Source organism: Pseudorasbora parva, chromosome 24, assembly GCF_024679245.1.
Source record: "Pseudorasbora parva isolate DD20220531a chromosome 24, ASM2467924v1, whole genome shotgun sequence".
Classification (NCBI taxonomy): Eukaryota; Metazoa; Chordata; class Actinopteri; order Cypriniformes; family Gobionidae; genus Pseudorasbora; species Pseudorasbora parva.
Window position 1 is genome coordinate 20176615 of NC_090195.1, and position 243793 is coordinate 20420407.

The following is a 243793-nucleotide window of genomic DNA, read 5'->3' on the forward strand; positions in this document are numbered from 1 at the left end:
AGGTACTAATATGTACATTTAAGGTACTACTCTGTACATGTAAGGTACTAGTTCACTTTCTTAAAGTACTGATATGTACCTATTAAGGTACTAATATGTATCATTTAGGGGTGAGTAAGGTACAAATATGTACCTTTTCACTTTTGTACCTTAGGGTACCGCCCCAGTGACAGCATTGTACCTTTTTTTCTGAGAGTGTATAACATTTTTTTCCTTGGTTCTATGGATGGATGTTTTTATGTTATGACACTTCGGTGAGCCTATTAACATGATAGTCTCACCTACAGACTCACAGGCAGTCCCTCGTATTAACCTTTAAGCCATTAATAATAAAATCATTTGTCTGAATGTGTTTGTAGATGGCTGACGTTCAGCTAATAGCTAATGAGCACATCTCCACCTTGTGGACATATTTTGACAGGCAAGATTTAGTGACAGTGGGAGAGTTTGAGATTTGAAATAAAGAATAATATTTGACATTTAGAATAATCCATTTATACGGTCCCATGAAGATTTTCTCTGTCTAAAAAGCCCTATTTGCATTTCAAATATACCAGATCAAAAATAAGTACAGTTTCTCAGTGCTGACTCAGTGTGGACACTAAGTTTGTTCCATCTGTGCACTCTTTGAAATTACTGCACAAGCTCAAAAACACACTGGTTGGCTCCTTATCATCGGCAGAGAAGTGAAGTTTTCGTGTGTAGCTTATTTTACATACATTTACTTACGTGTACATACACTTAAATGTACAATATTGACATACTAACAGCACTAAAATGTAAATTATCATGAACAACTTTTAGACGAAATGGGTATGAACCATTTATCAATTTTAAAATCATAGCATTACTATGTTGATCCTATTACATTTAATTGTCGTGTCAATGTCATTCACATTTATTAAAATGCAGTTTACTCATCTACTTTATGAAATTATAACATTTTGCAAGAAGTTAACAATGTTAAACACATAACCTTTAAAGGGTTAGTTCACCCAAAAAGGGAAATTCTGTCATTAATTACTTACCCTAATATAACTCGACACCCGTAAGACCTCTGTTCATCCTCGGAACACAAATGAAGATGTTTTTGTTGAAATCCGATGGCTCAGACAGGCCTTCATTGGCACCGATGTCATTTTCCTCTCTCCAGACTTTAACCCACTGTCTCCCTTTTATACTTAAATCTCCCAGTTATATCAAATATTTATATATGATTTTTAACCTTACACATGTTTAAACGTTTATTAACTAAAATAACTAGTGAAAACTTTAACTTTAAGGCAAAAATGATTGACTTAATCACTCAGTCTCCTCTCCACCAATCAGCTGGTGTGTGTGGTGAGCGTTCTGGCGCAATATGGCTGCCGTCGCATCATCCAGGTAGATGCTGCACACTAGAATGTAGAAGGATTCCCCCTTCTATATTTAACGCGCTTTGAGAACCTAGAAAAGCGCTATACAAAATGTAATGAATTATTATTATTATTATTATTACGTGTGACAGGATGTAGGAGTAGCGTAAGCTTTGACGCCTCTTGTGGTTCATACAAACAGAGCTGAACAACAAACTCAAGCTTCTCTTCTTTTCTTTTCAATTCTGTTCTCGCACAAAACTATTATATATCGCCAGACAGGACTGCGACTGCAACACATCGTTATTTAACTACTTTTAGTACAGCTTTTGACATTTTTGCAATAAATGAATTAATGTGATTCCACTTGTCCGTCTATATTTTTCTTTATAAACTCTACATATATTTTTTTAAATGCTTAGGTTTAGAGGGCTTTTTAATTGTATTATTACTAAAAGTGTAATGTGGAACACACATTTCTGTCCATGTACATTTTATATATTCTTCTTATGTTTTCTTAGGGTCTTCTAGATATGGGGTTGGGTTAAGGTATCTATATCTACATGGGGCAATTATACAAATATCTTTATGATAATGTTTCTTTAGTTGGGGGGGGGGGGAGAATGCTGTTTCATGCATACTGAGCTTTTTACACTGTTAAAGACTTGGATTCCCATCCTAAACATAGAAAAAGTTTCAAAAACTAATGTTGGACGTTTGATGGAGTATTTCTGTGTCAAATATACTCCTTCCTGTTTCTCACAAGTTTCAGAGAGTTTTTTTCGAGTATAGCTCGGCTTGACGTTAATAGAGCGGAAGGTCCTTGTATGGGCTGTGCGGGCTCTTCTCCCGGAAGGGTGCGCACGCGCGCGTGACTAGAGTGAGAGAGGAAATGCACGCCCAGATCCAGTCATTCGTGAACACTAATGTCGGTTATAGTCCGCGCTGCGCTCCACTTCATTCCTCCACTTTGACATCAAGCGACTTCAATGCTTCAGCACAGCATTCCGGGAAGGCAGCGCTGCATTTGAACGCAGAAATGACGGAAAGCTTCACAACATCGCTTCAGTCGCAACGCAAAGTGGATCTCCACACTCCAAGAAGTGTGTTTTTGACGGAGCGGTCCCAGCGATAAAGGTTCGGTCCTGCTTTGGAAGCAGCCGGTGAGTAAAACTGCTTCAAATGTATCGTCGCGTCAGTAAACATCAGTAAGCGACACGATCGCGTGCTTCGTCATTCAAATGCGCTAACGGACTCCATTGTTCTATATATAACATTAACGTTACACTAGTCTGACGTGCAAAACCGTTTTGCTTGCTACTGCTAAGGTTTAGTCGCATACAATAGTCCATAAACCGAATCATGTCCTCATAAACTGCGAGTAAACACACACAAATGTTGACAGGCGACTAAATACAGTACATACCACAGAGACGGACATCCTGCTGTTGCTGTTTCTCCTGTTCAATTTATTTCAGCCTCCGGATCATTATCTGTATTAGCTGAGATCGATAGCAAGGGTTTCTCCATGCTTGAGGACGTCATCGCTTTGCGCGCTCGTCATTCTTTAGCTCCGTCCACACGATACGCCTCCAGGCGCTCGTTTTTTTCCGGAAAGACTTGGTACAGCCCATATTTCTTTTATAAATATAATAAAACGAAAGACTTTTCGGAGATATGAAGGATGCAATACTACTCTATATACTCAAGATTGACATGAGATTGACTGAAACTGGGTGTTTCACCCCCCCCCCCCCCCCCCCCCCCTTTAAGTATTGATGCCTACAGTTCCTATTGACCAGGCTGGCAAAAAAAAAAAAAAAATAGACTACAAAACAAACAAAATTTACATCAGACTAACTTCAAGGAAAAGTCCTGACAAATTGGCTCTTGGCAAAATAAAAAAACAGACACAAAATGTCTGAAGGTAACTGGCTGTGAATACGGGTAAAAATCCAACAACATCACAGCCTTCGTATTTTAAAAGATCAAGTTTGAGGCAAGATGCTGACACAGATCCAAAAAGTGTTTGTAGGCGCTTGCATATAAATAATGCCCAAAACATGCCTCCTCAGCACGTTATAAATAATGAACGTGTTTATAGTTTTGAAATATTTACAGCCTCTCATAAGCTGGGCAGTCCAGTGATGGGGGCATCAGGTTATTACCCTTTATATCACATAAATCACAAGTATGGAAGGAGAAAACTTGACAAGAGATTAGATTGATTGCGCAGGCCTTATACACAACATGTTTCTACACTGGAAACGCTTAATTTTAGAGTTGTTAAGGAGGGTACTCGTCTCATAGCGAGCAGCTTCCCACATGCAGAGCCCAGGCAGAGGTTAAGCACAACGTCCTAGCATAGAATTATTATCCAACCCTGGACGGAAAAGCCTTATGAAATAAAAAGTTTAAGAAGACTGTATGTGTATGTGTACTTTACAAGGAAGGTTGAAGACTTTGACCTGTGTGTGGGTATGTTCTTCCTAGCGTGGGATGCAGCGCCATGGGAGAAGACATGCCACCCTGACCTTGCAGTAAAGCATGTAATAATTTATTCATTGCTTATCGTACTGGTTTTGCACACGCTGATGCAATGGAAATGTGCTTTCCCCCTTACATTCTGCTGTTTTAATAGGTTCCTTTTGAATTGTTCTTTGACCCGGTGTGAGGCCTATTGATTCCTTCTCCAGCTTTGCGTAGAGTAGTTAGATTGTGATCTTAATTTGCAATCTAATCTATTTGTTTTCAGTGACTTTTTCTCCAGTTTAGATTAAGTGAAAACTGCCTCTCTACTTTAGCACATACTCATGCCTACCCCCATTGTAAAATCAAAAGTCACCTTTAGATCTAATTATTTAAACTGCTGTGCCTCCCAGAGCCATTAAAATGGCTCTTATCTGAGAGTGTCCAGCTGGCAATGTCAGATAAATGGCACGCCATGAATCTTCTATAACTTTTTTTTTACAATTTCAATCAACTCAGTTATTGATGGCATGGTTAAACAGAGGATGGCTTTAAAACAAAATAAAGACGCTCTGTACATTATATAAAATAATAATTATATATATATATATATATATATATATATATATATATATATATATATATATATATATATATATATATATATATATATATATATATATATATATATATATATATTAGGGGTGTAACGGTACGCGTATTCGTATTGAACCGTTCGGTACGAGGCTTTCGGTTCGGTACGCGGTACGCATTATGTACCGAACGGTTCTTGGACTAATTAATTAAATTTGGAAAATAAAAAAGTGTGTGAAATATAATAATATGCGTTCAACAAGGTAGCCCAATAACCAAAACGACGTAACAGCCAATGCCCCTGACACCGCCGAAGTGAAAGAAGAAAAAAAAACACCAAATATGTTTTAGGCTGCTCAGCTTACTCAGTAGGCTACGCGCTGAATGCTCGTCGCAAAATGGCTATTGCGTTTAACAAACCAGAAATAGAAGATCCTCCAATAACCAACAGGTCTGGTGTTTGGGTGAACTTTGGATTCTTTGTTAGCTATGATGGTGTTGGCAAGAGTGATGGATTAAAAAAAACAACGGTATGTCGCATTTGCTGATGGTACAGCAGCGGGAATAATTCATGTCATGTCAATCATCTCATTTACGCCGACAACAAGACGATAAAAAGGAGAAACAGCCACAAACTATCCCCGCAGCATTTAGACAGACATTCCAACGTATTCAAATGGCAAAAGACATCACCGCGGCGAGTGGTCCATTTATAGCCGCGGATATGAGACCTAACGCCCGTTTCACACATACTCCGTCTGCATCGCGTGTGCGGTGCGTATTTTTTTCCGTACCCATGTTAACGGATTACAGCTTTCACACAGATGCTGTCCGTCAGTCCGTTCCAGGAGCGTTGTGTCTGCAGCAGTGCACGGATCGTTTCAGTACCGAGTCTATTTTTTGCTGCGCTGCGTTGCTGCATTAAAGTGATCGAACATTGTTCGCATTAAAATAAACATGTACTGACGCGAAAATCTAGTAATTTCACCACAGATGCATATCATTTAAAATATACTCTTGTTTCAAAGTCAATACATGGCTTTTTTTTTCTCATGTAAAGCAACAAAACGACACCTTACCTGGCATTTAAGTAAAAAAAAAAAAAGTGCCATAATGTATAGCACTCATACTTTCTTGGAGGTGAAAAGCAAAGTTCTTTTTGACCTGCAGGATTTCTTTTAAAAGTGTGTAAAAACGAAAGAAAAGACGAGAGTCGGCTGTTTTTGAATAGACTATTGTAAGTTTCTAATTTAAAATGTTTGTGATTTAAGGCTATAAACTATGTTTAAATGTTTTGCCACTTGTGTGAGCTAAATCTAAATATGAATAAATGAATTTAATAAAATGTTGTTTAAATGTAATAGGCTACATAACCTGACTTCTATTAAAGAGTAAACAAAGATAATTGGAATTCTGACGAGGCATGTTCAGTAAAAACTTTTGGATTTTAAATAAAAAATAATGAATAAATGCTGTGTTTGTGGTATGCAACAGCTAATCAGTTGCGGACTGCAAACGCAGCATAAAGCAGGGTGTGGGGCTCCTGCAACGCACACGCAACGCAACACGCACCGCACACGCTAATGTAAAGAGCTAATGTCTTATTCCTGTAACTACATAGAAGATGGGTAAAGTATAGCTCCATCATTGTTCAATGTAAAAAAAAATCATACTTTGTTAGTTTTAATAAAAAAATAATAAAAAAAGGTAATTTATCTGCCATTATTTTCTTTTTGCTGTAGGCCTATCTAAAACATACCGAACCGTACCGAACTGAACCGTGACACCAGTGTATCGTATCGAACCGAACCGTGAATTTTGTGAACCGTTACACCCCTAATATATATATATATATATATATATATATATATATATATATAAAATATTCCATAAGTAATCATCAAATAATGCATCAATAAAAACCAGGCGAATCTCACGAAAATGCATATAAACAATACGAGTGTGCAATGTCATGGAATGTATACGGTAAAACTCATTTTGGCGTGCATATGCTATGCGGTTTTTCGCATGCATATGATACGCACTTTATGGCATATTATACAGACTGTATAATATGATACAGACCCCACCACCCTAATCCTACCCAAGAGTGTGTCATATACATGCCATAAAGTGTGTATCATAAGCACGCGAAAAACAGCGTAGCATAAGCACACCAAAATGAGTGTTGGCATATACTTTCCACAACATTGCACACTCGTACTATTTATACGTGATCGGGTTAATAAAAACACTAAAATTAGTTTAGTCGTCTTTCTGCGCCTGTGTTTTTGTTTCTTGGGTTTCACTGTGGTTTAGTTTTAACTCCATTGTTAGTTCCCTTTCAAAGTGGAACTTTGACGCTGTGTGTTGGGGTTGACGCCTCATTTAGAAAACTTTGCATGGATTTGCGTTAGAAATGATGTAGGGATGAGACATAGGACGTGCGTATGCACAGAAATATTCGGATTTATAAACCATGCACATCATACGCAGTTTTCCCTTAAAGGGTTAGTTCACCTAAAAATTAAAATTATTTCATTAATTACTCACCCTCATGTCGTTGGACACCCGTAAGACCTTTGTTCATCTTTGAAACACAAATTAAGATATTTTTGTTGAAAGCTGGCGGCTGAGAAAGGCTTCAGAAAGGCCTCCATTGGCATTCAGTACACTGTAAAACCTAACAGTGAAATTCACTAAATGAAATAAGTTCATTTTACTTAATGTTACCAAAAAAGTTAATTCAACTTAACAAATATGTGTGATGTTAACTCAAAAATGTATAATTGTAAGCAAACCTCAATCTAAATAAGTTACTAAAACTTTTTAACTCTAATGGTTTAAGTTACAGATATTTATTTAATCTAGTATTTTACATCTATGGCCAATTAAATAACTAAAAGCTGATAAAATAAATAAATAAACAATAGTATATACATTAATCTACCTCATATTAAGCCTACAGTCTTACATTAAGCTCTTTTAAAGTCATTACATTTAGTCATGTCAAAGTATCATCCCAGTGAGTTTCCGAGGTAACAAAAACCGCACCATTTTCCCTCCTTCAGTCCAGTCACAGCAGGACGGCTCGCGCTACAGTCAAGAAAAACAAAAGGTAAGCGTTTCAAACTTATTTATTCATATTTCGCTCATGTTTGAACGTTTTCAGTGTTATTTTCGTACCTCTTTTATGTTTATCCGAAGATTAACCAGCTCAGTAATGTTGTGTGTAAAGTTAGCCAGCAAACAATCTAACATTAGGAGCAAATGCGCTATTGCACCAGTGTTATCAACGGTAATGTACACGTTTGGAGTTAATTATGCTGTTTTACACTGCAGTTTGTCAGCGGGGAATTAAAAAATATATGTTTGTGCTTACAGTCCTACAGATAAACGCTGGCTTTTGAGACAGTTGGCCATCTTTCCATGTCTCTCGTCTCGTGCCACAGTGACGTTAACTAACTTACGTTAAAGCAAAAGGTAACGTTAATGCAAACTCACGCATTCCTTATATTACAACCGTTTTAAATGTATTGTTAATCGAATTCGAGTTTCCTCTATCATATGTGATGCTAGTTAATTTGACTAAAGCAGCTGAAGCTCCGGGGTGAACAAAGTGACTTGAGGAGCATTTTAGATCCTGTTTTGCTAACGTTAGATAAAATTTTAAACTGTTATTTGTTCCTCATGATGTTTTCTCATTTGAAACTCACACTAACACATTGTTGCCATGCTTTTAAATCTTTTCAGAGCAAAGACGAAGGTGCAATGGCAGCAACGTGGCTACAATTCTATGAGTAAGTAAGTTAGAATTAACATTGAACAAATCAATGGAATTTTGTAACGTTACTGTGCAAAATGCAAATGATAACGTTATGAACAGTTACATAATGTTCATACAAATATAAGTTTGTTCTTCAATTTTAAATTTTGAATGAATTGCTATTTTTGCAAACGTAATTATGACCATAAATGTCTTTTAGCACAACTTGTAAGTCTTCTGAAGCAATATGATTTTTTTAAAAGGCTTAAAGTCCAAAGTCCAGTCTGTCTATCATTCAAAGTCATGTTGTATTGCTTCAGGAGAATACTGGTCAAGTCTTGAAAGTTGTTGTTATAGTCGGCTTTCCTAATATAAACAGAAACATTTCGTGTGTTATATTTTCACTGGCAGTTATCCTGAAGTTGCCTTGGGTTTGTAAAGGTGTAAGGTAATTGGCAATGCAAGATTTGCAGTGGTTGAAAGAAGTCTTGTCATGAATCATAAAAAAAACTACGATCCTGGCAGGTCTGTTACTATTTAAAAGGAAGAGTCAGGAGATGTTTTCAAGACACATCGTAGGACACATGTCAAAACGTACTCGGTTACTTTCGTAACCTCGGTTCCCTGAGAGAGAGGAACGAGTATTACGTATGGGGAAAAACTCCTTTTCTCGAGAATGTGAAGCAAAACTTTTAATAAAGGTATCTATGTAAAGCGCAGTGAGCTGCACGGCCATAGCCCAGCGCGAGGAGCGCTCTGATTGGCCGGGCCGCGGCAACTGCAGGAACCTATGGTGAGGCGGCTGAGAGGAACGAACCAATGGGGGGCGTTCCAGAAGCCCACCGAAAAAGGTGCTTATATTTGCATACAGGAGGCTATATAAGACCCTAATTCGCCATAGGTGTCAGGTTTTAAGATCGACTGAAGCGATACCTGAGAAGCATAAACACGGCACGGAACGTAATACTCGTTCCTCTCTCTCAGGGAACCGAGGTTACGAAAGTAACCGAGTACGTTCCCTTTCGAGAGAGGTTCCTCGTATTACGTATGGGAACACAATGTAAAGCGCCGTGTGTGCTGACTGACCCAGTATACCCAAAGCACATGTTATAAACCCCCGAGACACCGACAGAGGCGGCTTATAAGGGGAATGAAGAACCGGAAGAGTCGGTTCGTTTGAACAGCTGATCGGACATAGTCGGATCTTATGATGAATGAATAGTGCTTAAGGACTAATGTGTACAGGCCAAAACGTAAGGCAATCTGTTTGCCAGGGTCAAGATAGAGCCTAGATGGAGAGAAGCCCTGCTTGTAGAGCTGGAACCTCCAACTTGTAGAATCTGATAAAAGTGGACGGAGAGGCCCAGCCTGCCGCCGCACGGATATCTTCCAAAGAAATGTCACACGACCAAGCCCAAGATGAGGCAATGCCTCTAGAGGAGTGGGCTTAAATGCCTGTAGGACAGGTTAGGTCCTAGACCTATATGCTAGTGGGACTGCATCCACTATCCAGTGTGAGAGACTGTTTCATGACAGCACAAACTTTAGTGCGGCCACCGAAGCAATGAAGAGCTGATCCGACTGCCTGAAGGGGGCGGAGCGCTCTAGATACAATCTCAATGCTCTGACTGGGCAGAATAGGTTTGCGTCTTATTCTCTCTGAGACGCGGGTTAAGCAGTGAAAAGACCTGCATACTGAAGGGGTTGATAGCACTTTCAGCATAAAACCATGCCTCGGTTTGAGCACAACCTTGAAGTTGCTGGACCCAAACTCAAGACAGGAAGGGCTCACGGAGAGTGCAGGTAAGCCACCCACTCGGTTAACCGAGGCCACAGCCAGCAGAAAAACGGTTTTGAGTGATATGTGCTTCAAGCTCGTGTTCTGAAGTGGTTAGGAGGGGAAACCCTTCACGGCCTCCAAAACCATGGCGAGGTCCCAAATAGGGACCGAGGTAGGGGCAAGGAGGGCTGAATCTCCTGGCCCCTTTAAGAAAACACACAATAAGATCACTTTTCCCTAGTGAATGTGCCGCGATCGGAGCGTGGCTAGCTGCTATGGCGGAGACACACACCCCGAGTATGGAGGGGGGACGACCCGCGTCCATTAGCTCTTGGAGAAAGCGAGCAGTTCCGCCAGTTCGCATGAGTGTGCGTCGATGTTTCGCGTAGCACATTGGTTAGAAAACCACTGACCACTTCAAAGCAGAGCTGCCAGATAGCAGGGGCTCTAGCTTCCGAAATAGTGTTCATAACTTGTCAGAGAGGTTCCCGGATACCGTTGATGGGCCATACGTGGAGGGCCCACAGCTCGGGATTGGGATGCCAGACCTTCCCTTTCATTGGCAGAATAGGCCATGGGGCTGTGTCTGACAGCTGAAACAGTTTGGAGAACCATGTGCGGTTCTTCCAAAGTGGGGCTATTAAAAAGCACAGGCTTGCAGCTGGATCGCGATCGGAGGGAACATATAGAGGGAGTCTGGGCCAACATGGGCCAGGGCATCCCTGCGTTTGCAGAAAAAAATATTGGGCAGCGTGTGCTGTGCGAGCTGACTCGTTTGCGGGTAAAGGGACCATCCCCCTGGGGACATGGGTCCTCTGGATAACATGTCCGGACCCTGATTCAGAATACCTGGCACGTAAGCCGCCCTTAGGGAGCTCAGATTGTGCTCTGCCCATAAAAGGAGATGCTTAGTCATGCAGTGAAGAGAGTCTGATCTCGGCTGCCCTAGCAATTTTATGTACATTATCAAGACGTGGTGGTTCTTATGCCGTAAGACGCTCGTTGAGTCTTGAGTCTATGACAATGACTGTACTGATAAGCCTGCCCCTCAAAGGCGAATCTCAAGAATGGCCTGTAGTGGGGGTGGGGGGTTATCGTAACGTGAAGTATGCGTTTTTCAGATCTATGAGAAAACCCAATCCCCGGGACGAATGTGCGCGGGGATTTGTTTCACCGTCAGCACCTTGAAACGAGCGTGTCATAAGTGCTTTGTTCAGATGCCTGGAAAATGGGCCTGAGACCGCCACCCATTTTCGGCATGAGGAATTAGCGACAGTAAAAACCTGACTCGCTAGCGTCGGGTGTACTGTTTCCGCCGCTCTCTCCTTTAACAGTCTCAATGCCTCAGCGAGAAGCACGTGACTGACACTGCTTCTTACAGAGGGCTCGACCACGGCTTGAATCGCGGGGTCTGCGAGCAAAACTGTAGCGAGAACCTCGTTTTATATGTTCAACACCCAATATTATATACCAGGAATGGCCTGCCAGGCCTGGGCTCGTAAAGCCAGGGGTTGAATTAGATTCGGGGGCTGGCCGCTTAGTAATAGGGGCCTGTTAGCCGGGTTGCTTGTGCTGTAACACTGCTTGTAACACTGTGGGGATAGTGTTAGTTTTGGCGGTGCAGGCTTTGCAGTGGGCGCGCGCCTCACATTTATATTGTGTGTGCGAGAGTGAACTTTGTGAAAAGTGCTTGGGTGCAGGAGTGCAGACTGTAAAGTGGGCACATTTCCTACATAGAAAGCTCTTTTGTGTGTAGTGTAAACAATGTGCAGTGGCGCACAACCTACGTAGAATACCCACGGTGCAAACCAGTGAGCAAAACCACAGGGGTAAACGCACACAGCATTAGTGTGCAGACGAGCATGTTTAACACAGGCTAGTTGACTGCAATATTTCATCTCCAGTCACTTAACTTAAGGGAACTGGGAGAATGTAAGGAAGTGCGGGTGGTATGTGAGCCATTCCACAATGCCGTTATGTTCTAGTCTAGACTGAAAGCACACATGCAGACAAGCGTGTTTGACCACAGGCTAGTTGACTGCAATAAGGCTAGTTGACTTTATATGGTGTAATCCGGCCGCGGCGGGATTTATTTGTGATTTTGTGAGGCTGAATTAACAGTGCTTATGTAGGGGTGCACACTGTGTAGTGGACACTTTGTCTACAGTGTAAAAACCTTTCCAGCCGCCTGAATAAAGGGGACTGGAAGTGATAGAGTGAAAAAAGGGCTTAGCTTGGCAGCCATTTTCCGACGCCCTTATGCTCTGACAGTGAGCGCGTGCTATGACGTAAGCCGCGCTCTAGTCAGCAACGCGCTGTGGAAGGGGCGCGCGCTATCATGACAAGGCAGCCATTACAACTTCCTTGGCAGTAAGCGCGCGCTGCAGCGACATTGTTCTTGACATACCCAACAGCCCGAGCTCGCTCGTCTAACTTACTCTAGTATTCTCTGTCCGCAGCGCTTCAGCACGGCGGCGGTAGAATGAGCACGGCGAGAGCTTCGGCTCGAGTTTGTTTATTCACTCTAGTATTCTCTGTCCGCGGCGACAGCGCGACTGAACGAGAATTGGAAGCGTGAGGAAAAACTCTGTCCGCGGCGCTTCTAGCACGGCGAGAGCTTCGGCTCGAGTTAGTTTATTCACTCTAGTATTCTCTGTCCGCGGCGATATCGCGACTGAACTAGAGAAGAGGAAGCGTGAGGAAAAACTCTGTCCGCGGCGCTTCTAGCACGGCGAGAGCTTCGGCTCGAGTTAGTTTATTCACTCTAGTATTCTCTGTCCGCGGCGATATCGCGACTGAACTAGAGAAGAGGAAGAGCGAGGAAAAACTCCGTCTGTCCGCGGCGCTTCTTCAGCACGGCGAGAGCTTCGGCTCGAGTTAGTTTATTCACTCTAGTATTCTCTGTCCGCGGCGATAGAGCGACAGAACGAGAATTGGAAGCGTGAGGAAAAACTCTGTCCGCGGCGCTTCTAGCACGGCGAGAGCTTCGGCTCGAGTTAGTTTATTCACTCTAGTATTCTCTGTCCGCGGCGATATCGCGACTGAACTAGAGAAGAGGAAGACTGAGGAAAAACTCCGTCTGTCCGCGGCGCCTCCTCAGCGCGACGGTATAGTGACGAGAGCTTAGGCTCGAGTTCGCCTATTCACTCTAGTATTCTCTGTCCGCGGCTGTAGCGCGACGGAATGAGAGAAGAGTGAGAACAACTCTGTGGCAGCGGCGGAAGAAGAGCCGCGGCGGCGGCAGAGTGAAGAGAGCTTCGGCTTGAGTGTGCTCATGTCCTCTAACATTCTCTCTTTCCGCGGCGCTATTCAGCGCGACGGGACGAGAGCAGAGGGAGAGTGAGAAGAGCTCCGTCTTTCCGCGGCGCTTAACGACGCGGCGGAACGAGAGAGTCCTCGAGTAGAACAAGCCTGTAAGCTCTAGAAGTGGCGTTGCAGCGGCAACACACACACAAACACATATAACACTCAACATAGACACAGTTTAAAGGATATATAACGCCGGATGGCGTAGCTGGAATGGCAGAGAAGGCGGAGAGGGAGTCCGTCGTCCTCAGCTGCAGGTTCCGCTGGTGCCTTTTCAACGGCGGTGCTTCTTCCGGAGACCAGCGAAGGTATCGCTGAAGGAGATAAAATCTGACACCTATGGCGAATTAGGGTCTTATATAGCCTCCTGTATGCAAATATAAGCACCTTTTTCGGCGGGCTTCTGGAACGCCCCCCATTGGTTCGTTCCTCTCAGCCGCCTCACCATAGGTTCCTGCAGTTGCCGCGGCCCGGCCAATCAGAGCGCTCCTCGCGCTGGGCTATGGCCGTGCAGCTCACTGCGCTTTACATAGATACCTTTATTAAAAGTTTTGCTTCACATTCTCGAGAAAAGGAGTTTTTCCCCATACGTAATACGAGGAACCTCTCTCGAAAGGGAACTACATTACATTTATTTAGCAACATGTTAACCTTTCAGCTGCCACCAGCATAAATGCATGGTGTGGTTACAGTGACTGATAGTTGATCATTCAAGTTGTCTTAAATGTATAGTCCACTTGCCAATACAAATTCAGTCATGATTCATAAATTACCAACCCTCATATTGTTCCAAACACATAAGAATTTTATTAATCTGTCCATTGAAAATCTAGTCTTCAAAACGTTTAATTTAGGCTTTCATTAGCATATACATTGAGCACAGCAAAAGCTTATTTGACACATAATAAACCAATCTCAGCTCAAGCTTAAAGGAATCGTTCACCCTGATTTACTCCCCCCCTCAAGTCCTCCTTGGTGTAAATGACATTCTTCTTTCAGACGAATACAATCAGAGTTATATTAATACGTGTCCTGGCTCGTCCAAGCTTTATAATGGCAGTGAATGGCAGCCCCAAAATTTGTAGCCCAAAAAAGTGCATCCATCCATTTTAAAAGTGCTCCACACGGCTCCGGGGGAATAATAAAGGCCTTCTGAATTAAATCGATGGGTTTGTGTAAGAAAAATATCCTCTCGTGATTCAAAACGCTTGTGCAACGCCCGACATCATCGTCACATCATTTATGTTTTTTACGCTGCGTCGCGTCAACGCCGTGGCTGTTATGCTTTTTACGCTATATCGACGTCATCGTTGCGCCGGAAACTAGTTATTTTCTTATTTTATAACGAGTTAAATATGGATATTTTTCTTATATAAACCATCGATTCACTTCGGAAGTACTTATTAACCCTCCAGAGTCATGTGATTACTTTTATAATGAATAGATGCACTTTTTGGCTTCAAATTTTGGACAGCCATTTACTGCCATTATAATGCTTGGATTAACCAGGACATATTAATACCGCTCTGATTATATTATCTGAAAGAAGAACGTAATTTACACCAAGGATGTCTTGCATTATCCATTTAAGATTTGTTAATCAAATCTGTCTTGTTTCAACCTTGTCCTACACCGGATGTGAGCAGGCGCGACAGACAAAAGAGCCCCTAATAGTCCGTTATGTTGTCTACACCGGATGCGGCGTGATGTGAGCGACAAATCTTTGACAGTAAACTGTTGCCTCTTTCTATTTATGACATACTGACATGAAAAACAAATGTTTTGCAATGTGTGCATTATCGCTTTGAATTCAATTCAATTCAATTCGTCATTCAATTCAAGGTCTAGAACATTCGGCTGATACACCCCTGAAAATGTTTTCCCCAATTAAACCTTGCTGACAAACAACTTAACATCTTTACAAAATTGAACTACAGGTTTTAAATAAGCACACAGCCCAATTAAATCAACAATAATCCGTTCCTTATAACAACGTTTTTTTTATTTATGAAAATTTAAATATGGTGTCTGCCCTGACAAGGGTTATTTTTATATGTGGTGACATACAAACTTTTTTCCAATGCATATAGAAAAAGGAGCTTGACCAGGTGCAGAAGCCAACAGTCACCATCCTTACTGTCGAGGAGGAGAGGGAACGTTACCTTTAAAACCCACTGGATGCTTTGATTGTCTTTAAAGATGAGGTGGTGATGTCTGCAAGTCTTCGGTCAGGTGCAATACACTTAGAGTACATTAAAGATCATACAGTGCTTTGCTTTTTTGAGGAAACGTACCTTTTTACATAATTTTTTTTATTTTATATGTTTGTTATTTAAATGTTATGACTTTTTTAAACATGTTTGTGCTGTTTTATTTGGTGAAAAAAGTCTAATATTTTTGTCTAGTTTTATTGTGAACATATGGCATACTGTATTTATGATGTAAATGTTATATTCAATAAATTACTTAAAATACCCTCCTGTTCTGTCTTCATTTTGTACCAATGTTAGCTTGTGCTTAGTCTTATGTAACTTAATCACTTTGAGTTTGATGAACTTAAACATTTGCCGCAATCTGTTTCCTAAAACCATTTTAAGTAACCATGTAGTTGTTAAGACTTAGTTAGATTTGTTACCGAGATTCAAACTGAATTAATAAAATTAACTTAAAATCTTTAAGTTCAGTTTACTCTTTAATATTGATCAACACAACACTAAAATATAAGTTTTAACACTTAAACAACACTAAAATATGAGTTAATTTAACTCAATGTATATGAGTTTTCAGTACTCATACTTAAATGTGTTTTAAAACTTAATTGTTTGAAGCAATCGGTTTCCTCAAATGGTTTGAGTTACCGTAACTTGTTGGGTTTTACAGTGTACATTCCCACTCACAAGACCCATAAAGGCGCTAAAAACATTGATACAAATCCATCTCACTACAGTGGCCGTAAAATCATTTTATGAAGCGAGGAGAATAGTTTTTGTGCGCAAAAAAATCTAAATAATGACTTTATCTGCCAAATTATTGTCTTCCGTGTAGGTCTCGGTCGTGGACTCACGTGATAGCGGCGCTCCTCCTCTTCTGGGTCATGTATCTGAACGGTGGATCTGCGTCATATTCTCGCGCATGCGTCGAGTTCACGTCAATAACTTGGTGGATAAAGTCGTTATTTTGATTTTTGTGCGCACAATAACTATTTCCGTCGCATTGTAAAATTATTGTACAGCCACTGTAGTGAGATGGACTTTGTATCAATGTTTTCAGCGCCTTTATGGGTCTTGTGAGTCCGTAAATAGTCCGTAAAACACCCACAAGTTAATATTCATTGATTGCGAAATCATGGCATACACAGAGAGGAAATAAAAATAAAATACAAACTCACTCAATGTGAAGTAGAAGTTATCGTTGGCGAGGTGGAAAAGAGAAAAATGTTGTTTGGAGTGCACAGTGTGGGCATTACTAATGCCAAAAAGGCACTTGAGTGACAAAAGGTTGCAGAAGCTGTAAATGCTGTAGCCTCAACCAGCACGCTGTAACCGTGGCCGAAATAAAAAAAGAAATGGTCGGACATCAAAGTCAAGACAAAAAAGCGTCTAGCGCTCCATAGCCAGAGTGTGTGTCTTCCACAGGTGGGGGAAGGGGACACCAGAGAGGAGAATTTCTCATTTTCTTTCTGAATGGTTGAGACATATGTCATACATTATTTTATCAAAAATAAAACTAACTAAAGGCATATGCATGAATACAATGATTCCATAGCTGATGAAGACATTTTTACTATGAAAACAACTTTCCCCAGTGGACAATTAATACATTTAATACAATTAGTCTATCTAATTGCATCTATATCTAGACTACGTCTGGGCCAGAGCTTGCGTGAAGGACCGCACATTTTCCCGTCAAGTTTGCTTTTTATAAATACCATTATTGTGTAGAGAGAGCGGCGTACGCCTTCTTTTGTGCGTACGCTACGTTTGTAAATGAGACCCTTGGTGTTTACACTATGGTGAACGCCCTCGGAGTGAGCAATGTCTGAGTGTGTGTAAACACACTCCAATCTATTGGCAGATGACAGTCCATGACATCACATGCAAAGTGCCTGTGCATATAAAAGTTACACGTTTTAGCTTTGTGTTTAAGAGCTGATTGTTTGTAGCGTGTGTCAATTATGAACTAAATTTTCAGGAAGTGTGTTCCTCAGTGTCCTCATTTTATGGCCACAAAGTATACACAAGAATTGTGTTATCTGCCTTAGAGCGTGGCTGCCCCCCCCCCCCCCCCCGGTAGCTCTTTCCAAGGGGTTCAAAGCTTGAACTAACGGAGGAGTTTTTGGAGGGGGGTGTCCATTTCCCAATCTCCTCTTGCCAGTTAAGGAGATCTGCTGGATTGAGAGGCCCAGAGGATATGGAGGGAGTAGGGCATGAAATTACATACCAAGCCGACCTGCTTAGGAACTTGGACCAGGAGCAGGGATTGTCACCTGAGGCAGTAGCTGAACTGTGCCAGACCACAGACTTGGCTATCCGTGCCACCAAGCAGACGGCCGCAGCCATCATCGTTTGCACGGTGGTCACGGAGAGGCACCTGTGTCTTAATCTGTCGGAAATCAAGGGGAAAACTTTTGTTATATTAATGCTTCCCCCTAGAAGTCTTTTCTGGAATGATCCCTGTATAGTAGGGATGACAGTAGAGGTAGATTGCTTAGAATATGGCGTCCCTCTTATTTGTTGCCCACTTAGGCACAGTAATGGAGGCCACTGGAGAGTACCTTTTCTATAGTTAGGGTAAGAGCTGGATAAATGGACTTATGGCTCAGTACAGTACACAGTTTTTGCAGTTTCCATTGTCAGAAGTTGAGAATGGTACCCTAATTCTGAACTGTACCATGCCAAATTTTTTGGCACCATTCCGTTGGGGTACCTATAACGCAGTAGTCTGGTATTAAAGGGTGGAGCTAGACTCACTGGAGAATGTTGATTGGTTGACAGAGAACTGCCACTCAAACGAAGTGTGTCTTCTTCTTCTTGTAACAACCTGAGAAGCAAGAACAAGATCTGCTTGATCACAGTAAAGATTTTTGTTGCATAAGCATTCTGTTGGCGGTGGAAACAGGCCGGATCAGGGTTGATGGTCCCGAATCGTACTGAACTGAACCGTACCGCACCACTCTTATTCCACCCTCCCCAACTACTTATTGGGGTTTTAAGTCTTCAGCGTCCCTTTTAGGGCTGTGAAATATATCGAAGTTATCGAAATAACGCAAATGTACATATTGCAATATGCATATCGCAACGACACACAATATCTGAATGATTTTAATAGGCTACTTCAACATTGTGAAAAGTGTACATTGTAGGTCGACGCATATAGCAGAGAATAGACTGGACACACGACTGTTACTTATGTGACTAGATTGATGTTAAAAAAAAAAGTTATTAAAACAACTCCTTACAGTCTTGCGCTGTCGGCTGTCTGACACACATACCCAAACATGAGGAAAAGAGCCACCGCTCTGAAAGCGTGATCCCTTCAGTTCTGTTTCGTTTCTTGTAGCACACTGAAAACTGTCAACAGATTGTTATGTCAAAATGGCTGTCTTGATGAGTATTCATGTAAACCCAGATGGTTATGCTTTAAGTGAAGGATATCAGTCAGGAAAGAAGCCGAATGTGTGTCAATAGGATCCGTGCATTAGCTCTTAAAGTGACAGGCAGCTAATACAGTAAACCTGCCGCTGTCTGTCAAACAACAGAAGAGAAAATCACTCAGTGTTGTTGGCTGAATAATCTTTGTAGATTTATTATGTATCAGTTTATATTTTATTCATACGAAGACAACTGTTTTTAGTTCTTATTTTTAATAAAGATAAATTAAAATAACCAAAATAAACATCCACCCCTAGTTCAGGTGTCTTTGTTTACCTGGATGTTCTTGATGTTAAATTTTAGGTTGATATAACTATATATTACTTAGTCAAGCAATGGGTTTTTGGTATTTAAATATTTGCATTACATGTTCTGTTTGTTTGCATTGATGTAAAAAGTATATTGTCAGATTTATGACATTTATTTTTGCTAAAACACTGCTGGTCCCTTTCAGAAATTGTAGCAATGCTTTCTTTTACCAGCAAGAACGTGAAACACATAAATTGTCTCATTCTCAGTTTTTAAATACTTTAAAAAATATATATAATTTAAATGGATTATACACACTAAAAGCAATATCGTAACGCATATCGCATTATTTAACAAGATATCGCATATCACATTTTTCCTCAATATCGCACAGCCCTATTCCCTTTGATTCCTTTGGGGTACAAAACCTGGTGAATGAGTTTCAGGGCAGGTTAAAAAAAAAATAACAATATGCCCCATTTCTCTTGTTTGTCTCCCTCTGTTTATAGATCTATTCAGGGGGGACATTGCTGCCTTTTGGGTGATGGCATTCTGAGAATTGTAGCCTGTCCTTCTTACTAACTACCAAAGTCAGAGAAGTTTGCAGGCTCCCTTCTGGCTTCCCCCGATAAAACGCTCATGCCAAGCGCTTCAAGCTTTGAAAGGGAACGTCTTAGGTTGTGTATGCCCCAAGAAGAGGAACGGGGAACTGCATCTCGTTGCCATACTTCAGGGCATGTCTACAAATCTCCTTTAGACAAAAGAGTTGATAACGTGTCAATCCGGCACGCTTTACACATGCTCAGTCGGGGTTGCAAGTCGACTTGGCTTGAAAACAACGAATTTTGTTCACAAATTTTAGCCTCTCATTGCAAATTGTAGCATGTTGCAAAGTAGTCCCATCTCTTGTGTTTTTATTAATGATGCCACAAGTCACATAACTATAGACTGACAAAACTGAGATTATAAAAAATTGATAAATAAAAAAATGATTGAAAATGTGTTTTCATACTTTCTGTTTTTTTTTCTGTTATTTGACGGTTATCGTCATTGATTTGCTGTGGTTGATGTAGATATTTCTCCTGCATGACTTCTTTACTAAAGTGATTTGCTTACCACAAGAGACGTGACAACAACTTGGTTTGCATTTATTTCTAGCATTTTAATTTAGAGTTAGATTTATTTTATTATTTGAAATATAAATAATTTCTGCAGTCCTACAGCAGGAGGTTTGCTGAGGCCCCCTGGTTGAGAATGTCTAAAAAAAAGGTGCTAACTTTCTTGGTATCACTTACATTTAAAAAATAAACACGGTCAAGTTACTTCATTGAATACAATACTTACTGTAGTTTATTATTTATACACTGCAAAAAACTGACTATCAATAAAAAATAACCACTATTTCTTCACTGAGTACTTACTGTTTGCATGACTTTGAAATGTAATGACGCCAGTCTATTGCACGCAGAATTGAACACCAAAATAAACATTTGATTAAACATTCAGGGACACGCACTCTGTGTAATTAAACTGTATTAGGTTAATTACCTCTCCCTCGACAGTCTAATTAGGTAGACCGAGCTTGATATCCCTTCAGGTGTGGGTTACACAATTAGGTGTACTCTTACAATTATGGCAAGTACACAGAGAGGTGAGTCGTAAAGACTATAATCCTCTGAAACCGACCTTGTGGGGAAATTTTCTAGAAACCTCCTCCAGTCGCATGATGTCCTCAAAGAGACACTCGCTGCTGGCAATTTCTAATAGTGTCCCCCTTTCAAATCTTGTCCATCATCTGAATGCTGATATGAAGGTTATCTCACAATAAGAACCAAACATCCTGTTTTTGTGCGATTTTTTGTCAGTATTGACCAAGCCTGGATGCCAGCTGAATTTAGCCCCGCCCACAACATTTGAGGTCGGGAAGTTCTGTCTGGTCTTAATCCGTTGTGGAGCAACTATGCTCGAACCAGAGCTGTTCAGACCAATCAAATTGTCAGGGCGGGCTTTATACGATGATGGACAGATGATCAACAGTAACATAATCATCCACGTCACCAAAGTGCGCTTGGGTTGAATTAGTTTACTAAACGGAGAACTGTTCGTATATGCATTCACCTTTACTATTTCTCTCAAAAATGATGATCGTGTTGGTAAGTATTCCGTGTATCCTTAAAATCTGTTTACAACACCAGCAAAGATCATTACACTCATCATCTTCTTCTACTTCTTCCAGCGTGTGTGCAGTTGAGTTATTTGGCGTCGCTCAACATACGTCACTTACTCCATTGCTCTGATTGGTTGTAGGTCTATTCAATTGAGTGCAGAGGCATTTTGCCCCATAATCCCAGCCCAATGGAGCACTATCAGACATATTCTGACTACAATCTGATTATGTGGACGTCAGGCTAATGTTGACCTATCATAGTGTTCAACTCGAGCTCTAGTTCTAGCTCACACTGGAATTTTTCCACCTCAGTCCTACTTAAAGAAATGGGGGAAGTTTAAAACATTAAAAACCAGGACTTGCATGTGACCATGGGGTCTTCTGACACCCATTGCAGCTGAAGGATAAGATCAAACAGGCCAGAAACAGGTATCATTACATGTGTTGTCAAGGCCATTGATACGCGTCTGTAAGCATGAGCAGCCTTCTAGCGCACATAATCAATATTAATGAGGTAAACATTCTGCTGAATCATTTTAAATGTATTAATGAGATAAGTATTCTGCTGGTTTATTTTAAACAGCTTAACTAATTCTTGCAATTCACTTGGCTACAAGGTATCATTAAAGTTTAATGATGCTTGTTGCAAACAAAGTTAACTGAAAAGACTTGTTAAAGGTAAAGTGTGTATTTTTTTCTACATTAAATATATTGTCCTGTGATTAATGTGCAAAGACAAACACAATTAATATGTAAAGACAAACATTATCAGCTTAAAAGTTTGGGGTTAGGACACTTTTTTTTTTTAAATGCTTGTAAGAAGTGAAAACTTCTAATTCTCATTAAGGCTGCAATTATTTGACACAAATAAAATAAAAAATCAAGTAAAGATTTAAATCTGCCATTTAAACTGTAATTTGTTCCTGTGGTGCAACGCTGAATTTTCTGCATAACCACTCCAGTCTTTAGTGTCACATGATCCTTCAAAAATCATTCTATTATTCTGATTTGGTGAAAAACATTTCTAATTATTATTAGTTAAAACAGTTGTGCTGGTTAATATTTTTGTGGAAACTGGTTGGGGATTTTTTTTTTTTTTCAAGATTATTTAATGAATAGAAAGTTCAAAAGGACAGCATTAATTTGAAACCGAACATTTCTGTTGCCATGTAAAAGTCTCCACTCTAACATTTGATCAATGTAATGCATCCTTGCTGAATAAAAGAAGACATTCCTCCATTGAAAAAAAAATTATTACATTTTAATAATAAGTAATGCACAGTAAATTCAAAGGCAATAGTCTTTTGTAAGTTGAATAATGACAATTGTGAAAGGCAACCCAATATAAATGATACTTGGGATGAAAAAATATAAAAATTATTGCTGCTAACAATGTGTCACAGCTTTCTTGAATAATAAATTCTTGAATAATAAATCCATCTGTCTGATATTTCCTAATCGCCTGCATCCCTGGGTACATGGGTGATCTGTATTCTTTAGTTTAGTTCAGTTTCCTTTGTTTTCAGTACCTTGGTTTTTCATTGTTTGATTATCGTTTGCGCCTGATGTTCATTTGTTTTTTTTGTTTGGTGTGTGTAGAGGGTATGCATCGCTGTTAGCCTGACAAGCCAGACCCACATCAAGATGTTTGGTCTGGAAACTCACCATTGACAGCTCAATCCAAGGGGTGGGATAAACGGTTGTCTTTCAAACTCCCTCTGCACGCGATAGGATAGCGCTACACCAACCAGAGCAACGCAGTTAAAACAGAGCTTGTTGATAGATTAAACATTCACCGTATCCAGTCGGCTAAACTCCGAACACATCTTCCTTTTTAAGAATGACTTCAGTGCCGTTCTTTGTTCTTTTCTCAGAGAAAAGCGTAACTCCAAGTCTTCCAGAATCGCAGTCAAAGCTGATTCAAAAGACCGCCGCCGTTCGCCAGTTTCTGTGTTTACTAGAAGCACGCAAACGCAACTCGGCCGTCGTCATTATGGCCCCGCTAATACAGTGTATACTTTTTTCTTGATCTACCCCAAAAGAATGGAAGTGAAATGTGAACACATGCCCCAGGTGTGGAACATTGTAACATGTGAGGGGCACAATGTAACACGACCAACTGACAGCTTAAAATGCTATCTGATATAATCAAAAGAATTATTCAAAACAAACTAAAATATATGGCTTTTTTTATCAATATAAAAAACACATTTTTGAGTTTGACCACAAACATACCTTAACACACAGCTATACAGCATCGTTTAAAAAAATAATAATAAAGACTCTCAGTCTTTTCACATTTTTCTCATGGTTTCACAATACAATTCATAGAACATAATAGCATATTTCTAATAGGGGCACAATGCAACGCAGTGTTAAGCCCGTTTCACACAACTGCAGTGTGTATGCGGTGCATATTTTTTCCCATACCCATGTTAACGAATTACAGCTTTCACACTGCACGCGGATACGGTCCATCAGTCCGTTCCAGGTGCGGTGCATCTGCAGCAATGCGGCGATCGTTTCCGTACCGAGTCTATTTTTTGCTGTGCTGCACTGCCATATTAAAGTGACAGAACATTGTTTGCATTAAAATAAACATGTAACCTATACTGATGCGAAAAGTATCTAGTAATTTCACCTAGATTTAAAATATATATATATTTTATATAAAATCCATGTGTTGACTTTGAAACAAGAGTAGCCTATAGGCAACACATGGATTTTTTTCTCGGGTAAAGCAAGGAAAAGACACCTTACCTGGCATTTAGGTAAAAATGTGCCATAATGGATTCCACTCGTCCTTTCTTGGAGGTGGAAAACAAAGTTATTTATGACCTGCAGGATTTCTTTTAAAATGGTTTAAAAATGAAAGAAAAGACGAGAGTCGGCTGCTAGAATAGCCTATTGTAAGTTTCTAATTTAAATTGTTTGTGATGTTTAAATGTTTTACCACTTGTGTGAGCTAAATCTTAAGTATAGCCTAAGTACAAGGCTAGGCTATATAAATATGAATTAATGAAATTAATAAAATGTAGTAGGCCTACGTTAAAACCTGACATCTAAGAGTAAACCAAGACAATTGCAATTATGACGAGATGTTCAGTAACAACTTTTGGATTTTAAATAAAATAAAAAAATGAATAAATGCTGTGTTTGTGGTATGCAACAGCGGATCAGTTGCGGACTGCAAACGCAGCATATGTGAAAACACAACTGGGCGTGCGGCTCCTGCGACGCATACACAACGCAACACGCACCGCATACACACTGCAGACGGAGTATGCGTGAAACGGGCGTTACAACACACTACACCTCCACGACTAGGATTTAACCCTGGCTCGTGTCTTCTGCTGGTTAGATCAGCTTTAAAGAACCATCTCAACTGTTAAATAACAGATATAAGTTTAAAATAATATCAGATTTGTTTCATTTTAAATAAACACAAAAAAAAAAACAGAGATGACAAATGAATGGAAGTAAAACATTTACTTTTGCTATGGTTAAATAACTGTTCAGTGAAACACATTTTGATGCAATTTTTTTCTCTATACAGTGTTAACAGATATATTGTCAAATTTGACTGATTTTTAAGACTTTTAAGACTGTATTATAACTATAGCTTTCATCCTATTAGCCATCAATAGCACATAGTGAACATGCCGTGTGCGAAATATAAAATGCAATTGCTTCGCTCTTCTTCACTAACCCAGTGTAATTTAAATGGTTTTAATAATCCAACAAAATTAAACATTAAACACTATTAAACAATATAAAGTCTCCCCCTTTTCTCATTTTGCCCAAAACACAAATAAACATTCAACATTTTTACTCTACTCTGCAAGTCCCATATTGGGAACTACAGTTTCAGCAAAAAAAAAAAAAAAAAAACATTTTTTGAGTACTTAATTGGTTCACATTCACCCCAAATGACTGAACATTTTAGAGAATTACATTAATCAAAAGCAAAGATATCCTGTTTAGAAGAGAAACACAATTTTGTCGCATAAATCGCAAATAATATGTTTAAGTAAATTGGACAAGATGTGTTTTCCAGTTTTTTTCGGTGTTCATCTTTTTCTTCATATTCTTCATCACTTCTTTCTGTCTGTGCAACTCTTAGCTAACAGTAGACTGGCCCTAAGATGGATCATGCTAGCCTGGATGCCAGCTGAACTTAGCCCCGCCCACAACATTTTTAGGTCGGGCAATTCGGTCTGGCCTTGCTCCATAGAGGAGTAATTATCCCCGAACAGAAACTGTTCGGACCAATGAAATCATCAGGGCGGGCTTTAGACGATGACGGACAGATGATCAACAGTAACGTAATCATGCACGTCATCAAAGGCTCTTGGATTATATTTTTTCGAATCCTAAACAGAGAGCTTGTTTATATATGCATTCACATCACAATTTCTCTCAGAAATGATGATCATGTTGGGTAAGTATTCTGTGTATCATTAAATGATTTTATTTTTTTACAACACAGGCAAAGATCGTGTATTCCAGCCTGATTTCAGCGCACTTGCAGACAGGGTTGCCAAGTTTTTACAATAAAACCCGCCAACTACTAGCCCTAAACAATAGCTTCTCGGGGGGTTCTCTGGGGGAAAAATGGCGTTTGGGGGGTAAAATGTGTGTTATTTTGGAAAGGTTATCTGCTAAAATTCGCACTCATGGGTCTATATATCACATAATAGTCGCTTCAACCCGCGGACATAGAAAACAATCCGCGGGGAAAAAAACGCGGACATGGCAACACAGTGCAGTTGAACTTTGTTGACATTTGACAATGCGTTGCTTCGTTGCTCTGATTGGTTGTAGGTCTATCCAATTGATGTCTTTCCTGGTTCGGTTGAAACACACCTCTCATAATCACAGCCCAATGGAGCAGTTTCAGACTCATATTTTGACTAGAATTGAGTATGACCACGTCAGGCTAGGATCATGCTATTAATATTATTATAGCTTTATATTTTGTAATGGACTACTTTGCTCTCACTAAGCTTTAAGGAATATACAGATACAATTATTTCAACTTACAGTTTTTCTCAATTGTTTACACACAAATACTGGTCCTTGAGACACAATGACCACAACATGTACCTCATGCACCAACCCCCTGAACCAATTCGGCTAAACTATAAGCACAATTCCTGCTTTACACTTAAATTGCAGTTCTAAAACACACTTTTTTTTTTCTCGAAACACTACACAGAATGATCTGCATTTGGCAGAGCTTTAGCATAAAATGGCAACAGGTGAGCCCAGTTTTGTTTTGTTTTTGTTTTTTACTGTAACAGTAAATTCTTCTGTTATTTTGTATTTAGACCACTGTATGTGTGTAACTTTGTGTTGGGGTGTACACTGTATACATTGTTTTTGTGGGAAAAATAAAATATATTTGTTACCATGTTATTTGTGTGTTCTAAGTAAAACAATATTCTCAAATATTTTACAACTCACTTATGTATGTACTGTCTGTAGTAAGTCTAACACTGAACAAAAAAAAAAAAAAAGACCTAAGTCATTATGATGAATGTAGAAGTGTTTTCCATTCATCATAGTGTTTTACATTGAGCACATTAGTGTTTAACTGGTTCTATAAATATCTAATTATTTGATGGTTTGTGTGTGTCATTTAAAAACAAAATACCATTTTGAGAAGAAATAGCATTGTTTTGAATGTAAAGTTTCATTTTGCAGGAGAATTGAGGGGTTTTGCCAAATTTGTGAAAAATGTTAACCCTTGTAGCAGGGCTTGGGGAAAAAGGAGAGCAAACACGCAAGTTATTCAACCCAGTGGGTGTGTTTATTTCTGGTGAAACAGTGGTGATGAATAAAGGGTTAGTGCTCTTGTGCTTCTGGTGTGAGCAGAGGTGGACAGTACTTCAGTACACATTTTGAGTATCTGTACTTGGTTATTATTTTTTTCTGGAAACGTATTACTTTAACTAGCCTGGGAAAACCCAGACAACTTCCAGCAAATTTAGATTTGCTCAGCAAGTAGCTTGGCAAAAGAGCCCATTCAAACCCATTTCTAATTTGTCGAAATCGCGGCACCAATCAGAAACATTGGGGTGGGCTTTACACGATGATGACAGCGCAGCAACGGTGAAGAAGATCTCACACACCTGACGCAAAGCTCAGCACCGCGTCTCAGGTATCTCACACCTAGGGCTGGGTATTGTTCAAAATCTTGCGATCGTGGGCCAATTTCAAAACCTAAGTTTAACTTTTTTCGATACCATATGCAACCAACTAGCAGCCCAAGCAAACATACATAAACTTAGTTACACTCGCACTTGAACACAGTTTTTCAACTGCTTACACACGTTTTTAAAATTATGTCTCCTTTTTTCAAAACTCTTCACACAATTCCCAAAACTGCACACACAAAATGCAAATTGACTCACATCTTTAAAATGTAACTGCATTCAAAATGCCATAAACACATGTCAGAAGGAAGCATTGCCATCAAAAGACAAACACTTCTTTCATAATAGTTCATTTTTGGATATACCATGTAAACACTGTTGTTCTAAATCTAAAACTCTTTGGTCTTTCATAGGCTTATGTCTACATTTCAATACAATGTTCTATAGTGAAAGTCATCTGCTGAGAGGGGTTAAATGTACAGTGTGAACCAATGTAGAAACAGAAATTCGCGAGTTCACACTTAAAAGTCAGATAGAATAAATGGAATGCGTATTTGGGATGCTGTCCGAGCAGAGGGCTCCAAGCTCTGTATTTGGCCCGAACCCAGAGTACTCCCCCTGTACCTCTGGTTAGGAAAGTTAAAGGGTTACTTCAGTGATTAGCATATGGCTTTGTGTCAGCAGAAACCCTGGAGTATATTCAAATGATTGTGCTTCCCCCCTCATATCCCCTTGAGACAAGAGATGTATGCATTTTATTTCTGGAAAAATTCCTCCGATGATGCAAATATCGTCAATTTGCGTCAGAGGAATTTTTGGCCAAACGCTAAAGACTACAGCCAGAAGAGGGAGCTATTTCCACATGTTTTCAACCCACACATGGGGGATTGGAGATCGCACTCACAGGCATTCATGGAAACTGAGCTATGCTGAGCAATGTAAGTGTTTTAACTTCTCAAATGAATTTCTATGAAAGTTAAACTTCAAAAGGCATGAACTGAAAATGTGCCAGACTGAACACACGTTGTGAAAGTATATGCCGTGAGCGCAGTCGTGATTACCTCAGCTCTCATCAAGAGAGCTCATCAGCTCATTCATGATGTTAAATGTAATCTGACTCCTGCAGCGTTAGTGCTGTGACACTCGCGCGGCGACTCTCCTTATATTGAACAGACACGTTCAGTATTTAATTGTAGTGTCTTCTCCAACCCAGTCACAGTAATCCAGTAGCGGTGGCTTTGGGAATGGCCTCACAGGGCAGTGAAGCATTCTGGTAATTGTTGTCTTTCATCCCCATGAGACAAAAATACCTTTTCTGTCTTTTCTCAGTCTAGAAAGCACCAAAAATAATTTCACATTTCTATTACATTAATGACCCAGTTTAAATACAGATTCATCTTTCAAGCGCTTAAGTACTCCTTTAACCAGGTGCGTGTGAGGTAGACAGGGTGGTGGAGGGATTCTGCAAACTTTGTCAAGGAACCTTAGAGAGTTGACTGGATATTTATGTGATCCTCCACTTGAGCTGATTGGTAGACATGTTGATTACTGATTGCTGACAGCTGGTTGAAATGACATCATGATTGGGTAGATCATTTGAATGTGCTCCTCTCGAACTTAGATTTTTTAAGAAACGTCATATATTGAGTAGGCCAAGCATTTTTGTTGTATACAGTAGCATACAACAAAACCATAAACATATGAAACCCAAAAGTATATAATTTAGAATACAGTAAAGAACAGTTTCTTTAGAGGAGTAATGTGAGGAGCTGATAAATTAGTGTGGCATTTTGTGTGTTGTTTTGAAAAAAATTGTTTTATGAAATTGAAAACTGAATTGGAGGCAGACAATTTGTGTAAGGTTTTGCAGATTTTATGTGTGGTTCTGGTGTTTGAGTGTCAGGTTTCAGAAATTGTGTGACAAGTAATGACTTTGTGTGCAAGCAGTTGAAAAAAATGTCGCAGGTTATGAATATAACCCATGTTTCCTGAGAGGGAACGAGACACTGCGTCATCGTAGATGACACTTCGGGGAACGCCCCTAGCGTGATGCCACTGAAGCTTAAATGAAAAAAGGCCAATCCTGATTGGTGTTGCATCATGACGTAGCAAGTGACGGCATACCCGGAAGGTACGAAAGGACGCTGGCACAAGCAGAGTTAGCTTGATGCGATGAAGCGAGCGCTCTAACGATAGGCGTAGCTACGAGACTGCATCACCGTAGATGACACTTCAAGGAACGAGTACCCACTATGCCACGCCCATCGTAACCCCCTGGTGTGAAGCCAATTCTGGGCACACTCAGGAGGCGAGCACTCTAGCGCCTGGCAGCGCCGGGAGCTGCAGACTATAATGCCTAATGAATGTGTGAGGAGTGGCCCACCCGGCCGCTTCGCAGACTTCCTGCAAAGATGCTCCCGGTAGAATGAGCCCTCACGGCTGGGTGAAGGTGAAGGCAGATTGCGCACCTGATAGGCTGTGGCTATTGCCTGGACAATCCAGTTACTGATAGTCTGTTTTGCCGCAGGCAGCCCTTTCTTGGGTGGACCAAAACACACCAACAGCTGGTCTGACTTCCTCCACTGGGCAGACTTCTCCAAGTAAATCCTCAATGCCCGCACCAGGCAGAGGAGGTGAAGTCTGCCCTCTTCTGCCGTCACATGAAGCGGGGGATGGAATGCCTGGAGAACCACCAACCGTACCGTGTTAGCTAGTACATTGGGTACATAACCCGGGGTTGGAGGCAAGATGGCCTTAACTCCTCCTGGGGCTGCCAATGCCTAGAGGTCCCCCACTCTCCTCAGAGAAGTGATGGCAAGGAGAAAGACCACCTTAAGCATTAGGTTCTTGGCCTCAGCCAGCTCCAGCGGCTCGAAGGGGGCCTCAGCCAACCCCTTGAGCACTACTGCTAGGTCCCAGGTCAGAGAATGAGCCACAGGCCTCATCCTCCGCGCCCCTTGAAGGAACCGTACAACCAAATGGTGCCTTCCCAGTGGTCCCTCACCTATAGGTGTGTGGAAAGCCCCAATGGCAGCCACATACACCTTAAGTGTGGACGGGGTAAGCTCGGCGGAGAAACGATCTTGGAGAAACTCCAGCACTGAAGCTACTGCGCAGTTAACTGGGTTCATCTTACATTCTCTACACCAAGTGGAAAACACATTCCACTTAGTTGTACAGCCTCCTGGTGGAAGGAGCTCTGGAGCTAAGCAGGGTCTCAACGACACCTGCTGATACACCCTCCTCTATGAGCTGTGACCCCTCAGGGCCAGACCCATACACTGCATGAAAAGTGGGATTTTCGTCCCCGTAAACGGCCGGAAATCTCCCCGATTTTCGACAATTAACGTCAGTTTACAGCCTGTGAACGTCGCGTTCGTCTGTGCCACATATTGACGGAAACGAACCATGACGTATGTGGAGCTTGCGGAGGCATGCTGGCGCCGGCGCTAATGGCTCTAATTAGCATATGAATAGCAGCTCTGGGCGGCGCCTTGCCGGAATGGCTTGAATTTCCTCACTCATTGGTTGAAACTACTACTTTGAAACAAGAAATATCATTCGTGATTGGTTGGCAGATCTGTTACTATTGGTCAACCTGGGTAATAAATTAATAAATTTAAACCCCCAAATTATAATAATTTTACACACATAGGCCTATATATAAAATTATGATTTGCATATTTTTTAATTGCATATATTCATATTCATGTGATATGCTATTATGTTTTATATTCATGTCATTGTTATCCTATGGACTACGCTATTATAACCATCAAGGACATTCATTTATTGAGGAAAGGAAACTATGCCAGGGACGTGCAGTTTATTCAAAGAAAGAATTTTATTAGAACAAACACAAACACACAACCAAATGCAAAACGTTTGAGATCTGCCCACACAACAATAGGAAGCTCACGAGAAGCCCAAAATCCTACAGCACCATGAAGTCTCTGTTTTCCGCTTCAGAGCTGCAGGTAACTAGCGCCATTCTGTCTGATTTCAGTCCATTTTTCAGACGTCTGTCGTGCGTTGCCCTGTACTTTGGAATCGCCTCTAATCTCGATTGCAGCGTGGCACAGAGCTCGGCGAGCTCCTGGCTGGTCAAACAGTCCATCCAGACACCGCGCCAACGATGCCGTCTTCCTCATCAGACATCAGGTCTATGGTAGCGCACTTCCAAAGGCCCACCTCATCCTCAGCTAACACACTCTTTCTTGCTTGTAGCAGCTGTAAAAACAAACAATAAAGACAATCAGTATTGCGATGTGCTGCGTAAAATGCACCTGAAAAATAGTCACACTGACCAAAAACGGATCTAATCTAATAAATCTTACCCTCTTTCTTCTCAATCGACTCCGAGCTGAACTCTTCACAGCTTCTGCGTGCGATGCAAGAACTGGATGTTTGTACCTGAAGCTCCTGCGTACTGTCTCTATGTCTTACATGCAGCTGGAAAACAATTAAATGAGTGTTATGACAAATTTGTGAAGACGGCGTACTGCTTCCTGTAAAATGACCAGAAAAAGAAAACACTTTTATAAAGCAACTTACATTTGTTCTTTTACAAGGCTAATTTCAGCTTGTGCTACTTAAAAACCTTTGCTTTAGGTAACTTTAGCTTAGATAACAGTCTTACCGCAATCTTAGGACTGGTCTTCTCTTAGGCACTCGTCTTCTCTTCTTAAAGTTAGTATCTTCCACACAGTTTTTCGACTCCAAAGCAAGCAACCTATCATCTATGGACAGCAACCTGGAGATTACTAAAGTGAACTGCTCGTTAAAATCGGCAGCAAACTGAGCAAGCTGACGAGATAGCCCAATGATTGCATTCAGCTGTTTCTTCCCGCCGGTGTTACGGATCAACTGGGGATCATGTTATCTGGGGACGGGCGCGTGCACGCAGCTAGTTTTACCTGGATTTACAGCAGATGTTAGACGAGGACAGATTCGTCACAGCGGATTTTCCACTGAACAGATTTAAAACGCTTTCCACATTATAGGTAAATGTTTGCATAATATCAGGCTCTGTGTTTTCCTCTGTCGCTGCTTTGCTGTGTGTTTCAAACGCAGTTTAAGGGAATTTTTAATGTGGTTTCATTTCACAACACAGACCACGCCCACATTTTGTTACATTCTTTTCGATGAAAGTCGTATCCAATGACAATTACATTCAATAAATTACATTGTGTCGTATTAGTATCGGAATTTTTATTATTTTATTTTTAATAACTATTGTTTTTGTAATTTGCTTAGGGTATTTTTTAAATTGAGTAATTTTAGTTAGGATAATATATATATATATATATATATATATTTATCCTAACTAAAATAACTCATAGCCTGTCATATTACCTTTCTCATATTAGCCTATTATATTCTATTATAATCTATTATATTGCCCACCCCTTGCCCACCTGCACATCCCAGCTGATATACAAGATTTGGGGGGTCATTCTGCATTTGAAAGTTTGAAAGGGTTTTAAATCTTCTAAATAAAGTAAAATGATTCAAAATCAAGTAATTTATATATGCCAAAGTCAACTTTAAACATATACAATGTAATTTCCAAACAGCAAAATTGTGGCCAGTGAAAATGCTGAGTGGCTAGTAACTTTGGAAAACCACTAGCCACGGTGGCCGGTGAGCAAAAAAGTTAATGTCAACCCCTGTATATATATATATATATATATATATATATATATATATATATATATATATATATATATATATATATATATATATATATATATATATATATATATATATATATATATATATATATATATATATATACACACACGTGTATATATATATATATATGTAGTGCCGTTAAAATTAATTTGCGTTAACACGTTAATTTTGACAGGCAATGATATATGATATATAAAGTTTGCTGATGTATGACGCCGCTTATTAGCAGGAGACCGCAATGATTGGTCAAAGTTGCAGTGATTGGTCAAAATTGCGAGTCGCACTGAATTCACGGGGACTGATTGCTAATGACACACAATAAATAATCTAGAATACTTTCATCAAATATATAAATTCAAGCGTAAGTTTAAGATTTTACAATTAGGCTATACTGAGCCTGATCTATCTAAGAGATTTTCTTAGAAGGAAGTTAATACCTTTTAGAAAAATGTCACATGGGTTAAAACTCCTGCTACCCTGATTTGCATTTGTATAGCTCACAGCATGTTCATTTACATGTTAAAGCCTCCCCTGGAGTTAAGGGAAGGGGGGTCTTGGGGGGGACAACTGCCAAGCAAGGCCCACGTCAATTTCTGACAATTCACGGCAGTTTTCGGTGTCGCCTGCAAACTGCCGTGTACAGTCGTAAACCTGATCTTCCACGACAATCTACAGTGCCGCTTACTGACGAAAATCCCACTTTTCATGCAGTGATAGGTTCCATAACTCCGGCTGGGGGTGGAATATCGTGCCCCCTGCCTGAGTCAGCAGGTCCCTCCTCAGAGGGATCTGCCATGGAAGGCCGTCTAGCAGGTCTATGATGTCGGAGAACCACACTCTGGACGGCCACCGGGGTGCTAGTAAAAGCAGGCGGACGCCCTCCCGGCAGACTCGCTCCAGGACTTCCGGGAGCAGAGCGATCGGGAGAAATGCATACAGACGCAGCCTCGGCCCCGTCTGTGTCATGGCATCCAGGCCCAACGGGCCGGATGCCTGAGGGAGAACCACAGTGGGCAGTGGGACGTCTCTCGAGACGCAAACAGATCCACTTCCACTGGGCCCAACTCTTGCATATGGCCTCCACCACCTCTGGATGGAGACGCCACTCCCCGGGCCTCAGCCCCAGCCTCGACAGGATGTCTGCTCCCTGATTTTGGTCCCCAGTCCACCTTGAGGGATGACATTTTCCCCTGGGACCACAGGAGGACCTGATGCGCCAGTCTGTACAGAGGGCGTGACCTCAGACCCCCCTGATGATTTAGATACCATACCACGGCAGTGTTGTTGGATCGTATCAGCACATGGTGGCCGCGGAGGTCCGGGAGAAAGCTCCTCAGAGCCTTGTAGACCGCCAGCATTTCCAGGCAATTGATGTGCCAGGACAAACGCTGGGTCCCCCACAGACCTCTCGCAAAGCGGCCTTCTGTGACCGCGCCCCAGCCAGTAAGGGTTGCATCTGTTGAAATGGTTTTCCGGCAACATGATGCTCCCAATACTAGCTCTAGGGACAGAAACCAAGGTTTCTTCCATATGATGAGGGAACGAAGGCATCTGCACGTTACCCTGATCATACGGAAGGTATTCCCCTTTGAGTGAAAACCCCTTGGTCTTCAGCCACCACTATAGGGGTCTCATGTGGAGCAGGCCGAGCGGAATTACACTGGACGCTGCTGCCATGAGACCCAGCAGTCTCTTGAACTGCTTGACAGGGAGGCTGCGGCCTAGCTTCACTCCGGAGACTCCGCCAGTATAGTCTCAATACGTGCTGGAGACATTAGTGCCCGCATCGTTACCGAGTCCCATACTACTCCCAGGAACGTTGTCCTTTGGGAGGGCATCAATACACTTTTCTACGTGTTGAGTCTCAGCCCCAAGCACCTCATATGGGCTAGAACGGCATCTCGATGCCGAACCGCCATATCGTACGACCTGGCCAAAATAAGCCAGTCGTCGATATAATTAAGTACACGGATGCCCTGGAGTCTTAACTGAGCCAGAGCTGCATCCATGCACTTCATGAAGGTGCGAGGTGAAAGAGCTAGGCCGAACGGAAGAACCCGATATTGGTACACTTTGCCCCCGAAAGCAAACCTCAGGAACTTCCTGTGACTTGGAAGGATGGAGATATGGACATATGCGTCCTTCAGATCTATCGTGATGAACCAGTCCTCGAACTGGATCTGACTCACGATGGCTGGAATAGAGAGCATCTTGAACCTGAATCTCCTCAGAGACCGGTTCAGATACCTGAGATCTAATATAGGACGCAACCCCCCATCCTTCTTGGGGACTGAAGTACCGGCTGTAGAACCCGAACTCCCTCTCTGGCGGGGGGACACGTTCTATCGCCCCTTTTACCAGCGAGAGTGTACTTCCTGCCCCATTACCCCCACCTGCTCGGTAGCGACCACCATCCAGACCACCCCTCTGAATTTCGGGGGAGGGATACTGAACTGTAGTCTGTAGCCCCGTTCTACAGTGCACAAGGCCCACGCAGAAATATTCGGAAGGCATGACCATGCGGCAAGATATTCTGCTAAGGGAACCAGCCTCTCGAGGCCGGTCTGGGGTATCATCCAAGCCTCCCCCCTGACACCCTGAAGTGGTTGACCGGCAGGGAATAGTTGAGTCGGTGTGCGAACGCGGTTGCTGCTCTGCCACAGGTCTTATTAGAGTCGGCTGGAGTAACGCGCGAACAGTATCGATGTGGCCCGGAGCCCTTTCGACTGCGGGAGCACAGAATCGATTCCCCGAGAGCTCCGGGGGAAAACGACCTCGGTCGTTCCACCCTGTGGGGGACAGCTCTCAGCGACCCAGCCGCAGCTAGGACCACTTGGAAGCCTTCTTAGCCTGAATGACCTCCCTCAGGTCGGCCTTAGGCTTTGAAGACTTTCCGCGAGAACGTCGCTTCTTTTGCCAGGCTCCGTCAGGAGGGGCAGGAGAAGCAACGCTCTGCTTTTGCACCTCTCGGTGCGAGAAGCTTGATGCCAACTTGCCAGAGGGGCCCCAGCGGCAAAGGGAGGAACTGACTGAAGGCGGCCGCCTGTTTCTTCACCTCCTGAAACCTCTCGACGACCCAGAAGGCGAAACCGGGGAATCAAGGAGAAAGTGTCTATCTCTCTCCCTGATCCCCGACAGGTTGAGCCAGAGATGCCTCTCCGCACATACCATACCAGCCATAGAGCGGCCAATAGCACGGGCCGTCTCTTTGGTGATACGGAGAGACAAATCTGTTGCCTTCCTCAGCTCAGTAATATCCTCTGGAGAGGGTCCCTTGCCTTCATCGAGCTCCTTTAGCAAGGCATGATAGGCCTGCAGAACCGCAAGAGTGTGCAGACACCCACCAGCACGACCAGCCGCACCATATGCCCTACCCACCAGCTTCGATGTTTCTCGGCATGGCTTCGAGGGCAATGCCGGGGCCTTTACTGAAGCAGCGGTCTCGGGTGAGAGGTGGCCCGCGAGCGCCTCTTCAACCCGCACGTGGTGGGAGAATCTCTGAATCGTCAGACGAGGAAGATGCCTCAACAGTCCGGCTTACAGATCCATCTGCGAGGCCCACGATCTGACACGGCCAGCCACAAGCGCAGCACTCTCAGTGGCAGCTTATCGCACTCACCACAGGCCGCCCCCTCGAGAGCGGCTCGGGTGTGCTGCACACCGAGGCACTGCACACAGAGCAGGTGTGTGTCTGTGCCCGAAATGAAACGCGGACGAGGCACACACCGTCTGAACTGCTCGCTTGCCATCTAATCTCTAATATGTGAAAGCCCTACGGGACAAACAACACCAAATAAAGGAGAAACACAGAGCGCTATGTGTTAAGAGCAGAAAGCTAACTCTGCTTGTGCCGACGTCCTTTTGTACCTTCCGGGTATGCCGTCACTCGCTATGTCATGACGCAAACCATCAGAATTGCCCTTTTTTCATTCAAGCTTCAGTGGCGTCACCCTAGGGGCGTTCCCCGAAGTGTCATCTATGATGACGCAGTGCAAGTTCCCTCAATAAAGGGAACTGTAACATACCAGGCTGCACACTTGCACACTATAAACCTAAATATATAAATTATTTAATCAAAAAGTGTATCCAAGTAGTAATCATTTGGTGATTGCTGTTGTTATGGTGACAGTAGCGAACAGCTGTTCTGTGCTCTGCGAACTGCGCTTTGGCCCACCTCTTCCAAGCGGGCCAGGGCTGGCCAAACGAACCACACCAGGGCACGGTACAGAGCACTCACACTTGTCAAACGAACCAGGCTTTAGGACTCAAATGCGTTTGGGCACTGTTGAGAATGTCTATTGTGAGTACACCGCCGCCTTTGGTTGCAATACTCTTTTCCCATATGTTGCACTTTGCTGACTCGCCATCCACTTTTATAAAGTGTAGTCACACATTAGACCTCTTTGGCATTGTAAAACGACGCGGTAGAACGCATGAGAAAAACCAACTACACTTGTGTTGTGTGACTGCGAGTATCTTCAGAAATCCTCCCCGTCACATGGTGGTGGACAGCCAATCATCGGAACTTTACGTCCTTACATACAAGTACACTACAGGCTCACACAGACACAGCCACTTGGCTTTTGGAACCGAAATTTGGCACCGCGAAAGATATTTTCCGGTACTCATGGTATCAGTTTTCAGTTTGATATCTTAAAAGTATCGCCGTTCGGTGCCCAGCCCTACACCGGACGCAAAAGCTCAGCATCGCATCTCCGGTATCTCACACCGGATGCGCACATTATATGCGCACAAGCTCAATTTTGAATCGACTTCTGACAGAAGAGCTGCCCGATGGTTGTATCTTGTAGCACAGGGTGAAATCAGTATGTACATTGACGATTTGAGGGAAATATTATATAAATTTAATCTAAAACCTTGAACTGTCACTCTGTGGCATGACAGGATTCTGAACAACTTCCTGAGTCACCGCGGACAGGCGCCGAATGCCACCTTCGGTATGGGTACACTCATTGAAAACAGTGTTAGAATTGTAAAGATGTGGCGTGGCGCTGAGCTTCGAATCCAGTGTGCGACACCCTTTACCGAGAGCTGCATACGTCATCTCCTTCATTGCTCTGATTGGTTTTAGGTCTATCCAATTGTGCCCAGTACTACGAACAATTGTACATTAAGTATCCATAGATTGTATGTAATGTAAAAAATATATATATTTTTTAATAAATTGAATATATAGTATGGTGTAATTTATTTGTGTGATCAAAGCTGAATTTATCATCATTACTCCAGTCTTCAGTGTCACATAATCCTTCACTAGGGCTGTCAAAATTGCTCAAAAATGACGTTTGAATATTCCCTCTAAAACAAACACAAATATTTGAACTATTCGAACATCTGGTCACACATTTTGTCAATGACGCACATTACGTCAATAACATGACAAATTAATACAAAGAGACATTAACTACTTGTATAGTTTGTCTATTTAAGTTTATACATATTTGACAACGTATCACTTACACAAAAACAAGTAGATTGTTATTATAAATTATATAATTATTGTATATAAATTAACTAATGGCCAAGACCGCAAGCGCAGACCTCTCTCTCGCCCTCAATGCGGATAACGGTTTAAATTAACAAACTTTGAGTGCTGATCAAGTTTTGTGCAAGCAATTTAAGGTCGCGAGACTCGCGACTCTTGTCCCAAATATAGCAATCTTCATTCAGTGATTGAAACAAACATTATTAATATTAATTGAAGTTTTACAGCATATTGAACCGTGCTGTGCTAAACATGGAGCTTGTTCCTTGACATGGTAAATAATCACACCAGTGGTGGAAACATTTATTCTTTATTCATGCAATATCTCTTCAGTCAGTACAGTAGCCTACATTTTAGTAATGTTTCTATTTAACGTTAAATAAAATTAGGCATGGTATGCTAACTGTATCTTACATAGCTTGCATATAACTATCTCGCGGCTCAACAATTTTACCTCCTATACCGACCAAAATCCAACGTACTTCCAGACATGGCTTTTTAGATTATGGAGTTAAAATCTCTTTCTCTGCTGCGGTCGAGTTGGGCTCTGCACTTTCTGCCATCTTCCCTGCAAGACGCTTCAGCTTTCAGCAGTGACAGTGGGACTCCTGTGACCTGTCTTTGAACCCCCATGCGCGCGCTCACTGCAAAGCAGACAGCCACGCCTCTACTACCGCGGCAGGTGATTTTTTCCGAATATTAATTTCAACCTTCGAAATTCATTTTTTAAAAACTATTTGAATATATATTCGAATTTAGAATATTTGTTGACAGCACTATCCTTCACTAATCATTCGCATGAGGATTTGATGAATAAATTACACTACTATATTCATAGAAAAAAAAGGCTGTTTTAATTTGTAATGATATTTCACAATATTACTGTTTTAACTGTAGCCTATTTTTGATTAAATAAATGCAGCCTTGGTGAGCAGAAGATAAACATTACAGGGATAGTTCACTTTAAAATGAAAATTCTGTCCTCCTTTACTTACCCTCAAGTTGTTTCAAACCTGTATGAATTTCTTTCTTCAGCTGAACACAAGGGAAAATATTTTGAAGAATGTCAGTAACCAAACAGTTAACTGGAGCCATTGACTTCCATAGTAGGAAAAAAAAAATACTATGGAAGTCAATGGCTCCAGTTAACTGTTTGGTTACTGACATTCTTCAAAATATCTTCCCTTGTGTTCAGCTGAAGAAAGAAATTCACACAGGTTTGAAACAACTTACGGGTGAGTAAAGGATGACAGAATTCATATGATATAGCCTACTTTATTGACAATAAATAGCCTATGTTAGGATGGCTTGAAAAACACACACAAAAAAGCATATATCGTCGCAATCGTCTGATTGTCATCACATTTCATCACTTATAACGATCGTTTTCCTTCAGCTGCAGGTCCAGTGAGACAGTATTACTTCTACGAATCCACTTTTGGACTTTCTGTGAGAGCGCCCTCCTTATATTTAAAAACGAATAAAATAACAGGTCATGCATAGATTATTTTTTGTCTCTGAATTTAAATCTTGATGTATTCACATTGGTTTCTATGTAAATACACCTGCCCGGTACCTCAAGAAGCGTGCCATCAACCAAGGTTTGAGAAAGCTGTCTTTAGCCCTATTCGGACTGGATTAGTTTAACATGGGGACATGGGGGAAAAGTCATTTTACCTCAGGACGTCTGTAATATTAATGGCCAATTCGCACGGGATAAGACATCTCAGTTAAACTAACAGAAGTGGGAAGAGTAACTCGCTTTACGCACCTCCTTGACGTCATGTGCGTATGACGTTACCGTTATAATGTGAGCAAACACAACCTGAGCGCCAGTCTGAACTCCGTCTCCAATATATATGTGCGTTTTAATAAACAGTTAGGTCCAGTCTAACGATTCTGATTGGATTATGTTGGTAATAGACACTTTCCTACAGCCAAAATGTGTTGTGCCTCTTTTTGCTTTAAACGATATGCGGAAAATACTGGACATTTTCCACAGATTTGTCCCAACACCTACAACGCAACCGAATGCTTCAAGCGCCTCCAAGGTCGCAAAATGCGCTTTTTTAAAAAACTTTTAAACAGGAAATGACAGAATTTTACCATACATTTTTACAGCAGGTCTATTCGAACGGGATTAGTATTACCCGAGGTCATTTTTCCAGACCTTTTTACAGAAGGTAAAAGTCTCGGTAATGTTTACTGACATTGTCCGTAATGATTACCGAGATGGCACATTCGGACGGGACTAAAATCACCGAGAACCTCTGGTAATAATGACTTTACCCCCACGTCCCCATGTTAAACTAATCCAGTCCGAATAGGGCTTTTAGCATCTTTGTTAATGTGCCCACCTCCTGCGCAGGTAACTCCGTTTCGAATCCCACTCAGAGCGGGGTCGCCCATGCTTCTGTACTTTTACTTAAGTCTAAATCAGTTTTTACAACTTGTAACAGAGTTATATTTGACCAGTAGAACTTTTACTTTTACTCAAGTAATAGAGTTTGTACTTTGTCCACCTCTGGGTGAGAGTGAGAAAGTGGAGGGAAAAAACAGTAAAACTTCAGCCAGACAGCAGGCAGTTTGCTTGACCAGCAGAGAGTTCTTCTAAAGCTTCCAGGTTCCTTCTCATTAGTCACTCCCTGAAAGAGAACCGGGGTAAACAGAAAGAAAACAGCCGTTAGTGCATGTTTGGGAGATTGAGCTGTCTTGCTCTTGCTTCACTGGGGTTTATATGGGCCCAGTGATGAGTGAGAGATCGTCGTCAGGTGTGTGCAATGATTCCTGATCAGCTGCCCCATGTGTGTTGCCAGGGGCGACTGATGTCTGGATGATGGGAGATGGCTGTCAGGTGTGTTTATTGACTGTTGATCAGCTGGTCCTTGTGTGTTGCCAGAGAAGGGATGATGGGAGTCTGCCACACCCTCATGTAAATATATTTATCTAGTGACTAGCAGTGTATTAAGCAGGATAATGCACAATCAACCAGTCATTATAACAAAATGAATCCCTTCATAGTGATACAAGATGGGGGTAATTTTATCCCTGTACATTACCCCTTACATAACATCTTACTTGAAGCAATTAAAAGCCTCATGATGCAAAGATAAGTTCGAGCTAGAAACCAGATTCTGATTGTCCTATACCACTTTAGGATGAACTGTCTGATCACAACAAGCCATTTTCTCTCATCATCACCATCAGATTCAGTCAAAATGATTTTATCAGTACACAATTATATCAAACTTGAGGACTTTACCAAATTAGACAAGATTATATTCACTTATTCTCCCATCCATTTGTAGCCTAAAAAGCTTTTGTCAACCACAGTAATGCCACAAATAAGACTCTCTGTCTGACCTTTTCCCAGATACCATAAAGCACAGCCTTGGCTGTCTGTACAAATGAAGACTGCCAGCAAAGCGGCACAGAGGGATGGCAGAATGTCAGGAAGTTCTCCATCTCTGCGATATGACACTGATCTGCTGGCGAACCGTAAATAATGAGCCATCATTCATCAGAAAACAGACTGCTGATGTTTTGTTGCCCAGCCAAGACTGACCTAAGCAAATAGGGGAGTTTCAAAGAAACTGGACCCTGATTATGTGTGTTCACAGTCAAGTGGAAGTTCACATTTTTATGGTCTGAGGTTTTGATGAGTGCAGAGAAATTTCTGAAGCACAGCAGAGACTGAATTCATGAATATATAAACTTAAATTCATCCAAGCATTCAAACATGAGCAAACTAAGTGGCATAATGCATTGAACAGGGACCCGAGGGAATCAAGCTAACATCTTTAACTGGGCTTTCAGATTAACATGTGATCATGACCTGTAAATAACCAAATAATAAATAAAGTAAATAACCAAATAAATCTGAAAACCGCTATCAACATACACTTCTCTTTTTCTCCATCTCTCATGAACTTTTGAATGAACATTTGAGATGTTAAAGTCATCATGAAATGGAGGGATAGTCTTTTTTATTGTGACGTATATCCGAGTGAAACGGCTTCTTGAACAAACAAAAAAAAGTAGGGGCGGGACTTAATTTTGTTCATCAGGAATGCTCGAACTTTACATTCCAGTCCAGCTACTGACTATATCATTAAAATTAATGTTTGCGCTGCAGTGATTTTCCATTTACTTTTATATTTAGCCTTCACCCTTTTTCATGTACAGTTTCAGACATAAAACTATTTTAAGAGACATCATTACACAACCTTAATTCTAACTCTAATAGTGGAGTCTGATTTCCTTATAATATAAATAAATATGGTGATTTTATGTAAAATAAAAAGCGTTTTCTGTTTTAATAAGTCATTAATTGATGTGTGACTAAAGATAACAGTTCAATACAAGAGGTAAAATGCAGTGGATCATATATTTCATAGTATTCACAGAAAGTGTGTGTGGGCACATCCATGTGATAGTCTGTCAGTGTGTGGGCCTTACTTTGTGTGTGTGTGTGTGTGTGTGTGTGTGTGTGTGTGTGTGTGTGTGTGTGTGTGTGTGTGTGTGTGTGTGTGTGTGTGTGTGTGTGTGTGTGTGTGTGTGTGTGTGTGTGTGTGTGTGTTTTTAAAAAAATGATTTTTGAGGACTCTTGAGAAAGAGAGGAAGAGATTGAGTGATGGCATGGTGCTACATGGCCTTGTTACAAATGTGAAACATTTGTGAATATGCTGGTTGAGCGCACCTGTCTTATTCAGCCTTTGACAAATCACCTCTATAAGTTTGTTCCTACAGTAATTATAATGTGAAGCAGGCCCATATTGCCATTGATTTTAGTTGCTATCAACGTCTGTTACATAACGTCTGTGCAGATACCGATAAACAGGGTGGAAAATTAACACCCGCCATGTGCCAGTGAAGTAAATGAAAAAAGTAACATCCCAATTGACCACTAGATTTTTTTTTTTTTTTTTTTTATGTTTTATTAAACATAGCATGTGGTTTAAATCACAATGTATAAATCGGATCTAGTTTCAGCCCTGGCTTCGCTATGCAGCGTCATCAGACATAAACTTTGAAAATCTACCATAAAAAATATGAATTGTTATATGTTTAACACAAATCAGTTAAAGAAATAGTGAAATAAACATAAACCATTAAAAATGTCTTGTATGAAAATTAAAACTCTTCCACAGCTGACTTAATTTGTGTCACACCAAGCAATTTTGCCTATAATAAAGTTGAGTAAAATTAGACAATAGGGTCAATGAAATGCTTAAGAAAGTATATGATCAAGGTTAGAAATCAAGGTAATGTGTGTTGTGTGTGTGTGTGGGGGGGGGGGGGGTACTTTTATCCTTATATATTTAGGATATATAATATGAAATTAGCCTTGGTGAAACAAAAGAGTTGTGTGTTCATGCATTCATTATATTGTGGCTATTATTTTGAAGTGGCCAATTGGCCATTTTATTCCAAAAATGGAAAAAAAATGTCATTACCATAACATCACCAAACCTGCCATTAGATCATCCAAACCACGCGTATACGAGAGTGACAGCTTGGTCATCCTTTCAGATCCAGGGAAATATTTTTAATACTTTTAGTAATACTATTTTCTAACGTTTAACAATTTTTCAATAATTATTTTAAATGTAATTTATTTTGTCATCCAATAGAACTCTATTCTAATATAAATAAATAAAAAATATGCCAATTCGTCTCTTCAGTTATGTCATGCAATTAAAGGGTTAGTTCACCCAAAAATGTCCAGAAAGGTCATAAAAACATCAGATGAATGATTTCGGATCGCCAATGAAAATGCTGAAATCCTGTGACATTGGCGATCTGAATCATTGATCGATTCATTGATTCATGGCCGTTTGAATCTTGTTTTGAGGAACACAGAAGAGAAGACAATGCTGAATAAAGTCATAGTTTTTGATATTTTTGGACAAAAATGTATTTTTGATGCTTCAAGAGATTCTAATTAACCAACTGATGTCACATATGGACTACTTTGATGATGTTTTTATTCCCTTTCTGGACATGGATAGAAAAGTGTGCATAGACTGTGCATATGCATAGTTATATCTTAAACTGTCTTCTGAAGATGAACAGAAGTCTTACAGGTGTGGAACAACATTAGGGTGAGTCATTAATGACATCAATTTCATTTTTGGGTAAACTAACCCTTTAATGTTATGTTTTTCTTTGTGGAAATTTCTAGAATTGATTCTAGTAGCTTCCTCTTTTGTTATTAAACTAGTAGCTTCCTCTTTTGTTATTAAAACATGACACATTTAAGAAGGAAACACGTCTTGACAAAGATGACAGGATGCCATAACACTTTTTTTGTTTGAAAGTGAACTGTATATGATGATATTATCAACATCTTCAATTCAAAACCCAGCCAACTCCGATTCGATTGCATGTAACATTATGAGCAGGTGGTTTCCTTAACTATAACGTTACATAAACCACATGTAACTTAGTGTAGCTATTAGCAATGGCAGGTTGTTGATACAGGACTCAGCCATTGTGATTTCTCTTTGTGATACTTATCAGGACCATTTTTTTACAGAGTATGATCAGGACAGGAGGTTATCTCCTACTTTGTTTTTGTGTTAAAAAAAAAAAATTCACGTTTGCAGCCACTCACACTTGATCACATGGACCTTAGTGCAGTATTTAGTTTCTGCGACACTAGCACCTAGCGGAATAAAACCTTGCAAACGGTCCTTCCGCGTGCTGTGCTCAAACATCACAAACACAGCTCGAATGGGGGCTTGAGAAAAGATTAAAGGTGCCCTAGAATGAAAAATGTAATTAACCTTGCCATGGTGAAATAAGAGTTCAGTACATGGACATCACATACTGTGAGTCTAAAACATCATTGCCTCCTACTTCTTATGAAAATTTTGTGAATCCATGATGCAACAGAAAAAAAGTGCTTCTCAACATAAACGCAACAGTGACGCAAACATTGGGGATATATCCATGCCCCCAACATTTGCATCTGTCCAAACATGTCCATTGTCAGGCGGAAATGGGAGACAATCATCAAAACAAGCTGCTCTCATGGACACACTTCATGTTCCAGGCTGTGCAGGATACTTTTCTACCCTTCCCACAGATAAAAATGTCAACAGTCATGGTTGATGTTTATAATCCAATACCACAACAATTTAATTTAAGATCGTTTGTTTGTTTGACCCATTTCAAGCAAGCTTCGCTCAGCGTCTTAAACTGAGGAAAGTAGCAATTACAACTGTATTCCAGCAAGTAGTAAGCAGCGATTTATCCACTTATTGACTGCTTAAACAATTTCTGATTAAATTGAAAGTTTCTTAGAGAGACATATTGTCTAGATAACGCAAGATGCTAGTACAGTAACAATAGGAAACTCCAAGTACCATACAAAACTCGATCCTTCTAGCAAACGTCACCTTTTCCACCATATAAGTTAAAACGATAATCATCTGACAAGGCTATTCATTTTGTAAAAATATAAGTTATATATTTATATTTTTGAGAACTGAAGTATGGTGTTTCCTATGATGTTTTTGCCTATTTGTATTTCAGATTAGGCTGCATCACAGTCACTGCGTAGCCTACATTGTGACTAATGTTATATAAACATGCAATATCGTTGACAAAAAAAGAAAAAAATGTAGTCTAAAATGTAGACTGAATGACACACTTTAAGCAGAACATCTCAAATGGAGATTGATAAAATGCAGCTTACTTGTTTATTGGTGTTTTCAGTTCACCGGCACGCGCGAGAGAGCTTGCGTTCATATGGTGACCAGATTGGACATGTTTAGGTAAAACACCAGATGCATACAGGGTTTTTTTTCCAAGAAAACTCTGTTTGGGGGATTTAATTACTGACATCTGAACGTGAGCTCTTTCTCGCGCGCCGGTGAACTGAAAACACCAATAAACAAGTAAGCTGCATTTTATCAATCTCCATTTGAGATGTTTTGCTTAAAGCAGCACTTGGCAACTTTTGCTCTCGGGGTTGAGAGCAAACCCCGAGAGCAAAAACCCCCTACAGTTGGGAAAAAATAATGTCCTCAACTACTGTCGTAAGCTCTGTCATCCTACAACAGGGGATGCCATCGCGCGTGCATTTGTTGACATGACAACCCTGATAGCCCTGAACTAGTAATGAGTGGGTCGTCTCATAACCCGCTGACCCCGTATGTCTATTTAATGGTCGCGGGTGCGCGGCGGGTTGGAAAAATATATACAGTGGAGTGGGACGGGCCAAATAACTTCATAAAAGCGTCCCGGCGGGTTGGTGCAGCACTAACAGTTACACTGTCAGAAAAAAAGGTACATTTCTGTCACTGGGGCGGTACCCTAAGGTACAAAATCGAAAAGGTACTAATATGTACCTTAAAGGTTCTACTATGTACCTTTAAGGTACTAATATGCACTCTTAAAGTACTGATATGAACCTTTTAAGGTACTAATATGTACCATTTAGGGGTTAGTAAAGTACAAAGATGTACCTTTTCACTTTTGTACCTTAGGGTACCGCCCCAGTGACAGCACTGTACCTTTTTTTCTGAGAGTGTACCCTGAACACTGCAGGAGTTCACATGCAGGTGTTCTTCTGGCGGCGCGTGTGAAATGTCTTCATCCCAGGTACAGTCAGTGGCATATGTTTCAGCATGTCATATGAATATAATTTCATGGGTTTTATTTTTTTCAAACGCCAAATAATCACGATGCTCACATTTACAAGCCAGCGTCATTATAGTAGTCTATTGGTTAGCGTTTTACAGAATCTATATAATACTTCAATTCAATGTTTGAGTGGTAACGTTAGGTAATCACCATAACAAGCAGGACAGCATCGGTCGGGCACGCCTCCTTCAGCTCACCCCAACGAGCAAAGGCTGGTCCAATGTTGATCCTCGTCCTGCCTTTAATCCCATCACTTTTTCGTTTCCTCTTATTGCTTTCCTCCAACAAAACCTTTTCTTTCTTATTTGTCTGTGCTGCTTCGGACATGACTATATTATCCGACGAACAAAGTTGGGCTCGATCGTCCGAATTTAAGGAAGTGTGGGTGTTGGTGGAAGTGACGTATATGCCGTAAAGCAGTCGAATTTTGTAGTTCTTTTTGTTCTCGGGATACTACCCGAAACTCGAAGTTTAAAAGTACGATTAAAAACGATACAGACCCCATCAAGCTATGGCAGACGTGTCATTCAACCTATTGTAAGTCAATGTATCATCACAAGAGTCTTGAAAATATATTATGAAGGTTGAAAAGTTACCTAGTTCTGCTTTAAAGTAGCCGGTCTGTGTTCTTTCAGGACAGTCAGGACTCACAAGCTGAACAGCTGAACTGCTGTGAGCTCCTGAAATAAGCCAATCAGAGCAGAGCTCAACATTAATATTCATGACCCTTCCAAAAAAGGCCAAAACAGAGCATTACATCCTAGGGGCAATTTATAGGATTGTAAATGGACCTGTAAAACTGTATCTGAACAATTTTTGCCCTTAAATAAGCCACATACCCTCTATGTAGATATCAGAGAACAATTTAACATATTGTTTCAAATCATTCTAGGGCACCTTTGAGATGAATAAGTTGACTATATTAAAAGACAATACACAATAAAAGGGTCCAACACATGATAGCCTACTTTTAGCTGTGTTGCTATGTTTCAATAGAATTTTAGGATTTTGTTTTCCAAATTAAGGGGTAATGTGAATTATTCCCGGTGGCCCAGCAACACTATTAGAGGCCCACCCATCAGCCACTTTCTGCCTACGTCACTGATTCATACTGTATATGATTTGTAGTTTTTAGAAGTTATTTGGTGTTGTTTGGCAGCAAAATATTAAACATAAAGACGTCTCTTAATGTGAGGGACTAGCTATGATATCGCTCTGCAAACATGCAATGTAAAAACAGCTGAAGACATTTTCAAACAGGAAGGTGTTTCAATTATTTTATCCAGAAATGAGATTTCTCTGTAAAGATAATGTCCTTTCGTCACAGTCGCTTTCTTGAGTTCTGCTTCAGAGCCTAAAAATACCCCAGCAAACAAATGGATGGGTTGCTTTTTTCCTGTTGACATCAACCATCTCCCCCTCATCCTGGCCTGACCATGGCTGCTAGTCCAACGGTTGCTTTATTAATGCGTTCTTTCGCCTTGCGCTTCAGAAATCCATTAATCATTAGAATTGAAAAGTACATCACTCCAGTTCTCTCACTTAATTTGTAATGTCATCTGACAGAAGGCTGTTTGGTTGACACACACACACACACACAAAATCTGACAGAATTTCCTACCACAGCCATTCTGTGTAGTTTCTAAAAGGGCGTATTTTTTTCTTATTTTTATCATCACTTTTGTGACATCCTAGTGTTTACACAGGTTCCATTGTGTGTACATACATCATTGACCCTATTTTAGCCCACTTCTTTTATGGACACACACACACACACACACACACACACACACAGCAAAATCCAATCCAGCTGCTTCTATTTTTAGCAAGGGGTCCTGCATCGATTGGGAGCTTATTATAATAATTTAACTGAGCGGTCCCTCTCGTCTCTCCTTCCTGCAGACGTTCACTTACATTACAGCCACCCCCCCCCCCCCCCCCCACACACACACACACACACCCACCCACTTCCCTCCCTTCTCAGCTCTCTGATAACGTAATGCCATGCACATGCACACATACACAGAGTAAATAAACCGAGCAGCTCACTAGCATCAAGTGTTTTGCAAGCTCACGAGGAGCACTGAAATGCTTTAACCGTGTCAATACAGAACCATTAGCCTTTCTGTGTATGTTATGCTGTTTATTTTGGTTTCATAGAAACAGAGCATCTGGCACTCTGTATATTTGGAGGGGTCAGAAAGACTTTACAACAAATGGGAAGGAACAACTTGGCAACTACCTGTTAGATGTTTAAGCTAAAACCATTTCTGAAACTCCTCCATAAACACCCACCCACGAACACACAAGCAAGCACATACCAACACTGGCATGCACACATGACATATGCATAAGCTGCATGCGCTTGCATATTTTCCTTTGCGAGCACATGCACATAGGGCCTCATGTTTGCTTTATGTACAAAATCAATCAGATATATTGATAGCATCATGCAATTCTAGCTCTGAGGCATAACCCTTTTGCTTTGCCAAGATGTTACTTGTGCATGATGCTAGGATTGGCGTTTCTATGGCAACTGCCTACACACACATGCCCACATGATACTGAGTATTAAACATGCATTTCATTCCCAAAATGTTTTGTAGTCTTGGTAACGCGGAGTGCTTTGACACAATGTTGGCATAAAGTTTAAAATTAAAGATGCAGAAGCTCTGTATCATTTATTCACCATTCACGTGGGGCCTGAGTGCCTCTAGACAGTAGAAATTCAGCCTTATTTACACTGGTAATACCGATGTCAACATACACCACGATATACACACTGAACTGCATTACTTTTCAGATGGACTATTATCTTAAATAATTATAATTACATTATGTTTCTTTTTTTAAATCAATAATAAATTACAAAAATTTAAATTCTTTCAATAATTACTTACTCTAATGTCGTTCCACACCCATAAGACCTCCGTTCATCTTCGGAACACAGTTTAAGATATTTTATATTTAGACCGAGAACTTTCTGTTCCTCAATTGAATGTATGCACGGTATAATGTCCCTTTCTAGAAAAGTAATAAAAACATCATCAAAGTAGTCCATTCTGTGACAGTTAGTTAGTTAGAATCTTTTGTAGCATCAAAAATACATTTTGGTCCAAAAATAACAACTTTATTCAGCATTGTCTTCTCTTCCTCGTTTGTTTTCAATTCGTGAACAAATTAGGGATGGGCACTCGATTACATTTTCTTAGTCGATCGTCGGGAGAATTAACGATCGACAATCGATTTATCATTCATATTTTTTATAATAAAATTAATTATTTAACTTTTATAATTCAAAAAGGCAATGAATACAAATATGCAATGTGTTTTTCCTCGATGAGACCTTTATTACAAGATCAACTTGTGGCAGACAGTAAACTACGTTCAGTTAGCCAAACCGAATCTATGTGGTCTTGCATATGCGTTTCTGCGTGGCATTTTCTAATGTCATTTGCACACCAGAAGCGTGTCTGACGCGGTGTTGCTGCTGCTACTATTGATGTATAGGAAAGGCCTATACTTTCATGTTAAACATAAATATATAAACTACTGATACAGCAAAGACATTGACGGCAAAATATGCTACAGAATATTTTGTTCTGTAACAGGTGCAATATTTCAAAATCGATAATTATTTTTGTTTTTTTATTATTACAATTACACCCATATCTACATTTATGTTAACCTAGAGACTTTCAAACACCAAATTGTCATTTCTTAATGTGCGTTCGTGTAAAAATGACACCTGCACATATTCTATTTTGCCTGGAAATGCTTTCAACACGCGTGTCGCGTGAAAAATAGGCATCGGTTCGGTTCCCGGCACGGTTCGGCTTCTGAGACGCGCGCGTCGTGCAGGCAGTTTGCAAGTTCTAACCTGTTAACCAAAATAAAAACGGACACACCACGAAAACACCAGCTCTGAGGGGACTGACATTGCCTCTGGGACTGACATTATCCAGGGACGGATGCACTTTGTTTAAGCGGTAACGTTAGATCATTTGACTCGTGGCCATGTTGTACTTCTTATACACGGCATCACAATGTTTGCAGTGAAATATTTTGGTTTTTAAATCAAAACGGTCCCACGCCACACTTCGCTGTGACCTCATCATGAGTATTCTTTTGAAATCAAAACGGAAGAGCACTGTTAACCGATATGGTGTCAAATATTGCACCCTGGTGGTAAAATGTTTAATTGCTGCCACACAGTGAAATTCATTTAATTGCTTCAAGACTCACACTACAACCTGCATAATTATTATTTTTTTAAATGCATTTGATTAATCGAGAACAAATTAACGTGATCGATGAATTTCTTAACGATCAACTATCGATCGTCGATTAATTATGCCCATCCCTAGAACAAATATTAGAATTAGCGTATCGATTCATGATTCAGATTGCATGCCAAACTGACATACTGCTGAAATCACGTGACATTGGCGATCCAGATTCATTACCGTTCAAATCTTTGTTTGCAGATTAAAACAATCCCGGAAGAGAAGACAATGCTGAATAAAGTCGTAGTTTTTGCTATTTTTGGACGAAAATGTATTTCGAAGCTTCAAGAAATTCTAACTAACCAAATGATGTCACATTTGGACTACTTTGATGATGTATTTATTACCTTTCAGGTAGGGCTGCACGATTAATCGAAATCGAACCGCAATCGTGATTTGGGTAATGTGCGATTACGCAAGCTTAAAGGCTGCGCTTTTAATAAAATAAATAAATGCCCAGTGAGTTAGGGAAGAGCGGCTCTGTGATCATGAGTAAACCCTGCTCCGTCTGAAAAACTGCGAGTTTGAGTCGCTTATAACGTGCGTTTGAAAAAGCAACAGTAGTCAAACATCTTCACAAATTAGTGAAGCGTTCATAAACCTGTTCAACAAAAGACAATGTTTAATAACATGTTTTAAAACACTTCATATCGTCAGTCGAGTGTCAGTATAGTGTTTGTGAGCTGATGTGGCTTCTCATCACAGAATGAGGCAAACGATGCATTATTTTATAGTATTCTATACAGTGATGAAGTCTTCGTCAATCAGCACTGGATTATAATATACTTTATTATTATGAAAATACCCTAGACGGTTTGAAGAACTCAAATACACCACATTTAGTTTATTGTCATCATGTCATGTTTCTATCTTCTGTTTATTTATGCTACAGTGTTAGCTTCACATAAGGGATTTCCTGAAAACGAATGTCATTCCTTTTCTGAGGCAAATTTGGCTTTTCTGCTAGAGGGTGCCCTCTTCAGTATGAATTAAACTTTTGGGTAATAAAAAAGAAGAAAAATAATACTTAAAGGTCCAGTTTTTCATGTGTTTTTGAAGCTTTGATTGTGTTTACAGTAACATGAGTTTTGTGTGTAAAAAACAGTATTTTTCACACAATTTACTTATCTGTACAGCGCTGTTTCCTCTGTCCTAAAAACGGCCTGATGAACGACCTGAAGTCCCTCCTTCAAAAATACATAACCACTTCTGATTGTGCCAGCAGTTCCCGTGTTGTGATTGGACAGCAGCTTAGCGTCCCGCCTCTTACCATAACGGGGAGATGCAAGCGCTGAATGCACGCTCTTCTCCACGTGGGAGAGCAACAAGACCACGCCCCCTATTTTGCGTGTTCTTGTGGGCGGAGGGTTAGTCAACAAACGGTTCTAGTAGTGACGTCATTACAGCAGGAAGTTCAGGGATGTAGTCCAAACCGGCCATTCGCTGTAGGCTTTGAAAGGGAACTTCTGTTAAATAAAATGTCTCGCTTGGCATTGAACTTTGAGCTTTATAATTTTACAGGAATTATTTACGCTCTAACAGCAACATTACACACTAACTAAAGTTTGAAAGATGGAATCGCATAGAACGGGACCTTTAAAGGAATCAGTCGTTTGAATGAATCAATTGAATTAATGACTCAATGACTCACTCATTAAGACTCACCTACTGCCCCACTGGTGGTTTAGTTTCCTATATTTTTCAACATTATTTTGTTTATTCAAAAATACAAATCTCATAGCATTATTTAATGCAGTAGTAATTTTTCTGGGTAAATAATTTAATTTGATTGGTAACATGCCAATAGTGTCTTATTTTAATTTAATGTCAAATTTAAGAATATGAAACCTGAAGCATATAGCTTATATTTAATAAGATTAGGGGAAAATGCCCTTTATAAAGGTAAAATATCACAAATATGCAGATTTAAAATATGTCAAAGCTGATTGAACACTGAGAATATTGCTTCAGAATAAGTTATATTTACAACACACACACACACACACACACACACACACACACACACACACACACACACACACACACACACACACACACAATCTAACTTTTTTTCTGGACAAGCACATTTTATTTTACTCAGACAAGTGAATGACCGATTTACTTATCCGAAGGAGAAGCACATGAGCATGCTTAATGTCGAGCCCTAAATTATATTATAGATTTAAATGCACAATTGTTATATAACAAATGTATAAGATTTTTGTTTGTTGTTTGTTTTAATATGTTTACAGTGTTTGACTGTCAGATTACTATTGTATGTTTGACCAATACACTGTTTTGTTTCCACTAGCTGCTACACTTTATTTATTTAAAGAAGTTTGATTACATTCTATTTTAGATTTAAATGCACAATTGTTTTTTAAATAAATAAGAATTCAACACTTGAATATATCTGTTATTTTGAGAAATGGACCAAGATTTTTTTTCACTCTCTTCCCTCTCTCATCTTTCACTCTCTTCCCTCTCTCATCTTTCACTCTCTTCCCTCTCTCATCCTTCCATCTCCTTTTCTCTTGCCTCGTCTGTCCTCACCTCCAGGTGCTGCGGAGCTGGGGTAGGTGGGAGAGTAGAACACAGTCTCGTGGGTAAGCAGGACAGGGCAGAACGCTGTGAGAATGGTGCAAGGCTGGTGTCGCGATTGCTAAGGGTCAGGATCAATAAAAGGAGGAGTGATGACAGTGAAGAACGAGAGAGGACCAGACCTCAGACATTTACGTTATGTTATGTTTTGTTTTGTTTATGTGTGTGCAAAAGTCATCCGTGAGGGGACATTAAATTATTTTAATGCACACTGTGGAGGCTTAGAACAACCCGGCGCAAAGCTGTTATTCATGTTTGCAGCCCAATATTTGAATAGAAGGATAAAAACGTGCTCCCAAATGTCTCTTTTGTGTATGCAGCTCGATCTCAGATATTTGTCTGTGAGTGGTGTGTGTGCTTTTGAATGAAAATAGTGCTTTATAATATATTACAGTGATTAAACTGACTTGGGAATACCTGTGCATTAAATTGTTTTATTGCACACCTTCTAGCCAATCGGAATCAAGTATTCAGACAGACCATGGTAGTACCCAACCCGATCACACATAAATGCGTATAAATAGTACGAGTGTGCAATGTCGTGGAATGTATACGCCAAAACTCATTTTGGCGTGCATATGATACGCTGTTTTTCGCGTGCATATGATACGCACTTTATGGCGTATATATGACACGCGCTTGGGTAGGTTTAGGGTAGTGGGGCGTATATATGACACGCGCTTGGGTAGGTTTAGGGTAGTGGGGCGTATATATGACACGCGCTTGGGTAGGTTTAGGGTAGTGGGGCGTATATATGACACGCGCTTGGGTAGGTTTAGGGTAGTGGGGCGTATATATGACACGCGCTTGGGTAGGTTTAGGGTAGTGGGGCGTATATATGACACGCGCTTGGGTAGGTTTAGGGTAGTGGGGCGTATATATGACACGCGCTTGGGTAGGTTTAGGGTAGTGGGGCGTATATATGACACGCGCTTGGGTAGGTTTAGGGTAGTGGGGCGTATATATGACACGCGCTTGGGTAGGTTTAGGGTAGTGGGGCGTATATATGACACGCGCTTGGGTAGGTTTAGGGTAGTGGGGCGTATATATGACACGCGCTTGGGTAGGTTTAGGGTAGTGGGGCGTATATATGACACGCGCTTGGGTAGGTTTAGGGTAGTGGGGCGTATATATGACACGCGCTTGGGTAGGTTTAGGGTAGTGGGGCGTATATATGACACGCGCTTGGGTAGGTTTAGGGTAGTGGGTTGTATATATGACACACGCTTGGGTAGGTTTAGGGTGGTGGGGTGGGGGGTTCGTAAGTATAATACGCCATAAAATGCGTATCATATGCACGCGAAGAACAGCATGCCATAGACAGGCCAAAATGAGTTTTGGCGTATACATTCCACGACATTGCACACTCGTACTATTTATACGCATTTTTGTGAGAATACCCTGTAGTACCAGTAGCGAACCATGACTCTTGGAGCATGGCCCTCTGACCCCCTTTTTTCTCAGGGAAAAAGGTAAGCTAAGCCTAAAATCTTTCTTAAATCAGCTTACAGTGTCCTCTTTTATAATATTGCATGATACCTTTGACAAGAAATGCCACAAGCAAACATTAGAGTGAGCTTGAGAGTTATCAAAAACCATCAAATTAAACAAAGTTTTATGTAAGCCAAAGCATCATGACAGCGCTCAGACCAAAGCTTACATTAGCAACAGATACTTTCCGCATTAAAAACTTCCCGTTGATAATAAATCACATCATTAGACTAGCACAGCAGCCAATTAAATATATGTAACAGACCGTATTAAACTTATGATTTGGGGAAAATTTTCTATCACCAGACCAAGCTCAATTTAAGATTGAACATTGGTCTGGGGAGGCGGGATCAATGGGCATTATTCAAATGACTCTGTATGTATTTGGATAGTCCTTCAACCAATCAGACCACAAGAGGCGTGATCAACAGGCAACAACGCATCGTTTCCGTCGTGTTAAACCCGCCAATAGCGTGTCAGGTGGATAAGCCAGTCTATGTAACACAAGCAGTAGAAATTAAAATACAGGTTTTCAGACTGAGTTGTAGGGCGAAATCAAATCGCCGGCAGATCAGGCTGGGTTTACTCAGTCGAACTATTATGCGGAAAAACGGCAAATATGCATGGCCAGTCAGATAGTAAATGTACAGACCGTTCAGTAATTCACTAATTCTGAACTGAAGCATAACAGCAGGGCCAGTGGTGGCCAGAATAAAATCATTAGATGTTAAAAAACATACCTAAACAGCAAACAATTCTAGCAATAAAGCTTTAGCTTCTTGATTGATGCTATCATCAAGTTGTATCGCTTATAATTGATGTGGTTAAAATGCTTTCAAAAGCTATGGCTTTCTCCTCAAAATAAAGCTCTGGTGCAGGCCTAGGTCTTCCTTTTCCGATCTCCGGCTTTTCTGTAAAAGGTAATCTTCATTATTGTTGCGTGCGGTTTCCATAGCGAATAGTGCTAGCTATTTTATCAGCGTTTATTTTATTTTTTTCACAACGGCCGAATGCATCATAATCATAGTGATAACAAGTCTGTACCCATTAAAAGGAACGATGTGATCTTGTCAATTTTCCTCACTTGAAATTCGCCTGTCATTAACTGCATTTCCAATACAGATTTATGCTAAACTTTTGCAATATTTTCTAAATGTCGATTAAAATCGATTGCGATATGACGGTATTTCCATTAATCAATGTTATGCGACTATACAAATGTTTTCCTCTCGTGATAAGTCATTCCAAATATTATGACACATACGTTGGTATGTTTACATATATATCATCCACCGCACCATTATTTCAAATGCAAGGAGACATAGGCTTGTTTTCCAAGTGGCAAAGAAAGCCCTTCAACGTGTGTGTGCGTGCGTGCGTGCGTCTGTGTGTGTGTTTCCCACTCATTTCTGCTTCAAGGTCTTCATGATTATTACATTACTTTGTATTAGAATCCAGTATTCCTGTAATTATATTTTCTTTTATGAGTTTAACTCCTTAAGTCACCCCCTTTTGAGAATAATATAAATTCTTTCATATAAATATTATGAAACTTAAATGGCTGTAATTCAAGAATGCATTGGACTATACACCTCATTATTTCTGAAGTGAAAGCAATTCAAAATATGAAAGTATGAAAAAGTTATGAAAGTTTAAATTAACTGTAAATTAAAAATACCGTATTAAATATTTTTTATTTTATTTTATATAAAATATATATTTTACAAAAATAATTTGAATCCCTGACAGTTCCCCCCTGATAAGTACATGATTTAAAGGGTTAGTTCACCCAAAAATGAAAATTATGTCAATAATTACTTACCCTAATTTCGTTTGACACCCGTAAGACCTCCGTTCATCTTCGGAACACAAATGAAGATATTTTTGTTGAAATTTGATGGCTCAGACAGGCCTTCATTGACACCAATGTCATTTCCTCTCTCAAGACCCATAAACAGCACTAAAGACGTAAATCTGAGCCATCGTATTTCAACAAAAATATCTTCATTTGTGTTCCGAAGATGAACAGAGGTCTGACGGGTGTCGAACGACATTAGGGTAAGTAATTGTTGCCAAATTTTTATTTTTGAGTTAACTAACCCTTTAAGTTAAATAAAAATATAAAGCCAAGTAATAGATGAATAGGGCCATTTAATTAACCTAAAATAAAATTATAAAAATTATATCTCACGTTTAAACATTATCTACATAAATGCCAGTAGGAAATTCCCGAAAAACCAGCCAAGATAAAGCTGTTCTCTGCAGGTACATGAGCACTGAATGGCGGCCCCATTCGCAACAAACTGCGATGCACTGTGTATTTTGACACCTTTCTATCAGAACCAGCATTAAGTTCTTGAGCAATTTGAGCTACATTATAGCACCCCTGTTTGGTCGGACCACACAGGCCAGCCTTCACTCCCCACGTGCATCAATGAGCCATAGCCGCCCATGACCCTGTTGCCAGTTCATCACTGTTCCTTCCTTAGAGCACTTTTAAAAGATACTGCCCACTGCAGACTGGGAACACCCCACAAGAGCTGCAGTTTGGAAGATGGTCTGACCAAGTGGTCTAGGCATCACAATTTGGCCCTTGTCAAACACGCTCAAAATCTTATGCTTGCCCATTTTTCCCGCTTCTAACACATCAACTTTGAGGACAAAATGTTGACTTGCTGCCCTAATGTATCCCACCCACTAACATGTGCCGTGATGAAGAGATAATCTGTGTTATTCACTCCACCCATGTATGATGAAGTGAATATAATCAGGAATAAATCAATCATTGTTAAATCATTATTATATACAGTACGGCATATAAAACACTTTTTAATACACAAGCTAGGAATTTTTGGATTAATGAGAAATGCAGACTATAGACAGAACGTGTGAATGGTCCTGCTCTGTGCTTAAGCAGTACTGCCATAGCAGCGAGATGTTTACTTGTTAGGGAGCACTGATGTAGGTGGCCAACTAGCATATTTCTATTGAACTGCAGTGGCAGTAGATTATGACTCCTTATTAAATTGTGTCTATTCCTTTTTCACAGTTTCATCTATTTTGTCCAACTTGTCCTTCACCCTCACATTGTGGCTCATAGTAGACTATATGCATGTGTCATAAAAATCAATGGAGATGTATTGATCACCAATTATTTGAGGCTAGAACATCAATCACACGCTCTGCACCGTATGCTTCACAAATATGCCATGGTCAGAGGAAAGTTTCAAGTGACAAAGCATTTGGGTGAAAGGCATTTCTCTAAAATACTGAAACACAACACAGTGTGTGAATTAGATTTGTTAATTGTTATTAGCCACACTTCATCTGGAAAAAAATGTAAATGTCCCCTTTTTCCTTTTCAAGTATTATTCACAGATCAATGCCACTGAGCCACAGTATAATGTCTATTGAAATCAAACTACGGCCCCTTTGATACGCATAGAATATATTTATAGCACGCACCATTTATTCTTCAACCACTGCGTTTCCTTTAGTCCTGACATCTCATGCGTATAGATGGAAGGTCTCCAAACTATAGCTTCCTTTCATCTTTTTCTCATGGCCCTGTTTGAAAGACAAAGCAGACACATTTTTAGAAGCTTAAATACTGTCGTGGAGGGAATTTTAACAGCATTGACCTAGGCAGGTCATTCAACACCGACTGAAACTCAGTAAAGTTGCTTCATATCTAATAATTGCTGAGACTACATATCCTCACGTAATAGTTACACATTTTAAATCACACTTCATACATGGCTCCCCAGGCCAATGTAATAAAAACAAGGACCCACTGCTGCCACTGCATGGCAAAGTGCTAAGCAATTTTATGGTTTCTTATACCCTGTAAAATATTTGCTAGTAATGCAGTACAAATACGGCTTAATGCCAAGTCATATACAGTATAATGTATTGACTGCTGCCAGTCATAAAAAAGTCAATATACAGAGGACCTTGTTGACACTTGCTCCAGTGCAGCTGATACAGTTGGTGCCTTCTTTACAACATTGAGGTTTCAAGTCACACCTACTGATTACCAGTATAGATTTATCCATTATGATCCATCTTAATCTGTCTTGCATATAACAATGTGTTACATACTGTAAACTTAGGACTACTTACTGTAGCATTCTTTATGTTGAGATCACAAGGGTTTTACTTTTGTAACCCTGGACCAAAGAGTCAATCATAAGTTGCACGGGTATATTTGTGGAAATAGCCAACAATATATTTTATGGGCCAAAACTATAATTTATGCCAAAAATCATTAGGATATTAAGTAAAGAAAAAGTTTTTATCTTGACTTAATATCCTTAATACCATTAAGTTATTTTGTACATTTCCTTCTGTAAATATGTAATATATATATATTTTTATAATACTTTGATGAATAAAAAGTAAAAAAAAAAAAAATATAATATAATATAAATAAATATAATATAAATAAAAAATAATTGTTTTAAAAATAGAAATATTTTGTGTATATATATATATATATATATATATATATATATATATATATATATATATATATATATATATATATATATATATATATATATATATATATACAAAAGATTTCTATTTTTAAAACATTTATTTATTTTTTTATTTTTTTATAATTATATATATAATTTATTTATTAATATGCATTGCTAAGGACTTCATTTGGACAACTTTAAAGGTGATTTTCTCAATATTTTATTGCACTGATTCCAGATTTTCAAATAATTGTATATCGGCCAAATATTGTCCTATGCAAACAAACCATACATCAATGGAAAGCTTATTTATTCATGAAGTATAAATCTCCATTTCCAAAAATTTACCCTTACTGGTTTTGTGGTCCAGGATCACATTTATGAGATATATACATTTTACAGCCCAAAAATTTGTACACGTTTGTAATGTTTTTGAAAGAAGTTTCTTCTTCTCATTTATTTGATCAAAACTACATTTTTTTTTTTTTAGTATTGTGATATATTATTACAATTTAAAATATTTGGTTTTCAATTTATTATACTTTAAATTATCATTTATTTCTGTGATGCAAAGCTGAATTTTCAGGATCGTTACTGCAGTCTTCAGTGTCGCATCCAGTCTATCCATTCTAATATTCTGATTTATTATGAGTGTTGGAAACAGTTCTGCTGCCTAATATATTTGATGAATAAAACGTTCAAAAGAACTGCATTTATTCAAAATAAAAACATTTTCCAATAATATTAATCTTTTTTACTTTCATTTTTTTATCAATTTAACAGATCCTTGCTGAATAAAATTATTGATTTATTTCAAAAAAAGAAAGAAAAAAGAATGACTGACCCCAAATTACAGACCAGTAGTGTATATATATATATATATATATATATATATATATATATATATATATATATATATATATATATATATATATATATATATATATATATATATATATATATATATATATATATATATGCTAATCAAGCCTGCATTTATTTGATCAAAAATACAGAAAAAAATGTAATATTGTGATATATTTTTACAATTTAAAGTTATTGGTTTTCAATTTATTATACTTTAAATGATCATTTATTTCTGTGATGCAAAGCTGAATTTTCAGGATCATTTCTCCAGTCTTCAGTGTCACATGATCCTTCAGAAATCATTCTAATAGGATGATTCATTTTCAAAGTTGGAAATAGTTCTGCTGCTTAATATTTTTTCATAACCTGTGATACTTTTTTATAATACTTTGATGAATAAAAAGTAAAAAAATAAAATAAAAAAATAAAAAATAATTGTTTTAAAAATAGAAATCTTTTGTGTGTATATATATATATATATATATATATATATATATATATATATATATATATATATATACACATATACATATATTAAATGGTTTACTGTAAGTCACGTTATACAGCACAACAATGAGATTATATTTTAAAATTATTTTACTATAAAATATTTTAGGAATAAAAGTATGGATTTCCTTATCATGTACAGAGAAAAGTATTGTATATTAATAATATTTGATATAGGGCAATATGTTTGTTTAGTGTTAAATATTGTTAAAATTGTTTTTTAAATGATAAAAAATTACTTTATAATTTACAGAGGCATTCCCAATCCTTATATTCGCTGAGCAATCATATTTAAAAAATATATATTTCTTCTCATTTTTGAAAATGTTTATGTCTTATTTCATGTTTATTGCATTACGTATGACATATACTTCCATTAGACTAAGTTCCTTGTAAGGGTTATACATTTTACAGGTGGTCAATGTATTTATTGTCTATATGGCTACTCATAAATGTACGGAACATAAACTTGATAGCGAGAGAGAGTTCCTGCTGAAGTTGATCTGCTGCTGCCCTTGCTGATGTACAGACCAATCCAATTAGGTTTCACCTCTAGGCTGTGATGCATGCAGTTCGTGCTTCAGACGATCCATTTCGTCCATACGCACAGACACACACACACACACACACTCGCGCGCTCAGTGTCACTCTGCAGCTCAACACACAGTGCGCGCGCCCTCCGCTTTTACGCGTCCGACATCTGCAGACATCCCGACTCACCGTATCAAGCCATCGATGGAGGCAGCGCTCTTAACGAGACGAGGGGAGCTCTTTTAGTGACAGAAATTTCCCGTTGTACACTGAGATCTGAACAAAATGTGGAACACATGTCCGGTCATAACTGAAGCCTCAGTTGAGAGCTGGGAATCTTAAAGGAAACCCGCAGACGTCTTTTCTCCCGTTTACGCACACAGCGGTTTGTATATGCAAACGGTGGTTCACTTCAGGAAGGTAAGAAATATACTTTGTTGCATTAAAGAAACATTGTTATGGCCAGTCGTGATGCCCGGACGTCACTTGTTTGAGTGGAACAGCTGAGATGAAGTGAAAGGAGATTTGCTTTTCAGAGCAGGTTCATTTTTTAAAATAGCAAGGCTACAAAGTTAAATGCATATATATATTGCCTTGGTTTATTAACTTCTAAAATAATATCTAATAATGAAAAGATTACGGATGATTAGTGTAGTGAAAGAGTCTGTTTGGGTTTGCAGTTTTTATGTATGATTTGTAACCCTGTGAGCTAAAATATTTATAAACTATCCAGGTTCATTAGTCAAAAATAATGTTTAATATGACCGAATGAACTTGACTACAATATTATACTAACAAATGTCATCTTTAAGAGATCAGAAATAACATAAAATATTACTATATTAACACTTGTTTAGTGCTGTTAATGCGATGAGTTCAATTTGTGTAAAAAGTTAAAGCACAGTAGTGTATAGTGTTCAATAAAACAATTATTTTTGCTGTTATTTTATGTTGTATTATTTGTTTTAGAAAGAAAAAGGAGAACTACATGTTCAGTAGCCTATAATGACATCCTTTATATCCGCTGGCATATCGGATTACATTAGACTCCTGAACCTAACCTTGAAATGATAGAAGGCCAATGATGAATATTGAATGTGGCAACAAGATAATGCGCGTGTTAATTATGAATTCTCTTCAGTTTAAACAATATGTGCCACGATTCTCTTAACTTAGGCTTTGGTGAAGCATACCAGAGCTTAAGCTTCTTCTTTACATACAGGACAGGCTTGGTCGGTGATATGTAAATGGGATCAAATGCTCCCAAATGTACTTTGCAAAACATATACAGTACAATCTAACATATTCTAATGGATCTCAGAGGAAGGGCATTTCCTAAACAAATGTGAAATGGAATTTTGTGCACTGCATGACACACACAAAAAGTAATTTCACACAACGTGCAAGGTGGAAACAACAGGTGTCTGTGCATGATCAGAACATTTACTTCAGATATTCCAGCATCCTTTCTCTTGTGTCTGTCTTCGCAGCCATGGAGGGACTCGTCTAAGGAGGACCCAACATAATTGTCTTTTTCCAGTTGTCTCCTGGTTGATTTCCGTCTTTACACCTCTTCCTGGCAAGAGTCACCCGTCTCCTCGCGCGCAATGGCAGAGAAGGCTGGACTGGGGGTTCCGAAACCTGGAGGCAGATCTGCGACTTCGCTTCCACCTGAGCCTCTCGAGATCATCCGGACCAAGGCCCGCTCCAGGAGGGTCCGCATCAACGTCGGGGGCCTCAACCATGAGGTCTTATGGCGGACCTTGGACCGGCTTCCCAGAACCCGATTAGGCAAGCTCAGAGACTGCAACACCCACGAGTCACTAATGGAAGTCTGCGACGACTACTGCCTGAACGAGAACGAGTACTTCTTCGACAGACACCCTGGTGCGTTCACGTCCATCTTAAACTTTTATAGAACTGGGAAGCTTCACATGATGGAGGAAATGTGTGCTCTGTCTTTCGGGCAAGAGCTCGATTACTGGGGCATTGATGAGATCTACCTGGAGTCGTGCTGCCAGGCTCGCTACCATCAGAAGAAAGAGCAGATGAACGAGGAGCTGAGGAGAGAGGCAGAGACTCTGAGAGATAGGGAGGGAGAGGGGGAATTTGATAACACCTGCTGCTCAGACAAGAGGAAGAAACTTTGGGACCTTTTGGAGAAGCCAAGTTCCTCAGTTGCTGCTAAGGTAAGGTGTTGCGGTACACCTTGCGGTACAGTCTGGGCCTCCTGGGGTGTTTGACAACTCCCTGATAACCATTTTCATGCAACATCACAAGCCCTTCTTATTAATGATTAAGCGCTGTTCAACGTCAGTGTGTGCTCTGTTTTGTCAGTACATTTGATTGATTCAGAGTAGCTCTGTTCCAGAACCAAGTGATCTACCAGTTCCTCGCATTTTAAACATTATTCTAATCTTTTTTTTATTTTTATGAAAACCTCATAAATGACTGCTTTGGAACAATCTACATTGGCTTTACTGCATGGGATTAACTTTTGGGGCTTTCAAGAGTTTGTTGTTAGTGTTGCTAAGCTAAGCAGGTCTACTTTAATAAGCATAAATTCTGCCTTCTGTTTTGTTATGCTCCAAATTTTAGTACTTCATTCACTACTAAGAAAGCTGCCTTCTACGGACCTCATTAGTGACCGATTTGGAACACTCTTTGGAACACTCAGAGTAGCTGTGTCTCGTTTCAAAGGCAGCATCCTTCCAAGGTCGCATTTGTCATTTGCATACATCAAGAATTCTTTATTTTCAATAGCGTGTGCGATATTGAAGAAAAATGCGATATGCAATATTTGTTAAATAATGCGATATTTGATATGCGATACGATATTGCAATTAGTGTGTAAAATCTTATTTAAATTATATTAAATTAATTACACTGTAAAAAATTATTTAGAAAAAAAGTTACCTGGTTGCCTTAATTTTGAGTTCATTGAAATTAAAATTTTGAGTTAATACAATGAACATTTTTTGAGATTCGACAACCTTTATTAAAAGATTATTAAAAGATTTTGTAAGCATATTGGGTAATTATGTGTGTTATTTCTGATGATACAGTGAAACATGCCAAATAGTGCTATTTTCATGATTTATCATATTTTTTATGTGGTTCAGATTCAAAAATATTTTGAGTTTCTATTTATTAAACTAATTTCCTTCATTGTATCAACTCACATTTTTAATTTCAATAAACTCAAAATTTTAAGGCAACCAGGTTACTTACTTTTTTAAGTTAAACCAACAAAAAACACCACAAATTTTTTAAAAGTGTATTTAAAAACTGAGAATGAAACCATTTGTGTTTCACATTCTTTCTGGGAAAAGAAAGCATCGCTACAATTTCTGAAAGTGACCAGCAGTGTTTTAGTTGTAACATTTATGTCACAAATCATTCACGTTTCGGTGTGTGCGTGTGTGTGTGGGCATGTTTTTGTGATATATGAGGACACAAATGTGTATGATGACATGGGTATAACACAGGTATTACAAGAAGAGGGTGTAATATGAGGACATTGGCCATGTCCCCACTTATCAAAATGCTTATAAATCATACAGGATGAGGTTTTTTGAGAAAGTAAAAATGCAGAATGTTTCCTGTGATGGGTAGGTTTAGGGGCAGGGGCAGTGTAGGGGGATAGAAAATATGGTTTGTACAGTATAAAAACCATTACGCCAATGGAATGTCCTCATATGTGACAAAAACAAACGTATGTGTGTGTCAGACAGCGCGAGACTGTTATTTTTTTTTTATTTTTTATTTTTTTACAAATTATTGCATTAAATAACTCTTTTTAGCATCAAGCAAGTCACATAAGTACACAGTCTATTCTTTGCGTCAACCTAAAACTTACACTGTTCACAATGTTGAAGTAGCCTATTAAAATCATTGCAGATATTGCATGCCGTTGCGATATGCATATTGCGATATTTTTATATATTGCACATAATTTTCAAAGAAGTAACAATTATAAAATTGACAGTTATTTCATATGAAGTAAGTAGTTGTAATTTCTTGATGACTTTGACAGCTTCAGTGACATACATAGCTGACAAATGCGACCCCCAGAGGATGCAACTTTTCGAAGAGAAACAGCTTATTTTGAGGGAAGAATCATTGACATTAGCTTGTTGCTAAACAAAAAAAGGTGCAGTCACATTTACCGGTGTTTCAGTGAATTTCCACAGGCGAAATAGAGACATGCAATAGGAATCAACGTGATTGGGAATTTCATGTGAAGGCAAAAAAAAATTGTCATGCAGAATATGCAATGGGTCCTTGTAAATTCACTGCATTGCCCAACAGAAAGCTGTTTGGTTTGAAAGTTACTACTGTGTGAACTGTGCTTTATGCATCTCTACGCTATTTACAATAGACAATGGACCGTTTTACTTGCAAAATTGCACTAATGTGACTGCACCTTAATAAGCATATAAACATAATGCACATACATATTGTGTAACCTCTGGGAAATTAATAAAATGAATCTATGCGTACAGTGAACTACTGTACATTCTTCCATAAAAAGAAGCAGCCCAAGCTCAACCAAACCCATGTTCTTCTGCAAAATGACTGCAGTTTTATTTCTTAACCCCTTTAGATGATCAAAAGTTACATAGACTAGCTTATATATATATATATATATATATATATATATATATATATATATATATATATATATATATATATATATATATATATATATATATATATATATATATATATATATATATATATATAATATGCTAAAACTATGCACCGTGTTTTAAAATCGTCTCATTAGATTTTGGAACAGAACATTTGTTTCTGGATATTATATTGCTCCAGTGGTAACAGACTTTTTAATTGATTATATTTATGCCTACTGAAAAAAAAATGCTGTGCAAACGTGTTTGGCAAATTGAGTGCAATGGTAATTTCAATAGGAAGGAAGGAACTTTTTTTTTTTTTTTTTTAGAGCGGAATACAAAGTGTAATGAATAAAGCCTGATTAGAGTGAATGCAAAAATGGGATAATTTTTGATGCTGCACAGGTTTTCGTCTGTGGTGGAAAGGCTTGTTTTGCTGCTACTGATCACAGACAGTTGGCACCGGTTGACAGTTAGCTGTTGGATGCAATGTGTGCAAGAGCAGCTCTGCTTGTTGAGTCAGAGTGACCATATATGCCTCATTAAAACTCATGAATATATCTTACATAATTCTTTTGATGGTATTCAGTGCTTGCTGAATTTTTGAATGTCACACTATTGTTGGAATATATCATAAAGGCCACTGCCTTTTGAAATGGTTCATCTCACACAATGCTACATCTATCCGATTACATTCATTTGAACTTTCATTATACTTGATCACGATGCAGGGAGAACGAATGGTTGTGTGTCCTGTGTAGCTTCTAATGTGTGCCTGTATCTAAGGGCGTACATTGTGCTCTAAGTCATCCATTGGCTGGGGGGGTGCAATGATGAAATTCAATCACTGATCATTTACGAGGAGTATCCAGCATAGAGCGCAGTGCAGGGAAGGATTATATTTCACATCTGAGATAGCGTATCATAAAAACATCCGCTTAAAGTATGACAAAAGTACAGAGCCATGTGAGACATAATGAAAAAACACAGTTGTTAACATAACCGTTTTGGACGTCCTGCAGTGTGTGTTGTTTTTACCACAAATGCAGTGTCATCCGTTTTGTTGGACATTTCCTCCACCTATATGGGAATCATGGCTGATTCAATTTCAGCCTGCCTCCACCCACTTAATTTATGATACAGGCTCATGATGGAAAGAGCAGGAAGATTGTGGTAATATAGAAGAGGCATTGGCTGTTTCCTACACTGGGTGTGGATTATAAGAGCTCAGGCACTCACTGTGGTCTGGGAACACTGTGGTACTGCCTTGATTTTACCTCACAGGCAAGTGAGGGATAGTCATTTGTGTTTGTCAGTGCTCTGTTAAGGCTTTCTAAACAGCATGCAAAGGCACAAAGGGAGGAAATGACATGCTTGAAGTGAATAGGAGTGCGCATGTGTGTTCCTAAATGTACGAACAACAGCTTTCTCATATATCTTTTCCTTAGAGCTTCATGCAGTTTGAATGAGGGAAGCCTCTTTATATTCACAGGAAATCCCTCATATCAAAATGTGTGCATGATGCAGAGACACCAATTTAAAGATGAAGCGTATCATTTTTTTGTGTCACAAATGTGTCAAATTGTAAATGATTGAATAAGTAATTTTGTCAGTTTGTCTTTTCAATGTAGTTTAGTTTTCTAATATATTATATTTTAAATGTACATTAGTTTAATTAGTTTCATAATATACCATGTGTCAAAAACCAAAACTCAAATTAATTAACTAAATATTTTTAATGTCATAAAAAATTACTTTATTGTTAGTTTTTCCCCAGGTTTCTATATACATATATTATATCTTTAAATCATTAGTTTAATATTTGTCCTTCATTTTTAATTCGGTTGTCACTTGCAATGCTTCAAGTTCATCCCTTCATTATAGCTGTTAAGCACACTTCATGTACCTTTGTCTTTTTGTCTGATATAAAAAAACGTTTTGCTTTAAATTTACATTTCTAATGTGATTCATGCTTTGGTTCATGGCTTATAACTCTTTAATCAATACTTTTTAAAATCCCTGTGGCAAAAAATGTATAGGAAAAAATGGATGGGACAAATTTCCAGAACATTTCCCTGCCTACACTGTCTGAAAAAACGTACATTTTTGTCACTGGGTCGGTACCCTAAGGTACAAAACCAAAAAGGTACTAATATGTACATTTAAGGTACTAATACGCACTCCTAAAGAACTGCTATGTACCTTTTAAGATACTAATATGTACCATTTAGGGGTTAGTAAAGTACAAAGATGTACCTTTTCACTTTTGTACATTAGGGTACCGCCCCAGTGACAAAAAATTACCTTTTTTTCTGAGTGTGCCATTGGTTAGACAAACAGTCCCAAACCTCCAAACTGGTTGAAATAATGTTGCTCACTCCCCTTGTCCGCAGTCGGTAGGACCAACAGATAGCCTCTCCCAAGACTAAGGAAAACAGTTTATTTTTTTTGGCTTGTTTTGGTCAGACCAAATTACTTCTCATTCTAGAGAGGATTGATAGACAGTTCAACAAAGTCTGCATGAAACAGAAGTTGCAATACTCTTTTCTTCCCTATTGTGATGTATATCAAGTGAAATGTCTTTGGAATGAGAAAAAAAAATGTAGGGCGCAACTTGATTTCGTCTGCAGGAATTGATTGGGTCGAAGTCGGGCATGTCTAACTAAATGGACTTAGATCTGAATGCCATGCTGTGTTCGAAATAGCCCCCTATACCTCATTCACTATTCCCTACATTACTCCACTAATATAGTCAACTTGAAGGAGTGAATGAAAACGAGTGAGTGAACTCGGACACTGAGTGCAACGGAAGGGCTGCCGCTATACTTTGTTCTTGCCTGTTTTATAATCATTTGAAACTGGCAGCTCCAGTAGTAATGAAAAGATTGATCTTGAACACTGCCATGAAAACTTAAACTTAATTAAACAATTTAATAATCAATTTAAAAGGAATTTATACCTGCATGATATTACACTGCACCCGCATCGGACCAGTGGTTTGTGAAATGGATGGATGGACGTTTCATCTGCGAACGCCATCTTCTGGTGAGATGCAGGAATTCACTCTCGCAGTGCATTATGGGTATTCTATTTTGAGGGTACACCAGTTGTACACTCGTTATTGTGGGGTTGAATGAGCGCACTAAATAACCTCCACTATGTTTTCGGGAAAAAGCATACACTATTTAAGGGTATAGGGGGCGAATGCTGTGAGTTTTGAAGGATATTTAGTCCCGCCCTCTGATGAGACATTCGTCATGAAGGGAACAGATGTTGTTTTAAGGATGATGATATTGTTTTGTTTTTTGTTTTTTTTTTATTGAAGATTACAAGGGCATATGCATTTTAAAAAGATAAGGATGTGCATGGATAAATAATTTGTAATAAACACTGCAACATTCTGTAAAAAAAAGAGGGGGGGGGGGCTTTTTTGATTTCATGGTGACTTTAAAGGGTTACTTCAGTGATTAGCATATGGCTTTGTATCAGTAGATACCCTGGAGTATAGTCAAATAATTGTGCTTGAAATTGACGATATTTGCGTAATCGGAAGAATTTTTGGCCAAAGGCTAAAGACTAAAGACTACAGCCAGCAAAGGGAGCTATCTCCACATGTTTTCAACCCACGCATGGGGGATGGGAGATCGCACTCACAGCTCAGCTCGCAGCTGCAGGCATTCGTGGAAACGGAGCTATGCTGAGCAATGTAAGTCTTTTAACTTCTCAAATGAATTTCTATGAAAGTTACGCTTCCAAAGGCATTAACTGAAAACGAGCCAGACTGAACACGCGTTGTGAATGTATATGCCGCGAGCGCAGTCGCGATTACCTCAGCTCTCATCACGAGAGTCACAGTAATCCAGTAGCGGTGGCTTTGGGAATGGCCTCACAGGGCAGCGAAGTATTTTGTGAATTGTTGTCTTTCATCCCCATGAGACAAAAATACATTTTCTGTCTTTTCTCAGTCAAGAAGGCACCAAATTCAAATTCATCTTCCAAACGCTGAAGTACTCCTTTAAGGTACAGAGAGAGAGAGAGAGAGAGAGAGAGAGAGAGAGAGAGAGAGAGAGAGAGAGAGAGAGAGAGAGAGAGAGAGAGAGAGAGAGCAGACAAAATACTAAAAATGCTCTATTAGGACATGGACGGTCAGTAAAGGACCATTACATGCTCGAATCCCCCTCCCACCACTGTGACACTGTTCGCACACATGCAGAGATATCATTACATCTCCTCAGAGGAATCTCCACTAATGTGTCCAAACATTACAACACCGAGCAATCATTTACCACACTTCCTTCGCAGTGAACACAGGTTAAAAATGGAAAGGGGATGATTGACACATTGTTTAGGGGGTCCAATCAAAGGTAGAGTTGCATGAGTCCAGTACAGCGTGTATTTTGAGAAACTATAGACTGGAGAGAGAGAGAGAGAGAGGGATAGAGAAACTAGTAATCTAAGTGAAACCACAGCATGCGTCTTCTTCTGAATCAGTTCTCTTCAAACATTCACCATGAATAATACATGTATTAGTCAGTTCACACTTATTCACACAAACATGCACACATGCAGCTTGATGTAATGCGGTCCTGGCTTACAGAGGTAACATTCACAGAGGAGAGAGAATCATTTGGGAGAGTTGCACCTTGACGCATACTCCTATAAATAGGCAGCTGGCTAATGCAACAGTAGCCTTAGGTGAGGGTACAACGTTTTCACTCGCCAAGGGGATGGTACCAAAGGACGAAAGATATAGGAAGTCCTTCACAGGACAAACCGAGAAGGACTGGTAAAAACAAAACAAGATGCATTGATTAAATGAAAGTAATGCATCTTCATGATGACTTTCTCATTTAAAGATTAAATATAGAATTTAGATGATGCTGACTGCATCAATAAATCAAGGTGGATATGACTGAAATGCACTCTCATGTACTGTAGTGGAGTGTTTGTGTGGCGTTATATAGAGTCATGCATCATACATTAAGCCATATGTTTGTCCACATCTGCAAAATTTCCCTCCAGGAACTAAACCACATTGGGTACGAGCAGATGCCTTTATTATAACCAGAGTTGTAAATAAAAAAGTTACTGTAAATACAGCATTCTAAGTAATAGTCTGCCACATTCCTAGCAGGTGCATTGCTTCTGGTGATCTTAGTAAATGTGTCAATGAATAATTTCACTTGACGTATCTGTCGTTTGAGGCATTTCCTTCTAATCTTATTTTCAGTGTCATATTCCTTTGAGATTTATGTTTTTTTTTATTGTTTTTTTTTACATTTACATAGACAATGATATATATACCTTATGCTAAAACATCCTAAACTTCTAAAGCATTAAATACATCTTATTGGCATCAAATGTATGCCATTAATGTTAAAAATGTAATGTATTAGAGTTAAAAAGATATATGAATGCCATAAAATCTAGGCTATATTATGGCAGGGAGATATTACAATTGTGGCTGTTAATATATGGCTGTTAAAAAAAGTATTTATTATATATTATATATTGACTAAATAAATAAAAAAATACAACACTGGAATCTAAAATCAATAGTTTTATATGCTACAATTCAATTTAGGCATCACAACATTATTCAAAAACAAATGGATATTTGTTTCTGAGCTTTGCTGAAGATTACATTTAACAGTGTTTTTACATTATTATGAGAAATGACATTATTATGCTTTCCTGTAGCTCAACCAGTAGAGCATGGCGCTAGCATCGGCAAGGTCATGGGTTTGATTCCCAGGGAAAGCAAGAATTGACAATAATGTAAAATGTGTACTTTGAATGCAATGTAAGTCACTTTGGATAAAAGCATCTGCCAAATGCATAAATGTAACATGATAATGAACTGAGAAATCAAATTTTCCTTGAGCTTTTGACATATAAGAGGTCATCATACTATCAGAATATGCTCTAAGTTTCAGAACTAAAGTCTTCCTTGTTAGTTCAATAAAAGCTTTTAATGACACCAGGCCCAGCAAACGACATGTTTTTCAAAATGAGGATCTATGACGTCAAAGGGAGGCAAGCACGCCTCTGCAGAAGAAGATCAACACCTACTTCATCCCTCCTCTGTCCGATTCGCCCCGCCCACCGATTCGCGCATGACATGATGCGATTGCCTAAAGTAACAAAGGCCTAGTGTTAAACCAGATCGTGCTACCAAGCAATAAACATGGCGTGGAGGATAGCAAAATACTGTGCAGTGTCTGTGGTCGTGTTACTGCGTTAATTACTGTGTTAATTCAACTGTGTTAATTCTAATGTCTGATCTGAAATGTAATGATTCATGTACAGTCAGATGTTTTTTGTCTGTGTCAGTAAATAAAACCAATGACTAAACGTCAACTTGCATTTTTTACTCTTAGTAGGATGAAAATAATCTGTGATTAAATTCTATAAAGAAACCGATCAAAGAAAGCTCTCTTTGCATTTTTGCTGGAGCAGCGCGCACTACAGCTGTCAACCAGAGAGTTTATTAGTGACTCCCGTTTTAGTCAACGAAACTCTTAACTATATCACATTTGTACTGTTAGTGAAGATGAAAGCATTCGTTAGTTAACAGAAACTGAGTTGCAATGACAAGATCACTGCTTTCATGGGCTCAACATGACTGTGATCGGCTACAATGTTCATCTCTGCAACCTTTTATGCCACGATTCGGAATATAATGCCATAGATCTAAATATAATGCCATAGATCTAAATGTAATGCAACTGTTTTCACGATTAGTTAATTATGAGAGCTGTTATAGTAAAAACACACTAAAAGAGAGAGTAATACTATTTCAAATGGAGTGATGTTAGCCAATCACAGCAGTAGGCGTTTACACTGAAGTCTCACAGCAGACACGCCCCTTAAAACCAAGCAGAGCATTCAGAGCTGAGGGCTAAAATCAGGTTAGGGAAAATGCCTTTTATTTATCAATTCTTTTTAAGTAAAAAGCATTCTAGCTAGGGCTGTCAAAGTTAATGCGTTAATGCAAATTCATTTTAACGACACTAAATTTATTAACCCAGCACGCATTTACTGTTTGATCCATGGTAGCCCGTTGGAGAAATGGAGATAAGCAATAGACATAAAGGATGCAGCTTGCCTAAACGCTACCATATTTTCTGTTTTAGACTCCAGGTCGAAAGAAAAGTGCGTTTTTACATAGTGCACAGTCTCTCACACTCTAAAAACTAATACTATGATTTACTCAATTTTTTTGGTGAAACATTTTTACACTAAAAAAATTGAGTAAATTTTAAAGCAGTGAAATCAATTATAGACACCATAAGAACTGAGTAAATGTAATTAAAAAAATTAAGTAGATCTGAGTAACAGCATTTGTTACATTAACAAATTCAATTGAGTAGAAAAAAATGGGTAAAAAGCATTTAAAAACCAATATTTATGACTAATATGAACTGTTTTTACTTACTAACTTGTATAGTATAACTTTAATTTCCTCTAAACCTTTGTAAAATACTCCACAGTCCACACAATCACACTTAAACATGACATGGCCTTTATTGTCGACGAGTAACTTAAGGTACAGCAATAACGTTACAGCATATACTGTTTTGACATGTTAAGAATAACAGTTATTTTACAACATTTAAACTCATGTAACAGACATTTTAGAAGTAAAAATGAAACATTTAAAAGTAATTCAAGTGTAATCAACCGGTCTGTTATCCCATTTCCACCGTATCAGCGCTGTTTCTCGAGCCTGAGATGGACTAACGTTAGCGGTCTGCGGGTGGACTTTGAACTTGAAACCGCTGTCCTGCGTTTCATTCGTAGCTGAAAGATGCTGCGAGGCGCCAGACTCCATAACCTGACAATAAACAAACAGTGCCCAGTTTTAATAAGATTTTATCATCCAAATTCATTATATTCATTATCTTTACGAATAAAGTTGTGTGTTTTGAGAAACAGCAAGCGTTTCAAAGACCAACGCCAGACGTTAACTTAAGGTGACTCACACTGCGTCCCTAGATGTTGTTTTGAATTAAACAAAATGCCTTTTAGCACAGTAATGATTATATAGATAAAACAAAACATACAAACCTGAATTTCACAGAGGAAATGCCCCAATTCTGCGACTGAGAAGAAGAAACTGCTCTGGTGGTGACTGAGGAGAATTCAAATATCCGCACTCACTCAACCGTCGAGCTGTCGTCACGTCAGAGGGTGGGGGAGGGGTGCATTGTTTTAATCTAGTAAACTTACTCAATTTCTTCAGTGTGTGTTAAATATTAATAATCTTGATTTTAATTAAGTAATATTTGTGGTTCTTAAAACATATCGGTTTAATTCTCCATTCTCAAATATTTTGAAATAAATTTCACAAATGTATTAAGTATATTTAAAATAAATAATTGGTTATTTGAATACTAAATTATTTTTAGTGAAAAAAACTTAAATATAACTATACATTTTAGACAAAATTAACTGTTGGATTTTTAGTCAATTATTTTGGTATGTTTAACTAAAACCATCAAGTAAATGACATTGAGAGATTTTATTAAGTTAATAAAGTTAATTATTACTGTGATATTTACTAAGCCACTGAATTATTTTTTAGAGTGCAGTCTCTTCTCTGCAGTGCTAGTGGGATGCACTGCAAACTCACTCTCGCTCATGTCCGAGGTAAATCATTCACACCATCACCACTTGCAGTACATGTGTTTTATTGAACTAAATACATTACAATCGGCTAAAACGAAAATGCAGGACAAGAGCACTCCCGAGTCCCTCACGCTGTGTTCATGCGAATCGCGGCACAGTTCGGTGCGCACACACACAAAGGCTGCATCCAAAACCTGGAAAATGCTGCCTTCGGAGGACACATTTGAAGGCAGGAAGGCATCAAGCAACGTCCGAATCTAATGTTTGCTTCACTTCCTGTCTCCTGAGATGCCTTCACCTGATCGATTTTTGAAGGCAGCATACATGTATCCTTCACTACCTCTGATATCCCACAATCCTGTGCTTTCCATTCAGTGACAGTGAAAGATGGCGTATGAAAGTTGCGTTTGCTGGTCAGTTTGTTATTTTACCAATATTTTCCACTTCTGATGTAATTTCTAGTGAGAAATTACTAATTTATTAATTAAATATGTGTTTAGTTCTCACCAAAGCTCGATCTGTTTTGCTGTAGATCTTTAAACTGTTACACTGCCTTAAAAGTCCGTCCGAAATTAGGTTTGTGAGGTGCCTTTATGCACAAAACACTGCCTTACAAGTCATTGTCTGATAAGGCAGCGAGTTAACGAGTCAGCTGTCTAGGTTTTTGGACGCAGCCAAAATACCGGCAGTTCAGCAGGGAATGCGGATCTCTTAAACATAGACAGTAAAAGAAATGGACAGAGCGTTCCCATAGACTTCAACGGTGGAAAGTGAGGAAAATTAGAAGCACTCACTTCCTGATGGCTGAGCGAACTGCGCAGGCTCAGACTGAGCTTGACGACGTAGATGTGATGTGGGCACGCAACCTGTCTGACAGTTGTAGGTCTTCTAGTAGTTGTGGAAAGTAAAATCTGAATCATGTTGTTTAAATGTTTTGTCCCGTTGCTTTTGGCTCACTATGGGCTTCTCCTCATTCTTCTCCCTTGACTTTATCAGGCTTTATGTCTCCACGTCCCCCCGACTGTTTTATAGACAGTAAAAGATTGCTTCTGAGCGTCTCCTCCTGGCTATACGGTAATTTCTCAACTGTTAATCTATATTTACAAAAACAGCTTCTACGGGGCAATAGTGTAAGATACAAGGTAATGGAGCCTTTTATGCATTGTCGTGTTTCTTTATAAATTAACAATGGACAAATGGAGTCTTTAAATGCCTCAGATGTAAAGTTATTCGCTGTCAAAGTGACTCAAAAATGAATGGGAGTCAATGGGATGCTAACAGCAGGTGATGGCTTGGTTAGCAATGGCCGCCCCTATGGGTGGAACGCTTTCTGAGTTCTAGATTACCCCCTTGCTCTTAAAGGGGCCACACTATATTCCAGCTCTTAAAGGGGCTGCACTATATTCCTACTGGTGGAATATGGACCTCCTCCGGGTATGGTGTGGTACTGGTGCTCTCCCAGGTCCTCATGACAGCTTTCACATTCCCAATTTTTCATGCGAACTGTGCCCTGTTCTGAACTAAACTGCCAGTGTAAAAACTCCCTTTATTTATATTCTTAAAATGAGAGAAATCACTGCTTATTCAGAATTTTTAAGCTTAGGCTTAAAAGACATGAACGAGTTATTTGATAAACATCTATGACCTTTGATACATGTCTAGTCTTCCTGCTGTATTGTTGATTATTATTGAATAAGTATGGTTTCACTAATAATAAACGTACGTTTGCATAAAGCATGCATATTTGTCCATATACCCATGTTGATTAGAGTATTAAAAACTTAATTCAAATTTAATTTAAAGATGTGTGATTTAAATTGCGATTAATCGCGAGTTGACTCATGACAATCATGAGATGAATCCCGATTAAATATTTTAACCGATTGACAGCCCTTGTGCTAACATTATAAGTGCACCCTAGGAAACTTCATAAAACAATGCAGTTCATGACCACTTTAATGTTTAACTTTAAAGGTGGGGAAGGTATTATTTCAAAACCACTTTACAAAACGGACTCGGGCCGAGTGCAATAACAAAATTGTAGCCAATCAGCAGGTAAGGGGCGTTTCTACGAATAATGGTGAGAAGAGAGGCTCAGTCATTATTCAAAACACACGACAAACAGGACGGACATTAGCTGAGAACTAATATATGCTGGCTTTTGCTTGAATATGCTCGTGTGTCATCTTCACTTGTTCGTTCATTTGCGATCATATTGTCACTCACTTCAGCGATGATAAAGACCCGTTCATTTCCACATCGTATGGAGCATCTAAATCTCCTCACTGTCAGTTTTAAGCGTCAGCTCACAAAATTGGTCTGACAAGTAAGATACTATACTCCTAATATATGTGTGTTTCCTCTTTTCATGAGCTATACAACCCTTATCCGGTCATTATTGTAATATGTCGTTAGCTGGACCGTTGTGCTCCTGTACTATCGAGTTGTTCATGAGAACTGTTTGTGTTTTGTGATCGCTATGACTTAAATCTTGTCATAATTGTAATATGTTCGTTAGTTGGACTGTCGGCTCGTGTTCTATCGAATTGTTCATGGGAACGGTTCATGTTTTTGTGATCCCTATAACTCTAATTTTGTCATAATTGTAATATTTTCGTTAGTTGGACTGTCGGCTCGTGTTCTATCGAGTTGTTCATGAGAACGTTTTGTGTTTTTGTGATGGATATTCACTTTTTCATTGAATATTCGACCTGGATTAGTAACACGCAGATTCTGCCATAGTCATTGCCTGAGTTAAGTTGCGTATGTGTTCGGCGGAGCTGTCAAAATAGGGCCGAGACCTTTTTTGGGGGTAGGGGCATGTTTCCTTTGGTGATTTGAAATAACAACAATGGTTACGGTGTGTTCACACGGGGCGTAGGCGTTAATGCTTGACGGAGGGCGTGGCTGAAGCTTGGTGCTGACGCGATCGTCATAGTGACAACAGCCAATCACATTAAAACTTACTTGCCGCTTGGAACACAACACAACACAAAAAAACGCCTTTTTTGACAGCTAGTCTGTGAGACGAAATGGATGCCGATTTGGTGTTATGTGTGAATGCGATTGCCCCTGTAGTTGTTGTCAGTGCACTGCACAGGTGCTCGAAGCTGTTGGGTATATTAAATCCTAAAAAAGCACCGACAGCAGGGAGAATATCACACACTGGTCAGGAGCTGCGTCTGTATGGTTAACGGAGCAGTATTGAACGCAATTGGCTGGCGCCTGCTCAAGGATATTTGCATACGGCGATCTAATTGGATGACGCCTGTGCTGGCGCTTGAAAAGTAGAGAAATTTTCAACTTCTGCCGCTTGCAACGCGAGTGAAGCGACGCGACGGAACCCACAATTCAGTTCGGCACGGGTGATGTCATCCTTTCAAAGTAAATGGAAAGCGTTAACGCTTACGCCCCGTGTGAATGCGGCGTTACCAGAAAGCACTTACTCCACCTTTAAGTGACTATTAGATGATGGCATGGATATGCTAAAATAAGGGAAATGAGCATAGCACAAATTAAATATTCCGCACAATATCGACTAATGCCAATGATCTAATATTGTCACCAACGGTTGCAATAGTAGAAGCAGCAGTAATGTTTATTGAAAAGGAACTCGATACAAAATACTTACGAATATTCTTGACTTGAAACAAATACGAATTGTTAACCCCAACCGAACCGATGAAACAGTACAAGAACTGTTGAACGTGCAAAACCGAGATTACACGTGACAAAACCAAACAAGAACTCAGATATCCCTTTCAAAAGCACCTGATATATCCTGCCTCTTTAATCTATGAGCATAAACAGAGGATTTATAAAGATTTGTACATATACAGGTCATAAAAAGTTGTTTTAGAAGCTGTCCATAGTGATATTGCATGTATTAGTGTCTATCTAAAAGTGAACGAATGGGGTAGAACTGCACTTCATGTACTTCACCTCTTGATAATATGAATAATAATGAAATCACGTTGCATAATCACCCTAAAACTGCCTAGTTTCTTCAAAATAAATAGAAATGCATCGAGTCCTTAAAGCTCACTCAATTTTTGGTTGGTTCATATGTGATTTATTTATAGTTGCCAATGTCTCACATATACCGCAGTGCCAGTGTATCTTTGTTATTGCAGAGTAACAGCTGTGCCCTGTAGGTTTAAGTGACTGTCGCAGAATTGTAGAGCTCACTCACACTTAAGTTAATAACCTTACTGAGGATTCATGCTAGAGGTGTCGTTTTTACATATTTGGCTAATGCACCGCTCACCTTGTATTTACGCCCACGTTTCAAACAGAATTATGGGGCTAAAATATGCCACAAATCTCCACCGCAGTGGTGCTCGCACTCGCTGGATGATTTAAATGAGCTGGTTTGATTTAAAAGAGGGGTACAGGCCCACTTAATGTCAGGTCTTTGAAACAACAGTATATTTGCCACAGTTTCAAATGTAGAGGAAGTCGCATGGAGTGTGACTGGATTTAGATTTGGTGGGTCTGCTTCAGGATTATTATAGATTTGAAATGTAAATGTAATGTAATGTTTCTATATTGTATGGTACTCGCAAACATCATTATATAATTCATATTTTACCACGTTTTTTTTCAAACCTCAAATAAAGAGTCAAATGGTAATGAATCAGCGGATTGATTCATGATTCGGATTGCGTGTCAAACTGCTGAAATCACATGACATTGGCAATCCAAATCATGAATCAATCCGCTGATTCATAAACTTTTGAATCTTTATTTGAGGTTTGAAAACACACGCGGGAAGAGTTGAATAAAGTCGTAGTTTTTGTTATTTTTGGACCAAAATGTTTTTTCGATGCTTCAAGAGATTCTAATTAACCCACTGATGTCACATATGGACTTTGATGATGTTTTTATTACCTTTCTGGATATGGACAGTATAGTGTGCATTCACTTGCATACACTTTCGGACAAAATATAAAATATATTAAACTGTGTTCTGAAGATAAACAAGGTCTTACGGGTGTGGAACAACATTAGGGTGAGTCATTAATGAAATAAATTTCATTTTTGGGAGAACTAACCCTTTAAAGCGTCGGCTGTAGCATTTATGCATTTCTGCTAAATGCATAAATGTTAAAGCCTGTACACAAAGCTTATCGCCAGCCTTATTCGAGTCATTTTTCGGCACGTCTTGAGTGTTCACACCCAAGCGATTTTTACTGGCGATGCGCCAAGTGAACGTGCAAATTCAGTAGTTACACAAGGTTGTGCTGCTGCACTTTACGCTTCTGACACTCGCTTGTCACAGAAGAAGAGAGACTGTATTTATGTGCTTGCCAAAACCATTCACACTTTTTTGCTTACTGGCAAGCAGCGGCGTCACAGTGACAGGCATTATCAGCTCATCTTTTTCTTTGTCTACTTACTACTACTTCGCCGTATTAATGTGTGCTCGGTAATGCCGTTTTGTGCTTGAGCGCCACCAGGTTGTGTTTTCCTGTAACTTCAGCAACTCCAGGCAAGTGAACAAAAGCACCGTTCTCATTGGTCGGGCAGTTTTTAATGGGGCGCGTCCAAAAAAAAAAAAACGAACCCAAGGTGTTTTTTTTAATTATTATTACGCTTTTCCAGCTGCCGTTTTTCACGTCTGTGTGCACACTCACATTGGCACCCTTTGTTTAGTTACGAGGCGTTTAACGTACGCGAAAATCATCCCGGTGTGAACAGGCCTTTACGGAAAAAGCATAACTGCCGCGACGATGACCTCGGCTGTAGCATAAAAAAGCACAGAAGGCGGTCCAACGGAAGATAGATATTTTACTTTATAACATGTTAAATATGGATATTTTTCGTAACACAACAATTCGCGTCAGAAGGCCTTTATTAACCCCCACGGAGCTGTGTGGATTACTTTCATTATGGATGGATACACTTTTTTTGGTCTGCCATTCACTGCCATTATAAAGCTTGGAAGAGCCAGGACATTTTTTTTTATACAACTGATATTATTTGTCTAAAAGGAGAAAGTCATATACGATGGCTTATGGTGAGTAAATTATGGGATACTTTTTATTTTTGGGTGAGCTATCCCTTTAAATGATCATTTAAATTGAGAGATTTTTTTAGGGCTTTCTACTGTTTTTATTTGCGCTTTCGTATTTAATTAATGTGTAATTTATTACAACTAATTCTGTATATAAAACTAAAAATGATTCGTGGTCACTTTTATTGTAGTTTAGTTTAGTTGGTTTTGGAGTCATGAAAATATTGTATAGTTCACTTCTAATTTTAGAAAGTATTTTCATGATCAATTATAACACCGATCTTCACATGTGTGTATAGGCAACTGTGTTCTGTTCCAAAAAAAGTCTGCAGAATTTGACATGGTTCTTCAATATTATCAGCGGCGAAAAGAAGCAGCTGGTGGAACAAGCGTTTATTACTCACCTTTCATTCGTGTGAATTGTGTTTTGTTCTAAAAAAAGACTAACTTTTCCGGTACATGGATCTTTTCTTTTGTGGAAGCTTTATTTGTCAAAGTTGGACGTAGTTTTTCATTTTGTCAAAATCATTACCTTTATCAAGACAGAATACTCCGGCTATTATTTTCCACTTTGCTTGTGTGCTCTGTAGCTGTGTATGCCCATCAGCGCTTCAAAGAGCATTATAATAACACCAAAATTACTTTCAACGGCATGCGGTCCTTAAATTAGAGGACCCCTCAGGTCCAGCTGTCATTTACAGAGCAAAGGCACCCTCTTCTAAACTGTGCTAGTGTAGTTACATAATACTTTCCAGAGAGACCTAATCAGCATAGACTAACATTTAGGTGCCACGTCCTAAATCCTCTTTACGCATTCATAATCAGATAAGAACTCTTTGGATTATGGGTAACAACGGTTCCTCTGGCTTTGTATTGGTTGCAGTGCATCATGGCTGAAGGGGATGTTCCAGACTCTGCCCTTTGTTTAAAATGTAATCAAAAAAGCTTAGATTTCAGAGTGCCTTTCGTAATGCTTTTGAATGCTCTGGCATTTACATTAACATTCAACTTATGATATACAGTAATCCAATTTATGTGGTGCTCACATATCCATTTAATTTGATTATAGTCATAAAACCTTTATTTTGTCATTATTTACTCTTCCTTGTGTTATTTGAAACCAGTGCACCTGTCTTTCTTCTGTGGAACACAAAAGAAGATGTTTAGCAGAATGTCCAAGCTGCCCTTTTTCTTTTTTCATAGAATGGATGGGAATGGTGACCACATATTTTAGTGAACAACTTTGGCCTGTTTTGTTTGGCCATATATTTTAGCAGATGTGAAACCACATTTATGCTGATTTTTTTTTGTTTTTGTTTTGGAGCTTCACTTTCACTGTATGAAAAAGAGCTACAGCATAAATATTCTTTAAAACTTCTCGTTGTGTGTTTCATTGAAGTCATACAGTATCTTACAGTGACTTTAATCTTACAGTAACTTTTAGGCCCCTACAGAAGCAAAATATGCAGAAGCAAAACCACAACTCTTTTTAAACAAAAGTAGTTTATGGGTTATCCACTTGCTTCCAATAAACTGAATAGCAGAGTGTACAACCATGTGGCCATTTTTCATTTTGTAAAATAAACCCAGCACAGAAAAAAAAAAAATGCTAAATTTATAGGTCAGAGAAAAAGTGATGGAAATGGCAGAGTAATTCTACAATGGTTCAGGGATAACACTAACCACAACAAAGAGCAGTAACACCAGACACAAAAACAAATCAGTGTAAATGACATGGGGATATGATTTAGGAGGCTCAGATTATTTTAAGAGCTTAAGGCATCCGAGGTGATCCCATTTGGCCCTGAACAGGTATTTAAGGACACAGCGGTGAATAAGGAGCGCACATGTACCTAAAGACCAGGAGGATATCACAAGCTAGCACTTTAAAGCTAGCCTCCTCCTGTTGACTTCATTCATTGATCTGCACCAATGAAATCCTTGACATTTCTGATTTGCGGTTTTAATTATTTCACACATAACCCAGAAATCAATGGCCCCGGTAATTACAAAAGCATGGAAGTGTAAAAAACAAGAAACAAGACTTTTCACACCAAGCTGAAGACAAATATGCTTCACGCTTAGTGCTTTGTTTTAATGGCCCGGCAAGAGAGCTTGCTGGCGGGAGACATCAGAAATGTTGGCCGGGGGTCATAACATCCCCATGAGATGCTATGGCATTGCATAGGATGGCTTAATTTTATGTGCTTCTGTGGCTGAAGACGACACAGAGACAATCATGCGGTGGAAACAGGGCATTCACGTCTGATGTTGATGAAAGACGGTAATTTGATGATTTGGATGCCAAAAATAACTGAAGAAATATATAATTTATTAAACAATATGTTTAGAACTCATATCTGTAAAAACAGATCAAAGTCATGTCCAAGAGGGAGGAACAATTTTAACTAATGAAGAAAAGAAAAGTCTGGGTTTGTGTGTTGAAGCATTCAAGACAGAGGAACACTGAATGAAGATGTCTGGCTCTTCTAAATGAGGTGATGGTCTAGTAGCTCTATCTATGCCCCGGAGAGACCTGGTTTTGAATTCACAAAATCCCTCAGTGGAGAGTTTTGATCTCTGGTAAGTCCTGCCATATAAAATAAAAAACTAGTGCTGTAAAAGTACTTTAAAAAATAAAGGTTTGACAGCTTCTTTGAAAATGTTTGCAGTTTTTGTGAAAGACCTTGACCTAACATACTCTACAACTCTCAACGTCTTCATCCTTCATCCGAGACACATGTTAAGTTCACAGCAGAATACACATCCTGTTTTCCTATGGCAAATGTGGCTATTTTGTATGCATATTTTGGCTATAAACTATTTATACTATGGGGCAGATGAATGCTTAAATCTGATGGGCTGACGAATGATCTAAGTTGTGCGATTATTTTTAGGGAAACACACGGCTAAAGTAGTTCTAGGCAGGTCTTGACCGCATTACAGTTCCTTATCACTTTACCAAATTATTTCAGTTGCTTAAAATGTCTTTACAGCATAAAACAGCAAAATAACCAAAACCCACAGCAACACTGACCAACCAAAGAAAAATAGTAAACAATAGGATAAAAACGACAAATTATTTCCATGGTTTTCCCTCAAAAAATGTACAAAACGCACTTACTCTCTTTCTCTCACACTCACACATATACAGTATGGACAAACACTCGCAAATAAACTTGTCAGTGATGCTCAGACGATTTTATCTCTAAAATAGTTGAGCAACTTAAACGCTACGTGAAATTTCTCACTAGCAAGGTAATAAACGCATTGTTCTTACAGTTCGGCATTAGTAGACATTGCTGCCGAACACTTTTGAAAGAGACGCAGAAACTGAGGTAATTCACATACGCTCTCTCTCCCTCTCTTTCTAATAACTCACTGCATTAGTCTGCTATCAATGGCTCAAGCTTTTGATACTACACTCTTAGAAGAAAAGGTTCTATATAGAACCGTAAAAGGTTCTATCGGCGCTAGATGGATCCCCTAAAAGGTTCACCGCAAAAAAAGATTTTCTTACTTAGTATATTTGTCTTGTTTCTAGCCCAAACATCTAAAAATTCTTAAAACAAGAAGTATTTACTAGACAAGAAAAAGAAATTGTCTTGTTTTTGGGAAAAATATCTCAAAATTAAGAGAGTGTTCTATTTAGAACCCTTTTTAAGTACCAAAAGGGTTATTTCTTGTCATTACAGAACCCTTTTAGCATAAAAGGGTCTTTGGAGTATACTCAGCTATACTTCTTTATTAGGGCAGGGACTCGATTAAAAAACGAAATCTAATTAATTATAATTAACCGCATTTTAATTGCATATAAATATTTGACCTGAGAACAGTGAGAAGTAATTTTTCACTTTTTTAAATTTGTAATTTTTTGCGTAATTAATCTTAATTAACGCTTTAAAGTCCCGTAATTAATTAATCTTAATTAACGCGTTAAAGTCCCGGCCCTATTGTTTATATAACCTTTTAAGGGTTCCAAATACGTAGCGCCGATAAAACATTTCCTTCTAAGAGTGTAGCTCTAAAATGACGTTTTGGATTTAGTAACGGAGGCTTGGGTTTAGATGCATAAGAAATTGGTCCTGAACACAAGCGCGTTTGAAAGACAAAACCTGACTTATGTATTTGAATAAATCATCTGAATTGTTGTGTTTTGAGGTATAAAAGGTATATGGTTTGAATAATTATTCCACTATTATTTTATGCCCGGAGTCAATTAGTTAATTAGGAGTCGAACAACAGTTAGATACGGTTTCAGACAGACATATTGTCAGTATGTATATTAGGCCCTTACACCTGGTATTAAGATGCATTTTGGTCGATCAGATCACAAGTGGGCGATGCTAAATACCGGTGTAAATGGGTTATAAAACGTTTTGAGCTTGTCCACTTTTGACCACTTCCAGAGGTAGTCACAAACACATTCGACCAGATTGCTTTCGTAGTGTAGATGCTCAACCATGTTTTCGAACAACCAGGAAAAAAAGACCGCCTCCTCTCCCCCTACTTAATGCATAGGCATTATGGGAAGCACACTAGTCAGATGGAATTTAAACTTTGTGGGCTGAAGACCCAAGTTTGGTTTGAAGTAACTTAGTAAGTCACAATGTCACCATTACTGATTTCTAACACGCACTCACGGCTATCAGAGCGAAAAGAAAAGCTGCTGCTCTCCATATGTTTTTCAGTCATCTCTAGGAGCATTCATATGTAAATTACACAAGCTTATTTTGTCCATTAGAGCGAAAGATCTGAACCCATATATTTACCCGCTGATAGACCCTCCCCTCAAAGAAACCAGACGGCTTAAAACATCAGGTGTAACTGGGTATGTCTCCCTCATCTACTTGTGATTCGATTGACCAAAACGCATGTTAGAGCGAGGTGTACACAACATCAGCGCATTAGTTTCAGAAAATCTTTCTGCTGGTTACATTGAATTACCAGGCGGCAGCGACAAGTGACTGTCCTTATGAGTGTGTTGTTGAGTCATTCATTGATCCGGTTCATTCAAAAATGATTATTCGTTGTCAAATGAACTCTGCAAACTGTCAACTTTAGTGAGTAATTGAATCATTATTAAGGTACTTAGGGTATGATTACATGACAGCGATGTACTCAAAATGATCTCTGTTCACACACATCAGCGAAAATAACCAACAAGACTGTATTATGCATTCCAGTCCTGTAGTTGACGATGTTACTTTGTCGAGAAACACCCTGCAAACATGTAATACGCATGTGTGAACATGTGCTACACATGCATATGGTGTCACCGTTTTCACAGAATCATGTTTTTGTTGATAACTTGGACACTGTAAAGGCATCGCTTCTAAACCTTGCACTATGAAACCCGTTTTCTTAAGCTTGCGTTTTCAGGCCCCCCAAAACGGTGTTGTCGTGTAAATGAACATCCAAAACTCATGAAAAGTTTTCCGTTTTTTAGTTGAAAATTATGTCATTTAAACATACCCTTAGTTCACACAGAAAGTATTTTTGAAGTTAAAAAAGCGAGACGGTGGGCAGTGGAATTGTGATTCTTACAGTGTTATGGAAGATGTTTTTTATATTTACTGTTGCTATTGTTAAGACACAAGAATAGAACATTTACAAAAATAGAAAAATGACTTTCTTTTATTATTTTATGTACGTGTTATTCGGTTTACTTCTGTAAGTAAGTTCTGTAAGTTGATTTTTTTTTTTGGGGGGGGGGGGGGGGGGGGGTCTAATGCTATTTCATGCATTCTGACATATTTACATAGCCTGACAAGCCAGACCCACATCAAGATGTTTGGTCTGGAAACTCACCATAGATTGGGCTCAATCCGAGGGGCGGGATAAACGGTTGTCTTTCAAACTCCCTCTGCATGCGATAGGATAGCGCTACAACCAACCAGAGCAACGAAGGTGAAGCAGAGCTCGTTGATAGATTAAACATTCACCGTATCCGGTCGGCAAAACTCCGAACACATCTTCCCTTTTTAAGAATGACTTCAGTGCCGTTCTTTGCTCTTTTCTCAGAGAAAAGCTTAACTCCAAGTCTTCCAGAGTCGTGGTCAAAGCTGATTCGAAAGACCACCGTTCGCCAGTTTCTGTGTTTACTAGAAGCATGCAAGCGCAACTCTGCCATCATTATGTTAACTAGATTAGCAGAAACTGTGTGTGTGTGTGATGTACCCTTTAAATATGACAATTTGAGAGTCACACCTGTTAAGGCCTCTGCATCAACAGACTTTGACCAACAGTTTTGTTGGATCAGGGTTTTGTTTGTTGTCAGGTTTTGCTGGATCAGGGTTCTGTTAGTCGTCGGGTTTTGTTGGATCAGCATCTGTTGACAATGGTCGGTGCTTGCTTTTGCCAATTGAACATGTTCGATTGCCGATTGACGTTGTGGAATGTCTGAGAAGTGATGTATTGAACACATTTAGTCGTTGTTTGTCGGGTCGTGGAATGTCTGAGAAGTGGTGCACTGTCATTATCCCCTTTGGAAGGCGTATGTCAGTACCGAGTGAATTGGCCTTTAGTAAATATGGTTGTCAGTGCTAAACTGAGTGAATAAACATTGTCAAAACACTTAGAATGAGGTCCTGTCAGACAAACTTTTGTCCTTTTTTTTTTTTAGTATGTTCTAACATGTCACGACCAAATGTCAGCCTGTAACTCCGCTCTGAGCTTTATCTTTCTCGAGGTGTGGGAAGACTGAATATTGTGCGTTCTGTTATCTTTCAAGGATGAGAAGACATGGTGGCATTGGCACCTAATGCAACACTTCTATATTTGGCCGGTAGTCAATCATGTTTGCGATGCTGTATGTGTTCCTCCAGGTGTCCCTGCCATGATGGGCCACCTGCTGCTGGTCATTGTCAGGGGGCAGAAGGTGTGTCGTGACTACATCCTTCACGAAAGCTCGCAGTGGGAGTGGTGCAGATGATTGATGAACTAATTGACTCGGTAAAACATCTCGCTAGATGCCAGAAACTGCCCCTTTGGTTGTTTCTGTCCTTGTTGGCAAAAGAAAATAGTCGTAACAGCTGAAACGGAAGTGAGAGGGTTGGAAAAGTAGGAATAATAATTGACTACATTTTTCCACCCCTCTGTGAAGAAAGCCCAGTGTTTGCAGTGTTGCCATGGAGATCTGGAAGGGTTTGGTGTACGGGTGTGAGTCTGACTGCTATCTTAAACTAATGACTGAGCACAAATCCACTTACCAGCCTGGAATAAATAGACAAGCATTTAAACCAATAATTAGCGTGAAACAAAAAGGAAAGAATGTGACTGCAATTGGACTTTCATCATTTCATCTTATTTATTTAAGCAACAAGTTTCATTATTATTGTTAACAGTGCTAGTTTTATTTTTGTGCTGGCATAAGACTCTGATACTGAGCCAACAAAACAATACTTGAACAGTTTCTGCAGCTTGCTTGTTATATAAGTTAAATTAAAATGAGTATTTTAGAAAGCTCAGGTGTGGATGCAAGCAGTTTTTGATATGCATTACATTTAAGACATTTTGGCAGTTTTAAACCACAAATTTGATCTGCACATTTGTAGCTACAGCCAAGTCTGTAGCCATTTTTAAAAAAGATCTTAAGACATGTCTTTTCCAGCTTTCCTGACCAGTAAAGACTGTCCAATTAAATTTTCTGTTCGTTTGTTTAAAAAAAAAAAAAAATGTTTGTGTACTGTGCTCGATTAACTGAGACTTATACAGCACTAGCCTTGTTGTCCTTGTTTGTTTAGTTGCTTCTATTGCTCTCCTGTTTTTGTAAGTTGCTTTGGACAAAAGCGTCAGCTAAATGATTAAATGTAAAAGAGATCAGAAATGAGGGAAATGTATACACTGCAAAAATGTTAGCTTTAAAAGGATACTTCACGGCTTTTTCATATTAAATTATATTATTCCCTTAACTAAAACGAGTTAATACATACCTCTCTCGTGCACTTAATCTCTCTGACGTGCGGTGACGATCTGATAGCGTTTAGCTTAGCCCACTAAGCCCAGTTCATTCACTATGGTACCAAACAGAGATTAAGTTAGAAGTGACCAAACACCTCCACGTTTTCCCTATTTAAATACAGTTACACAAATAGTTGGAACGATCAAGTATGGTGACATAAAATAAAACTTGGCTTTTCTAAGCGGATTAAAAAGGAGAACTATAATGTATGGCGGAATAGCACTTCTGAGAGTACTTTGACTCGGCGCAGTAAAAATCTCGGCTGAAAAATCCTCCCTCACATCTCCCCCTCCCCCCTATTGACAGAAATGAGAGAGTGAGGGGAAGATGTGAGGGAGACTTTTTACTGCGCCGAGTCAGAAGTGCTATTCCGCCATACATTATAGTTCTCCTTTTTAATCCACTTAGAAAAGGGCCATGTTTTATTTTATGCCATCATACTTGATCATTCAACTACTTCGTGTAACTGTATTTAAATAGGGAAAAGATGGAGGTGTTTGGTCGTTTCTAACTGGATCTCTGTTTGGTACCATAGTGAATGAAATGGACTTAATGGGCTAAGCTAAATGCTATCAGATCGTCACCGCGCGTCAGAGAGATTAAGTGCACGCACTGAGACGAGAGAGGTGTGTATCAACTTGTTTTAGTTAAGGGAATAACATAGTTTAATATGAAAAAGCGGTGAAGTATCCCTTTAAATAAAAAATAAAAACTGTCAGCTTTGGTAACCATAACTTTAACGTTATTTTATAACACTCACTGTATATTTGACAGTTAATATTTAAAAGAAAATAATATTTTTGTTGATTGATTTGCTCATAATGCTGTGTTTACAATATTTTAGATATGTATTGTCTTGTTACGCATATCTTTTCTTTACCATTAATTATAATTGATATGCTTTATACAAATTATACATAAATATATATTTTAGATATTTTTATATAAAAAATATATTTTTGTTTAACATCATAAAAAATTTCACCTAATTTTATGGTAATTAATTTGCTTCTAAAAAAGGAAAACTAATTATATCAATATAAAAAGTTTTCGTTGTATAGGGTGAAGTGACAATGGATTTTTCTGGAGCATTTTACATTCTTTAACTATTGAGATGAAAATATTTAGAGTGTATATGTTTTCACATCTTATATTCATCTCAGTTACAGTCCGAACAGGTGCATGAGAAACGAGAACAGATGATGCTACGCAGTAGCCCCCCTCAGACATATTTACACGCGGATTTCTCTATTTCTTGGCACCTAAACTGTCCCGTCCACTACCGACCCATCTGCCAAGCTGGAACAGTTGTTGAGGAAAATAATTGTTGTGCAGGGCATTTAAAAAATGTTTTTTTACCATTGACAAGATTTTCCGTCATCTTTGACAATGCTTCCCCACCTGGCTTCCCATGTTTTCATAGCCCAGTTACAAATCTTCTGGAAGAGTACAGCATCCTCGAATCCAAAAACAAATGAAGAAGATATGCATGAACCAGAGGGAGCGGATAGAAGTTGTTTACACATAAGTAAGCTAACGTGACAATCAAACATTCAAAAGCGCATAAATCCAAACTGTGTTATCGAATGAACATTGCCGATCAAACCAATGAAGTGGCATGGTATAGGACTGTGTAAGCTTTGGGGGTATTAATGGACTCGATCTACTCACTCTGTGCTTTGATTATCGTTCTGAATCCGTTCCACACAACATCTTTGACAAAAATGTGATTTTCTCAGCTCGAAATGTTCTGCGAAAATAATGCTGGCACTGGCTGGCAACTCTTTTGGGAGTTACACTATACCGTTCAACAAAAAAATTATAATTCAGCGTTTTGGCTATTCATTTACACAACAAAATTTTGGGGGCCTTAAAACGGAAACTTTTTTAAAAAATCGATACCACAAATACGCAAATTTGTGAAAATGGTGGCGTCAATACATGCTTATTCAGTGTTTCCCACAGATTCGAAATAACCCCCCCCCCCCACACACACACACACACACACTCACACACACACACACACAAACAAAAATATATATATATATTAGGATGCACGTTATTAACGTTTAAAATTTTTACATTTAAAGAAATCTAGTCTTTGACATGTAGGCTATTAAAATGCAAAACCTAAAAATAAGCAAGCAGTTATGATCTAATACTATTATTTTTTCAGCCACAAAATTACACTAATTTGCCTCTTTGCATTGCAATTCTCTATTTTAACCTTAATTACTACACTAATTGTAATATAAATAATATAAATATTAGAAGAAAAATATTTTAAGTGGTTATTTTGGACCATTATTATTGCACAAATAGTATTTAGTACCAAAAGAGCTTCTCAAAATAAAATATAGAACATTTATTTAATTGAAAAATAGTTTTTCGTGTTTGATTATGATAGTAGGGAATACCTCAGGGCTAAATACAAGAAGAGCTTACAATTAATGTTAACAATGTTGCATTAAAATCTATAATAAAATGATACTGTAAATGTGGTTGACGTAATAATCAATGCACAATATGCTTTACTGTTTACCAAAAATGTATGTGAATACCTGTAGTGAAGCCGTTGTATGTCCGCTTAAACCATTCAAATGTATTGAGAGCGCTGTTTTGTTTAGAACAATTGAGAGCGCCATGAACTACGTGACTGCGTCCGCTGCCCATGAACGCATTCATCCAAGTGTGTGTGTGTGTGTATGTATGTTAGAGAGAGAGAGATTGTGTGTGAGAGAGACGTGTGAGAGACGGAGGTAGAGCAGGGAAAGGAAATGCAACTGAACGAATATGCTGCGCTCATGTTTTAAATAGCGTTTTAAAAAAATCAATGGCGAAACACAATATGTGGCGGCCGGTGTTGATTATGTGGCGGCCGGTGTTGATTCTGCGGCGCAGCGCCACAAATTAGTGTACGGGAAACACTGCTTATTACATATTCAGTGTATAGGCACGTGTTTCTTTACCATCGCCACCTACTGGCTTGGCATGCATAATACAGCATTTTTTAAAAGTTTTTTTTGGATCCGTGTGAATGTGGATTGTTTGGACAACATTGTCGTCTGTATGGCAAAAGCTTTTTTTTAAATCGATACCATTATTGGGCCTCATTCATGAAACACGAGCAGAACGAATTTGTGTGTAAATCGTTCGTAAAGCCGCTCTGGCGTAAATTTTCGGATTCGCGAAAATGTTCATATTTTCAAAATGTTAGTTGGTATGAAAGAAATTTACACCTGCTCCCTACCACGGGTAAAAAAATGTTTTGTTTGTTTTTTGTTTTGTACTGTTTAATGTTGGGTAATAGGCAGTGCTCGTCAATGTCATTTTTTTACCAGGTCGTCCAATCATAGTGGAGGAGGGACCAATTACACCGACCAATCATCCCACTTGTACACCAACCGAACAACAATAATAGAGAAGTTAATACTTCTTTTTACTGCATTTTTAAATTCAGTAATATTCTTCAAAATGAGATACTTGTAACACATTACTGCCATGGATATTCTGTATCATAGCAACCAAAGTATCAAGAAAAATGTTACCCTTGCAAAGCGCTCTCAAGCGCCACCAGCTGGCCGTTTTCAGAAGAGCACGAGGCGTTTTTTAGCTGGCTAAAACATGCTTTGGTGGACACACAATAATAATATTTATTGCTAGTCATATGGCCAGTTAGTCTCTACTACATTTATGCAAAATCCTGGAGCTAAACCTGAGAAAGAATTCCAGAAGAGTCCACAGCATTCCTGGTCACGTCATTTGCATTTGTAACTCATGGGCGGGGATTATGCTAATTATGAATGAGCGTGCGCATCCTATTTATGCATGTTTGGAGTTCACTAATCTACACAAGTTTATCTAAGAGTTTTCGTAAAGGTCCATCCATTTTACGCGCAAATTACTCATATATTTATGAAAGTTTCATGAATGAGGCCCATTGTCACTGTGTAAACTACAAATACGCAAATTTGTGAAAATGGTGGCATCAATACATGCTTATTACATATTCAGTCTATAGGCACATCGTTTTTCTTTACCATCACCATACTGGCCTGCATAATACAGCATTTTTTGTTTTTGTAGATCCAAGTGAATGTGGATCCTTTGGACAACATTGTCGTCTGCATGCAAAAAACGCAAAGGAAAAGCATTTCCATTTTAGTACATCATTGTCGTATAAATATACTCTTAGGTCAGTTTGTCTTGGCCCTGCCTTGTCTTGGTCCTCATGCCTGTTTCCGCTAAGTCTTCCGGTTTTTGCTAAGTCTTTTATGTTCCAGCCTTATTGGCTGTTGTCTGGGCTTTAGTTTAGGTCAGATTTTTGTGTTTATTTTTTGCTAATATAGACCTATTTAATTCTCTCCACCTGTTTTGTGCTTGGGTTCTGTCCTCCACACCTTACATGTTCACCAGATTTAAATATTTAGAAAATAGTAATTCTAGAATACGCAGGGTGATTTTTGTCGGGAAGTGCAAAATCAAAATAAGTGAAACTCATCAAAAAAAAAAAAAAGTGAACTCTGCATTTTGCATACAGACATCTTATATACAGCACAGATGCAGATGAACAGTGCCTTTCTTGAGTCAAAGCACATATATTTATTTAATTCAATCACAGTCTGCACGATCCGACAGTCGTACTAAGCCATATCAATATAGCAATATCATTCAGCCCTATTACAAACTGTTATCAACCTTTTAGAGTGTTACTTCAAGCGGCACCAGTCACTGTGGTCCAATTCCAATTATGTGTCCACACAGTTTATTTAGTGTGTGCCTGTAGACAGCACTGTGACTCTCCTGGGTCTTCACTCCAACTGTGACCTCAAAGACCTGATTCGGTCCAGGATGCGTTTGGCTCTTAATGAGCTTAAAATCCAGGGTCTTGGTCTTGGACCAGATGGAGTCATTCACAGTGCCCCATCATGGTCAGAAGACCATAACCCCTGTTTAACCAAACATATAATGCGTTTTCAGTGCCTGAGGGTCATTGAAGATGTCAAGCAAATAGCACGAGGATGCAGTATTTGTGTGCTGGGGACAGTTGATGAGCGATGGTAAACTTGCCTGCTCTTTCTCTGGCCTGCATGTTTGTCTTGGTAAGTTTCCTCCCACACGCTCTGAGCTGCAGGTACTATTTTTCCATACAGGATTTGGCACCGTATTTGTCTAAATTCAGTGACTGCTGGAATATTGCTTTAATATTACAAAAGCTTTATCATATCATCCTCTGTGCAGTGACTTAAATCAGCAAATACTAAAGGGTTGTATGTAATGTTTTTGCCTCTATACATTTTCCCATGAACAAAAGTTCAAATCTTTGTCCGAGATTAAGTTTTGATTCCCTCATATTTATGTAATGTATATTGTCAATGTCCGGTGGGATAATACAGATTTAAAAGTCAAAAACAATCTCTCATATTTTGTCATTATTTTATTATTATTTTGTTTATTCACATTTTTTTACATGAGTCAGTTGCAAATGGCATTTTCTTTCAATCTGGGCTGTAAACCAGCCAGAACAGTTGGCATGTACTGAAAATGACCTTGATATACACTTTCTCCTTGTCACTCAGACAGATATTAGTTGCTCAATCAGACTAAAAAGGTTAATTTCGCATTTACAATACACTGATATGTTATTTAAAGAAAAAATATAATAATTTTCATATTCAGGCTTATTGTGTTTATATTTATATAAGTACTATTATTAATGCAGGATTTCATTTCATTGGATCATTGAACACATTTTTATTAATACTTTTATTCAGCTAGGATACATCAAATTGATTAAAAGTGACAGTAAATACATTTATAATATTACTTAACTTTCTATTTCAAGTAAATGTTGTTCTTTTGACTTTTCTGTTCAATCCTGGAAATAATGTAGCTTGGCTTCCACAAAAATATTAAGCAGTATAAATATTAACCGTTTTCAACATTGATAATAATAAGAAAGGTTTCTTGGGCACCAAATTAGGATATTACAGTGATTTCTGAAGGATCGTGTGACACTGAAGACTGAAGTAATAATGCTTTATTTTAATATTTCACAATATTATTATCTTCTTTAAAAAAAATAAAAAAATAAAAACTTTTCAATCATAGTGTATAAGTGGAGATATTTGGGTCAAAATTGAGCTGGGGTCCCAGCTGTTTTTTTGTGGGGGTAGACCCTATCACTAGTCACTAATCTTCTTTTACGGTATTATCGAGTCTTAATGTCAGTAATTCTGCTGTACTTTCGGGCCAGTGTCCCACATTGTTTATCCTGGATTGGTCTGTCACTCTGTCTGTCACAGAGATCATGAGTTGATGGTGGCATTTAATCAATTACTTGGTTCCATGAAATCTGTGAGACTTGGTTTGTCCATGTCCCAAACAAAACCTTAATGAGACTGAATTACCGTGAGACTGCATGTTGCCTGCATTGGCCTTTTATTCCGTGTGTCTTAAGGATAAGCTACAGAGGGAACAGGGAGTCTTGAGCGCAGCTGGCTTCGTACGGTTTTAAAAGAAGATAAAGGCTCAGTAACTTAAAAACACAGTGAGCTGCCTACATAAACAGCATTTTTAGATATAAATGTACTCTTTTTTTGTCTCAAACTGTAGGCAGCAAATTGTATGTCATTTTGAGTCTACATTCCCAGCTAACAAAAATGTGTTCTAAGAGTTTTTTTATTACGTTCCTATTAAATGATCTCAAAATGTTGTTTTTTTTTAAATGTGTTTTCTTATATGAAAACGTTAATGGGAACATTCTATCTTATCATTCTTAAAACAGTGGGAATGTTACCTTGGAATGTCCTCCGAACATTTTAAAACAAGTAGGAACATAAAAAAAATTACTTTTCAGGTACAAATTAAAAGGCCACATGCAAAATATATAAACATCTTTGTGCTAATGTTTTGAGAACATTAAAGGAAGTGTATGTAAGATTGTGGCCAAAACTGGTACTGCAGGTGTATCCCCTCTCCCCCTCCCCCCTGACTCGAGGTTGCCAGATAAGCAGAGCTGGCAACCCAGATGCCGAACACTACTGACTTCATGATTGGTCGATAGGTGAAGGGTGGAGCTTCAGGCCGAAACAACATGACAACATCAACATCAGTTGAGGGCTGCAACAACAACTTTTAAATGAAAATATCCTGGCCGAACTACTGTTGTCAGTGATATAAGTAGTTGAAATTAACATCATTTCTTAATATCAGGGCCATTTTATGATTAATTGAAATACATTTCTTACATAGAGTTCCTTTAAGGATAGATTACTTTGAACAATCTTTCTAAAAACACTACTTGAAGAACGCTTGTTCATAACTTGCCAGAGCGTTAGCTAAAGTTCTGAAAATGTTCCTTTATAGAAAAAACAATTCCACAATGCACTCTAAGTGGTAAAGTTTTAATTAACTAACAACAAAGTGATCGTTTCTGTACATTTTTACTTGCACAATCAATCAGAATATGATCTGGGAGATAGAAAAGGAGTACTTTTATTTTAGGTTAGCCATATCCGACAAGCTAAGCTAAATATTTACACATTTGGACGGAGCTAAAGGAAAAATATAGGTTATATGTTTACTCATACTCAAACGTGGTTAGGAAATATTCCCATTTTTTTAAGGATTACAGATTTCGTCAAGTGTTCATGTGCGCTGCATATTCATTTACTTATTGGGGTGTTGATTTTGTAACTTTGCTAGATTCATGCTAATGTGAGAATTAGCTCTGTGCATTATCTTTCTGCAAGGACTTTATTTGCGAGAGTGCTTGCTAACCAAGTTTCTGCCTATGGAAAGTGTCTCAAATCGGGTTCTAATGTTTCACTCAGGTTAGTTTAATGTATATAGACAGCTGCCTATATAGGAAGTAGACATAAAGTATACTCATATAGGGTTTTAAGACCGAGCCACTATAACTATACAGGGTTTCTAAATGGGTCGGAGTGCAAGAAAAGTGATTGTTTGTGGCCAACATGTAAAATCCATTATGTTAAAGGGAGCAAAGGTGTGTTAATAAAGCTTATGGGGTTTTTTTGTTGTTGTTTTTTTCATGGAAGACGATCATAATTTCACCTGAACATATTACATTTATATTTCATGTAAAAATGTAACTTCCTAAACTCTAACAAAAAATGTAAACAGCAAATGCATTCATCAAATCACATGATGACAAGCTGTGTTAAACAATACACTGTAAATGTAAATACACTTATATGATCAATAAGTTATGACCGCATACACACACTGTATTGCCAAATGTTTTGGGATGCCTGCCTTTACATGCACATGAACTTTAATGACATCCCATTCTTAATCTGTAAGGTTTCATTAGTTGGCCTACCCTTTGCAGCTATAACAGCTTCAGCTCTTCTGGGAAGGCTTTTCCAGTTAATGGGAATTTTTGACCATTTTTCTAAAGTGCATTTGTGAGGTCAGGGACTGATGTTGGACGAGAAGGCCTGGCCTGGTCTATGCCCTAATTCATCCCAAAGGAGTTCTGTCAGGTTGAGGCCAAACTGTTCCCACAAAGTTGTGAGCATGAAACTGTCCCAAAATGAGTTCCATTCACTGGAACTAAGGGGGCAAACCCACACCATTATCCCCCATCCACCAAACTTTACACTTGGCACAATGCAGTCAGGCAAGTACCATTCTGCTGGCAACTGCCAAACACAGACTCATCCATCAGATTGCCTGACAGAGAAGCGGGATTCGTCACTCCAGAGAACATGTCTCCACTGCTCTAGAATCCAGTGGTGGCATCCTTTACACCGCTGCATCTGATGCTTTGTATAGCACTTGGTGATATAAGGTTTGGATGCAGCTACTCGGCCATGAAAATCCCATTCCATGAAGCTCTCTACACACTGTTCTTGAGCTAATCTGAGGACCACACAAAGTTTGGAGGTCTGCAGCTATTGACTCTGCAGAAAGTTGGCAACTACTGCGCACTGTGCGCCTCAGCATGCGCTGATCCTGCTCTATGTGGCCTACCACTTTCTGGCTGTTGTTCCAAATTGCTTCCACTTTGTTATGATACCACTAAAAGCTGACCGTGGAATATTTATTATTGAAGAAACTTTGCAAATGGATTTATTGCACAGGTGGCAACCTGTCACGATACCATGCTTGAATTTACTGAGCTCCTGAGAGCGACCCATTCTTTCACCAATGTTTGTCTGCTCTGCATGCCTAGGTGCTTGATTTTATACACTTTGGCCATGGAAGCGATTGCAACACCTGTGACAGTGTAAGCAAATAATATGATAATTCTCATGTTTTGGACAAGTTAGTTTGTGCACGTTTCCTGCAGCACCACACTGTCCTGCACTGTTTTCCTGATAAGTTTTATCCATATAAATTAATTATTCATTGCTGTAAAATGACATTACTAGGGGGTGTTTTATGTGCATAGTGTGTAGACACAATAAATCAATAATCCAATTCACTGTAAAGCATTTTCATCATCATATCATTTTTTTAATTAGTAGGTGTTGCAGCCCTAAATTCTTGTGTTTGATATTTTAACATGTACTCTATTTTTTTATTTAAACCAGTAGGTCAAATTACAGTGACATAAAGTCAAACATAAGAGCTTGTTGTGTTTTATTCCTATCGTTATTTGTTCAGTTCAGCAAAGCCTTCGGTGTGGATCTGTCAGCATTTGTATGTTCCATTGAAAGCATCTGAGCACTTTAGACTGAAATATTGATGGGAACGACATTCACTACAAAGCAACAGAGCACCGCAAGACACAAGTTAAAGTTTATGAACAAAAATGGAAAAAAGAGAATATCAAACTAAAAGCGAATGAGCACTTTCAAAGAGAACTGTTCAGAGCACAACGACACTGGCTGGTTATGAATTACCCCAGTGGTCAGTCTGTTGGGTTGCTTTTTCTAGACATATTAAATCCATGTAAGTTAATGTGTAACCCCCTGAAGGATTCCTAAAATAAAGTAATTGGTCACAATAGATGGTAGATTGCTATATTTCCTCTCTACATAAAAAAAAAAAAAAAAAAAAAAACATTGCTAGCCAGTGTTGTATGGATGTGAACCAAGATTTGTCAGAGGTTTATCTTGACTGTAGTCAATGGTGATGTATTATGGGACGTTAAAAGCCTCCCAGACCATGTCGGGTAAGTTTAAGCACCTTTGGATTCGAAGGTCATGGTTTTGATCCCTGTGCCTGATTGACTCAGATCTAAGCCTGCCATGAGGAGGCCACGAGGAGCCAGAAACCTTCTGCTGACTGAGCAAAAGTCTTTCTCTCAAAACACTTTTTTAATATTGAAATAATGTTTCTGGTCGATGTTAAGAGTTTTTATCTTTAAAAAATAACTGATATTATTATTTTTAACTCTAGATTGGTTGATATGAATATTTAATTGTGAATTCTCTTCACAAGTTTAGTGTTGTTTTAGCATTATTTATATACTATTGTAGGATTTTTAAAAATTTTGAGTTTTCAGTTCAATTTTAGAATACTTTTTATTTGTGATTGTCATTTCTATTTTTATTTTAGTTTGTCATTTTAGTACCTCAGCTCAAATTTATTTCAGTTTCTAAGATTTCCATCTAATGTTTTATTTCAGTTACAAAATTAACAAAAATGTAAAATTGTGATAGTTTTAATTTACAATTTCATGTCATCCAACTTATTAATGACAGTTAAATCTTTAGCAAATGCATATCCATTTTTATATTATACAAATCTAAATTAACTTAATTGTATTTATTTAGTATTACATTGTTTTGGACATAACAGTCTGGAATTGTAACACCAGCCATGTATCTCTTATTGGCAATAACTAAAAAAAAGAAAAGAAAGGCTTATTGCTATCAGCATGCAGAAGTTGCTTTACCTTTGGCACCAAAAATAGTCTTGGCTCTGTGTTGAGTTGCCACTTAATGTCCAAATCTGGCTCCTGAAGCAAAACCACTTGAGAACCTCAGTTCTAATGCTTCAGAGTTATACAGCCTTTATTTAAGTCAGAAGGGCATGACACACTAACAATATCATTTTCAAATATTGATGTATCTATCATCTTCATATTACCTGTCTTTCTGTGTCAGTTCTAAAGATGAATTTCTGGCACCTTTGCCTCTTATTTAGTGCTTCTCCATTTTTAAATCTGCCTGCTTGAGTTTTTTCGTGCTATGCATCTCTTTGCCATGCCTCCTGTCCTCTTTCCACCCACACACCCATCACCTACAGTATATCCCACAAAGCACTGCAGCGCTGCCCTCTGAAGTAATGTGGTGACAAGCCCAAGACTCTCCAAGGAGTACTGACGCGCTGCTGAATATCGCACCGTGTCATGTTGTCAAACGTTCACAAAGAAATATGCGCGATGAAACGATTGTGGGTGATGCCTGTATGCTGTGCTAGCTGTTTTAGGTAAATCGGCTGTCCTACCATCTCAGTGAATCTGCTGCATGCCTGGCATCTAGGGAAAAAATCATCCACACAGTCATGTTTTCACAAAAAGAGTTTTCTTTTTGAGCGCGTCTTTGGTGGTTGGGTAACTTAGATGTCTTTCTTCACCTCACTGAACTCTGAGTGACAGACTTCCTTCTCACGATTGCAAGTCACTCAACTTCATCTGACACCACCCTGTAAGACGGCTTAAGCAAATGAGGCAATGAGCGGCATGCCTGCAGTAATCCCTCTATTTTAAGTTCAGTTTCCACTGCAATAAGTCAGAATTTGACGGCTCTAGTAGATGCGGTAGATCATTTTTGTTTATCATTTGTTATGGAAAAACGCATATGATTGAATTGAAGATCAAATTGAGAGAGTGTAGCACTGACTTGAAGATTAAAAAAAAAAAAAAAGTTAAATGATGTATCTAAAAACAGTTACAGGAAGCTAATAAAATGATGCGTGGAAAAGAAACTGTCTGCACTCTCAGTGATTTTAATTCATGCATTGATAATTCATGTTGTCAATTATATGATACAGTGAGCAGTTTGGCACTGCCGCAGTTCATATCACACTTTCCCATAGCATTGTTGATTTGAATTACGTTTTTAGTAATATTTGACAGTATGAGTGGTTTTAGATTGTAATTGGTTCGATTGTCTGGTTAATGATTTAATTCACTGAGCACTGCAGTTTTAGTTTATATCATGCAATTAATTATTTTAAGTCTAATTAATATAGCCTAGAAATCTAGACGCACCATAGCGGCAGCAAATATAATTTGCAGCCAGGGTCGTCTAGCAACTCTCCTTTGACTGTGAGCTGGAAAAAAAAACCTCTAGTCAGGCCAATCACATTGTGTATAGAGTCCGTGGGCGGGCTTAACATAATGACGGCAGAGTTGCGACGGTTCCGCGCGCTACTTAAAAACAAAGAAGCTGGTGAACGGCGGTCTTTCGAATCAGGTGTGAAGGCTACCAATAACATTAGAGTGACAGCGCTGGGAACAAACATAAGCGTCTTCAAAGAAGTTTAATATGGACAACGATATTGAAAAAACAGCTATTGCTGTAGCTTAGAGACAATTTGTCATTAAACATGAAGAGAATTAGTACACCATTGCAGTATATGTGTAATAAAGTTTGTAAATATCGGTAGGAAGCAGTTGGGAACCGGCGAACATTCAAAAGACTTCATTCAAAAGCCCCTCATGGATGACTGCCCACACACATAATAAAACATAAACAAAAACATAACATAACATAAAATCCAGGCCTGGCCGTCTCTCGTCCCTCACTATTGTCGCTCTCCTTATATGCCTCCGAGCTGCCTCGCAGGTGACGCTCTTGCGCAGTCCCATCCCTGGTCTCGCTCACTTCTCCCACGTCTCTCGCTCGTCTACCTCGCCACAATATGGTTTATCTGTGTTGTTCTAACGATCTTTTGGTATTTTCATATGGAGAATGTGTAGAATCTATGTATATCACTGTATAGAATACTATAAAATAATATAATTTCTGCCTCATTCTGTGATAAGAAACCACATCAGTTCAAAGAAGGATGTTATTTTAAAATGGTTACCATTAAAAGATTAGTTCACTTTAAAATTAAAATTACCCCATCATTGATTCACCCTCAAGCAATCTTAGGTGTATCCCAGTGAAAGGGGCTTATGTGTTTGAAGCTCAAAAAAGTGCATCCACCCTTCAGAAACGTACTCCACATGGCTCTGGGGGGGGGGGGGGGGGTTAAAAAGGCCTTCTGAAACGAATAGATTCATTTGTGTAAAAAAAACCAACAACTTTATAAATCCATATAAATTCTCATCCGTCCATCGGATGAGACGTTAAACCGAGGTCCTGACTCTCTGTGGTCGTTAAAAATCCCAGGATGTCCTTCGATAAAGAGTAGGGGTGTAACCCCGGCATCCTGGCCAAATTTGCCCATTGGCCCCTGTCCATCATGGCCTCCTAATGATCCCCATATCCTGATTGGCTTCATCACTCGGTCTCCTCTCCACCAATCAGCTGGTGTGCGGTGGGCGTTCTGGCGCAATATGGCTGCCGTCGCATCATCCAGGTGGATACTGCACATTGGTGGTGGTTGAGGAGATTCCCACTTCTATGTAAAGCGATTTGAGTGCCTAGAAAAGCGCTATATAAATGTAACAAATAAAAAAAAATAATAAAGTAAAATATCTAGCTCCTGCCAGACCACCTTCCGTACTCATCTAAGAAAAAAGTTTAAGTGATGTGACATATGACTAGGACGTAATGTAAGTGTTTGAACTGCGAAAGGCATTAGACTTTCTTCGTAAGTTGAATACGGAAGTCAAGTCAAGTCAAGTCACCTTTATTTATATAGCGCTTTTTACAATGCCAATTGTTTCAAAGCAGCTTCACTGTCTTAACAGGAAAATAATGCAATAGAATGTGATTCGGCCGGACAGCTGCTCTGGTGAAAACAGTGATGTTATCCAGCTAATTTCAATTATCATATAGTGTCAATGCAACCAGATAAGTAATACAGTTGGAAGGCAAAGCTATATATTTTATTTTATAAACTTTTAAATGCAAATATTTTTCTCACACAAACAAAATCGAGAATTCTTTTCACCACCATAATCATGAAGTGACGAATCTGATATTGTGAAGGCCATATTATAAAATATAATAGCTGCTTTTATTTAGACTAAATGTTAAATACTAAGTGCATGACCCCCCTGACCAGAGGCTAGTATTGTACCAAAGCCAGAATTTTGATCCAATCTTACTAGAATCTTCCTGTTTTTATAGATTACTTCCAGAAAGCTCTGTGTTAAACTGATAAAGGAGCCAAAGGGACTGCGTGCCATAATGCAAATCCTCTATTAGCCTTTAACACGATGTGTGTGTCATCTTCTAAGACGTTTATCGCTGCATATCTCAAAACGCTCCATTCTCAGCAGAAGTGAACACCAGGCAGTTACAGCTGGTCTTTACCCGCCGAGTTTCACTCCACTAGCCGGCGCAGATGATGTCTAATGTGTTCTTCATGGTGCAGCACCATGCGGAAAGAGTCCATTAGCGGGGAACCGCACCGGAATGCCCTTGCTATGTCAGCTTGACAGTGAGGGCAGGATGCTTGCTTCTAACGCAAACTAATCTGAAAGGCATTACCCATGATCCCTGTGTCACCACAAAAGGAATGAGGCTCATACGGTAAATCTGCTCAATGGCATTAGACTACAGAAGTAATTGGCGCCAAACAGAGCCACATTTAATAGCAGTTGCCTTTTCGAGCACGTTCTGGACTAGCCGGCCCCTTACACGGCCAAATGTAATTAAAGGGCTGATCTGAGATCAGTATGAAAGGTAAGCTGAGCCACTCCAGGCATCCTGATGCATGTGCGTCAGCTGAATCATCACCTGCTGCGGCTGCTCTTCGCTGTTCACAAAGGGCTTAAAAGCAGAAAATAGCAGATAGGTCATCAGACAGGAAGGATTTTAATAGCAATGTGTTGCTTAATCAGATATGATCGGCTTTCCTCTGGCTCTAGTGACTATTGTTACACTCTGTAGTAGTCACGGAGAAATTATTGCAGGACAACAATGGCTTACAACAAGAGTTATATTTAATACAATAACAAAACAAACAGTACTATTGAGAAGAAAAAACATTTTAAAAAAATTGAAATTAGTCAATTAAAATTAGGGTTTTTTTGTTCACTTGTTTTTTTTCCACAGGGATTTTTTTTAAAAGTCCTTGTTTAAGAGTTAAAAGCTATGAAGACAGGTCAACCAGGGCAATCACATTACACGCAGAAAAGAAAAATGTCAGAATCAGATAAAAAGACAAAGTTACAAGACTGTGTACTTAAGACAAATAAATGTAAAAAGATGGAGAAATATATAATATACAATACATACACGAAAAATATAGCCTAGAAATCTAATCTGCCCGCGAGTGCATTATTTTAAATATATCTTCTGTATAAATTATAAATAAATTCTGTAATTTCAGCTTCAGAATCATGAATATTTTTATTCCGGTGTGCTCATTGTCCTGTGCATTGGGTTCCAGCACCCAGTACAAGCCTATTCATTTCCACATTCAATGTAATACCAAATTTAGCATTTCATTTAACAGTAAATTATTTTGTTAACCTTTTACCATAGTAAAAGTGAGATCTCTATGAGATGTAGTGCTAAAAAAATAAATCTATAAAATGCATGTCATATTAAACTATAATGAATGGAAAGTCTTGTTCATCATATTTATTTTCCTACAAAAGCAACAGAACTTAAGTTACACCCAGTTTATTATGGTGTGCTGGTCTGAAAATGATGTGTGTTCAGGTGCATTGTTGGTGTGTTGCTATTTTGAGGAAACTGATAACGACAAAAACTTGTCAAAGTCAATATTGCAGTTATTTTTGTGTTATTTAAAGGGCGCATTAGTAATATGAACCTATAGGCGTGTGCACAACGTGCGTTCACTCTGCTTATTACACACACAGGGACATGCAATAGCGCAAACATTTTTAAATATGAAAAATAAAAGGATTCGTCTCTGGAGAAGCGTCCAGTATTTCCACTGGTAAATTCCGGCATGTCCTTTTAGTCCATGCGCCTGGCGCAGACCGTTTTTTTCCGTCGTTAAACTAGCAAAAGTGGACATGTCCTAAGTGTTCCTGCGCTTCAGACCATGCGCTCACGTCGTTAAAATAGAGCCTGAGTGTTAAAAAACAATTCCTCTATGGATAAGAAGAATAGGATTTTTACTTCCAGAACCCGACTATTGCATTCTATCGAGTTTGTTGTTAGCATGTTGCTAAGCTAATGGCAAAACACAGACATGGTATGCATAAATGTCGGGTAAAATAATACATTATTAATCATACTAAATGTTTATTATTGTTTTTCAATATTCAAAATAAAAATGTAATGAGATCAAATCTAAATTGTAATCTATAAGTGGCATTTCTCTGCCCAAGTCAGCTCTTTTAGATTTTTTTTTTTTTTCACTGAGCTCTTCACAGTGCATTCTGGGATTGCATTTTCTGCCAAACATTTATGTGATACTGCTTTAGGTTAATAAATAATGCATAATAAACTTTTTGCGTCTACTTTCTGAAATAACCTTAGAGCATATCAACAATGCTTTAAAATGTTTCTTCAGTAGGCAGCTCTCTAGGTTTTGGACCAGAGATAATGTTTATGTACAGCTTGTTTACAGTACCTAGCGTGTCGTAAAAGTGTTTAAACAGCATCTGTACAGCGCCGGGGGGCTCCAAAAAGAACACTTTCTAACATTTGGAATGCTCATATTTGGTTCAGCTGGGAATTTTCCATTCCGTCCCCACCGGTTGTGCTTGTTCTATTCTGTAAATTATCAGGAGAGGGTTTAAGATTTTTCAAAACAAAAGCATTGCTGGTGATGTAATGATTTACTTCTTCTGCAGAACACAGTGCGGCCGTCCTTTTCGTCGAGAGCTGGACATTATTTTTAGACATTCTGTGAAGGGGAAAAAAAGAAGTAACCAAGACAACCGTGAATTCCAACCACAGGCAGTAGTATGCAATTGGCAGTGTGATCACCTTCAAGTAATTTTCGTAGGGAGTGAAATGTCTTTTTTTATTACATCACATTATACATTGCAGTGCGGGTGTTGTTGAATTTCATGGGGTGCAACACAAAAGTTTAATGGGTGCTCTCCCGATACAGAGCCCAGTATTTCATGTACTCCCTTAGAAAAATGATTGTGTAAAAAGTAATTACATCGATTGTGAATCCAGTAATGAACATGTTTTGCGTTCTCTCTCTCTCTCTCTCTCTCTCTCTCTCTCTCTCTCTCTCTCTCTCTCTCTCTCTCTCTCTCTCTCTCTCTCTTTCTCTATCTATCTATCTATCTCTCTAGTGATATTTGACAAAATGAGGTGGAACCTCCCTCTGTGTGCTTCTTATTTGGTTAATAAGCTTGCAACACTGGACTCTGCATATTTGTTTGACTCTTTGCCACAGATGAGGGATAAAGGAGATGTGGCTAATGGACAGTGAAAAAAGGGCAGAAAAATATGATTCGGGCCATTGGTTCGCTGATTAGAAGACTGTTTTAAAAAGAGCGATTACCCTCACCGAGTACACAGTTAATTAAAACGAACTTGGCAGAAGTCGTGTCATGGAGAGGATGAGATGTAAAGTTCTCAAAGAGGAAAGGACGCACAGCTGTGTACCCAGGTTTATGCCACTGGCCTTTCATAGAGCTCCCTGATCAATGCCAAATCCCCATATGTGGTAGGGCACCTGGCATCTCTTAACATAATTGATTTCCACCTGTTGTTATCGCATTTCAGTGGATTTACCAACCTCTGACCAAAATATCTACTGAGTGCTGCTCACTGAGCTTGTGCTTTCAGTCTTGGCCCACTAAGGCCTGGGACACACTAGACGATTTTCACATCTAAACCGATTTTAAAACTGTGGGAGGCCACAGACATAATGGGCCCAGTCATACAGCCGGCGCAATGTGATGCCAGGTGTAACGCAAGTGTTTCTTGCTACTTTCAGCCCGACGCAGTTATCATTTTCACGTCCTGCGCCATGTTGTTTAAATAGCAAATCCCATCTATTTGTCCATGTGCGTGCTGGTCTGTAAATGAGGTGTGTTCAGGAGCATTTTTGGGGCATTGCTATTTTGAGGCAACTAAAAACGGCTGTGCCATTGACAGCGGCGCAGTACTTTTTGTGTTATCTGATCTCATGAAATGGCGTATGTATGACACGCCAATTCGTATGCCATTTTGGTGTGCTGTCAAGATGCATAATCATTTTTTAGTGTCGCCGTTTCATTCTACCTCCAATACACTGCCCCTACCCATCACACACACACAGCCCCTAAACCTACCCATCACACACACAGCCCCTAAACCTACCCATCACACACACACAGCCCCTAAACCTACCCATCACACACACAAACAGCCCCTAAACCTATATACCCATCAAAAGAAACATTCTGCATTTTTACATTTTCAAAAAAACATAATTTAGTATGTTTATAAATCCATTTACCTTGTGGACACACACACATATTCAGACAGATTTTGAACGCTTAACTCAAACTCTTCCCTAAGCCTACCCATTTGTGTATTATAAAAAGCAGGATATAACGGGCAGATACGACTGCAGGCCCAATTTATTCAGAAAGTACAAATATTCCAAGTGTTCCGAGGCCAAACGATTGATTTGTGTGAAGAAAATCCCCAAAAGCGACCAGAACATCGAGTCCATCCGCCAAAGATTAATAATACATTTATTGTATTATATAATACAGCATTGGCTCGTGTGTCTCGTGACCGTATGCGTCATTCTAAACTTGTGTGTATCATTTGAATCAGTGTGTGTTCTGTTCACAAAGGAGCGCGATCATCATTTCAACGACTAAAACATTAAGGTCATCTCTGTTTTTCACATGAAGATATCGTATGACTTCAGAAGACTTGGAATGCAACATGAGTTAATACTTTTATACTGTTTTTTTGGTCAGTTTTTGCAATAAATACATGTGACTTTTTATGTGTTTTATATTGTTGAGAGTGGGTAGGTTTAGGGTAAGAGTGGAGTTAGTTGCTCCAAAATATAAAATTAGGCTATAAATATTAATTCTGTGAGATCAGGTTGGCGGAATCATGCCGTAGACATACACACGGAGATGATGGTCCGTTTAGGCATAGACATATACGCGTAATTACACGGCGTAGACATACACGCGGATAGCTCAAAATGCGTACAGATAACACGCCACTTGGCTCTGGAAAGTGCCATGTATGTTTACGCAAAGTCGTGATGTCATGTTGTATTTAACCCCTAGAAGTCGATGATTGTGGCGGGGCGGTGGCCTCGATCAGTGCCAAAGAGACTCAAATAACTCTGTCGATTTGTATCATTCAGGCAAGTTTTATACATCATTACAATCTATTAAGTATCTTCATTTATTTGTGTACACTCACAATGAAAAAAAACTACATGTGGTGCTTTTTGCTAAATAAAGAAAGCATGCACGACCTGCAGCCTCTCTGTCAATGGCGTTCATTCAGATAGTCTTCAGAAAGTGAACTGTAACTAAGTGAATACTTGTCTCACAAATATGAGACATATGTCTAAAGAAACATTGAAATGCCAGATTTTAAATAATGGAAATTCGATTAATGGAAATAATAATGCAAATGTAATCTGTTTAAAAAGAGAGCGATGCCAGTCATTCACAGGCCTCTTCATTAATGTTAATGATGCCACGCACTTACGGATCGAGATTCAAATACTGACGCGATCCATGCGAGCCCTCATCAACTCAAAATTTCAAAGATTTTTGCATGTACTTTATTTTTTAGACACGGTGAGGAATAATCCTGGAATAATTTACATCTGAAGAAAAGCTGTTTATTTGTAAGTGCAGCGGATTGAGCCGTTGATTGTGAAGTAAATTTATTCTATAGATGAGACTCTGATGGTTTATTGCCGGTTATGGCCAAAACATACCCATGACTCATTGTGACTACATATATCCCTTTCGGACCATGCCAACCATTTTTGCCGTCGTTAAAATAGCATAAGTAAACTCTGACACACTCTAAGTGAACCTGCACTATGCGCTTTAGACCATGCGCTCAGATGGCTAAAATAGGGCCCAATGACAGTTTCAATCTATTTCTTTTTTATTATAATCCTCTGAACGCATACAATAGAGCAAGACAACAATACCACACTTGTTGATTGTAGAAACGATTTCACAGAGACACAAGATCTCAATGAGACTTGTGAGATCAAACGTGACTTGAGAAAAAAACGGGGGAAAAAATGCAGGACAATCGACATTGTCAGCTGGCTCTCCTGGAGAACATCCTGTTTTACAGTGAAAAATATGAAGAATATGGGTGATTCTTTCTCAATATTCCAATTCCCTGGCATGTTTGCGGCTGATAAGTGTTAATTATAGAAGCACGCAACATCTGGTAGGTGATGCTTGCTCGCTCTCATTGGCTATCGCGGGTCCAATCAATAGTTGGAACCGTTTAGCAGTAAAATAACCATAATGACACCACACAACTTATTTTTGGATGATTGAAAAAGGGGCTAAAATCGCAAAACGGCTCAAAATTCGGCTTAAAACAAGTGTGTGGCCAGCTCTCATACATTCTACAAGGCGATGTACATACTGTCAGAAAAATAAAAAAATAAAAAATATCCAAATTGTATCCAGAAAGGTTTCTGAAAGTCTGGACAGCAAAAAAGAAAAAAATTGTAAATGTTATGTTCAAAATGTCTGCATTTCCCTGTGCCACAGAGGAGTTCAGCACTGCAGCGAGATGATGCACCTCTATCATCTGCATCTGTTTTAAAAGCAACCATGCAGATGATTTGTTATGTCTGAACACAAATCTTATTTGATCACTTGCAATATTAGTGCGGACAGTCTGCCTGAAAAGACTGATTTGAGATAAATCAGATTTGCCCGCAGTCTGAACATAGCATTGTATCCATCTAAAGTCTCTGTGAATTTGACATAATATGTAAATGGGTGTTTATTTTTATCTTCTTCTTTTTTTTTGAAAGTCCTGATCTTTTCAGCACATTTTTTATGACATTTTAGTCATTTTGAATAAGCGCTTTTGCTAAATTATTTAGTAAATATATTATTTAAAAAATTGTAATATTCATAATGTGGTGATAATGTTGATAGAAAAGTGGTAAAAGTACTTTAAATATTTTTTTAAATAACGTTGTTTAACGTGTCATTTTAAATGCAATAATTCATAATGAGTTTTCATATTTTATCATTGAAAGTCTGTGAAAGGCGTTGAACATTAAAAGGTATTCATTATGAAATATAAGTAAAAGTGTAGGCATGTAGGCATTTTTTTTTGGAATGAATTTTCCTATTCTCACCTATTTGATTTAGCAATATTCTACAATATCATAACAATTTAACAGTTTTCAGAATTATAAATAATGTAGGATATCTTGAACATATAATATCACTATTCTTGAAATCAGATATACTAAAGTTTAAGAAAGAAAGAAAGAAAGAAAGAAAGAAAGAAAGAAAGAAAGAAAGAAAGAAAGAAAGAAAGAAAGAAAGAAAGAAAGAAAGAAAGAAAGAAAGAAAGAAAGAAAGAAAGAAAGAAAGAAAGAAAGAAAGAACTTTTTTTTAGAAAAGTTTAAAAAAAAAACTAAACTTTTGAACTTCAGTGAAAATTTTGTAAAAAAATCAAGCACTGGATCTTAGAAGTTTCCAAAGTTGAAGACACATCACACATTATATGTAATAATTCTATAATTTTGATGTATAATTAATGAGGTTAAGACTTTAAGCTCTTTGTTGGTTATGAACACAATACTAGCACTTTCTTGCTAAACATTTTCCTGGTGTTTAAAATTAATTTGACCTTCTTTTTTTTATGTGGTTTGACTTCTTGTCCTCATATTCATTAAAACATGTTGTCCTGAATAGATCTGCTGAACCCTATACCAATGGCTTGTCCTGTTTAACATTTCAATTCACAGATGTGCCATTATACTCATCTTTGAGTCAAACCTCAAAAACACATCTTCCCATGACCTTTGCTAATAAGCTCAATGTACACAATGACGTTTAACTATCAAAGTCAACATCACCATTGAAAAGTTTCTCAAGAGGTGAAATGAAAGGCATTGATTGGTAAAACCAGCTCATACAGTGAGGATTCAGCTGCTCTTGCATTTAAGCTCATTTGCATTTCCCTTATTTTACAGTCTTGAGGGAGAATTTTTGGTGAGCACATTTTGTTCCCATCCTTGGCATATCACAGTTGATCCCTAGCTTTTGCTTTAGATATATCAACTGGGTACAGAGATAGATTGTTTAATGGCTGTTGATTCTTTATCAAAGATGCCAATTTCTGTGGGCCTATCACAGTGAGTTTTGACTTCTGTCTATCCTAACGGCTTATTAAAATGAGAAAATTTTCGAAGTTAAGCGTAAAAGTGATTTACACCAGTTTGACAGCTCAGCATATACTTTCTGCTGACAGAAATCTGCCAAATATTAAATGTACTTGAACGACCTTGTCTAAGGCAAGACTTGTCTATTTTACATGCTTGAACTGTGTGTTAGTCTTTGAACAAAATGTGTTGACAGCATTAGTGCAGTTTTTGGCAGAAAAAAATTATAATATGCAGAATGTATAATTTGTTGGACTATTTATGCCTGTATAAAAAGAAACAAAGACAAGACTGATCATATCTGCTGAAAAATTCTGGAAAGCTTGCACTTAACCTTTTCACAGGCCTTTTGTTTTCATAGTTAGACAGATATCATGATGCATCATTATAGGATTGTCTAGCAATATTGATTATCACAGAATTGCTGTATCGTGATATTATCGACATTGTGAGCCATTTATCGTAATTATATCATATTGTATCGCATTGCATCGTATCGTATCGTATTGTGAGGTATTCTGTGATTCCCACCCTTAGTGTCTACACCAACATCTAAAATACTGTTAACCAGCAGTGCTGGTCATTTCAGATATGTCCACTGAAAACGGATGCAGGATTCTTGTGTGCAAGACATCTCTGGCACAAAATGTTTGCTTACACTGATTGAATACAATTTGTACAGTAGTTAAAGGTTCCATATTGTACCTTTCTGAAGTTTTTAGTGTAGGTGTTGGTGTCCTTAAGAATATACATTTGTGGTATAAGCACCAAAAACTATTGCAATATATTTTTACAGCTCCTTTCTCAGGAGCTCTAATAAAAGCAGATTGATTTTGACCTGTCTAATCAATATGCATGAGCCTCTCTTCTGATTGGCCTGTTGTTTTCTGAGTGACAGGCCAACCATTGGTAACAAGGTTCATGTGAACTTACGTGATAGAGGTGCTCCTCCTCTTCTGGGTCATGTATCTGAATGGCGGATCTGCGTCATATTCTCACGCATGCGTCGAGTTCACGTCCATAACTTGGTGGATAAAGTCGTTATTTTTTATTTTTTTTCCGCGCACAATAACTATTTTCATCGCATTGTAACATTATTGTACAGCCACTGTCGTGAGATGGACTTTGTACCGATGTTTTTAGCACCTTTATGGGTCTTGTGAGTGGGAATGTACTGAATGCCAATGGAGGCCTTACTGAAGTCTTTCTCAGCCTTCAGCTTTAAACAAAATATCTTAATTTGTGTTCTGAAGATGAACAAAGGTGTTACGGGTGTCCAACGACATGAGGGTGAGTAATTAATGAAATAATTTTCATTTTTGGGTGAACTTACCCTTTAAAGGTGCACTATGTAGTATTTTTGCAGTAAAATATCCAAAAACCACTAGGCCGGTGTTATATATTTTGTTCAGTTGAGTACCTACAATATCCCAGAAGTTTCCAACTATTTGTAAATTGTGAGAAAATTGCTATTTTAACTAAGGACAGGGACGTTTCAACATTCCATTTGAGGGAGTCGCCTGTCAATTGCGTCATATCTGCGTTACCCTCGGTTTCGGCTTTTATTTGACAGGAGCGCTTAACTCTTAGCAGTGTGAACAAGTGAACGCACGGAGTAACGTCATAACATTTTTTGAACACACTTAAATGTATCTAATATGATAAATGGTAAATGGACTGCATTTTATATAGCGCTTTCAACAGACCCTATGGCCATCCAATGCGCTTTACATATCGCCTCACATTCACCCATTCATACACCGACGGCGATGTCAGCCATGTGAGGCACCATCCAGCTCGTCGGGAGCAGCTGGGGTTAGGTGTCTTGCTCATGGACACCTCGACACTTGGTCAGATGGAACCGGGGATCAAACCACCAACCTTCTGGTTTGTAGACAATCTACAGGAACCACTGAGCCACTGCCGCCCCTAAACAGAGCTACATTAAACAGAGCTAGATTACCTCAAAATCATAACCGGAAGAGCGGATCTGTGCAGGCGCCCGGCGAATGTCTCCCGTTCCTTCATAATAAAAGTCCCGGTATTTGCGAGGCGGGTATTTGTTTAACAATCGCTCCAGCAGCTGTGCTCAGGTCCATAACACTCGGTCCTGCTCTGCTTTAGACTACAGTAACGTTAATAACCGCATGAATGAACGTGATTTCTGCCCGAGTCCTATTTTCCACCGGCTGTGATGAGAAGACCACATGTCCCAAGATGCTGCGCTCACACTTTGCGTCATCAAACTACGATTTGTTTTGAATAGGCGCCCTCTAGTGGACGGAAAGCTCCATAGTGCACCTTTAAGCTTTTCAGTTTGTTTGTCAAATTCAGATTAAATCTCAAAAATATGTATGTTAAGAGCTTGTTTTACTCTGAATTTGAAACACCTGTTTTATATTATGTAAAATTAGCAAACACCGAATGTGTAAGTTGACGTGCTACAATTTATTTTACAATGTAATTTTTTCTCTCGAAAAGGTGTACTTGTGGTAAGTGTGCAAGAATGCCAACAGAACGTGAGAACATATACTGTAAAGGAGGAGCCCAAGGTAAACTTGTAAAACAATTAATCTAAATTTTGTTACTGACTGGGCTGTCAGTGAGCAGCCGTGGGCGGGGCATGAGAAATGTGACATCACATTGCTCAGATAATCAGAACGGCTTGTCTAATGAGCCTGCTTAGCTTTAAAGGGGACTAAAAAATAAGGAGTTGGTGGATTTTTATCATTTGTAGGGTGGGTGTGTTCACACCATAGACTGTAAAAAAAATATGGACATAGTGTCCATGACATCACCCATAGGATTCCAAAGAGCAGTTCTGAAGCGTAAAGTAGAGATGAGCTGGCCGTTGCCATCTTGCCAGCGCGTCATCGCACGTCACACCCTGATAACAGAAAATGGGCAAAGAGGCGGGACGTGGGCGGAGCTGAGGTGACAGACAGACAGACAGCGGATAAATGGCTATCCATCTGTCACTCAAAGTAACCACGCCCTTAATTATGCAAAACCTTAAGGCTTTATACAATGTAAACAAATACATAGTTGTCATGAAGGGTGAAATTAGCCGTATACACCAAAACCCCAATTTGTACCAGGCTGTAAACATGTTTTTTTGTGCTGTAAAATTGGGCATTTTAACATGGGGCTCAATGAGATTCTGCTCCCTTCTGGAACCTGTCCCTAGTGGCCAGTCGACGAATTGCAGATTAAGTTATTCCGTATTGGCTTCAACAGGAACTGGGGGAGGTTGCCGCTTGATTCACACACTGTCAACATTTATATCCAAACAATTTGTAAAAGTGGATTTTGCATAATAGGTGACATTTAATGCCCTCAAAGTATTCACAGTTGCACTAGAATCAGCATGAGATGAAAACAACACCACTATTGTTTAATTGCATTTTATTTCATTGACCCTCTTAATGTGTGTGTACTATTTCACCATGTAGTTCCAGGACCACCGTTGTACATAAATACAGCTGGTGTTGCAGAGCCCATCACAGATCTATATCACAAATATTCCAGATATTTCCATCTGTCCTGTGCAGGCTTCCCCGTGGGTGTTCTGGGACTGTGTTTATGCCGTCAGTCAGCTTTAACAGCTGTGTTTTGGAGATGTGAGCAGACTGCAGGACTTCAAACGCCACTCATTCATTCTCTATATATTTTCTCTCTTTCTTTTTTCTCTCTCATTTTTAAACCCATCACCCCATGTTCCGGCAACCCGACCTTGACACATCCCTCCCCAGCCACCTCCCTTGATACTTTTATCATTCAATTCTCAATTCTGTGGCATTTCCGACCAAAGTCATTGTATTGCACCGAATGTCAAGGTTATATGAATACAGCAGGACATATTGTACCCACATTGTAATGTCATCACTGCGGCCCACACCTTCTCCTTGACTCAGACCATACGCAAAGTGTTACATTAAAGTCAGCCTTCCTGACATCAGATTGTGCCGCTGGCGTCAATAATGAACAAACATGAAGTTCATCTGATAAAACAGTGCATCATGGGATGTGCAGAATACTAAATGAGCACCAAGGACATGCTTCAGATCTTGTCGCCCGACTTGGCTGTGCCTTACATGCCCTGCAGATGTTTATCGCCGAATGATTTAGCACGGGTCCTGGTTATTGCGGCCCAGGTTGTAAAGGGCAATTGACTGTGGTCCCAAAATTCAACCACCCGCACACCTTTTTTCCCCTCGTCAAACAGGACTATTCTTTATAAAGCACTAAATGCTGGTGGAAAGTCTCAGCTAGATGGATTACAACAGCCTTTAATGAAACGAGATAAAGGGTTTTACGATAGTGATATTGTGCTGTACATTCACGCAAAGGTGAGTTGAACGTTTCGAGAATAATTGTCCGGCACGATTCCTCGCAATCAATAATCTGAGCCGATTAGGTCCGCTGGAGTAAAATCAATGTGGTATGAAATGTAAGGAAGGGTGTGCCGATGGGTGTCCGTCACCTGAGTCACATGCTATTTAATAAGGTAATCCATTAAGAACGTCCGGAATGATGAGCTAAAGAGGAGATTAGAAGCGCAGGTTCACTTTTTTCGTGCCTAATATTACCTTGACATCATAGTCACGGGGCGGGAGAGTAACTCACGCTGACGTGTCTTCTTTTTGCAGTAACCATCATTTTCCAGGTCCATTTGTCAAGCGAGGCACGGAGGACAGCTTGTGATTAATGGACGCTTTATATGAGCGAACACGTGTTCGGTCCTTTTCTCCCTCTCCCTCGCCGCGCTCTCCCTCCTCGTGCTACCATTTGACACAGACACCTGTGTCCGCCGTGAGTTATGTATTTTTACCTCTTTCCCAATGACACCTAATACCCAGAGCTTCTTTTGATTTATGCCGTTGATTGTGGGGCTTCTGTCGCATTGGCTGACAGATGCTTAAATTCTGACTGAGGGATTACGAGACGTGATGCGCCCATGATACAGTGTTAATTGATTTTCCTCCGAAAGAAAAAAAAACCTGATATAAAAAAAGGAAAAGCTTGGCTTCTGATGAGATGAGATACCACATGCCTTCCTATCTTTTCCAAAACAGTACCGGGGAGGCTGCGAGCCGCCCAGGAGACCACGTCTCTCGGTTTCATCGCTTATGTTTCCGCTTGACTCTCTCGGGCTTTTAAGTGCTTGTTCACCACACCCTTTGACATATGTGGTGTAACCGCAGAAGGGATTATGGCAGCAATTATGAGAAACAGAAAAAGGCCAGTGAAGTTTGTAACCCGTATTATTTTATGTGCAGTTCTGTGATACTTCTGTAAGCACAACTGATTTTATAATGCTGATAACATGATGGCGTAAGGACACCCGAACTGAAAGTGTGTTACTTCAATAATATTCACATTTTCTAAATATTACAGCAAAAAAAGTTTGAAAGTTAGAATAATTCTAGTATTTTTATTTATGCAATTTTAGCCTCCTTGTACACACTCTTAGAAGAAAAGGTTCTATATAGAACCTTAAAAAGTTCTATCGGCGCTAAGTTTAAAAGTACTTTGTAACCAGGAAAAAGGTTCTAACCTTAGGGGTTCATTCATTATCAGTTGTTTTTGTCCTTTTCGGTTTAAATATTTCATATTATTGACAAACATTTCACTGCATTATTCAGTGTATTCAAAAGCATTTATGAATGCATGTGAATGATCACAAAATTCAAGATAAGGGGGTTAGAAAATGCATATATTTATCTCATTCTATGTAGATAATTGATATCACACAAAAAAATGCCATTCCAGTGTTTCTCCTCCAAAAATCAGCCTGATTTAAATGTGATATTAAGTTACTACAACTGTTCACTGTCAGAAAAAAAGGTACATTGCTGTCACTGGGGCGGTACCATATAAGGTACAAAACCGAAAAGGTACTAATATGTATCTTTAAGGTACTGCTATGTACTAATACGCACTCCATAAGTACTGATATGTACCTTTTAAGGTACTAATATGTACCATTTAAGGGTGAGAAGGTGTATACTTAAAGATGTACCTTTTCACTTTTGTATCCTAGGATACCGCCTCAGTGACATCACTGTACCTTTTTTTCTGAGAGTGTTTAATAAACAATAATTTAATTACAACCACAAAATGTTGCAGAATAATGTAATATATGAATGAATAATAGCCTAAAGAACCTTTGTGACAAAAAGGGTTCTTCCTTGTCATTATAGAACCTTTTTAGCATCATTAGAAGTTTGTCCTAAATGGTCTCTCTCTCTCAATTTTATCCATTCCAGTGAATCTGTTCTAACCATTCGCTCTCTTGTATTTTTGTAAGATTCAATTTATAAATCAGTTTGTCCTAAACATTCCTCTCTATCTCTCATATTTACTTTTTGAAAGTTATATTCATTCAAATAAATCTGTTTATCCTAAAGGATCCTCTCCCTCTCTCTCATTGGTAAATTTAGAACGTTTGATTCAGTGTAGTTCAACTGGTTCTCATAAACAATCCTCATACATACTGTTCTTCTAGGGATAGTTCACCCATAATTTACTCATCCTCATGTTGTTCCAAACCTGTATGCATTTCTTTGTTCTGCTGTACACAAAAGAAGATATTTGGAAGAATGTTTGTAACCAAGCAGACCTCACCCCTCATATAGCCACGTTTTCACCACTAGGGACTTTGGGCTGGTACTCAGTGTGTTTTGACCCCAGGGTCTAAATGAAGTTCCGGGTAAATATTTCCCCCTCAAAACGGCCCTGCTGGTGAAGTAGAACTTCCGGGGGTGGGACTTGGGTGCTGAACTTGCTGATTGGTTGAGTACACGCAGCGTTTGAATTGGTCGACTTGACGTAGCATTTTATTTCAACCTCTCTGTTGCGGTGCGTGCAGTATCAGTTGTTTGCTATTCAAATTAACAATGGTAGTTTAAAGGGGTCATATAATAGTACATGCACTTTTACAAGCTGATTGTATGGAAATGTGTGTTGGCAGTGCCTGTACACAACCATCCTATAATGATAAAAATCCATCAAGTGTTTTTTTTTTTTAATTCTCCTTGTTTTCCCATCTCAAATCGAGCCGCTCGACTGTGTGGCGTCATCATAGTCCGCCTATACAAAACAGTGAAAGTTGTGGGAACATTCCCTGTTAGTGGGGACTGATTGATTTTAAACGGTTCCTGCTCTCAAATTCCATTCTAGTTCTGGAATATTCTGGGGTTCTTTGAAATATATAGTTAAGTGCTGTTCATCACTATGTTTTTTTTTATTCTATTATATATATGTTTCCCCAACACCTAGAACCTGGAACAACATGGGAAATTTATGGTGGTCTTTTCAGAAGGAACCCCCCCCCTATATTGAACTGTGCAGATGGCCGCACCTGGACTTCTCCATGTGTTTACCATTAAGCCATTGGATCTGAGCACCGCCTTGCTCCGTGAACAATATCATTAGCTCCTGCCGTACTGCTATCGGAACACAGCAAACTTGAGAACGCAATAAATGATTTAAACCACAGCCCGCGTCTTATGCTCTAATGGAGGAAGATGGGCTGCCCAGTGGAGCCGTTTGCTGAAAAGCAAAACTGCAAATGCATTTGAAACCCGCTGCAAAGTGAGAGTCGCTATCAGTTCAGGGCTGCAAAGCTTTCTATTACATGCTGGTGTTCCTCTGCAGACTAATTACACCTTGTATTATGTGAACACATTAACATTATTGAGATTTAAATATGCGTAACTAGCATAACCCCATCAGGAGGTATTCTCTACATGCCTTCTACCCGCTCGTACATGCTTCATGGGTTTATTTTACAATTTTTCTCTCTTGCACGATCCAATCTCAGAATCCATGTTTTAGATGATAAATCACTTCCCCAAAGACATGTTCACTTAAATTTAGTTCAATGGGCATGCTAGGTCTATTTATTAGTCAACTATGCATAATTGTAACTAAAATGTGCTTGAGCAAATAAAACTGCTGAGTATTTAGAGTTTGAAAGTATATCTAATATTATGCAATATTAGCATCATAGCTCATGGATGATTAATTCAGTTATTAAATATATAAGAAGCTCCTGCAGTTCTAATAAGAAAATTCTGTGCAATCAGCTTCATCGGGAACCCACTGCATATGTTGAACCACTAAAAAAACATCTCCATAATATGAATCAATGTCTCACAGATGCCATTAGCAACATTATGATTAGTGGAGCTATTTCATGGGATGTCAGGGACAGAACACCAGGGATGAGGTCACATAATGGGAAATGTTTTTACTGCACTGAATCTAATATCTATATAATATATAGGATAGATGGATGGATGGATGGATGGATGGATGGATGGATGGATGGATGGATGGATGGATGGATGGATGGATGGATGGATGGATGGATGGATGGATGGATGGATGGATGGATGGATGGATGGATGGGAACTGTTTGCACTTAACAAAAAAATCTATATAATATATAGGTTTGAAAATGGACGGACGGACGGACGGACGGACGGACGGACAGACAGATAGATAGATAGATTTTTACAACTATTTGTAAATTGTGAGAAAATTGCCATTTTAACCAAGGAGCTGAGGGACTGAGGGAGTCGCCCGTTTCCGTTTTATTTGGCTAAAATGCTTAGCAGTGTATTTAATATGATAAACAGAGCTGCTCATGACCGGAAAAATGGAAATGGCGCCGGCGACTGTGGCATAATAAAAATCCCGCTGCTCGCGAGCCGTGTGTTGCGCAACAATCGCTCCAGCGGCTGTGCTCAGCTCCTCAACACTCGGTCCAGCCCTGCTTCACACTACAGTAACATTTATAATCGCATCCATGAACATGATTTCTGCCCTGTCCTATCCCGAATTCTTTTTCAGCGACTGTGAGGTGAAGACCACATGTCCCAAGATTCTGCGCTCTAACCTGACGTCATCAAACTACACCTTTGTTTTGAATAGGCAACCTCTAGCAAACGGAAAACTTACGTAGTGTAGCTTTAACTTTCAATTATAATTAATATACTTTACTTAATGAAACATTTTGTGTTAAAAAATGAAAATGCAAAACGGGAGCATTTTGGACCTAATGTGTTTATTGAAAAATCATTCCATAGCCCATTTGTACTTTTGTTCCTTTGTTGATCTTTGTGTAGTAATACCGTGAGATAAACCACTTCCAAATTCATCATAGCCTTTTATGTGGGCTGTCCGAGGTGCCCGCTCAGGAAATTCCAACAGTGACAGTCTCATTAAGAGACTATAGTCTGCTGGCACTGGGCCCTTCTTTCAATTTGGGAAAAATAAAACTGATTTTAAAAGTGCTTCTGTTCCTCAAAGAAGACAAAAAAGCTAGAGGAAGGAAAACTCGTATTAATCAGTTACCGTTTCTGTATTTCCTCCACCTCACCCTCAGCCACACTTCCTTCCCTGCTGCGGCCCATACATAATTCATACGGTCATTACGTAAACTGTACAGTGTCCTCCTCCCTTGATGCGCTGATTAGGCCCTGTGTCAATCCGTGTCCCTGAGCTGGCCGCGCCACATGCCCCCGTGTACGGCCCAGTCGCAGCTGCATGGGAAGCAGAGGAGATTGCGCTGTAGAAAGAAGTTTTTGTTGCTCACTTTAAAGGGATAGTTCGCCCAAAAAACTAAAATTCTTAATTCACAATACAGCAAACATAGTACAGTATTGCTTTTATAAAACTTTTACCACAGAATGCATATATTAAAGCCATCAACACTGTAAAAAAATTCAGGTCTCCAATCACATCTAAATTTTTCAGTTGGCCAAATTGAATTTCTGTGAATTAAATTGCATCAATTCACAAAAATTCAATTTGGCCAACTGAAAAATTTAGATGTGATCAGTCACTAGAAAATGTTTAAATGGAGACTTTTTTATTTATTTTTTTTTTTTAAGTGTAATAAATTGTTTAACACAATATAATATATTGCCTCACACACATTCTTAACTCTCGGCATTAGAAAATGTTTGTTTTCTGTCACAGCTAACCGAAACGTTCCCAGAATGTCTTGGTTACTGATGTAACTCTCTTTCCCTGATGGTGAGAACGGAGACACTATGTTGAAGACTGAAAAATGGGGTCTCACTTGGGAGCCCCAATCAGAGTTGTAGACAAAACGGGCAATGGAATTTGGTGAGTGGAATTTGCACATTGGTGGTGTTTGAGGAGATTCCCCCCTTCCATGTAAAGTGCCTTGAAAAGTGCTATATAATGTAACTAATTATTATTGTTATTATTATTATAAAATGGCGGCACACATCCACACAGGAGCCAAAACAGTTGCAGATGCCTGCAGACAGACTGTGGATGCCAAATGCCCCAGGAGCCTCTGAAATTGTTTCAGTGGAACCACCGCCTTCCCCCTGAATGCATTCAGGCAGTTTAGCACTGACTGTGCACGCTCGTTGGTGAGAAGAATCCAACTCCATACCGAGAAAAGAGATGCTCTGCAAAGGGGAGAGCTTATTCTTTTCCCAGTTGGCCCGAAGCCCCAGATGGCTGAGGTGCCTGAGCACCGGGTCCCTGTGTTTGCATAACAGATCTCGAGAGTGAGCTAGAATGAGCCAGTCGTCGAGATGGTTCGAAATGCAAATACCCACTTCCAATCCTGTGAGAGAGACAGAGGGACAGCCTAAAGGGGAGGGACCTTTTATTGGTATGGCCGACTCTCGAAAGCAAACTGAGACCCACAAGAAGGACCCTCCCCATCGTCCTTCAGCTCAGCGGCACATGGTATGCTAGAGGAGTTGGGGTCCACAGGAACTGGCCTGGCGGAAGCGCTCCCACTGTAACCCTCAGGACTCCCAGAGTGTTAATCAGATTCACATCTCTGCCTTGAGCAGAGGCAACAGGCTGTGTAACAGCAGAGGAAAAACCTATATAATGACCAATGACCAATCTAATGATAATCTTGCAGTGAGAGCATGAACCATCCACAAACGCCATATCAGCATGCTTGTGGCCCAGACATCTAAGACAGCGATCGTGGCCGTAAGATGCGGATGAGAAATGACTACATCCAGAAACACAAGGACGGAAAAACAAAAAAATACACTTCTTCGCATTTAGGGAAATTTGCTCTTTTACACTGAAAGCAATGTAGCGATTCCCAGGAGGGAATCGCTGTAGTTAACTGTGATTAGGGCACCCAAGTGAAGAGCCCATTTGTCAGCTTTTGACATAACGTCAAACGTTTTGGCTAAAGTTCAAGCAAGGTGCTCTCAAAGTTCTACCAATGTTCTTCCAGTAACTTCCAGAATCTTTATTCAAAGTTATTTGTGCGGTCCTTGATTATGATAGGTTGAGCAGTATTCAAAGCTGTTGTAAATTACTCTACAAACATACACCTTTGACCGCATACTGTGCCACTTCGGCTGTGTTTTGCGACGTGTGGCAGCCATTCTGCTTCTGAAGAACTACATTGCTTAGCAGAAGAATTATATTTGTATTCAATACCATTACATTTTTGATTCTGTGTAAATTTTATGAAACCTTGCCAGGTACAATATGTGGATTAACCATTTTATAAAACTGTTCCACATCGTGCCTAGCAATGTCCCTTAGTTGTTCTAAATTCACTGTAAATCATGGATTCTTAGGGCTTAGGCTATTGTTTTAATAATCTTCTCAATGTTAGCACAAAAACAATGTTCTCGGAACATTTTTTTTAGTATAATGGAAACGGCAACAGCAACAAACATTCTTAGAACATATTTTTGGTCTTTTCGTTTAAACCGGTCCTATTCGCGGCACAGCATGAGTTTGCCTAAGAAGCATCGGTAAATTCGATGAACATATAGTACCATATCTGAAACAAAAACTCTGAAATAATATTCCCTTTGCACTTCAGAAACTGTGGGCTTCCACACACACACACACTCACACATCAACGTACCTCCCGCCTGAAAAGTCTTTATTTCTTTGAAAACTATAGGTGATTGACAGACAAGATGAAAGCAGGGATCACTCCCACTTCATTAAATAAATAACAAACAGTTACTTGGGCTGAAATACATGTTTTTACAGTATATTGATTGTTTATGTTTATGTTGCTAAGAGTGGTTGCGCAGTTTTGCACATATCTGTTCTGTGAAGTGGTCATAGGCACAGCTACAGACCAATCGGCATCAAGAACTGTAAACACAGTAATTCACACTATACGTCTGTGCAGTGCAGACAATGTGTGTGTGTTCAACGTGGGCCCTTAATGAGGATTAAGACAGGAAATAGGCATGGAGAAACGGTTTTCATATCATCTTTCAAGAGGATCCAGCTTCTGTCTGTTCGGGCTTGGCTTTCTGTAAAATCCATAATCTTGTGTTCCGTCAGGGATTATTGAAAATGCTCACGAATGTTTACCCTCCAAGCATGCGGGCTGAAATTATGACTTCTACATTAATCTGACATATTCCTTTTGTTATTCGTGTGAAAAACGCAGTCTCATTTATCCAGAGCTATCAAGCATCCGGAATGTGATTGCAGCTGTCAGTGTTTTATGACAGAAAGACTTTGGTTTAAAAGCACCTCATAAAAAAAGCAAACAGACAAATAAAATGTTCAGCTTTATGTAACTCTATTAAGTTGAGATGGTATTATATAGGATACTTACAAACGTCTCAATCAATATGATACCTGTAATAATCCACCTGTTCTATAAAAGGCTATCAGTCAATTTAACATTTTAAATGAATTAACTGTATATCATGTAATTAATTAGATTAATCATAATCAATAATATTGATTGATTTTATGAGAAAATCCCCTAAATGAAGATAATTCAAAGACACTATTACCATTGTCATTACTAATACTATGACTCTTTTAGTTTTTTAGTTTTTTTATAAAAATAAATTTCAAATGCTTTTTCAAGTATGCATTAAATGGATCAAAGGTGACAGTAAATACTTATAATGTTACAAAAGATTTTACATAAATGCTGTTCTTTTGAACTTTCTATTCATCAAAAAAATCCTGAAAAAATGTGTCACGGTTTTCACAAAATAACAGCACTCCTGTTTTCAACAGAAATGTTTTTTGAGCAACAAATCCGCATTTTAGAATAATTTCTGAAGGATCATTGTTTTGGACCTCATTGAGTTTTATTGGCCCTCATTTATCAATCTTGCGTAGAAACGGGCGTATATGTTGGCGTAAGATTATGCTTACACTCCTCTCACCGCCTGATTTATGAAGCTGTGCGCACCTCTGCAATCCAGGTGTACGCAATACCTGCCTTTGATAAATGCCGCGGCTGAAAACGATCGTCATTAGAATAATACGCCCCTATATATTCAAGTCTCCACCTCCTCCACGCCCTCATTTTACGCCATGGACACACGGAAGACAGCAAAGAAGCGAAACTTCTCCGACGTGGAGATCGAGACCATCACCGGGGGCCTGTACCATGAAGCCGGTTTAGCTGGCTAGCCAGATTTGTTTAAGCTTAGTTTGTGCCAATCCAGGGCAGGTTTTGTTCTGGATTAGAGAGCTCAAACTGAAATTGGACCAATCAGCTGTGAGTAAAGTTACACACCTCTGATGCAATAAAGTCACTCCCCCTGTTTCTGCTCCAAATTAAAGGTCACCACATAGCAAATGGTTTTTAAAGACTAAAGTGTCTGGCTTTTAGCGATGCTTATTTATAAAAATAATAATTTTGAATAATTTAGATATAATTATGTAATTATTATACCCTTAATCAATTACACATTTATCATTTTAGTTAATCAATCATTAATAGGCACTTTGTTAAAATTAATATACTGTAAATAGCCTACATAAAGCCATACAAATAAGTTTAAAATCAATAAATAAAACTATTAAAAAAAGAAACTTACTGAGCTTAAATGTTCAATTTTCTTTCATAACTTTTACTTGCATTGACATATAATATTGTTTCTTTAAGTTGTCCTCTTTCATAGACAGCTCTTTTCTTCTTACTGAGTATTTTTTTTTTAATTCTTAATATTTTGCAATCATGTAGGCCTAATAATCTGCAGAAGAGAGAAATTAAAGTTTCGCTGATCTCACGCTGATTCGAGTGTGATTGGCTGTTCACTGCTGATGTCACAGCTAAACTCCTGAACTCAGGATCAAAGCCTGAGTTGACAGAGCAAGCTGATGATCAGCATCATGGGACCAACAAAGCCTGAATAGATTGGTTTGGTTTTGTCAACTCAAAACTAATCATGTAACCCTGAGTTTGTTAAACCACCATCATAGTACAGGCCCCAGGAGGGAAAAAAATGAAATTGTTTTATTTGGGAGTTTAAAGAGTGGGATTACAGGCACCCACAAAATATAAATATGGACCCAAATTACGAGAACTGTTAATAGTGTGGGGGTTGAGAAGCGTACTCTAGCAGTTTAAATAGCTGTTTGGATGAGAAATGAACTATCACAATGCATTATTTTACAGCACGTGTTTTGAAACAAGTAGCATTTAATTTCATATCACGTCACATGTATTGGGGTGTACAATAGTGATGATGATGTGATGTGGAGTACCATTCATTCACATTAATAATTGCATAAACATTTGTAAGTCTTTTTATTATTATTATTATTATGATTTTTATTATTATGATTTTTATTATTAATGACGCTTATTATTATTTAGAATAATATAGTTATTACTTATTTCATTATTATTATTATTATTATTATTATTATTATTATTATTTAAAAGAAGAAGAAGAATGTAATTTTTATTATTTTGTCAGTCTGAATTATTTTCAGTCCCAGTCCGTGCTCAGCTGCCGGGCCTAACCCTGAACCGTCAGGTAAAGCGCACAGGCTCGCAACTGGAGGAATACATGCCAACAAATCAAATGCTTTGGTAAAGTCACACAAATTAAACAGTGAAGTCCATGTTGCACAAAAATAAACACTGGAGTTTATAATTACTATGTTGTTGTTGTAGTTGTTGTTTTATAGTGGGTCATAATATTGCATATCTTTGTCAGTGCGTTTTGTGGTGTTAGGAATTGTTTTTCTGTGCATTTTCACACTAACTCAAAAGTGCGTACACCACCTCCTGAGCTGCTGTAGGATTTGAGCGTGCCGTACGCCAACGTCCATATTGATAAATCTCAAAGTCACCGTGGGTTTGGGTGAACGCCAGGTGTACGCTGGAAATTTGGTGTACGCACCTTTGATAAATGTGTGGTAAAAAAAAATGTATTGTCTGATGTCATCATACTCAGATTCTAATCAAATCACCTTTATTTATATAGTACTTTTTACAAGTCCAATTGTTTAAGGGAGCTTCACAATGTTAACAGGAAGATAATGCAACAGAATCTGATTCGGTTGTAGAGTCGCTCTGGTGAAAACAGTGATGTTATCCAGCTAATTTCAGTTATCATTTAGTGTCAATGCGGGCAGATCGGTAATATAGTTGAAATGTAGGTGTCCCCAACTGAGCAAGCCAAAGCCAAAGGCGACGGTGGCAAGGAACCAAAACTCGTTCAGGGCCAGAATAGAGAAAAAAACCTTGGGAGAAACCAGGCTCAGTCGGGGTGCCAGTTCTCCTCTGGCTGACGAACAAACAGCATATGATTGTAATTCTGGCAACATTGCAAGTCTTAAGTTATATTAGTTAAATAGATATTTGTACGATTTTTCGAAAGATTGGAGTCGTCATGCCGGAGATGGGTTTATTGAGGATGCCGTGTCGATGCGGCATTTAATTGACATGATCTCTGCAGACATTTCAGTGATGCGTTGGTCATGTCCAGGTGCAGGTCCACCATCTGATCTGGACACGGCCCGGATCTGGCCGACTGCAGTAAACCCCGGGATAAACAGAGAGACTAACGTTAATGTAGATGCCATTCTTCTGATGATGTAATGAGTACATCAGGTGTTATGGGAAGTGTTACCCGTTCCAACTGACCTAGATAATGTAGCCTAACAATCATTTAACTGATTTGAATAATAGAAATGTATAATGTTCTATATGTATGCATTGCGTACGAATATGAGCCTTATAGTGCTCCATTGGGCTGGGATTATGGGGCAAAAATGCCTTTGCACTCAATTGGATATACCTACAACCAATCAGAGCAACGGAGTAAGTGACGTATGTTGAGCGACGCATAGTTGTCAACAGAACTCAACTTCACGCTGGAAGAAGTAGAAGAAGAAAATGAGTGTAAACGATCTTTGCTGGTGTTGTAAAAAAAATGTAAGGATGCACTGAGTACTTACCAGCACGATCATCATTTTTGAGAGAAATAGTAAGGGTGAATGCATATACGAACAAGTTCTCTGTTAAGGATTAGAACGAATTTTGCTCTTTGGTGATGTGGATGATTACGTTACTGATGATCATCTGTCCATCATTGTTTAAAGCCGTCCTGACAATTTGATTGGTCCGAACATCTCTGAAGTCCAGACAGAACTTCCCGAACTCAAATGTTATGGGCAGGGCTAAGTTCAGCTGTCATCCAGGCTAGTGAAATATAACAGTAGTTGATCTTTAAAAATGTGTCTCAAAAACCATTTTCTGACCTCCATCAAAATGTTTTAAATGAGGTCATTTCTTTTTCATAATCAATCACACTTAATTAACATATTAAATTGACAACCAGACAAGTAATGCCAGTGGTCACATGTCAGCCTCTCATTCAGATCGTTCAGGTAATGAAAATCTTTAATGGGCAATCTTGGATGGAGCTGCTGATCAGCACAAGTGCCTGTGAGAGACAGAACGCTCAGGACTCACTTCATTAAGTACAAGTGATTTCCTTGTAATGCAGTCGAATCAATTGCATCTGGTACGCTGCCCTGCTATTGTTGTGTGATGAGATAATATTGCAATCAATCGCTTTAACGCAGGTCAATTCAGATTGAAGAAGGGAGGTTAAGTGACAGAAGTTGTGATACTGTAGTCAAAGAACCCAATGTGGCTGGTTACCATGACAATCCATGCCATAGACAAATCCCTCTGCATATGTGGTAGATATGGAAATGCAGTCAGAGCCACAGGGTACATATCTCAGAGCTCGACCGCGGTGCATTGTGGGAAATGTGGTATGTTTTGTTTTATATGTTTTTCATTCTTATCCCTCGTCTCTCTCGGCAGGTATGAATATAGTCACTAAAATGGAAATGGGATTGTGTTTTTGTTGGATTTAGTTTCGTTTCATTTTGTTATCTCGATGAAGCTGCACGCCTATAGTTACATAACCCAGGGTTTTACAGAATGAATATTTAATTTGTGGCCCTGTGAAGCATTCACACATGAGAGCATGCAAATGAAGAGGAGAGAAAGTGGACGTGGGTCGACGTGCAGTTCCCCTGCCAAGTCCCTTCTCTGCTTCCCTTCAATGCAGAATAAGCAACGCCATACATTAAACAACTCAGAAATATTTACCATTGGCTTTCCGTTATCTGTCTCTAACTGTTTGTCACTCTCTGACTCGAAGACAAACTAAGACCGAAGGTATTTTTGTAGACTGAACAAAAATGATTAATGCAGATGAAAAACTAAAACAAAACAAAATAACTAACTGAAAAGATACAAACTGGAAATACTGGATACTCTGGAAATGTTACTCAAATTATTGTATTCTTAACTATGATAATTATAAGTAAAACAAAATCAAACAAATAAAAAGATTACTCTCAACTGCAACTATCAAAATACTGCTGAAACCAGTGTTATTTTAGTATACTATAATAGTATTTTTTTGTTCTTTTTTGTTTGTTTTTTGTATTACATTTTAGTAATTTTGTTATGTGCTTTGTTATTATTATACATTTAATATTTCTATTTAGCTTTAAAGGCAACATAATCGCCAATAGAGGTGGCATCAAAACAATAACAAAGGTGTAGCTTGATGACACTGTAAAGGAGCGTGTAATAATGGGAGTTGTCGTCTTCACTTTCTATGGATTTATCATTGTTGGAAACACAAGTGAAAAAAAAATACTCAGATCAGGCATAACATTATTCATAATATTATGCTGGTCCCCCTTTTGCTGCCAAAACTGCCCTGACCCGTCAAGGCATAGACTGCAGTAGATCACTGAAGGTATGCTGTGGTATCTGGCACCAAGATGTTAGCAGCAGATCCTTTAATTCCTGTAAGTTGCAAGGTAATTCGAGCTACAGTAGCTCATCTGTTTGATCGGACCACACAGGCCAGTCTTTGCTCCCCACGTGCATCAATGAGCCATGACCCGGAGCACTTTTGATAGATACTGACCACTGGAACACCCCACAGCTGCAGTTTTGGAAATGCTCTGACCCTGTCGTCTAGCAATCACAATTTGGCCCTTGTCAAACTCGCTTAATGTAATTTATTCAAAACAAAGGCATAGTTTAATGACGCCAAGTTTGAGCGCAGAATTTTTGGACATGTGGTCTTTACCTCACAGCCGGTGGAAAAGAATCGGGATAGGAATCAGGCAGAAATCATGTTCATGGATGCGGTTATGAATGTTACTGAAGTATAAAGGATATTTTGGGATATTTTACTGCAAAAATCGTACATATTGTGCCTTTAATTTATTTTAGCAATTTTAGCACTTCAACTTATTTTTTTAGTTAGCTGCCAAGGGAACATTTTTAATTTTGTTGTTCATCCAATACTTACATTTTATTTCAGCATTCATTAATTTAACAAGACTGAAATATAAAATGTTATTTTAAATACTATTAAAACAAATATTACAATTCAAAACTATAATAACCTTGCTCTGACATTCTTTCTACTAAGGCGACGTTTGTAAAAAGTGCTGCGAGGCTGCTAAGTTGGGAACGGCTCAGAGGGAGCAGAATAGTGGAACATGCCACACAGCTGTCTAGAGAACCGATGAAACATAGGCTCACAAATGCCTCCTTGGGTAAACAATGTGAGGTGATGTATGACCGGGAGCTCGCCTCTCAAATCCCAGATAAACAGATCTAAAAACCAAGAGCTTCTGTAATGAAATAGTCAGCTAATATTAAACAGGTTGTATTTGCATATGAGGCCATTAATAACAGGCAGCTCGTTTTGGTCTTTGGCTTGATCTGTTGATCTTGGGTTGATTATAGGCGAGATGAGTGAACAGGTACCCAAGTACTCAGAAGTGATCAATCATGAAAAAAAAAAAAAAACTTTTTTAAACTTCAAAACATTTTCGACAGTACTTTGCAGTCTGATTTATGAGACAGAAATTTCCGTCAACACTGCTCACGGTCACTTTCTGTCCTGGGCCGCGCTCGGCACTCTGGAGAGGATTGGGGGTGTTCGCACAGGAATAGCGCAATAGCGGGTTTGTTTTAAGACTTTTGAGAGCTTTTTTTTAGAAGGATTTATATAAAAGGGCTATTTTTAACATGAAACGTGGTAAAAGATAAAGCTAAAAAATAAGCAATATGACGGCCAGTTAATTTATCTGTCGAGTACTACATACAAAACACCCATTCCCAACATGAAATGATGCTATTAAAAGTTTCACAGAGGTGTTTCTGATCCCATTATAGATTGGTCTGAGGAAAATACCAAAAGCTCTGGAAAACTGTCACCTACTTTTAATGATCTATTCATAGGCCACCCTATTTTTTGAAAAAGTGAAACAGCAAAGCCTACTGAGATTAAAATGAACTACTTTCACCCTAGCTAAATACGCTTAGTCAATACGTTTTCACTCACGATCATGCAAGCTTCCCTCCTTGCACAGTTTTTTCAGTTCTAAGTATAGTCGGCATTCGGCTGTAACTTACAATCTTTGACAGTTTCAATGGTCCAGGCTTGTAACTGGACTTTCTGTTGATGCTTATAAAGCAACAGAACATGAAAGTTAGATACAGCCTTTCAAGTTAATTATCTTGCTGTTCAACTCTAGATTTATAGCCGAAAACAAAAGCACACACACAAAAATCACTTAAATTATGGCTATGAACAACAATAAATCTTTTTCAGAACAACAGCTCACACCTAAACCGACATCATTATATTGTTTCCAGTTCTGCCGTGTGGTTTTGACGCGCGTTTTGGAAAGAGCGAGCGGTGCTAGGGAATTACAGGGGTGAAGAAAATCTCATCCTGCTGTCTTTCGTTGGCATGACACCACCGAAGTGGAGGTGTAAGGGTCACGGTTCTGAACTAATACACCTTTAATTGCCGCTCCCAGGTGAGAGTGTTCTGCAGCAAAAGACAGAGCTATTGATAGCAGCACAGGTGCCCTGGGTCACCCTGCCCGACCAGACCCGCTGTGTGAAAGATGAGGTAGTTAAAACAGAAGGGGGATCCAAAGGCATCACTGCACTGCGGTTCAAAAGCGCCCCAGTGGACGGAACGAGGCCCACCGCTGTGGCAGATGTGAGGTTTGCACCATTAGATCTTCAACTACTGAATGATACAATAAAGTTTAGAGAGGGGATTCGGTGAGGATCATAAAACCTTAAATTTACATTGAACTTTAACTGCAGCACTGCAGAATGTGTTTTGGGAGTCTCCACCGCTGCGGCTCAGCATTAGATTACTGACTTTATAAAGTCTTCACAGGATATAAGAGATAGCTTTTTTTTTTTTTTTTTTTTTTTTTTTTTATGGTTCTGAAACCAACATAAAGGTATTCTTGGTTTTATTAATAGAATTTGCTGGGAACAATATGGCAATATCCAAATCAAGCAAGTAACCTGGTTGCCTTAAAATTTTGAGTTTATTGAAATTAAAAATTTGAGTTGATACAATGAAGGACATTTGTTTAATAAATACAAACTCAAAATATTATTGTATGTGAACCACATAAAAAAAAAGATAAATCATGAAAATAGCACTATTTGGCATGATTCACTGCGTCATCACAAATAAAACACGCACAATTACCCAATATGCTTACAAAATCTTTTAATAATATTTTAATAAAGGTTGTCGAATCTCAAAAAAAATTTCATTGTATTAACTCAAAATTTTAATTTCAATGAACTCAAAATTTTAAGGCAACCAGGTATCTTTTTTTCTAAATAATTTTTTACAGTGTAGCATTTTCAAGAGAGTCGGGTTTACAGAGAGTAGGTTTACAGAGTCTATTTCTCACCCTCATGTCAATCCAAAACCATAAGGCTTTTGTTCATCTTTGAAACACAAATGAAATTTTTTTTTTTAAAGCTACACTGTGTAACTTTTTGTTTATTTTTAGCTAAAAACACTTAGTTCTTTCAAAAATATATGTGCTCATTAATGTATATTTACTTCTTTCAAGTAATAAAGTATTCTCGTAAGTTTATAATATGCCATTGAAAATACATACGGGTGAGGGGGTTCGAATGCCGGTCGCCATGTTGCTCCTCCATCTTGAAAGTACATTAGCCAAAGAGGGACATACCCGTAAATTCAAGCTTCACCTTTCGCGTTTTAACACTCAATGTTAACGTGTCGAATGTGAAGAGGAGGATTGCCATTTTAATCTTGGACTAAATCAGCCTCCGTAGGACTTAAAACGAAATCAGAATTGAGAGGAACAGAAACTATTATTCACTGGATGGTCATATATACCTTTACACCGCTAGATGGGGGAAAATATCACACAGTGTAGCTTTAACAAAACCTGAGAAATTAAAGTTTAGGTAACCAAAACTTAGCAGATCCAAAAAGTTCAAAAGAAATCCATATGTATTTAGCAGTCTTCTGAGAAGACATGATTACTTGATAGCAGTGGCGATTTCTTTAAGACTGCAAGGGAAGCTCGGCTTCCCTTATAATGTCACAAAATTAATGGTCAAATATGTACTATTATATTAACATTGTATTGACTAAAAATGCGTTAGAAAACGTTCATCTCAAAGACGAGTTCGTTCAGAATCAGTTACATATAGCAGGTCGGCTGACTCGATTTCCTTCTCATACATTCCCGCAGCGTCACAGTGCATTTCCCTATTGAAGCCCAGCGTCCATTGACTTCAATGGGACTGCTTTGAACGTTTTTTTTCAGCGCTTCGAAACTAGACGGTCATTGGATAAACGCTGCGATTATGTCCCGCCCACAGACGCTCAGCGTCTCTGGTGCTGCGTTCCAGTTCGTTTTTATCATGCCCTTCACTCGCAAACTTCCCTCTGTCTCGTTCACTCGGATGTGCGTCATGCCTATGTTGCATGAGTGCCCACTACTGGCGGAAACTTTGCAAATGGACTGAACTGGAACGCCCTAAGCCCTTGATCACTTGGAATCCACTATGGAGTTGATATATTATTTATTTTTTACCTTTACAAAATTGTTTAATGCAGCATTCTATATGTATATGGATGTTTGTGTTGTTTTAAATGTTTTTAAAAATAGTTATAGTTGTTTGTGGTGTGGTAAATTAAACGTGATGTGTGGTGACGTCACAATCGCGTTGCATTGTGGTATATGAAGCTACCTGAAGTGTACATATGAAGTAGACTCGCTCACTCGGTCAAAATCGAGCGAGCAAGGGTCTGGCCATATAAACTTCCCTTGTCCACTTCACGAAGTGGAACGCACTTCAAAATGGCAGCAGGGATTCCCCCAAGGGGAAGTGCTTAGGGAAGTTTGCAAGTGCGTGTCTTAAAGTGGAGTGGAACGCAGCATGGGAGTGAATGGGGAGTGGGCTGGCCCGGACTCCGAGCTTCTGCGTGATGATTGGAGGGTCTGCATCTCCTTTTGACTGACAGCGATTCTGTACTATAAGGAATCACTGAAGCTATTCGCGCTCAGTCCCATCAGGGATTTCTCAAGTTCAATCTAAATAAAAACTGCTGCAACCTATTTCTTTGATATTTGCTTGGCGAAATTGCTTGATTTTCATCATACATTTCACACAATTATACACCACATTCCTTGTTTCAGTTTTACAGAGTTTAATATTTTTTTTAGATCATTCATTCATTCACAGGGTAAAAGACCATTTTCTTAAAAAGGAACGTAGGGCAGAATTTACTTTTAAATAAATAAGACAATTGGCCGAAAATGAGCTTCCCCTCTCTGACAGACCAGTAGCCGCCACTGCTTGATAGAATGAACAGATTTAATGTAGGCTTTTATTCACATATAAACATTGATCAATACACATACATAGAACACATCAAGTAAACACAGAAGCTCAACCGGACATGCTTGATGTGCCAGTCAGTCACTTTGCTTCCAAGTCAGCTAGTGTATTGTAATGGAGAACCAACTGAAGACACTCTTGCTGAGTTGATAAAAGTCAACATGCTTATAGTTATCTATGAGAACATAAGGATTTAATGGCACTGATATTTGAATGTCTTTTCGTCCCACTGAGGTGTGTTACCGTCAAAGCACACGTTAATTATGTTCAATGGGACCGCATGCTTGCAATGAATTGTCTAATTCAGTGGTCTAATTTTAGTAAATATGGAAATCTTTTTATGTGTTTTGGCATATTAAGACAACAACTGTATTTTGGGGGCCTGAAAACTTTTAAAATCGGATGCAAGTTTTTAACAAGTTGTCTCTGTGTAAACTACAAAAATGCAGATTTGTGAAAATGGTGACGTTTTGTCCATGTGTATTACTTGTTCAGTCTATGGGCTTAGTATTTCTTTAGTAACATTGCCAACTACTGGCCTGACAAATATATTACAGCATTTTAATAATTTTCGCAGATCTGTTAATTGGGAGAGTTTTGACAACGTTGTCGTCTGTACGTGAAAACCATTTTTAGTACATAGTTGTCCTGTAAATGTACCCTAGAGTATTTTTCTTGCATAGGCTGAAAATGTAACTGTTCGGACGCAGGGAATTATTTGCAAAATATTAACTCTTTCCCTGCCAGCGTAAAAAAAGAGGAAAGAAAGAAAGTTGCCAGCCACTGCCAGCGTTTCATTAAAAAAGCAACATTTTGAGCAAAAGCACAGAAAATCATGTTTTTTGTCTAAGACTACATCCAGATCGGATTCAGAACGATGATCAAAACATTGATAGAATAAATAAAGTCCATCAACATCCCAAAAGCGTACACAGTCCAATAGCTTGTCCTGGGTTGACATTTCATTCAGTAACATTAGAAGTTTTGATTGATATGCTGTTTGTTGTTGGTGATGTGTTGTTATTTTACATATACATGTGATTACATATGATATCACTTGTTTCTGCATCTTCTTTTCATGTGTTTTGATCTGGAGACTCTTGGAGTATCTGGAGTACTCCTTCAGAAGATGTGTAAGTGCACCCTACCGTATAACAGCAAAAACACGGAGAGACGGAAAATTCCATCAATGGCGGGGAAAGAGTTATTAAAATTATCCCTAAAATGTATATGAAGTCAAAAAAAATATTCCTTCTCTAGCAAGAGAACTCTCTTTCTTCTTACTTACTATTTAATACATGTTGTGGTTTAAAGCTGCTGTCCGTAACTTTTTTTGTGTTCAAGATTTACAAAAATGATATAATGAGAATGTACAACATGAATCCATTTTCCAAACCGTGTTTTTGTCTTACCCTGAATCATTATGGTACACTTAAAATAAGTATTTATATTGGGACTATTTTAGGCCAGACTGGTAGGCACCACTGCGGAGGAGCACAGTCCCTGCGTGATCTGCCATAGACATAAACAGAGAGAAGTAGCTCCGGCTGCAATGTTCTTCCGCAAGATGCATGCAGTTCTGTTTATTAACCACTAGAATGCAAAAAGTTACGGACTGAAGCTTTAAATAATGTTCCGTGTTAATTAAAAATCACCTAAGTTTAGTTATGTGACATGAGACGTGGTTAATTCATCATGCTTTTGTTATTAATTGTTTCATAAAATAATAATTATGTAAATTCAGGATTTCATTTAATTTGATACAATCCCTGTCTGAGGAAAGTCATTAACCAAGCTGTAAAGGATCTTGTGAATGATTTGCGGTGGCCCTTGCTCCAAACTGAGTTATTCTTAGCCCTTGTAGCTCCAGGCAACTGTTGCCATGCATACATATCCATAGATATACTCTCGAGAAAGTATTGTTGCTCCAAAAAGAATACAATTACGCTTTAATGCAATGTTTCGCAGGTGAATGTTTTTAAATCAAATGATTGAACTAGATGACTTCTACCATAAACCTAATAGTAGATTTCATATGTTTAAATGGATGAGCGCCATGAGCAGTCTCTTTGTCCCTTCATGTGCATAATATGCTTACGTGTGTGGGCTTATTTGAGCATGCTTCCATACATGCAACCAGTGTTGCAACAGATGTGCCATTATTGTGGATAAAGAAGATATTTACAAGAAGCATTGAATACGTTAAGCTTCTTAAAGCCCTGGTCATGTACATAAGATCATATTCTTCCTTTCTTCTAAGAAGCCACAACAAATTATAAGAAACCACAGATCAAGAGCTATTTTGTTTCCTGATTCAAATCAATTACAAACATAAAACATCCTGGCTTTAACTAAAACGTTTTAATCACAGATCACATATCCTTGTTCTGTAACAGAAAAACTGAATACGATCTTCTTAGACATAAGACCAGGCAGGGTTAGGTATCCTGAAGTTGATGTTTTGTTGGATTCTATCAAGATATGCGGTTTCTCCCATATGTTTGTACCAATCTCTTTTTAGCACAACAAATGTATATTATTATTATTATTATTATTATTATTATTATTATTATTATTATTATTATTATTATTATTATTATTATTATTATTAATTATTATTTTCCATATAACAACCACATTCTACACAAAAGTGCAAGTACCTTAAATCTTGTGACTTGCTTTCCAAGTCTTCCAAAATCATACAGTAAATATATAATATAATATACACTTAATATAGCCCAAATCTGAATTTGAGATCAAATTAGTTATAATATGGATAAATTATACAGAACTTAAATGTTTGGGTGAAAATTGAATGTTTAAATTTTGCTTAAAATTAAACTTTTAATTTTACAATTTGGGTGAAAAGGGTAAAATTATCAAACGATATTACAACAGCTAAAATGTTCAAATCAGAATTGAATTTCTGTGAATTAAATTGCATCAATTCACAGAATTTCAGTTTGGCCAACTGAAAAAATTTGATGCGATCAGTACATTTTCAATTAGAGTCATTTTTTATTCTGCATTTACAAAGCAAAACACGTACGTCAGGCCGCGATTCATAATGTAACACAAATACACATTTAAAATAAAGACATTTTTAATTGGAAGGGCCCAGCAAGATGGTATGTACCCAGGGCCCAAAATTTGGTGCTACGCCACTGGTGGTACCCTAAGGTACAAAACCAAAAAGGTACTAATACAGTATGTACCATATTTAAGGTACTAATATGCACTCTTAAACTACTGATATGTACCTTTTAATACCATTTAGGGGTGAGTGAGGTACAAAGATGTATCTTTTCACTTTTATACCTTATAGGGTACTGCCGCAGTGACAGCACTGTACCTTTTTTTCTGAGACAAAATACTGTTTTGGAATGGTACTGGTCTGGAATGACATGAGGGGGGAAATTATGACAGTATCTTCATTTTTGGATGAACTATCCCTTTAAATCAATAAAAGGAATCCCTTTAAGTTAAATGAAGCAGATGAGTCCGTTTGTTGAATGTATAATGAGACGTCTCAATCACAGATGCAGTTCCCTCAATAAAACCCTACCGCACTCTAGCAAATGCATATTGATTCGCCTTTGTTGATGTCTGACAGAGTGAGGCATGCGCAACCACAAGCAGTCTCTTTTTCAAACAACCTAAACTGCATTTGAACCCTGCGATGAGTGATTTGGAGGCTTTTCATGTGTCACGTTGACAGCCTGACATCGGGACATATACGGGTCAAGCACTTGTGCTGAGGAAGGTGATATTGCAGAAGCAAAGGTTACGTCAACAGATGGATCTTCCCCTGTGTAACGCCGCGGATCACTCGCTCTCCCTCCCAGACATATCGTCCTCACTCTTCCCTGCCTTGCATTCTGGTCTCACTTCAGATTTCTGGCCCGCGTTTGCTCCTACAGCTTCAGTGTCAAGTAGCAGGAACAAAGTTTGATGGAAACAGTGTGGCCAGCGAGGCTGGGGAAACTTCTGCTGTCAGCCAAGTTTCTAATTCAACTGCCTATCGATCGGCCCTCATCGATTTCATTATTTATTTTCATGAGAGGCAGGCCATGCCAGAACATCACTGTGCCCTCCATAAAAACAACAGCAATATTATGTTGTGTGCTATTTTATTTTTATTTATTTTTTACAATTCCAGTAATTTGATCAATCTGAGTGGGATGAAATGAATCATTACTGTATTTTTGAGGGATGCAATTAAGGGTGTGTTCACACTTGACATGTTTGGTTTGATTAAAATGAACCCTGGTGCGATTGCTCTGTTAGTGCAATATAAATAAGGGTGCGTTCACACTTGTAGTTTGGTTCGTTTGGTTGAGACCAAAAAACAAAAACAAAACATATAGTCCCTGGTCCACTTAGCGTTCACACCGGCATTTTTATAGGGGTGTAGAGGTTCCGTGTTTTTTTCTAGGCTTGGTTGTGTTAATGGGGCGCAGTATAACATGTCTTAAAGGGTTAGTTGACCAAAAAATGAATTTGATGTCATTAATGACTCACCCTAATGTCGTTCCACACCTGTAAGACCTCCGTTCATCTTTGGAACACAGTTTAAGATATTTTATATTTAGTCCGAGAGCGTATCCAAGTGTATGCACACTATACTGTCCATGCCCAGAAAGGGAATAAAAACATCATCAAAGTAGTCCATATGTGACATCAGTGGGTTAATTAGAATCTCTTGAAGCATCAAAAATACATTTTGGTCCAAAAATAAAAAAAAACTACGACTTTATTCAGCATTGTCTTCTCTTCCGCATTTGTTTTCAATCCTCAAATAAAGATTCAAACGGTCATGAATCAGTGAATCGATCAATGATTCGGCTCGTCAATGTCTCGTGATTTCAACAGTTTGACACGCAATCCGAATCATTGATCAATTCACTTATTCACAACCGTTTAATCTTTGAGGTTTGAACACAGACGCGGAAGAGAAGACAATGCTGAATAAAGTCGTAGTTTTTGTTATTTTTGGACCAAAATGTATTTTTGATGCTTCAAGAGATTCTAATTAACCCACTGATGTCACATATGGACTACTTTGATGATGTTTTTATTCCCTTACTGGACATGGACAGTAAAGTGTGCATACACTTAGATATGCTCTTGGACTAAATATAAAATCTCTTAAACTGTGTTCAGAAGATGAACGGAGGTCTTACAGGTGTGGAACGACATAAGGGTGAGTCAGTAATGACATCAATTTCATTTTTGGAATATTTAAAAAAAAAAATTTAAAACACCATATTTTTCTTATATTTGACCTTTATTCCACACCGCTGTCTCCACTGTCCTTTGAGCGGCTCGTTTGCTTCCCGCTTCTATGAAGCCCATCCCTCCGAAAGACACAATGGTCTTAGATTGGTTAGATGGGCAAATGTAGTTTCATGTATTTTTATTGGCTGAAGTGCCAAGTACAGGTTGTCCGGATACGCCAGCGAATCTGAACCTAAGCCACTGTACAGCTTTTTTATTATTTCTTTTGTCTTGTGACATCATAAGGGGAGCAAAATCAATACAGCTTGTTAGAATAACATGGTTTCCTAAAATGTTGAATTCAGCAAAAGGCAGATACTTTGCATTTCAGTTTCTCAGCTGTTAGATACAAACTGGTAAGAAAAATCTTACAGGGCTACATAGAGGTAGAAAATAGGGAATTTCTGTGCCAACCGTTCACTCTTGATTAGATGTGTTTTGTGGCCTAACTCATGCAGTGGAGCAGAGAGCAGGAAAGGGCCCGTGGCTATTGGAAAAGTCCCACATGGGATCCAGTGAGCAGTCCTGAGGCCTGAGGGCTGACTTGCTGTGCTCTGAAGACTTTTTTTTTTTTTTTGTGATAATGGCTTAATTTAGTTACATAAAGCTCCAATATGACCTTTTATTCACTGAATAAATAACAACATGTATTCTTAAGGAAAGTATTAAAGGTTTTAGGTAAGTGTTTACACTTGTAGTTCAGTTCTCTCTCTTTCTCTTTTTGTCCGTATGCATCTTCACTCTCTTCCATTGTAGATAACTGAAGCCACCAATGTCCCAATATGGCACTGAAAACCTGGAGCCTGAGTCTGCGCAGTAGTGAACTCGGAGCTCGAGAGTGGTCCAAAAAAAGAAAAATACAAAAAAATGTCATTATTAACACCGAATCTAAAGATATATAAAAATAAAAATGGATTTTATGACATATATTTTGCTGCGTAACTTGAACGTGAACTATGATCACGCTTTTCATTCAAGTGCTATTAAACCTTTCAGGCGCAGTCTCTCAGTCCGTTTGTTTGGTGCGCACCAGGATTCGGATGGCAGCATTCACATACTTATTCATATAAATTGCACTAACAGAGCAATCGCACTAGAGTTTGTTTTAATCAAACCAAACCTACCAAGTGTTAACACATCTTTAAAGCAGTCTGGTTTGTTCTGATATCATATATATACTTTGTTCAACAGAGGAGTCATTCCTATGCTGCGCGCCACCCCTTCAGCTCCCACGGTGGAGGCTGAATCTAGGTGTATTACAGAGGATAAGATCAAGAACTGCTGGGAAGTTAATCACAGATTTCTCCCATCTCTATTTCTCTCTTTTGCCATCTGCTTCATCTCTTTTTCTCACTTCTCTTGGTGGCGGTGGACGTGCAGCAGGCGCTCATTAAGATGATTGTCCTCTTCCCCCAGGGAGAGTCTAGGGTTTTGGTCTACAGAAATATACATTCATTACAACCACTGGCCTTCGGTTGCGTTAGTCACGTTTAAAACAAACTACAGGGAGACCAGGGCTTAACAATATGGTTGTCGTTTTAATTATTTATTTTCTCTATTCCCAAGCCAGGCGTTTATTTTTGATCTCTCTTTTATGGTGACAGACGAGAGTCGAACGCCTGTGTGTGTGTTATTCAGCGCTGTCTGTTTTAAAACGCTAAGATGTCCAACAGCGTGACAGCGATGTGTCAGAGATGTCACCATGTTGTGTGCTTTGTACAAAGGTGGGGTAGGATTTCAAGACTGTGGATCAATTAACACGTGGCTATTCCAAGAGGAACATTTTCTTGGAATGTCATGATGATCATCCTGCAATGAACATATCTGTGTGTTCAAATCCCTTTGTTTTGGACATTGGAAAATTACTTTTCCTTTTTTCTCATTTGAATTAAAAACACATATAATTACCTTTAATTTAAACATTAACTCTAATCCCCCACCCAGATTCAGTTAATGCTAACAAAAATGATTAATGTAAACTCAACCAGTGTCAGAAATTAATTTTTCCATTAGAAGCTAATATTTGCTTGCTCCTCAAAATTGATATTCATGGGCATTTGATCCTTTTTCCGGGCAGATTTTTTTAATGTCCTTTTATGTTGAATACTAGAACACAATCCTTTCATTAAAGTGCCCCTATTATGGCATTTGGATTAGGTTCCTATTTTTGTTTTGGGAGTCCCCCAAATATCCATGCAAGGTTAAAAAACACTTTCATTGTCTCATAATATGCATTTATCTTTACCTTATTTGCTCATCGACTCCCAAAGGATTCACTCAATGTCTAATCTGCAGTGATTGGTCAGATGACCCAGTCAGTTGTGATTGGTCTACTGTGTGCAGCGTATGTCAAAAACAGAGCGACTATCACCATTACTAGATTACAGCTTGTCAAGGGTTGAAAATGTTATACAATGTATGAACATCTTGGGATCCGTTTTTAAAAGCGATTCATTTAATTAACCCAGTCAACTCTTACTTTTGAGAGACAATAACTTTATTTACGTTGCATTACGTTACGTTACGTAAAACTTTTAAGGATGTTTTCATTCCCTTAGAGCTATGTTACACTACATGAAGTCATTTTCAAAAATCCATAATAGAGGCACTTTAACACAAATGCTGAATGATTAGATTAAGAATGTTACAATTTACCACAAAATTACATTTCCAAAAACAAAGGATTCATAAGGAATTTTTTGAATTTCACATTTTGAGGAATCACATTTTGAATTTCATTTTTGGTTGCATGTTTTCCTCAGACAGCCCTCAATTTCTGACTCTGGTCCTGAAACGAATTAATTAATTCAACGTATTTAAAAATGTAAAAGCAACTAAGTTTATATTGTGTGTAATAAAGAAAAAAATATTTGACAAAATTTGAGAAAAAAAGGATACGTCTGGAGCTTACCAATAATAATAAATACATTTATATATATATATATATATATATATATATATATATATATATATATATATAAACAACTAAACAATATTGAAATAGCCCTAAAAGATTTAACACAACATTGAAAATTGCATGTAGTCTTACACTAAAATGCATGTTTGAACTTAACTGAAAGCAACTTGCACTGAAAAATGTTAAAATATATCACTGCCAATATTTTGTCTCAAGATGCACACCAGTCATGTTTTCTTTTTCTAATTTCTGTCATGACAACTAAGTTTTTGGAATGGAAATGGATATGATTCCAAAAAAATTTAGAATGTTTTATATTTATATGTTTGGTCTTTTGGAGGAAAAGATCTGCTATGCTGTTATTGCTGCTGCTGCACAGCAGATACGGGACTTGTCACTTGCTATAGCTTTTGCATTCACGGCACGCTGCTGTAAGTAAGTAAGACATGCTGCTGCTGTACAATATATGATATGTGAATTACACTTATTAGATCTATACAGGTGGAGCTGGGGAAGGTGGAGGGTTTCTGAAAGTGCGCTGAACTGCTATAGCAAATGCTGACAAATGCTATAGCAAGTATTTGAAGGTTGGATAATGGTACAGAGGGAACAAATCAGCTGTGCTCTATAGAAAATGATGTGATAGCAAGCAGATTGAGTTAAGGACCTGAATGTTATCTAGAAAGGCAGTTCTATTTGTAGACCATTTTAAACGTGTCAAATTTTATCTGGTGCATTGAAACTTCCCAAGAATTAAACTCAATGGGGCAGTAGCAATTTTCCTCACACGCTGTTTTATAATAAGAGGAGGCCACACAGCAGTTGTCTACCTCTGCCCCAGCAGTTCTACAATTCATTATTTCCAGCTTTATTGGCAGCCGAAACAAGTGTGCTGTAGCCAGAGGGATGGACACGGTCGGAGGGACTTCATGATTTCTGTGACTGAGCAGGAAAATTACAGTAATTTTCCCTTGCACCCTGGCATTAATGTCATGTGCCCTGAGACCAAAACCGGTCAGTCATCCATCTCTCTGGACAGTGCAGCGAACTGTGACAATGGACAGTAAAGTAGACAGAAGGACATCATTATCAGAGTGGATTAGGTGTGCCGTCTTGGGGGCTAGCTGGATTGTAGCAGATTTGGAAAGAACAGAAAGGTTCACAGATGGGTACAGAGCAAGGACACATTTCTCCCCTCATTAGCCACGAGCTCCCTCATCTGCTGTCACTTCCTGTTCTACAGCCCCAGGGAGCGCCTGAACCCACAACAAAGGCACAATTTTCTTTTTAACACACTTTTCCCTCCAGCGTTGACTGTTTGTGTGTCATGCACCTGTTTCTTTTTTGTTGTTGTTGTTGGTTTGAAGGGTTTTCACGGAGCCCCGCACATGACATGCAAGAAAAAAAAGTCAATTGTGCACACAATTTACTAATTTGTTCCCTCGATTTATAAATAATGCGCAGTTTACTAGCCTGACAAGCCAGACCCACATCAAGATGTTTGGTCTGGAAACTCACCATTGACAGGGCTCAATCTGAGGGGCGGGATAAACAGTTGTCTTTCAAACTCCCTCTGCTCGCAATTGGATAGCGCTACACCAACCAGAGCAACGTGAAGCGGAGCTAGTTAATAGATTAAACTTAAGCCATATCTGGTCGACAAAACTCCGAAAACATCTTCCCTTCTGAAGAATGATTTCCGTTCTTTGTTCTTTTCTCAAAGAAAAGCTTAACTCCAAGTCTTCCAGAGTCGCGGTCAAAGCCGCTTCGAAAGACCACTGTTCGCCAACTTCTTTGTTTACAAGTAGGACGTGGAACTTCCGCAACTCTGCCATCATTATGTTAAGCCCGCCCACCAACTCTTTACACAATGTGATTGGCCTGACCAGAGTTTGGTTTTTCTAGCTCACGAGTCTATTGAAAGTTGCTAGGCGACACTCGTTGCAAATTAGATTTGCTGCCGCTAGGGTGCATCTAGATTTCTATGCTAACGCTTTACTATTTAGTTCTCTCGATTTGCTAAATTGTGCAGACGATTTACTACTTCATTCCCTCAACTTGCTTAACCGTCCACACTGTTTACTTATGTGTTCCCTCAATTTATAAATCGTGCACCCAATTTAGCAAATCCAGGGAACAAATTAGTAAATTGTGTGCACAAATTATAAATCAAAGGAACAAATTAATAATTTGTGAAAGCAATTTAGCCTAGTAGTATTTTCCTGCATGTCATATGCGGGGCTATGTAGTTTTTTGATAGTTTTGTGGTAGTGGCTGTGTTGGCTTACTTGGTGCCCTAGGCAGGATAAGAAGTAGCCAATTATTTACATAATAATGTTTTTTAAATATTATTTAAGTGTAAGATGGTATAATTATGTGCTTATCGATACAAAGTCCTTCTCACTACAGTGGCTGTACAATAATTTGATGAAGCGACGAGAATAGTTTTTGTGCGGAAAAAAATCTAAATAATGACTTTATCCGCCAAGTTATTGTCTGCCGTAGAGGTTTTTGACATGAACTGACACCATAGCGGCGCTACTCCCCTTCTGGGTCATGTATCTGAACGGCAGATCTGTGTCATATTCTCGCGCATGCGTCGAGTTCACAGCAATAACTTGGTGGATAAAGTAGGTATTTTGATTTTTGTGTGTACAATAACTTTTTTCGTCGCATTGTAAAATGATTGTACAGCCACTGTAGTGAGATGGACTTTGTAACGAAGTCTTTAGTGCCTTTATGGGTCTTGTGAGTGGGTCAGTGGGAATGTACTGAATGCCAATGGAGGCCTTTCTGAAGCCTTTCTCAGCCATCAGCTTTCAACAAAAATATCTTCATTTGTGTTCTGAAGATGAACGAAGGTGTTACGGGTGTCCAACGACCCATTTTTGGGTACACTAACCCTTTAAATGATAGATAGATAGACAGACAGACAGACAGACAGACAGACTGACCGACCGTCGACCTTTCAGACAGACAGACAGACAGACAGACCGTCGACCTTTCCGATAGATAGATAGATAGATAGATAGATAGATAGATAGATAGATAGATAGATAGATAGATAGATAGATAGATAGATAGATAGATAGATAGATAGATAGATAGATAGATAGATAGATAGATAGATAGATAGATAGATAGATAGATAGATAGATAGATAGATAGATAGATAGATAGATAGATAGATAGATAGATAGATAGATAAATAGATAGATAGATAGATAGACATATATACATTTCCTGTGCTGTCCAGAAAGACTGGATGTTCACCACATGGTGCACTTACTTATGCCAAAGGTACAAATCACTGCAAACTATGATACACCTGAGGTCACTATTGTAGCTATGTGCCGTGGCATTTTCCTTTTTTTTTTTTTTTTTTTTTCCTGGCTTTAGAGGAACCAGCTGAGGCCTCATCCAATTGAAGGTTTCTAGCTACATTTACTTTTTGGCGAAGTTTCCTTCCATATAATTTACCCCCTTATATGTCGTTGCTCTAGGCAAAAAGTGGCAGTATTGATCAAGGCGTTTCTCTTCTGTGGGTGGTGATCCTCCAGTGCCAAATGTCCTAAAATAAATTGGCTGTTGTTTCCCAAGTATGCTTCTTTAATTATGAACACAGCCCTGGCCAGGCAGGGGAGTGTGTTTTCGGGGTCTAATTGGCTGTCATCTTATTTACCTAGCGGTAGAGGACAGAGCGATCAAGCTTTTGCTGAACAGATGGAACCACGTAATCTTAAGTCACCTGAAAGGGAAGATCCGTTCACACAGGATCACCTATTGTGAGGAGAACACGGTACAGGAACCTCTTTGTACACTTCTGGGCATTGAGCGTCCTCACTGACAGCGACACACGGTGCACACAGACCTGCAAGCACAGCATACAGTATGTGCATATGTTACCAAACAGACTTAGTAGTTTATCAAATCTTACAGGAGAATAGTTTCATAGAAACATCCATTGCACAATACTTGTTACATATTTATCCATCGTATATTTGAATACACTGCTGTTTAAAAGTTTGGGGTTGATAAAAATATAGTAATAACCAGTGTTGGGTAAGTTACTCTAAAAAAGTAATTCATTACTAGTTACTTATTACATCTTCAATCGTGTAATTAGATTACTGTACAAATTACTCTCTCTTTAAAAAGTATTTAATTATTAATTACCAATTAGTTTCTAAATCCTATATTAACCTCAACTTGCATAGTGCACCTTGTTACAGGTGCACTATGCAACTTTCCGTCCACTGGAGGGTGCCTATTCAAAACAAAGGTGTAGTTCGATGACGCCAAGTTTGAGCGCAGCATCTTGGGACATGTGGTCTTCACCTCACAGCCGGGGGAAAATAGGACTCGGGCAGAAATCATGTTCATGGATGCGGTTATTAACGTTACTGTAGTGTGAAGCAGAGCAGGACCGAGTGTTGTGGAGCTGAGCACGACTGCTGGAGCGATTGTTAAACAAACACACGGCTTGCGAGTACCGTGACTTTTATTATGACGGGGCGGGACACAGTCGCCGAGCACGCACACTATTTCCACTTTTCATGAGTATAAGGTAAAACAGCTCTGTTAATCATATTAGATACATTTTAGTGTGTTTAAAATTATGTTATGACGTTCCTCTGTGCGTTCGCTCAGCGCTGCTGTGACATGTTCACACTGCTAAGAGAAAAGCGCTTCTGCCAAATAAAACCGAGGGTCACGCAGATATGACGCAATTGACAGGCGACTCACTCAAATGCTATACTGACACGTCCCGGTATGGCGTTTAGATAAAGTCAAAAGTCGCGCGCACGAAAACCACGAGCACGCGAATAAACCCAAGCGTGCAAAACAGACCCACGAGAGGAAAATAGCAACGCGAGAGCGCATCTGTGCACCCGCGAGAGCGCATCTGTGCAGCCGCGAGCGCATTTGTACACCGCGAGCGCGCATTTGTACACCGCGAGCGCGCGAAACAGTATTTAGGGGCGGAAATGAATATTAGCGCAAGCCCCTGCTGCCTAGCGCGCACAACTGCAAATGAGCGCTCGCGTGACTACTCAACACTCGCTCGCTCCTCGAGTTGACTTTTGACACTTTGAGGGCGGGGCAATGACTTTTGTCTTCCCACCTGTGATTGGTCATTTGTTTAATCAGTTTTACTCTTGTTTAAACATGTAGCAGGACTAGGACAAGGCACGTTTTAAGGAACCATTATGTCGGACCCTGAGTAGGTAATTTAATTTTTAAGTCTTTGTGTTTCGAGTGCAATATATTCAATATATGAAATTGTATTGTACAATTTCAAAGGTATTTTGTTTACAATCATCTTGAATAGTTTGTATAGGACCTTAACACTTAAAAAAGATAAGCTAATTTAAGATAAAGCTGACTAACCCATAAATGTAGGATGTTAAAGGTTAGTTTTGACCTACATTGACAATATACAGTAAATAAATCATCGCATTAAGTACATCAATAATGTACTAAACAAAGCAGCGTAAATGCAATCTTTGTAATTTATTCAAACCACAGCACCGACCCCTATTGCCCTATTGCTATTATTGTAATGCCGTTTATAAAATGATTAGAACACATTACAAACGGCATTAGTGAAACTTAAGGGTTACATCACTGAAAGCGTTTTTCAGCTGATGGTCTATGTGACCCTGTAAAAAGTGTAAAACAAAAAAAAGTGACGTTTTGATGTTTTCTGTCATCCTATATGCAAACAATTAAGAAAATAATTTTGATAGATGTACTACTAAGACCATGTTTGAAATAGGGAAATTAGTAAGTAAAATCAAACTTTGATGCTCATTATCTATTTTTTTTTAAATACTTTCCTGGACTCAAAGGATGAGAGATAATGTAACCCTTTCAACTTTTGAAGTGTGTTTATCACAAAAGTGACATGGTATCTTAACATCTCATTAATTATTCTTTGTTCTGTCAATAGCTAAGACACCACTTTTTGGCAAATCTTTTACACAAGTTGCAACAGGCCTTCAGCACAACACCACTGGATTTAGATTATCTGGAGTTTCTGTGTCGTCAGGAGCTGTATATTCTGGAGGCCCTGTCCAGTCACATACAAGTATCCCCTGCTATCATTTACATTTACATTTAATCATTTAGCAGACGCTTTTATCCAAAGCGACTTACAAAAAAGGGGAGAGTAATAGAAGCAACGAAACAGACAAGGCCAACAACCTGTAAGAGCTGTAAGAAATCTCAATTAATTAGCACAGTACATTTTTTTAATTTTTTAATTTTTTTTAATAGACATGTACAACAAAAACTCACGTACGCAAAATACAAAACACTGGATTTTGATAGCTATGATAACAACCCATTAGGACTAAGGCTGTTGCCCCAGCTGTTGTCGTTAATGCAGATTCAGTGGCCCAATGGGTGGTATCACCCAGGCTTTGCAAGAGCTCTTTGACCTTATACAGGCACAAGCGGAACATCCAGCACCATGTGTCAGATAAATAAATCACAAAGATGCATTTACGCTGCTTTGTTTATACATTAGGATACTAGCTTTGTTAAGTAGCTAGAAATGCTACTCAGCCATGACTTATTTACTGTATATTGTCAATGTAGGTCAAAACTAACCTTTAACATCCTACATTTATGGGTTAGTCAGCTTTATCTTAAATTAGCTTATCTTTTTTAAGTGTTAAGGTCCTATACAAACTATTCAAGATGATTGTAAACAAAATACCTTCGAAATTGTACAATACAATTTCATATATTGAATATATTGCACTCGAAACACAAAGACTTAAAAATTAAATTACCTACTCAGGGTCCGACATAATGGTTCCTTAAAACGTGCCTTGTCCTAGTCCTGCTACATGTTTAAACAAGAGTAAAACTGATTAAACAAATGACCAATCACAGGTGGGAAGACAAAAGTCATTGCCCCGCCCTCAAAGTGTAAAAAGTCAACTCGAGGAGCGAGCGAGTGTTGAGTAGTCACGCGAGCGCTCATTTACAGTTGTGCGCGCTAAGCAGCAGGGGCTTGCGCAAGTATTCATTTCCGCCCCTAAATACTGTTTCGCGCGCTCGCGGTGTACAAATGCGCGCTCGCGGTGTACAAATGCGCTCGCGGCTGTACAGATGCGCTCTCGCGGGTGCACAGATGCGCTCTCGCGTTGCTATTTTCCTCTCGTGGGTCTGTTTTGCGCGCTTGGGTTTATTCGCGTGCTCGTGGTTTTCGTGCGCGCGACTTTTGACTTCATTTAAACGCCATATCCCGGTCCTTGGTAAAAATAGCAATTTTCTCACAATTTACAAATAGTTGAAAACATTTGAGATATTGTAAGTACTCAACTAAACAAAATGTATAACACTGGCCCAGTGGTTTTTGGATATTTCACTGAAAAAATACTACATAGTGCACCTTTAAGTTATTCAAGGAATGACATGAAACGGCTCCAAATAAATAACATAAAACTACATAAATTATTCTTATTAACTGACTAAAGTATTACAAATGTGAGAAGGACACATACAAACATGCATTTTAAAGTTAGGCTTTAAATTTTTATGTTAATTCCACTATTATATTATATATAATTGTTCTACAGACTACACAGTATTTAATTCAATTACATTAGGAGTAACTGTAATTAAATTACAGAAAAAATAAGAGTAATCACTTACTTTACTTTTTCAAGGGAAAAGTTAATTAAATTAAAGTAACTAATTGCTTAGTAACCTGTTACACCCAACACTGGTAATAACAATAATATTGTGAAATGTAATTTTTCATTGTATACATTTTCATATATTTTCAAAAGACATACTGGTCAGCCAAGTTTTGCTTTCAGGTGGTCCAACATTAATCAGCAAAAACCATCAGTAAAATTCAAGCTGGTCTAGAATCTAATCAACTGGGTGGTTACTGATTATTTAGGTATTTAGTTCACCCAGAGACTTGATCAAGGGTATGATGGTGATAGACAATCTTGTTAGCTCAGGTCAACCTACATGCAACATTAATGTTACCAGCTCAGATCCTTAACCACCGGGCTCCAGCCATCTAACTTGTCTGTGGGTATTTAATTACATTAACAGAATGTTAAGGAACATATTGATGTTAACGAGGCCTTGCTAATTAAAACTATTAAAAAGAAAACAAGGAAAGACAGCAGCTTTTGTGAGGAGGAAAGCCGTTGCTCTTTGCCAGCAGTATCAGAGAGCATTATGATAACAGTAGTTCATATTCAAACCTGCAATCTCTGTTGTTTCAATTTGGAGATGTCCTCTGTTGTTTCAATTTGGAGATGTCCTGAATAAAACCGAGCAGCCGTGTAGACCTGAATGCTCTATGCAATCTTTCTCTGTCTGTATTGTTCAGCATCTGTTGACCCACAGACATTTGAGGAAGACATTGTTCTTCCACTTTCTTGACAGTAAGATTTGTCATAATGTACTTAGGGGATGGTGGTAACATCCTGTGAAGTTCTGCTTTGTTTACAGTTTTTTTTTTTTTTTTTGTTGGTTACACTTTATTTTAAGGTGACAAAGTTACTTTGTACTTACTCTGATAAATACTGAGTATAACTCAGTATAACTTAACTACCTGTACTTACTATTAAGTTACATTTACGGTTTGGTTTAGGGTGAGTTACTTGTAATCATGCATAATGTACTGTTATTACACTGTATAGTAAGTGCATGTAGTAACATGTAAGTATGTCAGCTTAAATGAAATAGTTATCTTGGTTTTTCCTGTCTTTGGAATATAGGAGCATAAAATCAGGCCTACATTTCAGCTTATCCCAGCCATGAATCGCTCACTTAGACAGGAAGTGTTTGTTTTACTGACAGGTTAAAGCAACCATTTATACACCTCTCTGCTAGAAATAGCAAGTTGTGTTTGCACTTTGATAAACAAGCCGCATTTTCACCGCAGGAACATTCGGGACACTTCGGGGTGGTACTCGGATTCTGACCGCAGGAACCGGGGTTTAAATTAAGCTCCGGGTAAAAATTTCCCCCTCCAAACGGCCCTGCTCAGGTAGTACTTTTCAAAGTTTAGGATCTTTCGGGGGTGGGACTTGGGTGCTGAACATGCTGATTGGTTGAGCTCATGCAGCATTTTCTTTCAACCTAAATGTCTGTTGCTGTGCGTGCAGTCAGAGTCATTCGTTATATCTGAATCAACAATGGAGTTTAAAAAATACGATCAATGGACCAACAGCGAGGTTCAGGCTTTATTAAGTTTGTTTATTAAGTCCAGGTTATTAAATGTTTCAGGTAATTTTGGTGGAAACAGGGCTATACAAAAAAATCATAAACGTAGTTCCAGTGCATTTAAAAAAACTATATTCTGCCTTTAAAGAAATGTTCTTTTTGGGCCACCAGTTAAATCTTCAGTTCACTTCAAATTCTTAAAAGTGTTCACATGAGCAGAACTTCAGTGAAACTCCTGAGCATTAAATGTTCATTGTCTATTGTCAACACTGTAGTGATGTATGAAGCACTGCTTTACAGTTGTCACTTCCAAACCAAGCAGCAACTTTCATTTGGTCAAATCTTGCATCCTCACCCAAAATTCCCAATTGTGTGGATTACTTTTGAAATGGCTGGATTTTGTCTGTGAAAATTTGCAGAACAGTAAATGGTAACTGCACCTTTACAGTAAGCTCACTCTTTGGATATTGATTCATTATGAATCTCCAAACGTGGCAGTTATTGGTTTAATTAATCAGTGAGTTGTTGACTCTGGAACCATCCAAACTGATTCATGAACAATTAATTCAGGCCATTTTTTGTGAACTGATTCATTCACCAACAACAAAAGCAACAACAAAACTCACAAGAATGATTCTCTTGAGACAAATCATCACAAGTGTATCTTCTAGGATACTCTCGTGAGTCCCATAATCTCAGGATGTCCTTCGATAAAGAGTAGGGGTGTAACCCCGGCATTCTGGCCAAATTTGCCCATTGGCCCCTGTCCATCATGGCCTCCTAATAATCCCCATATCCTGATTGGCTTAATCACTCTGTCTCCTCTCCACCAATCAGCTGGTGTGCGGTGGGCGTTCTGGCGCAATATGGCTGCCGTCGCATCATCCGGGTGGATGCTGCACATTGGTGGTGGCTGAGGAGATTCCCCCCTTCTATATGTAAAGCGCTTTAGGTGTCTAGAAAAGCGCTATATAAATGTAATGAATTATTAATTATTAATTCTAACTTTTTTATTATTATTGTTTGTGTCTTAAATGTTGCAAGCAGATTTAATCTAGACAACTACCAACACTCCAGTTTATTTCCTTCCCAAGATATTTCTGAGACTAGAAGAGACGTTTAATTGTATTGTGGATCAATCTGCTGGCCAGTGCTTGTTTTGAGAACTGTTTTGAAGGAACAATATGTGTTTTTTATCTAGCTCTGGACATTAAATAATACCTATGTGTTCGAAGTAACTCTTATCGCACTGACAAACCAGGTAAATGTAACTGGCCTGAAGTGAACTGTCGTAAATCCAAAGTGACCTTATTTGTCCTTTAAACCTGATAAGCAATAATGTTTATGTGATGTCTAAATGCTCCATAGAGCTCAAAGCAGCTTACTTGAAATCAATACATTCGATCAGATCCGAAGGCCTGTGTGTTTGTCTGTCAGTCATGATGGCATACACAGTGCCCTGTAAACACACTCTATATGGGGAGCCTATGCTGGGTCAACATTTTGAAGACATACTGTCTCTTCACATTAATGTTTGTGCATTAGTTTTCTCCATTCACACTTCAAGAGGCTAAATTAGTTTTGTATATTGACTAGAGACAATCATTCTGCAAAGAGCACTATCCCAGAAAAAAAGTATAGATTGTTTTGGGGCTTTTGTGTATTCAAGGCACTTTCGTGACATCAAAGACCAACCTTGAAAGATCACCTCTATTGTGAAGTTCTCACCATCATCTCCTCTCATTACTGCGGCATGGGTTTGCCCTCAGGTCTCCCTGCTGGAGAAAAAAAAAACACCCTCCATCTAATACAACTCCATCAAATACAAATCAATGCTTCACAGACCATGGAAAAATCTATAAACCTGGAGTTCTCAAAAACAAAATGCAAATAGAGATCAAGCCTAAATGAGTTATGACATATTGTCTTAGAGGAAGTTGTTGGCTCTGTTACAGTGAAATTGTGCTGCAGTTTTTCCCTCTTGCATATGACTAGCGTGATGATCACCGAACACGATTTGTGGGGTCTGTGGCTTTGTTTGGCTTATGCAGGGTGCCAAATTTAAAACGGTATGTTGTTTTTCTCTCAGCACAGAGGGTAAATATTGCATAAGTTTGAGGCTGAGATGGTCTTGAATGAATAGTTTACCTAAATATGAAATGTCATTATTTACATTTCAATCCTTCAAAGCCATAGCTGTTGTAATTTGCTGACAACTAAATTTGTATGGATTAGAACAATTTAAAATCAAGATTTGATTATTAGGTGTATTTCAGCTTTGAATGAAATGCACACTTCAGTGGCTATTTTTTTTTTTTTTAAAGTAACACTGCATAAGATGTAAAGACATTGCACTGGAAGACGTTTACAACATATTTATACAGAACACTAGATTTCACAGCACTGCTGATGTTTGTTTCCTTAATCTTTTGAGAAGAGCAAGAGGAACCCAGTCAGTCGTAAGGCTAAATTAGCGAATACAAATCTTTCAATCTGCTTGCTTCTCTTGCAGCCAGATGTTTGAAGACTGCATAGCGACAGGTCCCAGACGGACATCTGTCATTTGCCTTAATATGCAATCTTTCTTTCTCTTTCTGTTACTCTAGTCTTTCGTATTCAGTAAACAATGGCCTTCTGGCTGTGGTGTAACAACTGTGAAGGATTCTGAAAAGACGTATAGATTTTATTCTGAAATGGGAAATCTTTAATCGGATAATATTTCAGTCAAACACTGAAGTTGACTGCAGTATCAGTTTAATTTGATGTCTGAGTGCTTTGTCAATCAATCTGTGTTATTGTGCACAAGATAGGACGTCATTCTTGTGGAATTCTGGCCAAGCACGTAAGCTGCCCATACTTTTGGGAAAGACTTTGGTGTCTGAGAGAGATCATCTGGTTTTATTGTAATCCATTGTCAGCATTCTGTTACCCAAGAATAGAGATTGCTCTGTTGTATTAATCTGCGATGACGTCCGGTGCAATCTGATGAATTGCTTTTGTTTTTATTTCAGGTGAACAGTCATGACATTGACTCTGCTATTATATAGGGGCAGATTTACTAACAGCTTGCACCAGCTCAAACCCTCTTTTGACTTTAAAAAAACGACAGTCAGAATTTACTAAAGACACGCAGTGAAAAATGTACATTGAAAAGGCGAGGACAGTTTTTGCGGCTGACCTTACTGCATATGCATTTGTTGGAGTTTCAGCTTTACCAGCCTGATCTGCCGGCGATTTGATTTCGCCCTGCAACTCAGGCTGGAAACCTGTGCATTTATTTCTACTGCTTCTGTTACATTTTTGCAGGAACCAATCACAGACTGGCTTATCCACCTAGTTTGATGACGAAGAAGTGAATGGTCGTTGCCATTTCGAGTCATTTGAATTTTGAGTCATTTGAATAATGCTTGTTGATCACACTTCTTGTGTAGTAAAAAATACAGAGCAGAATATTGTGTTGGTCCCCCTTTTGCTGCCAAAATAGCTCTGACTTGTCACGGCATGGACTCAACTAGACCCCTTAAGGTGTGCTGTGGTATCTGGCACAAAGATGTTAGCAGCACATCCTTTAAGTCCTGTAAGTTGCGAGGTGGGGCCTGTTTGCTCAGACCACATGGGCCAGCCTTCGCTCCACACATGCATCAATGAGCCTTGGCCACCCATGACCCTGTCACTGGTTCCTTTCTTGGATCACTTTTGATAGGTACTGACCACTGCAGACCGGGAACATATATATATATATATATATATATATATATATATATATATATATATATATATATATATATATATATATATATATATATATATATATATATATATATACATACATACACATTTTGTAAATAGCATGTTTAGTATTTTTCACTAAAAATTTGAGGTCTATGATTAAATACAATTTCATACAACTGCCAAAATGCTATGTATTAATTAATGAATAAATTAATTAGTAAACATGTACCGGTAATTTATATAATATTTTTCTTGGAAAACAAGAACAAAATCATTTTGCAGCGTAGCCAGTATAAACACTGGAAAAAGCTTGTCATGCTGCATAAATGATGCTCTAACTTCAAAATGATTCATCTTATATCTGGATCTGTATTTACAGTCGAACAAGATTTTATTTTGACGCAGACGTGTGCCCCAAGGAAGCTGTGTTTTTGAGTACATCCACAACACATGGAGTGTTTACTGCTTTGATGCGGATGTTGACTTACTTGGAGTTTATTGCTTCCCTGAATACATTTTGAAAGAGACTACGGGTGTGCCTTTCTTCCATAAAATAACTTAATGTGACTAAGGCTATTGGTATGATTAACAGCCATCTTGAACAGCAGGATAACTCAATGGCTTATTCTTTCTTAGCTGCCAGTGGCATTGTAATCCCTTCCCACAATTCAGCTGGTAAATTCCTCCTGTGTTGCCAAAAAGGAATGTCTTCCACGAAACACACAAAAGAAGAGTGTCTTTTAAAAAAATGACATTAATCGGGTTTTTATTCTCTTTGAGGCTCTGAAAATGAGGAGTAAACAAACACGCAATGAGAATGCTTGCTATGGGAAATTGAGTATATTTATCTAGCTGAAGGATTGCATATCCCGGCTGTGCATGCCTTGTGCCAAAATAGAAATGCCTATTACCTCACACAAACACACACACACACACACACACACACACACACACACACACACACACACACACACACTATTGAATGCATACAAATTAAAGCTGAACTTTAACAGAACCTTTTAGGATCTCTTCTAAAATGATGCACATTAACCATGAATTTTCATTTCATTCTGTGTTAGTGCAACTGTCTTGATAGAACAGTGCAATATTTATTCAGGATGATTCATCCCTGCATTAGAGATTGTTTACACTGGTGTCCATGCAGCTGTTCCGTTGGTGATAGCGATAAGACTTTAAGGCTTTTTTCCTGGTTTACTGTGAATGAAAAGGCAGAGACGTCCCATCAAAGAGGTTATAAGAGGAGCGTTGATGGCTGGAGAATAGATGGAATGTACCTCCACTATCCAAACCATCCTGCGAGGGGGCATCTTTCTTCTTCATTTTTTTTCTTACCCATGCTGTCGCCTTAGCCTGTAGGCTCATTAACAACAACAAATTTGTTCTTGACACTAATTACTGCTTCCCAGGAAACTGTGAAGCAAGGCGAATGAAAGGCGGCAATCTACGCATCGTGGAGGCATTACATAATTGAACCCGGGCAAATGAACACAATGCATTTTGGGTTTTTGTGTGGCTTGTCGAAGAGATGGAGGTCAGGTTAGGTTGTATTTGTCTTTTGTCTTGTATTGGCGTGAAAGATAATGGATGCAGGAGGTACAAGACTCGCTCTTTCCTAATACAATCTCATTTGCTTTGCTTTTAATAGCACTTAGGCCACCCTGAGGTATTTGGCATTTATGCATTGTGTGCGGTTTGACATTGCATGGCGATCGGCATGCACAGATTTGTTTAGAGGAGTGCAGGCAATCTGCCGCACGCTGCTGAACAGGCCATTGGGCCGAACATGTGACGGCAGAGGAGGATGTTATAACGGATTTGCTTACAGGCTGAAGGAAGAGTTGGAGATAAAGGAAGAGAGTGGGTGGACGGGCAGTACTCCTCCCTCTGCACCAGATGTCAAGTGTTAGTGTATTATCAGAGGACAACAGTGCAGCCGGTTCTCCCTTCAGGCAAACGCTATGAGTTAGTAGCACTCATTCAGTATCATTACCGAATGTGAGGTTTGTTTTTTCGACAGACTGGCTTCCGTGAAAATTTCTGTGTCTAGATTTGTCTTGAATACCCAAAGGAGTCGAAATGTCTGCTGAAATGAATTATGAATGCAGGATGACAATAATCGCAATGCATTTTGCTGCCAGGCTGGGCTGTGTGGAAAACAGCCTTTGAATGTTGAAAATATGATACTGCAGTATGGCGTTTGTTGTTCCCTGATCAATATGCAATCCGGAGCTTTATTTGACAGCTGTTTTATTGAACAAATAAATTGAAAATTTAATTGTGCTTGAGACTGTGTGAGTGAAGCAACTTGGAGCTACAAACTACAACTACACTCAAGCTTTTCTATAAGAAAGTAGTTTGCTGCACTATAAGCTGCTAACAAGCTCGTAGTAGTGCGATGAAAACGATGAAGAGTCCAAAAGACTTAAATTACTGTAGTATGTGTTAAATAAACAAACACTAGTAAATCCAAAGGCTAAGCAAACGACACAATGTGACAGACACAAACAGTGAGCTGAACGCAAGGAGAAACTTAAAGGCACAATATGTAATTTTCACCACTAGAGTTTGCTTATTTAAAACGAAGTTGTAGCTTGATGACGTCTTGATTTTGCTGAATCATGGGAGTCGTTGTCTTCACATCTTCAGCCATTGGTAAAGAATACGACGGGACTCGGGCAGATATCATATTCATAGATGAGCTAATGTATTAACGATTTTTTCGCGTAACTGTAGTATAAAGCAGGGTGGGGCTGAAAGCCATTGGAGGGCGACACATAGCTCAAGAGTAGTGGATCTTTTATTTTGCTGCAGACAACCCCTTCCGCTTCTTCCGGTCATGCATATTTGGGGTAACACAGCTGTTTTATCATATATGAGATCATATATGCGGACAGAGTTAAAAACTATTTAAAATGCTCTCCGTTCGCTCGGCAGCTACTATGATACACTTGTTGCACACTGCAGCGAGCTAGATCCACGTTAGGCATGGACTCAAGGATGTGCTGCTCATGTAAATCAAGAAAACAAGATTTAAACAACTGTGTTGAGTTGTATAACAATGATTCATTTTCTGTCGTTGAATGTATCCAAACAGATGCTCATCTGTCTAATAAAACACATAATAAAGCGCCTTTGGCGTTTCCATGGTTTTTACAAACTAAAACCTGAAACTGAGGGTAACGGCGTTATGTTGTCATTGATTGGCGATGCACAGATATGGTTAAATTCTCTGGATTTAAACATTCTTGGAAACATTTGGGATAATGTAAGGACACAATTCAACAAAATATATAACCTTGTTCTATGGTTTTGGGGTATTTTAAAGTATTTCTGTATTACATGGCCCACACGATCTGTGGATATTAGCGTGAACATACACACACACACACACACACACACACACACACACACACACACATGTATGCGCCCGCCCAGATAAAAAAAAATATTATTTCTGCTGACGGGCATACATTTTGGTAGCCCGTTTGGAAAACACACAGCCCCGGAACTACTATTAGTCTATCATAAAGAGGTTTTACTCACATAAGTTTGTTGCACCATTCCTGTCGCATCCAATATAGAAGGAACAACATTGTGTCTCCAAATCCGGCACCTGAGACAATTCCGCAGTGAAATGAAGTGAACACACGTGAGCTGGAACTTCATTAAAAAGAAATGTAGTATCACACTTTCCTAACATTAGGATCCAAAGGAAGCTTATGCAGCGACTTTCTTCTTCCACAATATCTTGCTATCTTTTTCTACGTGTTTATTGCTGCTGGCTAGCGTGATCCGATGAGTCAGTGGGCGAGGCTACTGAATTACACGTGCTTATTATTGTGCTTAGCCGGTGTTTTGCTGCTAGATGATATCAGGATGAAGCACACAATAGTATTCTGGGCCTGGTGTCTATTCTTTGACTTACAAGGAAGTTTTCAGTTTTCAGCCCTTTAATCCCAATTTTTTGCATGTTGTATAAAATGATAACAAACCAAATGACGAACAGGTATATTAAGAGTGTCACAATTCACCAGTGTGAGTGCCCGTGATCACCACCAGAGGGCACTCCACCATGGACTGTCACTCCATCACAAACTACATTACCCATAATCCTTTCCCCGGACTCATTAGCACTCAATGTTTACACCTGTCTCTCATCACCTCATTACCTCTGCCTATATAAGCCTGGTTATCTCTGGCATTCATTGCGAAGTCTTTTTTAGTGTCAACTGCATTTCTGAGCGTTTCCCTGGTTTCATGTATCCTGGTCTTTGATTTCGTGCCTTCTCTGTGGATTACCCTTTTGCCTGTTCCTTCTGTTTTGTTTGCCTTTTTGGACTGATTTCCTGTTATGACCTTTTGCCTGTTCTATGGACTATGACTTTGGATAACCCTTTAATAAATACTGCGTTTGGATCTCCAACCTTCTGTCTCAGAGCAGTTTCGTTACAAAGAGCATGAGTGCCCATGTCACCTAAAACTGACGGGAAACTAAAAAAAAAGAAACACACAACAGACAGACAGTTAAAGACAATGATTCCTTAATTTAATAATGTAGTCTACTTGACTTCCAGCACTATTCTGGTTGGATTCCAGCACTATTCTGAACTTACAGGTTCCAGATCAGTGTTTTAAAGAGGGCTGTGGAAGTCCGTCTGCAAGAAAACCCCACTCATGTAACCACATTTGTAGAGATCTGAAGATAAGAAACCCAATCTCTAAATGCATGCATGCAGCTTCTTACTCAGTGTAAATGGATGGGATTTCATATTTGCCAGGAAACAGCACTGGATGGGCAAAACATTGATATTTCACCCTTTCAGAGTAGCTAACTCTAAAAGCATTAGCCAGGCACTGGTTGCTGTGGACTAGGACACCTAAGAGCGTTCATTAAAATAGATGAAGCAGTGGGAAATGTTCTCCAAGTCCTGTGACTTGAAACAGGTCTGCTATATGTCTTTTTGAGAGAGACAGCTGAATACTAAATAAACACACGTTTCTTTTGAGAACTGAGGGCAATGAAGGGCTTGACCAAGTATATAAAAATACAGGGAGTATTTTTAATGGTATTTTTAATTTAAAGCTGCAGTCCGTAACTTTTCTTGACAGTTAAAAATGACCCAAAATCTATTTTTGAGCAAGTACATAACCAGCCAGTGTTCAAACCTATCTCCTTACCTTAGCCCAATTCATGACGGTAAGCTTGTAATGTGTTATAATGTGAATGGTACTGGTAGCTTTTATGAGGGACATTTGAGCATGCCGCCGTTAGGGTTGACAATAATGACAGTGACTTGACAATGCATCATTACGTCATGCCTGTATATATAAAGAAGAAGTCCCAGGTAAGTTATATCACATGTGAGGATGCTGCAGGTGGTGGATCATTTATAGCCTTTTCTCATAGCAGCTTGAAAAATTTCAATTTATCATTTTGATGGCGGATTGTAATAGCCTGTCTCTGCCCTCCTACATACTTCCGCTCAATTTTCATTTTCCTTCAGTACTCCGTCTGTGACTGCGGTGTAGTCTTAGGTTTTCTCTGAACAAATTTTTACCGGTCCAATCAGCGAACAGAGGAAGTGGCTGAGAACGATGACGTTGATGTCGTGCGCTAGTTTGAGTTGTAGTTCAGTAATGGCGGCGGAGAAAGATGCGAACGAAACCATTTATTCCGTGCCGAATATCCAGAAGCTAAAGCCGGAGCAAGAACAATCTTTGCTGGGGTTTGTTGGTGGCCATGATGTTGTGGCCCTCCTCTCCAACAGGGGGAATTCAGGAAAAGTTTGATTTCCCAGCTCGCTCTGTTAGTGATGAAGGAGTTGCTGTAATCGGACGATAACTGTTTCTCAGGGTCGGAAGGTATTGCCATCATACCAACAAGTTACAGGGTCTGGTCAGTTATTTTATTGCCGTCCATCTCTCACCACCCATGTAAAAATCCCCAGCCGAGTTACCTACTGCTTTTGACAAACACAGAGGTCGTGTGGTGATGTAATAGCTTTCCGAATACACATCTCTGAGTTTTCAAGAATATATCACTTCAAAATTCACTGTTTATAATAAATTTTGACCACTGCAGAGCACCGTAGGGTTGTGCTTTGCTGTTATTTGGATGCATTTCTAGACTTGTACAAAAGGGCATGGTCTAAAGCGGACAGTGAAAGTGCACTTAGGGCTTGTCCGAATCCACTTTTGCTAGTTTAACAACGGGAAAAATAGTCGACGTGTCTGCCGCATGGTCTAAAAGGGTTGTCATGGGTGTTTTTTGGGTGCAAGAAAAAAATCAGAATCTCCCATTCCTTTTAACAGCCACTTGCCCTTGCACCATTCGTTATTTACATGACGGAATTTGCAAGCAGAAAAACTCAACGCTTCTCCAGCGAGGAAACAGATCTGCTCATCCAAATTCTTGCTCATCATAACTGCAATTATAGGTGGGCTAATTCTGATACATGCAATCCATTATGACATATATACATTTTTTTGTGATATCTTTACATACACAATAATAATATTTTACATTTAAATCATTACATTTTTCATATTTAAAAATGTTTGTTGTGTTATGGTTCTACGACTTCATAGATTATATATATATATATATATATATATATATATATATATATATATATATATATATATATATATATATATATATATATACATATATATATAAAGACATTTAGACTGCTTAACATAGAGATTGCTATCAGAATATGAGGAAACTTTCAACCAGCACCACAAAACTGTTTTTGTAGAGAATCACTGACTTTAATATTAAGTATGTGTGAAAGGTACTTTATCATTTGATTATTATTATTTTTATTTATTTTTTTATAAGATAAGACTGTTGATAAACCATAAGACTGTCATTGTGCAAAAGAAACATCATCAACACTTGAGAAACTCAACACAGCAGTCCATTATGATTGACTAAACCATGTTTAAACCATTGTAAAACAGCCAATATACAAACACCAAACAGTGTGAGTAAATCTCAAATGAGAACGCCAGACTTTCGCATGGGAGTGCAGGGAAAAGCCTGCTGGAAAAGACCTGATATGCTCGTTGTCAGAATCAAAAACTCACACTCACACCTGTGAATGATAGAGAGGAAAGAAAATAAAGGACGACTTTACTCATGACAACAGATGTGGCTAACAAGAAGACAGATTTCTGCCATATGTTTGGGCTTGGCTTGTGTTGGTATACTGATAAAGAACAGTTCTCTGTCTTGGCATGGTGTAATGCCTTCATTCAGACAGACTTTTTAAACTTTATTCTTCAGGACGTCTGCCAATGTCTTAGTAGGCAGAGACTGTAAAATGGAGAAGGAAGCAGATCACTCTTAGAAAAATTAATAGAAAGAATACCAACAATCATGCTGTACTCAGGTCCTCCTGGGAAGTTGCGAGTTTGGAAATCAGAAAGTATGACACTTTCTATGTTCCTCTTTTTCCCTTACTGGAAAAGAGGAAGCTATCTTTAGGCCTAATGGAACAAAATGAAGAGATACGAATGTGAATTAGAGTACCTAGAGCTGTAAATTTCAATGTGGATAGTACATCGCAAGGAGGAAGAATGCAAGAGTTTGAAAAACGGATGCTCCGTGATATAAAAGGAGCTAAAATAAATTTGTACCATCAAGTAAAGTTTAAAATTTTGCCGCAATGCACTTTGACTCTTGCATCCGTTGACTGATGAGATTTCAGGGCAGGTCTAGTTGTGCCTCTAGCTTTCTGTCAAAGTGATATGACTCGTTTCACACCCTCAAAACATGTCTTACATACATAATGTGTTTCACACATTGAAATGCATAGTAGAAAAGAAATACATTGTAGAAAAGGCTCTGGTGGTGTTTGATAGACAGGAAAGTTGAGGATAAAATCTTGTACAACCACAGGATGAATGAAATACATTTTCTGTCAAGCTTTAGCACTGGGCATCAACAATGCTAATGTTTTGAGGTCAGTAAGATGTTTTTTTTTGTTTTTTTGTTTTTTTGTTTTTTTAAGTGACAGTAACGAAATTTTACAAAAGATTTCTATTTCAAATAAATTACTTTCTGTTCATCAAAAATACTGAAAAAAAATCCACAAAAATCGAACACAGTTGTTTTCAACATAAGAAATAATTTTTGAGATCTGAATATTATATTGATATTATATATTTATGTTGCTAGACAACGTGGGGGAGAGGACGCTGGTGTTGTCTGTTCGCCGCTTCCCCACCCACAAATCATGTAAACGGTAGTATTAGATTTAGATTTTATTTTATTATGTTTGTGACTAGTCTAACAGTCAGAGCTACAATTGGGACTGTTGCTGATTGCTGGCAGCCACTGAGAGGACGTTGTTCGTCGTTCACCGTTTTCCACCGCTTCTCTGCTGTTTTTGTTTAAATTGTTCCGGTTGCTTCTGGTTTGACAACCCGATCACACATAAATGCGTATAAATAGTACGAGTGTGCAATGTCGTGGAATGTATACGCCAAAACTCATTTTGGCGTGCATATGATACGCTGTTTTTCGCGTGCATATGATACGCACTTTATGGCGTATATATGACACGCGCTTGGGTAGGTTTAGGGTAGTGGGGCGTATATATGACACGCGCTTGGGTAGGTTTAGGGTGGTGGGGCGTATATATGACACGCGCTTGGGTAGGTTTAGGGTAGTGGGGCGTATATATGACACGCGCTTGGGTAGGTTTAGGGTGGTGGGGTGGGGGGTTCGTATGTATAATACGCCATAAAATGCGTCTCATATGCACGCGAAAAACAGCGTGCCATAGACACGCCAAAATGAGTTTTGGCGTATATATTCCACGACAATGCACACTCGTACTATTTATACGCATTTTTGTGAGAATACCCTGGGTTTGAAGGACATTTGATGTTGCTCGCTGCGGCTGCTCTCTCTTCTGGGTGTCGGCTGCTCACTGGTGGTCTCCCTCGGGCTTGAACTACATGGTGGCTGAAGTTTATTGAATATTAGGTCCAAAACAAAGCCATGAGTCATTAAGAGACTAAGTACAACCCTTTTGGACCATGCACCTGATGCACCAACCCTTTTTTCTGTCATTAAACTATAGCAACTACTAGCATTTTGATCAAAAACAAAAAAGTTCTGTCATGAAACATATTGTGCAGGCTAATAGGTCATTTAACTACCTGTTCGTGATTACATCGTCATCTTTAGGTCACAGCGGATTGGTTCCTGCTGTATCAATAGCTAATGAGCTTGCGTGCTCAACCTTCAAATACTATGGTAGCATTTGCCTTAGCAGTGCAGTGCGCTTTCAGAAACCCTCCATCTTCCCCAGCTCCACCTGTATAGATCTGATATGGGTAATTAACGTATGCTCAATTGTACAGCAGCAGAATGTCTTACTTACTTACAGCAGCATGTCATGTATGTATTGTCAGTATCAAGTCCCATGCTTGCTCTGAAAGCAGCAGCAATGCAGCAGACCAAATATATCAACACTGTCATACCATTACCATGCCAAACACTCCAAGAGATGTCATGACAGAAATACTTGAAATCATTATGATCAAAAATCTTACTGACCCCAGACGGTACTGTAGAAATATCTTAGCCAGACAAGCCAGACCCACGTCAAGATGTTTGGTCTGGAAACTCACCATTGACAGGGCTCAATCCGAGGGGCGGGATAAACGGTTGTCTTTCAAACTCCCTCTGCATGGCGTGCACGCTAATGAATAGCGTTACAACCAACCAGAGCTAGTTGAAAGATTAAACTTGGGGCGTATCCGGTCGACAAAATTCAGAACACATCTTCCCTTCTTAAGAATGACTTCAGTGCCGTTCTTTGTTCTTTTCTCAGAGAAAAGCTTAACTCCAAGCCTTCCAGAGTCGCGGTCAAAGCTGATTGGAAAGGCCGCCGCTCGCCAGCTTCTGTGTTTACTAGAAGAAGCACGCAAACGCAACTCGGCCGTCATTATGTTGAGCCCCGCCCACCGGCTCTATACATGATGTGATTGGCCCGACCAGAGTTTGGCGTTTACAGCTCAGAAGTGTATTGAGAGTTGCTAGACGACACTCGAGGGCAGATTAGATTTGCTGCCGCTAAAGGGTGCGTCTAGATTTCTAGGCTAGAAATATCTAAAACTTGAAAATATGTGAAAAGGCCTTTAATGGAAACTGAGTCATAGTACAGAAGTTGCGTTCAACCTGACAAAATCCAGATTTATCACTAATTAGACAGACACAACATCTGAACTTGTAATTATATTTGAGTCCATGCTCATCTTTGTAATATGTTAAGACCCTGAGGTTGCTGAACTGTTGTTTTGCAGTTAAATGTTTTAGGCAGGAATACATTGCTAACATCCTGTATAAAACTGCATTGTAGTATGTTTACTCTTTTAGCACTGCAAAGGTCCAGCAAGTTTCTATTCATTTACGCGTGTATGTGTGTGAGAGGGTTACCCTACCGGCAACACAACGATCCAAATATGGCCGTTCACTACCTCACTCCATTTCACCAAACTAGGCTGTCACATGCTCATATAAACATATGAAAAGCACACTGTTTATGTACCTCAAATAGAGGCACATGCTCCACTTTGAGCCATGTCTCCGCTGTGCTTATTTATGCACTGCTGTTAGAGGAAAGTCTGTTTTCCTACTGGACTGACATCTATTCTGGAACAACATCTAGGGTTGCCAAGGTTAAATGTCTTCCGTTCTTGTGACAATTGTTGTTGGGCCTCTGATGTCAACACACTCTCCACAAGCATCCGAGGATCTCCTTGTGCCTGAGGGTCTGTGAGTGGAGGCATTTCTGATCATATCTTCCTGTTGCAGGTTATGCCACTCTAAGACAACACACTGCTGCGCGCGGGCTCTTCCTGCATGCAGCAGCCTTCTTTTATTGATTTGTTTGCGAGAAAGAAGGGCATTGGATGGATTGCCCAACTGCAGTTGCATTCCCCGGACAATCCCCATTGCATGCGATGTGATTATGCCATTGCTATTTGTGTTTCAATGGTGTCATCTTATTACTGAGAAGGAGGGATAACACTGATATGGGGGTTGCGTTCAAAATCTGTTTTTCTCCTACAATTCTGTGGTAGAATTTATAATACTACCTAAATCATTTGTATCTTTTTTACGTCAGGTATCATTCATTAAATTTAAGTTGTCACAACTATTTCTAGGCTTATTAATTAGTACCATACTAAAGGAACTTGGCAATCAATTATCTTTAATGATTTTATATTTGATTTATTTGAAGCACAGCTCCATTATATTTAATGGTAATATAAATTGCAGTTGATGAATTGTCCAATAATGCATAGAAAGCCTCCTCTGAAGTACAAGCTCTCTAATGTTGCTCATTAGATACATCACATAATGGCTCTGATCTAAAAGACCTGTGATTTTTATTGACCAATCTTTGTCACAGCTCATTTGTCATGTTTTTTTTTTCCCCAACAGAAAAATAATGGGAGAAAATGTTACACAGTGTTCCAAGATGAATGCTCATTTATAAACTACGATGCATTTCTTTACTTTAATAGCATTTGTATTTTACATTTATATGGGTATAATCTAATTCAGTGGCTCTGTAAATTTGCCCTTTTTCTTCCAGCTTCATGTCCTTTTTTTAATAACAAAGACAGATGTTCTTTACAGAGAAATACTGTTTTAAAAAGCTTTTCTAAACTTATTTGAAATTTTGCACAATCATTAAAAAATGATAAACTAGTTTTGGGCCTAGTCAAAAGTAGACTTAAAATTTGTTGGAGCAGGAAAGGGTCATCCCCAAGCTGTTCTCACAATGTTGGGAGCATGAAATTGTCCAAAATGTCTTTGTATGCTGAAGCATTAAGAGTACTGGAACTGAGGAGCCAAGCCCAACCCCTTAAAAAACAAACATACAATAACCCCCCTTCCACCAAACTTTACACTTGGCACAATGCAGTCAGGCAAGTATCGTTCTGCTGGATTGGATTTCCAGACAGAGAAGCATGATTTATTACTCCAGGAAACATGTCTCCACTGCTGTAGAGTCTAGTGGCGCCGTGCTTTAAACCACTGCATCCGAAGCTTTGCATTACACTTGGTGATGTAAGGCTTCGATGCAGCTTCTCGGCCACACAAAGTTTGCGTTGAACCTGCTCTGGGATTTTAAGTGCCCTACATCTTTGTGGCTGAGTTACTATTCTCCCCAATTGCTTCCACTTTGTTATAATGCCATTAACAGTTCACCATAGAATATAGTAGTGAAGAAAATTCATGAATGGACTTTGTAAAATCGTCTGTTTCTATCAAAAATGCGATTCTTTTAACTGTAAGGCGGGACTACAACCACCGAAATATGTATGAGTGCATCTCTGCCTTGTACAGTCTCTGATATAAGCCCTATTCGTAGATATTATGCCTCAGAATGGAAGAATACTGGCAGAGCTCTATGGCTGCTCTGGAATTTGCGTCAGCAGGCCTCAAGATCCGTGTAAACAGTGTCAATGCTCTGAGCTGCAGGAAAACAAATGACGTCTGAAATCTTGATTGACTGCAACCTTTTATTTTCAGACATGCAACGGATGCCATCTTCTTGAAGGAACAATAAATACAGAGTGCAGCACACTTCAGAGAATCTGTAGTCTCCCAATACATCATATTCATGTTTTCAATTTCCTATACTGTAGTTTTATGATGGATTTACAGTAAGAAAAACCTAATTTCCCCTCAGTATTACACCCCTAAAACAAACACTATCCCTGCAGCAATAATGGAAAATTAACTAGGGGTGCGTTACCCAAAAGCATTGCAAAGAAACTAAAGTCGCAGGTTACGTAGTTGAACGATTTGGCATTTCCTGAAAGCATTGTTCCAACGAACATTCGCCAACAGTAGTTTCTAGTAACACAGTTTCTAGTTATAATGACATGTGGACTTAAATAGATCATGCTCAATATCTATATTTTGTTTTGGCTGATATTGCAGATAATTTTATGTTTTGCACTTTAACCCTTTTAAATTGGCATAATATAAAGTCATGTAAATGCTTAGAATATGGACTTTTACAAGGCATATTGGTAAACTACTTAACCACTTGCTTTAAATTTTTTATTTACGTTTGTATATTGAAAAATTAATATATTGAATATACAAAGCATTGAATTTGATAATGTATAAATATGATCATAACAATCCTATTTTATTGTATGTATAATGTTATATAATACAATGCAATGCAACATATAGTTTTGTATGTGAAATGCTCAACAAAATATATACCATAAGATAACAATTAAAATGATCAGCTGTAATTTCACTAATAATATCTGTAAGAATAATTTCCCCAGTTATCAACAAGTAATATCCCCATTGAATGTGCTTATTTAATGAGAATACACTTCATTCTCCAATGGAGAAACCAAAAAAAAAAGGACACCTGGCACAAAGTACAGAGAAAATTCATGAGACAGCATGAGGTCTCAAATTTTAAAAAGCATATTAATGACTCAAGGCTATTTCGGTAGCAGTGTTACAGTTCCTTCGGCCTCCAAATATAAAATATTCTGTTTAGCATTTAATGACTCCTATTTACTTTGCATAGACAAATTATTAAATGGTCACACAAGAAATGTTTATGTAGTCATGCAGTGTCATTTTGTCTGAGCTAGCATTAAAGTTAAAGCAAAGTGCCATTAAAATGGAGCAGATAAGACACTAAACGCATCATGAAGCAAACTTCTCCTTGTTATAGGATTAGTTTTTATACTAGTACACTAAACAGTGGAATGAAGCAAACATCCCTGTGGAGGCACTAGTTTTCTATTAATAATGTATCCTTCTCCTTTATCTTCTTAAAGATGTTTCTTTCTTCCAAAGACTGAATTTTTTATTTCTTGTGTCAGATTGAACTATTATAAGGGCATTTTAAGAGCATTCACAGAGAAACCTCTTTTTTTGCAGTTAAAAACGCATGATACAGGTCTGTGGAACATTTTTTTAAGCTGAGTGATGTGTTTTATAACACTGTGTAATGCATGAGTGCTACAAAAGATGCAAGACGTGAGTGCAACGGTCTACCAGGACTGTATAGTGCATGTTTACACAGAAAAATAATGAAAAAGCAGTGCTATGGAATGCAAAAATGCGCTCTTGGACTGCAGACTTTTTTTATATATACCATTTTACCAAGGTCTACATCTATATTAATCCACAATAAAGTTAAAGTTATAGTTCTGTTATTATTTACTCACCCTCATCTAATTTCTAAACCTGTATAACATTCTTTTTTCTGAAGAACACAAAATAAGATATTTTCAAGAACTCTTTTGATCCATTTAGTGGAAGTCAGTGGTGTCCAAAACAACATTGGTCCCCATTGACTTTCACTATATGGACAAAACAATTCTAAATATCTTCTTACATTTTCTATCTAAGGGGGCCACTTTATAAAGAAGATGACTTATATTGAGTGCAGAAGTTTGCCAGGCTACAAAATGCAGTTCAGACTATGCTGATGTCAGTAAAAATAAAATAGAAACTCTTTTCTCTGTTACTCTAACAAGTTTGCTGTGAAGCCTTGTTGTGAAGGACACGGATAAATGGTCCCGTCGCAACCTTCTGCTTTTCAGTGGTTGTTAATTTGGCCTCAGGCAAAGCTTAGATCCCTAGACGTGTCTCAAGAGAGGTTGCACTGCTCCTTGGTGCTGACACAAAGAACTGCTGGGCACTGGCCATCGTGGATAAGTAATAGTTAGACTTATGTCATTTGTGAACAACTCTGTCAGAGAGATAAAAAGAGTGAGAGAGACAGTCAGTCGCTATCATGACAGAAGCATTCATACAGTCCGTTCTGTCTTAGGACGTTTTGGGATAACTGTAATAGGATTTCTATGCTATCTTTAGTAAGGATATAAGAGGTTATAACCAGTTACTCATTCCTTCCCTACAGGAAGAGTTGTCAAATAATCTGATACTTCTTCACCTGCTAGCATGGAAACTTTTGAGTTTGTCTGATGTCACTGCCTCCTGCTCCCTCCCTGCTTAGGGAATATGAGCACTAAAATGACTCTGCATGGGTTTTTAATGCAGTAGATTGTGTTGCTGAAATCTGACAGCACTCCCTTATAAAGATATCTCTTCTAAATGTCCAAATTATTCTGTGTGCTCGCGCTCATTTGAATTAAAGGAAATCTCCTGTGAAGAGAGAGGTCATAGCATCCAGCATCTCTCAAAAGCACAGCTATCCCATCAGCACCTCATAAAGCCATGGCAACAGCTCTCTTTAGTTCTGAAAGGTTATGCATTTTTGGTTAATAATTAGTTTTTGAAGTTTTATCAAATTAGCATTTGAAAAAAAACCTGCTGCTAAACTTTTTTTTTTTTTGCGTAATTTCTTGCCATCTTGCATCACTAACCCCAGTTGTACATACACTATATTGCCAAAAGTTTTAAGATGTCTGCTATGCATATGAACTTTAATGGGACCCCATTCTCAATCCATATGTTTTAATCCATTTTTTGTGGGGGGGTCCACAAGGTTTAGGAGTGTGTTAATGTTAATTTTTGACCATTCTTTTAGAAGTATCCGCTCTAATTCATCCCAAAGGTGTTCTGTCGGGTTTAGATCAGGACTCTGTGCAGGCCAGTCAAGTTCCTCCACACCAAACTCACTCATCCAAGTCATTACGGACCTTGCTTTGTTCACTGGTGTGCAGTCATATTGGAAAAGGAAAAGGGACAACCTTGAACTGTTCTCACAAAGTTGGGAGCATGAAATTGTCCAAAATGTATCAGTATGCTGAAGCATTAAAAGTTTATTTCACTGGAATAAAGGGGCCAAGCCCAAACCCTGAAAAGCAACCCCGCACCATAGTCTCCCCTCCACCAAACTTTACACTTGGCACAATGCAGTCAGGCAAGTACTGTTCTCCTGGCAACTGGCCAACCCAGACTCGTCTGTCAAACTGCCGGACAGAGAAGTGTGATTTGTCACTCCAGAAAACTCTAGTAGCGACGTGCTTTACACCACTGCCTCCGGCAATTTGCATTGCACTTGGTGATGTAAGGCTTGGATGCAGATGCTCGGTTAAAATTATGCCAGTGCCGTTGTTTTGTCTCAAGATGCACACCAGTAATGTTTTCAGCAGGCATGTTTATAAATGTTACTTAAATTTCTTTATTGAAATAAGGCTGACTGAAATAAAGTAACCTAATTTTCAAATGTTTTAAAAGCATGATTGTTCACTCAAATATAAATAATTCTGTCATTTCATAGGAATTTTTGTTATAATATGAGTTATTACTAAAGATATCTGTTCTACACAAAAAGCGTTTGTTTTTTGAAAGTAAGCTATTTAAATGTGCAAGACTTCCAATTCATTAGCTAATATAAGGCAAATAACTGGAAAAATAGCAGTTTTTCAGCTATTTCAGTAAGCAGCAAAACTTTTTGCAGTGCAAACCAGTGTGTTTATGATTACGGTAATTTATTAAAATAAAATGACAGTTGTTCTTTAACATACTTATGTTAAAAGTATTGTGGATAGAGGATTTGGAAATATAGTGCACAAGTTATACAGACTACATTTTTATTTATTTATTTTTCATTGTAATGCAACTTTTTTAGGCGACCTATTGCCTTAAGCAAGAATAACTGGAGTCATATCACATTGTTTTTACAGCAAAGAAAACACCCCCTCAGAACAGGCCATTGATCTCACTGAAAGAAACATCTTTTCTATGCAGATCGCTGCCTGTTTCCCTCACAACCCCAGCCATGAATGGGAGATCCATTTGTTCGTTGTCATGGTAATGGCATACACCATCATCACCACAATCCTGGGGCACCTTTGTCTCAAGAACTCATGGCATTATCTGGCCGTCAGGCTAATGCAAACCAAGAGCTTTTCATTATGCACACACTTCTACAAGTGGCATTCATAACCCGTTTCAAGTGAAAATGACCCTCACTCTCTAATGTCCTCTAGAATGTTGCTGATTCTACCTCTATAAGCTTCATTTAGATCTGTTACAGCTCACTAAGACAGAGGCACTCGAGTGAGCGTGTGAATTGTACTGGCAGATAGGAATCAGCTTGTTTTTCCTGCATATGTTAATTAATTTGGGACTGACTGCTGAGTTCACAGCTTAATAAATGTATTCATGAGAACATCATTTAAACAGATCCCATTTAAACCTGATTAAAAGTGGCTATACAACTGCTCTTTTCTATTCCCAGTGGACATACAATATTCACCGGCTCAGTAAAATACTGCTTACAGTATGTCATCCCGTGAAACTCATTTTAAAGATGAAAGAAAGTTCACTAAGGCTTTGCTCTTATCTTATAAACATATTTCAGCCATTTGAAGGGGGTGTGTTCTGCAACTAAGTACAAATAGTCAGAAGTGTCATGCATCTATTTTGTATACTTGTTATTTTATATAAACCAAGTACTATTGCAAGAACTTTACAAGTAATATGGATGACTATGGGTGGCACTAAAAAATTACATGTAAATACATTTATTCTATTAACTATAAGTAACTTTGCAACATGGCAACTAACTCTCATTAGAGTATTAGTAGACCGTTTGGTTTTGGGTTAGGGTTACGGTTACGGTTAGTAAAATAAGTTGACTGTTACGGATTATCAAAATAAAATGTTAGCGGATATTAAGGAGACAGACTACTAATAATCCAATGACTGGTAGTTGACATGTAGGTGCATAGTTAAGTAATGCCTAAAGTGGACTATCAATATTACAAAATAAAAGACTTGAATACATGAACCAAACACAAACCAACGTGACATATTCCCTGCAATGGCGGCCATGATGTGATGGGACTCTGGTATGGCGGCCATGATGTTACAAGACTGGTGCTGTGGCCATGAAGTGACGAGACTGTGGCGTGGCGACCATGACTTGACGACACTGTGGCGTGGCGGCCTTGACATGACGAGACTGTGGTGTGGCGACCATGACTTGACGACACTGTGGCGTGGCGGCCTTGACATGACGAGACTGTGGCGTGGCGGCCTTGATGTGACGCCACTTTGGCATGGCGGCCATAACATGATGAGTCTCTGGCTTGGCCGCCATGACGTGACGAGAATCTGGTGTGGCGGCCGTGACTAGACTCTGGCGAGGCGGCCATGACGTGACAAGACTATTGCATTGCGGCTATAATGTGACGAGACTGCTGTGGCAACCATGATTTTACGAGACTCTGGTGTGGATGACTTGACGAGACTCATGGCCATGTAGTTCAATGTAGGGCCAAGTTCTGCATCCGCTACGTATGAGCTCAATTGAGGCAGATAAAAAAAATTCCGTTAAGAAGACATGCGCATAAACTATGATGGAAACATATTTACAGAATAATTCCCTTGACGCGCAATAAAAAAAACTCACTTTACTTTGCCTCAACAGTGGATAACTGGACAAACCAACGGACCAATTTCATTGCACAGAATCTCATTCTGAAATGTCTGAGCCAAAGTCTGTCATCAAAATGATTTGGTTTAATTCACTCCCAGAAGTGTCTCACACAATTGCATTCCCAAACACCAAGCAGCCGACCGCAAGATGACATGACAGTGTTTATTGCGTTTGTCTGCACGCTCTGAGGCGCAAGTCATTTATGATGTACTGTAGAAAAAGCCATAGTGGCTGCACTAATTGCAGCAAATTTTTTATTACAGGTATTTTGCACCCATTTCACAGTTAGTGGCGGTTTTTTTTTTCTCTCTTGAACACATGGGGTGGAAAAATAAATAATGCTGTTTATTAGCAAATGTTTCATGTAATATTAAAATTTTGTGTATAAGTTTTGTGCATAAAACTTCTACAAGCTGTGAAAGTGAACAGCCTTTAAAAGCCCACTAGTGTACATAACTCCCCCTAGTGGCCAGAAGTTTGACATTCCAGTCATTTTGATAGTTTGTGGGGTCACATAAACCTTTGGCCTCGTTTTTTCACACTTATGCAACACATTCTCACACCCAACTCGTCACATATGGACGCTTGACCAGGACCCCTTGTCGTCACTTTTCAACGAACTGGGCGTACCTTTATCATCAATTTTCAACGCGCTGGGTTGAATTCAGTGCTCCATTCATTTCAGTGAGAAACCTTTGGCGTCATACACAGACACATTTAATTATTTGCGTTTGTAAAAGCAGACATGATTTTATTAATATTTAAAGGCTACTTTCATATTTTGGAGCAACTAACCCAACTCCTACCCTAAACCTACCCACATCTTAACAATATAAAACACATACCAGGCAAATAAATGTACAGTCACAAGTATTTATTGCAAAATCTGACCAAAACAGTATAAAAGTATTAGCTCATGTTGCATTCCAGGTCTTCTGAAGTCATATGATGTCTTCATGTGAAGAACAGAGTCGATCTTGATGTATTAATCGCTGAAATGATGATCCCGCTGCCCCGTGAACGAACTCATTCGTATCTCACTCAAATAATTCAAAAGACTCCTGAGCATGACGCGATCGGTCACAAGACACAGGAGAGCCAATGACATTTTACAATCAATGCTGACGTAATGACACAATTGGTCACAAGACATATGAGAGCCAATGCAATTTCACTATGAAATCTGAAGTACAGGCGGCAATATTTGAAATTTGATGTGTTTGTTCATGATCTTCGGCGGATGGAGATGCTGATCGCTTTTGGGGCCCCTTCGTTTGGCCTCGGAAAACTTGGATTATTTAACTTTTTTGAATAACTCGTGGATGCAGTCATATGTTATATCCGGTGTTTTATATCATATTCACACAAATGGGTAGGTTTAGGGATGGGGTGGGGTTGGGTTACATGTTAAAATGTGTCTAAATAGCGTAAATAAAATAAATGTAAATGAAATCATGTTAAAATGTGTCTAAATAGCGTAAATAAAATAAATGTTAATGAGATCATGTTAAAATGTGTCTAAATAGCGTAAATAAAATAAATGTAAATGAAATTATGCTTGCTGATTTAATTGAGAAGCACACTCCAACATGTCATAATGGCAAAATTATAAACCAATAAATAATTTCAATAAATAAATAAATTTCACCATGACGATAATATTCCCATTCCCAGTGCATCTGTGTATGACGCCAAAGGTTTCTCATTGAAATGAATGAAGCACCCAGCGCGTCGAAAATTGACGACAAAGGTACGCCCAGTTCGTTGAAAAGTGACGACAAGGGGTCCTGGTCAAGCGTCCATATGTGACGAGTTGGGTGTGAGAATGTGTTGCAACATGAGGTTGCGTCTTGGAATACGGCCCCCCTTTGGAATGAACTGGAACGTATTCCCAAAGTCAGACATCTCACTTAAGGCACTGCAACTAGACATTGCGACATTTGATCAAATAAAACATTACAACACTTGACAATGTGCTGAGAGTGTGGGAGTTTTCAAATGACTACAACACCTTAGTTTGACAACTGACTGAATCACTCAAGTCTGAAGTAACCTGCATAATGCTTGAGGTATGATATGAAGGTTGTCAACCTACTGACATTCAATGTTTGCTCTCAGGAAGACAGTTGTGAATAGAGCTACTAGTGTGCTTAAAACAACTCTAATAGAAAATGATGAGACAAGTCATTCTTCCATGCAGTGTATTCTCAAAGGGCAAACAATCTTTTGCATACATAATTCAGCTTGAAGGACAGCTATTCAAAGTGTTATACTAAGAAAAGAGCGAGTCAAAGCAGGAGTTCAGCTCTTTATCGGAGGGTGCTTTCATTAAACTACCTATTAAGTGGATGAGAGCTTTCTTTTACACAATGGCAGCAAGAGATTGCTAATTCAGTTGTTTGGGACAGCTGTGTCTTTAGTTTGATCATGGATAAGCATCTGCATCTCTTTTTTTTGCACTTATTTTCAATTTCGTATCCCTTCACCCCTTTTACTCTGGAAATGAGATTCTAAATCCTCTTGACATTAAATGCCGAGATCTGGTGTTAGGATATGGAATATCAATAGGAACTTTAGACTAATTGCTATATTAGCTGCAACAACGACAGATAAGATGAAATCACATTTCACAATCAATGCAGCCAGCGATCGGGGAACGGGCCTGACTAGGGAGATGCATCCATAAATCTTAGTGCTTAAAATTTATGAGTGTATTATTTATTTATTTTTTGGTATCCAATTACATTTTATATTCCTCCGTGTCTATTCTTCCATGTTCACTTTTCAAAGGACATTTGATTGCAGTGATGTCTCGCATGGGATGTTTGTGGGAAAGAGAGGGAGTAGCCTGTAAAAGAATTTTTGAGGGGTGTGACGGTACACAGAAGTCACGGTTCAGTACGTACCTTGGTTTTGGGGTCACGGTTCGATACGAGTTCAGTACAACAGGGAAAAAAGCAACAAATCCCCAATGCAGGTTTCTTTTCATTTATTTTGAATAGACAGTAGTGCAAATTACAGTTTGTTCACCTTTTAGGCATTTAGTCCGAATACAGTCAGAATACACAATGCATCGTAGCCTGTTGCATATGGGGCTGCATAGCCGCAGACCAATCAGGGTGACAATGCTGACTCTTGTCCACTGCCAAAAGCGGACACAGTGAGCATCAGAACGGGACCACAGAGTAATGGAAGAAGGTGGCCTGGTCTGATGAATCATGTTTTTTTTTACATCACGTGGATGTCCGAATCGCTTACCTGGGGAACACATGGCACCAGGATGCACTATGGGAAGAAGGCAAGCCGGTGAAGGCAGTGTGAAGCTGTGGGCAATTTTCTGCTGGGAAACCTTGGGTCCTGCCATCCATGTGGATGTTAAATTGACACATACCACCTACCTAAGCATTGTTGCGGACCATACCTTTTCATGGAAATTCGTTATGTCGTGTCGTGTCTTGTCATCAGGGTATTCGCTGATGGCTGTGGTCTCTTTCAGCAGGATAATGCGCCCTGCCACAAAGCAAAAATGGTTCAGGAATGTGTTGAGGAGCACAACAAGTTTGAGGTGTTGACCTGGCCTCCAAATTCCCTAGATCTCAATCCAATCGAGCATCTGTGGGATATGTCAAAGAAACAAGTCCGATCCATGGAGACTTCACCTCGCACGTAAAAGATCTGCTGCTAGCATGTATATGTGTTTTTTCTAATATATAATTTCAAAAGACACATGGTAACGTGTAAGATTAAATCACAGTTACCTTTTTTAAGCAAAAAGGTTTTAAAAGACGAGCCATCAGAATAACATATTTGTTATTGTCAGAATTTGGGTTATTAGGAAGACCTCACAGCGTCATTTACTCTCTGGAAGCAAGAAAAGGGTGAAAGTGAGGGGACAATAAAGAGATACATGGTTTAATCAATGTTCATATAAAAACCTGTAAGCTCCGTATTTACCGGCACATCTGTCATAAACGTCACAAGGACGTTTTGCAACAGTAATTGCACTGAAGATGATGGTGTAAAATGATGTGCGGCAGAATTGAGACACATACACGAGAAAGGAAATAAACAGAGCTGGATTCCATTACAGATAATCATGTCATTTCCAGAACTGTCAACGTCTTAATCGCACTTCTCAGGAAAGGGATGTGAGATTCTTTCTGAATTACTCTGTATTCCTCTTCAGCTCCTCCTGCAGGTTCAGCTCGGCTGTTGAAATAACCTCTCTTACTCCCTGTTTCTTTTTGTCAGAGGTGCTAAGCACAATTTTAAATGACAGTACTGCACATTAAAATCTGATGCATTTGTGCACTGATGACATATTTACCCACATGCCTGAACACTGCACCGCACACTGATTTGCAGTGAAGGTCAAATCTATACTAACTCAGTTTTCTTGTTTTTGCAGCTATTCTTATGCCACTATCATAGAGGTATGGTTTCAGGGCCAGCAGATATATTAGATAGAATAAGGTTTCAGTCTCCATATTACTGAAGCTCTTCTACATGCCTAAACTGTTAATTAAATTATATTATGATATTTATAAGTTTTGGGTTAATCATTTATTTAATGAGCATGAGAAGTGGCTTATGCTCACTAAAGCTGCATTTATTTGATAAAAATACAGGATAAAAAAGTAATCCGTAAGTTTTTATTCTTGTGATAACAAAGTCAAAGTCATAATGAACTTTCAGCATCATTACTCCAGCCTTCAATATCACATGATCCTTCAGAAATCATACTAATATGCAGATTCGCTGCTCAAAAAATAATTTCTTGTTAAATTTCTTATTAATATCACTGTTGAAAACAAATACTTTTGTGGAAACTGCTATAATAATATATCTAATATAAATAGTTTGTAACATCATAAATGTCTTTAATGTCACTTTTGATCAATTGAATGTCCTTGCTGAATAAATTATTAATTTCTTTCAAAAAATCTCACTGACCTCAAACTTCTTTTTATGCCAATAATGCAATTTTTTTGAAAAAAATAAATAAAAAAAATAAAAAAATAAAAATTGTTGTGTATTGTGCTAATTAATTGAGATTTCTTACAGCTCTTACAGGTTTTTGGCCTTGTCTGTTCCGTTGCTTCTATTACTCTCCCCTTTTTTGTAAGTCGCTTTGGATAAAAGCGTCTGCTAAATGATTAAATGTAAATGTAAATGTAAATGTAATGCATTTATTTAATAATTATTTATCCATTACTATTGTTGTATTATTATTTAAAATAGTTTAAAGTACTATGCAGGAGGGCACTATGCAGTCAAAAAGATGAGAGATCCCTGTAATTTTCATCATAGGTAGGCCTACACTTAAATTATGAGAGAGAATTAGAAAAAAAATCCTGAAAATCACAATGTCTGATTTTTTAAAGAATTTATTTGTAAATTATGGTGGAAAATAAGTATTTAGTCACCTACAAAAAAAACAAGAATCAGGTCTCTCATAGACCTGTAACTTCTTTTTTAAGAGAAGTTACACTCTGTCCTCCACTCGTTACCTGTATTAATGAAACCTGTTTGAACTCGTTATCAGTATAAAAGACTCCTGTCTACAACCTCAAACAGTCAGACTCCAAACTTAACTATGGCCAATACCAAAGAGCTGTCAAAGGACACCAGAAACAAAATTGTAGATCTGCACCAGGCTGGGAAGACTGAATCTGCAACAGGGAAGCAGCTTGGTGTGAGAAAAAAAAAAAAACTGTGGGAGCAATTATTAGAAAATGGAAGACATGCATACAAGACTGATAATCTCCCTCGATCTGGGGACCTAGTGAATGACCTACATAGAGCTTGGACCAAAGTAACAAAGGCTACCATCAGTTACACACTACGCCACCAGGGACTCAAATCCTGCAATGCCAGACGTGTCCTCCTGCTCAAGCCAGAACATGTCCGGGCCCGTCTGAAGTTTGTTAGAGAGCATTTGAATGATCCAGAAGAGATTGGAAGAATGTCATATGGTCAGATGAAACCAAAATAAACTTTTTGGAAAAAACTCAACTTGTCGTGTTTGGAGGAGAAAGAATGCTGAGTTGCACCATACCTACTTTAAAGCATTGGGGTGAAAACATAATGGTTTGGGCCTGCAAAGGGACCAAGACGGCTGATACGTGTAGAGGAAAGAATGAATGGGGCCATGTATTGTGAGATTTTGAGTAAAAACCTCCTTCCATCAGTAAGGGTTTTGAAGATGAAACATGGCTGGGTCTTTCAGCATGAAAATGATCCCAAACACACCGCTCGGGCAACAAAGGAGTGGCTTCGTAAGAAGCATTTCAAGGTCCTGGAGTGGGCTAACCAGTCTCCAGATCTCAACCCCATAGAAAATCTTTGGAGGGAGTTGAAAATCTGTGTTGCCCAGTGACAGCCACAAAACATCACTGCTCTATGGAGATCTGCATGGAGGAATGGACTAAACTACCAGCAACAGTGTGTAAAAATCTTGTGGCGACTTACAGAAACGTTTGACCTCTAACATTGCCAAAAAATTGTATATAACAAAGTATTGAAATTAACTTTTGTTATTGACCAAATACTTATTTTCCACCAGAATCTCATGTGATTCTCATGTGACAATGTGATTTTTCTGGATATTTTTTTTCTCCCATTCTCTCTCTCTCGTAGTTGAAGTGTACCTGTGATGAAAATTATTATTCTCTATTAGTAAGCCCAAAAGGATTTTTTTTTTTTTTTTCACATTTTCAAAACATATTTTGGTAAATCTGGAAAGAAAATATGTTATACTGTGAAATAGATTTAAATAGGTTAAATTAAATAGGTCTAATGGTACAGTAGCTGAAATCATTAATCGAATTAGCCAAAATATGTTTTACGCAGTCATGATTTTGATTCAGTGAGGTTATGTTTATTATTTTTTTAATTACTGTATGTATAACTCATTTTACAGTAATACTGTACTTCCCTAATTAGTTCCCAGGTTAATAGTCTCTTATCTGTTTTGTTAGCCTTGTGTATTTGCACAGATATACACTAGAATGAGCATGCAAGTAATGACGGAATTAGAAAAATCCAAAATTCAGGAGCAGACCTTGAATAAGTTCAGAGAACAGATGGCAGACTGCAAGAGGTGTTATTTAAGAGGCTATCATTACTTGGAAAAGCACCAGAGAAGAGCATGTGGAATGTGAGAGAGGGAAATCTCAAGTCATCCATCTCTGAAAATGCTTCACAGTGAATAGAAACACCAATTAGTTAAAGTTACATGGGCATCTCTTCTCACAATGCAGTAGCTCACAGCTCTTAGCTGCACAAGACTCTCTGCTGATATGCTGATAGCCTGCAAAACATCCCAAAGAAGGAAAGAAAGAAAGAAAGAAAGAAAGAAAGAAAGAAAGAAAGAAAGAAAGAAAGAAAGAAAGAAAGAAAGAAAGAAAGAAAGAAAGAAAGAAAGAAAGAAAGAAAGAAAGGATGACCAGTGAGTGGGTGTGAATCTGTTATTCATTACGGTTCCTTTCATGTCTTATCAGCCCACACAGCTGGAGATGCTCATGAACCGAGCTTCACATTTTAAGGTATAGATTGATTGAACCCCAAGAGTACCGTTGCATAGTTACGAGGAAAAAAAAGACTCAAAAATGCTGAGTGCCCTCCTTTGAATATAACTGGCTATGTTTAAATTACTTCAAGTAGTAATGGAAGCATTGTATGCATGTTTAAGAGGAAGGATGTTCTGGCTTGTTGTGTGTTTCCAGTGTCTTCAAGGTGACTGTGCTTATGGGGATTAAAAGCCATAGGGCAGCTCATTCCCACAATGTTTACTGCTCTATAGTATAGTGCTCATGCCTCAAGGTGTCCTGAAGACATCATGCATACAAAAACACTTTTCCTTTTGAGTATCAATAAAATGGCAGCCTCCCACGATCTCTCTTGAAGCCAAAATGTAAGTGACTTAAGTGGCCGCTAGAGACTGGCTCCAAAAGGGAGTCAAATCTGTCTCTCCCCCATGTAAAAATGGCAAACTTTAGTGGTTTTGGTCTATATAGCTAATTGTGCCCTTCATGCCAACCGTGCCACCGTGAGTGGGTAAATTTTTATATAACTCATCAGTTTAAATGATTTTAAGCCTTCAAATTTCTGCATAATTAAGGGAGGGCTCACTTGAGTGACAGGTGGATTACCACTATTGAGAATATTTGGAAATTATTACATTATTACATTTTGTGCTAACTTGCAATGTAAGTGTTTTAATAGATTCTCTAAAAAATTCAATTGACTGATAGACAACTACTCTGTAAGTGTTTGTAACTTTTCTCATTTGATTGTTTGTTCATTTGTTGTTGGATAAGTGTGTCTGTGTAGTGCTGAGGTGTGTATTATTAGTTTTGGTATATTCTCTGGGTGTGTGTGGGAGTTAGCATTTGTTGAGTTAGCATTTGTTTGGTCATTGCCACGTTGGAAGGGAGTTTGTTGGGGGCGTGGCCAGCGAGGTATTAAAAGCCTTGTGTGTTTGAAACATTTTGGCTAGAGAGAAGCAATTCAATTGACTGATAGACAACTACTCTGTAAGTGTTTGTAACTTTTCTCATTTGATTGTTTGTTCATTTGTTGTTGGATAAGTGTGTCTGTGTAGTGCTGAGGTGTGTATTATTAGTTTTGGTATATTCTCTGGGTGTGTGTGGGAGTTAGCATTTGTTGAGTTAGCATTTGTTTGGTCATTGCCACGTTGGAAGGGAGTTTGTTGGGGGCGTTCCCAGCTGCTTTCAATAACGATACTCAAGTGAGTATAAATAGCGTGATAGTCCGCGGCAGCGTGAAGCCCTCCTTGTGTGAAGACCGACGAGTGTAAAGACTTCAACTCTTCCCAGTGCAACTCCTCCCGAGCAAGGACCCCGGCAAGGCACTTGAGTATCATCTTCCTTTTCATTATTTGTGTTCGGCTCTAATTCCTATCTGGCCTTTTCACCATGTGCTTTCAAATCTCAACTATAACTACTAGCACTCGTAAATCACGCTCCGTACGCACGAGACGCCGTAATCCTAATAATTTGCGCTATATCCTAACATCCTCTGCTACTTTACTCTTTATTCCAATTGGTCTCTGGAATTGCCAGTCGGCTGTAAACAAAGCAGACTTTATTTCATCTATTGGGACTCATTCTCAGCTTAGCCTCATGGCCCTAACTGAGACCTGGATCAAACCAGAGGACACTGCCACTCCTGCAGCACTCTCAAGCAATTATACTTTTTCACACACTCCTCGGCCTATTGGGAGGGGTGGGGGTACTGGTTTGCTTATCTCAAATGATTGGAAATTTGATCCATTACCGTCTCTACCGGCCAATTCATTTGAATCGCACTCAATCACTATTACTCACCCTGTTAAAATCCATGTGGTAGTGGTCTATCGTCCTCCAGGTCACCTCGGTAACTTTGTGGAGGAGTTGGATGTGTTACTTTCTAGCTTCCCTGAGGATGGCACTCCACTGATTCTGCTTGGCGACTTCAACATCCATCTTGATAAACACCTAGCTGCAGACTTCAGCACTCTACTGACTTCATTTGACCTTAAGTTAGTATCTACTACGGCTACTCACAGATCAGGTAACCAATTAGACCTGGTCTACACACGCAACTGCTCCACAGACAACACTTTAGTTACTCCATTACACACCTCAGACCACTTTCTCATCACTCTTAACCTCATACTGACTCCAGATACAAAACATACTCCTACACAGATTACCTTTCGGCGTAATCTACGCTCACTCTCTCCCTCTCGCCTATCCACTATGGTTTCATCTTCACTCCCTCCACCTGCTCAGTTCTCAGCACTGGACACTAACAGTGCTACTGACACTCTTTGCTCCACTCTAACATCCTCCTTAGACAGTTTTTGCCCCCTTTCATCCAGACCAGCCCGCCCCACCCCATCTGCCCCCTGGCTGTCTGAAGTTCTCCGTGAACATCGCTCTGGACTCAGGGCGGCAGAGAGGAAATGGCATAAATCTAAAAACAATACTGACCTTGCCTTTTATCAGTCTCTTCTCTCTTCTTTCTCTACAAATGTCTCCACTGCTAAAACAACATACTACCACAACAAAATCAACAATTGCTCTGACTCTTGCCAACTCTTTAAAACATTCTCCTCTCTCCTTTGTCCACCTCCTCCCCCTCCTTCATCAACTCTTACAGCTGATGACTTTGCATCATTTTTCACCAACAAAACAGCTCTCATTAGCAAACAGTTCTCCTCATCACTAACTGACACGCACATCTCAACAACTAACACGAACACGCTTCCATCCTTCTCTCCCCTCTCCGAGGTAGATATTTCTAAACTCATCCTTTCCAATCACCCTACTACCTGTCCACTTGATCCTATTCCCACTCACCTCCTTCAGGCTATTTCTTCTTCAATCACTCCTGCACTCACTCACATTGTCAACACTTCTCTTCACACGGGAACCTTTCCCACAGCATTTAAGCAGGCTCGGGTAACCCCACTGCTTAAGAAACCCTCTCTGAATCCAGCACTTTTAGAAAACTACCGACCGGTATCCCTTCTGCCTTTCATTGCAAAGACCCTTGAGCGAGTTGTGTTCAATCAACTCTCTAAGTTTCTTGAAAGGGACAACCTCCTAGACAACAACCAATCCGGCTTCAAAAGCGGTCATTCGACTGAGACGGCCTTGCTCTCGGTAACTGAGGCACTGAGACTGGCAAAAGCAGCTTCCAAATCCTCAGTGCTCATTCTGCTGGATCTGTCTGCTGCTTTTGACACAGTTAACCACCAGATCCTCCTGTCAACACTTAAGAGGACGGGGATCTCAGGATCTGCTCTCCAGTGGTTCAGGTCTTACCTCTCTGGTAGGTCCTACAGGGTGTCATGGAGAGGTGAAGTGTCTAAGTCTTATAATCTAGCTACTGGGGTTCCCCAGGGCTCAGTCCTTGGACCACTTCTCTTCTCCATCTACATGTCATCATTAGGTTCTGTCATTCAGAAACACGGCTTCTCCTATCACTGCTATGCGGATGACACTCAACTCTACTTCTCATTTCAACCAGATGATCCTACAGTCAGTGTTCGTATCGCTGCCTGTCTGACAGACATTTCTGACTGGATGAAAGAGCATCATCTTAAACTCAATCTTGCAAAGACAGAATTACTTGTTTTCTCAACCAACCCAGCACTTCATCAAAATTTCTCCATTCAGCTTGGTTCATCGACCATAACTCCATCAAGGACAGCAAGAAACCTTGGAGTTGTGATTGATGACCAGTTAAACTTCACTGACCACATTACTGCAACAGCCCGGTCCTGCAGATTTGCTTTATACAACATTAGAAAGATTAGACCCTTCCTATCAGAACAGGCTGCACAACTCCTGGTTCAAGCTCTTGTTCTCTCCAGACTGGATTATTGTAATGCTCTTCTGGCTGGGCTTCCAGCATGCACTATCAAACCCTTGCAGCTGATCCAGAATGCAGCGGCGAGAGTGGTCTTTAATGAGCCGAAGAGAGCGCATGTTACGCCTCTCTTCATCAAACTGCACTGGTTGCCAATGGCTGCTCGCATCAAATTCAAAGCACTAGTTATCGCCTACAAAACAACCTCTGGCTCGGCACCAATATACCTAAATTCACTTGCTCAGACTTACACACCCTCCAGAAGCTTGCGTTCTGCGAACGAGCGGCGCCTCGTGGTTCCATCCCAAAGAGGCATGAAATCGCTCTCACGGACATTTTCCTGGACCGTTCCTACCTGGTGGAATGACCTGCCGATCTCTATTCGTGCTGCCGAGTCTGTAGCCATTCTTAAAAAACATCTTAAGACACATCTTTTCCATTTGCACTTGACCAATACAGAATAGCACTTACTGATCACCACAGCAACGACCAAAAGCGTACACTCCGGGATCATATCTACGTCTCTCATCCGGATTTGCGCCTTCAGGCGGGTATGTTACATAGTAATCATAACTATCAGAATCCAGTGTTCTGTATATTGCGTACGTGAGTTTTTGTTGTAGATGGCTATTGCTGCGCGTTTAGCTAGAATACAAAACCAACCCATTGGGCCACTGAATCTGCATTAACGACAACAGCTGGGGCAACAGCCTTAGTCCTAATGGGTTGTAGCTATCTTAGCTATCAAAATCCAGTGTTCGGCACTGTGCGGACGTGAGTTTTTGTTGTAGATGTCTGTCTTTTTAAAAAAAAAAAAAAAAAAAAAAAAAAAAAAATTGTGTATTGTGCTAATTAATTGAGATTTCTTACAGCTCTTACAGGTTTTTGGCCTTGTCTGTTCCGTTGCTTCTATTACTCTCCCCTTTTTTGTAAGTCGCTTTGGATAAAAGCGTCTGCTAAATGATTAAATGTAAATGTAAATGTAAAACATCAGCAGCAAATACGCCACTAGAATTGGTCAATTTGATTTATTTTTTTGAATATGTTCAAATGTTTATGAAATATCATATGGGCCACTTGACACTCCTGACTTTATTTTTTTTGTGGTTTTGTTCTCTGCTTTATGGATCAGCGATCATTTCTCTTGAAGCTGTGATTGGCTTAGCTCCCAAAGTCCTTAAAACCTTGGAGCTTGTACAACCAACATTTTTCATAGCCAAGTCAATAAAGTCTCCGGGGGAACCAATGCTGTGGAGATGAGCCCGGGACCGACCCGATCTGAGCTCTCTGTAGCCAGTGCCAATCACATCGCTTGTATTTGCCATGGCAATCAAACATGTACTGACCTCCTGAAGCTATTTCACTGCTGTAGAAAATAAGCAAAAATTTATAATGAGAATATTTGGAAATAACATTTTGTGCTAATTTGCAAATATGAGTGTTTTAACTGAATCTCTGATAAAAACTTAAGCAACAAATACACCACAAGAAGTTTGATTCTGAATCTGTTAAAAACTGTCCATTCGGTTAATCGATTCATAACTCTAGTCAAAGACTTAGGCCCTGTCCACATAAAGCCAGAACTTTCCCAATCCAATCTTTTTTTTTTCCTCGTTTCAAGAAATATCTGCGCGCACGAGATCACCGAAACCGACTCAAAGCGTTGTAGTATACATGCCAGGCCAGTGTTTGGCGCTGTAATTTTCCCACAGAAATGCACTAAAATTGGAGAAGAAGAGTTGTGGCTAGAAGGGGTATAGCAGTGGTTGGAGGTGAGACAAAATAACAATAAATACATTTGCTACTTAACAGATGTGTTTTATTAATGACTACACCTACCCCAACCCTAAACCTAGCCTTACAATAATGCAGATACGTTAATTAAATGACGCGATATTGATGTGCGCATGCCCAGTGCCCGTAGTTGTATCCCTTAAGTCTTGCACCGTGCTGGGCAGAGTGTGATGAAATCACCGTTTCGCAAAATATACGGATTGGCTGTACACACGAAAACATAAGATTGTAATTTCCAGATTCATCCACTCTGGGACCCGGTTTCAGAAAAAAATTGGATTCATGCTTCCAAAACGCTGGATCCACTGATAGACAAAACGCTGATACGGTACGAAATGTATGCATATACAGCTAGACGTGTCTCCGTGTGGACGGGGCCTTAGTTGTTCACAAATTTCTCCATGGTGGAAAAAAAAATATTATTGATTAATTATTTTATGCCTTGTATTAGGTGAGAAATTTAGCTTGAGCATTTAAACTCAGAGGTCCTCAACCCTGCTCCTGGGGACCCACTATCCTGCAAATTGTATTTCCATCCTGCTTCAGCACACTGGCCTGTGTATTTTCAACAAGAGATCCTGAAGAGCTTTATTAGCTTCACCTGTTTTTGATTTGGATTGGATTCGGCAGGACAGTGGGTCTCCAGGAGCAGGGCTAAAGACCTGTTTTAGTTAGATTTTCACTGTATTTTGAATCAGTGTTGTTATGATTATGTATGTTTGCAATAAGTACGAGTGCTGTATCATGAATAATTCACAGCTGAAGGCCGTTGTTCGCCATGTCGCAAAGTGGCCCCCTTGAGCCGTGACTTATTCACGACACAGCACTAGCCTTGAGTACCTTATTGCTTTTATAAAGCACTTATCACACAATACAAATATTAAAGCCCCAAAAATATATATCAATGCAACTTTCATGAAGTAAAATCACTAAAAGCCTTCCTTCCACTGAACAAAATAGTAGTGATCCGATACTACTACTGATAGTACCGATACCGATACCTGTTATTTGGATGTTTATGTGCCGATAACCCGATATATAGAACCGATATTTATTTATTATAAATAATTTTATATGTTATTTCGTTATGCAACAGCACTGAACTGAGCTTTTTAAACACTGTAATTTTTGCAGTTTCACTGCCTTACATACAGAACAAAAGACATTTACATCCATAAATAGTCAATACATTTTGCATTTTTTTAAATACAGTGCAGTCTTTTTAAAATTAATGCCGTTTCACCTTTTTATTTATAGATACAGCCATATTTACAACAGGCAAAATACATTTATAAAGTATAATATTTTCAAATGGAGAACATAAATGAGAGTTGAGTCTATAAACTCCCCAAAACTATGAGCATAAATATAAGCATTCATTTTAAACTACAGTTTTAAAAGGTTTATGTGTTTAATACACTTAAGATTGAATATTCTCTGAAATGGTAATAGCTTTTCTTACAGAGTCAATCTCATCTAGTACGGTATCAAAATGAATGTTTGTGTATGTCTATGAAATGCTGGGGACAGCGCTGTTTTCGTCTCTGCGTTTAACTTACACGTCTCGCGGAGATAGGCCTAATAATACATTTTCACAGAGCTGGAATTAATTAGATATTTATTATATAAATGTTATATAGCAGACGTACATATAATTAGGAGTTTTAAACAAGTCGGTCTTGTTTACATATGGTGTCTAGCCTATATGCTGGAGCAGCAACTCAGTGAGAGAACGGCTGAACGCGACAGAGCATAAACAACACAGAGAGAGAAATAAGTTCAGCGCTTTCCAACATACTCTCATTCATGGTGGCCTAATAATTCATTTTCACAGAACTGAAATTAATAAGATGTTTATTATATAAATGTTATATAGCAGATGTTAGTGTAATTTAAGGAGTTTTAAACGAGTCGGTCTTGTTTACAAAGCCTACGGTAGCCTATATGCTGGAGCAACAACTTCGTGAGTGAACGGCTGAATGCGACTGAGCATAAACACACAGAAAGAAAGAAGTTCGGTGCTTTTACTTCCAACATGCTCTCATTCATGGCTGTTTTGTTTTATTCATGTGAAGTTACGTTTTTTTTGTGACATGAAGGATTACCTGACGACTCCATTAGTGAGTTTGTCTCTACAGCGCCAAGTTTAAACTACATAATATCATCTCATAACATCTTATTTGTGCATATCTCAATTGTGCATTAATGTTATGTTAAACAAAGTTTATTAATTAAGGGATGCAGGTTATTTTACCTTTGAAATCCGCTGTTGACTCATCTACTGCATGGCGCGCTTGTATGCAATTCTCAAAACGCCCACAAAATGGTGCCATGTATCGGGAAATCCGATATTACAAAACCGATACCCGATTATAGGAAAATGCTTAAATATTGGGAAAAATATCGGGAATGCTATATTTGACATAATTTGATATGTGACATAAACAGCAACAGAAGTTACAAAATTACGGCATTAGATGGAGGCAAAGACACAAGTGAGTTAATCAGTAGTGAAGACTTTTATATTGAAAGGATTGAAACTTGTCAACATGGAGCAAGACATTTATATTGAAAGAACTAAAAATCTTCTTGTCAACACGGAGCAAGACGCACAGACAAATGCTTTGACTAGCCCTGTTAGTGTCAGGGCAAAGAAAAAAAAATAGATTAGTAGTTCACTTTAAAATGAAAAGTACCTAATGATTTGCTCACCCTCAAGCCATCCTAGGTGTATAAATCTTTCTTCTTTCTGATGTACACAATCAGAGTTATATTAATAAATATCCTGACGCTTCCAATATTTATAAATGGCAATGACAGGGTCCATTAAGATTGAAGCTCAAAAAAGTAATCCACATGGCTCCGGGGGGGTTAATGAAGGCCTTCTGAAGCAAATCGATGGGGTTTACTTTACAAAGTAAACTATCTAGCTTCCGCCAGACCGCCTTCCGATTCAACTTACGCACAAAGAATAACGCCTCTCTCAGTTCAAAATGCTTCACACAACACACCAGTTAGTCGTACATATGCATTTTCTGTATCACCAAGCCATATCTGCACTATATTGACCTTTTTTGCGCATGACAGCTCAAAAGATGGATCGTACAAACTGGCAGGTACATTGTGGGACACTGCTGCTCTAGTAAGTGATTTCTCCAAACCTGGCTCAGCTTTCAGTATATGACAGAGTGTTTTCTTCTACTCCCCCACACCCATCAATTCGTCACAGAACCCACTGTACAACATTTACAAGGGTATTTACTGGTGCATTTAAAGCATTGCCTCGCATTGAAGCTCAAGGCTAGATTGTTCTCTGAGTCTTTGACGAAAGGTTTAAGAGAAGCCGTATCAATAATATTGGCATCTGTCAAAGAGAGAAGGACCGACTTTGCAGAGATGTCAAGCGTCAAGATACAACAGACTCAAGGTTTATAACAAGACAATGCCAGCGGTGCTGTGAATAGCTAGGTGAGTCAATGAGAGCTAATAGCTAGCACTTTCAGTCTGATTAGATTTACCCATTCGAAAGTCATTACTCTAGAAGCCGTGGCTCCAGGGTTTCCCCTCAACCTTTTACAAGAGAGCATCAATTATACATGGCAGTCATTTGTCAAATTGATTTTAAAAACAAGATGTTTTGTTTTTGCACTTCTGTCTTTTCCTTATGTCTGGAAAGCGATAAGTGATGTCTGTATTAGTGAATTTTAGTGCCTCATTTAGAGGAACATTCTGAGTGGTTATGAAATATTCACTAAAGCATGTTGAGACTCATTATTGAACATATTAGGAATTGTTAAAGGAAGATGAAGAGGTTAAAGGTTGTCTCTATTAGCATCATTAATTGAAAACAGCTCGAGCATGACACACAAAGGACTAAATTTAATCATGTACATACATTTCTCTTTCACATTCAGGCAATCCACAGTGGGGTTGTCAGAACTTTGAAAAAGTGGTGTAATTTTACAGACCAAGCATTCAGTGAAGCATATCTCTACATCATGAAATATCATATGGGCCACTTGACACTCCTGACTTTATTTTTTTTTGTGGTTTTGTTCTCTGCTTTATGGATCAGCGATCATTTCTCTTGAAGCTGTGATTGGCTTAGCTCCCAAAGTCCTTAAAACCTTGGAGCTTGTACAACCAACATTTTTCATAGCCCAGTCAATAAAGTCTCCGGGGGAACCAATGCTGTGGAGATGAGCCCGGGACCGACCCGATCTGAGCTCTCTGTAGCCAGTGCCAATCACATCGCTTGTATTTGCCATGGCAATCAAACATGTACTGACCTCCTGAAGCTCAGAGACATTAGCATTTGTTTAATTGTATTCACCAGTGCTTATCAACAAGTAACTTTAAATGTGGAGGCTGTATTTTAAAAGCTGCTGCCAGCTCCCCTCATTCACATTCCTCTATAGTCGAACTTAAATGGTTTGGAGCTGGTATGCCATGACAAGTATAATAAATAAGAAACCAACTGCATAAGCAGAAAATTCTGGCCACAAAAACACCAAGCCTAAAATATAAAAACATAATAATTCAAATTATAAAAAAATATATATATATAAATATATTTCAAAGTGTTTGCTCACTCAAAAAACTTTGCATTCCCAACAAGCTTTGCATTTGTTCACAAAATGTGTGAGGGTAATGCAAAGTTTCTTGGGAGAGCACAAGATAACTTTTTTTTTTTGTGAAATAATGCAAAAGCATTCAAATATAATCCCCCCCCCCACACACACACACACACACACACACACACACACCGCCATCCCTTCACCATCTTCCCCTTGGGAGCTCTGTACATGAGCAATGGAAATAATGTGGTATTATAACATTTGTAACTATAAATGGACTGTATTGGCAGAGCTTTCATGAAAATGTGATGTATATCAATTTGCTGTTGTTGCCTCAAATGCTTATAAATCAAATGCTATAAATGTTTTTTATACAGCAGTTCTATAAACAAGATATTAATATTGAGAAACTTGCATATTAGAGACTACATTTTCAGTTCTTTCAAATTCCAAACTAACTCACAGCAGAATAATTATTGCACATCTCTAAGGGTATACATGACAACGATATACTTAAAACAGACGTCAAGAGATCTGTGAAAATGAGTTAACAAGGCTGTTTTATGCATTCCAGGCCAGTAGTTGGCGATGGCACTTTGACATGAAACACCCTGCGGACACGTAATACGCATGTGTGAACATGTAATGTACATCTGCATGATGTAAGTTTTCACACAATCACATTTTGTTCTTTACATGGAGACGGTAAAGGCATTGTTTCCAAAACCTTTCACACTGAAAGACATTTTCAAAAGCTTGCGTTTTCAGGCCCTCAAAACACTTGAAAAAAAATATTTTCCATTATTTTCCGGTTTATGTTGAAAACGGTGTCGTATAAACACACCCTAACTCTGAGCAACTCAGTTGTGGCATTTCTAAACGAATCAGTTGAGTGAATGATTCACCTTTAAAGTTACTGAATTTGGAACCACTTACTAAAATTTCTCGCACGTGTTTTTCCAGAATTAATCAGATTTTTGGACCAGTCAAATAAATTATTCAATGAATCATAATACAGTCACTTGGCACCACATACTGGTTTAAAGATGTGAGTGAAAAAGTCTTCCCACTAATGCTCTGAGGGTACGTTTACATGACAATGATGTACTAAAAACAGAAAAGTTATTGCTTTTTTTCCGTATCACTCAAAAAAATGGTGCTATATAGTAAGTGATTCTTGGCTATAATAATCATAGAGTACCACTTTTGGTGCTAAATAGCACCATATCTTTAAAGGTGCTCTATAGCACCTTTGTCAAATGGTGCTATGTAGAACCAGTACCACCGCTGGCCGCCTTGATGCCCAACGCATCAATACTTTATGATGCCCGCAGTTGTCGCGTTCACGTGTGTATTGACTTTGGGGGGGTGCTGAGAGAAAATTGCGCGTGGTGGGAGCGGTGGCACTGTGTAGAACACATAAGAGGTGCCATATCAGATTTTTTTCTACTAACAAAAATACACTTAAAGCACCAACAGTGGTTATTTGGCTCGTAAAGAACCTTTAAAGGGGCTTAAAATGTTCTTTGTACTGCAGTGTTGCTATATAGCAACTTAACCACAAAGAACCACTGAAGAACCACTAAAACACCAAGATTTGCTGAACAGCACTTAAAGTGGTTCCCCTTTAATTACAAGCCAAAATATCACTTTAAGCACTATATAGAAGTCATTTTTGGTTACAGACAAAAACATTGTTAAAACAATCCCCGTTCAACACGGATGAAACGATTGAAAATGATTAAAAACGCTGTATTTCGCATGTCAGGTCATTAAAAATAATGGCTAGTGTGGTCAAACCTAAACCTACCAACATCCATCGCCATGATTTATTGCAAGAGGAAAAAAATACGTTTAAGACGCATAACAACGGTTTATGTAAACACAGTCATTTCACAAATTTTTTTTTAAATAGTCATTTAGAAAATATCGCAAAAGTTTTGCGCAAATCTGTAAAGGAAATCTACAGTTTGCACAAATTCGTGTTTTTGTATTTTACATGGAGATGATAACAGTATGGTTTTTTTTTTTTTTTTGAAAACTTGCACTTTGAAACCCGTTTTCAAAAGTTTTCAGGCCATACAATGTAATATTTCATAACTGGCACTCCACCTGAATATATATTATTCTCTGTTGATCTTTTGTCTCATTAAATATTTGCAATGCCACAATCTATACACAATGACAGTGTCTTTCACCTCTCCCCCCTGTTGGACCAGCAAGCACCATGTACCATATTGCTCTTAGTAGATCATCTGACTCTCTTAATAACAATATTCGACTATCACATTTGGTGATCCCTCAGCATTTCCCCAGTCAAAATGCCAGAAATTGATCCTATAGTTAAGAAATAACCCAATCTGTGCAGCACGTATTGATGACGAAGGACAGCAAACTGTCCCGCTTCAAAGTGCATCAAGCACGATAATGTACAAAGTGGCCGATCGATATGGCTTGGCAGCACTTGCTCTTTGCAGTGTCCATAATGTGATGTGTACTCAATCAATAACCTCTCTTGGTTGACAGACAGACTGGTGTGGCTTAGGGCATTTGTCTTGCATCGTGTAGGTAAGAGCCAACCAAGCTGAGACAGGAAATTACATGGCTGTCCATCGTGACAGGTGGCTGATCTGAAGTTAGAGTCCCAGTGGAAGAACACATCCACATGTGGATGGAAGAGGTGACAGATGACTAAAACCTTGGGACCATAAAGCAAGCAGATGCAGCATGCTTTAGTGGGCTTGGCCAGACTTAAGTCTTTCCTTATTGAACATCTTTAAATGTAAAGATCTGGGCTTGCTCAACTCTCTTGGTTTTGGCTTGGTGTGGCAAGACCAAAGGCTCTTCCACACCCGTAAGACCTCCGTTCATCCTCGGAACACAGTTTTAGATATTTTAGATTTAGTCCGAGGCCTTTCTGTCCTTTGAATGCAAGTATATGCCCACTTGCTGTCCACGCCCAGAAGGTAATGAAAACATCCCCAAAGTAGTCCGTATGTGACATCAGTTGGTTAGTTAGACTCTTTTGAAGTGTTGACAATACATTTTGGTCCAAAAATAACAAAAAAAAAGACTTTATTCAGCATTGTATTCTCTTCCGCGTTTGTTTTCAAACCTCAAATAAAGATTCAAACGGGCGCGAATCAGCAGATTGATTCGTGATTCATATCGCTAATGTCACGTGATTTCAGCAGTTTGCCAGTTTGACACGTGATCCGAATCTTGAATCATGAATCAAGACCATTTGATTCTTTATTTGAGGAACACGGAAGAGAGAACAATGCTGAATAAAGTCGTATTTTTTGTTATTTTTTGACCAAAATGTATTGTCAACGCTTCAAAAGAGTCTAACTAACCTACTGATGTCACATATGGACTACTTTGGTGATGTTTTCATTACCTTCTGGACGTGGACAGCAAGTGGGCATACACTTACATTCAAAGGACAGAAAGGCCTCGGACTAAATCTAAAATATCTTAAACTGTGTTCCGAGGATGAACAGAGGTCTTACGGGTGTGGAACGACATTGGGGTACATTAATGTAATTAAAGAAAGAAATTTCATGTTTGGGTGAACTAACCCTTTAGAGTAAATGCATAAACATTCATAAACATATAAGGTCCTGGCAGAAAGTTAACAGTACCTTTTCAGTTTTTCTATGGATTTTTTCTTACAGTATAGTGATAGTTTTTGTCCTTTGACAACTTTTTCTTTCAATTTTGTAAATATTTCAACAATTTTTGTTGAACAATTTTTAAAAATACTTACATTTTACTTAGACAAAAATTATTTAATAATAATTTAAATCATTTAATAATAATGTAAATTAAATTGAACATTTTGAATATAAAAAGTAACGTTAAATTTTGCACTTTCGTCGACTAAAATTGAATTTGAATGAAAATAAGGTTTTTAAGGTTGAGCAAAAATCTTTTCTTCAGTAACACTGCGCCCATGCGTTTTTTTTTTTGTTTGTTTTTTTTTGTTTTTTTGAGGATTTGCCTTTGCAAGATTTAATCCCAAAACTCATGTAAAAAGTATGATAGATTTATTGGAAGCTGCTGGATGAGCTTTTGTAACAGTCAAAACAACTACAGGCAATGTCATGTCTCCTCAGCAAATAACATTAATGGAAAAGCAGAAGTGAGCGACCTTGCAGACTGTTCCTGGGTCAGCCTGAGATTGCCATAGATCCTTCCATAAGTATTATCCCAATGAACCCACGAAGCAGACATGGATGCACATCATAAATTATCTCTTTAATAAATCCCAATTCATTTAAGTTACTGCAGGCCACTCCTATAGGATTCACTCAAATAAGGTCAGACACTTTGATCCGAATTCATTTGACCCCACTCTCTGTAATGTTGCCTGTGGGTATGTGATTTTATAATGCGGCTCCAGATGTTTGGGAGGTGTAACCATATAACAGATGATAGAAAGTGCTGTGGTGGGAGGTTAAATACAATATATAACTTTCGTAACTAAATGAATTCCACAACACGTTGTGTACGGATAAGTCTACTGTACATGCAGTACAGATAAAGGACACATCAGTATTGCTGTAATCCGGAACGGGATTGAAGTTGCTCAGGAGAGCAGAAGTGAGATGGCACTCGATGTCCTCAGAACACCATGACTTCACACTTCTTCAGTAAATCCACGCTTGACTGATGGGACACGCTGCTAATAGGTTTCCACTGAGTGCTCATTATAATACTTCCTGAACCACAAGCGCTCTTGCCTTGCAAAATGTAGAACAGTGGGAGCTTTGTGAACTGAGATAAAAGGCATTAGCTCATTTCATGGCCAGTTCTTTAGTTTTGATATTATGGTTTCCCCGTGTATGCGGTTGGCTTGTAATAGTGAAGCGATTCAGAGGTTTTAAAAGAGCGGGCACTCAAGCCGCTCCCTTTATGACATCATAATCACTTTACTCACCAATGCAGTATAATTTGCATTAACGGTGCAAAAAAACGTACAGTGGAAATCGATCCAGAAGGGACATCTGTAATGATGAGCCCTTTTTTTGTGGGACCAAAGAAAATTAATTGCACTGAACAAAATTATAAATGCAACACTTTTGTTGTTTTCCCCATTTTTCATGAGCTGAACTCAAAGATTCAAGACTTTTTCAATGTACAAAGGCCTATTTCTCTTAAATATTGTTCACAAATCTGTCTAAATCTGTGTTAGTGAGCACTTCTCCTTTGCCGAGATAATCCATCCACCTCACAGGTGTGGCATATTAAGATGCTTATTAGACAGCATGATTATTGCACAGGTGTGTCTTAGGCTGGCCACAATAAAAGGCCACTCAAAAATGTGCAGTTTTACTGCATTGGGGGTCCGAAAACCAGTCAGTATCTGGTGTGACCACCATTTATAAATACAAATATGAATTATTAAGCATCCAAATTCTCTGAAGAGACATGATCTATTTATATAATGAACAGATTGAATTCATCATCTCACACATCAGCTGAGGTGAACGCTCAAGCATGTTCACTTGATGTGAGAGAACCAATGAGGTTCATCCTTGTGTTACGCAGCTTGTTTGAGCTTCTGCAAGAACCACTGAGGTTCATCCTTGTGCAGGGGCGGAGTGGGACCGATTTTCAGCCCGGGAGCCCAAGATACCCCTCCCCATCCTTCCACGATTAGCTTATTTATATATATTATACAATACACTGGGCATGTGTACAAGGGTTTTTAGGTAAAGTTTTAGTTTTAAGTAAGGTTTTTCAAGTCTTTTAAGTAAAATAAAGAAAGAGTATTGTATTTCTGTTCCTGTTGCCTAAGAATAGAATAGCAAAAAAAAAAACGAACCAAAAAACGTGGTTAAAAACTGAGGTATGTATTGAACCATGGACTAACTGTATTGTTGCATCCCTATTTTTATTTTTTCGTCTTATTAATGGGTCTTTATACATAAATGTAAGCAATGACTATGTTCATGTTCATATAATTTTACTAAAAGCAGACATACAAGTTGAAACACTTAAATAAAAACTTGCTATTGATTGCATGAATGACATGGTGGGCACAATTTCAGTGTAATCCTGACAGAATTCTACAAAAGAAAGGAGATCGTTCACTCCTCTGAAACACCAAGGTCAGAGAAAGCTATGCACCCTTCAGAATCACCAGAACTGCGCTAGAGATGATTGAGAGAACTCTCCCGTAATAAATATCAATCCTGCCCTCATTTATAAAAGGTTCTAGGTCTGCCATGGAAGATTTGATTCATTAGCCCTAATACTTCTGGAGACCTTCTCTCGACCGCCATCAGAATAATAGTCACCTGTCATCTGCTGCTATTTTGACCCCTGAAGATTAATTTGACATTTATCAAATTAGGTTTTCGTTTAGAAGAGTTAAACAAAACAGGAAAGGAAAAAAATACAAGATTTTTGTTTCTCACAGTAAATAATGAGAGTGGTAACAATAAAATGTTATTCATTTAAATAATCAATTGATCATTACTTTTTTAATGTATTTTTGTTTTCCAAATAGCTGAGCAAGTCATTTTTACTTTTAAAACTGTCATCAGTTTCAAAGCTGTTCACTTATGTAATAGAGTCATGGTAAACCACAGGAAATGGGGCATTAGCATGTGGTTTACACTGGCCAAAAATCAATATCTGTAAAGGAAGATAAATTACATATATGAGAAACTTAAGCCGATTTACCATTTAGAACTATGCAAACGGGGCCAGAAATTCTAGAGATGTTTAATCATATGTTACATCATTTGAATTTGCTGCTTGTTCTGTAGCTGAGTTTTTGTTTGAGTATCGTCAAAATCTTGCAAAACATCTGAAGATGCAGGAGATTACAAAGGGATACAAGATAAAGAACATTATCACAGTACGTCAGGTGGCCTGTCCATGTGACAAGTTAACCAAATCCCTCTTTCACTGGACTGCCAGACTTTAAAGGGAAAAAAAGCAATCATTGAGAGAACAAAGAATTTGCCATTTGTCTTTAAAAAAGGGCAAAACGCGATATATCTATGTATATTTTTGTTTCTTTTTTTTTTGTATACTTAATAAAAGCATGGTACGGCTGTGATTTCACTCGTTTTTTTGAGGAAGGGTGACACATGGTACGTTGAATGAACTACTCTCAGCAGTGAGGAGAGATACGTGGGTGAAGGGACGGCTGTCAAAAAAAAAAAAAATCTCAGCCTGCAGTTGGTCAATACAGGCAGGAAGGCCTTCTCACGCTTGATCCTCCCACTCATTCATTTACTGAAGCCATTTACGGGCAGAAAGCCGTGTCACTTCATTCATGCCCATGTTTGATATTCATAGCATATGCTCGCTCATTCACTGAGGTCTGTTTTAACACAGGTAATCAAAGAAAATGGGATGCTATTTTTGCCCCGGTTTTATTTATAAATGTATTTCTATGGTCTCCGGTCCCACCTACGGCACACAAACAGAGCACTCACGAAAACTGATTCCTCTTATCGTAGCAAAATGAATTTACTGCGTTTTTATGTTATCAAATTTATCAGAGCTGTTCGAGGACCAGGGAAATTGATCTTGATGTTTGAGATGCATGAAGCACACAAGAACAGACATGCAAAGGAAAGTTTGTTGATTGCTTTTGAGGATGTACAGGCTGAATTCAAGGCACATCCTGTCAGACTATTTTTTTTTTTTTTGTATTTAATTGGATTCTTGGTGCCAACAATATTTAATTGAAGAACAAATGGATCCTTAGATAAAAACAAATCAGTTTTTAGTGGGAAATTACACAGAAAGTTTCTATTGAATTGTCCTTTAAAAATGGATTTGTTTTAATTTAAGGAGAGAGCGAGACAGAATGGTGTTGTGCTTTTATGCCTCACTCAGTTGCATAAGCGAGTACACAGTTTAACTAAACATACATTTATCTTTGCATTGAACTCCACAAAATCTTTTGTTTTAAAGATTCTTTTGTACATTTTGCATAATGATCCAACTTTAAAGGGACTGTATGTAAGAAATGTATTTCAATTAATCATAAAATGGCTCTTATTTGACATTAAGAAATTATGTTAATTTCAAATACTTATTTCACTGACAACAGTAGTTCGGCCAGCCCTCAATGATGTTGATGTTGACATGTTGTGTTTTGACCTGAAGCTCCACCCTCCATATCAACCAATCACGAAGTCTGTAATGTTTGGGCATCTGGGTTGCCAGCTCTGCTCTAGTTACCACAGCTGCTGCTACAAACGTTCCTGCTGGATCCTACAGCCAATCTGGCAACCTCGAGTCAGGGGGGAGAGGGGAGAGGGGAGAGGGGAGAGGGGAGAAGGGAGAGGGGAGAGGGGAGAGGGGAGAGGGGAGAGGGGAGAGGGGAGAGGGGAGAGGGGATAAACTTGCATTATCAGTTTTGGCCACAATACACTTCCTTTAAAAAAAAATCATAATAACTAAGTCTTCTTTTTTTTCTTTCTCTTGCAGATATTGGCCATCATATCCATTTTGTTCATCGTCCTTTCAACAGTTGCACTGTCCCTGAACACCTTGCCCGAACTCCAAGTGCCAGACGAATTTGGCCATGCCACTGACAATCCTCAACTCGCTCATGTTGAAGCCGTGTGTATCGCATGGTTTACAATGGAGTATCTCCTGCGCTTCCTGTCATCACCAAACAAGTGGAAATTCTTCAAAGGGCCACTAAATGTCATTGACTTGTTAGCTATATTACCCTACTATGTCACTATTTTTCTGACAGAGTCGAACAAAAGTGTGCTGCAGTTCCAGAACGTGAGGAGGGTGGTGCAGATATTCCGCATCATGAGAATACTGAGGATTCTGAAGTTGGCGAGACATTCGACAGGACTGCAATCTCTTGGATTCACTCTCAGGCGCAGCTACAATGAGCTCGGCTTACTCATATTGTTCTTAGCCATGGGAATCATGATATTCTCAAGTTTGGTCTTCTTCGCAGAGAAGGATGAGGATGCAACCAAATTTACCAGCATCCCAGCTTCGTTTTGGTGGGCTACAATCACCATGACGACAGTGGGCTATGGAGATATTTACCCACAGACTCTGCTTGGCAAAATAGTCGGTGGACTTTGCTGCATTGCTGGAGTGCTGGTCATTGCCTTACCCATCCCTATTATTGTGAATAACTTCTCCGAGTTCTACAAGGAGCAGAAACGACAGGAGAAAGCCATCAAGAGAAGAGAGGCCTTAGAAAGAGCCAAGAGGAACGGAAGCATTGTCTCGATGAACCTGAAAGATGCATTCGCACGAAGTATGGAGTTAATGGACGTTGCCGTGGACAAACATGACGATAAACAGCCAATGGACAACCACCTTTCTCCGAGCCGGTGGGGTATTCCACAGCGCACATCCTCGGATACCAGCCTCAGATCCTTTGACAAGAAGTTTCCCGACAGCGGCCCACACGGGTCACGGGAATACGTCAGAACGCCTAGTCCGCAGCATCTAAATGCTCAGAAACTGGAGGAAATGTATAACCAGATGACAAAGACACAATCCTTCTCAGATCTCAGCACAACCAACAGCACACAACCTGCACCTGTAACAAAACATGAGGTAGAGTTGGAGATGAAGGAAGTCCCGACTGCCAACGAACGGCAACCCAAGGAAAGAGCCATCACGGATGTCAGAAGCATATCGAGTGTTGACAGCTTTGCAAGCTGCACTGCTGAATTTGGACAGGGTGAGAAGGCATCCACCCCTTCTTATACAGCAGAGCAGGTTCAGCAAAGGCAACCGAAAGTACCTCTGAACATTCAACTCGGCCAGCTGACCCCCTCTGAAATAAGTCCAGAGGAGAACTCTGGGACTGTCGACCAAGACACCGACCAGCAACCAGATGGTGGGAACTTCAACGAGGTTGTGGAGAACATCAGAAGCTCCATCCGTGGCACAAATCCAATGAAGACAAAGGGCCTCAAAGTCAACTTTATTGAAACGCCAGAGGATGCTCCTCTGACACCGCCCAACACTTCTTCTCCACAGGATGTCAACAACAGTCTTCTGGAAGATGACTCCCCGGAGGGAGAGTGCTCTCCTCTCTGTTCTGATTCGGAGACGGTGGGTAGTATCCCGATTAAAGGCTTGGTTCTTTCTCGAAAGATGCTGGCCGGAGGATACCATCCTAGCGAGACGGCGCTGCTTCTGGGGAGCCTGGAGGAACAGGAGTACCATGAGGAACTGAACCAAATGGAAGTGGCTTCCGCAGCCGTCTCCTCCCCCAAACTAGCAGCACAGAACTGCACTCAGGGTGTAGTCAGTGGTAATGAGGAGGAAAAGCCAGACTCCAACCAAACTGAACACAAGATAGAGAACCACATGTTTACGCCGGAGATCCATCTAATGCCAGGGGATGGCAATCACTCGCCATCTTGCGAAACCGGGATGTGACTGTGGCCTGACATTCGGACAGAATGGAGCGCACTGGAGGAGAAAAGGGCACGCAGATGTGGTCTGAAAGATATTTTTGCATGGCATGAAAAGTCCCTTGTAATTGTGTTATTGTCAATAGCGCAAACGAGACTGCAGTTCTTGCAGACGAGACCTGAAGAATGCGGGTGCATAGAGGCTTGTTTAGAATGTATTTACCAAACAATGAGGACATCATTGACCTACCTGTACATTTTACCTTTTCACTTGTTTTATTACTTTATAGGGACAGTCAGAACCATAGTGGGACAGACCTACAAAAGCATGCATATTTTACGGTGCTTAGTTTGCTGAGAGCACTCCACGGTAAATATAGAGACTACAGCAACGACAATGCACATAGCCACAGAGGGCAAAGTAGATGTCAAAAGGGGTATTTGTTAGCCTTTTTCTGTTTTAAAGAGGGAATTTTCATCAAAGACTGTGAAAAGTGAGCTGCAAAGTAGCGACGTATTGAAACATATCATGACTTTCTTTAGAAAAGCAATGTGTACCTAATGCAGATGTGTTTTGTGTTAAGATTTAGGAATGGTCTATAATATCACATATTTATTTGGGGATTTTATTTGATTATTTTCATTATTTTTGGTCTGGAACTCAAATCAGCAGCATCAAAAACATGATTTAATGACCAGATGGATTGCTCCACTTTTTTCTTGATAACAAAGTTGCATATACACCTATAGTTGCCAAATGAGAATAGAAATCAGATAATATACAGTAGATGAAAATGCTAATTATATATTTACTCATGTATCGCGATAGCGATGCCTGGATAAAGCTAGATCTCAACTTCTCCAAAAAAAAGCTTAATCGCCTACACATAAGTTCAAACGCATATCGCACAAACACATGGTTACAGCAGGTATGTATGTCTTAACTTATCTTTACATACTCAAATATACAAATAGCACAGTAAACAGTTGAGTATCAATGATCAAATCATTAAAACATCTGGTCAAATATAATTCACATATTTCCCTTTTAACATTAAAAGCCTCTTCGTAATGCTATTTACTTATCAAAAGGACCCAAACGCAAACTATGTTTTCATTTACACACAGACATCAAAGTTTTTTTATGTTTTTTTTTTTTTCATTTGAGAAGAGTCCAGTAGTGTAAATGGCACTACAATTTTAATTTTTCACATGAGTTGTTTCATTATTATTCATATTTCACCATACCTGTATCATTCAGATGCCTGACCTTTGAGTCATTTCTTAACAGAAACTCACATTTGTCTGGTTTTACTGAGTATTGAAGAATTGAATATCTTTTGAGTTATGTATTATCTGCCCGAGTTTTTTTTCTTTTCCCTGTCACCTGAGAGAATATATCTATTTTATGTTGCCTTTATTTCAAGATTGCTGGAAGTATATGTAAATTACTTGCTTGGCATGGCGGTTGGCTGATTGTTCAAAATGTAAATTGTGTTTGGAGAAATCTGAATGGGCCAAATGAAGATTTTGAAAAGACAAGGAGGAACTCAAGACTTCAGCTGGCTTCGCGGTTACCCTATGGTGGAAAGTGCAATACAGCATACTGCAATCTATGCAGGCCAAGAATTGTGGCACTTTATTTACAGTCTAATGGATTTGTAAGTGTACAGGCAGAGACTTCAATTGTATTTTTCAGATGATATATCTTTAATATTTAAAATATCAGTGTTACAACTCAAAAAAGATTTGACGTTTTGCAAAAACACTGCGTGGCTGTCAGAATCACTCCGGTTATACTCTTCAAATAAGATTCTCTTGACTAACTCGACCAGGAGGGTCTTTTATAAATGTCTTCAAACAGGTTCATTTGAAATATGAAAAAAAAACTTGTGAAATAATTTAATGGGCTTACAAAAAGTATTTTATGTTTTATTAATTAATGCTGACAGTGGTTCTATTTTTTCTAAACCAAAATTCTACACGACCACAATTTCCTGCCATATGGTGGTTAAAATGACACGTGCCTGTTCATAAACATTTATGAGAAGGCTACAAATGAGTTGGCTTTGTTCATATAGCACTGTACAGAAAATTATACTTTTTATAGGGGGAAAAAAATCAGGTCTTTAAGTAATAGATATGCGTAATATTAAGTTCTCAGGTTTTCTACGGCACTAATCTTATGATATGGTGGATGTCTGTTTTCCTCATTTTAAAAAAAATCATCATGCTTCTTTTGTTGTCTTTGTTTTAAAAAAAAAAATGTTGTCACATGCCTGTTTTGGTTTTGATAGACTGTTGAATAATGGCCCATCTCATGCATTCCCACAGGACGGTCAGCTTCATGCTTTATATATATATTTTTTTACAAAATATCAAATTAAGTGGCATTTATTTTAAAGATAAATAGCACAAGCACACTTTTAAAGCAAAACCTTTTACAAAAAGACGTCTTAGGTTTCAAAATTAGGACACTTTCTGGTTGTCAAATGTTAATGTACAATACTGGTAGGAAAAAGTACTCAAAAATGACTTGAGAAAAGTTGAGAAAAGCATCATGCAAATGCTACTTGGTGTGATATTTTGTATCAAATGCAATGACACACAAGTGTCCAAATATTATGTGGCGATACTATATATTATTATTTAGGGCAGTCATCGATGAATTAAGTTTTGTTACAATTTTTTGCCTGGCTAGCACTGCCAGTAGGCAACCTCTGTTATGGTAAATGAATGGACTTTGTTTTCAGAGCAAAGTTTTTTTTTTCTGCATGTTATAGCCACAATTTCACACAGCAACAACTCTTAAAAGGAATAGTTCAACAAAATAAGACAATTCTGTCATTTATTCATTCCTCATGTCTTTCCAAACATGTATGATTTCTTCTGTGGAACATAGAAGATATTCTGTCCTTACAATTCAAGTCAGTGGGGTTCAGTGTTGTTTTGGTCCCCATTGACTTTCATTATATAGACGAAAACAGATGAACACTCTTTAAAATTTATTTTGTGTTTCACAGGAAGAAAAAAATATGTGAGTAAATGATGACAGACTTTACCTTTTTTGGAAGAACTATCCATAGATATCAGTTACCATAAAAGCAAACGAGATTAAATGCTTTCTCATATACCGTTGGTATCCCAATATACTGTTTTTATTTTTCAGTGGCTGACTCTCATTTGTATTGCAGCATTTCGTGATTACAGATCAGATTAAAATATTGCACAAATAAAAGTTTCACGCCATTTAGCACCTGTTGAAAAAAGACAAATGAGTGGGACTTACAAATCGGTACTGTTAAACTCTTTTGTTTTCTTCATAACTCCAGGCAATCAACTGCTTTTTTACCTGTAGCATGTCATCATATGACTATATAAGCATCTCCCATGAGTCTTTATGGGAGCAGTAGATGCAAAGAGATTTGTGTCTGTGTGACTTTGCTCATGTGCAAACCGTAAAATGAACTCTAACAGCTGAAGGACTGTGAACAAGCATGTTTCTCATTACATGATCATGTGTTATATATATCGTCATGGCAAGCGTGTTTTATTTTCATTTGTATTTTTTTGAAAGTGAAATGAAATATGAATGTGTCATCCATGTGTCATAGCCTATTCTCCCATTGCTACATTTCCTCTCACGTCTTCTGCCTCTCGGTTTTTGTTTGTTTAAACGTTATCTTGTATCTCAATGTCCGTAGACACCTTTACACTGCAGACTGTTTCTGCACATATCAGCATCTTTGAATGCATGTAGTAGTGTGTACAATTATGTGACCACAGAACACTTTGTCATGGTACATGTATGTCAACATTTCTGTAAAATAAACCGCATTGTCTATGTTAAGTCTACTAGCATATGCAGGATATCAAATAAATGTGTAAATAACTCACTTGTGTTCTGCACCTTCCATCTCCTGTCTTTATTCAAGCCTTTTCCTCTTCATAATACAGAAAAACTGCAAACGTGCATAAAATTACATGAATTGACATGTAAAACAGGAACACATTCAGCAGCACAACGGTTTTTAACAGTGGTAATAATAAATGTTTTTCAAGCACAAAATCAGCATATTAGAATGATTTCTGAAGGTTCATGTGACTAAAGACTGGAGTAATGATGCTAAAAAATTCAGCTTTGCATCACAGTAATATATTACATTTTAAAATATATGTAAATAGAAAACAGTTCAATTGTATTAATAATTCATAATATTATTTTTGATCAAATAAATGCAGCTTTGGTGAGCATAAGAGATTCAAAAACATCTTACCGGCCCCAAACTTTTGAACAGAACTGTGCCTGCGGCCCTTCAGATGCCTCCTCTGAGCGTGCTATCAGGTGTATTTTCTGTAGGATGTAGGAAAAATAAAAGAAAATAAACATTTATATGATTGTCATAATAATAATAATTAATTACATTTATATAGTGTTTTTCTAGGCACTCAAAGCACTTAATATAGAAGGGGGGAATCTCCTCAACCACCACCAATGTGCAGCATCCACTTGGATGATGCGTCGGCAGCCATATTGCGCCAGAACGCTCACCACGCACCAGCTGATTGGTGGAAAGGAGACCGAGTGATGAAGCCAATCAGGATATGAGGATTATTAGGAGGCCATGATGGACAGGGGCCAATGGGCAAATTTGGCCAGAATGCCGGGGTTACACCCCTATCATCCTGGGATTTTTAACGACCACAGAGAGTCAGGACCTCGGTTTAACGTCTCATCCGAAACACAGTGCTCTTTGACAGTATAGTGTCCCCATCACTATACTGGGGTGTTAGGACCCACACAGACCACAGGGTGAGCGCCCCCTGCTGGCCTCACTAACACCTCTACCAGCAGCAACCTAGTTCTCCCAGTTGGTCTCCCATCCAGGTACTGACCAGGCTCAGCTCTGCTTAGCTTCAGTAGGAAACCAGTCATGGGCTACAGGGTGATATGGCTGCATGGTCATGTAATTGATTCGTAATTTCTTGTGAGGTTTCACGGCCGGAGACAAAAGCAGGAAAGTTTTTTCTTGTTTAATAATTTGTCAATCCAAAATTAATAGAAAATATGTGACATGACAAACTAGTTAATTTCCATATTAAGACCCCTGCCCATCAAACATACATATTACATAAATAGTATATATATATAGGCCTATATGCATACATGTATATAGAAGGAAAAAGTGTAGAATATTTTTTATATAAAAACTATTTATAAATAATATTATAATATTATTATGATATATAATATTATTTGCATGTTCTAAACATAATTTCGACCTTATTATTGCCTTAAATAATTTTTGAAGCAATGTCAGACGTTTTGAAGCAATGTTACGTTGAGTACTTTGCTTTTGTGCAAATGTATTCTACGGCTTTTATCAAAATGTAATGAAATTTGCCATTATAGAAGCAAATTCCACACTCAGCTGCACTGCTTTAGTCATCTAATGCAGGAGTTCAAGATAGAACTAGTCTGAGCGTTGAACTAGTCTGACACCTAGTGTTGGTTTATTAGCTACACAGATTGTTCTTTCAGTCTTTCAAAGTGTAAAAAGAGAAATTTAATTTATAAATACTTGGGAAAAACTTGGTAGATCCTTTGATCTGGGCACTTGTTGCTAGTTTACCTATATTTGGTGAAGTTTTCCTCTAAAAGCACTGCCACAAAATTGATTAGACATTAAAATCTATTTCACTCAAAAATGAAAATTCTGTCATCATTTACTCACCCTTAAGTTGTTCCAAACAAACACAAAATAAGATATTTTAAAGAATGTTGGTCACCAGACGGTTTGACAGTACACTGTAAAAAATTACTGTAAAAATACGGGACATTTTGTACAGTAATTTACCGTTCTTCATTAATACAGCTGAATACTGTAAATGAGGCAGAATTTGACGAGCAAATGAATAACGGCAAGCTACTGTTCAGTTTTACGGGATAATACAGTATTTTTTATATTATAGTCACATGCTTGAGTCTGCTCACAACTCATAGGAAAATCAGGAAGCATCACATCTCATCAACAGGCGTGCAACCAAAAAGGATTACCATAACATTTAAGGTTTAACATTACATTACTTTAATATTTTATTGTGAGAAAAGAAGAATGAGAAGAGGATTAAATTAAGGAAGAATTTTTGCTCCGATTGTGACCCTGCCAGCACACATCAGACGACGGTGCATCACCAGCATGTGGCTTTTCACTTCACCAATTTATCAAGGTAAATGCAAACTGAAAAAAAAGTGTTCTTTTGTAACTGACTTGATTTATTATCGAATCTACATCAGGTATTGTTTTTTTGTTTTAAATGTGAAAAAATTACTAAAGCAAATTACTAAATTACTCACTAAAGCAATGAGACTAGCAGTCACTGCTGGCTGCCTCTGTTTTAGTCCTACCATTCGTTGAGAGATTAAAGATTGTCTGTGTTAAAATGGTAAGATTATTTTGTTGTGTAGGTCTGTGGATTGTAGTATAAAAATGCTAATGTGCAACATATGTGGTAAGACCCGCAGCAATGTCATAGTTTTTTGCTGAATGCAAAGTGTGGTATCCCCGAGTGCATAATACATTTTTCTATGTTTTCAGCCATCAAGTGTCACACATAGAGGCAATGATACTCCGTGCTGATGTGAGTTTTGCTTAGTATTCCACTTGTTTAGTATTTACTTCATGCCTATTGTGACTGTATACACATTTTCATTTCACTACATAGGCCACCATTTTTCTGTTCTACAGATATCTGCCACTGCAGCAGATGCTGAGCACACCCTGACCCTCCCTGCGTCCACTGATACTGCTAGGTAAGTGTCACAGGCAAGCATGGAGTATAAAACAATAAAACAGAATAAAACATACTCTCTAGTTGTTCTTTTTCTGTATTCTAAGAATATTTTAAAGAATGTTTGTAACCAGACAGTTGACAGTAGCTATTCACTTCTATTGTATTTTTTGTTTCTACTATGATAGTCATTTGGGTCTGTCAACTGTCTGGTTACCATCATTCTTTAAAAAAATCTTCTTTTCTGTTGAACAGAAGAAAATAACTCATACAGGTTTGGAACAACATGAGGATGAGTAAATCATAACAACATTTTAATTTTGGGGTGAACTATCCCTTTAATACTGCTGACAAAGTTATAAAGTGCTGTCTACATTACTCTAAGATACTCAGGTCTCTTAATGCCTCAGATCAAACGTAAACTAAATTTGATGCAAATACTGTCATAATGTCAACAACCTAGAATATTAAGGCCTATATTTGAATGCAGTGTGTTTATGTCTAAAGTGCAATTAATATTTACTTACCTCACTAATATATTATATTTCTGTGTAATTATATTGTAGATGCTCTATTTGTGTGAACCCCAAGAGAGGAACAAAAGCCAGCCAGGCAAAGGTGGTGTCCAAGCAGACAGGGACGCATGTGCATGAAAAAGGCAACAACTGTGAATCTTTAGTCACCGTCTTAAAAAACTCATGGAGTGGGGCAAAGTCACAGCATTATGTTCTGTTCAGCCTAGCCTCACTGGTGAAGCAGAAATATTGTCATTCTATGAATGGATTTTATGTTATTAGCTTTAATAAAAGCATGTTTTAAAGTTATCTTTTGTCTGAGCCATTTGTTTGCCAGCAATTTTCAGTGTTTTTTGTTTTAAAATGTAAATTATACATCATCAGTTTCTTGTAGTGTTGCAATATAAATATCACATTTGATAGTACTTTAATAAATGTTATAGTATTAAACCATTTATGAAAATTACAGCAGGAACACTAAAATAACATTATAACGGGAGGGAAACACCTGACAGTATTATACTGTACAGACTATATTTTGTACAGCACAGTACTGTAATATTTTTTACAGTATTTAACTGTTGTTTCAGATTACAGTAGGTCCACTGTAAAATTACAGCATTCTACAGGTCACGTAGCTGCCTGCAATCTACTGTAAATTAACGGGGAATTTTTTTACAGTGTAGCCAGTGACTTCCATAGTGTCCCCCCCCCCATTCCTTAAATGTTTCTCTTTTAATTTAGTTTATGTATTTGTTGATAAAAGTAGCCTATGCACATTATACAAATTATAGCGTGTATCCAGGTGCATGTTGCTCTAGCAATGAAAATGCTTGTGTATTTAAATGCATTTAAGGTAATATCATTTTTACTAATTATTGATTATTTAAACATTAACATAAGACATTATTGTATTTATATAATTGACATGATATACTTAATAAGATGGAAATAAGTTGCTAAACCTGGCCACTTAAGGGATTGACTGTCAACTTGCATGATGGTCAACTCTTATTATAACAAGTTTATCATACTAATATCTGTAATTTTATCAATCAGGGTGTAATATTTTAGATTCAGACAAACCAGCTACAACACATCAGAATGCATAATAAATCATTGCTAATAGCCTAGGCTACTTACTGATAGTTTTCCCACCAAAATGACCAAAAACGTTTCGGAGGAAGTTGAGGACACTATAATGGGAACAGTGCAAAAATCTGACAAAAGCAAAGTGCTATAAAATTCACATTAGAGTTCGTGTAGTTGTGATAATGTGAAAAAAGAAAGCTGTTATTCAAAAAATATTTCAAAAAGTCGCTATTGTACTTTCTTTCCCACCGGTAGGGGTCTCTGTGGCCAGAGATTCTGATAAACTCCGCCCGCACAAAACAGTTGGCGCTGTTTCTTTTACTGTCTATGTTGGCGCCAAAAACAGAAGACATTAGTTTATCAGTTAATCTGAGTAAGAATGAAATCAAGAGTATTATTAAGAAAAGGTTGAAGGAAAGATGGCAAAAGCAATGGGATCAGGAGAAGAAAGGTCGATGGTTTTACAGGATTCAAAGGAAAGTAGAGAGATGAGAAGTGCAGGGGAAAACAGAAGAGATAATAATATGGATGAGATTTGGAGTCTAAATAGCATACTTTATAAAATGAATAAACATGATACAGGAAAGTGTGAATTGTGTGGGCAAGAAGAAACAGTGGAGCATGTTATGTTACTGTCAGAAATATGAGACTGAAAGAAGGGTTTTAATACAAAATTTAGAAAGAATCAAAATGCGATTTATATTGGGAGATATTTTACAAAATAACTCAGGAAATGAATGTAATTATTTTATTTTTCAATATCTGAAAGTGGCTAATTTATGGAATAGAATATAAAAAGGAGAACGTGTCATTTTGTTCCACACTCCATACCAGTCGGTGGCAGTAATACACCATTTCGTTGTTTGTCAACCGCCAATAAAATTGAAGAAGAAGAAGAAGAACCAGTTGGCGCCAATGTTTGTTGTTATTTCTGTATAAACCAAGCGGCAACCTCCCGCGATTTCTCTTGAAGCCAATACGGAAGTAATGTAAACTGCAATTCCTCAACTGGCCACTAGGGACAGGCTCCAGAAGGGAGCAGAATCTCATTGAGCCCCATGTTAAAATTCTCAACTTTAAAGCAGAAAAAAACATGTTTACAGCCTGGTACAAATTGTGGTTTTGGCTTATAAGGCTAATTTTGATCTTCATGACAACTCTGAGGGGGGTGAATTTTTTTATAACTCATTCGTTTACGTTATATAAAGCCTTAAGGTTCTGCATAATTAAGGGCGTGGTTACAAGTGGATAGCCATTTATCCGCCGTCTATAGTTATTGCGTCACCTCAGCTCCGCGCACATCCCGCCTTTTTGCCCATTTTCTGTTATCCGGGAGTGACACGCGATGACTCGCTCACAAGATGGCAACGCCCAGCTCGCCCCTACTTTCAGCTTCAGAACGGCTTATCAGAATCCTATGGGTGACGTCACGGACGCTACGTCCATATTTTTTTACAGTCTATGGTATAAACAAACATGAAGATGGAGTGCGCATCTCATGAGATCTCTAGCTCAACTGAAAAACCTAATTCAGATGAAGTCGAAAGTGTTGTTCAATCATGGATGATCGACTATTATTTCGCGACACTATGTCGGCACTTCAAAGCAAGATCTGCGTCGGAGTTTCATAAAGCTTTAAAAATATTTGAAGGTAACGTTAATATGTTTTGATTCTGCTAACTTAAGGGACCTCAAAAATTAATTCTAACGTTAGATGCTTTTATTGTTTAGTCTGTCTTACTTATTAGAAATGGCATTAGTTTTGCATTCTCATATGTTGTATTGTGCTTTCCGCAGCTTTGGTGGATGAGCTCGAGTCATGTTCCCACAGGTCAGCTCTTCCCTCTCAGAGGACGATCTGCTGCCTCCTTGCCAGAGTAATAGACGGGGAAAACCTGGGTAATGACAACATTATTAATTGGTCATGTGTACTTCTATATGCCATAAAATATTATGCTTTGGCTTAAAGGTTTTTTTTACAAGAAATATACTGAGTCATTCACAGTCAATAGCAATAATAACTTACCTGGACATTGTAACTTACAGCTATAATGTAAATCCAGGATGGGTTCTCATGGTCATGGAAAATAATGGAAATTTGAATATTTAATGTCCTTTTTGTCTAGAGCAGGGGTTTTCAATAATTTAGATTCAACGGACCCCCAAATGTGATCATCCCTCATTTAAAATGTTTTAAAGGCAACTATATATATATATATATATATATATATATATATATATTTAGTACTGTACTGTTGGAGGTATTTTTAAAACATTTTCACACGTGTGTGTGTATATATATATATATATATATATATATATATATATATATATATATATATATACATATATATATATATATAATATATAAGACAATTTAGTGACTGTTTCATCAGCTGGTCTGTAACTTTCACATTTACCCATTCATCTGTTGTGTTTTTAAGATGTTCATTATGATCGCATGACTCAAATCACTCCTTTGATGTCAGCTCTGCCGATTTGGGAATCATTAAAGGAAGCTTCAGATACAGCTTTGCATGACAAGATCAAGACGCTACTGATTGTTCAGGTATGTATGTTTGAGAGTGACAGTTGTTTATCACTGTGAAGCTGCATTTAAACAATCTATATTGTGTAAAGCTCTTTAATGAAGGTGAATTGACTTAGCTTTAACATTGTATGGTTTTAATAGGTCTAAAGTCAGCATGAAACAGAATTTTTGATCATATTTTCTTCACTGTTTGGACATGTATATATCAGAGTGGGATAGCTTCTTGGAACAAGTAATATTTAGGGCGAGTCTTGATTTTGTATATAAGGAAATTATTGTATTTATATGTTAAAAATAAGGATAAATAATAAATCTTTAGATGACTATAAAAAAAAAAATAACTTCTAGATTATGATGCTTAAATGTCTTTGAAAAAGAAACGAAATAACCGTCTCAAATAACCCAGTCAATGATATCGGGCATTGTATTTGATCTGAAACTGAATACACCACCCCGCAGAACTTTGCTAGAGAATTAAAGGTAGGGTTGGTAAGAATTGGTTAAAAAACTTTTTTTCCAAATTGGTTTAAACGTTCTTTATATATCCATACATAATTAAAATGTAAGTACTCTAAAAAGGAAACTATAAAAATTGAGTGTCTGTAGACCTTTCACGACTGTTTTAAAGACAGCTCATTATTTCCATTCATTCCATTCACCTCTCCCTTCTGGGCTCTTTCCAAAGCCACGCCCCCAAAATACATGAACGCGCTACACCGACCGCGCCCAGCTGGAAGACGCATTATTTACCTGAGAGGAGCGATGTGCATGTAGTGACATCATGTCAGAATCACATGTAATATAAAAATATAACTTTATCAGTATGAATATAAACAAATAAGATGTCTTTTAGTACTCGCTATCAAGCTAGAATAGCGGTACTGGTAAAGTTTAAAATATATTTTTGTTTAATTCGGTAACCAGCTAGTTATATTTATAAGGCAAAACTAAAAACGGGTAGCATTGATAAAACATTTTTCCAATAACATCAGTTATACTGTGATGAAGTCCTTTAAGACCTTTAAGTCCATCAGTTCTCGACATCGTTGGAAAGCCACGCTGATATTTACTCACGTTTGATTTCTTTGTTTATCCAAAGACTTTTTGTGCATTGCCTTTACATTTAGGCCTACTGTCTTCCTTTTTTTGCATTTTTTGCCTTCGCTGACTGCAAAACCCGGCACCATGCATTTTGAATGCTTTTGCTCTTCCTAGGGCCGGGGTGCGCGCATGTCTGGGCAGATCCTGTAGCGAAAGCGGTGGTCGCCATGGTAGCGAGAGAGCGTGACAGTCGCCTAAGCCAATCACTTGCTTGGTCCCGAACGAAAATAATGAGCGGTGTTTATTGCAGATTAAAAAGTCTAGAGTCACTTGATTTTTATACTCTCTTTTTTAGAGTACTTACATTTTAATTATTTATTGCTATATAAAGAAAGTTTAAACAAATTTGGACAAAAGTATTTTAGATAATTCTTACCTATCCTACCTTTAATAAACTCAATCAAACCCATCCTATATGAGATTAATCAGATATATGCCTATTACAATTTACATCTGCCCAAAATGACCAAATGCGCAAGTGAACTTGGCCATGCTAGTTTTTTACAGGCTATGGTTTGAAAGGTAAACTCATTTTGAATGCTCTTCCCTTAACAACAAAGCTAATGCACGGGCAACGAAACCACAGATCATTTACAACATTATAATCGTGTTATTATAAGTCTATGTAGCCTACATGACAGATTGGCGCTGCACATAATTTTATTTTTCATGATCAAGTGAGTACAGCATCACTGCACGAATCGATGAGAAACAACTTTAAAACAGATCTACTGTATTCATGTCCTCATATAGTGACATGGCAGATGCTAATAAGACAGAGAGTGTTGTGTGTGCGCATGCGAGCTGCAAATTAAACCACACATCTGCACCATTCATTCACACCGAGACACGGAATATGCAGGATTTATATTTAAATAGTATTTAGCCGTTTAATATTCACAGATAAACACGGAAGCAACTGAACGCAAATATATTCAAACTGAATATAATCGGTACTACAAAAATGCTGGTAGCATCACATTTTTTTAATTTCAGTACCGACTTGGTACTGAAGCACCAATGCTTGTAACAGCCCTACTGCAATATTCTATAAAAATAATAAAACATGAATTGTTCATTTTAATTTCATGGTGACTTGAAGTAATACAAATTTAAATGAGTGTTTTCATTGTGTGTCCAAGTCTGTCGCTGTGTGTATAAAGAAAGGAAATACGCAGTTGGCAAAGGAAACCCTGCAGTGGCTGGAAAAAAACACTGAAATACCCGAGGTGTGAATTTACCTGTTACAGTTTAACATGCTTTTTCTTACAGTGCAGCAAAGTAGCATCGTTTTGTGTCTGTTTCAGAAACTACAAGGAAAGCTTACTGCCATTGTGAGTAAGAAAGAAACATATGATCCGCTTCTGATGAACCTAACCTTCAACCAGCTGTTGGAGAACATTGACATATTCCTCGATGCATTCAGCCTGGAAGGTTCCTCCATTTTCTTACTTGAAGTATGGGGCCTTTTTTATTATGCATACAAAAGTTTTCACCTTCTGATAAACCGTTTGATTTGTGTGCTATCCTGTGGGAAAGGTACTTCCAGTGCTAATGGGCTTCATTGACTGGTTACCGTATATACTAGGAATTTGCCTAATGATCTCTTAGAATTGTATTTTCATTCATAAGTGTATTGAAATATTGCTGTTAACTTCACCCTCAATAACAACCGAAAAAAAGTAGCGATTTGGTGGCAACATATTGAATATGCAGTCATGTTGCTACTAATGGGTTACTTTGACTGTGATTTATAGACCATGTATTTTGCTGCTTATAATAAGAAATGTGAATTCATCACCAGTTTGTGTGTGTGTTTGTTTTAGGCAGCATCAAAAGTAGTTCAAGCACGTCATGAGAGATCAGAGAAAACTTTATCTGAAGAGGACAGAAGTGAGAGGATCCCATCCAGCCCAGAGTCAATTCAGTCAGAAGAGTAAAATCATTTTTTTAATCTACAACATTTTATTTATTTCATTGTATTTATTTTCTGTGTAAATATGAAATAACATTTTCTTAAATAACATTAAATTCTGGTCATTTATATAATTAATACACATTTTTTCTAAAGTAAATTCCTTAATTGTAGAGACTTGGTGTTTTTTTTTTTAAATTTTAATTTAATGTGCATTCCAACTGAAAATGTATGTTTAGTTATAGTTTTATTTATTTATTTGGTGCTGGTGTTTCCATACAGAAATGAGAAACGGATGGATCCACTGGTGCTGAATATCAGGTGAGGGCCTTGAATGTTATTTTAACAGCAGTATACATTACAATATATGAACAGGGCGGTTCACATCTGTTTACAGGCCTGTTCCCACCAAGAACAATAACTATAATCATATAGCAGGGTCCCCGCGGAGTCTTAAAAAGTATTCAATTTCAAAATCAACATATAAGGCCTTAAAAAGTCTTAAATTCGCGGAAGCATTGCGTTCTAGGTCTTAAATAATGTTAAACAGGTCTTAATTTTCCTACGTCCATGTAACGCTACCTCATTGAAATGCTCTCGCCTCCCGCACAGCACGCGCGTGTGTGTTTGTTCCGTGGTGTTTGTAGTTATTTCTTTTGTAGACCAACTATTGTTCGCTCTATTACAACTACACATTAGACAAGCATGCCACTTATATTGCAGCCAATCAGCTTTCGTGTTATGCTGATATTACCCCACAGGTGCATAAAACAGATTTTATTCTTCAGTTGAGTCGTGATTCGTGAACGCGAAGGCGAATCTTTCTCACCATCTTGCTCAATAACCAAATAAAAGTATAATATACCCGATTGCACTAAAATAGTTAATAACAGTGATGTAAACTCCGAACTCCAATGTCAGGCTGCGTGTGTTGCTGCCTGTCAGCGCTCGCGCGAGTGTATTGAATGTGTTATTTCTATGCTCATTAGCCTAACGTTACTCTTGAACGATCAAATATAAACATTATGCATATGTCTATATCCTAATTTGAGTTAAAGGTCCCATTCTTCACGTTTTCGGAGCTTTGATTATGTTTACAGTGTGCAATGTAACATGAGTTCATGTTTCGCGTGTAAAATAACACAGTCATTTTCACGCAATTTACTTATCTGTACAGCGCTGTTTCCTCTGTCCTAAAAACGGCCTGATGATTTCCTTGTTCTATGAACTCCCTCCTTCAGAAATATGTAACGAGTTCTGATTGGGCCAGCGCTTCCCGTGTTGTGATTGGACAGCAGCTTAGCACACTTTGCCCGGAAAGGTCCCGCCTCTTACCATAACGGGGAGATGCAAGCGCTGAATGCACGCTCTTCTCCACGTGGGAGAGCAACAAGACCCTTTTTAGCCTAGTTTCAAATCGGTTCTTTGTGTTACCACAGCCAAAGCACCAGCTCCGAACCAGGAAAAGTGGTTCTTAAGTAGCGCCAAAACATTGCTGGGCTAGAAGTAAGAACTGATTACGTCAGGCGCTGGGGGTGGGTCAACAAGATGAACACAAACTTGAGATCCACCATTTTTTAAACAGCAGCTAATGGAGCTAAAAGCTGCTGCTCGTTTGTAATCACCATCTATACAAATTACTGCAAACTGCATGAATGTGTTGGATTCGCTGTGTTTTGATGCCAATGATATACGATGTCATATAAAGCCATGTGAATCAATAGTAAGGCAAGCGTTCGGCATTGTTGATGGAAGACTTGCTCGAGATGCATCGGCGCTGTGCAGCCTGATCTCCGTGACATCAAAAGTACAGCGAGAGCAAACACTCCTTATGCTTTTGATTCACTCACGCGGTTTTTGATATCATATGCGGGTTGGTCTGCGCAGCATCGATGCATTAGATAGAACATGCCTGGTGTGTGTTTGTGTTTACTGCTGCCCCGCTAACAGTAGAGTCCTGCAATGGGTTGGGTACCCGCGGGCATAAAAGTGTTTAAAACGGGTGGATTGTGACATTTATAAAATACACAGGGCGGGGATGCGGGTGGATAATTCTGTGCGGGCGGGTAGAAGTGCGGATAAAAAATATGTGCAGTATTTCTGTGGCGAGGTGGACGAGCGAGCGAGACCGGGGTGTGATGGCGAATGAGCATCACCTGCGAGCCACACCGATCTCATGTTCTCTCATGAGGGAGCTCGGAGGCATATAAGGACGAGCGACACCAATAAAGGACGAGAGATCACCAGACCTGGATTTGACGTTGAGCTGTATTTGTTTTATCATGTGTGTAGGCGTACGTGGCAGTTGTATTATTATTGTATGTATGATTCCAAGTAAAGAATATGCTTACACTGTAAGTGACAAACAGGAGAAGGAAAAAAAAGTGACCAATAATTTTCAAGTGGCGCTGGCATCGATGACACGGCCACCTTATTTTCTATCACTCATTCTAATTGTAGATTGTTTTATACAAATTACTTTAATAATTGAATACAAATTAAAAAATATTAAATTGTATATTCTGTATGTCTCACAGACCCAAAAGGAGACTTCTTTCCAAACAAACTCATGACCCGTGGAAACCAGAAACGGCAAAGAAAGAGCGAACCACATGCAAGAGAACCTCCATTTGCAGTAAGTTCTCATCCAGTGGATTTTGTTTGTGGATTAATTGATTATTTTGTAATTCTGTATGTTGTTAAAGGTAATTAACAACATACAGGTGAGGCTAATTTTCATGTTCTATCTATGTTGTTTTTCCATGAGGAAAATAGACAGAACTTAACATACTGTAGATCTTTTCAATGCAGAAGTTCATGTTCATCATTTTCACAGATGATCGTATGTTCTTTATAACATCAATAGTAATTTCTCTTTTTGTGTTCTGTAGAAATAACATCATATGGGTTTGGAGCAATTAATTCAAATGAAAAATCTCTAACCATTAATACACTCATTTTGTCCACACAGAGGTTTCTAGGAGAAGTAGTAGCCCTTCGGAATTACAAAGCAGTATTAGTGTTACCAGCAAAACCAGGAAGGTGAGTTATCGTCTGTGTGTGTGTGTGTATGGGGCTGGTCCTTACTTTCTTACTTACGACTTGTTTTTTTGTACCTTTACACGCCAGTGGGGGGGAAATCTTGAAAATCAGTGTGTGGGGGGGGGGGGGGGGTTAACAGCTTCTCTTGAAGTTTTCACTAAGGCACTAACGGATGTTTTTTGGGAGGGGATTAGAGCTTTAACTTTAAAGCTGTCATGAACTGGCTTTTTAATTTTTTTTATACTGTTGTCTGAGGTCAACTAATGATGTTCATGTAGTTTTTACATTCAAAAACATCATAACTAATAAGTAATAGGCTATTTTCTACACTGGTTTTGAGGCTCTCTCCAAAACGCTGGGTTTTGATGGGTGTGACGCACTGGAGACTTAGAAGTAAACGCCCACAGCTAGGATTGGATAAGATTTGCATATTTAATGAGCTTAAGTTCACATGACGGAGGGGAGAGAATGAGGGAGAAGCGGCAACCGGAATGATTTTCTCGATCACAGGGCTCGTAAACGTCTTTATCAAACAAACACAATGTTTTATTTCTCATTGACCCGTGACTGTTTGGACTATTACTTTTATATTAAACATAGCCCGCAAGATCGGACGATATAAGCACAAACTGCGTGCACATACATGTTCGAAGTGTGTGCCGCCCTTCAACTCGAGAGACGGAATATAAATGAGATTCATAGGCCTGCCGGGCTTTGCGAGTCCAGCATGCTAAATGTATACTCTGTTAGGCACGTACACATAAGCAAAACGATCTATAACAATGCAGTACTATTACATATAAAAACACGTTTTACTCACATGTGTTGCACCATTCCTGTCAGATCCAAATCCAGCATCGACCGGAGATTTGTTTACAAACAATTTCGCAGAGCGTTTATTAGGTATGGCTTAAGTCATTTTAGAATACAAGAGCCAACATGTTTCGACTCACAATAGTCTTCATCAGGGCAAAGCAACGTTGTTTTAAAAAAATAAATAAATGACTTAAGCCATACCTAAAGGCTTTTTAATTATTTCCTTACTTTATTTACATCTGACTGAGTGCCTTAGACCTGCCTTTTTTTGTCATTGGATTTTTCCCTTTCCCCAGAGCACCTATTACAGACTACTTATCTTTCGTTTACATCTGACTGAGTGCCTTGGACCTGCCTTTTTTGATATTCTTATATTACCGTGACCTTTTATATATCAAAAGCTCAAGGAAAAGTTGATTCCTCAATTCAATCGCATGCTCAGTATCAGCTGCTCGTGAGTTCATCAGTTCTCTTAGCAAAACATGTCTCAGTTCAGTGAACTGTTGGAGTTACAAGATATAATTCAATATATTAGTTTATTTCTAGTCGGAGGGAGTGTCATTCATATCAGAAAGTGAGTAACTAAAGTAACTTGTGGGATCGGCGCTGATTTAAGACGCGAACTGTTTAGAACGATTCAGTCTGTTTGTTCTGCCCCTTTCAAGCAAGCTTCGCTCAGCGTCTTAAACTGAAGAAAGGGTCAATTACAAATATATTCTTGTAAGTAGTGACTTATCCACTTTTTGACTGTTTAAACAAATTTCTGATTAAATTGAAAGTTTCTTAGAGAGACAGTATTGTCTAGATAACGCAAGATGCTAGTACAGTAACAATAGGAAACTCATACAAAATTAAATAAATAGTGTGTCTAATGACAAAGGTTAATATTATTTTGTACGGTGCAGCTGTACTAAATTAAACCACAACACAACAAAATCGCCACAACACAACGGAATTAAACCACAACACAACGGAAATGCTCCCGACCACGAGGGGGCTCTGAGTGCAATTTAGTTTGTTTTCCTTGCCATTGCTCAATAGATTGGCCGGTCTTACAAATATATAAACACTACTATCATTTTAAGTGTGTAACCATTAAATATCGACATGAAATATCAATTCAAAATCATCTACATGCATTATAGCTGCATATTTATACTCGCAAATGCTTTTACACGCTGTCACTGCGCTTGATGCCCAAGGGAACGTCTGCCAATTCAACCATGCAGTTGAAACATAATTTTTATGAATAAAAATTACTTTTAACATTTAAAAACAGACATGTTAAAATTCCACAGCTTTGTTGTATTCAAAAAAACTTACTCAAAAATGCACAACATTAAAATTTGGACATTTAAACATTTGAAATTTGAATTCATAAAATTATACATTTCCCACTTGGTTGAATTGGCAGATGTTCTCTTGGGCATCAAGCCCCGTGATCGCGAGTAAAAATGTTCACGTGATTTTGAATTGATATTTCATGTCAATATTTAATGGTTACACACTTAAACTGATCGTAGTGTTTACATATTTGTAAGACTGGCCAATTTTTAGAGCAATGGCAAGGAAAACTAACTTTTTTGCACTCCGAGAGCCCCTCAAGGTCGGGAGCATTTCCGTTGTGTTGTGGTTTAATTCCGTTGTGTTGGGGCGATTTCGTTGTGTTGTGGTTTAATTTAGTATGGCTGCACTACTGGGCCACCTTAATTTTGTATTACAAAATACAGCCATAGATACGCATATCATACTATGTTAGTTTAGTTGATGTTTAGTTGCTAATGTCCCCTTCTCCAACGTATAAGTTAAACCAATAGTCATTTGACAAGGCTTCTATTCATTTTGTTATATATATATATATATATATATATATATATATATATATATATATATATATATATATATATATATATATATATATATATATATATATAAAATAGTTTTTTGAGAACTGAAGTAAATGTTTTTATATGCTTGTTTCAGAGTACATCACAGTCACTGCGTAGCCTACAGTGTGACTAACGTTATATAAACATGCAATATCGTTGATGAAAAAAGACGAGTGTAAAATATAGTTTAAAAAAATTAAAACTTGAACAAAAACCACTGGTTTTGGTCTTGTCGGAGGAAAGAAGAGCGTTCGTGCTTGCGGTTGCCAGATTTCAGTCATTTAAATCCCCCAATCAGAGCTTTTCTGTGAAGAAAACACGTATACAGGTCCTTCTAAAAAAACAGCGTATTGTGATAAAGTTCATTATTTTCCATAATGTAATGATAAAAATTAAGCTTTCATATATTTTAGATTCATTGCACACCAACAGAAATATTTCAGGTATTTTATTGTTTTAATACTGATGATTTTGGCATACAGCTCATGAAAACCCAAAATGCCTATCTCAAAAAATTAGCATATCATGAAAAGGTTCTCTAAACGAGCTATTAACCTAATCATCTGAATCAACTAATTAACTCTAAACACCTGCAAAAGATTCCTGAGGCTTTTAAAAACTCCCAGCCTGGTTCATTACTCAAAACCGCAATCATGGGTAAGACTGCCGACCTGACTGCTGTCCAGAAGGCCATCATTGACTCCCTCAAGACACAGAAAGAAATTTCTGAACGAATAGGCTGTTCCCAGAGTGCTGTATCAAGGCACCTCAGTGGGAAGTCTGGAAGGAAAAAGTGTGGCAAAAAACGTTGCACAACGAGAGGAGGTGACTGGACCCTGAGGAAGATTGTGGAGAAGGACCAATTCCAGACCTTGGGGGACCTGCGGAAGCAGTGGACTGAGTCTGGAGTAGAAACATCCAGAGCCACCGTGCACAGGCGTGTGCAGGAAATGGGCTACAGGTGCCGCATTCCCCAGGTCAAGCCACTTTTGGGCTACAGAGAAGCAGCACTGGACTGTTGCTCAGTAGTCCAAAGTACTTTTTACGGATAAAAGCAAATTTTGCATGTCATTCGGAAATCAAGGTGCCAGAGTCTGGAGGAAGACTGGGGAGAAGGAAATGACAAAATGCCTGAAGACCAGTGTCAAGTACCCACAGTCAGTGATGGTCTGGGGCAGTGGTGGAATGTAACAAAGTACAAATACTTCGTTACTTTACTTAAGTACATTTTTCACGTATCTGTACTTTACTTAAGTAGAATAAATAGTGCATACTTTTTACTTTTACTTCGTTACATTTTGCAGCAATTATTATACTTTCTACTCCACTACATTTCTACAAAGTTTCGTTACATTTTCATTACATTTTCTGATCAGTTTCAGGGCTCGAGATTAAGGCTTGCCCGGATAATAATATATAATGTACGTTATAGGCTAATGAATTGACGGTTGCGCTGTTGAGGCTCGCGCAGCCTCTCGAGGAGAAATGGAAACAAATCAGCCCCGCTCACACAAAGAAACTCAGTAACATACTGCATTAAAAATTCTAAATGTTTAGTTTTTATATTTTATAACAGTTAAAAAAACATCACATGACACGACCAACGAGTGTGTTTTTCCTGAATACCATCACGACAGAAAATGTGACACTGATTTCATTTGACAGTTCCATAAACAATTAATTAACATCAAGTCACTTACATTTTATTGATTGCTTTATTGCTTTTGTTCTATTTCAGCAGCGAAAATATTTCCAAGATCAGATTTCCACATCCGAACCATAACGTATTGCACAGCAACTGCGTTACTGAATCAAAGATTCAATGCCCTATTCATAAACGACTGCCTCATTTATGAACGAATCAGCCGTTTGAACGAATCGACTCAATGACTCTCTCATAAGGATTCACCTGCCGGCATCTACTGGTGGTTTAGTTAACTTTTTTTAGTTTAAACAATCTCATAGCATTATTTAGTGCAGTTATTTAGTGCAGTTGTAATTTTTCAGTGTTAATTATTTAATTTGATTGGTAACAACCCTATTGTATCTTATTCTAATTATTTTATTAATCAAATTTAAGAATATAAAGGGAAAGCTGAAGCAAAGCCTATATTTAATAAGATTAGGGAAAAATGTCCTTTATAAAAGGTAAAAATATCATAAATATGAAGATTTAAATACATCAAAGCTGATGAGAATGTTGCTTCAGAAAAATGACATTTAACTTTGCAGATAACCAGAATTGTAAGTCAAAATGTAAACTAGGCAACAGATGGTAAGAACAATTAGCCTACATTAACCCAAAACTAACTAAATTAAAATGCCACCGCTCATACTGTTTTATTCTTTTTAATGATTAGAGTTAGATATTAAGAGAATACATTTTTATGCAAGTACTTTTACTTTTAATACTTAAAGTAAATTTAATATCAGGTACTTTTTACTTAGTAGGGTTGACATTGTAGTACTTTTACTAAAGTAAATATATTTCTGGTTACTTGTACTTTTACTTTAGTACTGAGATTCAGTACTTCCTCCACCACTGGTCTGGGGTGCCATGTCAGCTGCTGGTGTTGGTCCACTGTGTTTTATCAAGGGCAGGGTCAATGCAGCGAGCTATCAGGAGATTTTGGAGCACTTCATGCTTCTATCTGCTGAAAAGCTTTATGGAGATAATTTGGTTTTTCAGCACGACCTGGCACCTGCTTACAGTGCCAAAACCACTGGTAAATGGTTTACTGACCATGGTATTACTGTGCTCAATTGGCCTGCCAACTCTCCTGACCTGAACCCCATAGAGAATCTATGGGATATTATGAAGAGAAAGTTGAGAGACGCAAGACCCAACACTCTGGATGAGCTTAAGGCCGCTATCGAAGCATCCTGGGTCTCCATAACACCTCAGCAGTGCCACAGGCTGATCGCCTCCATGCCACGCCACATTCAAGCAGTCATTTCTGCTAAATCAATTTCTGTATGTGAAAATCATCAGTATTAAAACAATAAAAGACCTGAAATATTTCAGTTGGTGTGCAATGAATCTAAAATATATGAAAGTTTAATTTGTATCATTACATTATGGAAAATAATGAACTTTATCACAATATGCTAATTTTTTGAGAAGGACCTGTACTATCCGATGTTTTACCTAAGGATGTTCAATCTGGCAACCATATGCACGTGAGCTCTCTCTTCTCTGCTGTGGGCGCGGATGATCTGAAAACACCAATAAAGCTGCATTTTATTGATGTTCTGCTTAAAGTGTTATTCAGTCGGTCCGTGTTCTGTCAGGATGGTCAGGACTCATGAGCCGCTTCGCTGAACAACTGAACTGCTGTGTCCCGTTAAGCTGCTGAAATAAGCCAATCAGAGCATAGCTCAACATTAATATTCATGACTCTTCCATATAAGGTAAAAACAGAGCATTACATATAGGGACATTTCCTAGGGTTGTAAATGGATCTGGTAGGGTTGTGCCGCTGACCGACATCACGATGGAGCGCCGCCATCGTGATGCCACCTATATATACACCCCCTTTATATATATATATATATATATATATATACAGTCTTGTTCAAAATAATAGCAGTACAATGTGACTAACCAGAATAATCAAGGTTTTTAGTATATTTTTTATTGCTACGTGGCAAACAAGTTACCAGTAGGTTCAGTAGATTGTCAGAAAACAAACAAGACCCAGCATTCATGATATGCACGCTCTTAAGGCTGTGCAATTGGGCAATTAGTTGAAAGGGGTGTGTTCAAAAAAATAGCAGTGTCTACCTTTGACTGTACAAACTCAAAACTATTTTGTACAAACATTTTTTTTTCCTGGGATTTAGCAATCCTGTGAATCACTAAACTAATATTTAGTTGTATGACCACAGTTTTTTAAAACTGCTTGACATCTGTGTGGCATGGAGTCAACCAACTTGTGGCACCTCTCAGCTGTTATTCCACTCCATGATTCTTTAACAACATTCCACAATTCATTCACATTTCTTGGTTTTGCTTCAGAAACAGCATTTTTGATATCACGCCACAAGTTCTCAATTGGATTAAGGTCTGGAGATTGGGCTGGCCACTCCATAACATTAATTTTGTTGGTTTGGAACCAAGACTTTGCCCGTTTACTAGTGTGTTTTGGGTCATTGTCTTGTTGAAACAACCGTTTCAAGGGCATGTCCTCTTCAGCATAGGGCAACATGACCTCTTCAAGTATTTTAACATATGCAAACTGATCCATGATCCCTGGTATGCGATAAATAGGCCCAACACCATAGTAGGAGAAACATGCCCATATCCTGATGCTTGCACCTCCATGCTTCACTGTCTTCACTGTGTACTGTGGCTTGAATTCAGAGTTTGGGGGTCGTCTCACAAACTGCCTGTGGCCCTTTGACCCAAAAAGAACAATTTTACTCTCATCAGTCCACAAAATGTTCCTCCATTTCTCTTTAGGCCAGTTGATGTGTTCTTTGGCAAATTGTAACCTCTTCTGCACATGCCTTTTTTTTAACAGAGGGACTTTGCGGGGGATTCTTGAAAATAGATTAGCTTCAAACAGACGTCTTCTAACTGTCACAGTACTTACAGGTAACTCCAGACTGTCTTTGATCATCCTGGAGGTGATCATTGGCTGAGCCTTTGCCATTCTGGTTATTCTTCTATCCATTTTGATGGTTGTCTTCCGTTTTCTTCCACGTCTCTCTGGTTTTGCTCTCCATTTTAAGGCATTGGAGATCATTTTAGCTGAACAGCCTATCATTTTTTGCACCTCTTTATAGGTTTTCCCCTCTCTAATCAACTTTTTAATCAAAGTACGCTGTTCTTCTGAACAATGTCTTGAACGACCCATTTTCCTCAGCTTTCAAATGCATGTTCAACAAGTGTTGGCTTCATCCTTAAATAGGGGCCACCTGATTCACACCTGTTTCTTCACAAAATTCATGACCTCAGTGATTGAATGCCACACTGCTATTTTTTTGAACACACCCCTTTCAACTAATTCAACTAATTGCCCAATTGCACAGCCTTAAGAGCGTGCATATCATGAATGCTGGGTCTCATTTGTTTTCTGAGAATCTACTGAACCTACTGGTAACTTGTTTGCCACGTAGCAATAAAAAAATATATGAAAAACCTTGATTATTCTGGTTAGTCACGTTGTACTGCTATTATTTTGAACAAGACTGTATATGTATATATGTATATGTATATATATATATATATATATATATATATATATATATATATATATATAAACACCCCGTCTCTCTATATAATTAATATAATTCATGATTGTGTCCCACTTGTTGTTGATTCTTCACAAAAAATTACAGTTTTATATCTTTATGTTTGAAGCACTGTAGATATCAAAGAACAATTTTATATAGTTTCAACTCATTCTAGGGCACCTTTAACTGTAATAGCTCCGTGTTACAAGCACCAATCCGTTTCAGGTTTTTTTCTGTAGACTGTACTCACAAAGGTATAACGATCAAGATTAACTTAAATTCCCCTGAGTTCTCCTTTAAGGCTAGGTTTAGGTACTTCTGATGGTTAGGGTAACCATTATACCAATGAATGTCCTAACATAAAGTCGTGTGTGTAGCGCATATAATGGAACATATGAACAGCATCAAAAAACAAAACAAACATTTTTCTTCAGAAATGGACTGTGGAAGAAGATCGGAAGCTGAAAGCGGGTGTGAGGAAGCACGGGGAAGGCAACTGGAGAAGGATCCTGAATGATTTTGAGTTTAACAACCGCACCGGTGTTAATCTTAAGGACAGATGGAGAACCCTGAAGAGTAAGGGAGAGGACTTCTGAGCTTTTACTGGGTTTTTTATTTTACTATTTTAGGACCCTTTAGAATTTGAAGTTTTTATTATTTAAGCTGTTCTGATTTCAAATTCAGCAGTGCCTTTTTTGTAAATTAAAAGTTAGAAAATACCATTTGGCAGAGCAGTATTGGTGATGAATGGTATAATAACTTTCAAAGTGTACTGATGCTGTTTGTTCAAATTGTAAGGCCAACATTTGTCCAGTAGAGGATGCAAGTAGGACAAATGAAAGAATTGTTTTGCCTTTAATTCTGTTCCTGGATTTTTTACAGAAAAAAAAAGTTTTTTGAACATTATTGTACATTAAAAAAAAACTAAAGAGCTTTTACTAAATGTTTTTAAATGCGTGATGTTTTCTTTTGATGTGTGTAATAAAACAAATTGATTTTTTGTGGATTTTAACAAGGAGTTTGAAGAAGCATCTTTATAGACGATTCAAATGAAAACAAAGCTGTGCACTTGAGGGCAGGAGCAGTGCTGTAGTTGCTGTACTTTCCTCCATGTTCCTCTGCAGCGAGGACTTCCCACCGCCTGCCAGTGTAGTAGCTGATCCCTGCCAAGACAAGAAGCGTCGGTAACACTTTAGAAAACTGTTCCGTCATGAATGAATAACTACAGAGGAACAAATGAGTAGTGCAAGATAATGTATAATTAATTCTTAAGTGAAGGTCATGGTAGCCCATAGTAATGACTGAAGTCATTGCTTCTGATGAATTTGGTAATACTTGATCCTGGCAACCCACTAGTAATGACTCTTCACGTTACAGTTCAAATACGTTTCTATTTCTAGTAACACTGGAGTCATTACTAGCTAAAACCTCAACAGCTTACAATGACTTCGGTGATTACTAGGGAGCTATCACTTTAGAATTGTGCATTAATTAGAAACCTGTATATATTAGTTCTTAGAAGTCCTCTGGGAGGTATGAAAAAACAGCAGTTACTAATTAGCTAATAGTGAATTATTACCTCATTCAATGGAGAGCTATTACTTACTAATTTTTTACTCAGAGTTTCTTGCTATTTAATACTAGCATGTTAATATTGTGTTACTCATTTGTTCCTGTGTAGGTATCCATTAAAGGGTTAGTTCACCCAAAAATGAAAATTATTTCATTAAAGAGGGGGTGAAACACTCCGTTTCAGTCAATCTCATGTCAATCTTGAGTACCTATAGAGTAGTATTGCATCCTTCATATCTCCGAAAAGTCTTTAGTTTTATCATATTTATAAAAGAAATATAGGCTGTACCGAGCCTTTCCGGTAAAAAAAAAAAATGACGAAGCACGCGATCGTGTCGTTTACTGATGTTTACTCATGCGACGAGCCAGCAGCACAGACATTTGAACCAGTTTTACTCACCGGCTGCTTCCAAAGCAGGACCGAACCTTTATCGCTGGGACCGCTCCGTCAAAAACACACTTCTTTGGTATGATTTGGTGAAGTCCTGTGACAGCAGTGGCGTGTTAATCCACTTTGAGACGCGACTGAAACGATGCTGTGAAGCTTCCCGTCATTTCTGCGTTCAAATCGGTTCAAATGCAGCGCTGCCTTCCCGGAATGCTGTGCTGAAGCATTGAAGTCGCTGGACGTCACCCATAGGAATAAAGTGGAGCGTGGCGCGCGGCATAAGTGTTCACGGAGGACTGGATCTGCACCTGAGAGAGTGTTTATGGCGTGCATTTCCTCTCTCTCTACTCACGCGCGCGCACCCTACCGGGAGAAGAGCCCGTACGGCCCATACAAGGACCTTCCGTTCTATTAACGTCAAGTGGACCCATACTCTTAGGAACACAAATTTAGTTTTTTTTTTGAAAGCTAATGGCTGAGAAAGGCTTCAGATAGGCCTCCAATTGGTATTCAGTACATTCCCACTCACAAGACCCATAAAGGCACTAAAGACTTCGTTACAAAGTCCATCTCACTACAGTGGCTGTACAATAATTTTACCAAGCGACAAGAATAGATTTTGTGTGCAAAAAAAGAAAATCTAAATAATGACTTTATCCACCAAGATAACATCTTCCGTGTAGGTTTCTGACGTGAACTCACGCGATAGCGGCGCTCTTCCTCTTTCGGGTCATGTATTGAACGGTGGAGCTGCGTCATATTCTCGTGCATGCGTCGAGTTCACATCAATAACTTAGTGGATAAAGTCCTTATTTTGATTTTTGAGCGCACAATAACTATTTTTGTTCCAATGTAAAATTATTGTACAGCCACTGTAGTGAGATGGACTTTGTAACGAAGTCTTTAGTGCCTTTATGGGTCTTGTGAGTGGGTCAGTGGGAATGTACTGAATGCCAATGGAGGCCTTTCTGAAGCCTTTCTCAGCCATCAGCTTTCAACAAAAATATCTTAATTTGTGTTCCAAAGATGAACGAAGGTGTTACGGGTGTTCAACGACATGAGGGTGAGTAATTAATGAAATAATTTTTATTTTTGGGTGAACTAACCCTTTAATGATGGAACAGTACTCTGAAGTGTTAGCATAGAGTCTCTAAAGCATCAGCTGACAGCTGCAAAACATTAGTTTACACATTGGGTATTCTATTATGTTTTCCCACAACATCCTAACAGCATTGTGTTTAAATGGCATTCCATTATGGAAATAATCTCATAATGGCAATTATATTTGCACTCAATTTGTAATTTTATATATACAGTGCCTTGCAAAAGTATTCGGCCCCCTTGAACTTTGCGACCTTTTGACACATTTTAGGCTTCAAACATAAAGATATAAAACTAATTTTTTGTGAAGAATCAAAAACAAGTGGGAGACAATCATGAAGTGGAACGAAATTTATTTGGATATTTCAAACTTTTTTAACAAATTAAAAACTGAAAAATTGGGCATGCAAAATTATTCGGCCCCTTTACTTTCAGTGGAGCAAACTCTTTCCAGAAGTTCAGTGAGGATCTCTGAATGATCCAATGTTGACCTAAATGACTAATGATGATACACTGTAAAAAGTCAATCTGTGGGTTTGTAGATTTCATTAAATTTAATATGTAAACTTTATTTAACAAAATTAATTTCTTGTTTTTTTGACAGTTTTTTGCATTGAAATTATTTAAAAATTACTGGAATAAAATCTACTAAATGTGGTTGTTAAGGATTTAGCTATTATTTTTGAATAATTTAAACTCGAGAGAATATTGAATTAATCCAACATGATACAAATGAGCTGTTTTCAATTTAGAAGCATTTCCTGTTAAAACACATGCTTAATGCAGCTCACAGCACGAGGCACACATGCACTGGAGTTCCTCGATGCAGACTCATTTCTGACAAAGGTAAGGACTATTATGTAATTTATATTTGAAAAAGCTGTTGTAAATTGTCCAAGTTGTCTACTTGATGTAATATGAATGTCATTTTTAATATATAGGGCCTATAGGACCTTAAAGGTGCAATGTCGTTGCTGCCTATGTGTGGATCAAATTTAATCAAAAAATGGGTCTGGGATGACGTGGGTGAGTACATGAAATTTTATTTTGTGTGAACTAACCCTTTAATCTGGTTTTCTTCAGTAAATTTTTCACATATTTAACTTATCTAAAATGTGCTGTTGGTTTTGATTGCTTGTCCAGGGTGTTGCTGATCTATTGGCACTGTTTCGAGCATGTTTCTTAAATGTCACGGCCCTTAGAGGAGATATCATTAATTAATTTCTTTCTTTTAGGATGAACATTGTCCTGTTGATATGACGAGAGGTGGTCATTCGCTCCATGACAGAATTCCTTGGGGAACGTACAGGAGATCTCATCAAAGAATTCAACGTATGCAAACTTAATTTCAATATACCAAATGTGTGAATTTAAATAAATTATTGTTGGTTACTTACCATACAAAGTAAACTTACTTTACCATAATAATGTTGACTGGATTTAACTTGTTTGATCAGTATTATAAGATACAAATAGAGTTCCAGATTTTCTCTTTTAATCAGTATTTCTTAGGTTTTGAGTCTCTCTGCTGTTTATGATTGCAGGAAAATGAAGAACAGTCAGGAATTGAACAGCTTGTGATGGCAGTAATTGTGACCAGGACAGGAGCTAAAAGTGACAGTCCAAATTACACTGGAATTGTTATCGAATGCTTGGAAGTTCTACTAGGCCTTGAAGTTGCAGTTCTGATGGTAAAGTTCACACTGAGAATACAAAATTTGTGACTTGTTGGCAATAAAATGAGTTTGTAATTCATCTTTGATGTCTGTCTGTTATTCATACCTGCAATCAGATTTAATTAAATTATTTTAATTAATCCACTCATTAAAAATAATAATACCAACTTAAATTTGTGTTAAATCAAAATAATTCCAATAAGTAGTATCCATTATTAAAGTCAGGTTTTTGTCCAAGGAAACCAATATTTTTGCTTAAATTTTACTTAATTATTTTGTGTGATGTTTGCAGTTACTCATTTTGAATGGTTGATTTTTAATGTGCTCATTTGATTAATTCTAACTCAATTTTTAAGTGTTGTTGAATTTAATTAATAACATTGCTTGTAATCTGTTGCCACAATTTTATTGAGTAGATATAGGGTATTATTTTTTACAGTGTAAATAGAATCCACTTGTGTGTAATCAAGTCTCCGTATAAATGCACCTGCACTGTGATAGTCTCAGAGGTCTGTTTAAAGTGCAGAGAGCATCATGAAGAACAAGGAACACACCAGGCAGGTCCGAGATACTGTTGTGGAAAAGTTTGAAGCCGGATTTGGATACAAAAAGATTTCCCAAGCTTTAAACATTCCAAGGAGCACTGTGCAAGCGATAATATTGAAATGGAAGGAGTATCAGACCACTGCAAATCTACCAAGACCTGGCCGTCCTTCTAAACTTTCAGCTCACACAAGGAGAAGACTGATCAGAGATGCAGCCAAGAGGCCCATGATCACTCTGGATGAACTGCAGAGATCTACAGCTGAGGTGGGAGACTGTCCATAGGACAACAATCAGTCGTATACTGCACAAATCTGGCCTTTATGGAAGAGTGGCAAGAAGAAAGCCATTTCTTAAAGATATCCATAAAAGTGTTCTTTAAAGTTTGCCACAAGCCACCTGGGAGACACACCAAACGTGGAAGAAGGTGCTCTGGTCAGATGAAACCAAAATTGGTCAGATGAAACCAAAATTGAACTTTTTGGCAACAATGCCAAACGTTATGTTTGGCATAAAAGCAACACCGCTCATCACCCTGAACACGCCATCACCACTGTCAAACATGGTGGTGGCAGCATCATGGTTTGGGCCTGCTTTTCTTCAGCAGGGACAGAGAAGATGGTTAAAATTGATGGGAAGATGGATGGAGCCAAATACAGGACCATTCTGGAGGAAAACCTGATGGAGTCTGCAAAAGACCTGAGACTGGGATGGAGATTTGTCTTCCAACAAGACAATGATCCAAAACATAAAGCAAAATCTACAATGGAATGGTTCAAAAATAAACATATCCAGGTGTTAGAATGGCCAAGTCAAAGTCCAGACCTGAATCCAATCGAGAATCTGTGGAAAGAACTGAAAACTGCTGTTCACAAACGCTCTCCATCCAACCTCACTGAGCTCCAGCTGTTCTGCAAGGAGGAATGGGCAAAAATGTCAGTCTCTCGATGTGCAAAACTGATAGAGACATCCCCCCAAGATGTAATCGCAGCAAAAGGTGGTGCTGCAAAGTATTAACTTAAGGGGACCGAATAATTTTGCAGACAATTTTTCAGTTTTTGATTTGTTAAAAAAGTTTGAAATATTCAATAAATTTCGTTACACTGCATGATTGTGTCCCACTTGTTGTTGATTCTTCACAAAAAATTACAGTTTTATATCTTTATGTTTCAAGCCTGAAATGTGGCAAAAGGTCGCAAAGTTCAAGGGGGCCGAATACTTTCGCAAGGCACTATATATATATATATATATATATATATATATATATATATATATATATATATATATATATATATATATATATATATATACACACACACACAGTTCACTCAGATGCTCTACTGTTTGGAACTAGCAAAACAGGAAAAATACCATATTGACAATATTGTGTTTAAGTCACGTAATAGCCTATTAACTTATTGTTTACTGAATTCTATAAAAATCACATTTGCAAATGTGCTGATATTTGGGAAAACAGCACTTTTGCTCGTAACATTGCTCATTAATAAATAATTTCTTCAATATTTTTTTCACCATAGCTTGGTTTTTGGAAGCTTTTTTATTCATTTCTGACCTTTGTGTGTAAAAATGTATGGGACAGTTGTCAGGTTTCATTAGTGATTTCAAATATGAAGAACAGCTTTGGAGAATTTTATGTTTCCCCATTCAAAAAGATCGGAGTTGTACTTGCATGTCTGAAATAGCTGCCCGAGAGGCATTTCAAAGATGGCTGCCGAATGAAATGAGTTGCCTTAAAGGGAGTTTGATATTCACAAGAGGTCTATAAGAGCCATTTGTGAAACCTTAATATATTTATACACAGAGCCATTTCTAGCACCCTAGGCAAGATTCATATTGTGCCAGCCCTGCACATTTTGTATTTCTCCCATATTTGACACACCCACTTTAGGTCTTGCAGGCCATGTCCACACTAATACGTTTTCATTTGAAAATGTATATTTTTCTCTCCGTTTTGGCCTTCCGTCCACACTGAGACAGCATTTTAAGTCAATGAAAATGTATCGTTTTGAAAACGCTCTCCAGAGCAGATAAATTTGAAATTGCTGTCTTCGCGTAGTAATGTGGACTGTGAAAACGGAGGCTTTTTAATACGATGACGCATTTTTAGCCCAGTGATGCATTCATATGACCAATACAGCCAAGATGGTGAACGACATTGTACAGCAGTTGTTTTGTATGCTTTCTGTTTTGACAGCCTTGTTAAATATTAATGTCAGTTTGTACATACTGTTAAAAAACTCAGTGCCTTTTCTCGACATTGTCTTAAAATGAGTATATAAACGAGTCACGGAAATGACGCAAGTCGAAGCGTCTTGGATTTGCTCATGCGCAGTACGGGGATGTAAGCGGTTTCAGACGTTTCAGTGTAGATGAACACTTTTTGGAAAACGATTGAAAATGATAGTGTGGACCCGGAGCGTTTTTAGACGAAAACTCCGTTTTTAAATTTATCCGGATTAGTGTAGATAATATCTTTAATAATGAGCTCATGAGTTGAATCAGGTGTGTTAGATGAAGGAGACATATAAAAGGTGCAGTGCTGGGGGTCCTGCAGGACAGGTTTGAAAACCCAACACTGGCACTATGGGTACACTACCTCTCAGCTAGGTCACCATCTCCTTGACAGCCCTGACTGTGGTTGCTCAAGGCTGGAAGTTGGCAGGTCACACAGACAGTGTAGCCCTCCCTCAAGTACTGCATCCAGCGTGTATTGGGTCTGTTCTCCACCGTGCAATGTGGTGTTAGAGACTCCATCTTGAACTCCATACAGAAACTGTAACTGTAAAACTGACTTGACCATTGTGTTTATTTTGAGATACAGGTCCTTCTCAAAAAATTAGCATATTGTGATAAAGTTCATTATTTTCCATAATGTAATAATACAAATTAAACTTTCATATATTTTAGAGTCATTGCACACCAACTGAAATTTTAACTTTTAAGTTTTTAAGTTTATGATATGATATATTAAAAACACTTTTATTTTATTGGTCGGATTAAATATGCTATTTTTTTTTTAGATAGAATTTTGGGTTTTCATGAGCTGTATGCTAAAATCATCAGTATTAAAACACTGATGATTTTGGCATACAGCTCATGAAAACCCAAAATTCTATCTAAAAAAAAATAGCATATTTAATCCGACCAATAAAATAAAAGTGTTTTTAATACAAAAAAAAGTCAACCTTCAAATGATTATGTTCAGTTCTGCACTCAATACTTGGCCGGGAATCCTTTTGCAGAAATGACTGCTTCAATGTGGCGTGGCATGGAGGCGATCAGCCTGTGGCACTGCTGAGGTGTTATGGAGGCCCAGGATGCTTCGATAGCGGCCTTAAGCTCATCCAGAGTGTTGTGTCTTGCATCTCTCAACTTTCTCTTCACAATATCCCACAGATTCTCTATGGGGTTCAGGTCAGGGGAGTTGGCAGGCCAATTGAGCACAGTAATACCATGGTCAGTAAACCATTTACCAGTGGTTTTGGCAATGTAAGCAGGTGCTAGGTCATGCTGAAAAACAAAATTCTCTCCATAAAGCTTTTTAGCAGATGGAAGCATGAAGTGCTCCAAAATCCCCTGATAGCTCGCTGCATTGACCCTTGCTTTGATAAAACACAGTGGACCAACACCAGCAGCTGACATGGCACCCCAGACCATCACTGACTGTGGGTACTTGACACTGGTCTTCAGGCATTTTGGCATTTCCTTCTCCCCAGTCTTCCTCCAGACTCTGGCACCTTGATTTCCGAATGACATGCAAAATTTGCTTTCATCCGAAAAAAGTACTTTGGACCACTGAGCAACAGTCCAGTGCTGCTTGTCGTAGCCCAAAAGTGGCTTGACCTGGGGAATGCGGCACCTGTAGCCCATTTCCTGCACACGCCTGTGCACAGTGGCTCTGGATGTTTCTACTCCAGACTCAGTCCACTGCTTCCGCAGGTCCCCCAAGGTCTGGAATCGGTCCTTCTCCACAATCTTCCTCAGGGTCTGGTCACCTCTTCTCGTTGTGCAACGTTTTTTGCCACACTTTTTCCTTCCCACAGACTTCCCACTGAGGTGCCTTGATACAGCACTCTGGGAACAGCCTATTCGTTCAGAAATTTCTTTCTGTGTCTTGAGGGAGTCAATGATGGCCTTCTGGACAGCAGTCAGGTCGGCAGTCTTACCCATGATTGCGGTTTTGAGTAATGAACCAGGCTGGGAGTTTTTAAAAGCCTCAGGAATCTTTTGCAGGTGTTTAGAGTTAATTAGTTGATTCAGATGATTAGGTTCATAGCTTGTTTAGAGAACCTTTTCATGATATGCTAATTTTTTGAGATGTTGGGTTTTCATGAGATGTACGCCAAAATCTTCAGTATTAAAACAATAAAAGACCTGAAATATTTCAGTTGGTGTGCAATGAATCTAAAATATATGAAAGTTTAATTTTTATCATTACATTATGGAAAAATAAATTAACTTTATCACAATATGCTAATTGTTTGAGAAGGATCTGTAGCTATCAGAAACATTCACATTGTGATATTTCAATTCACATACAAAGATTTACATGCTGTATCAAGACAAAATCACTTTCAATGAAAGCTAAATGCTAACAGCTAAATGAACTAATTAACACATTGCTTATTACGTACGGTATACTTATTACTTGCAATAAAAATGTTTGCACAAAAAAATTGTAAGATATTAAATACTGTGTCTGTTTTTGTGACTTTAAGTAATTAACTATTTGTTGAAATGAGTAAACGACACCTCCTCAAAAATTCTCATCAACAGTCTCTGTTTGTTTAATCGATGGTGATACATACCCAGCATCCATTTGGGCCCCATACAAATCATGTGATCTGCCTTTGCTGTACTCCATTGTGGTAATAAATGCTGCTCCTGGAATTAATCCAACACAGTCACTTATCTTAAATGTCACTGCTGTTGTTTCGTCTCATGTGTTGCCTTCATGTTTACAAAATCTACTCAAATCTCTTAATTTAACTAAGGCCTAATCCTGGCTTAAAGGGGGGGGGGGGGTGAAACACTCAGTTTCAGTCAATCTCATGTCAATCTTGAGTACCTATAGAGTAGTATTGCATCCTTCATATCTCTGAAAAGTCTTTATTTTTGTTATATTTATAAAAGAAATACAGGCTGTACCGAGCCTTTCTGAAAAAAAACGGAGTGCCTGGAGACGTATTGTGTGGGCGGAGCTAAAGAATAACGAGCGCGCACAAAGTGGTGACGTCCTCAAGCGTGGAGAAGAAAACGCTACCCTAAATAAACCATGGCTATCAATCAGATTCAACTAATAAATATATGATCCAGAATCAGATCCGGAGGCTGAAATAAATTGAATAGGAGAAGCAACAACAGCAGGACGTCCGTCTCTGTGGTATGTAACTTACTGTATTTAGTGTCCTGTCAACATTTGTGTGTTTACTCGGTTTATGATGACATGATTCGGTTTATGGACTATTTTATGCGACTAAACCTTAGCAGTAGCAAGCAAAATGGTTTTGCACGTCAGACTAGTGTAACGTTATACATAGAACAAGAATGGAGTAACCGTTAGTGCATTTGAATGATGAAGCATGCTTTGTGAGAACGCTAGGTTTATGTTTGGGTGGTTTTACAATAAACAAACTGACACCTATAGTGGTCAGCTAAACAAATGTATTTAAACACACACCATAGATTGCATGCTCCATTGATAAATTAACTAACATTATACACAATTGTATTGTTTACTGATGTTTACTTAAGCGACGATAGCCAACAGCATAGACATTTGAAGCAGTTTTACTCACCGGCTGCTTCCAAAGCAGGACCGTGAACCTTAAATGTTGGGACCACTCCGTCAAAAACACACTTCTTTGGTAACTGTTGATTTCGTAAAGTCCTGACAGCAGTGACTGTGGAGATCCACTTTTGCGACACGACTGACGCTTGATGTTATGAAGCTTCCCGTCATTTCTGTGTTCAAATTGGTTCAAATGCAGCGCTGCTTTCCCGGAATGCTGCGCTGAAGCTTTGAAGTCGCTTAATGTCACCCATAGGAATAAAGTGGACCGCGGCGTGACAGAAGTGTTCACGGACGAGTGGATCTGCAGCTGAGAGCAGTGTTTATGGGCGTGCATTTCCTCTCTCGCTCTAGTCATGCGTGCGCACTCTACCAGGAGAAGAGCCCGTACGGCCCATACAAGGACCTTCCGCTCTGTCGACGTCAAGTCGACCCATACTCGAAAAAAACTCTCCGAAACTTGTGAGAAACCGGAAGGAGTATTTTTGACACAGAAATACTCCATCAAACGTCCAACATTACTTTTTGAAACTATGTTTAGGATGGGAATCCAAGTCTTTAACAGTGTAAAAAGCTCAGTATGCATGAAACAGCATTTCACCCCCCCCCCCCCCCCCCCTTTAATCTAAGCCCTGTCTGTGCAACCAAGACATAGTTCACCATAAATGTTTTTAGTGCATTTGGCAGCTTAACTTTAACCTTATTTCAAAGACAATGGAAGTAATTATGAAATTGCTTAAGTCCTAGTTATGTGGTTAAAAAAATAAAAAAATAAATTATTTAATTGTAAGCAACATGCAATTAAGTGTCTGACAACATTCACACTTAAAGGTGCAGTGTGTAATATTTATAAGGATCTATTGACAGAAATGCAATATAATCCTAACTGTTTTCAGTTATGAGTCCTTACATAATGAACCATTTTATTATCATAGAATTAGTCATTTCTATCTACATACACTGCGGGTCCCCTTACAGTGAAGTCAACATTTTGTGCCACCATGTTTCTACAGTAGCCCTAAACAGACAAACTGCTCTACAGAGCTTTAGCTATTCTCTGCTGTCTCAGACGAGGACATCCTTGTTCTGTGTCGGCCACCGTAGCTACTCGCAACCTAACCACTAGACACAGTGCACCTTTAAGTATATTCCTTTAAAGTGTATTATTTACATGATAAGTTATCTTTTTAAAAGTGTGCTAAAGTGTACTTTTTCACAAGGGTTGGCAGTTTTGCAAGAGCTTTTTAAAAATGTGTTTTACATCAACTTTATAATTATCACACTATTGAAGTCACCGTGCATTTGGGCTGAAAAACTGCAAAAGCCTTGTTGTTGACTCAGATTTTTACCTTGTGTCTGAGCACAAAATTGGCCCTGACGATCCTGATACTCCATGCATCCGGCCTGTTCCTCCAGCCTTGGACAGGCCTGCCCGCTGTTTTGGGGCAGTCTCTCAACACTGCGTCTCCGGACCCGGAATGAAGGCTGGCAGGGCTGTGCGCACCCACTCCAATGACTCCACTCACTCACTACACACGGCTGGGCTAAAATCACAAACCACAGGTGAGAAGTTGCACAAATCTACAGGATATATCAGTAGTTTTCAACTAGGGGGGCCCTACAGTTTCAAAAGAGAGTTTTGTGATTGCATAAATGTGTCACGTGTCACGTGCTCGCGGAATTATCGTAAATACAAGTTTCCTAGGTAAAAATTTCACATGAACGCCCTAACATTTTGAAACTTGAATGCAATGATCTCGTAATCACGACTTCAGAAATCGGAATTATCAAATTTACGATAGCACGTGAAGGCGGCATAAATTACGAACAGCTGTAATGAAGTAGCCTAGAAATCTAGACGCACCCTAGCGGCAGCAAATCTAATCTGCCCGCGGGTATCGTCTAGCAACTCTCAATACCCTTCTGAGCTGTAATCGCCTAACTCTTGCCGGGCCAATCACATCGTGTATAGAGTCGGTGGGCGGGGCCATAATGACGACGGCCGAGTTGCGTTTGCGTGCTTCTAATAAACACAGAAACTGCCGAACAGCGGCGGTCTTTCGAATCAGCTTTGACCGCGACTCTGGAAGACTTGGAGTTAAGCTTTTCTCTGAGAAAAGAACAAAGAACGGCACTGAAGTCATTCTTAAAAAGGGAAGATGTGTTCTGAGTTTTGCCGACCGGATGCGGCGAATGTTTAATCTGTCAACAAGCTCTGTTTCACCTTCGTTGCTCTGTTGGTTGTAGCGCTATCCTATCACATGCAGAGGGAGTTTGAAAGACAACCGTTTATACCGCCCCTCGGATTGAGCCCTGTCTATGATGAGTTTCCAGACCAAACATCTTGATGTGGGTCTGGCTTGTCAGGCTAGTAATGAAGATTAGTGGTGGGAAAACTCAAAGGAACACATGTGACTAAATAATACATACTAAAAGTCCATGAAACAACACAACAGAACCAACACAACTGAATATGTGTAACATGGATGGTACTGCAATATTCCATGAAATATTTTTTTTTTTTTTAAAGTGTTGATTTTCATTTCACTGTGATTTTAAGTTGTCATGTTTGGTAATTCTTTGGATTTTGTTGTCTCCAATACATTTTTAGATAATCTTCATCTGGTTTATTCAAATAAAAGCTTTAATTAGATCATTGACTCAACTACCCTACCTGCAAACTGATACATTAGTCAGCTAGTAATTATCCCAAAATATAATATTTGTTCATCAGTATTTTGTTATGATCACCGTGATTTTGTCAAGACATAGTCCTGGAACATTTTCCTGTCAAAAATATTGTCCTATCCATACACCTAACCCTAACCATAACTTATCCCTAAAGTGAATAACACTGATGTAGAAGCGCCTAACTCTGGTTGTAAGCCTAAACTTGACTTAAACTGTAAACTTTTCCCTCAAATCGGATTGTTTGATTAGAATGTTATTCCAGGATCGACGATGTTGATCTGGGGAACATGATCTTGGTAAAATCAGGTTATCATACCATAAAAATAAAGCAATCAATCAATCAACTTTATTTATATAGCGCTTTTACAATCACGATTGTGTCAAAGCAGCTTCACAGTGTCAAACAGGATAATATTGCAACAAAATTAGATTTGGCTGTACAGTCGTACTGGTTTATCAGCTTATCAATTTGACAATTTGATAATAAACTTTCATGATGATGAGGAATGTCATGTCAGCGTAATCGCAAACAAAATAATCGAAACCAAACAGATATTTTAGTTTTTGACAGAGCATCCGAGGCATGAGCTCTACAGGTTCTTCCGGAAAGCAGGGCGGGGAGCAGCAGCTCATTTGCATTTAAAGATGCATGCACAAAAACAGCATGTTTTTCCTTCCACTCAAAAATGCAACTTGGTAGGCTATAATACATGATCTGTGGGATATTGTGAGCTGAAACTTCACAGACACATTCTGGGGACACCTGAGACTATATTACACCTTGTAAAATGGGACATAATAGGTCCCCATTTAAACAAAGTATTTATTTATTTATTTTTTTGTATAATTATTGTACATTCAGTTATTACATATTAATTGAAAGACACCATGAAATATAGTTTTAAAAATGCATTCATCACACCACAGTACTATTTAAATGAGCTGTATAAATACATTTTTTCCCTAAATCTGTTTTTAAAATATATTCTTCACTGTGTCCAGTAATCAGGTTGCCAATTGCCCAAATATGACTACACCAACCACTTACCTGGGCATTCTGTTGGGTAGTCAAAGCAACAGTCTTTAGTGTTTACACACCTCTCATCACAATAGCACGTCCCATAAACACGGTCCATCCTCCAGTCTGTAGTGGAACAGGTGAAATCTGTGCCTTGACAGCACCTTCCTGAGCATCCCCCTTCAGCAAAGTGGTACATCCCAAAAAGAGCGGCCACCACCAGAAGGGCTCTCTGGTCCACTGACAACAATTGCATAATGTCTAAAAAGAACGCTGTGCTCCCTCAATGGTTTTAAAAAGGCAAAAGTCCCTGTTATGGTCTTCAGTTCTTTAAAGTCGCCACAGGTCTAACTTCTGGAGAGGAAATGAATCTGTCACAGGTGAAGTCATCCTTGCCGGAGGAATCCTTCTGACCTGGAATTCCTGTGGCCACACAGCTCTTCTGTTTGCCTAGATAAAACACGTTTCCAGAGAGCTCGGGTTGAAAGAAAAGAGCTATTCTGTGGAACTAAGTGTCCTCCCCTGATTCGTCTATACAATTTGTCTCTGCCCTTGTTTCGGCACACAAAAGTGGACGAGGTAGAGCAAAAGAGAGGTGGAGAAATGTTGTTTGAGTGAAGGGTGTGAGAGCTCTCTCTCTCTCTCTCTCTCTCTCTCTCTCTCTCTCTCTCTCTCTGTACTACTCTTTTGGCCGCTGTGCCCTGGCGCACCACATCAAACTGATCTCAGATCAGTGCCCAGGTCATTTCCACCGGGCAGCTTAAGCCTGTACAGGGAAACAGTGGGAGGAATGTGAAGATTTGGCCTTGCTCCAGTCTACAGAGCCTGGGGCAGTGTACAGTCCTGTTGCTGTCACATCACCATGCTTCTTTTCAAGCCCACAAGCAGACAGTAGCTACATGAGGGCATCCGCCTCTGCTGTGAAAACTCCCAAAGACAGCATCTATGTTATGTTTGTTAATTAACTGTGGTATGTCTGCAACATTTCCTCGAGTGATGCAAATGTGATTAGGTGAGAGAATTAAGTTACTGAATTAGTTCTTGTCTAATCAGTACATTTAATTGAGGTGCCATAACTGAATCAGTCAGGGTTCACATGCAGGTTTTATTTACAACAAAATGCTACCTGGCACTGTAGAGTTCAAAGTTCACATAAACTATACAGTCAAGCTACAAGATTAGTGGAAGTAGAAATCTGAGAAGTTCAGCAATGCAAAAGAGATTTATGAAATACTTATTGAAAGCATTCAAATACCACTGAACATTTAACTGAACTAAAACAATGAATACATATTACATAATATTACACATTACATCAAGGGTCTGTGGAAGGTAGGTAAAAAATAATTATCTATATATATTCTAGCTACTTGACATTTGTACATGACATATTGCTCCATTGTTTTTAAAACCAATTATGTAGTTCACAATACTTAATGGAATTGTAGTTATTTCCCTCACTAAAGCCGTTAAGTACACACCTTTGTTATTTTGTCGTTTTAAATCAAAGTTTGTAATGTTATGATTCATCTTGTAGCTAATTGGCTTGGTTCATGACTT

The 243793-nt window shown here is 38.6% G+C and overlaps 3 protein-coding genes and 4 long non-coding RNA genes across 9 annotated transcripts; 4 read left to right on the top strand and 3 right to left on the bottom strand.

The window, feature by feature from the left end:
• The first annotated feature begins 7242 nt into the window (after positions 1–7242).
• On the top strand, positions 7243–15415 carry LOC137064176 (uncharacterized). Its single transcript, XR_010901518.1, has 3 exons — positions 7243–7901; positions 8172–8218; positions 15361–15415. It is a non-coding gene; the product is annotated as an uncharacterized lncRNA (long non-coding RNA).
• Positions 15416–31476: 16061 nt separating this feature from the next.
• On the bottom strand, positions 31477–32482 carry LOC137064175 (uncharacterized). Its single transcript, XR_010901517.1, has 3 exons — positions 32135–32482; positions 31833–31947; positions 31477–31725 (listed from the first exon to the last, which is right to left on the bottom strand). It is a non-coding gene; the product is annotated as an uncharacterized lncRNA (long non-coding RNA).
• An 8729-nt stretch (positions 32483–41211) lies between these two features.
• Positions 41212–62417, bottom strand: LOC137063625 (uncharacterized). The gene is made up of 3 exons (XR_010901409.1): positions 62301–62417; positions 59191–59292; positions 41212–41340 (listed from the first exon to the last, which is right to left on the bottom strand). It is a non-coding gene; the product is annotated as an uncharacterized lncRNA (long non-coding RNA).
• kcnb2b (potassium voltage-gated channel subfamily B member 2b) lies at positions 62184–206352 on the top strand. Its single transcript, XM_067434873.1, has 3 exons — positions 62184–62531; positions 63602–64300; positions 200566–206352. Exons 2-3 carry the CDS (start codon positions 63719–63721, stop codon positions 202504–202506), a joined length of 2523 nt encoding a protein of 840 aa, XP_067290974.1. The 5' UTR covers positions 62184–62531; positions 63602–63718; the 3' UTR covers positions 202507–206352.
• A 2507-nt stretch (positions 206353–208859) lies between these two features.
• LOC137064146 (uncharacterized) lies at positions 208860–210097 on the top strand. The gene is made up of 3 exons (XR_010901507.1): positions 208860–209123; positions 209231–209295; positions 209840–210097. It is a non-coding gene; the product is annotated as an uncharacterized lncRNA (long non-coding RNA).
• A 1172-nt stretch (positions 210098–211269) lies between these two features.
• On the top strand, positions 211270–228358 carry terf1 (telomeric repeat binding factor (NIMA-interacting) 1). Its single transcript, XM_067434627.1, has 11 exons — positions 211270–211813; positions 212345–212531; positions 212678–212779; positions 213325–213449; positions 215675–215761; positions 215840–215989; positions 216359–216468; positions 216730–216768; positions 218985–219082; positions 219419–219489; positions 227867–228358. Exons 2-11 carry the CDS (start codon positions 212357–212359, stop codon positions 228026–228028), a joined length of 1119 nt encoding a protein of 372 aa, XP_067290728.1. The 5' UTR covers positions 211270–211813; positions 212345–212356; the 3' UTR covers positions 228029–228358.
• LOC137063483 (somatomedin-B and thrombospondin type-1 domain-containing protein) lies at positions 228272–242844 on the bottom strand. 3 transcript variants are annotated; one of them, XM_067434630.1, is made up of 5 exons: positions 242264–242844; positions 239874–240068; positions 237542–237617; positions 235330–235506; positions 228272–228595 (listed from the first exon to the last, which is right to left on the bottom strand). In XM_067434630.1, exons 1-5 carry the CDS (start codon positions 242487–242489, stop codon positions 228478–228480), a joined length of 792 nt encoding a protein of 263 aa, XP_067290731.1. In that variant the 5' UTR covers positions 242490–242844; the 3' UTR covers positions 228272–228477. The 3 variants fall into 3 exon arrangements, with proteins under 3 accessions (XP_067290731.1, XP_067290729.1, XP_067290730.1); XM_067434628.1 differs by having other exon boundaries at positions 235330–235524; XM_067434629.1 differs by having other exon boundaries at positions 235330–235512; positions 242264–242843.
• Between the last annotated feature and the right edge of the window lie 949 nt (positions 242845–243793).

Bases quoted from the DNA above. Each gene is read 5' to 3' on its own strand.
- kcnb2b (XM_067434873.1), top strand. From the start codon at position 63,719: ATGGCAGAGAAGGCTGGACTGGGGGTTCCGAAACCTGGAGGCAGATCT. The intron at 64,301-200,565 runs GTAAGGTGTTGC...TTTCTCTTGCAG, and splicing joins GTTCCTCAGTTGCTGCTAAG to ATATTGGCCATCATATCCAT.
- terf1 (XM_067434627.1), top strand. From the start codon at position 212,357: ATGAAGATGGAGTGCGCATCTCATGAGATCTCTAGCTCAACTGAAAAA. The intron at 213,450-215,674 runs GTATGTATGTTT...TGTGTGTCCAAG, and splicing joins AGACGCTACTGATTGTTCAG to TCTGTCGCTGTGTGTATAAA. The intron at 219,490-227,866 runs GTGAGTTATCGT...ATTTTTCTTCAG, and splicing joins TTACCAGCAAAACCAGGAAG to AAATGGACTGTGGAAGAAGA.
- LOC137063483 (XM_067434628.1), bottom strand. From the start codon at position 242,489: ATGCAATTGTTGTCAGTGGACCAGAGAGCCCTTCTGGTGGTGGCCGCT. The intron at 240,069-242,263 runs GTAAGTGGTTGG...TTGTGATTTTAG, and splicing joins CTACCCAACAGAATGCCCAG to CCCAGCCGTGTGTAGTGAGT. The intron at 235,525-237,541 runs GTATGTATCACC...ACAATGGTCAAG, and splicing joins GGGGCCCAAATGGATGCTGG to TCAGTTTTACAGTTACAGTT.